General features: G+C 32.2%; 25 protein-coding genes and 4 long non-coding RNA genes across 39 annotated transcripts; 12 read left to right on the top strand and 17 right to left on the bottom strand.

The window, feature by feature from the left end:
* Positions 1–1,954: 1,954 nt before the first annotated feature.
* On the bottom strand, positions 1,955–4,246 carry LOC11435519 (FT-interacting protein 3). The gene has a single exon (XM_003617875.1). The coding sequence runs from the start codon at positions 4,244–4,246 to the stop codon at positions 1,955–1,957; it is 2,292 nt and encodes a 763-aa protein (XP_003617923.1).
* Positions 4,247–8,352: 4,106 nt separating this feature from the next.
* On the bottom strand, positions 8,353–17,395 carry LOC11442340 (cytosolic enolase 3). Its single transcript, XM_003617874.4, has 13 exons — positions 17,121–17,395; positions 16,881–17,035; positions 15,119–15,293; positions 14,160–14,231; positions 13,937–14,053; positions 13,477–13,557; positions 13,172–13,248; positions 12,148–12,251; positions 11,007–11,105; positions 10,823–10,908; positions 10,200–10,286; positions 9,325–9,522; positions 8,353–8,704 (listed from the first exon to the last, which is right to left on the bottom strand). Exons 1-13 carry the CDS (start codon positions 17,223–17,225, stop codon positions 8,639–8,641), a joined length of 1,422 nt encoding a protein of 473 aa, XP_003617922.1. The 5' UTR covers positions 17,226–17,395; the 3' UTR covers positions 8,353–8,638.
* Positions 17,396–21,009: 3,614 nt separating this feature from the next.
* On the top strand, positions 21,010–22,552 carry LOC120580510 (uncharacterized). The gene is made up of 3 exons (XR_005646242.1): positions 21,010–21,313; positions 21,458–21,521; positions 22,519–22,552. It is a non-coding gene; the product is annotated as an uncharacterized lncRNA (long non-coding RNA).
* Positions 22,553–31,887: 9,335 nt separating this feature from the next.
* On the bottom strand, positions 31,888–32,343 carry LOC11435518 (SKP1-like protein 14). The gene has a single exon (XM_003617873.3). It carries the CDS (start codon positions 32,341–32,343, stop codon positions 31,888–31,890), a length of 456 nt encoding a protein of 151 aa, XP_003617921.1.
* Positions 32,344–40,938: 8,595 nt separating this feature from the next.
* Positions 40,939–41,397, bottom strand: LOC11428897 (uncharacterized). Its single transcript, XM_003617870.1, has one exon. The coding sequence runs from the start codon at positions 41,395–41,397 to the stop codon at positions 40,939–40,941; it is 459 nt and encodes a 152-aa protein (XP_003617918.1).
* Positions 41,398–51,932: 10,535 nt separating this feature from the next.
* On the bottom strand, positions 51,933–58,756 carry LOC11437412 (neutral ceramidase 2). 2 transcript variants are annotated; one of them, XM_024783955.2, is made up of 11 exons: positions 58,462–58,756; positions 57,730–57,783; positions 57,202–57,619; positions 56,534–56,742; positions 55,622–55,966; positions 54,728–54,992; positions 54,360–54,627; positions 54,151–54,276; positions 53,687–53,750; positions 53,031–53,194; positions 51,933–52,619 (listed from the first exon to the last, which is right to left on the bottom strand). In XM_024783955.2, exons 3-11 carry the CDS (start codon positions 57,543–57,545, stop codon positions 52,068–52,070), a joined length of 2,337 nt encoding a protein of 778 aa, XP_024639723.1. In that variant the 5' UTR covers positions 57,546–57,619; positions 57,730–57,783; positions 58,462–58,756; the 3' UTR covers positions 51,933–52,067. The 2 variants fall into 2 exon arrangements, with proteins under 2 accessions (XP_024639723.1, XP_003617915.2); XM_003617867.4 differs by lacking the exon at positions 57,730–57,783 and having other exon boundaries at positions 58,462–58,712.
* Positions 58,757–64,874: 6,118 nt separating this feature from the next.
* LOC11433708 (armadillo repeat-containing protein 8) lies at positions 64,875–72,602 on the top strand. The gene is made up of 9 exons (XM_003617864.4): positions 64,875–65,410; positions 65,876–66,595; positions 67,443–67,538; positions 67,610–67,693; positions 68,751–68,985; positions 69,074–69,234; positions 71,252–71,530; positions 71,611–71,799; positions 72,150–72,602. Exons 1-8 carry the CDS (start codon positions 65,078–65,080, stop codon positions 71,659–71,661), a joined length of 1,959 nt encoding a protein of 652 aa, XP_003617912.2. The 5' UTR covers positions 64,875–65,077; the 3' UTR covers positions 71,662–71,799; positions 72,150–72,602.
* A 9,632-nt stretch (positions 72,603–82,234) lies between these two features.
* Positions 82,235–86,729, bottom strand: LOC11423536 (probable amino acid permease 7). Its single transcript, XM_003617863.4, has 7 exons — positions 86,397–86,729; positions 85,964–86,200; positions 84,793–84,886; positions 84,480–84,694; positions 84,160–84,293; positions 83,637–83,864; positions 82,235–82,937 (listed from the first exon to the last, which is right to left on the bottom strand). The coding sequence occupies exons 1-7, from the start codon at positions 86,476–86,478 to the stop codon at positions 82,536–82,538; spliced, it is 1,392 nt and encodes a 463-aa protein (XP_003617911.1). The 5' UTR covers positions 86,479–86,729; the 3' UTR covers positions 82,235–82,535.
* Positions 86,730–92,596: 5,867 nt separating this feature from the next.
* On the bottom strand, positions 92,597–96,354 carry LOC11439901 (probable amino acid permease 7). 2 transcript variants are annotated; one of them, XM_024785239.2, is made up of 7 exons: positions 96,065–96,354; positions 95,140–95,358; positions 94,698–94,791; positions 94,224–94,438; positions 93,807–93,940; positions 93,365–93,592; positions 92,597–93,131 (listed from the first exon to the last, which is right to left on the bottom strand). In XM_024785239.2, exons 1-7 carry the CDS (start codon positions 96,156–96,158, stop codon positions 92,730–92,732), a joined length of 1,386 nt encoding a protein of 461 aa, XP_024641007.1. In that variant the 5' UTR covers positions 96,159–96,354; the 3' UTR covers positions 92,597–92,729. The 2 variants fall into 2 exon arrangements, with proteins under 2 accessions (XP_024641007.1, XP_003617910.1); XM_003617862.4 differs by having other exon boundaries at positions 95,140–95,376; positions 96,065–96,353.
* A 617-nt stretch (positions 96,355–96,971) lies between these two features.
* LOC11423535 (cytochrome c oxidase assembly protein COX15) lies at positions 96,972–101,587 on the bottom strand. 4 transcript variants are annotated; one of them, XM_024785241.2, is made up of 8 exons: positions 101,462–101,587; positions 100,692–100,900; positions 99,317–99,612; positions 98,541–98,766; positions 98,209–98,454; positions 97,985–98,095; positions 97,506–97,637; positions 96,972–97,365 (listed from the first exon to the last, which is right to left on the bottom strand). In XM_024785241.2, exons 2-8 carry the CDS (start codon positions 100,887–100,889, stop codon positions 97,195–97,197), a joined length of 1,380 nt encoding a protein of 459 aa, XP_024641009.1. In that variant the 5' UTR covers positions 100,890–100,900; positions 101,462–101,587; the 3' UTR covers positions 96,972–97,194. The 4 variants fall into 4 exon arrangements, with proteins under 4 accessions (XP_024641009.1, XP_003617909.2, XP_039690374.1 ...); XM_003617861.4 differs by having other exon boundaries at positions 100,692–100,919; positions 101,462–101,573; XM_039834440.1 differs by having other exon boundaries at positions 100,692–100,895; positions 101,462–101,554.
* Positions 101,588–103,446: 1,859 nt separating this feature from the next.
* On the bottom strand, positions 103,447–107,918 carry LOC11439900 (probable galactinol--sucrose galactosyltransferase 1). The gene is made up of 13 exons (XM_024784210.2): positions 107,537–107,918; positions 106,927–107,192; positions 106,672–106,762; positions 106,247–106,295; positions 106,071–106,162; positions 105,858–105,965; positions 105,619–105,753; positions 105,098–105,508; positions 104,857–104,998; positions 104,688–104,755; positions 104,371–104,505; positions 104,059–104,276; positions 103,447–103,965 (listed from the first exon to the last, which is right to left on the bottom strand). The coding sequence occupies exons 1-13, from the start codon at positions 107,725–107,727 to the stop codon at positions 103,589–103,591; spliced, it is 2,283 nt and encodes a 760-aa protein (XP_024639978.1). The 5' UTR covers positions 107,728–107,918; the 3' UTR covers positions 103,447–103,588.
* Positions 107,919–119,415: 11,497 nt separating this feature from the next.
* Positions 119,416–120,281, top strand: LOC120580700 (vegetative cell wall protein gp1-like). Its single transcript, XM_039834775.1, has 2 exons — positions 119,416–119,917; positions 120,168–120,281. The coding sequence occupies exons 1-2, from the start codon at positions 119,474–119,476 to the stop codon at positions 120,279–120,281; spliced, it is 558 nt and encodes a 185-aa protein (XP_039690709.1). The 5' UTR covers positions 119,416–119,473.
* Positions 120,282–124,037: 3,756 nt separating this feature from the next.
* LOC120580737 (BTB/POZ domain-containing protein At1g55760) lies at positions 124,038–125,953 on the top strand. Its single transcript, XM_039834893.1, has 4 exons — positions 124,038–124,226; positions 124,384–124,532; positions 125,050–125,177; positions 125,297–125,953. The coding sequence occupies exons 1-4, from the start codon at positions 124,084–124,086 to the stop codon at positions 125,855–125,857; spliced, it is 981 nt and encodes a 326-aa protein (XP_039690827.1). The 5' UTR covers positions 124,038–124,083; the 3' UTR covers positions 125,858–125,953.
* Positions 125,954–128,682: 2,729 nt separating this feature from the next.
* Positions 128,683–129,359, top strand: LOC11442338 (uncharacterized). The gene has a single exon (XM_003617857.4). The coding sequence runs from the start codon at positions 128,916–128,918 to the stop codon at positions 129,111–129,113; it is 198 nt and encodes a 65-aa protein (XP_003617905.1). The 5' UTR covers positions 128,683–128,915; the 3' UTR covers positions 129,114–129,359.
* Positions 129,360–139,627: 10,268 nt separating this feature from the next.
* LOC11442337 (subtilisin-like protease SBT5.3) lies at positions 139,628–147,135 on the bottom strand. Its single transcript, XM_003617855.4, has 11 exons — positions 147,043–147,135; positions 146,821–146,930; positions 146,629–146,726; positions 146,377–146,541; positions 145,125–145,248; positions 141,768–142,290; positions 141,483–141,580; positions 141,151–141,396; positions 140,952–141,066; positions 140,612–140,798; positions 139,628–140,370 (listed from the first exon to the last, which is right to left on the bottom strand). Exons 1-11 carry the CDS (start codon positions 147,133–147,135, stop codon positions 139,826–139,828), a joined length of 2,304 nt encoding a protein of 767 aa, XP_003617903.2. The 3' UTR covers positions 139,628–139,825.
* A 2,379-nt stretch (positions 147,136–149,514) lies between these two features.
* On the top strand, positions 149,515–154,848 carry LOC112421893 (uncharacterized). Its single transcript, XR_003012278.2, has 3 exons — positions 149,515–149,640; positions 149,730–149,837; positions 153,492–154,848. It is a non-coding gene; the product is annotated as an uncharacterized lncRNA (long non-coding RNA).
* Positions 154,849–155,043: 195 nt separating this feature from the next.
* On the bottom strand, positions 155,044–158,818 carry LOC11428893 (F-box/kelch-repeat protein At3g23880). 3 transcript variants are annotated; one of them, XM_024783986.2, is made up of 2 exons: positions 157,556–158,817; positions 155,044–155,601 (listed from the first exon to the last, which is right to left on the bottom strand). In XM_024783986.2, exon 1 carries the CDS (start codon positions 158,758–158,760, stop codon positions 157,558–157,560), a length of 1,203 nt encoding a protein of 400 aa, XP_024639754.1. In that variant the 5' UTR covers positions 158,761–158,817; the 3' UTR covers positions 155,044–155,601; positions 157,556–157,557. The 3 variants fall into 3 exon arrangements, with proteins under 3 accessions (XP_024639754.1, XP_024639755.1, XP_003617899.1); XM_024783987.2 differs by lacking the exon at positions 155,044–155,601 and adding an exon at positions 155,641–156,475 and having other exon boundaries at positions 157,556–158,818; XM_003617851.4 differs by lacking the exon at positions 155,044–155,601 and adding an exon at positions 155,642–156,344 and having other exon boundaries at positions 157,556–158,818.
* Positions 158,819–160,012: 1,194 nt separating this feature from the next.
* On the top strand, positions 160,013–161,728 carry LOC112421894 (uncharacterized). 2 transcript variants are annotated; one of them, XR_005646321.1, is made up of 2 exons: positions 160,013–161,123; positions 161,327–161,728. It is a non-coding gene; the product is annotated as an uncharacterized lncRNA (long non-coding RNA). The 2 variants fall into 2 exon arrangements; XR_005646320.1 differs by having other exon boundaries at positions 161,255–161,728.
* A 59-nt stretch (positions 161,729–161,787) lies between these two features.
* LOC11439899 (BTB/POZ domain-containing protein At1g55760) lies at positions 161,788–163,633 on the bottom strand. Its single transcript, XM_003617850.4, has 4 exons — positions 163,243–163,633; positions 163,014–163,159; positions 162,771–162,889; positions 161,788–162,604 (listed from the first exon to the last, which is right to left on the bottom strand). Exons 1-4 carry the CDS (start codon positions 163,365–163,367, stop codon positions 162,002–162,004), a joined length of 993 nt encoding a protein of 330 aa, XP_003617898.1. The 5' UTR covers positions 163,368–163,633; the 3' UTR covers positions 161,788–162,001.
* Positions 163,634–169,400: 5,767 nt separating this feature from the next.
* Positions 169,401–170,265, top strand: LOC11437411 (uncharacterized protein At1g08160). The gene has a single exon (XM_003617848.4). It carries the CDS (start codon positions 169,478–169,480, stop codon positions 170,192–170,194), a length of 717 nt encoding a protein of 238 aa, XP_003617896.1. The 5' UTR covers positions 169,401–169,477; the 3' UTR covers positions 170,195–170,265.
* A 4,266-nt stretch (positions 170,266–174,531) lies between these two features.
* Positions 174,532–176,654, bottom strand: LOC11433706 (fructose-bisphosphate aldolase, cytoplasmic isozyme 1). Its single transcript, XM_003617847.4, has 3 exons — positions 176,498–176,654; positions 175,324–176,006; positions 174,532–175,023 (listed from the first exon to the last, which is right to left on the bottom strand). Exons 1-3 carry the CDS (start codon positions 176,523–176,525, stop codon positions 174,661–174,663), a joined length of 1,074 nt encoding a protein of 357 aa, XP_003617895.1. The 5' UTR covers positions 176,526–176,654; the 3' UTR covers positions 174,532–174,660.
* A 445-nt stretch (positions 176,655–177,099) lies between these two features.
* LOC11433705 (uridine kinase-like protein 4) lies at positions 177,100–184,816 on the bottom strand. The gene is made up of 15 exons (XM_003617846.3): positions 184,521–184,816; positions 183,568–183,734; positions 182,939–183,030; positions 181,585–181,654; positions 180,819–180,937; positions 180,504–180,600; positions 179,934–180,013; positions 179,512–179,706; positions 179,312–179,395; positions 179,151–179,211; positions 178,714–178,774; positions 178,262–178,355; positions 178,097–178,169; positions 177,730–177,812; positions 177,100–177,630 (listed from the first exon to the last, which is right to left on the bottom strand). Exons 2-15 carry the CDS (start codon positions 183,719–183,721, stop codon positions 177,454–177,456), a joined length of 1,440 nt encoding a protein of 479 aa, XP_003617894.2. The 5' UTR covers positions 183,722–183,734; positions 184,521–184,816; the 3' UTR covers positions 177,100–177,453.
* Positions 184,817–193,292: 8,476 nt separating this feature from the next.
* LOC11439898 (F-box protein CPR1) lies at positions 193,293–194,540 on the bottom strand. The gene has a single exon (XM_003617843.2). The coding sequence runs from the start codon at positions 194,538–194,540 to the stop codon at positions 193,293–193,295; it is 1,248 nt and encodes a 415-aa protein (XP_003617891.2).
* Positions 194,541–201,510: 6,970 nt separating this feature from the next.
* On the bottom strand, positions 201,511–205,380 carry LOC25494974 (uncharacterized). Of its 2 annotated transcripts, none has more exons than XR_003011992.2 (5): positions 205,041–205,380; positions 203,079–204,105; positions 202,556–202,609; positions 202,068–202,442; positions 201,511–201,787 (listed from the first exon to the last, which is right to left on the bottom strand). It is a non-coding gene; the product is annotated as an uncharacterized lncRNA (long non-coding RNA). The 2 variants fall into 2 exon arrangements; XR_003011993.2 differs by having other exon boundaries at positions 202,331–202,442; positions 205,041–205,377.
* Positions 205,381–214,872: 9,492 nt separating this feature from the next.
* Positions 214,873–224,034, top strand: LOC11442335 (kinesin-like protein KIN-14F). Of its 2 annotated transcripts, none has more exons than XM_024785173.2 (17): positions 214,873–215,092; positions 215,175–215,347; positions 216,931–217,238; positions 218,620–218,982; positions 219,300–219,368; positions 219,529–219,756; positions 219,853–219,934; positions 220,043–220,138; positions 220,222–220,401; positions 220,558–220,664; positions 221,157–221,335; positions 221,459–221,623; positions 221,712–221,965; positions 222,092–222,255; positions 222,339–222,530; positions 222,895–223,583; positions 223,670–224,034. In XM_024785173.2, exons 2-17 carry the CDS (start codon positions 215,197–215,199, stop codon positions 223,824–223,826), a joined length of 3,384 nt encoding a protein of 1,127 aa, XP_024640941.1. In that variant the 5' UTR covers positions 214,873–215,092; positions 215,175–215,196; the 3' UTR covers positions 223,827–224,034. The 2 variants fall into 2 exon arrangements, with proteins under 2 accessions (XP_024640941.1, XP_024640940.1); XM_024785172.2 differs by having other exon boundaries at positions 214,874–215,092; positions 215,169–215,347.
* Positions 224,035–225,155: 1,121 nt separating this feature from the next.
* Positions 225,156–226,119, top strand: LOC112422200 (uncharacterized). Its single transcript, XM_024785059.2, has one exon. The coding sequence runs from the start codon at positions 225,193–225,195 to the stop codon at positions 226,117–226,119; it is 927 nt and encodes a 308-aa protein (XP_024640827.1). The 5' UTR covers positions 225,156–225,192.
* A 1,142-nt stretch (positions 226,120–227,261) lies between these two features.
* On the top strand, positions 227,262–233,188 carry LOC11442334 (regulatory protein RecX). The gene is made up of 6 exons (XM_003617838.4): positions 227,262–227,458; positions 228,040–228,290; positions 229,553–229,661; positions 230,381–230,473; positions 231,942–232,029; positions 232,457–233,188. The coding sequence occupies exons 1-6, from the start codon at positions 227,376–227,378 to the stop codon at positions 232,745–232,747; spliced, it is 915 nt and encodes a 304-aa protein (XP_003617886.2). The 5' UTR covers positions 227,262–227,375; the 3' UTR covers positions 232,748–233,188.
* A 2,757-nt stretch (positions 233,189–235,945) lies between these two features.
* Positions 235,946–236,579, top strand: LOC11436692 (60S ribosomal protein L26-1). Its single transcript, XM_003617836.4, has one exon. It carries the CDS (start codon positions 236,010–236,012, stop codon positions 236,448–236,450), a length of 441 nt encoding a protein of 146 aa, XP_003617884.1. The 5' UTR covers positions 235,946–236,009; the 3' UTR covers positions 236,451–236,579.
* Positions 236,580–238,527: 1,948 nt separating this feature from the next.
* Positions 238,528–242,058, bottom strand: LOC11428891 (LRR receptor-like serine/threonine-protein kinase). The gene is made up of 2 exons (XM_003617835.4): positions 239,349–242,058; positions 238,528–239,137 (listed from the first exon to the last, which is right to left on the bottom strand). Exons 1-2 carry the CDS (start codon positions 241,813–241,815, stop codon positions 238,809–238,811), a joined length of 2,796 nt encoding a protein of 931 aa, XP_003617883.1. The 5' UTR covers positions 241,816–242,058; the 3' UTR covers positions 238,528–238,808.
* Positions 242,059–252,258: the final 10,200 nt, after the last annotated feature.

The raw sequence follows: 252,258 nt of genomic DNA, 5'->3' as shown, positions 1-252,258 counted from the left end.
GATTCAAACCGGCTATCCCTGACTGACAAACAATGGTTCCCACACTACGCCTCTCAGACACATTACAGACCACATTGAAGTCCCCACAGACACACATTCTGATCAGCATAATTAACCAACCTGCTAGTTATGTTTTCCCAAAGAGATTGCTGACGGGAGACATCCCACGGAGCGTAGACATTGAACACCACAAAACACTCATTAGACTTGAGAAACCGGCCCACTATTAAAAGCACATGCGCAAAGGACGTGGACGACCCAACTTCAACCTCAGAACAGTCCTAGTTTAAGAAACACCAACTATGGTAAAATTGTTGTTGAACGGTGCATACTTATACTCAACTTTTTGTATTAAAATGAGAATGAGACGACAGACCAAAAACTCTATTTGAAATAAAGGATAAAAATTTCATTTTCTTTTTTGTTTAAATGGTCGTCTGTTTTAAAAAATGAAGTCTTGATCATCATGTTTTAAAAATTGATTTTTGGATATAGCTCAGTTGGTAGGACAATGCATTATTATATGCAGGGGCCGGAGTTCGAACCCCGGACACTCCACTTATTCACCTTATAAGGTGAATTCTAGCCACTAGGCTACCTAACAAAAAAAAAAATTGCTTTTTTTGGTTACAGTGATTAACATTTTTTGGAATTTTGGTCCCGCTTCTCATTTTTTATCATATTTTCTATGATGTGGCACCACTTTTAGACAATTTTTTTTTTTTTGACAAATATATTTGGTGTTGTCCAATGAAGCCCAGATACCTGATACGATACGACATTTATACGTCGATACGGAAAAATTTTAAAATTTAAGATACGATGCGGCTGAGATACTTTAATAAAAAATTAAATTTAAACTACATATTAAAACTCAAAACACAAACTATGAACTAAAACTCAAAAGCAAAAAAATATGCGTAAAACCTAGACCAAACACATAGAACAACAATAAGGTATAATAATGAAATTGTTTTCACACGACAATCAACAATAGGAGCGTCTCAGACAAACAAAAGAACACAAAATAGACGGTAAACAACAACAGAAATATAAATATAAACAATATTGATAATAAAGAAAATGACAGTTAGTCAATTATATATCACAAAAAGAGAACAATATTACCTAGTTAATTTTCGGATACTCTCCCATTGCGTATCGAGGAGTATCGGACATGTATCAGTGCATGATACGATATGATACCGGTACGTCATACATTTTAAAGTATTTGAGCTACAAGTGTCGTCTAATAAACGTTGCAACATCATAAATGAAAATGACATAAAAAATGAGATGATGAACCAGAAAACCGATATTTAAAATAAGGGAATCAAAACATGATATTTTCGTAAACAAGATATTTTCGTAAACAAGGGGATCAAAATATAAGGTCTTTCAGCAAAATGAAGTCTTGATCAAAATACATAGTATATTGTTTTAGAAGTTGTTTACTTGGTTAATAGCACTACAGTGCCTTAAATCCTTTTTTTTTGCCTTGCCAAAATACAAGGTCTTTCACCAAAATTCCATGTTCGATTCATCTTTGAGCCATTTTTTTCTTTCTTTTTCAACTGTGCCATATAATTAATACGATATATGTACATTGGCTCTAACTCAACCATTACAAAACCGGTTTGTATGGAGAGGGCTACCTCATCACTGATAAACACGTTTTCGGACTATATCTCATCTAATGTATAACTCTCAGCATTGTGCAACAGAAACATTATATGATTTGGAATCAACGCATACAAGAGTAGCAGGTAATGATATCATTTGGAAGCATCACAGGTTCCAAAAACCTAATTTCAGAGAGTATTTGCACAACCAATAAAAACATCAATAAATAAAATATTCATCATTAAAAACAAAATAACTAAGCAAATTGCATCTGCATCAATGTTGGCTTATTCCTAATTTCCTGATAAAAAAGAACCATAGAGCTGCATTTTCATATCATGCTATCTAATTTTGAAGGCATCCTTCGAATCCAATTTTCATAAAATGGAGGAAAAGGTGAACGGAACATTGGATGCCTTAGAAAATAAAGAAACCAAACAAAGACAAGATATCGGAAAGGAACAGCCAAAGCCACAATCCCTATTATCAGACACGAAATCATAACTAACATTGTAGCTGTTGAATCCTGGAAACTCAAAAGAGACTGCAGTCTCTCCATTGTAGCAGCAAACTCACCCATCTGTGTTACAACTCTTCCAGCTGAAACTCTTAATCGATCATATCTATGCATCAAAATGATGTCTTCGAATTTGGATGGCATTGGATCAAACTCTTCTTGCAATTCATCTTCACTTGCTGTATGCACATGAGACAAATGCAAATCTGCATGGGATAATGTTTTTGGCTTTATTTGAAATTCCTGCAGCATATGGACTATAAGAGCAAGAAATATTGCTGGCAACAACGATTGAGGCAGAAAGAACAAGACGACGAGCAACAAGTGAGCTATAATTGGTGAAACAAGATCTTTCCACTTGCGTACGTCATCAAAATAAGTGTAAATACCAACCAAGCAATTTAGAAAGACGTTAATCCTCTCAAAATCAGCTTTACATCTTCTCATACTCCACACGATTTCACGTGAATCTAGCATATAATCAACAACCTCATTTCTCAACGGCGGTTCAGCTTTGCTCATATTTGACCGCACAAGCTCGATAGTTTGTTGCCTTAATCCGTATAACTGAGCTTGAGACAGCGGATCCTCGAAATGTTGTGGAAAAAGCATTGGCATTGTGTACTTTTTATACAAATTAGCTTTAGAAGGGCTAGTAAACTTGAAAGACAATTGAATTTCCCCCATCTTCTTCAGCCCAGAAGGTTGAAGTTGAACAAGAGGATAAGAATAATTGTAAACGGTGTTGATTTCCATTTCTGATAGACTGATTCTCACCTTCCCTATCCTTGTATCGTTTGCTCCAGCAGCTATATATTCTTCATGTAATTGACTATTATCAAACACAGAAATAATGAAAAATGTAGATGGATCATAGACCTTCCAAGAGTATTGCTCATTCCACTTTGGAGAAAGACTATTAACAACAGTTCTTGACCGAACCCATTTTGAGCCATATTTAGCTACACAATAGGCATCGGTGCGACCTTGAGGTTTCATCTCTGGAAGACCTGTAGCATTCAATATCCCCATCTCAAAAACTCCAATGTTTGGTCTCCAGACCCCATTGTCTGTTGGATTCACATCAGTGCTGTACCGTGGATCGTCATCAAACATATGATACCCGCCGTCCAAAGTGACCCTCATACTAAGCTTACCGACAAAAAATCTTTCATTCTGTATAACATCCATGGTTACAAGACGATCCGGATTTTGTAATGGTGTTTGTGCCTTCTTCACAGGAAATACACATGTCCCTAACCTCTTGCACCTTGCCAATGTTCCTTGCTCCACAGTTAAAAACAATATTTCATCAAGGGGCTCTGCCACAGCAAACAAAATATCTTTTTCATTCCATATTGGATTTCCATTATTGCTTTTCACCGACTTGCTAGCGAGTGTCCTAGTCCCATTCCCAAAAGTAGCAGTGATGAAAATGTCAGAGCTTTCAGATGGGTCATCAATTTCAAGTATAAGTCCCTCAACTTGAAGCAAATTAAGTCTAAGACACCAAACCCTAGGCATAATATATACCCTTGAGCAAGTATTAAGAGTATGACGAGCACTAATTAGCACATGACCTAATTGTAAATGCGAAGCTTCATGAAATGCTTCATCAGCTTGATTTCCTATCCAACAACACATCATAAGCTCTCCCCTATATCGTCTCTTACATTCATCTTCTAGTACAAACCATTTTGGTGCTAGTGCACTATCAGTTGGAAATCTTTTAGGAATATGAAAAATTTCCAATGAAATCATACCCAAATATGGATCATACCTAGCAACATTATCCTTCACAAAAATCTCAACAGTTTTTATCCCTTCCTTTTCAATTTGATCATTCTCAAGTGCAAAGACCTGGTCCCACTCTGGATTTGTGTTTCCCTGTAAGCAAAAGGTTCTCCCTAGAAACCTCCCAGCTGTCACCTCCACATAAGGATCCAAATTGTTATGGCCATTATGTGCAAACAAATTTCGGGCTCTGACTATCTTTACGAATAAGAAGAGATTGATTTCAACAAGATCAGTCTGAGATGTGATTCCTAAATTGTCTGTAATGGGAGAAATGGCCTTCAAACTGAAATCCACTTTTGCCAATGCCATGGTTGGTAATAGTAGCTGCAAATATAACAAAAGGAAGTATTAAAACTAAATTAGTGGAGTGGCCATCCAAAAACCCTTGAAAATCACAAAGTAAGTGCATCGAAAGGGGGCCGAAGAGACGGTCAACCTGAGATTGGCTAAGATCGAAATTGGTTTACAGCCGACAAAGAAAAAAGAGTCACAATTCTTTCAGGGTTGGTAGACAAAACAACCAAGCACATATATTTCTTACAAGTCTTTCCTAACCGGATTTGTATCCTTTCTTTCGAGGGTAATCCGCCAGTCTCTAGACTGGAAAAGATTCCATCCACTTTTCAACCGGCTTTTTAGGTGCTGCTTAGGCCTGCAACTATCTATGTCCCTTATTTATTTTTTTATATGTCCCTTATAATGAGCTACTTTTGCAATTTTCACACATATTAATAAAAATCAGCATTGTACTTATTGTATTCATTGTGTATGAATGTTGAGCAAATCAAGCTTTGTACTTTTATGCAACAACAAATCATGCAGCAACGATGACCAATTTTGAGCAAATCAACAAATATTTAAACAACAATTAGTAATTTTGAGCAAATCAACAAACTAATCAACAACAACCCCCAGTTTTAATGATTGTCGAAAAATCCCTAAATCAATATTTTTTTTTTAAGTTCACAAATCAAGTTACTTAGTGGAATTAATCCAGGATATATCTGGGAAAACATTTTTTTTCTTTCTAATGACTTGTATATTTAGGAACAAATGTATGAAGTTTTTTTTAGTATGAATTGAACCAGATTCCCTACGCGTAGGTGGTTTGAGCATGTAGAGAGAAGACATGATGATTATGCCTAGATAAGAATGATAGTCGGATCACTAGAGACAGAAAAAACTAGAAAAACTATATAATATAATAAAGCATTATGACAAACATCATTTGTGATAAAAACATTACGACGTAATTTAATCCAGAGAAACAACCCAATCGAACCGGATATAATAGGGTTTACAACTTTCACATATTGTGCATCAACTACTTGTGCTAGTGCTAGACCTAGATGTAAACTAATATATGAATATTTTATTGCTCACAAAAGCTATGAAACCTTCATACAAGGGTACCGTATGCCACATCTACGAAATACTATTTTTGAAGCATCCATGCACGCGAACTTCTTTCATTCTAAACATTTTTTTACAAAACAGTTCATCTAATAATAATAGAAAGAAAAAAAAAATATATATACTAGAGAACAACAGGGGGTGAGAATGAAGGGACACTTACTTGCAGCCTTTGTTTCAGACTTGTGTTTAAGGGAGAAGTTGCTAAAGCTGGACTTTTTTTTTTGTTTATATATGTTTTTGCAAACATAAAAGTATATAAAATCATTGGTGAGATTCTATTTAAAAATAAATGATCAAATATTTAAGAGATTCTTAATTAGTATGATTTCTTACTAAAATTAGGTGACTACGTTCCAGAGAAAGAATCTCTCAATCAAACCGTAATTTGTGTTATTTGGTAGAGCTACATCTCTTTTTTTTTTTTTTTTTATATAGTCTAGTGGCTAGAATTCACCTTATAAGTTGAATAAGTAGGGTATTTAGGGTTCGAACTCCAGCCCCTACATATAATAATGCATTGTCCTACCAACAACTGAACCACATCTCTCTTTAATATAATGAAAATTGTTTTTTTGACATAAGAAACTTCACATTGACACAAGCAAATTACGTTAAGGCCCTTAGCGGTAGTTAACTACCGTTGAGAAAACCGCCGGCAGTTAACTGCCGTTGCATTCTGTATCTTAAGAATGCAAAAAACTTCCAGTTTCTGGTTACAAGTTCAAAACAACACAAAACCAACTTCACCCCAACTTCAATTGCACGGATTTGAGTCAAATTTCTTCAAGTAATTAACAAGTAAGTTATTTTCTTTCTATTTGCATGCAATGTAGGTTGTTTAGGGTGTTAGTTTTCATAATTTTAGCAAAACTTTAGTGTTTAGGTTAGGTTTTGAAATTGCAAATTATGTTAGAATTTGATGTTATAATGTAGGGTTTTTGTTGGCATTATTGTTTAGAGTAGGTTTAGGTACAATGTAGTTGAATTTGATGTTGAATTAACACTATTGTGCTAGTATTTTGAAATGCACATAAGGTGTTTGATGGAATGCCTAAGTGAGAAAATCTTGCTTTTTTTTTTGTGTAATATTTTTGCAAATATGTTCAATTTTATAATGTATATATGTTATAATGATTATAAGTTTGCATTTTTGTTTTTTTTTGACAAGTTTGATTAGTTTGGACATAATGATATAATAACCGTATATTTGTGTAATGCATATATGTTATGATATTTATAAGTTTGTTTTTTCGGCAAGTTTGATGAATGACATAATGTGGCATGTTATGTTACATAAAGTTTGATGAATGTGTTATATTAAATTTTATGAATGTCTAAGTTTAATTTATCATATATGATTAAGTTTAATTTTGGCATAATGATAACCATAATGTGATAATGTAGTTAGATTAGATTTGATGAATGCATAAGTTAGATTAGGTTTGATGAATGCATAAGTTAGATTAGGTTAGAACCATTGTTTAGCAGGTTATTAGAGAGGATATGATGCGGAAAGGTAAAGAGGAGAGTACCGCTAGCGCTCGGAGAGAAAAAGGGATCAAAACCCGTATGTCCCAACGGTTATTAACTGCCGGTGCTTTATCCAACGGTTGTTAACTGCCGTTAAGGACATTTTAATATTTTTACTTGTGTCAATATGAAATTTTCATTACAATTTTCTAATATAATTAACATGAAATCCGTTACGTCTTCATTCAAATGTTTTTGGGCTTTGGTAGACACGTCGTTATATTTTTAGGAGTATAATAATATAATATGATTTGTAATTGGTAGGGAATGTAACAAAAATTAATTGCACTATGTTAATAAAAAAATTAAAGATAATTCAATTGGGATCAAAAGTTAATCGTTTCCAAAAACAACCTCCTAATTTTTGACTAAAAATGGATTTTTTTTTTTTACAGAATATGAAATAATTATTTTTTTTAAACTATCAATGTACAACTTTTAAAATAATGAAAAAAAGTCCAGTTAAAAAAGGTAACAGATCAAATTGATATTGAATATAAATAAATGATTCAAATATTCTATTTCTATATAAAGCAATGTAATTCTAAATAAGGTAATTTTCAAGTAGTCCTCTCATATCCATCCAAATTTTCACTTTTTTTTTGGTACAAAATTTTCACATTTTCTTTGTTTATTTTATTAAAATTTTGATTCAGATAAATCAATAGTAATAATTATACAAAATTAGTTTTTGAAAAAACACAATTATATGGAAGTATATCATGACAAAATCTCCAATTTTTTTTTTTTGGTAGATAGACGAAATGGCAAAGCCATTATAAACTCACACACACAAGTGGAGGTACCGGGGTTCGAACCCCGGTCATGGCATCCGGCCTAACAATTTCGACATTTTGCCAGTTGAGCTAGGACTTCTGGATAAATCTCCAAATTTATAGTTGCGTAAACATTCTTCAAGTATCAATTCAAGTAAAATCTAAAAATTATAAATAAAACAAGGTAATTCTAAATATGGTAGTTTTCAAAAAAAAAAAAAAACACAGACAATAGTTTAATATTTTTTTCAGTTCAAAGATAAAAAAAAAAATGGAGGAATGCTTATATTTTCCAGTTCGAAGATTAAATAGGAGAAATAACGATGGTTTATGGACCAAATTGATTGTTTATTCGGTAAAAGTATCCTTGTACAACAAAACCTTTTAAGGCCATCATTTTATGAAGTACTTGCAGAATTTAATAAGAACTATATCAAAGACAAACTAAAACTCTAGAAGAATGCATGAATTTATGCATAACATATACTCTAATATTTATATTCTTCGACAATTGCCGTATTCATTTTGCATGTAGTATGTCAAAGATTTCAGTCCTGGTTCTTCTGGATCACTTCACCCTAATTACCATCTCAACTCAAGAATATTCACTGTGAATTCTTCCAGCAACAATGGATGTAATAGTAGTATAAAACCATTGTCAAAACTAGATATAACTGTGACCAAACCAATATCTCTTGCCCACAAAATTTTTGATTCGTTGAAATATTCCACAATTTTTAAGCTGCATTTTCTTATGCATATATTCCTAAATACTCAGTCATACAGGCTAAAATCAAATAGCGCAATCGAGGCAACACTATGTAAAATTTTGGTACAAATAAATACATTGTAAAAAGTATATACTGTACTACAGTGAAGTTCAACCTATCTTTTTGGCCTTTTCGGACAGCAAATTTAAACTATCAAACTCACATGAAAAGCATATCTCAAAAAATCAACCTGAAGAAATTGTTATCTCTTACTGCCTCCAATCTTCACCAGCATAAACTGCTTGATCTCCAAGCTCTTCCTCGATCCGAAGTAACTGTATCAAATTTCAGATAGTTGTCATACTTTACCTTCACATGGAGAAAAAAAACAAAGAGAAACAAGCATTCGTTGCATTGCAAATGTAAAGTCTGACTGCCTATAATGGACTCATGAGGAGTTCAACACTTTTTCGGATCCTATCATAACAGGAGTTTTCTAGTACCATGTTCATTTTTTATTTATGATATTTTTTCTGTTGTTTCACTTTAACTGGACAAACAAGAAAAAAAGAAAAAATATGTACATAAAAACATCACTGTATCCCTAAATAAGACTCGCAGCTAGTAAAAAATTCATGTAAAATACTTCGAGGGCTAAGTTATGTAAGTGCACAATTCAATCTCCGGTTTTTGTTTATTGAAGAGAGAAAATTATCAAGAGGAATAGAGACAGTTCATTGGGCCAAGATATCCTGAAAGCAACGGACAGAAAACATGCTCACAACACACGAAGTCCCCTAAAATCACCACTTAAAACCCACCAACATTTTTTCATAAAACTGACAACATTTTTTCATGGGCGGGGTTTAATTTATAAAAAAGTAGGGTTGTAATATTTTTTTATTAGCCATAATCTATAACTGTAAAACCATCAGCATAAGAATGTGAACGAGACCTGGTTGTATTTTTCTAATCGCTCTCCTCTGCAAGGAGCTCCTGCTTTAATCTGACCAACAGCAAGGCCAACAGATAAATCAGCTATGAAAGAGTCTACAGTTTCTCCACTTCTGTGAGATGTCACCACCCCCCAATGCGCTTCCTTTGCCTGCTTGACCACTTCAATGACTTCTGTAACAGTTCCAACTTGGTTGACCTGGATCACAATGGGAAATAATCACATTTTCATGTTTCTTTTCTTCAACAAAATAGAAGGGAAGTACATAAGAGGAGGATTAAAATTAGAGAAATGATATTTGAACAACTATTTTTTGACAACTTTTGCAACAACTTTCTCTCTCTTACTCACATTGTCCTTCTACTTTTTCTCTCTATTGCTTTGATTTTTGTGCCATTACCTAAATTTCTTTGTATTATTTGGTTGTCTAATAGGTTGTCACAAGAAAATGTTGTTCAAATAACATTGCCCTTAAAATTAAAATGCCCTCTAGATAAATAGAGAGAGAAAAAAAAAAGTGCAAACACAGTGGCAAAACTAAAGTACCAGCAATCTCTTTTAATATTTTTCTCTTTCATATAAACTAAACTAGATTTGTAAATTGTGATCTTATATTTTTCTCTTTCATACAAACTAGCTTTGTAACTTGTGATCTCGTATTTGCACAAAAAAATTAACCTTTTCCAGAGTTTGTAGATACCCAATGCTTCAACTTAATTATGAAACAGGATTAGTTATCATTCCATCAACAAAATTTTTAGCATTCATATGATAAAAAAATGGAAAACTCTAAGTTTAAGCAAACTGAGATAAGATTAAATTTATTATTAGACAAAGCAACCCCTTGAAAGTTTATTGAAACAATATTCAGTTACCTTAAGAAGAAGAGCATTACAAGCAGACTCAGTTACTGCTCTCTCAATGCGCTTTGCATTAGACATCAACAGATCATCCCCTACTACCTGCAAAATCATTCAAATTATATCAACAGAAGTTCTAATCAGTATCCAATAAGCAACTTTAGTAATGCTCAACCCACTGTAATGTGTCATCATGCCATTGCTACACTAATAACCTGTTAATTATTAGTATTCATTAAAATATCCCATAACCTCCAAAACGGTAATGCTTACTACAGAATAAAAAGCATCAATCTTTGGATGCCCAGCCAACAAATTATAGCTGCTTAACAGAAACTCCCTATCTTTTTTTTTTTTTTAAGTGTCAATTTTTTAGGAAAAAATATTATTATTTATTTGCCAAATTCAAAGTTTAATGTTACATTAATTATTATTTTGTCAATTGTACCCTTTAACTATTGCAGAGACAAAAAATGGGGAACTGTCAAGGGTATAACAAAAAAAGACCAATAATAGCATAAAAGAAAAAACACAAGATTTCCGTGGTTAGCATACAAAAACCTTGAAAGACTCTTAAAAAGGAATGAAATGAAACTTGACTGATTCCAATCAAATATTAACTTTTCAATAAATAATACCTGGCAAATTCCAAGACTTGAGATATACTTGATATGTTCCCAATCTTCCTTGTCAAATGGATCTTCTATTGATACAATTGGGTATTCTACAAATTCATAAAGAAAGACAAAAAAATAAATATGCGGTAAAGCCTAAATAATTTATAACAAACTCAGTTGCAAAGGGGTAAATAGACTGATTTACCGGTACATAGTTCCTTATACAATTCTATCATATCCTCTGCTGACTTAAAATTCTGCCCCGACTTTTGAGGAGATTTAAAGTCCAGATCATATCTTTTACCTGTTTTAGGGAAAAGCATGCATAGAACAACATAAACTGGTTAACAGTGAAAAGTAAAAGGTGTCAAAAGGCACTGGAGGTTTATAAATGCCTTGAGGTGAGATACTTCACAGAATAAAGGTGTCAGCCTTATAAGAAGACAACAGTGAAATATTTTACTACATTCCATTAAATTAATTAATGACTCGAGCATAAAATTAGTGATTAAAATGAAATGTTAAAATAAGCCAATGACAAGCTCTAAAGATTGAAGTTCATAACCATTACGCATTGTGGTTCAACCTACAACCTTTTTACCTTCAATTTATTTCTTACCTTTTCAAGCCTTAATTGTTTGTCTCACTAAATTTTGAACAGTGTGGTATGTAAACCAAAAATAACAATCAATCCCCCCCCGAAAAAGAAAATAATTATGATCAGGTGGCAACAAAAATATTACCAGATTCAGATGTAAAGATACAGACAAACGACATAACACCATTAGTGGTAGACTTTGGAATGCATAGCGCTATTATTAACACATAAGATAGCTAATTCTACAACTCTAAGCTAGACTAATATTGTTTTGCAACGACGGCAAAGTGAAATGAACTACTTCTATTTGTTTGTAAATGATTCTGTAAACCAGTTCATAACACTGCTATAACACAGTTTCTCCAAGCAATTTGCAATTCCTAAGTAATTAAGAGTTCACAATGTTTCCTCTTTTTCGATAATAAACTCTAGTAATCCTATCAGTAGTAGGGGCAAGCACCCTCTACCTGTTGGGAGGGAAAGGTAGAGTGACTTTAGACGAAAAATGGAGAAAAAAAGAGAGATAATGATGTTTATAATGGAGGGAAAAGAAGTGAGAGAATCAAATCAAGAGAGAGATAGAGAGAAAGTTAGAGGATCCAAATCCTCCCTAATAGAGGGTCCGTGAGCTCCTAACAGTTTCTCATTATAAGATCAATAAGCAATGATAAAGTATGCAAGAATCGACAACTTTTACCTTCTCAAGAATCTAGAACCAAATAAGAAACAGAAAAGTATAATTACTTACCAATACAAAAATTTGTACCAGCGACATCAAGAGCTATCTTTATTTTCTCATCATAACCGGTTCTACCAATGGCCTCCTTTACAAGATCCAGGGCTTCTCTAAAGCTGATGATATTTTAAAAAGTCAGCTCAAAAGAAGAAATAAGATTATAACATCATAAAATCTCTAGAAGTAATTATTTTAGAATGGACATACTTAGTAATACATTACCCAAGCATAAAAACAAGTGATTTATACAAAACAATAAAAATACTTGACATAAAAACTATTAAATTAGAGAAACTTCGTACAATCCACTCAAAAATATTAAATTAGAGAATACTTTCTTAAGAGTAATTAAGTCTTGGTGTACTTTACCTCAATAATGACACATTATTCTTAACTTCTAAACTTTAAAACCAATTATTATGAACCAATTAATTTTTTTATGCAATATTATGAACTAATTAACCATGCATTTTTTTGTAATTTAAATTTTTAAACAGTTGTCTAATCTAAACTTTTTAGAATCTGCGTGGATTAACTGTGCACATCTCCCGTATAAATTTGAACACTTTTCTCTTAAACAAATTTCACTCTTAATTTATATTTTACCTTAATTTAAAAATACCCTACAAATGCATAGGAATTAGTTCTAAAAAACTGCATTCATCAAGTAGAATGATACTCTGTAATTATAATATGAAGCAGTCCAATAGTTGCCTCAGAACAAGTTAGATTAAGAAGCAAAATACACACGGGATTCTTACAATAGCATATTATCATATATTTCTGACGACCAGAGATCTTATATATCCAACAAATCAGAGAGTAAAAGAAATAACAATAACAAATAAGCTACCAACCAACTTAATTGTTGATTCTAATCAGTCATCATATTATATAATACTGTATAAACCAGTTTTGGAGATATTTTTTCTTTCCTTTCTTCTAAAACAGAGTTATATCCATTTCATATATTCATTTAAAAGTAAAGAATTTTAAAAACTGTACAAATCCAGAGTGTTTAAGATAAAAAGCTTGCCTGGAGACATTAGGAGCAAAGCCACCATCTTCACCGACATTACAGTTATGTGGCCCACATTTTTCTGTAATAACAGCCTGCCCTTTTGTCATGAACAACATATAAATGTATCAGCTTAAACAACATATCTCAGGGACCTTAATCATTGTAATAGAGCTGAACAACATGACACAATTAAACTTGATAATATTCGAGCATGGGAACATTACAAAGCACGAGATTATGAGAAAAGATATCTAAACATAGAAAACAAAAACTGAAAAAATAGGATAGTGGAAAAGAAAAAAAAAGAAGAAGACAATCACCTTTAAATGATGATAGGTCTCAGAGCCCATTCGCAGTGCTTCGTCAAATCTGCTTGCTCCAATTGGAAGAATCATGATTTCCTATAACAATAATATAAGAAAGCTTTCGCATTTGAAAGAATTCAAATCACTATGAAGCAGCAGAGAAAACACAGATTTAATAGTAACTATACTTATTGATGGTTAAAGGTCAGATTAAGAACATAATCAATTTCAACAATCCAACATCCAAAGGTAAACGACAAAGAACTGACCAGATGTAGGTTACAGCAAAAGTGTGTAAGCCCCAAGTTGTTTTATAATTAGTTTAATATAAAATAAATGTTTCCGCATTCATTGGCCATTTAACTTTGCGGCTCATGATCGAAAAATTGCTCATAAATCATAAATGTCTATAGGAAATAATAGAAGTAAGATAACAGAAACACTAATGAAAATTTCTGTGTAATAAAAATTATACCTCAATTGCCAGATTATTTCCAGCATGTTTTCCACCGCTTATAACAGTAAAAGCAGGAACAGGAAGTACTGGGTTGGTTTTTCCAGACAGGTCAGCGATGTGCTTGTACAGTGGAACCTGATAATTTTTTGCTTTTAGATTCATGAAAGCTTCACAGAACAAATAAACTCGTATCCAGATTAAACTTTAAATGAAAATAAAAATATCAAATGACAAGCCATACTTCCTTTTCAGCAGCCCCAGCTTTACATGCAGCAATGGACACAGCTAATATAGCATTTGCCCCAAGTTCTCCCTGCAAGCAAAAATCAGAAACAAAACAGATTAAAAATTATTAAACGTTGTAGAATTAGATTAGATAGAGCTGTCATTTAAGACGAATTATTCAAACATGCAAGTCATTGAAGGTATCTGCTCATAACGTATGTAGGTCATAAGAATTATTGACTCGGACTACTTTCATCAAAATCTCCGGATGATAACGGAAGAAAGACAAGCAATCACTTGATATTTTGGATTTCGACTATTCAAATTGACCAAACTGCTGAATTTTTACTCAGCTAATATAAAAGATATATTATGAATTCCCACCTTACTGAAATTCAAATCCTTTATAATATCCGTTTTGAACCCAACACTTTTCTAACAGCATAATATTCTCATGCTAACCTAAGTATGCACCTTGTTAGAGAGACAAAAAGCGAAAGGAAAGAGAATAGAACAGTGAAAATATATAGAGAATGAAACTAATATTTCCCTAACTGAGTTACTTACTTATGAGTAAGAACCAAGCATTGTCCCAACTGTATTATTGATAAATGTTATAGTAAAACCCACTACGAAACAAAAGTGTATCTTAAGCTAACTACAACATGTCATAAATAAATGTCTAAGATAGACTTCTTTTCCTTTCCTGCAACAGAAACAAAATGTTGATTTTGATGATCTGTGTTGAATCCATCACTATAACTAAAGAATGCTAAAACTCCTATCCTGAACAAGAGCAAGAGAGAAAGTGACAACAACCAAGCTTTACCTCACTAGGAGAGTCAAGTTTTTTTCCCTACCCGGTTTCCAATTTTGTCTTAAAATGTGACATAGAAGCATTGACAGAAAAATACACAATTTGGATTTAACTACCAAATAAACTTGTGTTCTCCCAGCAGAAAGATGTTGAAATACCTTTTTTTCTGTTTTGTCGAGGTCTATCATAGCATGATCAATCTGGGACTGCAGTGTTGGATCCATACCAATCAGCGCCTCAGATATTTTCTCATTTATATTTTTAACAGCTTTAGCAACACCGTTTCCTAGATATACACCTTTGTCCCCATCCCGTAACTCAACAGCCTCATACCTGAAATGAATCATCAACCCGAACAGTCAATGTTAATCAATTTCTATAATTGATCAATAAAAATGATAATCTAGCTAGCAACAACAAAAAAAAAAAGATCAACATGAGCAGAATGTTGTGCCCAATCAGAGAATCACCTAAACAGCGCAGTGGAGTTTACAGTCTCAATCAGCCTAGCCACATTGGTCGGGCCGTTCTAATAGTGTATAGTAGCTAGCCTTAGATATAGAACAGGGCTTGAGCTTTGTAACTGCCTTGTAACTAACTGTGCAGAGTCAGCACAATTCAGCAGAGATATAAATATCTCGTAGTTCATTTGTAACTAAGATTCAATTCAAGTAAAATTGCATCAGAATATTCAATATGAAATAGCATCTTCACTCCACTTTCGTTTTCTTTTAAGTTCCGCATAGAAAGTTTAGGCAATGAAACATGATCATCAGTGTTATCGACCTTGGATCGCAGAAAACAGTGGTTTGTTCAAATTCCGCTATGCTACAGTGTTATAGCACTGCTATAGCCTCTATTTGACAAAACTTTGCACCAAATTAATTTTCACGGAACAATAGCGTTTTGTTCAAATTCTATTAAGCTATAGTGCCACTATTTAACAACACTGGTGTTAATAACATTAACAACAAATGATTATTAAAACTTATACAAATATACACAATTACACAAACAACTATTTTTGTCCCTGAAGGCACTGTCACAATGGTCCCTAAATGTACTGAAATCACAAACATATCCCTAGTCCCTTTCAAAACTAAATTGACCAACGAAAAACACATTTATAAACTAAATTAACTACCTAAAAATAGATTCAATGACCAAAATGACTAATAATAGACACTTATGGATGTGTTTTCGATGTTTTGTTCCACGTCTGGAGCAGCCGGAATTCAATTCAAGAGGTGTAAAATTGATTTTGACACATTTGGTTGCTTGTGACTAGAATTGATTTTTCCTCCAGAATTGATTCTAACTTGAAGCTAGAATCTGTAGCTTTTGAGTCTAAACGTGATTTTTACACTAAATTTTATCGTTCAACTCACTTTTACCAATTACCATTCAACTCACTTTTAACTAAAACCAATTCATTCAAAAACAATTTGTGTCGCCACAGAACCAAACTTACACACATTCAGCGACTATAACGACGGCGCTTCACACTTTCCCCTATCAAAACTTTTTCCCCCCTAATTATTATGGCTTTATTGATTCTGGAAGTGTAAATTGATTTTGACATGTTAGATTGATCTCCAGTATAATCAATTCTAACTTGAAGCTATAGTTTGTAGTTTTCATTGTAGAATTGATTTCTAAACTCAAATTTATCCCTTCAACTCACTTTTATGCAAACCTATCCAAACATAAATCACTCCACAATCAACTCACTTCTAAGTAAAATCAATTTCACAAAATCAATTTTTATCAAGGCAGAACCAAATATATGCACATAATCAACATCTTACATATAATAACATCGCCTCGCACAATCAATTACTACGGACTCAACGCAAACTCGATTGAAATGCATCAAAACATATAATAAAGAATTTAAAAAATACAAAATCAACATCTTACATGCCAGTGGAGTTTCCAGATGGAACAGAAGCACGAAACATAGCTTTATTAGTATACAAATCAACTTCAACAGTTGGAATTCCTCTACTATCAAGAATTTGCCTCGCTTTCACTTTCGTAATCACCGATTGTACTCCTTTTTTCATATGATTCGACTGCAAAATTCAGTTACAAATTCAAATTCAAAAAAATGAAAACAAAAAGAGAAGATTCTTCAAGAGAGTGGGAGAGAGATATTACAATGAAGAGAACGGGATCGGAGGTTTTGGCTCTAACGGCGGCATTGACGGCGTCTTCGAGTTTACGGGAAAGCATGTATTTATCAAGATATTCTTGAACGGACATTTCTACGATCGATTCTTCGGTGTATTCGTCTTCTTCACGCGCTCGGAGATAAGAGTGGTGATGAAGTAAATGAGTTCAAGGTTTGTTACAACTAGTTTGTTGCTATTGCTTCTTCTTCTTTTAAGACTGAGAAACTGAGATTCAGTTCAGTCGTGAAAGGAGTAGATAATCAAAACGTTAGTCAATTTACCCCTCCGTCAAATTTTTCTGTTAGTGAACATGACGTTTTGCAAATACCTTTGAAATTTTGCACTTATGTGCAAAATGCTCCCCAAACTTAAAAATTTATATTATTTTTTTCTTAAAAACAAACAATTAATAAATAAATATTAAAACTAACTATTAATTTTGAAGTTTGGAAAAACTACATACATATATACATCAAAATAGGCTCCAAAATGGGGAAAATATGTATTTTTTAAAGTGACAATAATGGGATGATTTGTGGATTAATATTGGGCGTTGTGTAGTTTAAATGGTTTGAGCAAATTGTTGAAGGAGTTAAAAGACTAAGATGGTGAAGGAGAAAATATAAATTTAAATAGGAGTTAAAAGACTAAGATGGTGAAGGAGAAAATATAAATTTAAATCTGATTATTAATTTGTTTATAAACCTCTAAAAATAATAATTTGTCTATTAGAAATAACCATTATTGTCACTTTAACAATACACATTTTTCCCTATTTTGATGTATATATGTATGTAGTTTTTCCAAACTTCAAAATTAATAGTTAGCTTTAATATTTAACTATTAATTATTTGTTTTTAAGAAAAAATAATATAAATTTTTAAGTTTGGGGGGCATTTTGCACATAAGTGCAAAACTTCAGGGGGGTATTTGCAAAACGTCATGTTCACTAACAGAAAAATTTGACGGAGGGGTAAATTGACTAACGTTGTGAAATTTCAGGGGGTAATTGATGAAACTTACAATTTCAGAGAGAAAATTGACTATTTACTCGTCGTGAAAGCTTTCACAGAATGGTTCCTACCTTGTTAAACGTCGTCGTATTCTATCAACCTTTATTAATTTTTTCGTAAACAAACACGAGTTTAATTTTTTTTTTAAAGAAATATGACTTTAATTTATATACTATGTAAAAAAAAAAAATTAATTTTTTAATTTATTGACACTGCAATGCATATCTGAAGCATGTGTTAAATAAACTAACAAAATATATGTTTTTTTTTAGAGACTTAATTAAACTCATTTTAATTATGTGTTTTTAACTTATTAAATAATTTTCCAAAAAAAAACTTATTAAATAATTGACAATAAATCATTGAGTTTTTCTAATTACACTCTGTTTAATCCTGGTTGCACCCCAAAATGACAGAATTATCCTTCCATAAAATTTAATTTTCAAAAAGCATCTTCATTTTTTCTTGGTTACACCCTAAAATTCCTCTTCAGTTTAAGTAGTTCATGTAAACTTAGTTTCAGTAGGTCATGTAAACTAAGTTTAAGTGTACATACTTAAACTCAGTTTAAGTAGTTAGTGTAAACCGAGTTTAAGTGTACATTTAAAAGTTCAACCTTGTTCAATGATTCTACGTAATCTCAATTTAAGTATGTACATGTAAATTTATTTTAAGTAGGTCATGTAAACTAAGTTTAAGTGTACGTACATACTTAAACTCAGTTTAAGTAGATCATGTAAACTTAATTTAAGTAGCTCATGTAAACTTAGTTTAAATATGTACTTAAACGGAGTTTAAGTAGGTCATGTAAACTAAGTTTAAGTAGGTTATGTAAACTGAGTTTAAGTGTACATCTAAAAGTTCAACCTTGTTCAATGATTATACGTAATATCAGTTTAAGTATGTACATGTAAACTTAGTTTAAGTAGGTCATGTAAACTGTGTTTAAGTGTACATACTTAAACTCAATTTAAGTAGGTTATGTAAACTAAGTTTACATGAACCTACTTAAACTGAATTTAAGTTAAACTCAACAATTTAAAACTGAAACTGTCGTACAATACAGTTGAACAAGAAGAACAAAATTGAAACCAACATTATTGAAAAAGAAGAAAAAATTCACTTATTTATATGCAATCGAGTATGAATGAAAGATGTTTTGATTCACTCTTTAATCTTCCATAGAGATTAATTGAACATCATGATTGTTTGATCGTTGATGGGTGAAAGAGAGTGAAATTTTAGTGTGACAATGAATGAAATTAAGATTTTAATTTTTTTTATATAAAAGTACAATTTTGGTATTATAAAAAACTTTTTAAAAAAATTGTGTGTAACCAGAAATATATAGGGTGTGAATAGAAAAACTCTAAATCATTTGATACTTTTTTTTGTAAATTTATACACATAAAATGGAGATGTCGGGGTTCGAATCCCCGTCATAACATCCGATCTAACAATTTCGACATTTTTATAAGTTAAGACTTGGACATTTGATATTTTTTCTATCCATCGTACATATTAATTAACCTCAAAAAACTTTTATACTTTTTTCTATCGATCGTATATATTAATTAACCTCAAAATACTTTTATCATTTTGATGAATAATGATGAATGGTTCCCTAAAAAAATTATGATAAAGTTACTTTCTCAAGTAAAAAAAAAAAATCTATATTTAATTAATTCCATATTTGGATTTAAAGTGTGTTTAACAAAATTACATTAAACCATCATGGATTTTGTAAAAGCTAAACTTTCGAGTTTTAGTAAAATCCCATCCAACCCAAGTGGGTGATTTCAAATATGTATTAAAAATGTGAATTTGTTGACTTGATAAACTTATGCTTATTTTGTCAAAAAAAAAAAAACTTATGCTTATATCAAGATATTATCTCAAGAAAAGATGTTTTAGTACCAAAAATATGGGGAACAACACTTGGTGTACACAAGCTAGTATCGTGAAAAGGGAAATTCTTTCTCCATGCGTCTCTTTCAATCTAATGATCAATCTTAAGAGTTTACAACTACTCATTATTCCTTCTATTGGTACTATTATGCTAAACCAACTCTTCATGTTCGTTTATATGGAAGAGGTAAAAAGTGTTATATTTTCTATGTATTCATACGATGCTTGGTTTTCAACCAATATTTTTCAAAACTTATTTACACATTGTTAGTCATGATATTTGAAAAATGGATGCTGATGTGTTTTCTGTTGGGTTACGAGGGGAGCTTTGGTGGACCGTCCACATCGATGCTAGAACAACCACACTTATGAGAGAGACATCACACTCTGATTCAAAACCTTAAGGTAATAGATTATGGATCCTCTTACTTCACACTTGCAAATCAACATTTTCCACTAGTGTTATTGGCCCCTACTTACAAATGTTAAGATTTCAAGGTGTTTTTTGAAATTTGTAAAAAATCCTGAAATGTTTTATACAAGACTTCCAGAAATATAAATACGAGTATTTCAAAAATTTATTCAAATCAAGAAATATTTTATAGACATTTTCGAGGGAAAAATATACACATAAAAAATGTTTTAAGTGGTTTTAGTGGAAATAAATATCTTAATGTTATGTGAGAGTGAATTCTTAATGGATTAGAAAATGTTGAAAGTGATGGTGAAAAATCAATGTATATAAAGTTAAATTGAAAAAGAGTAAAATTGGATTTTTTTAAATTTTTATTTTTAATTGTGCGGGTGAAAGTACATATGTAGGGGTATATCACAAAATTTCCACTATACAACTTACTTTTTTTTGGACTACGGTTAACCTAAGCCCATACAGTAGGCCTAAATAGCCTAAGTTATTTCTGTAACCCTAAATAAATACATTGCTGCCGCACCACATCTTTCTTCATCATTCTCTCTTCCATTGTTCGCTTATTTCTCTGCATCATTTATCATATCAATCCTTGACACCTCCATTGTTTTCTTCTCTCTTTCATCCTATCTACTATCGATCCTCTCTCTGCTTCTTCTATTTGTATCATACACCTATTTTTTCTCATTTTTTTAACTACAAGGTTGCGGCGACCACCTTTGCCCAAATTGACACCGCGTTGTACCGGCCACTTTCCCCTTTCGTACCACACCAACACAACTGGGCATGATGTAGGCGTTTCAGCCGCGCCATCCGCTTTTTATAATAGAGGTTGATAAATCCATCTTGATCTAATTTTTATAGCAAGTTTCACAGGATTCAATTTTATAGATTTACTATTTGCCTAAATTTTAGATCTTCTAACAATCAAAGTAATCTAATTTAATTTTTGCGACTCTTTGATGATTTTTTTAGCGTTTTGAAGAGCTTTACTTCGCAATGGACGAGAACGATTATTCACAATGATCTGATATTGGAGGTAAATCATTTTCTATCTCTTAATATATAATATTTAATCTTGTTTTGTAAATTCATTTGATCTTTTTTAATATTTATACTCGCAAACATTAAACATTAACACCAACTCATATTGATTGTACGATTTTTCCCAAATTCAATCAACAATGAAACCTAAACAACAACCAACATCCACACACCATTTCTTCAGAAAAATAATTCAAACTAAATAATTCTTTTCTTTTGTTTTTGTCATAATATATAATTATTTCACACAAATTTTTTCAGAAAAATAATTCAAACTAACAAATTGACAAAATCATCAAAACTAACAGTAAAAAAAAAAAAAAAATCAAAAATCATTATTCCCTTCAATATTGAAGTAACACCTAAGTGAATGAAGAAAAAAAAATCAATTATTTGAATCAAATTGAATTGAAGAGAAGATAAATAAATAAATATTATTTTAATTATTCTATTAATATATAATTGAAAGCAACACCTAAACAATTCATAGATTTAGCAAATAAAATAAAACTATTAATCAAATCAAATTGAAATTGAATTGAATTCAATCAAGGGTTTGAGTTGAACTACCTTGAAGCAAAATCAACAACAGGAGATTATCAAAGGTTCCTCTACTATAATTTTTTTTTATTGAATCTAAGATTCAAAGAAAAGAAAATACACTAATATATTTTTTTGGGTGTGATTTATATAAAAACTATTATGAGAATAATTATTATGTAATTGAATGTAAATTATATAATAATATTTTGGTCAAAAAATGATGAATATAATAGTTTTTATTTTTATTTTTCTTTTGTCAATTTTTTTTTATTGTTGTTTATGGTGGTTTTAACAAAATAATATGACTTCCCTAAAAAATAATATCGCTTTTTGGTCAAATAAAATTGTATTATGATGTTAAATAACAATAAGTTTCAGAAACAATTGATTGAAAGTAGGTAGTGTTTCTCGATCATCATCATCATCATCAGGAATGGGTTTCTCTATAGGTCTGGGACAATGAGGGTGACTTTGATTTGCACAACATATGTGACAATGTCGTTGTTCTCTTCCTCCGCCATTGAAATTTCAAATGCAGTGAAGAGTTTATGTCAGTGATTTGATTAATTGTATGGAAGATGAAAATGACGAGGTGAATGAATCCTAGCAAGCTATTGTGCATGTATGCATTGCATTTGAGTTCCTAAGAGTCTAATAATTTGGGGACAATTGTTTGTACTAAATTAATTTTTCTTGTTTTTTTAAGAAGAAAAAACAAAACTATATTCATTCAAATTGCAAATTGACTAGTACATCATTCAACATTGTTTAGAACCTAAAATAAATCTGACAACAAACTTGCAACATCCAAGTTAATAACATACAAATGCCTACAAATAATACAATAAAATTAAAGATGACCGAAATATTCATGGCTTCGGATCTGCAACGTTGACGTTCGGATCATTGATTGAATAATTGATCTTCAATAAGAATCAAATGAATACAGGAACAAGACGGAATATCAAACAACGACGTACAGGCACCGAACAATACATCACCGCACTCAGACAAAGAAATCACAAAGAAAAAACCTAAATCTATATGAAATTCACTTTTTTAGATTGAAATAGAGAGAAAAATATAAAGAGAGGTGATTTTGAATCAAAATTGATTGAAAACCACCCCCTCAATAAAAAAAATGGAAGAAAAAACCTATTGAAAAAACTTGGGTCAACTTGTTGGACAATAAAAAAAAATGGAACAAAAAGCACACTAAAAAAGTTAAGGGTAACTTGTTGGAGAGGGAGAAGTTAGAGAGAAAGAGAACTCTTATTTTGTTAGTAGCCATTAAATAGTTTATTTTTCTTAAAAAAAATAATTGATGTTTTCATTAAAAATTATTGAATAAAGATTCTTAAGAAAGACTCAATAAACATCTTAGGAATCTCTATTCTCTATTCAATAATTTTTAATGGAAACATTAATTAAATTTTTTTAAGAAAAATAAACTATTTAATGGCTACTAACAAAATCATGGTTCTCTTTCTCTCTATAACTTATCCCTCTCCAACAAGTTGACCTTAAATTTTTCAGTATGTTTTTTCTTTCATTTTTTTTATTGTACAACAAGTTGCCCTAATTTTTTCAATAGGTTTTGTCTTCAATTTTTTTTATTGAGGGGTGGTTTTCAATCAATTTTGACTCGAAATCACCTCTCTTCATATTTTTCTCTCTTTTTCAATTAAAAAAAGTGATTTATATAGATCTAGGTTTTTTCTTTGTAATTTCATCGTTTGAGTGCGGTGCTGTATTGTTCGGTGCTTGTACGTCGTTGTTTGATATTCCATCTTGTTCATGTGTTCATTTGATTCCTACTAAAGATTAATTATTTAATCAATGATCTAAACGTCAACGTTGCAGATCCGGAGCCATGAATATTCCCGCCATCTTTAGTTTTATTGTAATATTTGTAGGCATTTATATGCTATTAACTTGGATGCAGTGAATTTGTTGTCAGATTTATTTTAGGTTCTAAGTAATGTTGAATGATGTACTCTGTCAATTTACAATTTGAATGAATATAGTTTTTTTCTTCTTAAAAAAACAAGAAAAATTAATTTAGTACAAACAATTGTCCCCAAATTAAGTGTCTTAGGAACTCAAATGCATTGCATGCACAATAGCTTGCTAGGATTCATTCACCTCGCCATTTTCATCTTCTATACAATTAATCAAGTCACTAACAAAAACTCTTCCCTACATTAGAAATTTCAATGGCGGAGGAAGAGAACAACGACATTGCCACATATATTGTGAAAATCAAAGTCACACTCAGTGTCTTAGACTCAGAGGAACCCATTACTGGTGATGATGATCAATAAACACTACCTACTTTCAATATATTGCCACTGAAACTTATTGATATTTATCATCATGACATTATTTATCATCATAATATAATTTTATTTGATCAAAAAACGACGATATTGTTTTTTAGGAAGTAATATTATTTTGTTAAAACCACCATAAATAACAATAAATTTCTTTTGACAAAAGAAAAATAATAAAAACTTTATATTCATCATTTTTTGACCAAAATATTATTATATTATTTACATTCAATTATATAATAATTATTCTCATCGTAGTTTTTGTATAAATCTCACCCAAAAAAAGATCAGTGTATTTTTTTTCTTTGAATCTTAGATTAAACTCAAACCCTTAATTCAATTTCAATTTGATTTGATCAATAATTTTATTTTATTTGCTAAATCTATGAACTATTTAGGTGCTGCTTCTATTTTTAGTGGAATAATGATATTTTTTATTTTTTATTTTTCTCTTCTATTCGATTTGATTCAAATACTTGATTCATTTTTTTTTCTTAATTCACTTAGGTGTTACTTCAATTATTAACGGAATATTGATTTTTGATTTTCTTTTAGTGTTTGTGTTTATGAGTTTGTGATCAATTTGTTAGTTTGAATGATTTTGCTAATAGAATTTGTGTGAAATGATTTTCTGTTTTTTTGAAGTTCGTAATTTTGTTTGAGCACTTTTCACTTATGTGTGTGTTTTTTATTTTGAACTTTTTTAATTGATTCATTTTTCTTCTTCTAAATCTATGAATCTATTTGTGTGCTGCTTCAATCATTTCTTCTTCTAAATCTATGAATCTATTTGTGTGCTGCTTCAATCATTAACACAATAAAAAAAAAAAATCATCTTATCAATTTTTTTTTGTTGGTAATTTTAATTTTACTGTTCATGATTTTATTAATGGATTTTGTTGATTAAATCAAATGTATTTGAAATAATGTTAATGATGGATCTTTATTTATGATGCTAACAAAGTGCTCCAAGGACATTATTTAATTAAGGAACATAAAAAAAAAAATATCTGGAAAATAAAGTCAAACACATGTCAAAGTCATAATTACAAATTTTGAAATGTAAAAATTATTACTTTTGAATGATTAAACAATGTCCTAAGGACACTTACTACCAAGTTTTGGTTTAGTGTTGTTCCATCTAATTTTAACATATTTTGTCTATTTAATTTAGAAATTTAAGAATAGAGTCAAATTAGACTGAACAAATCTATTTTCAAAGATTGAAGGTGACTTACTACCATTTCCACATGGTGATTCTGGTTTTAAAACGTTAGGTTATGCTACTACATTATGACACTCTTTGTATATGTTCTTTCTACTAATGAATTTAAGGTCATTCCTTCCAACTTTATTGAATAAGAAAAAAAGTGGGGAAGAAATAAGGGCAATATATTGTTAAGAAAAAAAGAAGACGGAGAACTAGCTTGGCTTAACTTAAATACCATCGATGAGATTGGTGTTACAATTGAGAGATGTGACAATTCCATAACGAAAGTATTCTTCCAATTGGATGAACATATTGTTAATTTTTTTTCATTGGTTTCTCCCAAGAGATATATGATTATGCCTATTAGGATTCTACTTTGTACAAAAATTGGCTTGTCAAATGCTCATATTGCAATTATGAGCAAGTATATGTTGAATTAAGAACGTGTATGAAACGTCGTGAATTTTGATTTATCAGTTTATTTTTGACGATTGCTCTCAATTCACATGTTGTTTTCAATTAGGAAAAGTACCTTAAAAGGAAAAATCACCACCCTAACGTCAATTCATAGGGGTTTTAACAAATATTTTTAATAATTATAATTTATGCATGATTTCTACGCATTTTGATACACTATTTCACAACAAATTAACTTTTTATTTATTTTAAGAACCACAAAAAATTTATTAATATTTTTCTTTTTATTCATAAATTTCTATTTAAATAAAAAATTTGATTGATGCTAAAAGAATTGTTTTATTTGGTTTTTAAGGGGAAAAAATTAGGACCGTCCCATCAAACAAAAAGTCGACCCGAACCATAGAAAACTTTGTTATATAATTCATAAGATATCACCATAATGTCAAAATATAATTATTTTTTGGTTGATAGACAAAATAATAAGAGTCAATGAAACATCACGCACACAAGGAAAAGACTTGGGGTTTGAAACCCAGTTTCGATGTTCTACTTAACAATTTCAGCGTGCTTTGTCCCAAATAACTCACACATTTTTTGAGAAACTTTCTAGACCATCCATTCCAAAATTGCTTTAAGTCAAGCACCCTTAACTATGAAGTTCTTATGTAACGGGCTACGGAAAAGAATATGCATATTGTTGATAAAGGTAGTACCAAACAATTCTTATAAGTCCTCCTTCAACCATGTGTTCACATACCTACACGGTCTCAGGATCCTCTTATTCCGATGTGATTCGGTTCGTCTAAAAGCTCCGCCCATTGTTATGCATTGTGCACCGGCGACCACTCCTCGCCCTCTCTAGTCTCGGGCATTATAGTAGATATCATAAAAATATTTATTTTTGTTAAAATATATTAAGGTGTATTAATTGTGTTGAAATTGCCTTGAAATTGTGAAGTTTGGAACTTTAAGGATCGTGACACGATTTAGTAAGCGTGTCACGATTTTCTAGGAAGTGAGCATGGTTTTGCAGGGTGTCCAATCGTGACACGATTTTGGGAAAACGTGACACGATTTTTGGCTTGCTGGGCAAGTTTTTAGGATAAGGTTGGTCGTACGCACCAAACGTGTCACGATTTAGGAAAACCTGACACGATTTTGACAACTGAAGACTGCTATATAAATGTTCTTTGCAGATTTTGAAGGAGAGCTTGAAGAGAGAGAAACTTGGGAAATCAAAGGAGATAACTTTAGGGTTGAAGGTCTTTGATTAGAGTTCTCTTGGGTTGGGAAATATTGTAAACACCTTGGGTGAGTGAAAATCATTGAGTGTCTTGTTCATTGGTGAGATTGGGAAAATGGGTAGAAATTATGGTTTTTCTTTGTGAACTTGTTGAAGCTAATTTCTTGTAACCCATTTGTATCTCTTTGTAAGAACTCATTGATAGTGGATTGGAGAGATCAATCTCTCCCCCATATTAGGTCAAGTTGGACCGAACTGGGTCAACAATCTTTAGTGTGTTTGTTCTTCTTTTCTCTCCCTTTATCTTTTGCTTGTGGTTTTGAGCTTTTCACTTTGATTACTAGATTAGATCTAGGTGTTGTTATTATTATTGTTGCTTGTGTTCACTTTGATATTGGTTACTACTTTCCTTTGCTCCACACATCATAGTTTGTATTGGTGTGAGTTTTGAGTTCGAATTTCCAACAATTGGCGCCCATCGTGGGGCATAAGATTGAATTGGTTTAGTGAGTACCATAGGTTCAAAGTGGGATATTGAGAAGTTCACCGAAAGTAACAATTTTGGGTTATGGAAGGTGAAGATGCAAGCGGTGTTATACAACAAAATTGTGAGAAAGCTTTGAAGGGTGAAGGTGCGTTTCCGATCACCATGACACAAACGGAGAAGACCGAGATGGTGGACAAGGCTAGAAGTGTCATTGTCTTGTGCCTTGGTGACAAAGTTTTGAGGGATGTCGCGAAGGAACCTACCGCAGAGGTGATGTGGTCAAAGTTGTAGTCATTGTATATGACCAAGTCTTTGGCTCATAGGCAATTCCTTAAGCAACAACTCTATTCATTCAAGATGGTGGAGTCAAAGACCGTGACGGAACAATTAACAGAGTTCAACAAAATCCTTGATGATTTTGAGAACATTGAGGTGCAACTTGAGGATGAAGACAAAGCTATACTCTTGTTGTATGCTCTACCGAGATCATTTGAATCCTTCAACTATACCACACTCTATGGCAAAAAAGGCACTGTCACCTTGGAAGAAGTTCAAGCGACTTTAAGAACCAAGGAGTTGACCAAGTCCAAGGACTTCAGAGCGGATGAAAACAGTGAAGGCCTTAGTGTTTCAAGAAGAAATGGTGGAGGTAGAGGTAACCGAGGAAGCTCAAAGAGCGGTAACAAGGATAAGTATAAGTGCTTTAAGTGTCACAAGTTTGATCACTTCAAGAGGGATTTTCCGGAGGACAATGAGAACCCCGCGCAAGTTGTGTCCGAAGAGTATGAGGATGCGAGTGCTTTGGTTGTGAGTTGTTGGGAGGATGAAGGTGAGGTTTCTCACCTTGGTATTGATGCCTTGTAGAGTGGTGGTTGTCTGGAGAGACGTTAAACACTCAACATCATCCTGGAGAGGCGATGGGAAGAATATTCATTGTTAGCCTAGAGAGGCGGTGTGAAGAGTACCCGTGATCAACCTTTAAGGTGGAGGAGTTGGAAGGTAGAAGCATATTGTGAGTATGCATTTGGAAGTTGAGGAAGAGAAAGCTCAACTTGAGGTGGAGTGGATGACACCGAGAATGGTACAACTATGGAGGCCTTGGGTGTTTATGCTCTAGCTGTGAGCATGTGAATTCTTCATGATGACGGAAGGCATTCTGGGGTTTGAAGAATATATGATGTGGCTTGTGTGATTACCTAAAAGACCAAGGGTGATTGGATGCAAGGTGATCTTCAAGGAAACGGGAGACGTTCCGTGGTTGAAGAGGGTTTGGTGTAGACTTGTGAAGCTACTTGGTGTAGATGGATGCAAGGGAAAAGAAAAAGGAATTGGTGGTTGATACTTAAAGTGGCATCATCATCAATTTGAATTCAAGGTGGAGAAATATTGAAATTGCCTTGAAATTGTGAAATTTGGAACTTTAAGGATCGTCACACGATTTAGCAAGCGTGTCATGATTTTCTGGGCAGTGAGCATGGTTTTGCAGGGTGTCCAATCGTGACACGATTTTGGGAAAACGTGACACAATTTTCGGTTTGCTGGGCAAGTTTTCAGGATAAGGTTGGTCGTACCTTGGGTCGTACGCACCAAACATGTCACGATTTGGGAAAACGTGACACAATTTTGACAGCTGAAGACTGCTATATAAGTGTTCTTTGCAGATTTTGAAGGAGAGCTTGAAAAGAGAGAAACTTGGGAAATCAAAGGAGGTAACTTTAGGGTTGAGGGTCTTTGATTAGAGTTCTCTTAGATTGGGAAACATTGTAAACACCTTGGGTGAGTGAAAATTATTGAGTGTCTTGTTCATTGGTGAGATTGAGAAAATGGGTAGAAATTAGGGTTGTTCTTTGTGAAATTGTTGAAGCTAATTTCTTGCAACCCATTTGTATCTCTTTGTAAGAACTCATTGATAGTGGATTGGAGAGATCAATCTCTCCCCCTGATTAGGTCAAGTTGGACTGAACTAGGTCAACAATCTTTTGTGTGTTTGTTCCTCTCTTCTCTCCCTTTATCTTTTGCTTGTGGTTTTGAGCTTTTCACTTTGATTACTAGATTAGATCTAGGTGTTGTTATTATTGATGTTGCTTGTGTTCACTTTGATATTGGTTACTACTTTCTTTTGCTCCACACATCATAGTTTGTATTTGTGTGAGTTTTGAGTTCGAATTCACAACAAATTGCATGTTTAATTATTAAGAGAGATGATTGTAAAGTTATATTTCAAGCATCTTATAGGGGAGGAGACTATAATTTTAACTTTTCAAAGAAGGAGAAGTGTATATTTTAACATAAGAAATAAAGACATTGTAATTCAAGCTTCTCTTAGGGATGCGAGTGTAATTTAATTTACTCTAATAATAATATACATGGTGGTACTAGACTATTGAGATAAGCAATTGGTCTCAAGTGGTTAATCTACATCACCGAAACAAATTGTTCATGGAAAATTCTTGATTAGATTTTACTTATCTTTCTACCAACCTTCAAATTATCAGACACCCTTTTTCCTGAGAACTGGAGGGAAAAAAATTGAACTCCGAAGAGATAACACCAAATTATAAGAGAGTATTCACTTTTGTTAATCCACAAACAATGATGAACACCTCCAATAATAACACATGATCACACAACCTTACGGGCACAAAATTGCACTTCCCTGAAGGATTTACCCGTATGGCAAGTTAGCTTGGATCTTTAACTGGCTATTTTGTAAAAGCTCAACCTTAAACGATTTTTAATTGAATCTATTTTTATAAACTACCGATTTTTATTATATTCATCGATATAAACAGTGATTATCATATATATATAGAAGCCATATATATTCTCCAATCACTATTATAAACAAAAAATTATTTGTTAGATTTATTTAATAAATAGAACCTATAAAAAAAATAGAATTTTGCTTATATCATTGACCAAAGAATGTATATCATTGATATATGTTTTTTAAGATATCGCGGGCTGTATAAAAATAGAAATCTCTTATTGTATAAAAACCACATTTGTCACTAAATAGTCCTCAATATTGTTGCCTTGCCCTTTAAGTGAGTATACAACCTCTATTATTAAAATTGTATCATTAATGTCCCCCATTATTCTATGTGTGACATATAATGTGTCAACTCACCAACGTTAACAATGTGTGTTCCCCAATATTCTATGTGTGAGATAATGTGTTGACTTAACAATGTTTTTTTTTTCCTTCAATAAGATTGACTTAGGAATGTTAACAATGTTACCCTCTGACCCAATTGAGAAAGTGGGGTGGTATTGGCCCTCCTTATGATATTTGAGAGTGTGCCCCTCCTTAACGTTTTAAGTTTGATTCCCTTGATATCAATTTGGGTGAGATAAATGTTACCCTATGTTTGGATCACAGTTGGAATACTTTTCTCGTCCCCCTTATGCAATACAAATGTGGAATTGCAATACTAATGTGAATTTGTAGAAGTAACAAATAATCGTGGTTTCTTAGTTTTTCAAAGAGACACTTTTTTTTAATTGGAAGAGACAAAATATACCAATTTGATCAATGTTGCGCAATGTCCAAAACAAATTTGAAATATGATAAAATAAGGGACTAACTTGAAACATGGGGCAAAAGTCAAGACAAAGTTTGTTATAGACTCTTCTTCAATTTCACAAACCAATAGAGTTCGATTAGGGGAGGTACACCCCTCCCTTGCAAGATCAAGAACAGCCAGAATTTGATTAGAGTTTATAACTTCTACATAATTGGATCAATTTCACAATTCTGATTTCATTATTAGCTAAATACTTCATAGCCCTATTCTCTACAAAAGCCAATAAAATTAGGGTTTATAGCAATTAGCAGCCAACAGTAGAAATCATTTTACGCACAAAATAGGGTTTCTAGCAATTGGCATCCAACAATATGTACTGATTTAAATTATTTACGCATAAAATCGAATAATGATCAAGTTGACATAAAAAAAACGATTAAGTTGAACAATGGAAAATAAAATAGAAGATAGAAACACTTTCATGATCAATTCAAAACATCACAACCACAATTCACACCAGAAAAAACAAAACCTAAGTTTAAATTCAATAATATTAGGTTTAATTTCTAAGGTAAACATTAAAGCTCACGATTCTTTTTCATTCATCAGGTTCGACTTCGTCGCCTTTAAAAGTCCAACTATTCCTTTGACGAACTTCAGCCTCTTCCTTGGGCGTAAAATCATTCTCAACACCGAAATACTCTCTCACATAACCAACGTTCTTGTTCTTAATCCGATCAGCAACAACCCCAGTCAGAAGCTCAAAAAGACTCTCCATATTCAAGTAATGCACTGCAAGAAGAAACTCCTTCACCTCATCGTTATTCAGTTCCTCGACGGAAAATTCTTTCTCTTTGCCATCGTCTGAGAGAGTTTGGTATTCAATGATCTTGTTGATGTGGCTGGAGGAAACGTTGAGGAGAGGAATGATGGAAACGTCAGCATCGGCTTCACCGATGATGGTTTGAACAGTTTTCATGTTCTTGGTGAGAGTTGGCGAGGCTTCGGAAATGGCGCCGTCTGAGGTTTTGAGAGAGATCGTGTTTGATGACATCGTATTGTTGGGTTAGGGTTTGGACTTTTGGAGGAAAGGGAAAAGTTATCTGTGGCAAATAATTGTATTCTATTGCTCCTTTTATAGACGATTTTATTTTTTTTAATGATCTTTATTTCCTAATAATTAAATATTTTCTTCAAAATTTCTTAGGCTCTGTTTGGTAAAAATAAGCTATAAGCTAGCTGATAGCTTATAGCTGAAAAACTTGCTTATTAAAAATAATGTGTTTGGTAAAATTAGCTGTTACATTTTTTTTTTAATATACATATAGACACACACATTTTTTTGTAATGTATTTATTTTTAATATTTTTAATTATAGTTAAATATGTTTTTGGTCCCTATAAATATTCAAACTTTTGGTCTTAGTCTCCATAAAAAAATTCTTCGACCTTTAATCCTAAAAAAAATTCACCGACAATTTTGATCTTTGCTTTATGAATCCCAAAAATAAGAGAAATGTGGAAACAAAATGTGAGCTAGAATATATAAAATTTTACAACGTACAATAGACTAGTTATTTTTTGTGTGGTGTACATCAGGTTAGTGTCTTAAGGGAAAAAATGGGGCGGTTATAAAGATGAACATGGGTAGTTGTTTAATTTAAAAAATAATTAATTTAAATTAATAGGATTAAAGTTGGAAGAAAATATAAAAAGCTACCGGCTATAAGCTAAAAAGCTACTTGAAATAGCTTTTCAAAAAACGCTATAAGCTCATGAAAAAAGCTTGTTATACCAAACACGCCACGTTTTCATCTAACGAGCTTATAAGTTAATTCAACAAGCTATAAACTAGCTTTTTTGTGTTACCAAACACAGCCTTAATCTTTTTCTTCATGGACTAACTTTTCACAATGTAATCTATAACAAATTTTGATCTGTCTAATTATACTCTTAATTTTTTTTTTTTATATTATTGTTGTAATTAAAAAAAGATAAGAAATTTTGTTACATTTGTTATATTATTGTTCTCATTGAAAAAGATAAATTTGGTTTGTTGAGTTTGTTACAATTGAAAGTCACAAATGTCTATATTTATATTTTTTAATTTACATAAAAAATTAAATTATATAAAATGTCGTTTGTAATTTACACGCAAAATTTATATAAAATATTGTTGATAATTTATACGTGTTAGCACATTAAAAAGAGCAAAATGACGGGCACGTGAGTGTCTGTCTTTCTGCAAGTTTTAGATAAATATTTTATGAAATTTAGATTTTGATTAAAATTATATGTATAGATGTTTGTGATTTATTGTAACAAATTATGCTTATCTTTTTCAGTTCCACATTAATATTGCAAATATAATATAAACTTTTACCTTTATTAATGACACCAACAATATAACATTGTTACTGAAAAAATTGTTTAAGGATGTAATTGAAATTATGAAAAATCCAACCCAAATCTCCTATTTCTTTCATATATTTTTAAGACAATATTGTTCATATTATAGTGGAGTATTATAATAAGGTTTATCTATTTTTTAATTCATAATTTAAACATTGTTATAAAAAGGATAAAATAGTAAATAAAATAAAATTGGAAAAGGAAAAATGGTTGGACTAACGTGTATTTTTTTTTTTTGGGTACAGGACTAACGTGTTTCTTATCCTAAGAAAAAAAGTAGAATTCGTGAACCAACCCATAAATTGTTTATTTCAGCTCAAATTGAAAAATTAATGATAGAGCAACAATGGACTGTACATGGGGTCTTTCAATTAGAAGTCAAAATAGCTTTTTAATTAAAAAAAAGCTTTATTTAATTATTATATTCTAATATTATTCTATGAGTATTGAAGATATCAAAGCTTTATTTAAAATATTAAATTTTCATAATTTTTTTAGTAGAGAATTGAAGATATCAAAGATAAAACATATGCATAGGTACGTGTGTCGGAGTCAACTAGATCATCTAATATGGAACGGAGTGAGTATATTTTATCCAAACCATGTACATCCTACCCCATGGTAGAAGCTAGAACAGTTGAAAGAGAAATAGTGTGTAGGTGTCTTGAGCCCTGGCACCTACGCATGCATGCCATAGTTGTGAATGTAAACACTTTTCAGAAGTTTTCTCTAAGGAATCCATAACTACAAACATTTTTTAAGAATAAATGTGTAATTTTTGAGATAACCCTGAAGCAATAATTTGAAGGAAAATGAGGAAAAGGGTTAGAAGGTGATAATGAGTAGAAGGGTGATTGTTGTAGTGAAGAGAAAGGTGCAGTGTGTTTGATTGGGGGAATGGTGGATGAGAAAGAAGGAGAAATGCGATGGCCAACTCGGATTATCTCACAAATATGCTTACACATAAAAATACTTTATATTGCGGCCACAATTGTTGTTGCAAACCGCAATTTAAAACCATGAGTTGTGAATGTAAACACTTTTCAGAAGTTTTCTGTAAGGAATCCATAACTACAAACATTTTTTTAAGAATAAAGGTGTAATTTTTGAGATAATCCTGAAGTGATTTGAAGGAAAATGAGGAAAAGGGTTAGAAGGTGATAATGAGTAGAAGGGTGATTGTTGTTGTGAAGAGAAAGTTGCAGTGTGTTTGATTGGGGGAATGGTGGATGAGAAAGAAGGAGAAATGCATTGGCCAACTCGGATTATCTCACAAATATGCGGACACATAAAAATACTTTATATTGCAGCCACAATTGTTTTTGCAAACCGCAATTTAAAACCATGAGTTGTATATAGCTACTTTGCTTTTAAAACTAATTGAATATAAAAATGTATCAACATGGCCTAATATATTTGTACATTTTGGTATACTATATTATCAATCCAGATCAATTGCTGTCAGGGACGGACCCACATAGAGAACTATGTGGGCCAAGACCCTCACATCAATTTTAATTTTTTCATTCATATATATGTTTTTTTTTGTTGGTTTGGCTTGTAGTTTGACGCTTAGTTATGGTATCCTCCTCTTTTATGCCATACATTCATATTTAAAATACAATATAATAATGGGGTAATAGTTATTTTGGTCTCTGAATGTGTAACGTATAGTCACAATTGTCTTTAAATGTATCAAAATTTTAAAATAGTTCGTGATTATGTACTTTGTTAGTCAAATAGTCCTTGACGCTAAAATAATTCATCAATAGTCACAATAACTCTTTTCATAATAGGACTGAAATGAAAATAAGTATATTAAAATACTAATATGACAATATTAACAAATTATTTTAATGTCAGTGACTAATGAAGTGCACATTCAAGGACTATTTTTTGAAATGTTGATACATTGAGGGACGATTATGACTATTTGTTACACATTCATGGACCAAAATAATTTTACCCCAATAATAATATATGCAACTATTAGAGCCATCCATCTCTCCTATTTATTTCAACCATAAATAATATTTATGTTTTCAAATTGAGTTTAAATCATATGTTTTGTCAATGTACAATTATTTTATGAGAAATGTTAGCAACACACATTCTAAAACACGCTTTTCAACACACTCTATTTGATTGGTTAAAACTCACATGAGATCCATCAAATTTATATGGGATCCACATGATTTGGTGGGACCCACGTATGTTTTAACCAATTAAAGAGAATGTGTTGAAAAATGTGTGTTAGAATGAGTGTTGTTAGCATTCCTCTTATTTTATACATACAATTCAATTATTTGTTGTCACGGTAGTCAATGAACACGACAATTCACGTGTTTTCATATTTATTAACTGATGTAGCAGCACATCAATTATTTGTTGTCACGCTAATTAAATTCTTTCCAATTTTATTCTTCTTTTACTTGGTTTGATTTTTTAAAACATAGTACTTTATACTTTGTTTAATATTTTAAACCTAAATTGAATTTACTTATTCATTATTTTAAATATTACCATCACTATTCAAATTTCCTGGGTTCGTTACTGACTGCAGTGACAAAATGTAATGGCCACATCAATCAGTAAATGTTGATGTTTATACTTGAAATTATAACCATTCGATCAGCAACATACAGCCGAGATTACGATCCTTCGAAAATGCGAACTGCATATCATGACAGTGAAGGTGAATTTTTTATGGGTTGACGTTTGCATTTTATTTTGGCTTTAGCATTTTTTGTTACTTTGATCTTGATTAATCTTATTCTATATATTCTTTGACGGGACCTCTCATTTCCGAAACAACATGGCCGTAGTAAGAGAAATGGCAGTGAGCATTGGGATGCTTGCATCTTATTTTCACATTACTAAGAATGTAAACTAAAGCGCTCATGGGTACATATTGGATTTTTGTTGTTTACAAATGATAACTAACATGTCTTTTTCTTTCCCAGAAGAAAGTTTTGGTTTCATGGCTACAATTTGAGACTCAGGAAAATTTTCTTAAGACGCCTCCTTGGTGGAGATAACACTAGTCCGCAATGCGTTCAATGAATTAAAAGTTTAATTTTAGTACTCTGTCACAGTTTTACACTTTTTTAACAACTACTGCCGACAATAGTTTGAGAAAAAAAGTTATTCAAATGTAATCATATATTTTTGTGTCGGATATCATAATTTTGTAGGAAAAATGTTGACCGTGTCATTGATTATTTGATGGGAGACATGAAAAAAAGGTCAATTTTCTGTTGGGTAAGTACTACCGAGAATTTCATCCACTTTATTTCACTTGTCATGAATCATATACTATATGTTTCATTAAATCAAATCTTGTGAGATTTTGAGCAGCTATGTTAAGATATGTCTGCATTATTTTAATTTAGTTGTTGTTTTAGGCATGTAATCTTTCCCGTGTATTTCATAGGGTTATCAAGGTTTTCAGTTTTACATCATTAATTCCATTTATTTGTGGTATCATGGTTTTAAATTGTGGTTGATGCGGGAAATTATTCTATCACGAGGGTGCAAATCAAACCGAAAATTTTATAGGGACAAAAATCAGAAATGACATATATTACAGGGGTGAAAAACACATTAACCCTTAAAACAATGAACACTAACAATAAAAAAATATTTAAAAAAAATCATTTTCCTTAATAACTGAAGCAACACCTAAATAGATTCAGAAAATAAAAAAAAAAGGAATCTCTTAGATGAATCACATTGAATTGAAGAGAAAAACAAAAACAAAAAATTAAAAAGAATTCATTATTCCGTTAATAATTGAAACAAGACCTAAATTCATAGATATAGGCTATAGCAAATAAAATAAATCAATTAATCAAATAACTAAAATTGAATTGAAGCTAGGATTTGAGTTGAACTACCTTGAAATGAATCTAACACAAGTCAGGTACACTTATTCAGTTCAAAAGCAAATACCATGTCAAAGCCAAAGATTTTGTTGAATTACGATCAAAATCTACAACAAGAGGTTTACATACAAAAAATTATGATCATAATAATTAATATGCCATTGACCGTAAATTTTATTATAACTTTTTTTCAAAAAATGTTGAATAGTATATTCATTGTTATTTATGGTGGTTCAAAAATAATATAACATTTTTGGTCAAAAAAATTTACTTTTGTCAAAAAAAAATTATTCTTATAATAAAGACGAAAGATAAGATAAAAGATATTGATTTTTCTATGGTGTGAACCAAGTAACATAAACGTGCAAATGTAAAGATTAATCATTCAAGTCAGATATGACTACAACGGATGACCAATATCTTCATTAAGATTGAATTCAAATTTTAAACCTCTAGTTAAACTGAAAGAGATCTTTTACTATATCATCCAAGTACTTTTGGATTGAGGTAGTATATTGATTTATGCAAATAAGATATTTAACCACCTTCCTTAAACAAAACACTAGCCCTACAAACAAAAGGAGATGTATCATTATGTGAAAACATGCATGAATGATGTGTGAGCGTGCAGGAGTTACACAACAATACGCTCATTTTAACATTTTTTTTTGATTGAGTGATTTGATTGCTCTTTAAATATGATTGATAATTTTCATATCATGATAACTATCAAACCAAATAAGATGGTATATCAACCTATAATCAAAATATCAATTTTCTAAATTACGTGATAATCCAAATTATCAAAACAACATAACCAATTATAAGTGTTCATTCAAAATTTAAAATTGCTAAAACAAGTGCCACATAAACGTTGTCTTATTTTTTTCTTTCTCTAAATGATATTGAAGTATTCATGTTCACTCTTCAAAGTGGGAAGTACATAACACCACTAGTCAATATACCTATTCAATAAAATAATTTTTATATTTGAGACGGGTTTGAGTGTGGGTTCGAGGTGGATACCTATCCTTGTTGCCCATCCCATACCCGTATTTTCAAATCAAGGAAAATCCAAACCCAATCAAAGCGGAGAAAACCCATAAAATCGGGATGAGTCCAAGTGGGTACATGAGGTATTGGTTTTGCTGCCATGCCTATTTTTTCACCCTCGATTAGTAGTAATGGAGGTAATCTAGGTAGAGTTCTATATTAATTTGTTCATGGATTTTTTTCAGGATGGATCGACTTTAGACATGGTTGAGTTTAGTAAGATCTCGAAGGACGATAATTTGGCTTTGGTAGCCCTATTTCGAGTCTATGGTAAGGATTTCCGATGCTAATAAGAACCCGGGGACAAACGGTTTCTACTTTGCTTTTGTTAAAATATTTTGGTCCCTTCTTAGGTGTCGTTTGACCATACTTTTTTTCTGTCTAAAAGCTACTTTAAAACAAAGTTAAAATAAAGCCCTTTAAGAAAAAAGTTAAAGTTGTTTGGTTTCTTTATTTTTTTTTTATTCTAAAGTTATTTTTAAGTTAAAAGTTGTTTCACAAAATATTGTACAAAACTTTGAATTTATTATTTTTTTGGTGGTGTCCGAGGTTCGAACCCGGGACCTTGCATATATTTATGCATTGTCTTTTTTTTTTGTTACATATTTATGCATTGCCTATATCAACTGAGCTAAACTAACGATGACAAAACTTTGAATTTATTATGAATTAACATAATAAATAAAAAAATATTTAAAATATTATGAATAGTTTGTTTCTTCTTTTTCAATTATCCTATATAACAAATTTTGTTATAAGAATACCATATTTTTGGTGTCATTTAAAAAGATAAGAATTTATATTATATGATATTATATTTGTTACATTGTTGGTGTCATTGAAAAAGATATGTTTAGTTTTTTAAATAAGAAAAAGATATGCATAGTTTGTTACACTATAAATGTGTAAAATGTATATAAGTATAATTTTTTTAGGCATCTATACTTGTACTATTAATTAAAATCAAAATTTTATAAAAATAATCATACGCATTACACAACACTAAAAAAATTATATGCATTAGCATAACAAAAAAACAGACATACAGACATAAAATATTACTCTAAACTTTAATGTGTGTGTGTATATTTGTGTGGTTGAAGAAAGAGAATAAAAATATTTGGTGTCATTCAATGAAAACTTGAATAAAAATATTTACGAGGTTGTGATAATCAAACGATATTGAAATTAAATATATAAGTGATAAAAAGATAATAAAATTTCTTCAAAAATAGATAATAAAATTAAATGGACCCTCCTTCAAAAAAATCATATGGACTGGTTCAAAAAAATAAAATAAAATAAAATGGAAGAAAAAAACAAATTGAAATATAATATTAAAAAATAAAAGAAAAGGTTGCGAGCATGAGTTGAAGAGAGGTGATTGTGAAATAAATTGCGGAGAAATAGTTTTTTGAAGTAGCATTCAACAACTTTTGGTTAAAGCTCATTCTATTCAATTTTATGCATTCTAGAAAAAATACTTTTTTTCGAAGGTACTTTATTGATATTGTGTTTGGCCTAACTTCTCCTTAAAAATGTAGAGAAACTGAAAAAAAGCCGGACCAAACGGTTTAGTCCTTAGGTAGGAATTATGTCCGATAAAATGATGAGTGTTCTAAAATCTTCAATCAATATATCATGCCATTTTTAAATTCAGAAACCTCAATTCAACAAAGATAGTAATTTTCCAATTGCATCTGCGACGGTTAAAGCTTGTTAGCATCTTCATGTCATCCTCTCTGTTTAGCTTTTGAGTTCAATCCAATGGAAGCTTGCATTTCTATAGTTATCACAACTAAACTTTACAATTTACATTATAAGTTGTTTAGTAGAAGCAGAAAAATCATATTTTTAAAAGAGAAGAAAAATCATCTTATCAAAATAAATACTAGAAGTCAACTTCATGCCATACTTCAGTGATTGGTTAACTCAGTTTTCAAGTAACAAAATATAAAGCAGAAGCATAAAAATGCTTCTAATCAAACAAACCTGCAAGACATTTCTTATCAATATCAGATGAAATGTTCTCTCACACTCTGCAACTTTTCTCTCAACTGTTTCCTGCGACTTTATCTGGCTTTCTCTTATTTTATAATAGATTGTATACTACTTATGACATTCGATCTTTGTGGGTATATTGAACCCTGTTTTGTTAATTAGAAATCATATCAGTTTGCACATAGAAATAGAGTAAACCATCATCAAAATATAACTAATAAGGCATACACTTAATCATCGTTATGATATGAGCATTTGAACAGCCACTGTGTCTACAAGGTAAAATCCTAATAGCCATAATCATATATTCCCTCCAATTGCTAGAATGCTTTCTTTATGGGATAGTATGTTACCACCAAATTTCTCTGTCTTAGTACCGATCTTATCAAACATTCTGGTACTTAAATCAAACAAGGCTAGTTTATCGTTTTTTCTTCTAAACAACATCTTGCCTTTCTCCCCACCTCCGATAGGATATCCAAGATCATAAGGTAAGGGCCCGATAATGAAGAGTTTAGTCCATGATTCTTTTATTCCAAATTCCCCTAAAACTGAAATGTGAAATATAGATCCCTCCTGATAAGCTAAGATGAAAGCAATAGACCCATTCCATATCACCAAGTGTGTTTTTCCCTCAACACTATCATCATCTATGTAAGAGGGTATGGGTGTTATAATGCAAGATTCACTGCTGAAGTCAAATGACACCAAACTTGGATGTTTTCTACTTTCACCTAACCAATGAGACACTCCATCCATGTACACTTGTTCATCGATCCTATAAGAGTCAGGAATATCACTGACCCATCGGTTCTAAGAGTTACTTCTAAGGCTATATATCTCCCAAAATAAACTATGGTCGAATCCGAAGTGGGACTGGTGTACCAACTGAACCAACTTATAGTCCTTTTTAACACGGTCATAACCAAATGAGTAATGATACATAGACACCAGTAGGTGGCAATACACCCTTTGACACCCACACAAAAATCTGACACGTAGTCATGTGGACCCCGCACAAGCACACTTTATCTTTTCTTTCCTCTTCTCTCTTCCTAAAATAAAATTGATAAAGCTAAAATAGTATGACCAAATATGTTTTCATCCATTTGGAAGTGAGTGCTTTCCTTATGGAATACCATGTCACTATTGGAACACCAATTTCATCAATAATCCCCATAGTCAAATGAAGCTAGTTCGCCGTCTTCCTTTCTAAACAATATACTGCCCTTCTCGCTGTTCCGAGAGAATACCCAAAGTAAGGTAAGGGTCCAACAATAAAGAGTTTAGTCCATGACTCCTTTACACCAAATTCGCCCAAAATTGAAATGTGAATTGTAAATGTCTCAGTATAATTTAAGATGTAAGCAATAGAGCCATTCAATCTCACCAATTGTCTCAATACTCAAAAATGATCATCTAAGTAAGAGGGTAAGGGTCCATGACTCCTTTACACCAAATTCGTCCAAAATTGAAATGTGAATTGTAAATGTCTCAGTATAATTTAAGATGTAAGCAATAGACCCATTCAATCTCACCAATTGTCTCAATACTCAAAATTGATCATCTAAGTAAGAGGGTATGCGGGATGTAATGAAAGATTCATTGCTAAATTCAAATGACCACAAATGTGTTTGTGGCCTACTTTCATTCAACCAACGAGACAATCCATCAATCCACCTTAGATATTTAGGGTTAAAATTAACATAATATGATCAAATTGACTAACAGTGATAAAGTTAAAGGACTATTATAGACATTTTAAGAGTTATGGAACCAAAATGAAACCCAAAAATTAATTAAAGGGGCCAATGCCTGCCTTCTCTATATAACCACCAGGCAGTACATGCATCGATAGAACAAATATTTATCATCAATTTATTTCATATCATAACAACCATGCGGTATACTAACAATAAAACAAACATACGGCAAAAACAAATTTAAACAGAAATTAACATATTTATGAAAATTTTCATGAATGATGATAGAAAATATTACTTTCTTCGAACTTGGAACTTCGGCAACATCGCATTCTTCTAGGAATCTAATTCAAAATTTCCATGAGTAAAGTAATATATATATTCAAAATACAATTATATTTCAAAAGCGTAAGAAACAGAAGAAGTTGGAGCAGAACAATGTGTTAGAAAACATATTAAGCACCATATCTTGATTAATCATAAGCTAGTGCATAAGAAAATAACAAAAATAAGTGCATAAGAAATGAGACCCCAAATTGCAGTCAAGCACAATTGAAGTACTCAACAATATTTGAACAGAAATAAAAGAATGAGATGTCTGTAGCAATAAATATATCTCATGTAGCATGCTCAACAATATATCACATATCTGAAAATGTTCTGTTTGAAGATTTTAACTTTGCAATGATGTAGATGCCAACTTATCTGTAACACAACAAACAACTTTTTTGCATAACTGACGAATATTAGGGCCTAATTTAGAGCAAGCAAAACAAAAATTGATAAAACTGGCCGACTGACAATGTAATTTTCACATCATCACACTATACCATGCCATTTTTAAATGCAGAAACCTCAATTCGATGAAGACAGTAATTTGCCGATTGTAAAGCTTGTGTGACTTCATCGTTCTGCTTGTCAGCATCTTCATTCTCATCTCATACATGAGTTTCTATTAATGGTGAAGAGGAACAAACAAGTGATGTGAGAGTTTAGAGCAGCATTGGAGTCAATCATAACTCTCATTACAAACTAAACATCTCAGTTGAAAAAGTGATCGTTGTCATTGATAACAAACTAGTACTAAACAGAAAAGCTCAACTTATAAACTACTATTATTTGACTTTAAAGAACTGCACACAATTTTTTATGCATTTCAAATACTACCATTTGTTCTGGTATTGCTTTGATTTTATTAGCTAATTTGGAATATAAAAGAAAAAAAAAACAAATTAAACATAGTGGCTTAAATATTCATGTGAAGTTTAATGAAATTCAAATAAAGATAAGTTGCTCATTGGACTATAAGGTTCCCGAATCATTCATACAATTGAATTAGAAACCATATCAGTTTGCAGAAAGAAAGAGAGTAAACCATCAAAATAAAACTAACAAGCCAAAATTCATCTGAACAAACGGTTTCTTATGGCATACACTTGATCATAGTTATGATATGAGCATTTCAAAATTCAACAAGGTAAAATCCTAATAGCCATAATCATATATCTCTAGGCTGAGAACAAGAAAAAATTAATTAAACATATATTCCTCCGATTGGCAGAATGCTTTCTTTATGGAATAGTATGTTACAGCCAAATTTCTTCTTTGACGCAGTACCAATCTCATCAATCATTCCGGTCCTTAAATCAAACAAGGCTAGTTTATCATTTTTTCTTCTAAACAATATCTTGCCTTTCTCCCCCGCTCCGATAGGATATTCAAGCTGGAAAGGTAAGGGCCCGACAATGAAGAGTTTAGTCCATGATTCTTTTATTCCAATTTCTCCCAAAATTGAAATATGAAATATAGATGTCTCCTTATAAGCTAAGATGAAAGCAATAAACCCATTCAATATCACCAAGTGTCTTTCGACCTTCCGATTATCATTTATGTAAGAGGGTATGGGTAATTTAATGCAAGATTCACTGCTGAAGTCAAACGACACCAAATATGTACGTGTTCTACTTTCACCCAACCAATGAGACACTCCATCCATGTACACTTGTTCATCAATCCTATAACTGTGAGGAATACCAACTTTCAATTTCTTCCAAGAGTTACTGTTAAGGCTATAAATCTCCCAAAAGAAATTATCATCTTCGGTTTCTTGGTCATGTGGTACCTCTCGTACGTACTGAACAAACTTATAGTCCTTTTTAACACGGTCAAAACCAAATAGATGATGGGTTGTGTAAGGCCGCCAATAAAATTCAGGAAATTCAAAGCTGGAAGGAATGACCTTAAATTCGTCCGTAGTTGGGTTCCAAATTATAAACATCACATTACCACCGTAGGAAGAATGGATACAAAGGGTGCCGTTAACACTAGCACAACTTAACAATTTAGAAGAAAGAACAGTACCATATGGTGATGGGTCCCCTCTAGTCTTTACAAATGGATTTGGCCAATCTAATTTGACTCTTTTCTCAAATCTCTCTCCGGAAACAGAATACAAATTGTATGGAGGGTATTCTCCATACTTATAATCTCCTCCTTCTACATGTAAAAGGAGAGATGAAGAAGAATCTTTTGATAAGAAATAGTTGCGGTACATATTCATAAAATAATTGTCATCAAACAAGAGGGACCATGATTTACTTACACATTCAAATCGTCTTAAAGATTTAACAGGTAGTTTGGAGAGAATAGAGAAAACAATATCTTCTGGCAAATAACTGCTGCTAACCTGAACAGTTGTTGCAGTCGGTGATATCACCATAGGAATAGGAAGTAGAGAAGAAGGAAACCGCTATTGATTAGTCTGTTAGGGTTTTGGCGAGCTTTTATAAGTTTTATGTTTTTATTAAAATATTTTATACCAATTTCATAAAATATTCTATGCCAATATATAAATTATTGAACAATTTTTTTTTAGTCATGCTTAGAACATTATGAAAATTTTCACCACTAAAATAAGCTCAAATTTTTTTTTTGCCGTCAAGTAGCCATTAGGCTAGAATTCAGCTTATAAGATCTACCAAAAAAAAAAGAAGAATTTGAGGGACTTTTAGTTACCTTTAATTTCACCACTAAAATAAGCTCAAAATTTTAGTTACCTTTATCTTGAACTATTAACGATTTAAAAAATTATGGATTTGGCCATATGGTAGTGGGTCTGTTTTAGTCTCCGCAAATACCGCGCTTAGTTGATTTAAGTTCGTATTGACAGATTTTCTGAATAAAGTGTTTATAAAAGTGTTAGAGTGGCTTGAATCAAAGTGAAACTAAACCAATATATATAGATAAAGTTATGATGGGATTGAATTTCATTATTATTCCTCATATGTTTCCTCTTAATCGATTGTAAACTTTCTATATCTCATATATAACTCCACATTTTCCTCAATTTGTGTCTCCGGCTAAGGTTAACGACGCGGGATCCATAGAAACAATTGACTTCTGATGCACAGCGATAAAATAGCCTATTGTTTTTATGACATAAGCCCAAAAAATTATACATGAATATAAACCTACTCGTTCTCTCTCTATATATATATAGCTGTTATGAATTTACAAGTAATTACCCGTTACAAATGACCTACACCTCTATTCATTAAATGCAGAATGCTTGCCTAGTGAATCGAGGTTACTTCAGAGGAGATAAAAACTAGTTGTCTTCAGATATTTTTCTTGAATTGTCTTAGCTCTCTTGGTGGTCCATTGTGTGCTTAACGAACCGCCTCTGACTTTTCCTTCTGGAACTCTCTGTTTTGGCTCACTTTTGCCTTGCCTAGCAAATCGTATTTTCTCCAAATGTCTTTATAAGGTTTTGGCGTAGCTTATGGCGGGTGTCCTTGCCTTCCTTTACTCCGTATTGGTGTAGTCATTCTCTTTAACCTATATGTATATCAGCTACACATGATAGCTTTCTGGCACAATTTACCAATATAAAGGATAATCATATCAAATTGAGGATTTTTATGATATATTTCTTGCAAAACAAGTTAATAACTACTATAGAAAATAATTGTAATTTAGCACTTATCAACTCTCAACAACTTAGAATTTTATTTGTCCTCAAAAAGATGATTAATTGAATAGGAGAAATGATTCACAAGGATTTCCAGTGAATCAATCAGTTTTAAAAGAATCGTTTGAAATGCATGATTCAAAGTTGAATTATACGGACAAATCTTAATTTTACCACTAACTTGGAATAAAATCACGAATATAAAATTTATTCAAAACACAAGATTCATTTCATAAATTTGAAGCCAATAACACAATTAATAATGAATCACACGTGACACACTTTTTGTAAGTAGATTATAACATCCTAAATACAATAATCTAGAATATGATATCGAACTGATATTTAATACTTGGATATTTAATATTATAGACTGAAATATCAACAACTTCCAATTTGTAACGGCTAAGAGTTACAATACTTAGCTTGACTAGTAAAGTAGTTCAAGACTAATTTGGTATTTTACATTGTTCGTCTCAAAACATAATAACCTAATATACAACATTCTTGACTATCAATAATTCAAGACTTTTTTATTTTATTTTTAAAGAATCAATAATTCAAGACTTATAATCTATATTATATATAAATAAAAGTATACGCCCAATGGCACATTTTATCTGAAACTTCAGAAATTATTATATATAAACATCAGACGGTAGTCCAGCATCCTTACCATTGAATACATGTTCATCTAAAAAATAAATTGAGATGAGATTTACTAATCTCAGTGAATTTCTACTAATCTATATTTCTTATCACTTAATCATCATATTACAATATAATCATATTTCAGGCTAACAAGATCATTAAATCAATAAAACTTAAGATATTCATACAACTTTACTTGATGATAATTCGTACATACAAAAGACAATTCTTTTCTTCTTGATTTTCTCTTAACGTGGATAAATCAGACGTGCCGATCCTACTTAGTGGGATAAGGCTTGATTGTTGTTGTTGTAGATAAGTCGGACGTGAAGGTATTCAACTTATATATCCACTCGTCGGTAAAACTTCTGATATAATAAACCAGGTGACATTTCACATGGAAAAGTTGGATTCAATGATTAGATTAAGTGAAGAACATATTCTTAACATGCTCTCTCAACACTAGATTTTTCTTCACACTATCTTCCAACAATTTAAAAATTCTGAAAATTAATTTTCAGAAATTAAAAAAATCGAAAAAAATTTAGATAATTTTTTTTAAAAATTTTGTAATTCATTTATTGAATGTTAGAATTTTTTTTTTTTGAAAAAATGAAGAAATTTTTTTTTCCAGAATTTTATTTCAAAAACCTTATTTTCATAGAAAAATAAAAAAATTTAATTTCAAAATTTTTATTTTATTTTTCAGAATATCTTATTTTATTATGAAATTAAAAAATATATTCTTTTTAGAAAATAAAAACTTATCTTAGTTTCCAAATTTTTTTTTTCAATAAATGAATTACAGAATTTAAAAAAAAAATTATCTGAATTTTTTTATATTTTTTTAATTTCTGAAAATTAATTTTCAGAATTTTTAAATTGTTGAAAGATAGTTTGAAGAAAAATCTAATATTGAGAGAACATGTTAAGAATATGTTCTTCATTTAATCTAATCATTGAATCCAATTTTCCCATAGTGGGAAAAGATTAACCTTCCTGATACGAAGACACACCAATAAACCATTACCTTTATCAGGTTCCTCCCTTCCTCTCACTTGTATTCCTTAATAAACTATTCAATAGGTCGAAGTAACTAAAATTAAAAGTTTACTGACATATTTAGGGATGAATACTAAAGTGCCAATTATCAAGTTCCAAACATTAAACAATTCAATGTGTGAAATGGTGCTGAAGAATATCCTTCACAGTTCAAATTTGGCACTCAGCCATCTAGTTGTAACTGATCCATCTTTGTATAAACCCTGTAATAGGGTGCCAATAAGGAAACTAATAAAAGCTCGTACAATAAGTTTCCCCTAAAACTTAAACCAAGGGTAAGGGCGTTGGAACTAGATTCTTAGTGCAAAATCAAGGCACATTTCCAAGCTTCAAATTCTTCTAATTTCGTATAAAATTACAAAAAATAAGAAGCCAAACACGCACAACCAAGAAATGATTACTTGATACGGGAAGGAGGAGAAATACAAGGAAAAAAACCCCAAATTTGATTAGGGAATCTAATCTAAAAATGAATAAGTGATGAGAACAAAAATAAAAGAATGAATGTTTGTGTCAATAAATACATCGAACATATTTCTTTTTGAAGATTATACAGTTACTTGGCTTCTTCTTGGCAGTCAATGTAAGCAAACATATTTCCTTGCACAATCCGGAAAATCGAACATTAGGGCCTAACTTAGGTAAGGAATCAGTGAGACGATGTATTTTTCACATCATCGCATTATACCATGCCAATTTTTAAATACGCAAACCTCATTTCCAAGCAGACAATAATTTGCCATTGCATCCGCTGCAGATAAAGCTTGTGCGACTTCAAGTGTTCTTTTTGTTAGCGTCTTCATTCTCACTTCTCATACATACTCATACAATATATTAATTTATTATATAAATATAAGATGATGATGTTAATGTTATGCGTTAACTAAGTTTATATTGATGGTGAAGAGGCCTACACCTTGTGAGAGAATTGAGAGCAGAAATGCTCTCTCACTCTCTGCAACTTTCCTTCAATTTGGTGAAAATGCACTCTCATACTCTCTTTATATTTCAAGTAACTCTGTATGAAATCCTAATGGGCTGATAACCATAATCATATATCTCTTGGGTGAAAATGGGAATATAATTCAAATGTATATTCCTCCATCAATCATCCCGGTACTTAAATCAAGCCAATTTAGTTCCTTGTCTTTGTTTATGAACAATATCTTGCCATTTTTCCCCACTCCAACAGGATAACAAAGGCGTTTAGTACATGATTCTTGTACACCGATCGAGTTCACTCAAAATTGAAATGTGAAATGTAGATATCTTTGTATCATTTAAGATGAAAGCAATAGACTCATTCAATATCATCAAGTCTCCTACTGACCATACCAAATAACTATCAAAAAAACCAACTACGTCAGAGGGTATGGGTGTTGTAATGCAAGACTCGCTACACAAGTCAAATGACACCAAATGTGGATCTGATCTAATATCATCCAACCAATGTGACACTCCATTCATGTTAACTTTATTTTTATTCTTTAAATAAGATGGAGACATATCAATATTAATTTTCCTCCAAGAGTTGCTTCTTATGCTATATATCTCCCAGAATGAAACAAAAGAGGGAGGAAGGTCATATGGTATTGAGAACCAAATCACCTTATAGTCATCTTGAACGTGATCATAACCAACTAGATGATGAACATACTCCCGATAAGGCTGGGATAGAACTAGACTGGGAGGAATGACCTTGAATTCATTGGTAGTTGGGTTCCACAATATAAGTTTCATATTGCGATGGTAGAAAGTACGGAGACAGAGAGTGCTATTAATACTTGAACCCAAAATTTCAAAACCACATTCATCCTCATCTGAGTTATCATCATTCTCCTCTCGAAATAGTAGTTGGTTTTCTTCATCCTCTGGAAATGAATCTAATTTGACTCTATTTTCAAAATTCTCACCGGAAAGAGAGTACAAAACACACTCTTGATCTCTTGTTATATGTAAGAGGAGAGATGTATCATCACCGTAATAAGAATAACCCTTTGACAAGAAATTGTTTCGGTAAATAGTCATGAAATAACGGTTGTCAAACAGGAGATACCATGATTTACGTACGCTTTCAAATCGCTTTAAAGATTTAACAGGCAGTTTCGACATAATAGATAAGGCAATATCATCTGGTATATAATTGCTAACCTGAACATTTTCTGGTGTCATCGGCGAAATCTGTTGTTGTGTACAAGTGTGAGTTATATGTCCAACATCGGATAAAATAGTAAAGGTTGAACACCTTACAAGTAAAAGGACTCATAAACCTAATGCCTTAAGGTTTTGGGTAAGAGTGTGGTGTCTCTTGCTTGTGCGGTTGTTCTAGCCTCGATGTGGACGGTCCCCCGAGCTCCCCCCAGTGACCCAACAAAATCTTCATCTCCAGCGTGAACGAAAACACGGGTTATCCTTAGTTTAGTGTGAGAGTTGCGCTGCTAGGGCTTCTGCAGAAGAGCAGCAAATTTTTAATTAAACTTACGCATTCAATGCATCAAAAATTGGAATATCGAGTTTTTTCAATAAATAGTGTTTTAATTGAGTATCCTTAAATAGTGTCTCAGGACACTCGTTAACAAGACTTTTTTTTTTAGATTTTGCTCATAACATGATAAAATTGTATACGTCAATATGAGAGTTTTGGTCTATTGTGTCTTTTTTTTTTAAGTCAAACCTTTGACGTGGTAAATAGGCATGACAATGGGGCGGGGATTGAATAGGTTATACCTTCTTTGTCGTTCATTTCCGATTCTCATATGCTTATATATTACCATACTCGGGGATAAGAAATTAAATCTCAACTCAGTATCCGCTATGAAATCAACCTTTTTTTTTAGAGGATACCGTAATTTTGTTAAAACTTTAAAATATAGTTTTTATCGAAATCAAAGTGCCTCACTCTAATCTTAAATGGTCAATCCAAAAATGCACCAAGTAAGTCAAATGTTAAAAAATAATTCATGATCATATAGATATATGTAACCGTGACTTGCGATAAATTTTAGGTTAAATTGTTTTTATTTTCACTACAAACTCTAAATCATAATATATCTCAATGTCAACTCTATAATCACTTTTATCTCTCACAAAAGTGAGTCCAGATATACACTCAATTGACTACTCTCAAGTAGAAATTTGTAGGATTCAAATTTTAGTTCACCTCAATATAGGAGACTAGTCATTTTAACTAGACTCAACCTTTGGTTGGTATTATCGGTCTAAGACTAATAATAGAAAATGTGATGTAAGGATCTTTTTTTAAATAGGGATAGTTCAAAATATTGTGGTATCAAGATTAGTACTGAACTTCTCAACAACAAAAAACAATCTTAGCAAAATTGATCGGTCATGATGCTACATAAATGGTCCTTTAGTTACCATGTAAATAGGATGCCTTGAAACTATCCCAAAAAGGGTGATGGATAGCAAGCACAAATGAGAAAATTAACTTCTACTTAACTGAGATATTGATTCAACAATGTGATGTAAGCAAGGGTTGTATAGACTTTAATATTAATCTTTTAAGAATGAAATGCTTCATTGTTGAGTAAAATACAAACGGTGGTTTCATAAGTTTATACAGTGCCCATATATTATGAGCCATAATTTTCTTTTGATCCAATGATATAGTTCATCAATGCTGGAAGAGGTGTTTAATTTCATTATTTAGAATCTGAATACAGCATTCTTCCTCAAAAGAGGACTTGACCTGAGAGAGGAGAATTATTATGTGTAAATGGTGCACCATACTATGGATAGATGAAGCAAAAGGTTAAAATTATTGATGCACCATATCTCTTACTTGTGAATATTAGCCAAAGCCCACAAAAAGATTTAATGAAATCGGTTATCTGTAAAGAATTTGTGAAATGGAAAAGCAAATAAAAATTTCTGGATAACAAAGGACATGTGGTTCAATCAAACCTTGATTTAATTTATGTATTCTAATAAACTTAAGTACAATAAATCCCAAATTGTATAGTAATAACAAATTTTTTTAAGACCGTTGAACTTGTAGAAAGAATCAGTGTGCTTCCCTTCCTTTAGTGTGCTACTACAAATGCACTAGATGAACCTGTAAAGTGACGAATTGACCCTAATAAACCCTTTGCAGCTCCAAAATGTTTTATTCTGTATACACCAGGAGCTACATCTTGTGGTATTCTCCATTCTATTGCGGCTTTACTGTGAGTACTGAGTTTGAAAGGCCTTGACCACTTGAAGCGCACACAAAAATCATCATCGTCATAAGCAGGAACCCAAGTATCCTTCCCTTGGAGATATTCCACCAGTGAAAATGTACCTTCGGTCATAAGGTCATTTCGAGGGCAAGCAGACCAAAAAGTAACAGAAACCGTATCACCTCTCTTAAAGGTGGAATTTTTTGGCACATCAGAGCTACAATCCCCAAAACTTGTACCAAGAGGGGTTCCATCCATCACTACTGGTGTTAGTAAGCCTATTTGCTTGTCCAGGAGGTCTGGTGGTTGCGGGCCTGATTCTACAGGCTGGCCGTTGATGAGAGCGTGTGCAAGCTTCTTGAATTCCTGAATGTATGCATCCAATGTGTGTGGACCATAAAGCGTGGAAGCACCCTAACAAGTAACAACATGAATAATTGAATTTTGTACATAACAGTCATATGCTAGAAGAACAGTATTTTCAAGAGTTTTGAAAAAGGTCTGCGACTATCATCTTTGTCGAGACATCAACGTATAATATAACATTTCAATATGCCTTCCAATATTGCTTCATAGGCAGCACAAGGATGTAGAATCATGTAAGCATGTAGAACTAGGATAGACAGAAGTAGACAAATACAAGTATTCTATATGCTAGGAAGGTCTGTCATTTCTTTTAGGTCTCCATCTCTGCGTGCCAATACAAAGATACTTATTTGATATTAAAAATAAGCATCACTCAGAGTTTCAACAAATGTTTCATTTTCTCTTGCTACTGCAATCTAAACAAGGTTCATGTCGCTTTCCACAAAAGTTACAACTGACCTCATATCTTTGCACCTCGTACTCCTCGTATGTGGTCACATACTGTGAATAAGTATTGGTCAACCCTGCTATAACAACATGAATGTTGCTACCTAAGCTTTTGTCCCCGCTTAGCACTGTCTTCACTGCATCACGAAGCCGCCTCCCAGCCATTGTTGTGAATTCTGTCAGAATTAAAACAATTACAACAAGCATGAAGCACCCAAAGAAATACATAGGTGATAGGACAACTTGGATTGTCTCACAAACACTTCTATGCATACATAGTAATCACAAATTTCCAAGGAAAAGAAAAATGGCCATATAGCACTGCAATGTATTAAACAAGACATTTGGAGTACATTGGATCTTAAAGAAATTTGTTTTCACATAAAAAATTGAAAAAGACTCGAGCAACTAACAAGCAGCTATGATTTGAACTGCAAAAAGTAGTGCTGGAACCCAAATAGTCAAAATATCGTGATCAGGAATAGTTCAAGATATTCTTGTCTCTTCATTCTTAAAGACGTTCAACAGCTAAAAATGTATGGTACACTATTTTTCATTGATTTGGTTTACAGACTACTCATTAGACCAAGGTCGTCGACACTTGAAACTTAACATTTTAAAATGTAAAGGACGGAAATTACATAATTACAAAAAATTAAGAACCATACCTCCTGGTACACTAAGAATAAAAAACTGCCCAATTCGAAGGATTTGGATTGGAAGTATAGTAGGCTGCAAGGAACACAACGAAAGATATCAGAATAAGTAAATGCGATCATAAATCATATTGTACCACAGAAAAAAAAAAATGTAGACATACATATGGAAGTCATCAAATACATGTCTTGGAAAAAATTCATAATAACTGATGTATAGTACTCTCCAAAAAAAAAAAAAATTCATTGAAATTAATTGAATTTACTAAAGTGGACATGCCGAGAAGATCAGGTCATGCAATGCTCTGCCATTACAAATTTACTAAAATAAATATTCATGTTGAGTGGAAGTTAACAACCTCTTAAAAACAGTCTCTATACCATTAATCTTCCCTCTCTTTTTTTCCTAATTAACCATAACTAATCTGAGCCTGGTGACTATAAGACATAATATTCAGCATAAAAGGGTAACTTACAGCCCAATCATATGGAAGCTTCATTTCACCAGTATCAAGCAAAATAGGCTTTGGCTGCTGACAGGCTATTTGTTCCTTGTCAGGCGTTTTCAGTAAATTACGGACCAGTTTCCAGAAAGGGTTCCCCTGGTACACACAAAAAAGTAAGCATATATAAGAATACAAGTCTAGGATAATTGGTAAGCATATGATATAAAAACATTTCTTACCTGATCATCACCTTGCTTAAAATCAAATGCTCCGGGTCCATCAGTTGTCCCAGCAGCAAATCCAAATCCCATTGCAGCAGGGCATGTCTTTACTACCTTTGAAGCTCCATTGCTAGAAACATTTACCTCGAGCTTGGAAAAATCTAGGTAGGCATGTCGAAAATCCACCTTTCCTTTAATCTGTTCAGATGCTCCATTGAATAGCTCCACTGCTTTTTTAAACTGTCTCTCCCCTATAATACGTGTACTTTCAAATTCATCTGGGTAACTGCAATATTAGTTACAGCAAGAGGTAATTTATAGTAATCGCTAGAAATTATGTAAATTTGCCAAAACTACAGAAAACAAAGTATGTAATAAATAATTACCCAGGTCCCCGGCCATAGCATAACTCATTCTTCCCCCCACATGTACTGTGATTGAAGTCACAAGGTAATCCAGTGTCTGTACAAAAGGCTCCAAGTACATTCGGACTAACATCACCACAATTTGATTGACAAAATGCAGATACAAATCTAGGTTTGTTAACCTGTCTAAGGGCACCTCTTACACGTCTAGCAACACTTGAAGTTTTGGCCGCTGGTCTACCAGGAGGAGATTGGAACGATGCAGCAAGTTCCAGTAATTCATGATCTATACCAATAAATTTCATGTGAGATTAAAAATCATTTATTAAATATTGACATCAGATATCCCCTAAATCATAACCAAGAAAATATAATTCATTAAATATTATCACTTATATAAAGTAAGGTATCATTCAAGTATGCTTTGCGGACAATTCCATTGAAGTCAACCAACATTGAGGCTTTAAGAGGATAAGTAAACATAAAAACACTAACGCCAGAACTGTGAAGTTGTGTAACTGTATGATGCAACCCAACACACCACCAAAGAACAAAGTTAGTTCAAGTTGATGCACATTCCAATTGCAAGAAAGAAAAATAGATGGTTATAACGTGTAAGTATCAAAACAACAATAGAACAGATATACTATATATTTTAAACAATTTATCACTGCATAAATATAATTCTACCACACTGCTTATCACCCCAAAAAAGAATCGGTGTGTGATTAGTTTTCTAAGTTTTCACTTTTCACAGTATTTGCTCACATCGAATGAAGCCTAAACTATTAGCGTCCATCTCATCGTGCGTTGATTTGTTCACACGGAAATTCCAAACATACTATCAATTAATAATTGAACAATTATTTTAGCAAGACTGAAGAATTGCAGCCAAATACATTAAAGAAAGCTTACGATTATCATGAAGACTGGGAATTATGTTTGAAATTCTTCGAGGTAAGCCGTCATCTTCAAATCCAACAGAATCCTTTCTTACAGAACTTTTTCGCTCAAACCAGTCTTCCATAAATCGTGCAGCCGCACCCTTATTATCCCCACTAATTAATGAGTTTGTACGACTCATTGAAGTACCATGAGTAGCAAACCAATTGAAGCTTCCCGAAGGACCCCATTCATCATCAACAAACTTCAAAAGAGACATCTCCTTATCAACATTATATTTGTATTTGCTTCTCTCTGCAGCAGGATTGTTGAGATAAGCGCTGGGACTGCGATTAACACCAGCATCTAAAAGCTCTCCTGCAAGATGAAGATGACATATTTACAACCATGTAATATCACCAAAAGGGGGGAGAAATTTAACCATCTTGTAACACTCATTTTCTTTGTCTTTGTATAGTTTTTCAGGGTATCTCAATTTCTATGATACAAGTAGGGGGGGCTATGAAGCACTGACACTGATACATCCACTAGACACTAACACATCAATACTCATAATAATTTAATGTAATGACATGTGTTAGTGTCGTATTGGTCTTGGACACCAGACACGCCTTTCATCAAAAGTGCAAGTGCAATAGAGGTCAGGGGAACATCAATTTCTCATCTGGTTTTAGTCAAGACTGTGGCATCATTTTTTCATCTCTTACACAAAGATTATGAGAGAACAAAAAAGGTAAAGAATGCACACATCATAGACAATTGAAACGGAAATGTAAAGCTAAAACTGAGCAACTTGCTTCCTATATATTTTCATCTTTTTCTGAAATGTATCAACAGTATGCAAAACTCCCACTATTAAATAACATTGAATTTATCCATTATAAATACTTAAAGGAAGAAAACAAATGCTAAGTCATTCCTTACCCTTGTTGACAAATATTGATCCTGGGCGGAGATTTTCATGCGCCTGAACTATGCTTTTCTCAATGCCATCAACAAGGGCATCAAATGACTGGCGAACGAATCCCAGAGATGTTACAATATACACAACATACTGGAGATACCCCCCAGGACCAGCATGGGTGTGAATTCCACTAATAGCTACATTATTTTCTGTATATACGTCACCATATCTGTCAAACAAATTAAAATGTGATGTCAGGACTGTAAAAACAGGGGCAATGTCGTGCTACAGAACTCCCACAATAATGGGATTCAGGAAAAGGTTGGACCAAAATTCGCTGCATCAAGAGAATCATGAAGTTACGCTCACATAGGCATGGGATAACAGTTGTTGGACGAAAATCAGATGGCTCATATTCTACTTCACAAAATCAGCTACAATTTGGAATATAAGCCGTCTAAACTTCATCCAACGATTAAGATGACAACTGCATGAATACATGGAATCCTATTCTGAAAAGGTCAATTTCTTATGGGTTTATCATAAAGAGGTTTACCTTGTATTATATGTGGGTCAATTGCATGTTACTCAAAGCATTAACAAAACTATACTACTTAGCAGAAATTATCAAAAATCTCCTTGATAGTCAATCTATTGTAATAATATATAAAAGTAACTATCATGGTACCTTGCTTTAAGCCTCTCAAGTACTTTGATAGTAACAAGCTGTGCACCCATACAAGCATCAAGATTAACAAACACTAGTCTATTACCCTTAGGCTCTGCAACAATAAAAGCACGAGACCGCAACCTAAAGTGAACCCCAGATGCAATCTGTTCTGTGTTAGCATAGCCCATCATGTTAACATCAGCTGCAGGACCGGTAATGTCATAGCTTCCAAGACCAACCAAGTAGTTACAATATGCTACATCACTCTTCAGTAGTAGTATTGTGAGCAACAAAAATGTCCAAACTGTCATAGTTGCAGAAACCCTCCAAACATTCAAGTTAGAGAGTGAAGGGAACTGCATCACACATTCACACCCAAGTTCAAATCAACCAAAAAAGACCAATTTCTCAAGCTTAGCCAGTTCTTCTCATTTCCCTTCACAAATCAAACAGGAAAAGCTTTTAATGACAGAACATAACAGCATATACTCTATATTTGGAACAAATATTGTACACTAATGAGATAAAAGTCAAAAGAATATTTACATTGATTAAGCATAACTGGGCATAATTAGTTTTCCCATTATGCAATTGTAATTCCTGTATATATTGTTGATGATCAATAAAAGATATCGAAATATTTTCCTATATTCAATTACTATTAAAGAACAAAAAAATAAGAGTAAAATCCAATTTGGTCCTCAGAAATTCCTCGCCGCTCAATTTAGTCCCCGACAAAAAAATAACACTCAAACTAGTCCACTGACATTAGTCCCTCTGTCATAATAAATCAAAGAGTCGATGTTCGCAACTAATTTGAGTATTATTTTTTGAGTGACTAAATTAGAAGTGAGTAAATTGGGTCTTCACTAAAAAAAACATGAAATGTAAACAGAAATTTGAGAAAATGCAATGAATTCCAATTTGGGAATTCATCAATCATATGTATGGCATAAAATAACTGTATTTATTTTTAAAAAAAAAAAAAAAAAAAAGCAGAAGTTCAATTCAGCAAAACGAAAAAAAAACTCAATTTTCCAATCTTAGCTAGTTCTTCTCATTTCCTAACACAAATCAAACACACAGAGCTTCCAAATACTATAAAAAAATATTAAATGTAAAGAGAAATTTTGGAACTTTCAATGCAAAGAATTCAAATTTGGGAATAAATTAATCATGGGTGTGACATGAAATAACTGTAAGCACAGATTAGAATATTAGATTAAATTACACAAACATAAACACATAATTAACAGAGGGTAATCGAGTTTTTCTTACCACCCAGATGTAAAGTTGTGATCTTTACACGAAAATGAACATGCAGAGCTAAGTGTGAGTGTGGGTTGTAGAGAGAAACCAACCGAGAAGATGGAAGAGAAAGTTGAATTGCAATAGTTAGATATATATAGAGAATGGTAGAGAGAGTGATGATGAAAGAGAAAGAGAGTGATGATGAAAGAGAAAGAGAGTGGGTGGTAGAGTGGAGGAAAGGGCACGAGAAGACAGACAGAGTTGTGGAGTAACGAAACAACTACCTTTCCTCCTATTTATTATCGTATTTGAATGAAGAAGGTTCCTAATTTTGGAATTGCATGCTTCAAACACAATAAATTACCAAAATTAACAATAATACTACTCATTCTCATAAGTCATAAGTCATAACAAACAGTGTCAGATAAGCATACCTTTCTTTTTTTATTGTCCTGGTTAATTAAGTTTTTAGTCTTTATAAATATTCACAGTTTTGTTTTTAGTTTCTACAAAATAAAATTACATTTTTAGTTTTTATAAAATTTTCCATCAACATTTTTAGTCCCTATAAAATTTTTCATCAGCACTTTTAGTCCTTGTAAAAAAATTCCATCAGCAGTTTTGGTCCCTAGAATGCTTAAGGAAAATGTCACAAGGACTAAAAAGTGTGATTTTATTTTGTAGGGACTAAAAACAAAACTGTGAATATTTATAGGGACTAAAAACTTAATTAACCCTAAATTTAAAGATATTACTTTTTGTCTTATATTTTCACATGTATTATCCATATAATTCATGTGATCATAACTTGTTGATAGGTAGTATTTCTCTCTCTTATCTTGTTTTCAAACCCTAGCCGCCCCTTTTCTTCTTCTTTTTAGAGTGGTTATTTATGGGTCAATTTTGACCCAAAAATCATCTTTTCGAATTATTTTTTCTTCTATCTTAATTGAATAAGCGATTTCACATATTTTTTGTTTTCTTTCATTTGTTTTTGTGATTTCGTCGTCTCTGAACGAATCTGTTTGTTTTGATTTTTCGTCTTTGTGTGATGTGTTTTTGATTTCCCGTCTTAGTGCGATGTTTATTTGATTCATGCTCAAATATTAGCTTTGAGCAAGTGCATATTCATCAATGACAATGACTTTGGCGTCGTCAACGTTGCAGATCCTGAGACATGAGTATTCTTGAGACATGAATATAATCATATTAGTCATATTTGTTGTAGGCATAGGTACTTTTCCGTTTTATGTTATTAACATGAATGTTGTGAGTTTGTTCACATATTAATCCCTTTTGTTTTTAGTGAATTTGGATTTGTATTGTATCGATATATTCTATCAATTTGAATGAATGAATATCGTTTATTTTTATAAAATAAAAAATTGTTGATAGGTATATTGTAATATGTAAAAGTTGTATTTGAGGTAAAGATTCCGCACTTATTTACTTAGAGAGATCAAATTTTGACATCTAAGTTACTTAAGGAAAAAAGGAATTATTTGTAAGCTCTAACACAATTGATTATATTGACATTGTTACTTTGATGTATTTTAGGATCTTCTACTTTGTGTGTGAATTTAAAGTGGTACTTTAATTTGAAGGTGTGAAAAACACAAGAAGGGGGGGTTGAATTGTGTTTTCTTTTTCTCTCTAAAAATACTTCTTCTGATAAAACTTCAGAAGCAGTTTGTGAATGCTTCTGATGAAATGATCAGAATCAGATATGCAGCGGAAAAGATCAAAGCAGAGAAAAGAAAAGCAAGACACAAGCAGTTATCCTGGTTCCTTCCACAAATCGGAAGTAGTCCAGTCCCCCTTGCACTTCCAAGAAGATTTCACTATAATCACAAAGATTACAAATGCTCAATACTCTCTAAGTATGAGACTTCTCAAAGATGCTCAAGCACACACGCAAGAGTCTTCCAATGCTCAAGCACTAAGCAAGAGTCTTCTAATGCTCAAGCACGCAGGCAAGAGGCTTCTGATCAAACAAAAATACAATGAATTAAGTTTGACTTGAACACTTGATATACAATCAGTGGTGTTCACAATACAATACAATACAATAAAGACTCTAGACTTTTGAATTTCTAAGATGTATCAAATCAGTGCAGAAATTCAGTGTGCTTTGTAGAATCAAATTGACAGAGTTTTGGCGCTTTTTAACTTGTGTATCTCTATCTACAATCTTCAAGTCTTCACTCCTTTATATAGAGGTGTAAAAGAGACGTTGAGATAATTAGCACGTCTAAAGAGTCGTTTGAAATCCTTTGATCATTCACCAATAATCCTTTGCCTGATTTGGGTGTAGTCCTTTGAAGAATTAGCTTCAAATTCATTTCCATCTTGAAGGCACAAATTCTGCAGGCATAGCTGTTGTCTTGTCTTGTAGTGTGGACAAAACAGATAGTGGAGGTAGTGGTTGTACACTTGTACTTTGTCAACTCTGTTAACGAAGGACAAATGCTCAGCGCTATCCAAATGACCGTTGATACCTCCCTTTCAATTCTTCGTTCTTCTTAGATAAGATTGAAATGAGAAACAGCTACTTTGGATCTTCAGTTTGAATATATGGATTAAATGTAGCTTCTGGTGATGATTTCGCTTCTGATGAAAACCTTGCTTCTGATGACCTTCTGCTTCTGATGACGTCATCACTTCAGAAGCACTTCAGCTTCAGACGCAGTTTTCTTCAGATGCTTAGAATTTCTTTTTCTTTCCATTGTTCTTCCAAGACCTATTGAAATAACTTGACTAGCCTTTGGTCCTGTACACTTGAACAATTATTAGCAATAACCAATTGACAATTTTTAATACCTTGTTATCATCAAAACTTATTAAGGTTTATTGTGAAACACATTTTGTTCCAACATAATTAGTCCGTAAAATTTAGCTCAACTGATATTTGGTCTTTAAAGTTTAACTCAATTGATAATGTGTGGTTGCTACTTGCTAGACTAGACCACATTTTCATTGGTTACTTTGATTTGAACTTGAGATTTTCCTTTCGTGTAGGTGACTTTAAGTGGTAATTATCGCTACGTCTTTCGATAAAATAAATAATCAGCCTTATTTAAATGATATATGGGTAGAAAAAAGATTATTCAAAAATCATTAATTCTAAATTAATTAAAAAGGAACGACATATACTCCCTCCGTTCCTTTTTAAGTGTCACTTTTGAAGAAATTTTTTGTTCCTATTTAACTGTCACTTTCAAAGTTCAATGCAACAATAAATGTTGTTTTATGAACATTACCCTTAGGTATTTATTGGGGAGAGAGAAATATATGGGGGCGTTTGTTTTTGGGAAACACAAATTATTTCCAGGAATAACATACCCGGGAATGAAAATATGAAAATATGAAAATTTGATTCTTGGGTATTTGTTAAAAAAAGTGTTTGGCAAATAACTTGACATTCATGGAAAAATTGAAAGTTACAATTTTTTTTTAAATCTATGCATAATATCATGGGAATGCACATTCCCATCTCTTTACATGGGAATAAATTCATGGGAATAATTGAAGTTATGGGAAGTTACTTAATTCCCAGGAACCTTTATACTCAGGAATATTTTTTTCTCAACCTCATAATAAACATGGGTATAATCATTCCCTAGCCATGTATTCTCGGGAATGTCATTCTTAACCTTGAAACAAACACCCCTATGAAATAAGATATTAAATGACTAAGGCTATTATAGTAAAAGTATAAATTATTGTATAAGAAAAAATAACATTTATTGATTATCTTGGTTTGTGTAAAATGTCAAAAAGCGACAGTTAAAAAAGAATGGACGAGGGATGTAGTACTTTTTTGTATTAGTCCACCTAGTAATTTGGAGTTTGATTGAAAAATGAGCAAAGACATGTAAAATGGGATTTATATAAAAATATAATAACATTAAATATGATATAAGTATTTAAATTTTGATTATATTTAAGACCAATTAATAAATATTTTTGTTGTTTATAGTTGAAATCAAGAGGGATGTATTTTGACAAATTAAATGTGAACATACTAAAAAAAATCATTACCACCACTTTTGCCAGTTTTTGACTTTTGGGGCTAATGCCCAACCAAATGATTTTTTTGTTTTTTAAAAATCCAACCATATGAGGTTTTAAATTTACTCGTTTAATTATTACGAGTATAGATCTAAATAAAATCATGTGGAAGGGATACCATGTGTCATATGTGCAGCTGTAATAAGTAATGAAAGTGTTGAAGGTGTGGCAAACTAATTTAATAAGCAATGTGTATGTGTGTGTAGGACTATGTTTGTGGTGATGAGATGAACTTCACAGTTCACACATGGCTCAAAGAAGTGGATTGAAGTTGGTGATCGAAACAATTAATGGGAAACTATGATGATTATTTTGACTAATTTTTCCTGCCATTTGGGGTTGGATATCTGATCTTGAGGTTTTTGCATTATTATTTTGTGTCTCCACTAAGCTGGATTTTTTTTTTTTTAGAGAATGTCTCCACTAAGCTGGAGTAGTCTTTGTATCTTTTACAAAAAAAACAAAAAGGAGGGACATTCACATGTTTGTCGTTCTGTACTTGGTAAATATGTGTTGGACTTGAAACCTATATTGCGTAACCTAAACTCAATATCAGAATTTAATTTCCTTTCTAAGATTAGGTTTGCGATTTCTTGTGGAGTTTTCTCTCCTAGGATTTTTATCCTTTGAGAGCACTGTCTTTTGAGTGTTAGTTTTTTCTTTCATGAGTAGTTTTTATTTCTTTTTTTTCCGAGAGTCAAGTACATACGCTAAGATTTAGCTAGACTATTACAAGTATTATGCAATTGTAACTAACTCTTGTTAGCTACCATTGCTTACATATTGTTTACATCTTACAAATAATTATCGTGTTAAGTGAACTTTCAAGTGAAGAGACCTCTAATCGATAAAAGCAGGACGATGCTAGGACAACTGACGAGAAAAGTTGGTTTTTTCGTAAGGTCATTAACACAGTATGGGTCGTGAATGCTTCAAATTAAGTCAAAACGTAGAAGGAGTGAAGGAAACACTTTGGGATAAAGTATACCATCTTTGATGCTGGCGATCATGGGATGGGTGTTAACTCTGGGTTTGGACTGATTGGTCAAAGGAATGTTAACTCAGAGAAATATGGTGATGGTAGCGGAATAGAAAAAGTGATTGTTATGAGTGAAGTTGGTAAAACTAGGGTAAGAGGATTAATAGATGGTGGCTCAGTTGATGATGCGTACTATAAGTTAGGAGAGTGAACATGTGTGAACGATAAGGGCATGACAATGTCGGAAGGACTATGGTGATGTAGAAGAGCTAGGAATAGATGTAAAAAATGGTGATAGAAAGTTCCAGGTTCATAAAATAATAGGGATTGAAGAATGAACAAATATGTTATATTATGATTTGTCAAAAAAAAAAAGTTATATTATGCATTATTATTCTTACCAACTGAGTTAAGTTTACGTGAACTTTTTAATTTAAAGTCCAATAACATATGTTATATTTTAAATTTAATGTAATTATGCCTAGTAATTAAAGAAAAGAGCACCAGGAGAATAAATATGCTTTTAAAATAAATATATATTTTCAATTAAATTATTAATTCCTAAAAAATTAGTTATTAAATTATCAAAAACAATTTATATTCATAATTTAATTTAATTTTTCTGAAAAAGTTAGTTATTTTCAATTAATACCAATATTAATTTCTAAAATACATATAAACTAAGTTGAAATATTAGAAATTAATTTTTTTATTAAATATATATATATATATATATATATATATATATTAAGATATTAAAAAACAAACGAATAATTTATTGCATGCTAAATAATTTTGATTAAATAGATATGAACTCAACACCTCCTTAAAAAAAAAAAAATCAAATCAACCAAAGATTGAGTAGGGAAAGAAATTATATTTTTTCCAATGACAAAAGTATGAAACAAACTTATACCAGCACCCTAAAATTATTTACACCATTGGTCCTTAACTAAACATGTTCAGAGGAAATTCAAATCAGTAGCAGATGGTAGCACTTCAACGTTTTTTTTTTGCTGGGATTTAAACCCCTAAATCTTACATATATTATTGTATTGTTCTTAACAGGAGCTAAGCTTACGAGGACATAGCTACTAACGACTTCCGTTTTTTTTTTTTAAAGAGCGGTTTTGTTATGTCTTGTATAAGTTTTTTTAAGAAAGATTTTTGCCACTCAACACAATTAGGTCCAATCTAAAAAAACTAACGTATAAGAGGGGGTAATTGTTAGTAATTTTTTTAATTAATTAATTAAGATAAGAAAAGAAGAATAAGCGGAAAGTTAAAGAAAAAGAGCGCCACTTTCTAACCTTAGAAAATTTCCAAATAAGTCAAAACTCGCGACTACCAATAATCCAATATCCTTTCTTCAATTAAATATCCAAAAATCAAAACAAAACCCTCTTTACCTCTCTTTTCCTACTCCCGTCCCAACAAAAACTCAAAACAATTAAAAAAAAAAACAAAAAAAAATAAAAAAAAAAATCCAAAAACCCAAAAATTTAAAACGAGATCTCGGAATCGTAACTGTGAATGCGGAGGTTATTCCACCTCCACCACCGTGCATGACCTTCCTCCGCCGCTGTAACCACCATGCCTTCATCTCATCCTTCCTCCGATCTAATCCTCCACCGTCTATCTTCCTCCGATTACGAAATCAAGCTCAAAGCTATCCGCGAAATTAAGAATCAAATCATCGGTAACCGCACCAAGAAACTCTCTTACATCAAACTCGGCGCCGTTCCCTCCGTCGCCGATGCTCTCGCAACTGCAAATTCCGATTCCGATTTCGGTTCCAACCTTATCGTTCAGTCCGCAGCGGTTTTAGGTAGCTTTGCTTGTGGCGTTGATCAAGGCGTTCGTGCTGTTCTTGACGCCGGAGCTTTTCCGCATTTGATTAGATTCCTCTCCGCCGCCGATGAGAAGGTGAACTTGATTAATTAATCTTCAATTCGTTTAATTATTTTTTGCTTAATTAGTTTCAAGTTCGTTTAATTATTTTTTTGCCTATTTTGTTGGGTTAGAAATTTGTGCTTAAGATGAAAATGATATTGCAATGCTTAGAATCGGTAGAATTATTATTAGGTTTCAATGATTGATGTTTCTTTACGATTACTAAGTAAAAAAGAAATGTAGGTTATCTGATGCACTGTTCATTTTTGCATTCAACGTTAATATTAAATGCATTTACACTGTTATCGTAGCGAACAACTCTGAAGTACCTACACTTCTGATTGATGGCATATCCGGTTTCCAACACTGACAAATGTGATTACATTCTATCATGTTGTTTTCTTAAATTACTATCGGTGTGGTTCATATCTGTATCGTGTTTCATAGCTCAGAAATTATTATTGTGATACTGATAAAACTTTTGTCGTTGGTTTTCAGGTTGTGGATGCGGCTGCACGTTCTTTACGAATGATTTATCAGTCGAAACTGGCTCCGAAGTTTGATTTCTATAAGGAACAAAATATGGACTTTCTTCTTTCATTATTGAGGAGTGAGAATGAAAACCTTACTGGACTAGGTGCAGGCGTTATTATTCATTCTTGTGAGACGAGCGATGAACAGAACATATTATGCCAAGCTGGTTCTTTAGAGAAACTTATTAGCGGTCTTGATGGTTCTATAAACCAGAGAGATGCTAGTTTAGAGTCCTTAGCTACAATTCTTAAAAATAATCCAGAAGCTGTCTCTAAATTTGCGGAGCTTCAAAATGGAAGAGCGTTGCGTTCTGTAATTGAGTTAACCAAGGATAGATATTCTCGGACAAGATTACTGGCCTGCTTGTGTCTAATTTGTATAAAGAATTCTTCATCATGCCATTTGCAAGATATAGGAATCAAAACAAAATTGATATACATTTTGCTTGAGCTTCTTGACGATTCTAGTCAAGTTGGAGAAGAGGCTTCCTTTGCCTTTTCGAGTTTAGTATCAGGAAAGGAAGATTTGCAAAAGTTAGCATTTGAGGCAAACGCTATAGATAAGTTTTACAATCACTTGCAGAACTGTGCCTTACATCCCAAACGACTTGAAGGGATATTTCTAGCATTGGCCGAACTTTGCTCAAAATTGGAATGCTGCAGGTCAAAGTTTATTTCATTGCAGGTTGGTTCTTTCATGCTTACTACTAGCAAATCTCATGTATCTGTTGCTAATAACATTTTTGTAACCCCCCTCATTTAATATACAACTGTGTTCTTTGTTGCAAAAATAACCGATGAATAAATAGAAAAACGGTTATTACCCTTTCTTATATCACCTTATGATAGGGTTCACACAATCATATCGAAGCATGATAAGTAATGGGGGATGCATGATCTGAGACAATGAGAAGGGTTACAAGTTGGGGATCTTGATAGTCTGATACTAAATAACTTGAACTTAACTTTCTACAGAATGTTAGTATTGAATTTTTCTGTCTTATGCTCCCCTTCTTTGTTTCTCAAGAAATCCGCGCAGCGGAAGATCCTTTAAGGGTTTTTAAGATTCAGTCTTGAATTAGACACTCCGGGCAGCACTTGCTCAGATTATGTATAAAAAGTTCACTTGTAAATAAAGTCTTTAATTATATTTTCAGTAGAAACAACATAACTGTGATATCATGTTTATCTACACTTGGCTAATTACCTATCTATGAGCGTTGCATTGTAATGCAAATTCTGGCATAAAGAGTGAAACTTGATAACATGTGACTGGATCGTTGACAAGGTGCTATGGTACTTAATTGAGTTATTCATAAAAAATGGTAGTCAATATAGATGTTTATACTGTTGATGATATAATTTTTTGTTGCATCTCATGCCACCAAAGACATGTTTGTATTAATTCAATGTGTTTCTTCCAGATGCATGATAATTTTGTGGTTTTATAAGTATTCAATATTGCTTTGGTAAACCATGTACCCAGAGACTAAGTCAACTTGTAACTCCCACTACATTTTTAATGAATACAGGTTTTAAATCTATTAATTAGTGCGTTAACCCATGATGAAGCCAATGTGCGCACAGCAGCATGCAAATGCTTAAAAAGTGTCTCACGCTCAATCAAGGTCTGCAACTTTTGACTAATAGGACGTCTTTAATGTTAATTATAGCTTAATTCTCATAAAATGCCATTCAGAATTTGAGTGCAGGTTATTTCATGAATGAAAGGATTGTCATTCCATTGGTCCGGCTTCTCTCTGATCTTTCAACTTCAGTCCAAGTATGTCTAATCATATTTATAATTTTTTTGTTGTATTTAAGTTTAAGTGAGTGCTTTGTTGTAGGCTTGTAGCTTTCTTTCATCCAGAAATGCATAAATGAATCTGCCAATTGTGCTGAAAGATTGGAATATAAACTTACAGAATCTGAAAGATAGATTAAGATTCAATTTGATATGTACCTTTTAGATGTATAATTTAGTGCTATTCTCTTGCCTGTTCATGTAGATTAAGCTTGACATTGAAATAGTTCATAGATCAAGCTTTTTGCTTGACTAGTTGGTTAATTAATACGGTTGAGCGGTATTAGGAAGGAAAGTATAACTGATGGTTTTGACATAATTTGAAAGACATGTTCAGTAAGGATTTCAGTGATATCTGCAATATCTGTGAATTCCAATGTTTTATTAATGAAATTGTCATTATTTATCCACTCTTTAGCACTTGTTGATAGTCTATTCACGATAGTACATGCGTGTATCGAGTTTTTTTTGAACTATCCTTTATTTGAATAATTTAGACTTAGTATTAGAGATTGAAAGCTTAGTATTGAATTTGAAATTACGGTATTGGAGATGTATTGTAATTGATGCTGAGTAGGAAGGGCCAAAGGACTGACATAAACTGTTACTATTGGACTAAACTGTTGGACAATGATATTCATAATTCAGCATTCAGAAGACGGATTTTGATTGACTGTATTTTTTCTTTTAATGTTATTTGGATCTTGTCGTCAAATACAGAAATATAGATTTATTACAAGAAAATTTGGCATATTGTTGAATTGAACGAACTAGCCATTAAGCACAAATAGTAATGTATCTTGGGGTAAAAATGAGGGTATCACAAAGGCCATATATGTTGTCCAATTTTTTATTTTATTAATGATAGTCATAAGCCTACCCTTTCTTGGATTGAACATGAACTCTTCTCCCCGACACTTATTTTCTTTCTCAAACGTTCTATTTCCTGATTAATTGTATTCAAATAGACTTTACCTCATTAGTTCTTAGTTTTGTTAAAGTTAGTAAGCAAAGCAATTTCTATTTTGTCTTCCAGGTTGCAGCACTTGGTGCTATTAGTAACATAGTTGTGGACTTTACACCAGATAAGTCAACATTCATACAATGTGGAGGCATTAAAGAGCTTGTCCAATTGACGAAGTCTATGGATTCGTCTTTAAGGTTGAATGCTGTGTGGTCCTTGCGTAACATGGTGTTTCTTGCGGATAGGATGTGTAAGGAAGCAATTTTTATGGAGTTGACAGTGTCTTCAGTAGCTAGCCTTATTTGTGGTAATTATCTTCACTGTCAGTCCATATCTTTTCTGATTAATTGGTGCTTGCCAAAATAAAGTTTTCATTGGATCCGCTTACTCTGCAGATTCCGAGCCTTCTGTTCAAGAGCAAGCTTTGGGCCTTGTTTGCAATTTTGTTGATGGATGTATGGATTGTGTTGAATTTGCTTTTGCTGAAGATGGTATCATACTGGATGCTGTTGGAAGGCAATTGTGGAAGTTCTCAAAAATGGAAATCGGTATACAGGTGACAAATAATTTCTGAAACTGATCAAACAATAATTTCTGAAACTGATCAAACATTGTTGCAAATTTAGGCATTGATGTCAAAATTTGGAGAATGCATTATTCGTTAAATATTTCCAGTACGCTTACTGATCCTTTCATATTATGTTTTAATGATACACCTAGCAAGCCATTAACATGTTGAATTTGTAAGATTTTAGGTAAAAGGAAGAGGGAATAACAGGTGGTCTGAATATTATTTATAATGGCTGAATAGTAGGTGTAGTGTGATACCTGTATAAAAAAAAACTTTTGACATCAAATATGAAAGAGGAATCAGTATTTTAGGAGAATAATTTCATATATTATCAATAAGGTTTTCCAAGAAGCTATTCACCGAACAAAATAACCACAAAACACTAGACTTGAATTTACAAAATACTCCTAATGTCTGTTATAACTAGATGAATATTATTTATAATGGCTGAATAGTAGGCGTAGTGTGATACCTGTATTAAAAAAAACTTTTGACATCAAATATGAAAAAATAACCACAAAACACTAGACTTGAAATTCCAAAATACTCCTAATGTCTATTATAACTAGATGTATTTTTGGATTCTAAACAAACTTTTAACACATCTAAAAATTGACCGAGCGTTTGTCCAAATTGCCAATTGGAAGGAACAAGTAAACTTCAAAGCTTTTCGATCACTTGTTGTAACCCAAAATTACAAGTCTTTTCCAACCAATATGACTCCAGTGTGTCAAACTTGTCCCCAATTATGTGTCATTGGAGCCCAACTAGTATTAAACCCTATGATATACACACGTAAAATATCACCAGCATTGGCAACATTAAACACCGAAACTATTTACAAAGAAGGGATCATCCCAGTTCAACATCGATGTATTCCATGCCTCAAAAGAGGTGGTGCTAGATTTGAGCTAAGAGGAAACCCTTACTTTTTTTATGGTTTTGGTGTACAATGTTACCAATGTTGGTGATATTTTACGTGTGTCAATCAAAGGGTCTAATACTGATCTGGCTCCAATGACACATAATTGGGGACAAGTTTGACAAACTGGAGTCAAATTGGTTGGACAAAATTTGTCATTTTGGGTTACATCAATTGATCGAAATGCTTTGAAGTTTACTTATGGTGTTCCTTCTTATTGGCAATTTGTACAAACCTAGAGAGCTTGGTCAATTTTTAGATGTGTTAAAAGTTTGTTTACAATTCAAAAACACATCTAGTTATAACCGACATTAGGAGTTTTATGTAATTTCAATTCTAGTGTTTTGTTCCACAAATATCTTCGTGGAAAACCTTATTGATATTATATGTAATAATTCTCCTAAAATACCGATTCATATTTGATGTAAACAGATTCTTATTACTTTTATAAAGATATCACACTACTATTCAGCCATTATCAATAATACTCTGAGCTCTTGTTATTCTCTCTTCCTTTTACCTAAAACCTTACAAACTCAACAAATACAAAATTATTGGGAAAAACCCAAGTCCCACATAGGATAAAGATAAGGCCTGGAATGAATTTATAAAGAGTGGCATTCTTCACCTTACTAACCTGTTTTGTGAAGATAAGTTAGGCCCAACAAAAAAACCTAATTGTATCAGAGCCTATCCATCCAGGCAACACCATTTATATCCATGCACCAATCCTAATAGTGCTAAAAAAACTCAAGCCCCACATATGATAAAGATATGGCTTGAAATGAGTTTGTAGTGGCATCTTTCACCTTACAGGCCTGTTTTATAAGGATGCGTTAGGTTCAATGTAAAAACATGAAAAAGAATATTCTGATGTTATGGTAAAATATAAATTAAAACTGTTGTTGCAGTCTCTTATTTAAAACTGCCTCATACATACAAGTATTCAAAGGGTGGTATAGAAAGTAAACAGATTTTTCCCCAGCAGGGCAATAATAACAAATGAATATGAAAACAGCCATTGTACTGAAAATTTATTCAACATGCTGAATGTTATATTTTTTTTTCTTTTCTGTTTAGGGGATGTACGTACTCAGCAATATTGCAAGTGGAAATGAGTTTCATAAAGAAGCCATAATGCAGCTGCTCTTTCCACAAGCAGAAAATGGATCTCACTCTCTATTGAGCCAGTATTTGCAGAGTAATGACAGTCGTCTACGCACATCTGCTGCTTGGGTCATAGTAAATCTCACTGTTCCTGCAAGTCCTGGTGCATTTGACAGGGTTGTAAAACTGCGAAATTTTGGCATTGTTTCTCAAATCAAGAGGATGATCAGTGACTCTTGCATGGATGTGAAGGTCCTTTAATCTTCATGCTTAGTTATTTTTGTTTTATACTTACTCTTGGTCAATTTGTAAATTTTATTTTGTTGATGCAGCTTCGAGCACGACTTGCGTTTGGGCAGATTAATTCTTTTGGTGATAGTTAAATGACTTAAATCAAACAGTTCCTCCATTTGGGGACCTTGGACCGCAGTCAGAGAGAAATCCTAATAGAATTTATTTTCTGTCACTTTCACATCTTTTAAGTAATGGGTATCTTGCCTTCTGCATCAGCTTCCAATACGGTATGCTTCAATTGTTTACTTCAACAACTTGAAGTTCCTTTCTAGATGTTATTTTAATTGAGTTACAAGCAAAAAATATTATATATGCATTTGAAAATGGATTTGTTGACATTTGTTAATATCTGTTTAAGCTTAAATGATAAATATGATAGTAAATATAAAGCTGGTTGTCTTTCAGTGTATGGGAATAATGGGATAAATATTTATTTTTCATCCATTCACTTTGCTTTGTTTTTTGAATAAATATTTATTTTTTTGAATAATTCTGACAGTTGTTTCACTTGAAGGTTTTCTTAACATGTTCTGTTCTATTCTATGTATTCATGCTTTTTAAATGCTTCCTTTTGCAGGTGTATCATATTTCTTCAATTTTTTTTTAACCAGCCAGAGCAGTGTTAAGCTTTTCAATTTCGTAAGCACTCCTGACCTGGTCACCATTACCCCTCCAAATTCTATATTTCTAATCTCTTGCGTTATGTATTACTTTTTGTAAGTTGGAAGCTAAGAGTAGATTTACAGGCTTATAGTATTGTACCATATGAGTAGTCGGTGTAAATTTTAGAACTTAGTTTCAACTTCATTGGGGTTCTGTTCTGATGTGATGGCAGACAGTGGAGTTGTATGTGTAAGCTATGTGCCAAGGCGCTATGTTTGAGGGTGTTTCTGGTATTCGTGAATATCTTGTAATTTTGTAAACTAACATTTGCGGTTCATTGGTCATTCTCTTTTCGGTAAAAACAGATGACTCGATTTTGCTGCCCAGTTTGAGCCTAAATAATAATGTTTTGTTTCTTACGGCTAAATACTTTCTAAATGCGGCATTATGCATTTTTTTGTCATCGATATATATATGGCTAACATGGGGCTCTAGATTTTTTAAGCCCTCCCTTTGTTTTGAGCCGCTACTACACCATGAAGAATTAGTTATGAATGTGAATGCTAGAGAATCCAAAAACATCGATTTTATCATTATTTAAAAATTGTAGTCCATATGTCCTAGTTCAATTGGCAAAAATGCCGAAATTGTTAGGTCGGACGCCGTGACTGGGAGTCGAATTGTGGCTCCTCCACATGTGAGTTTTCAACTACTATTGCCATTTCATCTATTTGCTAAAAAAAATAAAAATTGTAGTCACAAGTGTTTTATCCCTATTCCCCTCGTTCAGCTTGATCATTTTGTTTTAGTGTACAATTTCATCCACCTAACATTTCTGAAAAAATACACACGACATAATGTTCGAAAGTCTACTTTTAGATGGTATCCAAAGTGATATGGAAGAATAATGGCTCACTCTGCATTGCCAGTAACGCAAGAGCAACTCTTCGATTTGATTGAAAAACATAATGAGTGAATTTGATATTTATTTATTTTGAATAAAAGGAGTGAATTTGATATTGTTTAGAGTTGTTGTCAAAAAATTGATAGTGTACAGTTATCATAATCGATTGAAGAGCTAATGAATTTTTTTAGGGGAGCTGATGATTAAAATTATGATTATGATAAAATGCATGTACATATAGATGTATAATGCTCCATAAAAAATATAATGAATTTAAAAATAATACTTATTTTTTTAAGGGAAAAATAATACTTACATGAATAATGCCCCATAAATAAATATAATAAATTTAAAAATAAGACTTATTTTTTTTTGAGGGGAAAAATAATACTTATTGTTGTATATTTTTTTTTCTTTCAAGTATATCTTATTTTAATTTAGGTTTTCAACCTTCGTATTAACGGATGCTAAATCTCCAGTAGTGGTACATATATTCTAGAGCCAATAGATAATAAAATCGGCCTTGCTGATGAGTTTTTTTTATTGTTTTTTTATTCATTGTGTAATAGAAGAGTAGATTTGTGTTTACTATCTCAATTGAAAAAAAATACTGAATTAGTAAGTTAGATGATGTGACCGAGAAGAGAAAAAAATACGGCTTAATTACTCTTTTGGTCCCTTAACTTATTTTTTGGTTTCGATTTGGTCCCTTAACTATTAAAAGTTTCGTTTTGGTCCCTTAACTTACTTTTAGGTTTCGTTTTGGTCCCTTAACTATTAAAAGTTTCGTTTTGGTCCTTTAACTTACTTTTTGGTTTCGTTTTGGTCCCTTAACTCTTCCTCCGTCAACTACTTTGGTCCTTTATGTTAGGATGAATGTATTAGAGTTAAGGGACCAAAATGAAACCAAAAAATAAGTTAAGGGACCAAAACGAAACCAAAAAATAAGTTAAGGGACCAAAACGAAACTTTTAATAGTTAAGGGACCAAAAGAAAACCCAAAAATAAGTTATGGGACCGAAACGAAACTTTTAATAGTTAAGGAACCAAAACGAAACCAAAAAATAAGTTAAGGGACCAAAAGAGTAATTAAGCCAAAAAATACTCAATTAGTAAGTTAGACGATGTGACCGAGAAGGGTAGAGTTGTCGTCATTTTGATATTATGGAATTTTGTCATTAATTTGATTCTTAAAATTCTTCAAGTTATTTTCATCTTTTTCTAATACTCTTATAATTAAAAATATTTCCTTATTACTCTTTTGGTCCCTTAACTTATTTTTTAGTTTCGTTTTGGTCCCTTAACTATTAAAAGTTTCGTTTTGGTCCCTTAACTTACTTTTTGGTTTCGTTTTGGTCCCTTAACTATTAAAAGCTTCGTTTTGGTCCGTTAACTTACTTTTTGGTTTCGTTTTGGTCCCTTAACTCATCCTCCGTCAACCTCTTTGATCCTTTATGTTAGGATGAATGTATTAGAGTTAAGGGACCAAAATGAAACAAAAAAATAAGTTAAGAGACCAAAACGAAACCAAAAAATAAGTCAAGGGACCAAAATGAAACTTTTAATAGTTAAGGGACCAAAAGAAAACCCAAAAATAAGTTATGGGACCGAAACGAAACTTTTAATAGTTAAGGGACCAAAACGAAACCAAAAAATAAGTTAAGGAACCAAAAGAGTAATTAAGTCAAAAAAAAATTCAATATTTTTTCTTCTCGTCCTTGCCCCCAAAATCGTCTCATTCCCTCATTTCCAAACTCCTATGCTGATCTTAAAGGTCTTAAGAGATTTTCAACGGCCTCTTTAGGGTAGTCAAGTAGTGATTGTGGTTTAGCTAAGCTACGTTAGTTTGAAATTTCAGGCAGAATATCTTTAGGCTTTGTTTGCGAGTTTTGAGAGGAAAGAAAGGAAAGGTTAAGAAAGGGAAGGGAAGGAAAGGGAGGGAAGGGAGAAAGGAGGGAAAACCTTCCCCTTGTTTGGGAGTTAAAAAGCCAATAAGAAAAGGAAATTGAGGGCTTATATTATAATTTTACTATTTTACCCTTTTTCCTCTTAAAATCAATACATTGTTATACTTCGTAATTTAATTTCTAATTTATTCAAAACAATTTATCTCATGAAAAACAAATTATTACGATCTATTTTTAAATTTTTTTTTCAAAAGAACTTATTTATAAAAAATAAAAAAAAACTTATTACAATCACTTTTTAAAAAACAACTTATTGATACAAAACAACTTATTACGGCCTCTTTTTAAAAAACAACTTATCTTATGAAAAACGAATTATTACGATCTTTTTTTAAAAAACAACTTATTCAAAACAGCTTATTTAAACAAAACAACTTATTACGACCTCTTTTTCAAAAACAGCTTATTCAAAACAGCTTATTTATGCAAAACTGCTTAATACGATCTCTTTTCAAAAACAACTTATTCAAAATAGCTTATTTATACAAAACATCTTAATACGACCTCATTTTCTAAAACCGCTTGTTCAAAACAGCTTATTTATACAAAACAGCTTATTACGACCTCTTTTTCAAAAACAACTTATTCAAAACAGCTTATTTATGCAAAACAGCTTATTACTGCATAAATAAGTTGTTTTGAATAAGTGGTTCTTGAAAAAGAGGTCCTAATAAGCTGTTTTGTATAAATAAGGTGTTTTGAATAAGCGGTTTTTGAAAATGAGGTCGTAATAAGCTGTTTTGTATAAATAAACTGTTTTTAATAAGCTGTTCTTGAAAAAGAGGTCGTAATAAGTTGTTTTGTATAAATAAGCTATTTTGAATAAGCGGTTTTAGAAAATGAGGTCGTATTAAGCTGTTTTGCATAAATAAACTGTTTTTGAAAAAGAGATCGTATTAAGTTGTTTTGCGTAAATAAGCTGTTTAGAATAAGTTGTTTTTGACAAAGAGGTCGTAATAAGCTGCTTTGTATAAATAAGTTGTTTTGAATAAGCGGTTTTAGAAAATGAGGTCGTAATAAGCTGTTTGGTATAAATAAGCTGTTTTGAATAAGCTGTTTTTGAAAAAGAGATCGTATTAATGTGTTTTGCGTAAATAAGCTGTCTTGAATAAGCTGTTTTTGAAAAAGAGGTCGTAATAACCTGTTTTGCATAAATAAGTTGTTTTGAATAAGCTGTTTTTGAAAATGAGGTCGTAATAAGTTGTTTTGTATAAATAAGTTTTTTTGAATAAGCAGTTTTTGAAAGTGAGGTCGTAATAAGCTGTTTTATAAAAATAAGTTTTTTTGAATAAGCGGTTTTTGAAAATGAGGTCGTAATAAGGTGTTTTGTATAAATAAGTTGTTTTGAATAAGCGGTTTTTGAAAATGAGGTCGTAATAAGCTGTTTTGTATAAGTAAGTTGTTTTGAATAAGTTGTTTTTAAAAAAGATTGTAATAATTTTAGTAATGTCTAAAATTGGAATTTTGAATTATTAAGAGGGCAAAATTGGTAATTTGTATGTTTAACCCCCAAAACCCCCTAATTTGGGGGAACTTTAAAATTGGACAAATGAAGCTCTTCAAAACCCCCCCCCCAAAATCTTTCCCTTGTTTTTTTAAAACTCACAAACAAGGATTTACCACTCCATAAACCTTTCCTTCCCTTCCCCTCCCCTCCAAAACCCAACTCGCAAACAAAGCATTAAACTAAGATGAAATATGTGTTTAAAAATAATGCATTGGGTAGGTTTCCTTTTCCAAAATAAATATCACTTGGATTCTATGTTTCACTATGTGCTTTTGTAATGTAATGTCATCTGCCTCCATAGACTAAGATATAATTTCATGAGGAATCATAGTTTGACTTCTCTACAAAACCCACATCATTTCAACAAATTAAAGCACCTACAGGAATGAACACAATTTTTTAAAAGCTGGGATATCATATATCTCTTTCAATCCTTGACTTATATAGTTATAGAAAAATAGTAAATAATCATTTTGATTCTTTATTGTATGTTGTGTTGTCAATGTGAATTTATCAAAATTACAAACTCAGTATCATTAGTTGAGAAAAATAATATTGTGGAGAATCTATAACATAAATTCATCTCTTTGGAAAAAAAGACATAAATCCATCTCAATTGTTTTTTAGTATGTTAAATACTAAACATTTATAATAGTAAAAAAAATATTATTATTCGCGAAAAAAAGTTGATTTAGTTGATAAGGAGTTAACTCATATCCTATAAAGATGTGGGTTGAACTCCCATCTTTAACATGGAGACCGCTTTAGAGGTTGATAAGTAAATTTATATAATTCTTTCAAAAAAAAAATTTATATAAGTGTTTTTTGAACTTTGACGTCTGCTCTAATCTTAACGGCCTCCAAGACTCAATTCATCTAAACTTAAATTTTAAATAAATAAAAAGTTATTTATCCATTCATGTTACCACTTGTACACGCTAGTTTATTATATACTCCCAAAAGCTTTTAATTTTTTACTAAAAAAAAAACTTTTAATTTTCTCACTGTTTTACGTATAGTCACTTGATTTACAATTCACTTTGCTACACGGTTGGGTTCAGATACATGGTACACAACTCTTAAAATGTTCCTTCAAAAAAAGAAAAAAACTTTTAAAATGTTGAGAACGTGGGGGTATATAGTCGATATACTAATTAATAAACTACATGTAAAAAATTATAAAATATCATCCATTCAATTTAACTTTTAATATTAATATAAAGATAAAGAGTGCAAGCATGAATATGCAATTACAATAATTAACTAAATTTGAAGTTTTTTTTACAAAATACTAAGTCAATTAAGCAAGTCAGAAGTGAATCAAGGTTTTCTTTAATCAAAGTTGTACATACTCAAATAAAACATATAAGAGATAATGTGACCCAGGTTTGAACCTGATTCGACATAAAATATTCTCACAACGAAACCATTATACTGTAACAACGGGAACATATGTATATTATTTTAAAATGAACAGTAGTGATTAATCACGTTAAAAAGTAATGTTAATTTATTTGAATAGATTATCAATTTAATTTAATTTATGACCAAAATTGTGGTTAGTTTAACTAGATGATTAAATACAGTTGTACAATTTTCAACGTCGAGCCACTAAATAAACAACGTCAATAAAGATTGACTCAATTGGTAAGAAGTTGATTTAGCTGTAAAGTAGTCAACTTTCGTTGTTAATGTGAACACAACTTTGATGAGTGATCTATAAATACCTCTATTAACAATCGTCAAGCCGTAAAATCTACCTGACCTTAGTGAGCTCTCGGAGCCGATCTCAACATTCTTAGTCCTAACTAATTAAACATCAAATTTGTATGTGATTAACAGGGTGTAGTAATACAGGATAAATTGAATGTGTATGAGACATTTTTTAAAAACTAAATAGGTAGTTGAAAAGCATACATTGGATTGGTCTCTTGGATTCCTTATTTCACTATGTTATAGTGGAGAGAGTTACTTTTTAGTGTCACACTTGCAAATATACTAAAAATATTGTTTCACGAGGAATCAAAATTTGACTTCTCTACAAAACTCACTTTTCAGTCAAATATATATACACACAACATTTCAACAAATTAAAAGCATCCACCATTAGAAACTAAACTACTTTGTAAAAGCCTTTGTACATGCTAGTATATTCTCACTCAACATTTTCTCTGTTTTTTCTCAAGAAATGGTCCCTTTGGGAAAGACAACACCAACAACATCAACAAAGAAGAAGACAAGAACAAGAGGAAGAAAACTCACAAGAAGCAACATCAAGAATCAGCATCTACAAAGCAAACAACAAGAAACATCCTCTGAAAATTGTTCCTCAAACATGGATTCTGTTAAGGTTGTTGATGATGTCTCCATCACAAGTAACAGTTTATGCTCAACGCCAAAAGGTAAAAAATTTCGGATACCAGAAATTTCCACATGTCCACCAGCACCAAAGAAACAAAGGGTGCTTTCAAATTTCTCTCTTCGTCGATCATTTTTCGCAACACCAGACTTGGAGAAATTTTTGTGTGTTGCACTTCAAGATTCTCTAGCTTCATTTGTTTGCTAGTCGATATTTGTGTAATGAGACTGCAGTTGCAGTTGCAATTGCGGACCACAATTTAGAACCGTGTTCAGAACTATGGATTTTGAAGTGACCATTGATATTAGGGGAAAGTTTTTCCATCCCTTAATTATTTATGATCATTTTAGCTTAGTAGAGTTTGTTAGTGACTAAATTTAGCTTGGTTACACTCCAACTAGATTTAGATTTTAAGCTTATTTTGTTTTTTTTTCATATCTTATACTAGTGGAAGATATATGTTATGACCTTGATATAGTAGTTAAAGTGTGGTGAGTGCAAATATTGTAATGGGTTTGATTTGAGGTTTGTGAGTGTTATAGTTAGGGTTTGCAGTTTTGAAGAAACTTGTACTGTTTGTTAAGTAGTCACCTTGAGAGAAAATAAAGTCATAAATATGCTTCCTTATTTTCATTATGTTTATCTTTCTTTTATTGATCTTTTTCTTTTAATTCTCTTTTGTCATGATGATTTTCAGTTTTGATTTGTGTTACCTTTTGTCTCAAACTACCTTTGTCTTTAAAAACTTGTTTGAATGACCAAAATATATCATTACTTACTGTTTAAAATTTAACACAATATATTTTACCTGAGAAATAATACTTCTACATCAACTAATTTTTTTTTTTAAGGGGAACATCAACTAAGGTCAGAAATCAATATATACGATAAAAAATAAGTGAGAAATATGAATATGTGCACACATATAACATATTGTCACACGTGACTCTCAAATCTGATGTTCAAAAAACAAACCCGATTAATTAAATAAGTGCTTAATTGAAATTAAGTAAAATGAAGGCAAAGTACATGGTAAGTTACCAAACTCAACTAACTGTCACTATTGGATAATTAAGCAGCTTAATTGTCTATAACTTGAATGTTTATCATATAAGTGCTTATATATAATACATTTCTATAGTACACATATAGTAATGCTCCATTTCTATAACAAAAGATAGGCCAAATACCTCCTAGGTCCTTTAAGTTTCACGTTTGTTTTAGATAGGTTCTTTAAGCTTTTAAGGTTTTAGATAGGTCCTTTAAGTTTTGAGTTTGTTTCGGATATGTCCTTTCTGTCAACCTCCGTTAAGCCAAAGTTGTTATGTCCGTTAAGCCAAAGCTGATATGTTCGTTAAGTGGATGAGGTGGTTCTCTCTGACACTTGGCATCAATTTTTTTCCCAACCAGATCGACTTTGGCTTAACGGACATATCAACTTTGGCTTAACGGAGGATGATAGAAATGACCTATCTGAAACAAACTCGAAATTTAAAGGACCTATCTGAAGCCTTAGAAACTTAAAGGACCTATGCGAAACAAACACGAAACTTAAGGGATCTATCTGAAACCTTAAAAATTTAAAGGATATATCTTAAACAAACATGAAACTTAAAGAACCCGGAGAGGTATTTGGCCCAAAAGATAATATAAAGTTAAACCGTTTTCGTATAGACTATAATATGTTTTCAAAAACTTTCCAAAAGAGCTTATAGAAATAAGTTAAAAACAGCTTACAAACATGCCATAACTCATAAGCTATTTTTATATAAATTCTTCAAAGTTTCACAAGTGATAGGTTTCCAGTTCCACAAGGCAAAAGAGTGTGGCGAATGACAACAAATTAATCTTTTAATGTGCTTTAGAATCTAATTAACCTAGAGGGTCGAGATTTATTTCAGCAAAGATGTAGCTGCCGTTAAGTCAGTTAGTTTTATACAGTTTTTAATTTATGTCAACACAAGAGTGCTTTGATGGATGGATTTGTTTGTTTAGAACAAAACAAAAGTTTAATCAAGAAAATGAAATCATTGTGTCAGTTGTATGGCTACATGCATGTGTCTTTGTATTCAACCCCACAGATTTTTGAGAATCCAATGAAGAAACTCTCGTGCGGGTCTGTCATGTCTTAATAACATGTCATTAGTTGTAGTATATCAAGAATTATAGTGTAAAAGTATTTTACACGTACAATGTACAAAATCAAACTCTAAATTTGTACTAAAGAAATTGAACATTTGCATATGGATTGATGATTTGGTTTTTCCAATGACATCTTTACATCAATTTTGATTAAATAAATGCTAACTTTTCTAGGATCCGAGGTTGCCCACTTTGTTCCATCACAAAAGGAAAATAATCAGCTTATGTTTAATCTTCTTTTGGGTTTAGCAACAACTTATCCTTTGTAGTTAGATTTAGTGAGAGAAAACTTCTCTCTTTAGATCTTAATGGTTCCTACAGCTTATGCACTATGCAGCTATATTAGAGAATCCAAACACCATCCAAATTAGTCAAATAAAGATTAGAATAAAAAATAAAACTAAAAAATCTGCTTTAGTGAAAGAGAAATAAAGCCGTTGATTGAAGGCATAGACAATGGAATCTAAGAGGAATCCTATGAGAAATTCTCCAAGCAGTTGATTACATGTGAAAGGATATCCAACTTTTTGCTCCTTAATGCGACAAAAGCTAAATTTGTCTACATAAACTCCAATTTAGTTAAATACTTGAGTAAATCTCACATGTACACATTTTAAATTTATTTTTTTAATTTTAATATTTAATAAACATTTTACCCCTCCAATCCGGCAATTCAAGACTCAAATCCAACTAAAATTGTGTTTATAATCACGGTAAAACAATTCTTCACTGTGCATCTGGCACAAAGCCATGACTTCGCGCAGAAGTTATCACGGTTTGAATTGGACACAAACACTCACTCAGTGCAATTTTTTTTAAAGTGACGAAATCACAATGACACCGCATGTTCACCAAGAAGCTACAGCTTGACATTACAGATGCGAGTATCCACACATTCAATCGTGTTTTCAAACATGGTCTAATAGCCTGTTCACGTTCAGTAACAAATTGGACGCGCATTTTATGGAAACTACGGTTTTAAGCTTCAGAAAATCACAGTAAGAGTGCACAGGAATGCGAGAACGCTGACTTTCCAATCAAACATTAAATCCAGAATCGATATAAATTGCTGAGCTATTAGAATGACTATGTCAAAAACTATTTAGCATAATCTCATAAATGTTTACTTTCAAAATTAATCTCATTAATGTTATTTAGCATAATCTCATATTAGCAAGACTTCAAACAAAATCAAACAGCTGAGATTTTTGACAAGAAGTGATTATTTCATTAATTCCTGCGGTGGACACCTTCCACAGGTTCAAATTCAAGAACCTGACCAGCACAACGCTGTAATGCCATGGGAACAACTTACATCTTAAAAGTTCCCTATCAATATTGTATATGAAACTAACTAGTTTCTCAAAAGATTGCACCAATGTATACTTTTGATCTTCTGCAGTGCAACAGAATCGCGTCTTGCGGCTACAATCATAGAATAGGGCTCACATTCCTCAATATGAATCTGTTCTTAAAAATTCTTAGCCTAATTTTTCAGTTACTATTCCTCTAATGCATCCAATAAGAGTGAACAATCCAAATACAAAGCCAAAAACATTGAAAGCTTGAAGCATAACCCATTTCGCAGTCCATGCATCAGTATCAGACCTACTCAAGTATACTGTCACTGGAAAATATATGGTTAATGGCCAATAGCTTATGCTACCTAAAACTCCCAAAATCTGGTTGAAGTAGGGAAAGATCATTGCAATCACAACAGTTGATGCAACATAAGCCGTTCTGAATGACAGGCTGAGAAAATTTAGTTTGAAAGCGGGAAGCAATGGGAGTTTCAAGGTATATGTGTGATTCACAAATTCACTGTCAGGGAAATTTAAACGGAACCAATTCTCGGCATTAGCAAAAAGGGGCTGGCAGTATACCTGCATTGAAACAAGGTAGATGATGAAGTTAACATCTGTGTTATTTTGACACAGCTTGTTGACATCGTACAAACACCGTATGCCACTATTCCCAAATGTGCGTGATATTTATTACATGGTTAACGCAGCTCAAATACAAAGTTAATTATATTTAGTAAATGGTTAATTAATGGATATCATGTATCTATGAACACTGATATTTTGACCCAACAATGTTCTTTTACTCATTACATGGTTAATGCAGTTCAAATACATGGTTAATTATGTTCAAATTTCAATGGACGGTTAATGAGTTACAATACCTTGCTATACTCATTAACCATCCACTGAATGTAATTAACGGCATATTTGAATTGTGTTAACCATGTAACGAAGAAATCGACAATGTTGAGTGTCAAAAAAATAGTGTTCAAATGTACATTATATCTATTAACTATCTACTTAACAAAATTAACCATATTTTTTAACTGTGTTAACCATGCAATAAACGATGAGCAGTGCATACAGCGTCAGTGTCAAAATATATTTTTTTCTAGAGTTAAATGAACATGCATTCCACAGTTGTAGATAAAAGTAGACAACATACATATTACCCTTTAAGCAGAACATGCAAAATATCTAATCTAAGATTTCATAACATTCTACTCTAGGACAATATAGAAATAAAAAAGATTAAATATATGAGCACATTATATGTACCTGATATGAACCAACTAGGTGAACCACTATACAAGCATGAGCAAAGCCAACAAGCCAATAAAATTTGGAGGAACCGAACCCTGTTAAAAGGTTTCCTGGTGTATTATCACCAAAGGCAGCATATCCAGCCCATCCACAAACGAGGTAAAAGAATGTCGTGATAGCAACTGATATTGTTGAGGCCTTTTTCATGGTTTGGTTTTCTGGTGGAGGCGTCTTCAAAGTATCCTTCATGAATTACCACAAGTTATGTCAGCTTCTATAATTGTCAAGGTCTTGCTTGGTCTATTTTCATTTTAAATTACAAAAAAATACCTTATTTCCTATTTTAATTTTTTTATAGGGATAAGACAAAAACAATGAAAAAGTTCTTGGTAAAATAAAGTGAAACAGGTGATGTGTTTGTACTTTAAGTGCCAATGAAAACATTCTATAAATTCTTAAACCAAAACAGCTCACATATTTCCTTAGGTGCAGTGTTAAATTTTGCATTCCAGTTATCTGAGAATCAAGGGATAGATACCTGTATTTCCATCATAATTGTCGAGAAAGGATAGGAGAACGACACGTCACCAAGCGCTTGGGAAACCAACCACAACTTCTCAGTTCCACTAGAGGTACTGATTCCTTCAATACTACCCTTAGCATATCCATTTTCTGAGAAAATGATTATCCGATAGTTATATGCATGTATTGACGTCAAAACTAATAATCGGTGCAATATATATATTGCAATGTGCGCACACACACACACACACACAGCAAGTGTCCATGCACAAAGCCAGTCATGCGGAGCATAAGGAAATACCTCAAAAATCAGATTATTCAGATTGTGATACATACCTATGATTTGCATGATGGAAAGTCCCATTCCTATGAAACAATAACCAAAGGATGTAATCGCAGCGACAACGGACAGCCAATGTATGTCATGTAAGTTTGGTATCTGGGAGAGAGCAATTTGGACAATTCCAAAAATCAGCATATAATATGCATCTGCAAATTCACTTGGTGTTTCATTCTCTTTGTTGTGTTGAGAAATTGAGATTTGGATTGCTCTGCATCCACATATACAGATAGCTGTCAAAATCAATACTGGCGATATGCATAGGTATAGTGAGATTCTTGGGACAGATTCATTCTCAATTCGACAAACCTTAAGCTGATAGCAGTTGTAATGACAAAGGCAATTCCAAAACCATATATACAGATATTCACAAGAAAGCCACAGAGTCTTCCATTCCCTGTTCCTGTAACCACCAAACCAAAATCTTATAAGGTGGAAAATATATCTAAACACACGTGACATTGAGATGGAAACCGCTAAGTCATGCGAGTCTCACTCTCTTTTTGATGAGGCTAGCTCTCATTTTGGTAAAATGCATGTAAATTTTACCTAATATTAATGTACTGAAAAGAATGTGTGACAATGTTCGGTTAACATTTCTCAAAATAGCAGTTTTGCCAAAAGAAATGTATTGGCTACATATTTGCCTAAAACAGATGCAAAAGCAATCACTAGATAAAATATTACCAAATTATAAACACCTTGTTACGCTTAATGCAATGAATGGAAACCACCAGAATAACATTTCTCTGACTAAACAGAAGACCCTTCCCTTTAATTTCTTATCAAAATAGTCCAATTTGTTTTGGTTCCTTCCTCATCCTCATTTCGTACCCTACCCTTCCTCTGAGTTTTATTACGCATGTATTTTTTTTTATTACCCAAGGTATCCTCAGGCCAGAAGCTAGAGACTAATCCTTCGAGGTACGGAGATCCATTTAGGGGACTGGCCGCTCCCAACAAGTGCTCTTCCATACACATTGGCTAGGCATCGTACCCATGAACCAAATGTGTAAAGGACCCAGTTATCAGCCAATTGCGCCACAGCATGTTGGTGTTACACATGTACTTATTTTATTAAATTAAAATAAGATTTTTCATATAATTATATAATCAATTGATTTTCTTTATCAATATGGTATATAATAAAATGTTCAATATTACTACTAAAATAATCTTTAATTAATTATTTTAATGTTCACATAGCTTGCTAGCTAGCAGGTATGAGCTATGAAGCACTGGCATAGACACCTGCCACCGACAAAAGCACGTTGGCACTGGTAAAAATTTGAAAAATGAATTGATTAAATGTAATCACATGTGTTGGTGTCGTGTTTGTGACAGACATCAACACGTGTCAGACACCAGACAACATACCATCTATCAGAAATGTCGTTGTTACATAGTGAATTGAAAAATCAATGATGCAAAATCAATGTAATTGAATTGAAAAATGAAAAGGGTCTTTAAAGGAAGTTACCTAGATTAAAATTGACAACATCAAGATAAGAAGCACTTCTATGAGGACCATATTCAGGATTCGGAGAACGATAAGTATTGCATAGAAGAAAAGCAGAGTAAAGAGTTGAAGAAGCAATAAGGAGTATGGAAAATGGTCCAACAATCCATCCAAGTTGTGCAATGCTCCATGGCAAAGATAACACTCCTGATCCTATCACCCCTGTCACTATGTGTGCTACTGCTGTCCATAAAGTCCCTAATATCATAACATAACATATCATAAGATTGCATTATTCATCATATCAAATCAATTTCATTTCATTATTATCATTATCATTACACTTTCAATTCCAAACATAATAAAAAACAACAATTTGCATAAAAAAAAAAAACAAAAAACAAAAAACAGGAACATTAAAAAAAAAAAAAGATGAAGAATTGAGAAGAGAAACCTGTTCTTTTGATAGGATGAGATTGAGATTGAGTGAGTAACAAAGGGGTGTTGATGTTATCACTTGAATCTAATCCCATCATGATCTTCTTCAGACCAGAATGGTTTTCTGGAGCTGACAGTTGCAATAGGCAAAAAGGGTTTTCTTGAATGAATCAAACAATCAAAATTAGTTTCTTTTTTGCTTTTTCTTTGCTATTTATAATATTATGTCGTCATTTCTTTTCTTTTTTCTTCCAAAAGACAAGAACATGTGAGATTTGTTTGGTAGGATTGATTGATAGTTTCAACTCAAATAATGTTATACAATTCAACTGAATGGGCTTCACCAAAAAAGAAATGGTTTGAAAAAATAGTTTGATTCCTTAATCAAATAATGTTTTGTTTATATTATAAACAAAATTACATTTTTAGTCCCTTAAGTGACGTGCCACGTGTCAATCATTGTGGGTGCTACGTTAGCGAAGACTAAGTCAAAACTGATCTTGGGGCAACACTGCCAAAGATCTAATATAGAAGGGGCTGTTTTGTATTTTTATTAGTTACGGGACCAAAATCTCAACTTTTGAAAAGATAAGAGGCTAAAAGTGCAATTAAATTTTTATTTAATTAAAAAATGTGATAGTGACGATGAAAGCTGACTGGCACGTTCTCCTATTGTTTTTTTTTTGTTTGTTTTATTGTTTTTTTAAAACGCTCTACTATTGTCAAATATAATAAAATGAAAAAAAAAAATATTTCTCATAGTAACATGTAGGCCAAATGATTCAAAATGTTCTTTTAAATAAGGGTTAATTGTGTTTTACCTCTGTCATATATGTCATTTCCGGTTATTCTTCCTGTAAGTTTTTTTTTTTTTAATTTCATCCTTGTAATTTGAAGATTTTTTGGTTTTGGATCTTTATAGAAAATTCCACTCCCTGTAATTTGAGCAAATTTTGATTTACCCCCCGATAATTTGAGCAAATTTTGGCTTACCCCGTGCCATATCTTTGATTTTGTACAGTCAAAATTCATGAAGGGCCAAAACAAAAAATCTTCAAATTACAAGAACGAAATCCAAAAAAGATATTTTACATGGGGTAAAACTGAAAATGACTTATATTACAAGGCGATAAAATACTATTAACCCTTCACATAATTTCAAGTAATGATTTCGTCTTTTTATCTTTTTTTATGTCATTTTCGTCATTTTAATCCGTTTGTATATCAAGTTTCAAGCATCAAATATTAAATTTATAAAAGTACATGAATAAAAAGATCATAAATTTGAACTCTAAAAGTTAATATTAAAATAAAATCATGAGTTGAAACTTGAAGACTTATATGCAAATTGAATAAAAGGACAAAAATGACATCAAAAGAAAGAACAAAATTGTCATTTAAAATTAAGTTAAAGAACGATGAGAGTCATTTTACCTAATATCTAAGAATAATCGATAGCAATAAAAAACTAACTCCAATGGTTTATTCTAGCAACAAAAAATAGATCTTGATCGTGAGAGATTACAAGTCAATTTTTTTTTAAGGAAGGTAACCGTAATATGTTTTTTTTGCAACACTTTGAGTTTGAAATTTTTTCCTTAACTAGGACACCATCTTCATACCTAAATTATTTAATAGAAAAAAGAAAGAAAAAATGACTACTTCAACCCATGTTTTGTTTTAAATTGTTACAAAAGACAACCTAAAGATGAGACATTTTTTTGAAATTTTGATCTATGAAGCTCCCTAATTAACTTCCTTCAAATCTCTCTCTTCCCCGTCCGCATGCGAAGAAATGTATAGTTAATGATCTCTATTTATTTTTAAAAAATATTTTTGTTTTGTGTTAATTCTTCATTTGTTGAAATTTGAAAGAACGCATTCTATGAAATATTGGTGGATTTTTCGGCCAAGCTTGATGACTCATCAAACTTTAAGTTTCTTTGTCAAGAGTCTTCTTCGACGGATCTTTTAAGTTTTCTTTGGAGTGATGCAATTGTAATTTTTTATTTGAGAATGTAGCTTTTTTTTTTTTTTTTTTTTTCCTTTTTTCTCTTTAAAAGGAAGAATAGGCTCTATTAATTTAAGTTAGATAGGACCGAAATAATTGTGGTACAAAAATATTTTATTTTTGAAAAAAGTGGGGGCCTGCATCTAACGGAAACAAAACTACGACGAAAATACGCAAAACATAAAAAAAAAACCAATAATTGGGTAATAATAGAAGTAGGAGAAGATAACATAAATAATTGGCCTAAATAATAGTATAGAGATAGCTTCTTTAAAAAAAATAATATAGAGATAGAGATAGCTTAGTTTCAGCCCAAGTTAGGAAGACAATCCACACACTTTTGCAACAAAATATGGGGATGGTTGGATGGGTGAGAGATATTAGTTAAGTTTAATAGCAATTCAATTTATAGAAAATTTAAAAATTGAAAATAACTAGTGAATAAATACAATGAATGCATGTGGTGAATTTGCCCACATATATTTAAATTTAGAATGAAGGGCCAATTTTTTTTTTTTATCAAATAGTCTAGTGGTTAGAGCTCATACAATTTAATTGTGGAGAAGTTGAGTGTCCGGAATTTGAACCTCAACCTCTACATATAAAATGCAATATCCTTACCAATTGAGCTAAACTCACGCGGATAATGAAGGGCCAATTTAGTCGATGAGAAAATTCGTAAGATTTATTTTGATTTCTAAAAAAACAAAATAAATTGTTAGTTTATTTTTGAAAAAAAAAAAAAGAGAGGGCCTACATCTAATGAAAACAAAACTATAAAGAAAATAAGCGGAGAATCGGGACTTCAAAATATCAAAACCCAATAATTGAGTAATAATAGAAGTAGGAGAAGATAACATAAATAATACTAAGCCAAGTTAGCAGACAATCTGCACATTTTTGCAATTTTATTTTTTAGTGTGAAGAAGAGTAGTTCTGACAATCAATGCGTGCGGTGAATTGGTCCACGTATTATTTTTTTTTGAATAAAAAAAATACATATATTTAAATTTATAGTGAAGGTTGGATTTAATCGCTAGGGATTTTTTTTTTAAGAAGTCAAAATGAAATTAGATTAACAATGAGAGTAATTAATCTCGCATAAGGTGTGTAGAGAGATTCACTCCTCAAAAAAATACAAGATCAGGTATTTGTTACTACACAAAACAGAATGAGAAAAAGATAAGAAGACTACTCCCTAACACCCATACAAATTAAAGGGTGTCGCCACCGGTCATTATAATTGAAAGCTGAAGTTAGCCTATTCGCCCTTAACCAAGAAAAAGATACAAACTTAACTTTGTCTAATAATTGAACCAAGTCTTGGACAAATATATTTAGACAAGCTTGCGAAGCTCCAATACTTCAAAATAGATGATGTACTGTATCCCCTGCGTATCCTGCACTGATACCTGCCCGATATTTCCCAATACCTATCAGGAGAATATCCGAAGATTAATTATTATTTTTTAAATAATTATCCAATACTTCCCGATATGTATCAGGAGAGTATCCGATAATTATCCTGCACCGTTACCTGCCTAAATACTTCCCAATTAATGTTAACTGAAATAACTTAACTTTTGAGTATAATGCTTCTTTTTTTGGATCGATATAGTATATAACTAAGAATCTTCCTTTTGGATATAGTATAATATTACACTCATGGTGCTCTTTTTGGGATATATTGTGCATCTAATTGACTAATCATCACTCTGTTAATCGTCAATATTATTTATATTTATGTTGATGTGCTACGAGCCTATGACTGATTTCTTTTGTTTGTTAATATATTTTCATATTAAAAAAATGGTTATAATTATATTGTACATTTAATTATATAATTTTTTTATTAACGTATCCTAGACGTATCGTATCTTGATTTTTAAAATTGTCCCGTATCGACATATCGATGCAGTAACATATCCGTATCATATCTCGTATTCAGGCTTCAGAGGACAAGCTAAGTTCTTGACCTCTTTTCACTTTGTTTGATAGATGATAGAAAGATAGAGGAATTTTCCGACCATTTTGAATAATTCACATTTTAATAGAATTCATTAATCAGTTTAGTCAAATTATTTGGTTCAAATAATTGATTAAGAAACATTATAATATGATAAAATATAAATTTTGATCAGAAAGAAAAGCTAATTAATCTCATTACAATGTTTGGCAATTATTTTTTTTGAGGATAATGTGATTTAAAATCAATTCAACTAATTTTATAAAATTAATTAATTCAGTTAGTATTGAGGTTAATCGCTTCATCCTTCCTTGGCACCTTATGACAGGCCACTTGCCCCCATCCACTCTCATCAAGATAAATGGTACTCCCTCCGTTCTAATTTATAAGTAAAAAACACTAATTCATATTTATTAAGAAAACTAATACTTAGTGATTTGAGGTACAATTTTTTGTGTTCTTATTGGAATAAGTTTCATGGAAAGATGTAAAAATAATTCTCATTGGTTAAAAATTATGGAGAAAATAAAAAGGAGAACAAATTGAATGCAATTTGCATTTAATTTTACATTGGAAAAGATGATTTGTTTGAAAAAAACAATAACATAAAAGTTGGTCTTTTTTGCTTATATTTTGAGACAAAGAATATGAGATTCTTTTGCTTATATTTTAGGACGGAGGGAGTACCAAATAACACAGTTTCAATTGAGTTTTATCACTTCATCCTTCAAAGCACAAGACATCACTTGCATGCACACATACCAAGTAAGGGGATTAGCAATGTACTGAATAAGCTACATAGGTTCAAGTCTCATTCTCCTAACCGCGCATATACAAATTTGTAGTTTGATTCAGTTGATAGAGAGTTGATTCATATGCAATATGATGGGTTTAACTTCCGCTATTAGTGTAAGAATATTTTTATTGGCTGATATGTAAGCTGACCTTATATTAGTGATCAGTCCTTAAAATTCATCTCACTTAAAATTTTTAGAGTAATGATATTTGAACAACTTTTTTCCAACAACTTTTGGGACAACCTTGTTGTGTTATCTTTTCATTGGTCAAAAACAATATAGAGAGAAAAAGGAAGAGAGAGAATAAAAAGATAATGCGAGTATGAGAGAGAAAGTTGTACAAATATCATTTCCCAAAATTTTACCATAAAAAGAAGGTTTATAAGTTGTATAAGAAGTTGTAGTTTTAAATTGTAACACCGGTGTTTAATTTTTTTTATATATACTCCTTCCGGTCACTATTATAAGCAAAACTTCACTTTTTAGATACATTGAATAATTAGGGTATCTAGTTTATAATAAAGACTACATACATTAATTATTCAATGTATTTAAAAAGTAAATTTTTGTTTATAACAGTGACCGGAGATAGTATTTAATTTGAGATCCATTTCACCTTTTTTGTGCGTGTTAACCTCCGATTTTTAAGGAAATGAGACCTTAGTAATCCGAAATTCAGCCATAAATTTAATGAAGTCGGATCAATAATTATTTTACCTAGAAATTAAACTCCGATTCTCTTTAACGATTTATCATTTTGTAAAGTTCATTAACCACTTGAATCCAATTGCTTGGATTGAGATCTGGTTGAATTTATAGGCTTCTCTTTTATTTCACCTCACCCTATACAAGACTTCCTTTTCCATTATAGTATTGTTGATACTTACTAATAAAGTTGAGCTGCTGTGTTTGTCTTTAAAAACTTGGATATGATAACAAAATAGTTGTAGTTCTGTATTATTACTTGAATGATTAGGGTTTATAGTGTTACAAGTCATATAGCATATATAATACTACGGTTTAGATTACAACAATACTCTTGACCCTCCTTCTAGTTAATACTTAGATATTTCAAATTTTGTTAACTTGATCATAAATCTTTTACTCATTTAATTTCGAATGAAGGGACGAAGAACATCAATAGTGGCTCTAATCTTAAGATTGGACGTCTTCCTGGACATCATACTTAATGTCACTGCATCTGGAAAAAGCATAAGAGCTCATAAATTTGTTCTTTCATATAGCTCAGGAGTTCTAAGATGCTATTGAGAGGAAAGCGGAATGTCCATCTACTATAGACATATCTGATATGTCATTTGTTACAATGTCAAGCATTGATCAATTATATCTACGAGGACATTGATACGAAGAATTTCGTTTTCTTCTTGTTTTCGATATTCATGACACAATCAAATAGTTTTTTTATTTATTTATTATATAGATTGAGTTTTAACTTTAACACTTATCCCTAATAAGAAATTTTTACAATGAGGAGTACAATCTTTTACATTATGTATAGCATTGATAACAAACTTAAACAAATGAAGCACTATTAAGGATATTAGTATAAACCTCTCAGCTTAGTTTCTCACTTATGATTCCTTCAAGTGATCCAACAAGACTCACAACTGTCACCAGAAGGCAAACAAAGCTAAAAGTCCTAAGAACAATCCATTTTGTAGACCAAGCTTCAATTTTATTCTGTACAAAATACATCTCTACCGGGAAATATATGGTCAAAGGCCAAAAGCCTAATGCTCCTAGGACTCCTAAAACTTCATTGAAGTAAGGAAACATGATTGCAAGTCCAGTTGTGGAAATCACATAAGCTGTTCTAAAACATATCCTCAACATGTTCAGCTGAAAAGCCGGCAAAAGAGGCAGTTTCAATTGGTAGAAATTATTCACAAAACCACTGTTGGGATATTTTCTTGAACACCATCTATCAGCAGCAGTATATGTTGGTTGACTATAAATCTGAATTGAAAAAAATAAAATAAAAAATAGTCATATAGAAGAATTGCAACTATGATTTTTAGGTCGTATAAAAGACAGTGTATAATGTCATTACAAGTATTGTTGTTTTTGTACAAGACAAACATGTTAATACATGTTGCTCTTTAAGAAATATCATTGAAGAAGCAATTAGTCTAGAAAAAAACATGAAATTAACACTATAATGCGACAACTGTGATTAGTAGGACTATTACCTGATATCCTCCCACCAAATGAAGAACAATGCAAGCATTAGCAAAGTCAATGAGCCAATATGGTTCATAAAATCCAAAACCTGTCAAGAGGTTTCCTGGAGTTTGATTTCCAAAAGCTGCATATCCGAAGCATGCACAACATAGGTAGAAGAATGTTGTAATCAAGATTGCAATCATGGAGGCCTTTTTCATGGTCTTGTTTTCTGCTGGAGGAGACTCTAGAGTGTCCTTTGTTCAATATAAAAAAAGAAAAAGAGTTCAATGCTTTAAGTTAAGCCTTTAACTCTGTATAGTATATGAACCACTGATACAGACACAACACATAACACTGACACGTCAACACCAAGTATAACTTGAGAAAATAAAAGTATTTCAATGTAACTCATTGTGTCGGTATCGAACATTGATATATGTCGGACACATTTGGAATAATAAAGGGTACCTGTATCTCAAGGAGGATGGTAGTGTAGGGATATGCAAAAGCAATATCACCAAGTGCTTGGAACACTAACCATAACTTGTCTGCAATATTTGAAGCTGGTACTCCAGCTACACTCCCCATAATTCTTCCATTTTCTACAAGTTTAACCATGAGTCTTAGGAGCCATTGCCTTGTTGGAGGGACTAACTTGATTGGAGTTCTTTAATTCAAGGGAATACTTTGCTATTTCGTAAATTTGATGACTAAATTCATTGACGCTTACATACTGAAATGCTGATTTACTCTATTCTAGACTTACTAATGCATCATCTTGATGCGGCTAAAACAATTTTTTTTTCCTCATATTATTTGCTCTAATGATCATAAGGCTTAACTTGATAAGAAAACATAACCTTAATAAATCAAAATAAACCTTACCTATAACGTTTGTGACGCCAAGTCCTAGTCCAATAGATGAGTATGTAAAGGACATAACAGCTGCAACAACTGAAAGCAATGCCATGTTGTGGAGGTCTGGTATGAATGACATTATGACCTGAACAAGTCCAAACAGGATCATATAGATGGTATCCCCATACTTACAATGTGCTTCATGCCCTTCCTTGTGATAACAATTTGATTTCAAAATCGCTCTTTGTTTGTAGAAACACCATGAATGTAACCATCACAACATAAATAAATATAAACATATCAGTATCGCAGTCTCTCATGATGAAATGGCAAATATTACTTGACAAGATGACTAGCCAAATTAGTTTAATTAATTTTTGACTAAATTAACCAAAGTTTAACAGTCATCTAATTCAATTCAGGTAAATTTCTGGCTCACCTTAATTATAACATCTTATGGTTATTTATGTTTATTTTATCCTAAAAAAAAAAGGAGTTTACCTGATGCTGGTTGCAGATGTAATGACATATGCACATGTAGTCCCATATAAGCTGACATGCACCAACACTCCACAGACTTTTCCCCTTATTGCTCCTAATTATTTATGTTTACAACTTAGTCATCGCATTATCAATATTATAAAATGATGATTCAAATTGTAAAATATTAATCAAATTCGTCACTTTATAATAACATTAAGTTGGCGATGTCAAAGATGCATTTAAAACTAAATAAATTATTTCACAGGTGTACTTGATAACAAACTTGACAGAGACACAAACTGATTAAGATTTTGCAATTTCAAATATCATTTCAAAATATCGACGATATCGGAGAATTGGTTGACACAGTCCTACGATTTTAGCGACAAAATTGAATATATACTCAAATATAAACATGCTGACCATTAGCATATTCACATTAATGTAATGTTTGACCAACCTAGGTACAACTTGACAGCATCCATGTAGGAGGAACACCTAATGCTCCCATGTTCAGGATCATGAAATCTATAGCAATCAGAAAGAAGGTATGTTGAAATGAAGGTAGTTGCTGCAAAGAGTAGAATACACAGAGGACCTGCAATCCATCCTAATTGTGCCACAGACCATGCTAAGGACAGTACACCTGCTCCTATCACCCCAGTTATTATATGTGCCACTGCGCTCCATACATTACCTGATAACGGTAACAACTCAAAACGAAAACTATTTGCGCACATTAAAAAAATACATATTATTTAATTATTTTAAAAATATATGTCATTTTTTTTCTTCTTTAACTTTTTTTGGTGTATAAATGATGCGTCTAAGTTTTGTGACCATACAAGATTTTTTCACCTCTCAAAAAACAAAAGAAAAGATTTTTTCAAACTGATCACATCACATCACAAGCAAATAAAGAATGTTTAGTACGTAATTCAAATAATTGAATTTAACTAATATAAAAGCTTTGAATGGTACATAAGCATCATAATCATTATATAAGAGACATGATGTTCCATGTGTATTTAAACAATTTTCCTTCTTTTATTTGGAAATTAATTTGGAACCTTTGAAACTTACAAATAAAATTAAAGGTCCTACTATAGTGACATGGTAGCTACCATTCACACATATACACCAACCGGTCCAACAATATTCACTGTTTTTATCTAATCAACATACTATCAACTGGTTACAGACTAGAGCTTGTGCATGAAAAGTAGATGTAGAAGTTGTTAGAAGGACTTAAGAAAATTAATCAGAATACTCTTCTACATACAAAAGCACTTTTGAGAGAGGAAGTACAAATCATTAATCATCATATATACATAATCATCATAATAATTTAAAGAGTAAATTAAAGTATAAGCAAAGTTAGTTACCTGTTCTCCTAAGAGGCTCTACAACTAACACATCAGTGGAAGAAGTGCAGTGATCAATCAAGGGAGCTTTGTCTATAATTGCTTCCTCACCCATTGATTTATATGACTCCTCCTTCCTTCAATTAATGGTGGATAAGTTTGCTTCTTGAACCAGTCACAAATAATAATGAAAATAAGAGTGGTATGGTGTCAAGTATATTTAGACATATCAAGCATAGTATGTATATATGTATGTTAGTCTTTCACTTCTAGTCCTTAAAACATTTTGAAATTAAGTTGTTGACTGGTATAAAATGTAATATAATTAAGTTTGATATGTTGATATAACTTTTTTTTTTAAGTTTTTTATTTTATTTACAAATGTTGATATAACTTAGTACAGTAGTTATGTAATATAAAGGATTCTGAAGTTTTCCTATAAAAAATAGAATCTGAAGTTTAACATATTTTTTTTGGTATAGTGGATTCTGTAGTTTTCTTAGTGTATTGTATAAATGTGCTTTTTACTTATAAGAAAAAACCACCCAATCCAGGAATAAAAAGAACTCGTGAAGTTAACTAAATCTGAATGTTAGTTATGACTTATTTTATATTTTAGATTCCAGTTTCCAACACGTAAGAACGAGGCATAGTAATAGAAGTATCTGCATATCATTATCAACCTTATGCGCACCAAAAAAATTCCCAAAGTGGAAATGAATGAAGTGTTTGAAAACCACAAGTCATCATATATTAGGATTTATTTTTGCTTCAACTTTGAAATTCCAATTTAAAACATTTCTGAAAAGTCAATTTCCAATCTGAATTAGTACTATTCTTGTTGCTGACATTGATGCTATCATCATGTTAACTATCATCAATAATATTCAACTTGGAAAATTTTACTATGTGCCTTATAAACCAGCCATTCTAGACTAATATGCCTTGAAAATGTATTATTTTAAATTGCATAAGGATTTACAGCACTAATTTTCTGCATAAACAGATGGCATTATTAACAGATCAATTGCATCATCATGAATTTTCAGGTTTCAAATGTACAAGTCAAATAAAGAATATTCCGACAATGGACGACAAGGAGCTCAATACCAAGTATAGCCTGAAAATAAAATAGTCTCAACTCCTGTAAATTAGTTTGCCTTGACAACCTGAGGTAGAGATTTGAGAAGCGACAAAGATGGCCTTCGAACAGTGTGATTAAGCAGTAACATAAACATCAGAAGTGTTAAGGCTCCGGCTTGATGCGCAGTACCCAATGAAACGGGTACATATGAAAGAAGGGTCGAAATTCCCAGGGCGACCTGTAGCCATACAAACCAATTATCATATGTAAAGTATCCTAACAATATTTAACGATATTCAGCTTAGAATGATCCTACTTCCCAAAAATGTTTAATGACAAATGTAAAGATCATATCAAAATGAAAATTGAAGTAATAACCTGTAGAGATGCCATGCCAAAGACACCTCCGATCACAGATCGCACTGCAGGATGTATGTCTAGCTTTCTTGTTGACAGCCATAAGGCACTCACCGAAATTAGAGTTGCAGTTGCAAGGATCCGGTGATTGAGCTGTTAAAACAAAACTTGTATTATATTCTTCCGTTTATTTCCATGCATAGGCAGAATGGCAGTCCAGTTTAAGTGTCTAACAACAAAAAAGCTGATGGCTTAATGCGTGATTCGTTACAATTTTCAAAATATTTGAAGAAATAAAGGAGAGAATTTCTGACATCTAAGATTTAAACTTAGTCTGCAGAATCACAGATACAAGGATAAATACATTGTTAATTTACCACCCTAAAAAAAGTACTTCTGAATACTTTGATTTAGTTGAAATTTCTCAACTCTTGAAAATAAATAAAAATAAGGGGCTGCAATTTTTTAACTTCTCAGGGATAACTCAGCATAGATAATACCTGTACAGTCGATGTATTCTCAAAGAAGTTTCGAATCAGAGGTTTCATTTCAAGAATGTCTTCTGGGATCCATGTATCCCCCATCTTCGGAAAAGTATTAAATGCATGCCCCTGGCAATCACCATGTAAACATAATGATTATTTTTTATCCTCATCAATGGCTCAATTATCATTTTAAAGTACAAATAAAATAGGCATCAAATTTGTTAAACAAGCTAACCTACAGCATCATTTCCTGCAACAAATGCCCCGGAGACAGCAGTAAGACCAACAAGTAGGCTGACGGGCAATGCAAGTCTCTTCACTTTAGCTGCCCCACGGACCCATGTTAGTGATTCGGCAGGTGGTTCAGGCATAACAACAGAAAGTGCAGTCCAAAAGAGACCGCAGTAAATAGCAAATGCTGATGTAAGGTGAGCTGCGAGACGATAAGGGCTTACTCTTGGCTGAGAATATTCAGTTGGTGGTTCCTGAGGAAGGAAAATGCTATTAGAATCAGGATGTTCTGGTCAATTGGACTTGAAACAAACAGATATTCTTTTCTTTATGCTCCAACCTCTAAACCACTTTTAACCATCCACCAGCCGATGAGACCCTGCCCGGCACCCAGGCCAAACAAAACAGAGAGTCTCAGTCCTAATCTCAATGTGATATACCCCTTATGGAGAAAATATGAATATGGTAAAACAAACATAATTCCAAGTGCCCTCCCCCACATACGATGTCCATATTCCATCCAATATATGAACTTGAATTCTTCGATCTTCATCCCTTTGTTAACACTGCAAGAAGTGCGCAACAAAGTATTATCACAACATTTATCAAAACTACAACAGTTCTTTTCAGACTAAGTGTCAATTCACTTCCAATCCTTTGATTTTTGTAACTGTTACATAATCAATTCTGAAATTGTAGCTAGCAGTCTACTTGTATAAGAAACAAGCTTGTTCATTTAGACAATTCCAGAAAGTTAGTTACAAAAGTCAATCAATTTGGTAAATCTTTATCCATTTTATATTCCTAATTATCATCTTTACAGCATTAACAACAATTAGTTTCTCCCTCATCCCTCCATCTCATTCTAGTTGTCTCTTTTGCAATATTTCTCTGTCTCAAATTAATTAGTTTCTCCCTCATCCCTCCATCTCATTCTAGTGTGCAACAAAGTTTTAACACTAAAATTAACACAATTAATCATTTTCATAAGAGTTATGCACAATAAATGAGACGAAGGTAGGTAATTTTTTTCTTACAGGGATCAAGTTTAGAAGAGACTTAATGAACAAATAGAGGTCTACAAAAATAAGTTTAAAACAAATTTTTGCACTTTACCGCTTGTATTCTGGTGACTGCTGATATTTTTCAAACTCCTGCAACCATGCTTCATCTGTCAAAGGAGGGAACTCACCCGTGAATTTCCAATCAGTCATTGAAAGACCGGATCTAGTGAGTCTGGTTAAACCCCCAAGTACCACCATACTAAACACCCACGCAGCAGAGCCAAATAGCCATATTCCAACCGCCTTCTGTGCGCGAGAACCTCCTGTCACAAGCAGCTTCAACTCCTCATGTTTGGCCCCAGCAGACACTACCGTAGAAAAGTTCCTCGTGAATGGCACATGATGACCCTGAGAACACCACAACTGTTTTCTCAGAACTCAGAACTAAACAAACTATACATACGAAACAGTCAAACAAAACATTGGTGATAAAATCATGAACAATAGAAGCTATTTTCCCATGATACCATTGACATTTCACACATAAATATCTATTCGAATAAACATCTCACAACAACCAGTTATTGAAAAAAGGTATATAAAAGATATTTCAATGACTATAAGTTTTTAAACAATAACATCTCATATGAGTTTAAAATTGAAAATCGGGTCTTACACATCACTTTTATTTATGAAACCTCTGCTATTTGGGAATATGAAATGCCTAGATTGCGATTTTTGCTTGAATCGTGTGGTCTGTTCTCAGCAATGGAGGCAAAATGGAACATTTAAACTCCCAAGTAATCTTTTCATACTAACCCAATTGTGGCAACTCGTACATATTTTGTATGATCTTTGATACTAATGCCCGTTATATATGATTGTGCATGGAGATAATGTTCATCCTCATTTCTTGTTTAAAACTTCTACAAATGTAATTACTAATCAGATAGTTTTTTTTTTTTGGTCAAGTAGCCTAATGGCTAGAAATTCACCTCTTAAAGGTGAATAAGTGGGGTGTCCGGGGTTCAAACCCCAAAACCTGCATATTACATTGCATTGTCACTTCCAATTGAGCTAAGCTCATGGGGACTAATCAGATATCATTTTAGTTTTCACCTACCAGTCTCATGTTTGATCACCATTTGATAACCATCATATTGAAAAGTAGATACATGCTCACAAAAATATAATGCATATATGCCCAAAAATTATATATGTACATGATTTTGAACATGGGGGAATGTAATTGGTCATCAAATTCACAACTATAAAATCTGAAACGAGTAATGGAAGAATCTCAAATCACCTGACCAACTTTTAGGTAAGTAGTTCAACTGAGTGTTTGTTTTTTGGGGCCAATAGACGGAGGGACAAACAAATAAAGAACCAAGGGTTCAATTAAACTAAAAATAAAAACCATAAATTGAATATATTACATAAATGCATACATAGAATAGGGTGGTTATAAAGAAAATAGAACAGACCTTCGGGATAGGATGAGATCGGAAATTACGAAAGAAATGGGTGGAAACAACGGAAGGGTTAAAAAACTTGAACGATTGTTGTTCGATGGCAGGATGAGAGAAAGGAACCGTTGCCGTGTTCCTCCCTACGAGCTTCTGAATAAAAAATGCTTCTTTGCTGCGCTTTAAAAATGATCCAACAGCTCCTCTCCCAAACATCTCTCTCTACACTTTGAGTTGAGGGTTTAACTAAGGTTTATAAATCAAATATGCAAATCATTTTGTGTACAAAACATTTAAGTTGTAATAAAAACAAAGTTGATCGTCAAGATTAAACTATATGACTTAAAAATACCTTAAATAATGCTCTACACGTTATAAGTGACTCGGAACTAATACTCTTCATTTTTACTTTTCTGATGCAAAAAATCCAAACATAACAGAATATGAACAAAACATAACCGAATGTCCATAACAATTGTGAAAAGAACACAACAACTTCAAGCAAAATAGAATAAGCCTTGGATTTGCCACAATTCACAAAAGCTAAAAATTTAAAACTACACAGAAACAATAGCAGAGAGGGACATAGCAATTGTGACAACAATACAAAAATGACAACAACTCACAATTCACATTTGGATTCATAAACATCCTCGATCATATGAATGAAACTGATTTATTTATATAATTCATTCATTCCGAAAGCGAAATCATTTAGATCAATTAATTCAATTACAATGTGAATGAGAAAAGCTTTCAATTCAGATATGTGAAGAAGATGAACTTACAGGCTTTCGTGGCTAATGCAGCAGTAGCGTGTTCAGTCACTGCTGTGGCCTGTGAGGGTACTTCAGAAATTTTAGTAGCGTGTTCAGTTTTTCATATTTAAAACTTCTTTTTTAACGAGTAAAATTAACTCATCGAAATTAACGACGTATACTTAAACTCAGACCCTTGAGAACCACAGTTCAATAAACCCAGAGTTACTAAGCCCAAATCCAGGTGTGTGAGAATGGGTACAATACGATACAGATAAGTGATTTTTTTTATTTTTTTTTATTTAAGATACGATATGGTTACGATATGTTAACAAAAATTTTATAATAAAACTTACATTACATATATGTAAAATTTATGAAGAAAATAAACATTGATTACTCTTCATAATTATGTTATTTTCATATGTTGGGAGATCAAGAGAAATATCGTTAAAAACTCCTAAGATGTTCGACGACAACAAATTTGTACCCGCCAGGCACCAGTATCATGTATTCGGGTAGCAATTTGACTTTGATATCAACTTGAATAATGAGGAAGTGATTTCATTGCATCTATATACTTTGTTCGTTGACCTAAGAAATTTACATTACATTTATCTTTTGATGCCAGATTATTCATTTGGAGGGAATGGAACATACTTCCTCCGCGAGTATATGATTCATAATCACGTGACGTTAAACCCCTAGCTTTCTCAGTCCATGTTCCACGCGTGTATCTATGACAATAAAACCACGATCATGATATACTTACATTTGAAAGTTGATTTCAGAATGAGCAAGGTTAGGGTTTCACACCGAGACGAAGCTAGCGAAAATTCTACGCGGAGGCTAAAAATAAAGAAAATAAAAAAATTTAAAATCAACATATGAAACTTAAGGATAAAATATATATATTTCTAGTTCCATAGATTATAATTTTTTAGGTTTAATCCTGACAAAAAATTTATTCAATTTTTGTCTCAGCTTTTTAAAATTTTACAAAAAAATAAAAAGTGTTTTTAAGTCTTGCATTTAATATCTATAACAATAAATTAAGGACTAAAATAAATAAAATCTTGGAAATTTAACTTAAAAATTGCGAGTGTCGTAGATAACAAAAACAAATTTAATTTAAAACTTAACCATTATGTAAAAAAAATCACAACAATTTTTACTTATATGAAGTGTAAATCATAGCAACAACAAATGAAATAAAATTGACAAAAATATTTAAAAAATTTGGGCAAAACGTATTTTATGAAGTCAATTTTATCCATAATTGACTGTTTAATAAATAGATTATTAATGTTTTTCAATGTAAACAAACAAGTTATTTTCAAAAACTTATTGTCCTTTTAATCTGTTTATAACTATTGTTGTTGAAATATTGTCTATCTATAGTTGTTATTGAGACAGAAAGTATCAATCAAATCCGTATAAATATATCTGTCAATCATGTAGCAATTTTTTTTTCTTATTTATGCTAATTTTCGACAAACCAAGTTTATTTGGGGTAGCTCAATATTTATTATTTGGAGTAGCTAAATGTAATTTTATACAACCAATTCAAGAATAATTTATTTTTTTTGGGTAGCAAAGGCTACCCCATCCTCTTGAGAGGAACCGCCCCTGGTTTCAGAAGCGAGCAACCGAACTCTTTGATATTGACACCCCCTCTCGAATTTATCAAACCAATAGGAGCAAATTTGACTCCACCTCTTAATTCCTTCACAGGGACTGATGTGAGAACTTCATATTCTCTTGATTTAGACATGATTTGAAAAGATGCATTCTTTGGAATGTAATTATGTAACAAACTTCTCCTGCAAATTGACACATTATAAAGAAAATAAAAAAACCATTATTATATCAAAAAAAGTAGAATTTAGTTATGTGATCTTAAAACATACCACTATGATAGCAAAATACAATGACTACAATTGAGTTATAGTGACAGTTTAGAAGTTTTTGCTTGTAAGTTCTGTATGAGACAGAGAGACAGAAATAAGTCATAGTGAAAAAATTGATATAAAAGATTGTGATTCTCATTCATTTATTTCTAGTTATACATTAGAAGAACTAGAAAATACAAACATTTCTTGCTACAGGTCTACATAAACTCATCAAATTTCCATGATCAACCTAAAATTATATGATTTATAAATCAATAGAAATGTTCCATTGATATAACTCTTTCTCCGGCACACTCAAATCAATAGTCACCAATCCTGATTCTTCCTCGTAACTGAATTCCACCTCTTCTGAATCAACAGTAATCAACTTTGGCTGAGCTGATGAATAAGCACCAAATAGGCCACACCCGCGCACTTTCATGGAAACATTTGCAACTCCGTTAAATCCAGAACTAAACTCTTTGACAGCCCCTCCTGAATTGAACATCTTGATTAAACCAATAGGCGCAAATTTGACTCCATTTGGTAATTCCTTCACAGGGACTATCGTAAAAAGTTCATATTCTCGGGATTTCATGGTAATTGGAATAGAAACATCCTTTGGAAGATAGACTACTTCACCTGCAAATAAACATCATAAACAAAGAAACAATTATACAAAAGAAAAATTGGTGTAATCTTTTTAGAAGTGTAATGTGAAGCCTTAAAACATACCGCGAAGATGGGAAAATATGACGGCGTCTCCTGTCCATTTATCATCTGCCACTGTCGATAAATGGTCGATATCTTTAGCCCTAATGATGTCAGTGACTGTGCCTGGATTCTCGTCGTGGATAAGGTTCTTCTTTCCAACTTTGCACCAACCAGCTCCTTGGCAATTGAATACCCCAACAACTCCAGAATAGTCATTCATGTTCCATATCTTTAGGAGACTGAAATAACAAAATCCATGAGCAAAAAACAATCTGATATATCAATTTGTCAAGTAATTAAAGTTAGGTAGCTAGAGAATTATGGATTCTTTACCTCTTTCCATCTCTAGCAGGATCAGAAAATAAGCAATCCTTGGTTGGTCTTCCTGGAAGTTTAGCTCTTAATATAGAACCGTCAGGAAGTACAAGCTTCTTCAAAAGATTGAAGTCGTGGTGTCCGGGCTTGTCACTGTACATCATCTATCTAATTCAGTTACGAGTGTAATATTAAAAAAAATAAGATTTAAGAATATGCAATATCAGCGTAAAATTGTTTTAAACCGACAATCAATCATAACTTGCTAAGACAACAAACAATTACATGACTGCTTTTTAGCTAAAAGAGAATAAGTTATCCTAAGAAATCATTACCTGACATAAATAGGACATCCTCCAACTGCTCTTGCAGCAGCATGATATTCAGCCATCGGATGTAGACTCTGAAATGCATACAAAATTTAAAACTAATTAGCGCATGAAATTCTAGCACACATTTTCTATAAACCAAAATATATTTAGGATCCTATATTTAACAACTTACATGAAACATATCCCAATCTGGCTGCATAAATTCACCAAGGAAAATAGTATTGTAAGCAACTGATGCAATGTGAATTGTGTGAGATGCAGGGTCTCTTGGCCAGAAATCATCTGATGCTCTAATAACAGCCGAACGCTTTGAACTGCATCAAGTAAATCATTAAAATAAAGTCCTTATTATTGAATAAATCTAGAGTAGGTTTCATAAAAGCATTCACTTGAGTTTTTGTAAGCAGTCCAACCTATACAATCCGTCTGTATTGTGACTCATGCAACAAATGATTCCATTATCAGGAAAGTTCCTAGAGATCGACGCCTCCAATGCCTGATGATATTTCCTTGCAAGTTTCACCCTGCCACCATGTCCGGCTCCAAGAGTTTCAAGGATATTCTGAACATCAACTTTGACACCATCAATACCAGCAGATGCTAGATATGAGTGGAGTTCATCATAAAAGTGAAAGACTTTCTCAGGATTAACAAGGCCGAGTCCATTAATTGCTATGGTATCTAAAGCTTCATCTGGTTGGTTAGACTTGACTCCAGGAGATGAGATAGGGAAAGCCATCTTTGACTCATAATGTTCCATGCCACTAATCCCAGGTTTAACACCACCCCAATATCCTGTTATTGCGTGCCACACATACACATGCCTATAAACAAAAAGGACGAAAAATTTGCAACGATCATTAGTTGTTGAACTGAATATGTTGAGAAGTTTCAAAAAAAAAAAAAAAAACTAAAGTAAAGTAAAGTAACATACTTTATAGCATGTTCCTTTTTTATTTCATTGGTAATATGGTGAAGTCCCATGGCAGGGTCCTCTATCCGCTGACCTTCCTTGCCGTCTTTCTGGAATTTGTGATTCTCTTTGATATGAGTTAAGCGGTTCGCAAAACTGTTAAAAAAATATCCACAAAATTAATTTGCGTATTCGACATTGTAAAAATGTACGGGACTATAATATATTTGACGATGATAGTTTGATGAAAATCTACTCACTTTGCTGCACAATCATGTTTCCATTCAACACCATTGGGGTCCATGCTAACAGATTGCCATCCATCATCAATTATGACAAACTTAGCAGGAATTCCACCTTCCTCGAAACTGCAAATAACATAAAAATAAAATCAGAAACTAATGTCTATGACTATTTGTGTGATACAACAATCTTGTAACTTAGACCAAAGTTTTAGTGGAACGAAATAACACCTCTGTAACCCTTCTTTCACATTCTCTGAAGTGACATTGGTGTAGAAAGCATCCCATGTACACCATCCAAACCAGTTCAACATATCTGGCATCTGAATAATACAAGTAGGTAATGAACGTTAAGATGCAACAAGGCCATGAAATTTTCACTTTAAAGAGTATAAAAAGATATGAACCTTCTTTCTCTCGCGATGACAGAATGTCTTCAAGTGTTTTTCAACAGTCCTAAACAGCAACAAAATCAAAGACTTTTGTTAATTACACATTTATAAGAAGCACAACATTGTGCATCAAAATAGTTTGGTTAAGCTCAGAAAGCATATCACTGCAAATTAGGACTTGGCCTATTAAGTTCTGAGTTAGTTTAGTCCTAATAACTGTATTAATGGAACATGTTTTAATTTAGATTACTTCAAAAGGTTCAAACATGAAACCTGATCCTAGTAATTGAAAAAGTTCAACAGCCAATTTTTTATTAACTACATAGTAAAGTTAATAAATTCCCATCTGTGATGTAAATTGTAAACTGTAAATTTGGCATATGATTGAAACAAGAACAAAATAAGAATTGAAAAGGTAAAACAAGTAATGTGAAACTCACTTGACAGCATTTGTTATGACCTTATAAGGATCTGATCCAGCCCCAATAAACACCAAATGAGTCCCATCAAATTCCTCCACATCAGGACATCCTACAATCATGCACATAGCAAAAAATCACAATGCATACCTAACATACACTACTCTGCGCACTGTGATCCTACGCAACTCGACGGTTTAGTTTCTACATTTATGTGTGGAGGATACATGGTTTACACACACAAAAAACATTAACAAATTTATGAAGAGTGCATACCACTTTCGACACAAATCTCAATTTCATTTTGATCATTCCCCTGAAGAACAGCCCTGAAATCTCCTTCCAAAAGAGGTAACAAAACCGCGTAGGTAGAACCATCTTGGTCTTGTTCTCCATTGTCGATCCCTCCCTCAATATCACAACCCTTATGTGCTTCAATAAGCAAGAACTGTGTCTCAAAGGGGATTTCTTGTCCACAATTCCCCATTCTCTGTGTCATCCACCACATTTTGAAGCGGAAAAGACTCATAAATCTCAACTCCCTGAAACAAAAACATCATAAAAATCAAAATTTGAGTGACTCACCTTCAATATTTGTAAAGATAATAAACATCAAAAATCAAAAGGGGTCATTTTAATCCTTAAACAAACACAGTGTCAACACAACATCAAAATAATCAAATTACAACGGGTATGTTTTGATCATGATGACAATATAAAACAAGAATATAACCATCACACAAAAAAAAAAAAAACACAAGGAAAAAAACCAAACATCCTAAACATTATTTGAACTCAAGTGTTCTTTCACAACAATTTTTCATTTAAAAAAACATAAATAAATAAATAAAATAAAAACAGAAATTTGGTAAAGAGATGAACATACTCAAGCTTGCCAATGGGAAAGACTCTGCGGCTACCCTTTTGATCAGAAGAAACACCAATGAATGCACCATTGATCAAAGAACCACCAGAAGCAGGAGTAACAAGAACATTCTCATGAACCTGACTCAGAACCTTCTTCCCTAACACCATCAAGTTTCCATCACCAACAGATATTCCTGCCCCTACAGTCATCTTTTTGTTGAAAATTCACTTCAAAAGATTTCAACAAAGGGAATGAACCCTTAGCAATGCTCTTTGTTCCAAATGCAAAGGAGAAAGAAACAGAGGAGGCGTGAGGTTTGATGAAGCAGGTGAAGGGTATATATAGTGATCTATAATGTACTACATTACAAGTGTATGGTTTTTTATATTATCATATCATTATCATCTTACAAATTTTTGTGGTTACATGTGAAAAATATCTAAGATCATATTTGTTTTGTATGGTAAGCTAACCTGTATTAATAACTTTTTATTAATGCTAATTATTGCTTAAATGATTGATGATTTCCTTTATTAAAATCAAGTCATTATCCATTGTCATACTCAACTCAATGTGATAGGCCTCACTGTGTTACACATATTTCTTTTAGAAAAAACCAATCTTATTATGTTAATATTATCAATTTAATTAGTTTACACAGTCAATGTACAATTATTTTACATTCTAATGATATATTGTCACGTCAATTAATGAGTATGAAAACAAATGAGTTGTTATATTCATTCATTGATGTGATAATACATCATTGGATGCATGCGTAAAATAATTATACAATAACGTAACATATTAATAAATTAACTCTAATATTATTGCTAGTATTTAATGGAGGTGCAATGACATTGTAAAAGTTTTACACTAACATCTAATAAAAACACATCATCTTATCATGTAAACATATTTAATAAACAAGTTAATATAATATACTTTTGTTAAAAAAAAAAATTACCATACTTTGATTGCTGTTATCTATTATAAAATGTGTGATGATTTTAGAGAAAAAAGTTATAATAAATATATATTGGAGTACTGCCACGTAATGTTGTGTCAGCCAGGTTGGGATTGTGTGCTAGTGGTACCCAAAATGTTAGGAACTTTATTTTTTTCAACAAAAAGTGAATTTTTAATTAACACATAATGTTTACGGCAACAAGTGGTGCCACTTTACGACCTATGAATGAATGATTTATGAATTTTCAATCCAGAATAGATTGAATGTTGTGTCCTGCCCATAACAAAAAATATGAGTGTGTAATAATCATAAGCCATGAAACTTTATATTATTATCATTTAGATGGCGCCAACCTGACAAATACGGTTTATACTTTGGTTACAGTGTTTACATACGTTGGATGTGGTCTTGTCTGTTTTCACTTTTTGGAACCTAAATCGTATTATAATATGGGTAAAGGGGTGGGCGAAAGTGAAATGAAAGCAAGATGGGAACATAAAAGTATAATGTAAAGAGGATGGATCAAATAATATGATTTAAAAACTCTAATGATTTGGTCTAGTCTTCAATAAAATAGACCATCCCTAATTCAAGGTTCAAACATATAATAATATTAATAAAGTTTATCAATTGAGTTGCATTTTTAAAAATAAATTAAATTAGTCCATCCAAATTAGTCATAAAGAGAATCGAACCTAAGAACTTAAGGAACAATACACTCACAAATCTCAAGTCAATACCATTAGACTAGTCGAAATGGATTTCAATTGAGTTGCATTTATAGGACACAATATTTATTTCTTTTTCTGAGAGGCAATCAATTGCTTTTGATAAGGAAATTCTAATGTGATCTTCTTTTTTGGTTACATTCTAATGTGATTTTCTCTTACATTTTAATTTAAAAGGCTTATAATATTCTTGTTAAAAAAGATCTTATATGTGAAGAAGAAAAAGAAAATTGCTTTTCTGACATAGGAAACTTCTTATTGACACAAGTAAATGACGCTTTTACGCCCAGCAGCAGTTAACAACCGTTATCCTAAGTGTCGGCAATTAACAACCGCTGAAATCCAGCGGCATTTAACTGCCGTTCACACCAATTAACAGAACCAGTGCAGTCTGCACTGGTTTAGCCCAGGAAATTTGTCATGTTTTACCTATAATTTCAAACGACAATTCCGGATGAAATCAAACCGAAACAACAACATCCAGCAATCACAAACATCAACATTTCATAGGTTATCAATTATTAGGTAACATTACACAAAACCGATAATGCATTAACGTTTCACAATTGTTTGAAATTCGTCAAATTTTCCACATTATGCAACAAATTACACGTAATGTACATTAATTACTAATAAATGCGAAACTCAAATATATATATATGTATATATAGTTAAAGGTTAGTTACATATCATCCAAAAAATTGCTCATTACATTATATATCCCAAAAAATACGTCAGCGCGTATCGACCAAAAAACGGATTAACACCGACCAAAAAGTGTCATATTTCATCTAATAAAAGCAAATCATCTAAATGTTCCAGAATATCTTCAAATTCGGTGTTTGCTTTAACCGGAGTGTCATCAAACATAATTGGATTGTCTTGATTTGTTGGTTTTTTTGTGGAACCGATGTCTCTTTGTCCTCAATCTCCATGAGTGCTCGGAAACGATCGTGTTGATCCAAGAATTCATAATCCCATGTTTTTGCCTCATCGCTCCCATGATTTCTCCACTCCGTGGATGATGGAGGTAGTGGACAACCATCTTTCAACGAAAGAAGCACAAAATGATTTGGGATTAAACCAAGGCAAATCATGTTGTTTTTCGGATTAACCGGAGGCACACCTCTAAGTGGGAAAAAAGTCTCGGAGACTCAAATATCAAGGGTAGTCATCTCTACCACCGGCCTATTGTAACAAGATGCAACGATGTGTCCCATATCCGGCAATGTCAACCATTTGTCAGAAGGGGCAAAACTACTAGGATTTTTGGGGGGATGCAATCCATCCAAAATATACTTGTAACTGTCCTCGCTCGCATATACCTCAGTGTATTTGGTCCTATGCTCTTTCAACTCTTTAATAAGTGCTCTACACACCATAACATGACTTTCTTCCGTCAAACCCACGCGTTCGGCAATAGCCCTAAACCCACAATGTTCGTCACCAATAACATCCACAATTCCCTCAATGTATGGTCTCATGAATTTTGGCATGTAATACATAGGATTCGAAGGATCATAATTTCTTGAAACCAAGCTAGGCTTAGGAACCGGAACCGGAGAAATGCCAATACGAGCACCTTTTCTTTTAGGTTGTGAATATTTTTTTCGTGGTGAAGATTGACTTTCCGGATGTTGAGAATCAATAGTCTCCCACTTAGATGAGATCCTACATGTAGTTTTGATTTTTTTTGGGAGCTCCTTTGGTTGGCACCTTTCTTGGAGGTTGTGACAACATTGTGGTCTTCAGAAACGCTAACAACTGCATACCTTCTTTGATTTCTAATTTCATTTAGAACGGAACTCTTTCGAGACGTTCTTGGATACCACGCCACTCCTCCGCGACCGAAAACAAATCTTCATTACTTTCTTCTTCACCCCTATACAACTTATGCCAATGCGGGTGTATCTTATCCAATCGAATGGGCTTGTTGTGACGAATTTTCATAGCAATGAAGCATGCACAAGGTAGGTCATACGACGTCCTTTGAACACAACCACAAGTTTTCTTCTGGATGCACAAGGTTTTCCTAGCACGCGCTTCTTCCACAAAAATAAAGTTCATGCCTTGTCTAGACATTTGACCCCCCAACCCGGAGTACAAAATGACATCTTTGTATCTATTTGTCAAGACCGTAACACTCCTACCAAACGATGATTGTATCTCCCCAAATTGGTTTGCCAACATCTCATCTATTTTTTGCCAACAAGCACCCAAATCACCTTTTGAGGTGGACAAATATTCCTTCACCACACCATGAGCTCCTTCCACTCTATTCGTGGTCCTACACCCAAGATGTAACAAAAGGTCCGTCCATTCCCTCATTATTTTGTCCTTAAAAGGCTTCAAAATGTTAGTTTCAACATATTCAAGAAACTTTGGATGATCCTTACAAACATCTTGGAATTCCAGATTACCCGCATATAACTCTAGAGTAGGAGATTCAACCAATTTTTCCCATGCATAAAATATGGTGTCAACTAACTTACTATGACTCTCCTCGTCGACAATCTTCTTTTGCCCATCCACCACAACAACATTCTGTTTAACTTTGCAATCGATGATGATTCTTGATCTACCATTTTTGCCAACATGGAAATAACAAAGTATTGCACTACTATCAGGGAGAACATTTGTTACGGCCTTCATCATACTCGGGTCCCTGTCGGTCACTACCACCTTTGACATATCATTATTTGGTTCAAGAAGTTTAAGCAACATTTGCAAAGCCCAATTAAAGTTATCCTCCTTCTCCGACGTCATAAATGCAAAACTAACCGAATATGTCAAATAGGTTGAGGTTACTCCAACTATTTCAAACAATGGCATTCTATACAAGTTGGTTTTGTATGTGGAATCCATTATCAAAACAGTCGGAAAAGTGTTAAACAATATACTGATGTTGGATGAGTCCAAAATATGTCTTGAACGGTTTGACTTTTCGATTTTTCGCTTACGTAATGAACATATCTATTCTCTTCCAACTTTGAGAGTAGATATTGCATCTCCGTCAAGTCATCCTTTTTTGCCTTTTTGAATTTGTGACGTTCATTGTAGACTTGTTTGATATTTGTGACGGACTCTTTCCTTTTCTTCTTCAAATTAGTCAAAATATTTTTTGGTTTCATCGAAGAATCGGTCAAGTCATGTACAATCTTCTTGTCGTCCTCCATTAATCTTCCGGCAAGAAGGTGCCCTGCTACATACCGCACCATCTCATGGTTATGAACACCATTAAGAATAGCTAATTTCCAAGCATTGTTTTCCCTCACAACATATCCACGCACCTTGAACAAACACCCACATTTTCTTGATCTCGTTGCTTCATGCTTCACTTTTGTCTTCGGTAATTTGTTCTCGCCGCTCCGTTCACAAACCAACTCCAACATAGCATTTCTACCTTCACAAGATATTCTAATGATAACCGTAAATCAAGCTCTATTTGCTTGTCGACGGACCCAACCGAGCAATTCCTCTTTATCTTTTCATGTATCTTGTGTCGAAAAGAAATGAGTCGTGTCCACTTCGTTGTCACAAAGTTTAGAAAGCCCTCAACGGTAGGCAATTTTTGAAGAAAAAAATGTAGATTATAAAAATGGGAGCTTCTACGGTGCAGTCATGAAACTGACTTTTCTGAAAAAGTTAATTTTAATCTTAATGTTTGATTCATTTTTAAATTGTTGATTACTGATTAATGATCAATGGTAATTCATCTAGTAATGCTTGCAACATCTTAGACTTACATGTCCTATTTTATCGTTGACATCTTTAACATGCAAACAGAGTTGATGATATCATGTGAGTGTTACACTTTGTGGTGTATTACACTTAAAACAAGTAAGATAAAATTAGATTAAGTGTATTCTTGTTAATCTGATGAATTGATGATACTAAGGGGAAATTTTTTGATGTCACTGTATAAACAGTGGGGTATTACTCACAACATTTTTGATGTTATAGTATTAACTTTCATTTTAATAACTTCACCCATATAATTTTCCTATAAAAATATCTGCCACTTTAGTCGTGAAACGAGGCATTTAAAGATGGGTCCAAGTGGTATAACTTAGATCCAGTAAGGGGAAGGTACACGTGACCAAATTGGTAGTTTGATATTTTCTTGAGAGCAATTTGACCTTAGTTGTCGTGTGGATTCGGTTGATTCATTGTCTTTGAGTCATTGATTGATTAAGTGGTAAAATATTATGGAGGGAGATCTACGTAGATTCAGTTTGTTTATATTACGATAAAAACGATGATTGTGACGTTAGATATATACCAAACTATGTGGCAGTGACGTGGTGGCTAAGGTTGCAACTTACCAATCCTCACATCCATTTGGCTTTTGTTAAAGTCTCGTTGTTTTACAATGATATCTTCTTCAATTTAGGAAATGGATTTCATGTCTTATTATGTTTGTGACCGTCCGATCAAGTTCACATAATTTAGATAAAGTACATTTAGTTTTTAATTAATTAATTTTAAAAATATTGTGCTTAAATTAGGATTGTTTGATCTTGATCGAAAGATCACATATGCCTACTTACATGATCGTAAGAGTTAAACTTGATTCTTCAATTGAATATCTAAAGTAAAATTTTTATTTTTTTTATTAATTGTCTAACTTGACCATTCAAAACTTTCTCGAGGCTAAATTCAATCATTGATAAAATAAATTATTCAAAGTAGTCGCTCATGTTTTTTTACAAAGACAAAATAATCTCTTTGTTATGAGATAAAATGAGTAAATAGTCAATTTTCCTCCTGAAATTGTAAGTTTCATCAATTACCCTCTGAAATTAACAAAACTTCAATTACCCCCTGAAATTTCACAACGTTAGTCAATTTATCCCCTCCGTCAAATTTTTCTGTTGGTGAACGTGACGATTTGCAAATACCCCCCTGAAGTTTTGCACTTATGTGCAAAATGCCCCCAAACTTAAAAATTTATATTATTTTTTTCTTAAAAACAAACAATTAATAGTTAAATATTAAAACTAACTATTAATTTTAGAATTTGGGAAAACTACATGCATATATACATCAAAATAGGCTCCAAAATGGGAAAAAATATGTATTTTTTTAAAGTGACAATAATGGGATGATTTGTGGATTAATATTGCGGGTTGTGCAGTTTAAATGGTTTGAGCAAATTTGTGAAGGAGTTGGAGGAGTTAAAAGACTAAGATGGTGAAGGAGAAAATATAAATTTAAATTTGATTATTAATTTGTTTATAAACCTCTAAAAATAATAATTTGTCTATTAGAAATAACCATTATTGTCACTTTAAAAATACACATTTTTCCCTATTTTGATGTATATATGTATGTAGTTTTTCCAAACTCCAAAATTAATATGCTTTAATATTTAACTATTAATTGTTTGTTTTTAAGAAAAAAATAATATAAATTTTTAAGTTTGGGGGGCATTTTGCACATAAGTGCAAAACTTCAGGGGGTGTATTTGTAAAACGTTATGTTCACTAACAGAAAAATTTGACGGAGATGGTAAATTGACTGAAGTTATGAAATTTCAGGAGGGTAATTGAAGTTTTGTTAATTTCAGGGGGGTAATTGATGAAACTTACAATTTCAGGGGGAAATTGACTATTTACTCGAGATAAAATTAATAGATATTATTTGTACTTAATATTAAAATGTTAGAATGAGGGTGGATCTTATCGTTTTTTGTTGTTGTCGATTTTGTGAAAGGAACATGGTTGCGAGTTCACTCTATCACTCTATCACCTTTTGATATTTCATTCAAGATATTGTTTATGTCGATATGAAACGTTAGTACTAATATTGCTGCATGATTTGATGTATGAACCTCAAAAGAGTAATAGTCATTTGAGAATCATGATAGCTAGGTTAAGGAAAACCCAAGGCCAAGATATGATACAACATGCAAACAACTTTTATAAAACACCATTGTACTTCTCTCTTCAAATTCCGAAAATAGCAAACCCTTATCTACATATTGTTAGTTGAAACGATTGATGGAGCCTAACCTTCAACTAAGGGGTCTCCTAGCCTAATTGCTTTGATTGCTTGGTCGTCTATTTTTTGAGTTTGGCTAATATGATATTTATTTTTTGGCGTAAACACAGACATAATTGAAAAGATAGTGAAGTTTCATGGTATAATATAAATAATGACCGGTAATGTAACTGACTAATTCATTAGGTCGGCTGATCATGCTTTATTCAAGAGATTTCATTTTTAAGAAGTTATCCAACTGGTACTTTGTCAATGAAGTCATTGTATACATTTTGAGAAATTCGACCCTTGACAAGAGAAACCAAGGTAATTAATGTCCAGACTCTCCGTAAATTTGATAGTTGAAAGAGGACTAATCAGATCATTAAGAAATAATCTCAAGCAACTAACTAAAATCTCTGTGATTACCTTGAAAATGATATTGCAAGGATTGATGAGTCAAAAATTCGTTAACCTCATAACATTGCTCTCCTTGAGGATGAGGACAATTAATATTTTTGCAATCGAAGTATTAATAGAACCCATAATGAAAGTCGTGTGGACAAGATGCCACATATCATAACCAATTCTTTCCCAAAAATGTTTAAAAATATAGGTTGGAAGCCATTTGGGCGAAACACTTTATAGGACTTCATACCAAAGATGTAAAGATGGTCCTCCTCATGTAAAGTGGTAAAAATATATAGATAAAAATAAAGAAGAACAAAAGGAGAAGGGGGACATAAACCGAAACCTTCTCAAACAAGCAAAAAAAGAAACAAGGAAAACAAAACAAGAGGGAAATAAAAAGCAAAAAAAAAAAAAAAAAAAGAAATGCTTAAGGACAAGTGTTGTATGAAAATCTCTGCAATTTTCACATAAACGGGGCACATGATTAATCAATAGATTATATGAAGTATTGGAGTGATCAATCTATCTCAAACAAATGTTTAAAATAACTTATGACTTCTACTTGGAGGTCCAGTAGTCCATTAACCATTCTCAAGAAAGAGACCCTGAATTTTATTTACCTTTCTTTTCACGAATGTTTAAGTGTGGAAAAAACCCGTGTTACGATCTCCAACCCCCCCCCCCCCCCCCCCCCCATCAATTCGTAGAAATTAAATATAAAAAAGGTTAATGGTTTAAATTGGCGTTGAAATATACACAAGTTTGAAAATATAATAAAAAAAAACACAGATTCTACCTATTTAATTTGAAATTTTTCCTATTTTTTTACATACATTTTTTTTGTAGGCATAAAGTCTGGAATAGATGTTGATTTTTTTTTTCATTGTATTTTTGTACACATATTTAGAATGTTAAAATACGACTTAATAGATAAAACTAATTTTTTTTTCACAAAGGATGGATTAATTATGAATTTTAAAAAAAATAAAAAACAAGAAATCTTGATTTATAAATCGAATGTTGAGTTGAGAATTGAATTCCATTAAATAGGACTCTAATTAGAGAAATTGGCAGGGAGTATCAATTTTGGTGGTTAAGCACGTTGATCTCTTCTGAACAAGTCGTAGATCGTGAACACTTTTGTTTACGTTCGCTGCCAATTTCATCAATTCGTAGAAATAAAATATAAAAAAGGTTAATTGTTTAAATTGACCTTGAAAATATACACAAGTTTAAAAATATAATAAAAAAAACAAGTTTGAAAATATAATAAAAAAAAACACAGATTCTACCTATTTAATTTGAAATTTTCCTATTTTTTTACATACATTTTTTTTGTAGGCATAAAGTCTGGAATAGATGTTGATTTTTTTTTCATTGTATTTTTGTACACATATTTAGAATGTTAAAATACGACTTAATAGATAAAACTAATTTTTTTTTCACAAAGGATGGATTAATTATGAATTTTAAAAAAAATAAAAAACAAGAAATCTTGATTTATAAATCGAATGTTGAGTTGAGAATTGAATTCCATTAAATAGGACTCTAATTAGAGAAATTGGCAGGGAGTATCAATTTTGGTGGTTAAGCACGTTGATCTCTTCTGAACAAGTCGTAGATCTTGAACACTTTTGTTTACGTTCGCTGCCAATTTCATCAATTCGTAGAAATAAAATATAAAAAAGGTTAATTGTTTAAATTGACCTTGAAAATATACACAAGTTTAAAAATATAATAAAAAAAACAAAGGTTTACCTATTTAGTTTGAGATTTTTCTTATTTTTAACCTCCAATTTTTTTCTGTAAGCATAAAAGCTATAATAGATGGTGGTGGCTCTCCTGGAGTTGAGAATTTATGTTTAGAAGTTTGCTATATAAATTCTCAACTCCCACTAATTTCTATCGTTCTATGTTTGGAGTCATTATATTGCCTTACTATCATTTTATCAAACATATTAAAACCAATTATGTAGAAAATCCTCACATTAATTTGCATATTATTTCAATCCTGACATTAAAAGCATTTCGTTAGTATTTTTTTTTTTTTGAGACGTCATTCCGTTAGTATCTATTTTTTTAAACATTTTTTTTAAATGGATATTATATTTAAATATTTTTTTGAGGAAAAATATATTTAAAATATTGTATAATGTTTTTTCTTTTTTGAAGGATATAATTCTTTTTTCTTCTTCTTAATTTTATTAAATGTTTAAAAAAAAAAGGTCTTGATAACGAGTGCTCTCATGACACTCTTTAAGCATACCAAAACAAGCAAATCAAACATTTCGATTTCCAATGCATTGATTACATGTATTTTTGATAAATATTTTTTTTTTATAAATACTTGCTATTTATAGTCCTTAAAGAGTGCCCGGGGGATCCAGAATTCCTAGCTCAACTGGCAAAATGCCGAAATTGTTAGGTCGGATGTCATAATCGGAGTTCGAACTCTGGTACCTCCACTTGTGTGTGTGAGTTTATGATGGTTTCGTCATTTCATCTATCTACCAAAAAAAAAAAAAATGTCCGGGGACACTCGTTAACATTTCCCTAAAAAAAATTATGTCAAAAAGTTGTTTTTTTCTACTATTTAAAACTTTTCAATTTTTCTAAAAAAAAAAAAACTTTCCAATTTTATTAATACCATTTATAAATTTAAATGATATTATTTTCTAATTTTATTTATATTAATATCAACATTAAGATGTTTTTTTTAGCAATATTAAGATGTGTTTATATAAGAAAACATTAATATATTTAATATCAATATTAAGATGCACTTATATATGTTCAAAACCGAACCAATCAAATAAAAGATTACAAATTGAACCAGCCTAAACTAAAAAACACATCTGGTTCAGATATATTCAAATTAATATTTTATTGAACCGTACAAATTGATTTACGGTTTTTATTTTACCATCCAAACCAAACAACACACTTAAACAATAACTTAACTTAACCATGTCACTCATCACAAACTCACTCATCCCAAACTCACTTAAGGTATTGGGCTAAGTCTAATGAGCAAACCAACGTATCAATTAATTAATTAAGTTTTCTTTTTTCCCATATTTTTTTGAAAAAGAAGTTATATTATTCTGTTAGTTGAGTGTTTTCACATGCACCTCAATTTTTGTCCAGCAACTTAAATTGTAATAAGTAAATAATTACTCCTCTATTTCAATTAAGCATTTCCGTTAATGAATGAATTAATCATGTATCCAAATTAATTGAGTGTTTTTCATTAATAAATTAATTTAAGTAAATAATTTTTAATTGTAATCCTTGTAAACTAGTTAATTGTTACAACTAATATAATCAAAATTGTTGGCAGATTTTTTTAAATTATATGTTGTGTCGTAAAAATCGAACCAATTCAAGAACATTGGTACACTAATTTTTCAGAAAATCACGCTTATCACCTCCTTTTTTGGTACAATTGTCTACTCTCATTTTTTTCTTTAGATTTATTACGATGATTGTTTTGAGTATTAAAATGTGTCTACTAATTATATTTTTGACGGGTAAAATGGGTCTACTAGGTATTTTTTGTGTTTATATTTTTTTTTGTTTGTTTTGAAGGAGTGTTTGTATCTTTTATAAATAAATTATAAATGGATTGAAATGGAAGTTAATAAATGGAGCAAACCGTACGCGGTTAAAACATTTAAGAATTGTTCCCAATCTGTGGTACCGAGTAATGGGAAAATTTCCTTTTTGTTCCAAAAATAGCATCATCAGCGTGAAATCAAATAAGAGCAAAGTCCTATATATAATACTATCAAGTATAAGCCTTTCATCATCACATTGCAACCCTAGCAAACAAAAAAGAAAAACACCTTGTTTTCAATTTTCAAAATGAATCTCAACATTGTGTTCTCTCTTGCATTCATCTGCATTGTTATCGCCGGTGTCGTAGGCCAGTCGCCTTCACCGGCACCAGCCCCCGCTGGTTCTTCTCCAGCTTCATCTCCCACATCACCAACCCCATCTCCTAACCCTAATGCGCCTTCACCGGCCCCATTTTCATCTCCAACACCAGCCCCCGCTAGCACTTCACCGGCCCCATCTCCTTCCAACCCTCCCTCACATGCACCTTCACCATCGCCACTTTCATCTCCGACACCAGCCCCCGCTCCATCTACTTCCAACCATAATGCACCTGCTCCAGTCACCAATCCATCGGCACCATCTCCTCAAAGATCTCCACCCAGTCCAACTCAAGGAAACTCACCTCCATCGGCTACTTCGAAAACTCTAGCCCCACCACCTTCGAAGGGGAAGAAAATCTTTGGAAAGAAGGTTTGTATGGTTCCTCTTTTTGTTTTGTCCTTACAACATTTAACACACAAGTTGGTTTTGTGCAATGCATTTTTTTTTACTTCCCTTGAATATATGTTTTTGTTCGTCGCAATTTTCTGATGGTTCAATTTAGTTCTAACAAAAATTAAATTAATCGTGTAATTTTTTTTATATATAGGTGACAATTGTAATGATAGAAAGACCGATTTTATGTCATGGATCAATTAGAATAATATTTTTGTTTAACTAGATTGTGTCGCGAGAAAATTCTGATAGACTTAATGTTGTTCCACGCGCCACCATTGATGATGGACTTGGTTTGTTAACTCTCGAGTTAAAGAAAAGTAAGAAACCTATACCTTAGGTCTGCAATAGAAAATATTTTTTTTACCATCAAATCAAGAGTTAATGGTAAAGATAATATTTATGATATCATTTATTTATTGTTTTTTAAGGAATCATTTATTTATTGTTGTTATTTCCTTTCTATATATACATATTTTTTCATCAAGATCCAAAGCTAAATAAAGTAAAGTCATAAAGATAAACTACGTATCATGTGGCTTTTATTTTCAAGGTTTTTATTTATTTATTTTTTATTTATTTTTTTACAATAGAAATATATTGGAGGTTTTTCACATCATTGTGTAAAAAGAAAACCAATTATGGTAAAATAATAATAATAATGATTGTAGCATTTTAACTTTCTAAAGCCAATGATGGTTGAAATAATAATGATTATATTTAATTAATTATTTTGTATGTTTACCACACAATTTTTATGTTTAATTGGATCAAACTAATCTTGAAATTATTGCATTCCAACTTTATTTTTCAGAGTGGAGCAGACACCACGAAGAGCTCCAAGTGGCTAGGAGGTTTAGCTTTGAGTGGGATTATTGTCATCTTGTTCTTCTAGATATGAGATTTGTTGAATTAATGTTTGTAGAAGAAGATGAAATGTTCAAACTTAATGGTTGTTTTATAAATCGTTGCTTTTAATTATCATATTTCCGTATTATAATAACTTTCCATCCATTTTTTTTATCTCTTTCTTTCTTCTTATTTTGTACACCATGAATGTGCATTACACATTTACACAACATTTCAATAAAATATTATCGTTTTTCTTTTCTAACAAGGTTGTCGTCATTATTCTAATGCCTAATTTTTTATTTTATTTGAAAGACCATGAATATGATATTATTAGAATAATTATCATTTAAAAAGTTGGACCTCAAGAATCTTGCACGTCAAGAAACATATGAGTCGTGGTTCACATATGATATTAGAGATAGAGGTCTTTAGTGGCTGACGCATGTCAGCTATGTCGAACGTTACCACTGATTGATGTCAGCATTTGCTAAGAGGTAGCATAAGGAGAGGTCGAGCTTCCATATTCTGATTGGAGATCAAATGACATTAACACTTAACGATATGTCATTTTTGTTGCATTTTCCCATCAAGAACCAATGAACCATCTCTCATTCTCTTGGATGATGATGGTCCTCTGTCCAAAAATGAGGTGGTAGACCTAGGTGTGTTTAAATTTGAATAAGTCCAATAAAAAACTGCAAATCCAACAAACCCAAACAAAAGACAACAAAAAATAGCATTTTATTTAGATGTATTTAACCTAATTTTTTTATTCAACTATGCAATTTAGTCCGGTTTACGGTTTTTATTTTGACACCGAAACCAAACCAAACTTAACTGCAAACTCAGCCCAAACACCCAACCCAACTCAACACTCCTAACTTAAAAAAATGTGATATATACAATACAATTGTTTAGTTTATATCTTTTTCAATTTGATATCCATGATACTATGTTTGATGCTTGAACCACTTAAAGAATAATTATTTTGTTTATAAATAATAAATTTTAAAATAACTGGTATTTGCAATCATCAGAAGCTATTTTTTTTTGAAGAACATATGTATGATATATTAATATTGATTTAAAATGATAGTAGCTTGTTCAACTAATATTACCGTCACTACCAAAAAAAGCTAATATTACCGTGAAAAGGTTCCCATTGCCCTGCCATTTTAATTGAATTGCTGCAACATTCAAGAATATATTGGGAAAGTGGTGTTGGAGGTTGTTGTTGGAGAAGGAGGGGTTGTGGTACCGTGTGTTGAAAACCCGTTATGATGAGGAGGGAGGGAGGTCAAGGGATGGGGGTAGTCACTCTTCGGTGTGGTGGAGGATGGTGGGTAATGTCCGTGACAGGGTAGGCGAGGGGGTCAGGAATTGGTTTGAAGAAAACATACATATGGTAGTTAGTGATGGGAGGGATACTTTCTTTTGGTATGATAAGTGGGTTGGGGACATTCCATTGAGGATAAAGTTCCCCTGCCTTTTCGAATTGGCCATGGAGAAAGAAAGATTGTACAGTGGAGCTTATGGGGAGGCGTGGTTGGGAGGTTGATGGTGGGGCGTGGTTGTGGAGGCGTCGGTTGTTTGCCTGGGAAGAAGAGAGCGTGAGGAAGTGTTCTTTTTTATTAACATATCATTGTGTTGCAGTGATGTTCACGACACTAAGAGGTGGCAATTGTATCCAGTTCATGGGTACTTGGTGGGGGAATCCTATTGGTTTATTACTAATAATGGTGACATGTTAGATAGGACTCTTGTCGACGACGTTTGACATAAATCTATTCATTCAAAGGTGTCTTTGCTGGTGTGGCGTTTGCTCCGTAACAGAGTTCCTACGAAAGACAATTTGTTGCATTGTGGAGTAATGCCTTCAACTGACATGGCTTGTGTGGGAGGGTGTGGTACAACTGAAACTGCTAAACACCTTTTCCTTCATTGCAATATTTCGAGTGAGTTGTGGTATCAGGTATGGAAGTGGTTAGGTATTTTTTCGGTGCATGCAGGTGAGCTCCAACATCATTTTATTCAATTCACTAAGATGGCGGGCATGCCACAAATTACTCATTTATACTTCAAGATTATTTGGTTCGTAACTGTTTGGGTGATTTGGAAGGACATGAACAACATGATATTCCAACAGACAGTTACTACCCCTTCTCATTTGTTAGAAAAAGTAAAGTTAAATTCTTTTTTATGGCTGAAAGCAAAGCATGAGTGTTTTGTTTAAAAGTTACCACGATTGGTGGAAACATCCCTTTCTTTGTATGAGATTACCTCTGCAATTTTTTTTATTTTTGGTTGGTCCTCTTTTTGAGTATCATCGTGACTATGTAAATATTGTCGGTGTTCCTCCTTTTTGCACACCTTGTGTGGGTGGAAACATCGATGGGTGTTTTTAATCTCATTTTGATTTGTTAAAAAAAAAAAATCATCAAAGAAAATAAAATGAAAGTTGTTATTATTTTCCTTTGATCGAAACCGAATACATATTTAAAAGTATTTATTAATTTATAATAAATAGCGAAAAGATGGGCACGTTATTGCGCTAACACTTAAAGATTATCAACAATATTTTATAGAAATTCTGCATATGTAAATTACAAACGATAGTTTATATAAATTTATTGATATAGATAACAAATTATAAGTATAGATATTTGTGACAACAATAATATAACGAACCTTGTAAAAAAAAAAAAAACAAATATAAGAATTTTTTTAATCTTTTTTAATAAAATCAACAATATAATATTATTATATAAAAAAAATTAAGAGTATAATTGGAATAACAAAAAAGTCAGTCCAATATCTTCCCGAAATCCACTATTTTCTTTATATATATTATAGATACTAGTGAAAAATGGACACTTACGTGTCTGTCTTTCAGTTTTTTTATTGAGCTAACGCGTGTAGATTATCAATGATATTTTACAAAAAATTTGCGTGTAAATGAACTAACAATATTTTATATAAATTTTATGATATAGATTAAAATTACAAATATAGATTATTTTTTTTTTGACAAGATTACAAATATAGATTTTTTTGACTTTTAAATGTAACAAATTCAACAAATCATATTTTGTTTTTTCAATGACAAAAATAATATAACAAATATAACAAATTTTTTTATCTTTTTTATATTTTGTTTGAGGGTATAATTGAACGCCATAAGGTTTTCGGTTTTTCACACCTACCCTTATATATATATATATATACCTCCTCAATCACAAGAATCATATAAGTTTAACAGAAAAATAGAGTGGAATTGCTGTTTGTTTTGTATGAATAGGATGTTTTACTCTCCATTCGAAGTGGAATCTGTGGGTTACGTCGCTCAATGGAGACTCAGTTTTAAGAGCATGAATATGATTCCCCACAGCTTTATCCACACGTCCGAAGCTTTCAAGATCTCTAAATGGAATTGGTAACTTTTTTTTTCTTTCTCTCTTCTAGTTCGACAATACATTATTTTTTTATTTTAATTTTGACAATGGTTAAAGTTTATATTTTGTTTAAGTGTAAATTTGTGAAAAGATAAATTGCTAAGTTTTTTTGTTTTGTTTTTACTTCCCAACACGAAGGCACATATCATTCTCGAGGGATTCCCTTTCTAGTCCGGTTGCTATCAAATTATATGCAGAAGAGTCCACAAATAATCCACCAATTGCATCTTTCAAATTTCGTATTCTTGACTCTATCGGAAAAAATGGAATAACCTTCGCAGAGACGGGTAATAAAATCGACTCTCTCTTTAGCATGCTTTACTTACAGAATTATGAGTTGGATTCTTTTATTATTTCAATTACTATATCATTAGGGTTTAAACAAATTTACCTATAAAATGCTATAGTTTTTGTGTTATTTGAAAAGATGATAATTTATATTTTATTTGTTATATCGTTATTTAAAGATTAACCTAATTTGTTACTGTCTGGAAGCCACACACACGTACCTATAATTTTAATCAAAATCATTTTTTTTTTATAAAATCAATAAAAAAAAAATTATATCTATATGAATAGGGGACTATGAGTTAATTGGCTAATGTTATAATTGGCTAATGTTATATAACATAATGGTACACAAGTGCTATTCGAGTTAATTGGACTTGTCATTATTTCAATTATATACCTAAAAATCTTTGTCTATGAAAATGTTATTTTTGGTGTTATTGAATAAAACAAGATATATGGTTAAATAGGCATATAAGTTTATAATTATTCTTCCTCTTTTCCACAATGATGCAGAAGAAAAAGACAAGCTTTTCAGTAGCGAAACTGATGCTTTTAACTGGGAGGTTGATGTTCAACTACCTGATGTTACAACATCCTGTGTTGAAGTTGAATTCCTAGATCTCAAGACTTCAAACCCAAATGTACGTGCATTTAATCAATCCTTTTATTTATGTGATACGTATGTTGCACTTTAATTTATAGTTTTAGTATCTTAATTTACTTCAGTTATTCACTATTTGTTTAAATTTTTTGAATGAAGGATGGAGAAACTAACTCAACTAGGAAAAGATCAACAACCCTTGTTCGAATGTTAAGAGAAAGTATCCACACTGACGCTACAATCAAGCTCGGATCATCGGATAAAATCATAAGAGTTCATCGAGCTGTTCTTGCTGCCCGGTCACCTATTTTTGAATACATGTTTGCAGAAGATTCTAAGGAGAATAACATGCTTGTTATAAATATCTCAGATATGTCTCCTGAAGTTTGTCAAGCATTTATAGATTATCTATATGACAACATCGACGATGAAGAACTTGCGGATCATAGTTTCGAGCTATTGGTTGCTGCTGAGAAATATGGCGTTATTGACTTGAGAGAGGAGTGTGAAAAGAATCTTCAAGAAGATATCAACAGAAAAAATATACTTGAGAGGCTCCATGCAGCATATTTCTATCAATTGCCCTACTTGAAGATTAGTTGCGCTCAATATTTAGTGGAATTTGGTAAAATACATGAAATCTGGGATGATTTTCTTGCCTTCCTAAAATTGGCAGATGACGATGTAATTTGCGAAATTTTTCGTGAATTTCTTCCTTAGTTAAGTTAGGTTTGAGTACCTTTCAGTTTTGAAAACTTTTGTTTAGAGATTTCTTCTTGATTTCAATGTAGACAACTAAATAGTTTTCTTGTTTTTTGAGTTCAACATTTATCCCTACGTGTATACATTTTCTTTTTACAATACAATATGATGCATTTGGCTTTTATTAGAAAATACAAAATTTATGTCGTAATATGTACTTAGAGGGAGTCTTGTAGCATAAGGCTGATTATAATTTTAGAAAACCATATTATTGGAAATGTTAATCATCATTGATAGGAAAGACTCCTCCAACCTATTCCATAGGATAATCAACTAGACACTTAAGTATTTTAACCAATGGATAGTGTTGGCTCTAATTTAATACTCTATTTTTTTAAAATGAGTGTCACTTTATTAAAAAAAATTGTTTCAAAATGAATGTCACTTTACATTTCCAATACAACTTTAATTTTTTTCTTCCAACTTTACCCTTAATAAATACTTCAACTTTTCTCTCTCACACAATTTTCAATGCAACTTTAAGTTTGTCTTATTCTTATAAAGTAAGGTTATTTTAGTAAAATTGCTATGACATTTGACTACTTTATTTCATTCCTTAATTTGTGTGCAATTGGTTAAAGCGATACTCATTTTGAAACGGATTGAATATATTCATAAACCACTAATACTTCTAATTAAACGTAATGCTACTCATAGCAAAACATTTTCAGGTGAAAGTTTCACGACCATGTTTCATCTAGATAAATAGGAGGGCTCTACTTCTATTTACACTTAAGAATGCTCCCCCTTAGGCACTAATTTTAAGTTTAAAGGATTTGGGATATTACAAGATCCTACACAAGAATAATTTAGATCATAATTTCTTTTGTACTACCTTGATAGCGGACTGATTTAATTTTAGGAGCATGCATAGCATTACATAAGAATTTAAACATAAAATAAACGAAGGACCACTAATCTGTCTAACTAAACAAAGAGTATTAGATATTCTCTTCAAATATATCTATCCAATCATGAAATAAGTTGAGAGGATCACAAAATAACCAAATTTCATATGAATAAACTATTTGTTCATGTCTAAACTAAGGGAATCTACTTCCTTCTGAGTAGGAGGTGTATTCTTCATGCGAGTAGTTGGATCCTCGAACAGCACAAACCAAGATAGAAACCCAATCACGATCACAATCACAACAAGAATCAAACACGTGCATATAAAGCACACTCTGCCCCAACAACCCATCTTTAACCAATGATCGTAAAAAACAGCAAGGTTTCAATCTGTTGGTGTCTCTCTATTAATTAAGGAGTGAAACATGGTTTTGTGACCTTAAAAGGACAGCTATTAAAATAGTCACACACAATAAAAAGAAAGCTAGTAAAAACACTCTATTGTAAAGGGTAAATAAAGATTTCTTTTTGTGAACTTTTTTAATGCATACCTCAATCAACTGATTTTTGCATGATTTACGACCACAATTGTAATTAATTAAAAAACCTCGTCGGAAAAAGGAGAGAAAAATTATGTGCGTTTTATAGTGTTTTTGGGTTATATTTTTTTAGGGAATTGGATTACATGTTATTGATATGAAATTTCGACCACGTTTAACAATTATTAAATTTTGTCTAAAACTTTGAAAATACACACGTGAAAAGCTCTTTTTCCGACATAAATTTTTTCATACGCAAGGGTCTAAAGAAATAGAGGAATTAAATAAATTTATTTATTTTGGATAAAAAAACGTAACATTTTTCGTTTGAAAAAACAAAAGAGATCTTAAACTAGACCATTGAAATACTATTTTCGTTGTTACCCCACCACAATCATTGGTCAATTTTACTAGAGACCAATCACCAAATTTTTAGACTCCATATATTATCCATATACATCCCAAAACTAGTTGTTGTAACTGACTCAACCACTTCACCATCCACCTTAAACACATCGCCTTCAACATTCCCATTTAAGGTTGACAACAAAACGTACACGTTAATTTTACTATAAAATTCATCAATAAAAAGTAATGTTCTTTTGGCTATTATTATTATTTAACATTGCAAAAGTTATGGATAAGTATTTTTTGGTCTGCTGTAGAATAATATTCTAAAAAATATATAAATATAGGAGTTTTTTTTTCTTCATTTAATTCTAAAATTACGATTTTCTGATTTTGAACAAAAAATGTAAGTTAAGTAAAATAAAATAAAATATTAGCACATAGTTTAATTTACGTTCTGTTTATATTCAAAAGTTTAAGAAAATGCATTTAATTTAATACATATTTTAATTTTAAAGATAAATGGTTAATTATTTTTTGAAAAACATGTGAGTCCTCCGACAAAAGTTTTAATGGTGTATGATATTCAACATGTCATTGCAACTTTTGTTGGAAGACTCATGTGTTTTTCTTAAAATAATTACACATATATCTTCAAATTTAAAATTACGTCAACTTTTATTTCACTATACAATTATAAAATAATTTTGTTTGTAGGGAACGAACCTGATAATCTGGTTGGAACTGAACGAAGTAAATAAAGTCGGGCAAAACATTTGTTCATGAATCAGATTTCGTCGAACCTTTTGTGTTATGGAAGTTCATTTTTTTGTGGAACCTTTCATGTTAAGGAAGTTCATTTTTTTTTTTTTTGACAAAATGTTAAGGAAGTTTATTAACTAACTATTCAATTCCAATCCATTTATAATTTTCATTTCCTTTTTCTAAAGGGGTTTATAGTAAATGACGCAAATGAAATCAGTATTATTATCAAGTTCATAATAAAACGAAATCTTTATTTTTCCTTTTAAGAGGGAATATTGTTTTGTATTTTACGAAGAAAGGGAATGTTGTTTTCAAATGATGAAATAAATAGCTTTCCTTATAAGCTCAAAAACGCGTACGCGTGTTTCAATCAAGCTGTAACAAAGACACCAACGTTACCTTCTTCATTTTCTTTTAAATTCACCACATTATCTTCACAATTTTTTCACAAGATCAGAAATACCAAGAGGAAAAAATTATTGAAACTCTTTTTCTTCGACGATCGTTGATTAAAGATGTGTTGTCCGGGCAAAGTGTGCATGTTATGCGTATGCTTGATTCTGGTTGTGATCACAATCGGAATGCTGTTTGGATTCGGAGTTTTCAAGAATGGATTCCACAAGGTCAAAGATACCGTCCATTACTCTGAATCTTACGGAGGAGGAGGAGGAGGAAGGCCGTTCTTGGGTTATGCGCCACCGCCATTGTTCTAGTTCAGTATTGTTCTCTTCTTATTTTCGTTGTTCATGCATGGACGAGTTTGTTTTTTGTTTTAATAAATTATGACTTGTTAGAATTGGTATTTGTAATTACTCGTTTATTGGGATTCATGTTCATATTTTGTTTAAATTAATTCTCCTAGTGATTACTGCTATTATACTGTTTTTTGTCATTTAAAAACAAATTGTTGGGTTATCCTTGACATTTGACAACGTAGAATTGTTGAAATTATTATGAGATCACCTACTCAGCATTCTCTTTTCTTGTTGATGAATTCAAGACTACATAAATAATTTGATCTATGAATTTAATTTTGTATACACCCATGTAAAATCAAACCGTAAGGACTGATAAAAAGCATTTGCGACTTTCATCGTTGATCAAATAATTGTTAATTTTTTTATAAACATGAATGTCTTTTATGAGAATCTCAATTATGTTTTCTAGTCAACAATTATTAGTTTATTATCCCTCAAAAAAGAAAATTATTAGTTCACTATTTTTTCTTCTAAAGCTCATCCATTAACTAACGTTTGTTTGATCCATGCAAAGTTAAAATTAACAATTCAATAGTATATTTTAAGTGAGGTTGCAAGTAGGACCCGTGGGGTTAGGTTTGGTTTAGAGTTAATTAAATTACGTATGTTTTATAAAATTTCAATTTTTAAACTAAATTTACTATTTAATATTTAAGATTAATCCAACAAAAAAACACAATAAAATACTTAAATCATATACTTTAAAAGTAAGTGAGATTTAAAACAAATTTTGTGATACATAAGACATTTTTGTATGCATATGATAAATTTTTTGCTTATAAAATTTAAAGCAATATTTTCCTTCAAAAAAATTTGAGGAAATCTGATGGGTATATGATTTCCTATAGTTCCTTACGTAGTAAGAAATTTGAGAAAAGATATTTTATTGTTTCTGTGTATGGATTATTAGGTTTAATAATCAAAATTTCAACAAACAAAACACTAGTCGTGCTCCTCCTAATGTAACGTAATTGCAGCGTGGAGTGGAACGAAAGACATTTGGCTTAAAAGTGGTTTAGCCAATAGTATGATTTAAGTGATCTCATCTAGATAAAAGCCCTATAGCTTTAGTAGAAAAGCCGGCAAATTTCCAAAAAAAGTGTTGAGTTAAAATGTTACCAACCAAATAATTTTTTTCAAGCAATCTATTTTTAGTCAAGACCCTACCTTCATATCTACTTTAGACCTACAACTTTGTTCAGCCAGCCCCAACCATATTATTGGAATTTAGTTTGATTTCTTATAAGATATTAGAGATAATCAACAACATTAAGATCATAAATAATTCTAAGGTCCATTGCAAGATCGGGTTGAATGTGAATCAAACCAATATTGTAAATGGAGTTGCATTTTCATCGAACTGATCCAGGATAGGTCTTTTGTTTTTATCCATTTTGCTTGCTCAAAACATAGTTTTGTGTCAAGTTAACTAGAAGCTTCTAAGTAATGAGAAAAAAAAAAATCAAAATACTAAAGAGTATGCAAAAAGACTACCCAATGTATGCAAAAAAAGACACTTTTCAAGGTTTGAACATGTGATTTTCAAATCGCAAGGCATCGAACCTTACCATTGTGCCAAAACTAACGCTACAAAGATATTGTATATTGCCACTTTGAAAAAAATATTGAATATTGTCTATAGGAAAAAATTGAAATATGTCGAACAATCAATTATGTGCCACCAATAGTCATAATTGTTGACTTGATAGTTTGCTGGACTCCATTTAGAATGAAGTGTTTTGAGAAGACCTAGTATGTCAGACACATGGGGGCTTGACAAAGAAGTTCATGACAATGATTTGTTTGCAATTCTTTTGTCTCAAAATATAAGTAAAAATTGGTCAACAAAAGTTAATGTATTTGTTTTAAAATTTATACCAAATACATCAATTTATATTGACCAATTTTAATTTATATTTTAGCACTGAGGGAGTATCATGTTATTTTTGGCTTCCGGGTAAGTACCAATAATGTTTACACATACAATGATGTCAAGCCGAAACACAAAACACAATTGTCATAAAAGCATTTAGATCATAGTATCTACACTTCAAAGTCGTGTTTTGGCCTCCATCACGTATCATTGATATATGTAGTTGCATTCAATTTTTTGAATTATTATGTTGTGTATGTGTCACTAGACTTGAGTCTGGTGGCCGTGTTTCATATAGTAAACAAAATAGTGCTAGGTCCCCTCCATGAGAATGAAGCAATAACTTGGAATTTCTGTTATTGCTTTTGCCATGTAAGAAACAGGGTTCCTGCATTGTACTCTATAACAGCCATCAATTGCTAAACGCCATTTTAAATCTTTGATATGAGTAGAGAGCATTTCTTGTTGTATGGATTCACTTAGTATGTGTTTGTTACAACATTTTCTTTTCTCTAGACGTGCCGCAATTTAAAAACTACCTTTTATAGCTTCTAAAATCTCATGTTTGAAGTGCATTGAAACGTGATATTTCTCATTTAAATGCATATCTAAACATTGCATTAATTGAAACTATTTGTGATTTTTTTTTCTTCATGAGACTATATGTAAAATAATTTAGGAATATCAAAAGTTTCCAACATCTACTCACTTTTATACATTTTTATATCTCAATCGACTTTCATTTTCGTAGATAAAATATATTTTTTATTAGTATTTTGAGCGATGACTTTGTCATCCATTATAATCATACTCGACTCATGAGATTAATGTTTTTTAATTACGTGTAAAAAATATCCTATTTATTAATTACGTGCAAAAGATACCTAATTACTTTGAAAATAATCATGAAAATAAAGGTAAAGTTTTACCAAATATGACTCTCAATAGTTGTCTCGTCGTGATTGGTTCATTTGTTTGGAATAATAGTTTGTTTTCCATAATCTTTGTTCATTAAGCCCCATGTTTGTTATGATTAGGATTAGGTAACTTTACGGTGGGTTATTCACTTATTCTAATCCAATCAAATTGTTTTCGTATAAAGGATCAAACCACTAAGCAGCATCCACAGGGGTGGCACTCGGTGCCTATGTTTTCGGTACTTTAGTTCATTTATGTTTGGTAAGATACCTTAATGAGCTTATAGCTTATAAATTCGTCTGATAAAAAAAGTTCTGTTTGGTAATGTTTTTGCACCATAACCTTATAACATATTTTACGAGTTTATAAGCTATTTTTCAGACGCTATTCTAAGTAGTGTTTGAGCTTATAGCTTATAGTTTATTATTTTTTTCTTCCACTTTTATCCTTATTGTTTTATTTGAATATCAGTTTTACCCTTATATTTAAATGACATCGTAATTATTATTATTTGGCAACGGCACAGAACGTCCCTTTAAATAAAATACTGGACATGGTTAATATTTTTGTTTGTATGTACCTGACTTAATTTAAAACATAAAAAAGTTGATACTACATCTACATACTTATTATTTATTTTTTATTTTTATTATTATCTAGCAACTGTGCTAATTGGACGTCGCTTACATACTTATTGTTTAATATTTTTGGAAGAAAATAATCACGTTTATGAAAGGTTTTGTTTATTTTTTTTTATTAAGTATAAAAAACGAAATAAAATAAATTTTAATTAAAACATTAGCAAATTTATTAATTTTAAAAATAATATATGGAAGAAATATTGAATTAAATTATTAAATTTTAAATATTTTTAATATCAATTGATATAAATTCTATTCTTAATTAAGAGTACCCTTTTATGTCATTTTACATTATCATCTAGTTGAACCACTAAGGTACCGTTTGGCCGGGCTTTTTTTTCAGTCTAAAAGCTACTTTAAAACAAAGTTAAAATAAAGCTCTTTGAGAAAAAGGCTAAAGTTGTTTGGTTTCTTTATTTGTTTTTAGTTCTAAAGTTATTTTTGAGTTAAAAGCTGTTTCGTAAAATATTGTACAAAACTTTGAATTTATTATTTTTTGATGGTGTCTGGGGTTCGAACCCGGGACCTTGCATATATTCATGCATTGTCTATAAATAAAAAACTTTGAATTCATTATGAATTAACATAATAAATAAAAAAATGTCTAAAATATTTTTTGAAGGGAAAAATGTTTAAAATATAAAAGATATATTTTTACCAATACTATATTTATTCAATGACGTTTATTTTGTGTAACATGAATACAAATTTGTATCATCATATAAACGACTTGTTAAATATTTGAATAGGACAAATAATTTAAGGAGGATCAAATAATAACATAAATAATATCAAAGTAGTTTGGAAAATTAAAAACAATAATCATCTTTTTTTTTTGTTTGAAAAAGACATAAATCATCACAAACTCAAACATTTCTACTCTCCATCAACGCAACTCCTATTTGATTTCTAACTTTATTCATGTAGCCTCCATTTTGCACTCTTCCTCGATTATATGAACTGATTTCTTCATTTATATTGCTTTCTTCGTCACGCTCAATCATATATTCAGAGATGACATCACATTTATTAAACTCTTCATCTTCAACTCCACACATTCGAATAAAGTTGTGGAGTGCTGTTGTTCCAACTATGATATTTTGTTGTTTGATTAGTGAAAATGGTCGCATATCACATAAGATATGCCACCTTTTTTTCCAAACTCCAATTGTTCTTTCAATGACATTTCTCAATGAAGAATGTGCATGGTTGAACACTTCATGAATACCTTCTGCTTGACTACCATCTCTAAAATCAGGAATGTATATGTGTGTATATATAATGAGAATAATTGATTTTTTCTTTTCCAATTATACTCTATAACAAATTTTGTTATAAAATACCATATTTTTAGTGTTGGTAAAAAAGATAAGAATTTATATTATATAATATTATATCTGTTACATTGCTGGTGTCATTGAAAAAGATATGTTTAGTTTTTTTAATAAGAAGAAGATATGCATAGTTTGTTACAATACAAATGTGTAAATTATATATAATTATAATTTTTTTAGGCAACTACACTTGTACTTTTAATTAAATCAAAATTTTATAAAAATAATTATACGCATTACACAACACTAACAAAAATTATACGCATTAGCATAACAAAAAAAATAACAGAAAGAGGAACATAAAGTATCACTCTAAACGTTAATGTGTGTGTATTTCCGTGGTTGAAGAAAGGGAATAAAAATATTCGGTGTCATTCATTGACAGCGTGAATACAAATATTTGCGAGGTTGTGATGATCAAAAGATATTGAAATTAATATATAAGTGATAAAAAGATAATAAAATTCCTTAAAAAAATAGATAATAAACTTAAATGGAACCTCATTAAAAAATTAAATGGACCGGTTAAAATAAATAAATAAATAAAAAGGAAGAAAAAAGCATATTGAAAAAATAAAACAAAAGGTTGCCGGCGGGAGTTGAAGAGAGGTGCTTGTGAAATAAATTGGGGAGAAATAGTTTTTTGAAGTAGCATTCAACAACTCTTGGTTAAAGCTCATTCCATTCAATTTTATGCATTCTAAAAAAAGTACTTTTTTTCGAAGGTACTTTATTGATATTGTGTTTGACCTAGCTTCTCCTTAAAAACGTAGAAAAGCTGAAAAAAGCCGGGCCAAATGGTACCTAATTTTACCAAACACTTAACTAGCTTATCAGCTATAAGCTATCAACTAGCTTATAAGTTATCCGCTATTTTTACCAAACAGAGCCTTTATATGAGAGAGAATGTTAGATGAATGTTTAAAATATATTATTTAGATGAGAGAGAATGAATGGTTTAGAAAGACACCGAAATGCTACCCCATCCCAGTGGTGGATTATATTTTTTAATAGTAGTATTTAATAAGTAATCAATCACTTCAATCCAACACTTTAGACACATTTTTTAAATGAGGTTCACTACTAATTTTATATCATCTATCAATAACTCTATGTATCATCACATTTAATATTTTAATATAAAAACATGTGGAACCTACGAAAAGTGATAAATGTTTATTTGAGACGCTCATCTTATTAGGTATCATGTTGGACTTCACCATAACGAAGAACATTCAAGGTATCAAGAGTTAGATACGATCTTTTCATTTCTTCTATTTAGAAAGATAAAATCATAATAAAACTATCATGTGAGCTTAGCGTTGGGAAAGATATTGCATTTTATATATAGGGACCGAGGTTTGAACCTCGGACACTTCACTTCTTCACAATTAAATTGTGTGAGAACTAACCACTTACCTGCTTAACAAAAAAAGAAAAAATAAAACTTAAAAGACACTCCATTTCTCCACAATTAACACATGCCTACTTCAAAGACCCAAAAACCCAAATTTTATAACACCTACCAATATTTTCTTTTTGACATAACACCTACCAATATATTGTTATTAATTTTCACAAACTTTTTTTTTTTTTTTTGTCAAGTAACCTAGTGGCTAGAGCTCACACAATTTAATTGTGGAGAAGTGGAGTGTTCGGGGTTCGAACTCCGACTCCTGCATATAATATGCAATATCCCTACCAACTGAGCTAAGCTCACGGGGATAATTTTCACAAACTTTATTATGAACAAACACAGGAATATAATTTGATATCTAGCATTTTCCAATTTTTTATTATCAAATGGAAATGGATTAATAAATAGTAACAAACGTGGTAGTAAATCACGCAAATAAAAAAGAAGTGTTTTGATGCCCGTGAGTTTACCTCTAAAAATATTGTATTTTATATGTAGGGGTCGGGGTTTGAACGCTAGACACTCCATTTCTTCACAATTAAATTTAAATTGTGTAAGCTCTAGCCACTAAGCTACTTGATTCAAAAAAGAAAAAAAATATTTTGTCCCGGCATAATTCAGTTGATATAGAACAATATATTATTATATAGAGGAGTCGAGATCAAATCCTGAACATCCTATTTATTCATTTTATGAGGTGAATTTTAACCACTGTAAAAAAAGAAAATGTTTCCTGAGCTACGCCCGGAAAAAAGTTGAGAAAAAGATATTTATTTTCCTTTTTAACGGAGAATATTGTTTTAAATTGATAAATAAATAATAAATAGCTTTCCTTATAAGCAAAAAAAACGTTTCAATCCACTTCTTCTTCTCTTTCTCCACATTTAAATTCACAATTCTCTCCGCAACTTCTCAGATCTGAAAAAAACGAAAGTTTGCTGCATTGACCGATCGTTCATTCGAGATGTGTTGTCCAGGCAAAATCTGCACGTTATGCATATGCTTGATTGTGGTTGTGATCACGATCGGAATTCTGTTTGGATTCGGAGTATTCAAGAATGGTTTCCACAAAGTCAAAGACACCGTTCATTACTCTGATTCTTACGGCGGAGGAAGGCCGTTCTTGGGTTATGCGCCACCGCCATTGTTCTAGTTCAGTATTGTTTGTTATAGGTATATTTGTTTTAATTTTCATAAATAAGTGATGGATTGATTATTAGTATTGGGATTCATGTTGATTTTTGTTAATAAAGTTTGCTTGATTCAGTGATTATAATCTCCCAATCCCCTCGCTCTCGCTCTGTTTGTTTAATATTAATCCAATTCATCATTTCATAATGTAGTATTACTGTTGAACTTATCCGATTATCCAGTCAGCATCCTGTTTTTTTGTTAAATTGGTTTTTTTTTTTAACCCTCCCTCAAAATCAAACTCGATTCTTTCAAACAATTTGTTTATTAATGAAATCTGTTAACTAGGTGACTTCTTTTTGTTAAAGATATCATTATTAATGTTTAAATACAAAATTTTTATTGTAAATTTTTTAACATATGTAAATTTATACATGATAAAAAGACTTTCCTTATTTTTTTTTGTCAAGCAAAATAGTTATAATGTTCTAAAAATTGTTCTATTGATTTGGAGGTGGTTGCTTTTCAGAATAAATAACAATGTAATTCTTGCATGAACACAAAAATTTGAACAAGTGAAGTAAAAAATAATAATTAAATGCTATACTTTTTTAATAATTCTACGATGTTTAATTATTTTGAATGTGTGGCTAAATATATTTCTGTTCACAAATTATTCTAAATTTCTTTGAAATTATGTTTTTTTTTTTTTGACAAGTTGAAATTATGTTCTTTACGATTAAAACGAGAATAAGAATATTTTTTAATGGGATAAGGAACATTCATTCTCTTGACCAAAAAAAAAAAAGGAACATTCATTCTTAGACCATGTACAATGGCCTATTGAATCTGAAATTCAATAGGTTGAAACCATTGCAATGCCTTATTGAATTTGAGGGAAGAGGAGAGAGGTGATTAATTGATTCAACATGTTTAAGATCTGACGGGGAAGCCACGCGGCGCGTTTTGGTTTGCCAGGCAGAGCGCGTGTAACACACGCGCCGACAAGGCGCGTCGCGCAAAGGAAGACGCGGAGAGAGAAAAGATTTTGGATAAAAGGCTGACACGTGTTGAATTGTGATTGGCTGGCTGGATTTTTATCTTCTTAATACTTTGGACTCAATTATTTCATTGCAAATAATTTTTATTTTTATTTTTTTTTCACCAAAATTCGTGATTTTTTTTTCTCTATAAATAGAGACTTAAATCATTTGATTTGGACACAGAAAAAAAATCAAATTTTTCACTCTCTTAATCTTATTATTAGCTTTGTATTAGCCTTTCTTTTGAAGTTTTAGTGTTTATTTAGTTTGTTGTATTGCATTTTATTTATGTTAAGAAAATAAAAATAAATTATTTAAATAAATTTTGTTTTTTTAAAAAAAAAAATTGTTAAGTGTTTCTTCATTTTAATTTAATTATAATCGATAATTGTAATTTTATGTAATTATAAAAACAAAAATATAAAATTAAATAAGAATAAGAAATAAAATGTGGTGGGGTAGGGTGTTGAATGAAAAACTATTGGAGAGGTAAAAATTGAAAGGGTGTTGAATTAAGAGAGAGAAAATGATATGGAGTGTTGGAAATTGAAAAAGTGAATGTTGAAGGTTGTTGAATTTGTTTTACCATTGTAAATGGTCTTAGTACAAAGTTATTTTATAACGACATCCAATCATAAATTAGTCATCATATTTTATAATTTTATTGTCTTGAAAAGTTGTGATTACTTGTGTGTAAAAATTCATCTTCAAGGTGAATAGTGTGAAGAATCTCTGAAATTTGAAATCCTACTAATAAGCCGTGTTTTTAATAATGTCATGTTTTTTAAAGAAAGAATTGCATAAAGTTTCTAAAAATTTAAATAAACGGGCATTAATTGTTTACCCAATTTTTATAAGGATTGATATAAAACATTCATCGCCTCCTTCAATCACAACTATCATTGATAGTATAGTTTTTTTTTCTTTTTTTGGTCAAGTAGCTTAGTGGCTAGAGCTCACATAATTTAATTGTGGAGAAGTGGAGTGTTCGAGGTTTGAATCCCGACTCCTGATATGCAATATCCCTACCAACTGAGCTAAGCTGGATGCAATTTATGAGATGCAATTTTATGAGAATGCCTTTTATGAGAATGATAATCTCAATTATGGGATGCAATTAAGAGTGTATCATGATTTTTCTTAGAGCTTCAATAGGCGGTGCTTTGCCTAATAACATGCAGAGCTTATTAGTTACCTTTATTGGAGAAGAAATAAGAAGTTGTGCTATTTAAATTTAAGGCTTGGACAAGCATTGTCTCTCTCTCTTGCATAACTAATAACTATGACCTTATTGCATACTCTGTTCAATGTTTTTGCGCAAACATATTAATTGTTTTTGAAATGTACTGAGGTAAAGTTATTATTAATATGACCCACTTAGAAATTTTTTAAGTATTACTAAATTAGAGTGAATGCATCGTTTCTTATTAGATATTACCTTTGAAAATTGATTGAATAAATAATATGAAAGCGTGAGAGCCTCTTTAAAAAAAAAATGAACGCGTGAGAGCCAATTTAACTATATCTTAATAAGAGAACGAATAGTTTAGACTCCACCCATTCACGTTTGATTCATGAAACTTTAATTCACAATTTTATACAATATCTTAATTTTTAAGATTTTAAGTGAGATAGGAGGGTCGATTTATCATCACTAGACACATTGGTACACGTTTCTCCCATAATGACCTTTGGAATAAGATATTCAAGAGAGATTTTACTGTGTCTATGCATGTATCAAAAATCAGATTTTCGACAAATAATTAAAAAGTTTAGATTGCAAATGTCACTTTTGATAAACTTATTCATTTTTAATTTTTTTTATTGAAATTGTCGATTCTTGGCAATTGAGAATGATGCCAACAAAACAAGAGTCGTGTCCATCATGTAATGTAATTGATGCGTGGAGTGGGATGAAAGATGTTTGTTTGTCTCTTTGCATTAAATTGGTCTTTGCTTGTTATGGTTTTCTTGTAGGCCATACACCCATATATCCGTATCCCTTTCATTTTGAGTTTGACATTCTTGGCTATTATATTTACCTTTGATAACTCACTTTGGTAACGAACATGTGTAATTCACTGAAATGCATAAGGTGAATCAGAATCTATGTTTATATGGGCACATTAATGCCACCAAGAATCATATCCAGAACTGATAAGATGTTATCATTGTAATGTATTTTAGTCAAGTCAAGACCCTACCTTCATATTCAATTTAGGCCTATATATAACTTTGTTCATATAAGATGTTAGAGATCATTTCTAACATTTGTTTTTTTTTTTACTGAAAAACTTGTAACATTTTTTTTTACTTGAGCTTCACTGCAATAGTACTCATAACTCTATGCTTTCCATTTGACCACAATAATTCCCCAAAAACATAATCCATTGTAGCATCACCATTTTCCATTGCTTTCATCACAATAACCTTGAATGATTTCTTTTCACCAACTTCCTTAAAGCTCAAGTAACTTGGCTCAATCGAAACTGAAACTCCATCAGGCGCCTTGGCTTGCACGTAATATGTACTTGGAGGACCAACGTTTGTAACAGTTCGACTAACTTTTATGATTTTGTCCCCAAGATTGAGTATTGTGATTGTAGGGTAGTTCAAATCCACCACATTGTAGGACTCAGGACAAATGAAAGGCTTTTTATAAATAGCCTCAATTTGTTTATAGTTTTTATTATAAACACATAATAGGCTCAAGTAATCAACAATATTAAGATCATAAATTAGTCCAGGGTCTATAGCAAGATTAGGTTGAACGTGACCCGAACCATATGCAAATGGAGTTGCATTTTCACCGAATCGATCCTTGATAGGTCTTTTACTGTTATCCATTTTGCTTGCTGAAATAGACAAAGTTTTGTGTTAAGTTTAAGAAGCTCATATTTATGAGTTATGAACAAAAAATATGACATAAAAAATCGTCAATGAAGTGACTGTTTTAATGATTTGAACCCGCGGCTTTTAAGTCACAAGGAAACAACCTTACCATTGCACCAGGACTAGCCCTGCAAAAACACGACAGCTGTCTAGTAATTATTTTAAAAAAATTGAAATAGGTTGGATGATTAATTGATGTCGTACCCGTGGTCATAATAGCTGATTTGATAGCTGCTGGACTCCATTTAGGATGAAGTGTTTTGAGAAGGCCTGCTATGCCAGACACATGAGGGCATGCCATAGAAGTTCCAGACAAGGATTTGTACGAAATCCTTCTATTGATTTCTGTGTAAGCAGCAATTATGTTCACTCCAGGTGCAGTGATGTCTGGCTGGAACACAAGACACAATAAACAATTGTCACAAAAACATCTAGACTTTATATCAATGTCCTGTTTAAAGTCTGTAATTGTGTTTCATAGTGTTGATTGAAATTAAATGTAAACATAACAAAGTTCATGTTGATGAAAGAAAAGGCAACAAACTTTTAGAATGGATGGAATAATGGTGCTAGGTCCCCTTGATGAAAATGAAGCAATCACTGGAGCTGGAATTATTGGAATTTCTGTTATTGCTTTTGTTATGTAAGCAACAGGGTTCCTTAAATATATATAAATAGAGTCATTAATTGTTTTAATCCATTTTAAGAACTTTTAACAACAAATGTAAGAGAAAAAAAATTACTTTTCATTTTTGATGTAGGAGTAAATATATTGACTATCAATATAATTGACTTGTGAAGTAGGTAAAGCATGAGGGTAAGCAATAAAATCATAATAACTTTCATCATCACTGGCCAAAATCATTCCTACTGCTCCTGCAGAAGAAGCTTCTGGACCTGGAATAGTTCCAAAGTACACATCTTCAAGGCAAACAACTATTTTTCCCCTCACCTTTTCAACATCAAGTGTTCCATATCTGCAGAACTTCCTGCAACAATGCATATGAAACAATCTTCTTAGTTTTAACAGATAAACAAAATCATTGGCAAATAAACTTGGAGAAATTTCACTCACGCATCCCTAGATAGAGCATAGAAATGTTTTCCTTGTTCACCACTAATCAAAGGATAGAATTTGTGTGTTGGCAAGTCCTTAGATGAAAGACTAGTTCCCTAACAATCCAAAAAAGACCAATAATTATACATAACTCCCTTTCAATCAAAATTATGTTTAGAAATTTTAAATTGAGCGAGAAATACTTATACATAAATCCTAAGAATTTAACTTGTATATACTTCAACTAATAATAATAAAAATGATTGGATGCATGTGCAAAACCTTTTTACAAAAATACAATACCTTAAAGTGCTTGTTATCACCTAGTGTAACATAACTGGCGAAGTCTCTATCAATTGTGCTAGCAGCAACCGTGAATAACCAAGGTGCCACGTTCGAAACAGTTCCAAAATAAGGACCAGAATTTCCAGCAGAAGCAACTACTACTATACCATTTGCTACTGCATGAAAGGAACCTATAGATATTGAATCTGTAAAAAGGTTATGAGTCTTCATACCAAGAGAAACTGAGAGCACATCAACACCGTCACTTATGGCAGCTTCAAAACCAGCTAAGACATCTGCATCTGAGCAGCCACCTTTCCAACACACTTTGTAGGCTGCAACATGAGCTTTTGGAGAACCACCTTTTGCAGTGCCATTACCATTTCCATAAACACTTACTCCTTGAACGAAATTACCACCAGCTGTTGATAGAGTGTGAGAACCATGGCCTATTGTGTCACGTGCAGTGTAAAATGATGCATCAAGTTTGCCTACATATGCCTCATAACCTTTGTAGAAAGCTCTTGCTCCAATTAGCTTCCTGCTTGTGGAACAGTTAGAAAGAATTATGGTTGGATGTGAAATATAGCCCGGATTTTATTGGTATGGAGAATACTCCGCACATCTCTCTATTAAGTATGAGACTCTCCTTGTCTCTGATCCACCACTAAGAACCACTCCCACTCCCCTACAATGTTGAACCGTTGGATCTTCTAGAGGAGTCAACCGTGTGAATGATGCCACATCTTCATCCAAATTTTTAAGGCTTAAGTATATGTGTTTTTTCACTAATGTGTTGTTCATCCTCCACTCTTTTATCCAATATTGGGCTTTAACTGACACTTGATACATCACAATATTCTCTCCACCAAGTATGAGGAAATTATAGCTCGTACTTAGCACGGATGTCCATATTAGTATTTATTATATTTCAAACGGTAAATTGTCATGCTTCATTCCACGTTCTACAATATTTCCTTTTCTTAACTAGTTTGTTGAGTCAATGCAATTACCTACCATTTAAGTACATGAAATTTGTTTGTTAAGTCAAAGCAATTAGCTATTCATAACGTTCTTTTTGTTAGCTATTTTTAAGCCATGATTCTTGCTTGACTCAACAGTTACATATTTACACTTTGAGTCATACAAAAAAAAAAAAAAAATCATCAATCTGGTACACAACTTTGCTTCCTGATTAAATAATAGGCTTGTTAGTTTCTATATCCTTGATTACCATTTGGAAGAGTCTGTTAAATCTCAGACTATCTCACCAATTTTGTTTTGCAAGTTTAAGTGGCCTGCTAAAGCAATTTGATAACATGATGTCGAAAGTGTCTTAAAATCTCTGTTTACGTGACTATGATGTTTGGCTCTATCGCGATGGTAGTTATAATATGCTTTATTCGTTTTTTAGTGGTCACTGGCTCATATTCTAGGTCAATTAAATGATTAAATATGCTAGAAATTATTATTTAAATTGTACTTGCAAGCCTAGTGTAATACATCTGGCTTGCAAGTGCAATTTAAATAGTAATTTCTAACATATTTAATTGGTCCGGAATATGAGTCACTGACCGCTAAAAAACGAATATAGCAGATTATAACTGCCAATGAGATGGAGCCAAGCACCATAGTCACATAAATGAAGCAAGTTGTGGATAGATTTTTGACAGTCAAAAGTTTTGATTCGAGTAGTACGTGGAAGCATGTCAATTTAACGTACATAATATAATAAATACTAGTATGCACATAGGTATCAAGTACGGGTTAGAATTTCGTCATATTTGGTGGAGAAAATATTGTGATGTATCAAGTGTCAGTTAAGTCCCAACATCGGATGAAAGAGTGGAAGATAAACAACAAATAAGTGAAAAAGTTCATATACTTAAGCCTTAAAATTTTGGATGAAGATGCGACATCATTCTCACTTGTGTGTGATTGCTCTTTCTATAATGTGTCGATTCAAACAATGTTGACTTATCTAGAAGGACCAACGGTGCTATCATATGCTAGTTAAACATTGCAGGGTAGTTGAAGTGGTTTTTGGTGGTGGATCACAAATACGGTGAGTATCATATTAATGTGTTAAACGTGAGGTAAAATTCGACCCCTCTAAATATTGAATGGTTAGATGTGTGGAGAATATTTCACATATGGTTAGATGTGTGGAATATAGATGTGTGGAATATACTCCAAACATTTAATTTTATTATAGTAGTGTAATTAGAGCCCGAATTCACTATAATTTAAAAGAATAATCCCTCTGATCCTATTTACAAGAGACAATTTATTTTTTAGATACATTAAATAATTTATGTATTTGGTTTAAGTTTTTGACTAAATACATACATTATTCAATGTATTTAAAAAGTCAATTTTTTCTTGTAAATAGGACCGGAGTAATTTATTATCAACTAATGAATGTTAGAGAAGAGCGCGAACAAGAGGATGGAGTACTAATGTACCGGTGGCATTTAGGATGCACATGAGTAAGATTTGTGCACCATGAGAAAGTTAATATCAACCATTAGATTAAATAGGTGCATTGGTTTTATTATGGTCTATCCACACTATATTGTTTTTCACTTTATCTTCAACCTTAGTTTCAACAACCTCCATGAGAGACCCACCATCAACACCTATCACTTTAATCTTCTTCAATCAATGGATAGAGTGAATGATGTGGCTCAAGCCATAACCACCACTCAAACCCATTTTTCCTTCTTCATTATTTTCCCGAAGTGTACAGTGTAAAATTGGAGAACAAATCCAAAATCGCAACCCCAGTTGTTAATTACAGTTTGTCTGATTATGATTCAAATACAAGTATGAATTTGAAAGACTTGGTATTTAATTGATTGAAGGTTTGAAGGATTTGTTTTTCTTTCTTTTATTTTCTTAAGATGGGGGATTATGACAGCAAAAAAGAGGAAGAAAGCCGTGGAGAGAGGGAGTGAGAAGAGGGGTAATGCATACTGAGATGTGCATCGAATAGCCATGACACCTACTTGATTTCCTGGTAAATGGGTAGGAAGGTCCGGTGAAGTGGTGATGACAAGGAGGGAGATGGGTTGTAGAGGTGTAGGTAGTTACATTTGATATTGAGACTTTATGATAAAATTATGGTCTGTAGTTTAACATAATTTTGAATTGGAGAAGTTATGAATAATTTTTGTGAAATTGTTATAAGTGTTACAAAGTATTGAGAGTTTTTTTTCTTTTTTGGGTTGTTTGCATGTTGAGAGGGTGAAGATAATGGGAAAAAAATATAGTATGGAGAGACCATGATAAGATCTTAAATCTAATGATCGAAAGCTATTTTTGTATGGTGGGAAACTCTTTCCCATTCCCACCCTAAATGCCACCCTAATGTACCTGTTACAATGAGTTTTTCTTGAGCCAATAAAAGTGTCAAATTGACATATCCCATTTCCACGCCACTTTGATGGAATGGGGCCCATTCCTTGGTCCCCAAAACTTTGAGATTCTGGCCATACACCTATTTAGGAAAAAGGATTGTTATTGCATCACAAAATTGTGTTAGTATCTTTCTTTCAAAAAAAAATAAAAAATTGTGTTAGTATATCATAGGAATGTAAATAGGCGTTTTCATCGTTGAAATATAAAAGTTGATCAAATCTGCAAAATAACATTTTAGTCCTTTAATCAAAATATTTCTTTTGTAAATATCTATCTGTTGCAATGTGACTCAAAAATTGAGTTTGGAGAAAGTGAAGAATCGTGACACGATTCTTATGGCGTGTCACGATTGTTAGGAATGGATGGTTATCCTGGTGTAAATCGTGATACAATTTTGAGCAATTGTGGCGCGTTTTTTGACATGTTTGACACATTTTTAAGATAAGGTTGGTTGTATCTTGGATTGTACGCATCAATTGTGACACAGTTTTGCCAATCGTGATACGATTTTGACAGTTGCAGGGTGCTATATAAGTCTTTCTATTCAGATTTTGATAGAGAATAAAAAGAGAGAAACTTGGGAAATCAAAGGAGGTAACTTTAGGGTTTATGGTCTTTGATTAGGGTTCTCTTTGGTTGGAAAACATTGTAAACATTTTGGGTAAGTGAAAATCATTGAGTGTCTTGCTCATTGGTGAGATTGAGAAATTGGGTAGAAATCAAGTTTGATCTTTGTGAGCTTGTTGAAGCTAATTTCTTGTAACTCTTTTGTATCTCTTTGTAAGAACTTATTGATAGTGGATTAGCGAGATCAATCTCTCCCCCATAGTAGATTAAGTTTGACCGAATTGGATAAACAATCTTTGTTGTTATTGTTGTTGCTTGTGATTACTATGATATAGGTTATCACTTTCCTTTGCTGCATACATCTTTGTTTTCATTGATGTGATTTTGAGTCCTAATTCACAGCACTATCTAATCAAGCGTAAAACCTTTTAAATTCTGTGGCAAAATTTGAAGAAATCACTAAATTGATTGATATTTTTCAATTTAAGAGACTAAGTTGTTACTTTTTACAAATCTGAGGACTAAATTAACCAATCTTTTACGATTTTAAATTTTTAATAACTAAAATAGAAACTAACACTTGTCAAAGGAAAGGAACATAGTTTGACTCTGACTGTGAAAATATATGAAACTTATATACCTGTATCAAGGTTACCAATGATTGTGTCTTCACCATATCTTGCCTTCTCCCAAATGGATTCCTTAGGAATTATTTCATTTCTTTCTACTCCAAGAAATTCCCATGACCTTGTTGTATGCAATTGATGCATTTTGTTCAAAGATACAGACACTACATTTGGATTTCCTGCACATCAAGTTTTTGATTGAAAATTAAAATGACTCTTTATTTTATTTTGTCTAATAGTCATTTTTTAAAACATAATTTGCTTACTTGCAAGCTCATCTGCTTCTTCATCTTTCAATATTGCTGCAAAACCATTGATGTGTCTGTTATAGGAGTAGAAAATTGCATCCTTTGCTTTCTCATTGCTGTGATTATTTATTTATAAAATAAGCTATTATTTTCTTTTCATCCATTTTGGAGAAATTAATTGGAATTGATAAAAATTTCTAATTTAAATACCTCCCTAGGATTGAGCTCAATAAACTATAGTGAGATTTTGTTGCATAGTCTAAATCAACAGAAGACGGATTTGGACCATGAGAGTGTGCTCCTAAGTAAACAACATAGGACTGCAACAAAATATGCAGTAGAAACAAAAGTAGTTTAGTTATAATGAATAACAATAGTGAATTTTTTATAATCATAATTAAAAACATCATTTTTGTTTTGTTTAGCATTTACCTTTCCAATGGCATAGGATGGTTGCACTTGCAAGAAGAAAAAGCAAACAAAAGAGAATGAAACAAGAAGCTGAAATATGGAGGAAGACACCATATTTTTTTTGGATTGGAATAATGAAGTATGCTTTTTATCTACTTATATAGCTAAGTTAATTCTTTCTTTTGGATTTATACTTAAATACTACAAGTGAATTGATCCATAAGTAATTCTAGAATAAACAATTTATGAGAAATGTACTTTGTTACAAATAGGTATGTAACAATTATACAGTCACTACAGATAACATGATGTGATTGTATAATTTGCCATTTTGATCATGAAAAGTATTAAATGACATTGGCATGTATCCATATTCTGAAACCTACCTTCAATTAAAATGGAATAAATTAACTAGAGGGATGGAATAGTGAAGACTTTTACTGCCCAAAAAACATGTCACTGGGAGATGATTTATGGTTTGTGTACTCACTTATGCGGTGAATATATACTATGGTTTTAATTCAAATTTCGTTCACAAGAACGACCCCCAAAAAGATAGACTAAAGTTGAGGTTCAAATGTATTTTCTTTATAAACATTATTTATGTATGGCAACTTCTTTTAACATTCCAAACCTCTTTTCAGCCACTTCCTAGTGGATATAAAATAAGGAATAGAAGAAAGAAGAAAAAAAATTAAATAAAGTTTTCCCTTATATTTCAAAACCTTGCGATTATATCGGATACTACATACAGTAAGATTTAGTTTATTGATCTTGTTAATAAGTGTCCTAAAGACACTTTTTAATAATTCCTAATTAAGAAACGACTATTCATTGAAAATGTATAATACTTTAATTTCTGATGCGTTGAATGCACAAATTTTTATAAAAGTTTACTGTAACGTCCCAACGTCATAATTTCCCACTTTTCTATGCTTAATATATGAGATTCTCGTCATTGACTTTTAGATACTTAAACAAAACCCTAAGAACGCTTGTTAGTATTTTCTTTTAATTTAACGTATTATAACTTAATATTCAATTGGCAAGAGGCAAATTTGACTCTTGTAAAAAAAAGAGACAAATTTGACTACTATTTTCTAACTGAATTTGAATTGCACTCCTTTTAAAAATGTCAAGGGCTAAGAGAGAATCAACATTACAATGCACCTGCATGAGAGACTTCTTCATTTGGTGCAAATGAATTAGTTCAGATGGTTGATAGTTAAATTTTCGTAATATATATAAGAGGGTAAATGTAATTTTTTTAAATGTCAGGGTATGCATGTGCATGCCCTCGGCTCAATATGGCTCTGCCACTGAGTACCAAAACAAGTAATATATTCATCAATAACTGCTCCTTCCAATCCATGTCTTCGAAAAACCAAACGACATGGAGGGGAAACAGGCGGATCCAAAACATTCTTAACCATAGAGCAATTTTAGAAAGAATGAAAGTGGTCTTAGTAGCAATATTAAATAAGGGTTACACATCACTAGTTCATGTCATACTCTTTTTTTTTTTTTTTTTTTTTTTATGCTTCATTATTATTATTTTTATTTTTTTTTATGATTCATGTGAATGAAAAAATATTTTTGTTTGAGGAGCTCCCGCCAACCAACCACAAGATGGGGTTGGAGTTCGAACTCATCACCTAAGTTGACATGTCCTAATTATAAGGGTGTAATGATTTGGTTTGGATTAATATTTAGTAAAAAATTGTCTGAATCGGTGAAATCTTAATCGGTAAGGTTTGATTCGGTTTTTACTGTTTTTAGAAAAGGAAAAAACCTAACTAACTAGTTTGATTCGATTTAGATCAGTTCAGTTGATCGGTTTGATTGAAAATACAATTAAAAAATCTATATTCTCACGAAATTGTATTTCATGCATACAACATACTCAAAAAAAATTCTATGCTCTCTCTTTTTCAAGAAACTTTGTATAACTAACATGAAAAAACTAACCAAGAGATGAATGATCTTAGTATGGTGAGAAACGATGTATTAAGTGTGGCTGACGGCTTTGGGTTTCCTTTGTCGTAGAAATGATATAGACTAGTGATGTGATGAGATGGTAATGGAAGAAAATGAATGTGTTACGTATTTTATGGTGTGCTTTGCTTTTCCACCTAACCATAATTGTGTGCAAGGAGTGATGTTATTAGTAAAATGTGTAGTGTGGTTAACATCGATTTAGTTCATTAGTTCTTTGGATCTCAAGATAAAAAATTGATAGCCAAACCAACCTAAATCGGTTTAAGTTGGTTCAATTCGGTTTTGAAGTGAACCAAATAAGGTCGGATGCTTTTTTCGGTTTTGTCGATTCTATCCCAACGGCTTACAACCCTACCTACCACCATGTTTTTGATAGGTTAAAAAAACGTTGGACCAATACGGGGCAATCCAACCCGCTTTGACATCTATATCTATCTATACTATAAGTAGTATTCCAATTGTTATTAGGTTAATATGCTTATACCGGGTTCAATTTTTTAATTCCATCTATACTATATTATTGGAAGAATGGGGTTAATAGAAACAAAGAATCAACGATGGAAGCAGTAGCATAGGGACTATGGGGATTAGCGGCGTGTGATGAGAAACGAGGCGAAATAGGTAAAGCACTAATCTCTTTTCACTCTTCCTTTGAATTCATATTCTTTTGATTCATTAACGTGTTTTTCATTGAATTTTTGTTGTTATAGGAATTGCCTTTGAAGTCAATATCATCTTGTTTGGAATTCAAGTGTCGAACTTGTAGATTCATCAACAAATTCTAAGGCTCTTACGTTTACTGCTTCTGCTGGACATGTGTATGTCTCCTATCCTATTCTTCAATTTTACGTCATAATAATTTGAGATAATGACATGATTCATATATAATCACATGATGTGCACTGTGACATGATGTGCCTTTGATTGAAGTTTTTTGGCAAACCCTAATTTCAATATATCTAGGTTTACCTCGACCATTTTTAGTCTTGAATCCTTTTTTTTTTTTTTTTTTTTTTGTGGGCGAGGTTGATCGCGGACCTTGCATGTATTATACAACATTGTCTTTGTCAACTGAATTAAGCTACAATCTTGAATCCAATAAAATATTGTATATGGATCCCAAAGCTAAGCAAAACTTATCCTCAATAATTCAATTATTTTCAAAATTTATATTTAAATATGCACCGTAATTTAAAGAACTAAATAACTAACTACAAATTTCTGTAATTTTTCTATAAACCAAGTTTTCTTGAGCTAGAAAGTTAAAATCGATAAATTACTTTCTGTATATTATTCTGTTCAATGGTATTCCTGTCTCATAATGTATATTTCAAAGGTGTTCATTATTCATATGATGAACAGCTAGAAAGCTCAAAAAAACATTCCTTCTAATTTATATATAATTAATATGGACTTCGAATAGTAAATTATTTATCACATATTTGTAATGTGCTATTATCAATAAGACAACATTGAATGCAAATCTTACCGACTAATGCTGCTTCTACCACATCGACATGTTCATAGTTTTTTGTTAATTTTGTTGAAGGATTTCAACGAACTCGTGGACTTGCAATTTTAATTCCCAGATTGTAATCTTTATAAAATGAAGGAGGCTAAATTGGTTGATTCTCCGTCTTAATACGGCATAGTCAAGAGAAGTGCTTTTCGACACATAATTGCTGGAGGTGATTGAGTTGGCAATTTCTTCAATGCTTGTTTTGGAACCCTTTCAAGTTCACGTGCTAATTCTTCACTACCAACATTGGAATTACTTGAAAAAGTATACCAATTGGATTGGAGATTAGAATGGATGTAAGGTGTAACGGAGTTATTTCAGCATTTCCTAAGCTTATTGATAGTCTTTTTAGCACTAACAAGTTCCTCTTACTCCTTGCAAGTAAAATGGTCTTGATTCATTTCTCTATATTACACAAAAAAAAAGTACAAAATATAAAACAGATAATCAAACTTGAATAAAACCATTAATCATTTCGATACCTTTTGTATTCAAACAAAGGTATGTTATGTTTCTGCCTTTTCAACAAATGCTTTGTTTATGTAAGTACGTTTTTTGTTCCATGACATTATAACTTTGTTACAAATCATGAAGAAAAAAAAAAACAAGTCTTTAATAATGTTAGAAGATTACGGTTTCATAGAGATTTATATATTCTATCGTGGTTTTTTTTATTCAAGTTGAATTGTTTGTTTATTTTTTATATTTTTTTAGTAACGTAGATAAATGAATCGAGACCATTTTACTTACAGGAACTTGTTAGTGCTAAGAGACTAGCAATAAGTTTAGGACATGTTGAGATAACTCCCTTATACCTTGCATCCATTCTAATATCCATTTGGTTATTTTTCCAAGTAAGTTCCAATGTTGGTGGTGAAGAATTAGCACGTGAACTTGAAAGGGTTCTAAAAACAAGCATTGAAGAAATTGCCAACTCAGTCACCTCCAGCAGATTATGTATCGAAAAGCACTTCTCTTGACTAAAGTGTTAACTAAATTTGCATCTAAGTCATTTGTTCCTTAAATTTTTATCACTAAAAGGGTAGAACCTTTTGGAAGCTTTATCATTTCAGCTTTTGCATCAAAAACCCTATAATCACTTTTTAATACTTTTTTTAATAAATATTAACAAATATAAATCAAATTAAACTGAATATTTAAATAAAAAAATTCCCTCTTTATTTTTCCTCCCCTAATTCTCAATTCTTCATTTTCATCTTTTTTTAATGCCATTTTTACTTCTATAATGATAATTTTTCTTACTATCATTCATCTTGCAATTGGAGTACCCTTTATTCTCATGTATTCTGTAAACTTTATTTTATGGGGACTTCTATGGGATATATCCATATCCTATTCCATGTTTTCATCCCGTCTTCCTATTCCTTTAGAAGAATAGCAAAAGATGAAGATTGTTTTGTAATAACATCCAATCTTCTCTTCTGTAAAGATTGATAACTTGTGTTTGAAGTTCCAAATTCAAATTCTAGAAGATCGTCTTCCAGCTCCTTTTGAAGAATAACAGAAGATAAAAATTGTTTTGTAACAACATCCAATCTTCTCTTCTGCGAAGTTTTACAACTTGTAGTTGAAGTTTCAAATTCGCATTCTAGAAGATGTTTTCTGGTTCCTTTTGAAGAATAGCAGAAGACTAAAGATTGTTTTGTAACAACAATTACAACAGGTACAACACAAGTCCAACATGCTTCGAATTTAAGTCAATATTTGATGTTTCAACTTTAACAGATACAACTTATCTGATATCTTGAGTGTCTTCTGATTTTATCAAGTCATTACATTAGTAAATTCAAAAAATTTGGTGTGGTTGGGGGTTTTACTCTGATTCTTGTCCCTTTCAATGTTATCCCTTTGCTTAGTAATATCAAGACCTTGATCACTTTTTGTTGATGATTCTAAAGGTCGATGAATTGGTGACCGAACAAGACTAGAATCAATTGACCTTTAAAATCATCAACAAAAAGGGATCAAGTTCTTCATATTACTAAGTAAATGGATAGCATTGAGAGGGACAAGAATCAGAGTATAACTCAAACCACACGAAAATTTTCAAATTTACTTCTATAAAGACTTATGAAAATCAAACGACACAACATATATTAAACAAGTTGTATCTGCTAAAGTTGAAACATCATATATTGACTTAATATCGAAGCATGTTGGACCTGTGTTAGTTCTTGTAGTAACTATTGTTACAAAACAATCTTTACCTTATGTTATTCTTGAAAAGGAAGCAGAAGGCGATCTTCCAGAATTCGAATTCGAAACTTCAACTACAATTTATCAAACTTCCTAAAAGAGAAGATTGGATGTTGTTACAAACCAATCTTTATCTTCTGCTATTCTTCAAAAGGAGTTGGGAAGACGATCTTCCATAATTTGAATTTGGAACTTCAACTACAAGTTATCAAACTTTATATATGATTGGATGTTGTTCCAAAACAATCTTTATCTTCTGCTATTCTTCGAAAGGAACTGGAAGATGATCTTCCTGAATTTGGAACTTTAACCACAAGTTGTCAAACATGATATGGATATAACCCCACAGCAGAAGGGTACTCCAATTGTGTCGAGTTTGCTACAATATTGGCATACCTATGTCACATCAATTCCTTGTTTAGTTGAAAGGGTCAGATGTTCTTTGCCACTTCAATATTGCATTTTGACCTCATGTAACGAGATGATACTAATTTTGTAGAGAAAGTTGTTAATAAGTGCAAATGAGATTTGGGAGTCAATTTAGCTAGGTAAACTGAGTGCAAGTGTTCTTTAGCTATTTTTCTTTTCCGTGTCTAGACAATGTTCACTCACCATGATTCCTTTCTTTAAATTTAATTTGACACTTTCTCTATTTCTTACACACAATCCTCAGAGAGGACAATGCCTTGGCTTTATCTTTTATAATGAATTATTGAATATATTCTTTCGAACACAGGTGATTACAAGAATGTTGCACCCCAGCAGGCAATCTAGATGTTGTTGTGAAGGCTTATAGGAAGCGAACACAACATATGCAAGATCTAACGAAGGATCATAGAGCTAGTGAGGATCATAGTAATTTAGATCAAAGTCTTTGAGTCTAATCTTCACTACAATCAGGGAAGCTTGTCCTGTAAAGCAAACAATACTAGATCAAATAGTGAAATGAATGTCTATGTACTAGTTGATCTAATTGTTGTATTTGTACTGGTTGATCTAAAATTGTTTGCTTTAGAGACGGTGCTTCATTGTCCTTATAGTCAAGATTAGACTTTGAAATACTTTGATCAAAATTGAATATAAGGATATTTTTCAACATATTTTAATGAGTCCGACATGTGTTATTAAACTCACAAGTGATGTAACAAAAGAATATTGGATTTTTTTAAAGATAAACATTATTGAATATTTATAAAATACCACTATAAGATAAAACAAACTTTGATCACATATTTGAATGGTGGAATCTTCTATCGTTATATTTAGAATTGGAAATGTCAAACCCATCATTATTAGTTAATTCTCCTCGTGATAGTCCTAACACTGATGGATTTGAATTTTCTAAATCCAAAAATCTCAAGATAGAAGATTCCAACATTCAAACAAGTGATCAAAATTTATTTGTATCATATTTCCACCATTCGAACAGGTGATTAAAGTTTATTTTTTATAAAGAATCCAATATTTTCTGTTACATTACATATGAATTTAATAACACATGTCAAACTTATTAAATTATCTTGAAAAATATCCTTATATTCATGCATGCAAGGAGAATCAACTAAACTCTTCACATGCATGCGAGTGAAAATTGTCTACACACAAGATAGCAAGAAAGCTAAAGAATATTTGCACTCACTTAAATCTCAACCAAATTATTACCATAGCATTGCATGAGGTGGTCGTCGTGCAAATATTGAAGTGGAAAAGAACATCTGGTCCATTACAATAAAACAAAGAATTAGTGTGTGACAGACCGATGACAATGTTATATAGCAAACTCATCACAATTGAAGTTCCATTCATTTTTGGAAACAAGAGTGTTAAAACACATGCAATATGCATGAAAATAAGTAACACCGTCATAATGTGAAGAGTTAAGAATAATGGGGAAAAAGAAGGGGGATTTATTTATTTAAAAATTCCAATTTATGTTGATGTGATGTTTTATATTATCTAGTTGTTTTGTTGATAAATTTGGTTGAAGGAGGAACCTTGTTGTTAAGCGAAGACCTTGAGTTTGCTATGTTGAATTCAAATTTGACATATAAATCAGATTACCTCAGTAATAATAACATAATCTTTTCTTTTAATGGCTTATCCGGTGTTTTCATATTTGATTTTGTTTAACATGCTTATCTGGTGTCTGTAGGAAAGCAAGTGTTACACTTGTTCCATTCATATACATATTACATGCCTTTTGGATTTTATTCTGAAGATTACAAGTGAACTGTTCCATTGTGTAATTCCAAAGTTATTAGTCTAACACACTGTTCCATTGTGTAATTCCAAAGTTATTAGTCTAACACGTTTCTTTAAAGATAGTATTTTTCTCATCAGATTGATAAATAAGGTTATGTGCTTCAGATTGTGTGTCAGCCGAATGCGATAAAGTGTTTCAGATCAATATAATGTTAATATGCTACATTAAGAGATGTGGTTGTGAAGAAGATTGAGACAATGGTATTGTGAAAGGAAGTTTGGAAAGCATGTAGCACGGGATTCAAAGTAGTGTTTAGTTTTGTGTCTATGTTCTTTTTGTATGTGCCGCAAAGTTATGCAGGTACACATTGGTTTCGAGCTTCAAGCTGACACTGTGAGAGGTTAGGTTATGGTGGGAGTGTTGTGTTGTTAGTATGGTTGGTTTTATAGTCTTAAGAATCAATTGTGTTGTAGAATTTTGTAAGACATTCTGAACATCTTTTGCATATCATTTCTACAATTAATCTTAACTAGAACAGATACTATAGCTGAAGAGAATGTAACTCCAATAAGCCTCTTTCATCTCACCATCAAGACATGTACCATCAATAATGCATGATTTGCTCAAAGTTAAGGTTGTAGATCTACAATTCAAAAAGATTTCCCATCAGACAGGAGAGTGAAAAAACAGAACACATCATAAGAACAAAGCCACAAGAAAGCAAATGCCTATTTCTCAATAGTGAAATTAAAAATAAAGAAATTAGTTTCTATCTGCGACAATGCAATAATAATAGTCTAAACCGCAGCTGACACAAGGGTATATAAATAAAATTTAATAGCAGTATATCATTACTAGGTATAGAAATAAAATAAGTCTCACTTCCAAAAACATTTGGTGTAATCACTGTCGGACCAAGAAGAAATTCAATATTTATTTAGTTAGCGTGAGTCGATTTGTTAGGTACAATTTGGTTTATCTTGAATTTCACAATACTGTTTTTTTCCATGCTAACGCCGATCCTTCAGGACCATTTGCTCTCTGTCTTACAGACTCCAATTCTGCTCAGTTCAATTCCTTCCTTTGTATCATCATGGATTTGCAGGCTTGGTTACCCTTTATCATGAAATATCATGAAAGGTCAAAAGACATTCTCAAACTTTGTAACATGCCTTTGCCAACTAAAAGTATTTCTGAATTTTGCTTGGCTTGATGTTAGAGTAAGGTGCATCACCCACCTCGACATCATCAATTACTGAATATCAGTATCAATTAGAAATGGTCTTTTGTGGTTTATGGTGACCCAGTCCCACTTGAACTTTCTTGCAGATATTCCAATCTTTGGCTTGTGACGATGCATGCACATGGTTCACTTGGGCGTATCCTCTTAAAGAAAAATCAAGCAATTTAACCATGTTCATTCAGTTCAAGTTCATCGTCTGAATATCAAAAATTTCTTGTTGAACTAGACAAACATCATGCATTGATTTATCACCATACTCATCATCAAAATGTATCTGATGAGAAGAAACAAAAGCAAATTGTTTAAACTAGCCTTAGCTTATTTGCTCAAACTAATTTACACATTCAATTTTTGGAATTAACAGACCTTCTTCTCATTCTCTAAATCAAGAGTCCAAATACTTCCTATTATATCATCACTATCCTGACAAAAAGTTCATCGAAAACTTTGGGATAGTGGATATATTCCCTTCCTTAGACCTTATAACACTAACAAATTTAAATTTTAAAAGGCAAAATTAGTGGCCCAAAGATTTCACCAGTAACACAGGTTTGACTACACTAAGATATTCTTTCTGATAGTCAAACTTGTCACTAATTTTGACTCTTGCACTCTCCCTAGGCTAAGGCATCAGATGGCTCCCTAATTTGCAAGCTAAATAGACTTGTTTGTGGCCTCAAACAAGGCCAAAGAGCTTGGTTTGAAAGATTACAATCTGCAGTTACTCAATTTTGTTTAATTACGTATTACTTAATCTTCATTTCAGAAGAAAGATACATAGTTTCATCATAACTCACTGACCTTAACCTCATAAAACTAAACCCTTAACCAGAGTGTTCTAAACGCATGAAATAAATTAGTCTAACTTAAAGCTATTATGCTGAATTATCATTCTCACTTCCAATTTGAGTATTATAGTATCAAACCGGACACATTATAAATTACCTCACCAAGTATGGGAAGTGGGATTATTCTGCACAAGTTAATGTGGTCTATGGGGTTTAAGGGATCAACATTTACAATAGTAGCATGTTAGTTATCAACATCAACAATAAGGAGTATGTCATTATAAGGTATAAAAATAATAACTCTCACTTCGATAATCATCACGCATTTACTTGAATTGATGTAATCGGACGAAGAAGAATATTCAATATATATATATATATATATATATTGATTAGCAAAAACAGTATATGCTTTAAATATACATGCATAACTGAGATCTTAATATGATAATAGGATAAGTCGGTTAATTCAGCATGTGTGACAGTAAAGAAAATTATCACACCATAGTAACTAAGTACATGAAGTAATATAAATTCAAAAAAAGTATAAAGCCAGAAGAACTTACTTTCAAGAAGTTGAAACCAAGCTTTCGACATAATCTTTCATTGAGGACCAACATATCTTTCTGTTAATCCTAGTTTTCTTTGCTCTGTTTGTTCTCAGGTTATAGAGAATCACTCGGTTTTGAATCATGTCCGCCAATACCATTGTTTCACCGTTCTCAGAAAGATGCAACGGTATTAATCTTATAAGCAGGCTACCACCCTGTTTGTAATTCTTTGGAATATTGTGATAGCTAACTTTGTGGAATTGAGTCCAAGAATTTTCATCTCCAAATTCTATCATCTTCCATATAACTAAATCAGTATTCTTGAAATTATGATACAAAGACAAGGAGTCTTTCAATGCACAAATACTCGGAAGTCCAAAACTATCAAAACCTTTAGGGGGCATAAACTGTGTGTATTTCTCTCTACCAAGATCAAAGGAAAGAATCACACATTCTCTAGTACTGTCATTCCAACGGTCACTTTGATTGGCCAACCAATTAACAGTGCAATTCAAATGTACACTATCAAACCCCGTGGAATTAAGCAATTGAAGAGGAACTACCGGAAAACTTTGAATAGTTCTCCAAACATTATCTTCCAAACTAAAGACTCTCACCTTGGTTTTCGTTTGAGGATCATTGTTGCCACTCCAACCTAATTCCACCAACTTATAAATGTCGATTGAATTATCATAACAAAATACGAAAATACAATCTCTCGAACAAGACATGGACCCTAATTTATCAGATATTCTCCTGGTAGCGGGGTTCCAGAAACGGAACCAAACATTTTTATTATTAATACTAATAATCGCGTTATAAGAATAACCGAGCAAACAAATCAATCCATTGCATGAACCAACAATTTTGCTACAATCCTTGTTAGTCAAACGGTAGTAATAATTCCTAGGAATCGTGATCCGAAGGTTTTGAAGTAAACTACTAACGGGGAAGTGTGTGAAACTGTAATCATCGAGCTGCGGCGTAAAGACTAGTGACGAGAAGTAAGGGTTTCGTGTGGATCGATAAAGATGAATTTTGACGAATTTAGGATTGGAGATTAGAGTGTTCCAAGAAATACTTACACATTTCATCTGCATCAGAGATTTCACTGGAAGCCATGATAATATTTCGGTGATAAGCTCGTCGGGGAGGATTACTGACGGCGATGGATTGGATCGACGTCGGAGACGCCGTGAATTCGGCGGATGGGTATCCATCAGTTACGAAAGAGAGTGTTGTTTTTCTGACATGTATTGTAGGACATGTATTGATTTCAGTGAAGTCGCTCAATAAACTTTGCAGAGGTCGGGGTTCGAATCCAGGACACTCTATTTCTTCAGATTTAATTGTGTGAACTCCAGTCATTAGGTACTAGACCAAAAAAAAAAAACCAAAAAAAAAAGTGGATAATAGAGAGAATACTCAAAAGAAAGTATGCTATTATTTTTCTATCGTCTATTTGTCATTTGAGAAATGATATTTATGCTTTGTGAGAATTTAAACTCACGAGTAAAATGATATTTGTATAATTATTTTTTGACAATTTCTGTCATTATTTTTTTTCCGATATTCATATTATGTCTTTACTTTCTGTTTATATTGTTGGTTTTTATGTTAATATTTGTTTTTCTTTGGCATTGTTGTTTCACATGTTGTCGTGAAAATAATTGTTAAAATTTAATATATCTTGTTCTTCTTATTGCGAGAATGCATTTAATTAAAAAAAATTATTTATGAAATTTAGATTTTTATTAAAATTATGTTACATGTTTATGGCTTATTGTAATCTTATTTTTTTAGTTACACAACAATATTGAAAAAATAATATAAATTATTATCTTTCAATGACAACAATAATATAACATTATAATAGGAACAAAATTTAAGAGTATAATTGAAATAATGAAAAAACCAACCCAAAAATCTCGTATTTTCTTTCTATATTTTTAAAATAATATTGTTTCCATTATAAAAGGAATATTATAATGAGATTTATCTATTTTTTAATTAATAATTAAAATTATATTATAATCAAAGATAATATAGTAAATAAAATATTTTAAATAAAGGATAAAATTGTAAAGGGAAAAACCAACCAAAATTCATATATTTTCATATATTCGTGTAAATTATGAATAATATTTTATATGAAATTTGATTTTGATTAAATGTAAAAATCTGACTATAGAGATGAAATCTGACATATATTTCCATAGGCAAATGTGAGAATTAGAAGAAGTGTGTGAATGAATATGACTAAGAAATAAATATTTTGTTTTAATTCTTCAAATACCAACCATGGTTATGTGTGTAGACATATTCAAATGTATACGTGGACATATATTCAAACAAACTAGTGGAATTTTATCCGGATCACCACTCAAAAATTGGACTCCTTATTTCTTGTTCTTTCTCTCTCTGTTTTTTTTTTTTTTGTGTATTTTCTTTTCTCCTTATTTCTTGTTCTTTCTCTCTCTGTTTTTTTTTTTTTTGTGTATTTTCTTTTCTCCTTATTTCTTGTTCTTTCTCTCTCTGTTTTCTTTTCTTCTGCAAAGATCCAATTGCACCTTGGGTGCCTCTGCTAGTCCTTGAATTCTCTAATCTCTGTTCCCAATTACACTTAATCCATGAAAAGATCAAGTGAGTTTGGGATCAGAAATTAGAGATATCAATACTTGCAACTAGAACTGATGAGTGGTCCGATAACGAAACCTGATAACAGGTGGTCCAAAGAATCGTGAAGAGGCTATACCATATTAGAAATTGTCGTTGGGCCTAACACAACTCCACAAAACCGGCTTGTGAGGTGAGGATTGCTCCCACTTATAAACAAATTATCAGGCCAACTCCTAACTGATGTGGGACTCTTAACAAGATCCAAGTTGAAGATGAATTGTATTATTGTTAAGCATAGAAGTTTATATTATCATTAGATGTTGATGTTTTTTGTTTCCATGACTACCTTGATCAATAAGGGAACATGTCTGCAGTAGTTGTTTTGTTGATAAATTTGGTTGAAGAGGAACCTTGTTGTTAAGGGAAAACCTTGAGTTTGTTATGTTGAATTCAAAATTGACATATAAATCCGATTACCTCAGTAATAACATAATCTTTTCTGTCAATGGCATATCCGGTGTTTTCATATATGATTTTGTTTACCGTGTTTATCAGGTGTCTGTAAGAAATTACATGATACACTCGTTCCATCATATATTCACATTCATTCCGAAGATTACTGGTGAACTGTTCCATTGTGTCATTCCAAAGTTATGAGTTTAACACGTTTCTTTGAAGATGTTATTTTCTCATCAGATTGATACATAGGTTATGTGCTTCAGATTGTGTGTATGTCGAATGCAATAAATTAAGTGTTGCAGATTGATATAATATCAGTATGCTGCATTAAGAGATATGGCCGTGAAGAAGATTGGGACAATGGTATTGCCAACAAGTGCAAAATTGTAGAGTACTGTTTAGCAGTGTGACCGTGTTCTTTATATAAGTGCAGTGCAGCAACGTTATGCAGCTTCAGGTACACACTGGTTTTGAGCTTCAAGCTGACTCTGTGAAAGAGGTTATGGTAGGAGTGTTGTGTTGTTAGTATGATTGGTTTTATATTTACATTCATGTGAATTGTTTCATTGTGTAATTTCAAAGATATCAGTTTAACAAGTTTCTTTAACGATGTCATTTTTCTCATACATGGGTTAGGTGGTGTCAGTAGAATAAAGTGTTGTAGATTGATATAAATGTTAAAATGTTGCATGAAGATGAACGGATAAGGTTGTGAAGAAGATTGAGACAATGGTACTGTGAAAGGAAGTTTGGAAAGTATTGCTTGGGATACCGGCAAAATTGAAGACTATTTAGAGATGCATCCATGTTCTTACATGGACGCGGTAGAGTTATGCAAGTTTAGGTATAAAAATTGGTTTCAAGCTTTTAGCTTTCTTCCTAAAGCTGCAAAAGAGACTGTGCTTTTAGTATGGTATAACATGGTTAGGTGATGGCGTGATTTGGAAAGAGACTGTACTTTCTGGATTTTATTCTTAAGAATACATGTGAGTTGTTCTTTTAAAGATGTGATTTTTCTCAGAACCGTGATCACATGTTAGCAGAACGCGATAAAGTGTTGCATATTGATATAATGCTATATGCTGCATAATGGGATAATGTTGTGAAGAAGACTAAGATAATGGTATTGTGAAAGGAATTATACACATTAGAGTGCTAAACACGAATGAGAAAACAAATCATTCAAATGCATAGAAAATTATTCACATTAGAGTGCTAAACACAAAGGAATAGCTCCCAATAAAGAACATTACCTATATATATATATATACACATTGAAATCAAGAAAAAAATAAAACAATCATGGACAACCAATAACCAAACAACCTATCTATGTATAGTAGCATCTAGTCTTCCTATCTTTAAAAATTTGGAAGATCTATATCACTTTTTCCAAGCATCAAGAATTTCATTGAAGACTTCGCATATCAAATCTCTATCAGCAGTTTGCAAGAATGAACTTAAATCACCCTGAATATCATATATTTTGCCAAATTTCACAAGATATTGCATACAACTAAACTTCAATGTTGTTAATTGATACAAAGATGCAATTTGGAGTCTCTCAAGTACATTTTTTGGATCAATATCTTCTTGAAGACTCTTTTGACATGCCTCTCTTAACTCATAGATGTCATACTTGTCAGCTGCATGTAATAGGTCCAATCTATGCATAAGAAACTCTTCATCATTAACATTTCCATAAAGAAAATTTATAAACGTCTGAAAAGATTGAATTGACATGTCGGTGATGTTTATCGTAGACAAATCAGTCTCCTTAACATTATGTGAAAACATGCTGCGAAACACAGATGATTGTGAAGACAGAACAGCTCGATGAGCTCTTATGTTTCCCTCGGAATTGACGTTGATTGTTATGTCTGTATAGATATCTTCTCTTATCATTCGACCTAGGGATTCAAGGGCCGCTGCATTTTGTCTCTGCTGCATAAATCCGCTAGGCCAAATAGAGCCAGCTTCCCCACCCTTTATTCAAATCAAGCAAAATTTTAAATTAGGTGAAGAAATTGAAGTCAATAACCCTCATATCAACACTAAACAAAATAAAAAGTAAATGGAAAAAAAAAAATTGTATCAATGTTTACATATATTATTCAATACCTTAATTTGGATATATTATATACTTACTTACCTTTGGACATGTAGTTTTCAAATCCAGAAACTCAATGTCAATTATGAATTTTCCAGGTAATGGAACCCCTATCTCCCACACAAAGCTATCCTTATTGCTAAGAGGTTTATCTTTTATTTCTACATCAGTGTGGAAAAGATCAAGATCAACACAAATATTAATACTATATAGCTAACTATTAAATCAAATACTATTTGCATTTAACTAAGTTATATATATTTTTAAACATAGAACTTGAATCACCTGATTGAGTCAAGATTTTGCTATTTCCAGCATAACTAAGAATCCTAACTATGAAAGATGCAATTGGAGGATTGTGCGCGATTGTTTTAGACATTTCTGGATATAATTCAATACGTAAACCACAATTCTTTTCCACTGATAAATGCCTTCATATCATAAGAACAAAACTTAGCAATATATAAACAAATATAATACTAAAAAATATCAAAAATTCTAAACTTGACTTTACCAGTTCCACATGGCTATTTTGAATGGATCAGCTTTGATATAAGTGCATGTTGATAAATTGTGAATTTTCCATTGAACTAGACGATTCATGGTTTCAACTTTGTATGCATAAGCATAATCATTCATCTTGAAGTACAAGAATTCCTCTAAGGTTCAATCTTCACTCTATAATAGCATCAAATATGATTTTTTTGAATTATGTTCTTCACAATCCAAGTTGCCAACTTGGAAACATGATAGGTACTAAAATGTTTTTTCAAGAAAGAAAGAAACAAAAGAAGGAAATAACATTGTCTAGGACAGGACTAATAGTGTTGTGTTTCATTAGAATACGAAAAAGTAGTGTAATGCAAGGTAGATAGACGTGACAAAGATGAAAAGGAATCAATTGATTAATTATTTTTGCTAGTTGTCCTTGTCAATATTTAATATATTTCCGTGGCTGTTATGTTTGCAAGTTGCATTCTTTCAAAACAAAAAATGTTGCAAGTTGCATAAAAGGTTTATCTATCATCGTCAAAAATAACTGCAACTAATCAAATTGTTTGGGCTCCAGTGGCAAGGAGCTCATTCCAAAGACGCAGGCTCAGCCTTGAGGGAGTGCAAGGTGCTCAATTAGCCGGGCCTCCAAAAGCTATAGGCCTCAGAAAAAATTAACTCTAATACTCACGCCCACTTAAATAAAAAATATATATGTTACTTCTTTACACGTTTGACTTTTTTCTAAACTTTAGTTCTCCTATCTGGACATAAATTTGGTACTATCAAATCACCACCAATTTGTATAATCACTTAATCAGTCAATTTGAAAATCTATTTCATTGAAAGAATCACAACAATCATTTCTTTTTCACATAAACCATTCGTTTTCCCCTTTCCCACCGCGGATAAGTGACAAATCCAAATGTCATCGTTGGTAAATTCTACCTCTCTTTCACTTAATTTTTTTTTGTATTTCGTTTCATGTTTAGAAGCTCTTCTGATTCTGATTTTTTTATAAAGTTTAACTACACAAAAAAATTGCGTTTTTATTTTATTGGGGGGCTATTTAAATAGAGAGCCGAGCCTCCTATTTCATAGGGACGACCTTGCAAAGACGTACCCGGAGAATACCGGGTTTGATTCCCAGGGTGAACAACGCTTGGCCAGTGCACATGCCTCTACGCACGAGCCGGATTAGTCGTCCACCTTTGATGGATCGGAAACCGGTGCGAAAAGCCAAAAATAAATAACTGCAACTAGGATAGTGAGTGAAATCCCATCATTTTGTATATCAGGTTTGCACTTGCGTAGGTTTTGAACATGCCAAATGAAACATCTAAAATTTCCTTAAAAAAAAATAAAATTAAACATCTAAAATGACTAAAGAAGAATACTAAAGTATCATGATCTTACACGCAAGAATACTTTTATGTCAATGAAATGAAATATCAGCTTAATGGTAAGAATTGGACCGTGTAACATCAAACAACAATGTTTAAATTAAATCTCATTTGAGATAGTTATAAATAGAAATTAATCACTAATGTCACTGTTGTTAATTAATAATTTATGCTTCTCTTCTTCAAAAAAAATAGTTTATGCTTCTCCAATGTTATATTACAAGAATCTAAAAATGTTTTTGGAGCCAAACTTAGTTTGGCCAACAAATATGATGAGTCCCTAATAAAAACAAATAAAATGAGTGCACCAAACTCCAAACATAAAGTAAATATTATTTTGCTCTAGATACGCTTGTTTGACTCAAAACATGTGCCAATATTATTAAGGATAGTCTCTCTGTTTTTTTTTATAAAGTAATCTCTCATTTTCGATCAAAATATAAAACATGGTATGCTTTAAAAAAACAGTTCATTTAAGAAAAAGAAAGAAAAAAAAACAGTTCATTTCATAGTTTTAAAAACCGGACCGGCCGGTCGAACCGGTCGGACAGTGAACTGGTGATGTGGCCGGTTCGAGTAACATCTTGGATCGGCTGCCGAGTCGATGACCGAGCCGGATTTTAAAATTACGGTTCATTTTATCCTCTGTCCATTTAATTCATAGGGAAGCATTAATTCAATTTTGGTGAACCGACATTGCAAATTCGTGGATCGTATTCATTAAATTTTTCACGTCAACCGGCCTCGATGTGGAACTTTTTCGGCTGTGGACCATTTTTCCCTATATCATCCCTCTAGCTAGAAAGATTTTCTCTCTCTTTTTATCTAAATAAATGGTTTCTAGTAGACACTTCATGAATCATGCATTTCAAAAGCATCATAGGAAAGAATAAGAAAAATGAACACTATATACCTAATCTTTCATTGATGAATAATGAAGATTATACAAGAACCCTTTTAACAAAGTATGGATTTCTATCTCAAACCGGAAGAGATAGTTTTCTGTTTATCTTTTTCAAAAATCAAATGCATCATCCGCTCAACTGCGAAAACTAATCATTTGGAGGTATTCAATTTTTTAAAATCATTTCGAGGTATTAAATTTTTTAAAGGATTGACATCTCCAACTATCTATCACTTGTGTTAGGTTAGTGTTGTCTCACTCTTGTGTTAATAAATTTCACTTAGGAAAATAAAAATTAAATTAACGAATAATAAACTGACTATTACTTTTCTCACCTTATTACCTTCTCAAGTTTCCTTTTTTTTTTTTTTTACAAAAATGGACATGAAATTTCAGATTATATAATCCAAAATATGCTTATACATAAGCAGCAGTCAGAATCTCTCCCAATTTAGCAATTGGGAATTTCGCTTTTAAAAAACAACAAAAAAAAATTAAAAAAAATGATAAAACATGTCAAATAAAATAAAATAAAATAATAAAATATCATTAAAAAAATTCTAAAAATCAAATTAAACTAAGGCAAAAAATTTCAGATTTTTCTGAGAATATGAAAAATAAAAAAAATAAAAATAAAAAAGAGTCTAAACGATAGAATTTTGGATTTTGAGGGGCAGAGTCCCAGAAAAAGTCCCATGAATAAAGATGTTTAAGGGGTATTCGGATTATAAAATCTGAAATGGTGGAAAAACTCTTTTTTTTTTCATCCCAAGACAAAGGAAAAACTCAATTCAGATTATAAAATCTGAAAATCACATGAGCATTTTTGTAAAAAAAATTGGCGCACGAGAAGATAGGGTGGAAAAAGTAATAGTCTAATAAACCTCTCAATGAATATTGAGCCCATACACTAGACATGGACAACTTAGGCCCAAAACATAATGTAATAGGAAAAAATGAACCAAATATACATACCAGCTAATTTTTAAGTTAAGAGAATAATAAAAACTATTCATTAAAAAAAAGAATAATAAATGCAAGCTAATTTTTTTTTTTTGAAGAGGTTAAAATAAAATATATTACCCCAACAAAAAGGTCTTCCTAGCACAAGGTGTGCTAAGGAAGAAACACCATAATACAAACAGATTCGAGACAGTAATTACAAGGCACAGGCCAAGCCACAAAAACAAAAAACAATAAAGAACTAACAAATTAGTCAATGCCTAAGATAGTAAACGGGCTAAGCCACCAACCATTAAAGTTTAAGGAAAGACTAATGTATTTCCCTTTCAACCACGTGAATGTCGATGACTTAATCTTGTCCACCATATATATAATTGAGCATAAAAGGTGTTGAACTAATAATACTAGCTAATTTTAACAGGCTCTTAACAATGAACTAATAATATACATGGGATGGGACCCTCCAAAAAAATATATCATGGGACCGTAAAAGAAAAAAATAACTAATATACATGGGATGGTCAGGACATTCATATTGCATGAATGAATAATATAGAGTTGTGTAACTAAAAAATTGCATGAACTATGGGAAAAGGTGTTGAACCATAGTCTCATTATCTTCTTTGTATCTCTCTGTTTGCTACAGTTTTGTACATTTGGTGACAAACTCTGAGTATTTGACAAGTTCTTACATGATCAACCAAGTTTGATATTGAAATGTTAAAGATGAGATTCATACTTCTGTTATTTTTAAAGAAATTCTTATTTGGTTTATCATGTTATATTAAAAATTTATAATGTTGTGCCAACGAAAAATTGTTTAGTTAGTAAGAAGTTGACTCATTGTAAGTAGGGTTGGGAATAGACCAGGCCAGGCTTTGATAGGCCTGAGTCTGGCCTACGAAAAAAATTGCAGGCCTGAGCCTGGCCTATGGCCTTTCATAGACCTATTTTTTTGGCCTCGCCTATTTAAAAGTCTGGTCTGGTCTGAAAACCTATTTACAGGCCTACTTACTATTAAAGTCACTAAACATTCCATTTTATCTACTTTTAAATAGCCTTAATAGACCTCAAAGCCTATTTCAGTGTAAGACTTGTCTATCACTACTATAAGGCCTTAAAAGCCTATTTCACTATAAAGCTTTAAAGCCTATTTAAAAAGTCCACTATGAAGCCTAACATGCATAAACAGGCCGGCCTATTAGGCTTCATAGGCTTTTTTGATAGCCTAAGCCTGGCCTATTTACTTAAATAGGCTTTTTAAAAAGCTTAAGCCTAGCCTTTTTAATAAACAGGCCAGGCCATACCAGGCTTAAACAGACCACGCCATAGGCCCCTGTAGGCCAGCCTGACCTATTCCCAACCCTAATTGTAAGGTCGTAAGTTCAACTTCGAATGTCGATATGATGACCTCTTTAACAAGTGATATATAAGTAACAAGCGTTCTTTCAGCATTGAACCTTGTACCGACTCTCTAACAAATCTCCGGGTCCAGCTAACCTAAATTTTTTATTAGAAAAAAATGAAGATTGTTTCTTATCCCACCTTATTAGCTTCTCGTGCAAACTACAATATTTCAGATTATATAAATCGAAAAATGTAAAAACATGTTAAAACCATCCTCCAACATCTTACAACATTTTAAATTATATAATCTGAAACAAGTTTGGAGGATGGTAAAAGAAATAATTGAAAAAAATATTGATCGATGTTGTAATAATAGGCCTCTAATTAATACCACAAAGCCCAAACCAAAATGTTCCTTAACAAGTTTGAAAATTGTTGTTCTCCCAACAAGAATGGCTCACTTCAGTCTGAACTTCCCAAAATGCTCTCCACGTGACTTAACTCACGTAGGTCCATAATCTCCGTGACTTAAGTCACGTTAAACTATATATCTACGTAACTTAAGTCACGCAGAATCACGTTCCGAACACCAACATGAGTTAACTCACGTTGGTTTACTCATGCAAATTTTCATCATGTTAATAGTGTTGATAAACAGTGTACAACACATATTTTAGATTTCTTATTGTGATGCCACACAAGCATATTGCTCAAAGATTATATCCCTAACCGTTATACATAATGGTGAGAAAGTAGACAATTTTGAGTTACAGTAAAATGAGATTAATTCTTAATAACCGTAAATTAGATAATTTAGTCTTATATACTCCTTCCGTGCTTATATATTTAGATATAGGGACGGAGAGAGTATTATATACCCGTATGTGTGCATACTAGGAAGGATAGAGGGTGTAACATTTTGAGTGCTTATTATGGACAAATAGAAAAATGAGCAGTAATTACTAAGTGCATAATTTAGTCAAATATGAATTCTTTTGATTAAGATCCCGCCGGCAGAAAGCTCACCAAAGCTGGATCATAATCCAAATTTATTGATTCCTTAACAATAATATGGACCTTTACTAAGAGGGCTCACTTTCTGGCTGTTATGTTTTCTTAATGCTTAAACATCCTACGTGGCATGTACATAGTTTGATATCATGGGACACCACTATATTACAACTGATACATTCACAATCCAAACCCTTTAATCGAATTCCTATTTTCACATACATGTGTACCATAATTATTTTTGGTATACATACCATAATTATCTATCCAAAAAAAAACATACATGTACCATAATTGGACAAAGTCTAAACCATGTAAAACTTGAAGACTTAAAGATGAAGCAATGAAAAAGGTGAGTGCTCTCTTGAGCTCATAACCCTTTAGTATTTTCTCAAACATTGTCGCATACAAAAAGCATGAAAATTCAAAATCTAAAAAACATCAAATGTGACCAAACTTTATCCCACCTAAACCACCTTTAATTGCCAATACCTAGAAAAATAAAAAACATTGTCCCCACTTCACTATAATCAACTAAAAAAAAGCTTCTTTCTTAGAATAAATATACATTTCATCCCTTATCTCTTCTCCTCATGACTTTGTTTGATTGAATAGCCCTTTTTTCAAAAATGCATCCCAACACATCTCCACCCTCAGAAGAAACTAATATTGAAATTTCTCCTGAAACACCTATCATATCAAAACAACCCAAAAATCAACATCCTCTTAGAACAAGATCATCAAGAAAGTTAGCAATACTTAAGGTTGATGACCAACAAAAGACCAAACCAATTGTATGGTTTGCTGCAATACTATGTTTCATATTCAGCTTTACACTTATCTTCTTTGGAATTGCAACAATTATTTGTTACCTTACACTCAAACCAAGCAACCCTTTATTTGATATTTCTAATGCAAGCCTAAATGTTGTATATTTTGACTCAAAACAATACTTCAATGGTGATTTCGCTCTTCAAGCAAATTTTTCTAATCCCAATAGAAAAGTTCATGTGAAGTTTGAGTCTTTATATATTCAACTTTTCTACTCAAATAGGGTCATAGCATCACAATCAATCAAGCCTTTTACTCAGAAGCCAAAGGAAACTAGATATGAAACGGTAAGGTTTATATCAACTTTGCTTTTTATGCCTCAAGAAGTTGGTGTGAGACTTCAAAGGGAATTGCAAAACAATAGGTTGAGTTGCTATGCAAAGGGAACATTTAAGGTGAAGGTTAATATGTGGATTTTACATTCATCTTTTTGGCTTCATAGTGTGTGCCAGATTGAGATGACTGGTCCACCAAATGGTTCTCTTGTAGCTAGACAATGCATAACAACTCGATGAAGAGGGAGGGTAGATTTTATTTAATGTTTTCTAGTTTATATACTATTCGAATATATATTGTATATTAATCATGTCATGTGTGCACAAAGAGTGATATGATTCATCTCAAAATGAAAAAATAAAATAATATATATATTAAAAGATACCATAATTGATATTTTATATTTTTCTCAATCAATTGTTCATAAAAATATAAGAGTAGGGTGTTCAAGTCCTTCAATATCAAGATTGAGCTTATTTTTATCTACTAATATTAATTTAGGAGGAAGTTTATTTAGATTTATCTGCTGAGGAAAATATTTTTTATATTAGTGTTTAGGTATTATTTCTAAAATATTTTATGAAATTCACGTAAAAAAATAATAAACAAAAGCTGGTTCTAGGGTGTTCTCTCTGTTGCTACAATAGTGTTCCTCTTGAGAAATTCTAATAGGGTCATAGAACCAAAGAAAAAGTGTTTGATCACACACGTATAAAGAGCTATTTTTTTAATAATAAGGAGGAAATTGATAAAAAAAAATGATTGAATATTTTGAGGAGAATCTTTTTACGTGACACTTTTTCTTTGGTCCTATGACCATGAAAGAATACCTCGTTCCCCTTATATATCAAAGATAACTTGCAATAAAAACAAATAATGGATATATATGATTAGGGTGTAAACTAGTTTGGCTTGTGAAAAAAAAAAAAAAAAACTTGAATGATTAAACAAGCTTAACTAGAAGTTTGGAATGAGTAAAACTTGTTTACTACCGTTTATTTATTTTAAATACTAATTAACTGTTAATAAAAAGGGATCACTTGTGTAACTTTTTAATAAGGTACACCTTATAGACTATATGCACCAAAGACCAATAACTTAATGAATAAGCATTTGACCTAATTTTGCTCAAAAAAAAAAGCATTTGACCTAATTGTTTACCAACACACCTTTAACAGATTATCTTCTGGAATAAGCTGGTAACTTCCAAGTTCTAACAAGGTTGCTAAAGCAAACATTGAATTAGCTTTTTGTCATTGTTTCTTTTATGAGCTACACTGATTGGAATACTTTTGACTGTATAAAATAGTTAAAGCCAAAGGGTGGAAAGGGCTCCATAAATTATTGATCATTGACGTGTATCAACTATAAGATTTTAAAAGTATTCATAAATAATTTATCGTGACTAACCTAACATCCCAAAATCACGTTTTAATTTGGAATCTTCATAATTGCGTTTTTAAATTGTTCATTGATTATTATTTTTAAAAGCCAAATTTTACTAAAGTACTTATTCTAGCTCAAAATTTGCAAAGAATATAAAATGGAGATACTGAAAATGAAATAAAAAGTAAAACAAAGTCTCCGTAAAATTAGTTCAATTCAATTATCAGAATCATTACATAATATATGCAGAGGTCGGGGTTCGAACTCTAAACAGCGCATTTATTCACTTTAAGAAAATAAATTTCTAATCACAAAGTTAATTAATAAATAAAAAAAACTACACGAGAGAGAGTTAATAAAAAATTGAGAACCCGAGAGAACCTAATGGATTAAAGTCGTTAAACCATCAATAGTTCAAATCATAAGTGAAGTTTTTTAACTTAGCCTTGATCTATAACCAAATTTGATTTGTAGCATGATCCATGATTTGATCTATAACCAAACACCTTAAACATGGAGAAGTAGAAAATTGTGAACTTGAACTTGCCCCTAACACATCAAATGTCCATGTAGTTGCCAACAGTTATACTTAGGACAAATTAATGATATTTTTAATACATGTGAATTAAGCAAAGCAACTTATGTAAAGTAACATAGATAGAGTACTTGTACGTGAGAGGAATATCCTCCTAATCCACCAAAGCATTAGTACAGTATCAAAAACTCAATTTGTTTCAAAGTTAATTACACGAATTCTCTTGTTTGCTCTTACGTCTACAATACAAATTGCTTTTAATTAGCATTTCTAAATCAGTATCTCTCTATTGTTTACAAAATGTTAACAAATATCCTCAAAGCATTGTTTAAACAATCAAGGGTTAACAGTATTTTTTACTCCTGTAATATATGTCATTTCTGGTTTTCGCCCTTATAAAATTTTTGGTTTGATTTGCACCCTCGTAAAAAAAAAAAAAAAATCAGAATACCCTCTTCCCCCATCGAACTCAGCAAATTTTGATTTGACATTTTTTTTAATTGACCACCTGTAAAATAAAATTCCACATCAGATTTTATTTCTAAAATATTTGAAAATTAATTTCAAAAATTTTAAAAAATCCAAAAAATCATAAAAATATTCAAAAAAAATTCCAAAAAATTGAAAAATAAAATTAAAATCAGAAAAAATATTAAGACTTTTTCCGATATAAAAAAACAGAAAAATAGTCGGATTTTTTTCCGTAAAATTTAAAAAATCATAAAAAAAATATAAGATTTTTTTAAATTAAAAAATTTTAAAAAATTCTGGAATTTAATTTCTAAAATACGAAAAAAAAAACAAATTTTAAAAATTAAAAAAAAAAGGTCAGATTTTTTTAAAATATTCTGGAAAAAATTTTAATTTTTAAAAATCTGGATACAAATTTAGAGGGTTTTGCCTTTGTCGTGGAAAAATGACCTTTTCCCAATATTTTATAAAAATTGTGGATTAAAAATCTGAATTTTTTCAAAATTTGAATACATATTTTTTAAATTTAAATTTTTTCTAGAATAATTTTTTAAAAAATCTGACCTTTTTTTTAATTTTGAAAATTAAATTCAAGAATTTTTTAAAATCTTTTTACTTTTAAAAAAAATCTAAATATATTTTCTAATTTTTTAAATTTAAAAAAAAAAAATCCTTATAATTGTTTTCTGATTTTTTAAGTTTTTGAAAAAAAATCTTTTTTTTTTAATTTTATATTTTTTGTAAAAAATCGGACTATTTTTATGTTTTTATATTTCGTAAAAAATCTTAATATTTTTCTGATTTTTTAATTTTTGAAAAAAAATCTGAATATTTTTTTGGATTTTTTTTATTTATTAAAATTAATTTTTAAAAATAAAATCTGATGTGGAATTTTTTTTTTTACACATGGCCAATTAAAAAAATTGTCAAATCAGCGCCACATCAACGTATTTGCTGAGTTGGATGGGGGAGGGGGTATTCTGGAAAAGAAATTACGAGGGTGCAAATCAAACCAAAAATTTTATAGAGGCGAAAACCGGAAATAACATATATTACAGGGTATAAAAACACTATTAACCCAACAATCAAAAATAGTAAATTGTACATAGAAAAGTTGTGTATTCATTACTTTATGTGTTTGACTTATATTTAGAAAACAATGTTTATTTTTATAGATTTCATTATGACATTCGTTAGTATATGACTTTGTTTTTGAATTCTTTTGCAACAATAAAGTGAAATGAAAAAAAAAATGATTTTCATTAGTTTTTGGTGACAAAGGTCATCTTAGTATCATATACAACTATTCCATTAAAAAGAACAAAGAGTATCATGGTTCATGAACAACCTTCTCATATAGAACACCACATGTTTATGATGATGACTCACTTTACAGAGAGAGAAGCTACAAGACTTTGTACCTCATCATATGTTGACTATGTTGTTTAACGTTTCTAATCTTTCCTTCTAATCATTTTGACATGAAAACGTGGGTCTTATGGCTCTCTCCAACATCATATAATATTTATTTATACAATAATGATATTTGAATACTCGTTATTTTTTATACTCATTCCGCATCTCATTTTTTTTTTTTATCTTTAATTTTCCACCACATAACCAACTTAACAAATTTATCAAATCGCACTATTTATTTATTTCTCCCTCGAGGTGTCAATTAGATGATGAGTGTCTATGAAACATTTTTCTTATCATACTAGTCGAATTTCATACCACTATTTTCAGTCATTTTTTTCTCTCACACCTGTACAATCTTGAAAAAAATCTTTACTAAAATAATATGTTTACCTTGTGAAGCATGGGTACCTACTTGTAAAATTGGAAAGCACTCGTATTGGTACGGTTGTCATGTACTTCCTTTTGTTTCATTATTCTGTTGGAAGTAAAAAAATTGTATTTGAATTTTTGTTGTTGTCGTTGTAACCAAACACGGTTTTTGACTTTTTAAACTTTCATCGCGATATTTTTGTTGTGGATTGAACAATTTAGCACTCTCATATAGACATACCCTTACTATGATTTTTATAAAATCGTGTACCTCGTATCGTATCAGATACTACCGATACCACACCTGTAGCATTTAACAAAATTTTATCTTCTGTGACACACTTCAACACCATTTCACATTACAATTAGATCCTATAAAGGTATGAACTGATGATATTTATATTTATAAATATATATATGCAGAATTAAACATGTTAATCAGAAGCAAAAGCTTTAAGCAGTATAATATTACATATGTAAAATGCATCCACCTGAAATCAATCCCCAACCTCTTCATTTAGAAGGCTAATACTTATAGTCCTTAACATATAAACTCTCAGAAGCCAACCCAGTTCCACTTCCACCACCATATTTCCCAAGAGTAGCCTCAGAATTGGCCTTGCATCTTGCCAGAAATACCTCTTGAGCTTTGCCAACATTCTCTTTCTTTCCAGCCCATGTCTTGAGTGTGCTTTGCTGCAGTGCTCTCCCAAATGAGAATGAAAGTGTCCATGGCTTCACAACATCTAGCTTGTTCATTGCATCGAGGTTTAGTGTAGCCTGTTCTTCACTTTGTCCACCTGACAGAAATACAACCCCTGGTACCGCGGCTGGGACAGTTCTGCGTAACGCAGTAACTGTGTACTCACCAATCACCTCAGGTGTTACCTGCACACAAAAATGTAAATTGTTTTCTAAGTTAATAACATCACACTAATATACTTCATCCCTTTCTTTGACTTTGTCCCTTGAGTAAATAAAGATAATCAGTAGTCTTTAATGTTTTCTATCATCAGTCCCGTTAATTTCATACATTCTGTCGATACATAATATTAGGAACTAACGGGACCGATGAAGTAAAACGTTAGTGACAAATTATTTTCATTTACACGAGAGACAAAGTCTGAGAAATAGTGTAAGCGGTGACAAGATTGGTGATTGTACTCGTTTTTCAAAATTGAGTGTTACCTTTGGACTATCAGAACCTGGGGTAACCATGTTAGGCTTGAGAAGAGTTCCTTCAAGAAGGACATGCTGATCATTCAGTGCCTTGTAAACAGCTGCAAGTACAGTTTCAGTGACAGCGGCGCATTTGGCGATGTCATGAGATCCATCGGTTAAAATCTCAGGCTCAACAATAGGCACAAGGCCATTCTCCTGGCAAATGATGGCGTAGCGAGCCAAGCCCTGTGCATTTTGCTGGATAGACAACTCAGAGGGCTCATTGGGACCAATCTTGAGGACCGCACGCCACTTGGCAAACCGCGCTCCAGCTTTGTAATACTGCTGGCATCTAGCTCCAAGGGAGTCAAAACCTTGTGTTGTTGTTTCACCATTTGTTCCAGCTAATTCAATAACACCCTTGTCAACTTTGATGCCTGGTATGACATTGTTCTCTTGGAGGATTTCAACAAAAGGCTTCCCCTCGGAGGAATTCTGGTAAAGAGTTTCCTCAAAGAGGATGACACCGGAGAGGTATTGGAGTGCATTGGGAGAGGTGAAGAGAAGTTCACGGAGGGCTTGACGGTTAGCCTCAATGTTCTCAACGTTGATGCTTGCTAGACGCTTGCCAATAGTTCCAGTGCTCTCATCTGCTGCCAAGATACCCTTGCCAGGGGTGGCTATATACTTGGCATTCTTGATAAGCTCATCTTGAAATGAAAACCACAGTCAATTATTAACTTGTTAATGAGGATTGAAGTTGAGGTAGCTACTTAGACATATCATTATGACTTGGCAACATTTCTAGGCTACTAGTTTCAAGTTACTCCCTCTGTCCTAAAATAACTCTCACCCTAGGTTTTTTTCACACAAATTAAGAAAAGCTATAAATAAAATAAAAATGTTATAATTTTACAAAATTATTTTATTAACTATTGGTTGTAATTCATTGGAATAAATGGATAAAAAAAAAAAAAAAAAAAAAGAAGCAAAAGGACATTTATTTTAATACATTTTTTATACATTAAAACATTTATTTAAGAACGGATGGAGTACGTTTTTAAAGTGTAAGCTTATATCACCACCAAAAAAGTGTAAAGTTTGACAAATTTGTAGTACAGAGCAATTGTTCTTGTATATGTGTTTAGTTTTGGTCAGAGTGAGCAAACTTATATCAAAAGAAAGGGGGGAATGAAGTTACCTGCATACTTTCCAACAAAGGCAGACATGCTTTGAAATTGGATGGCGGGAAACAAACAGATAATAGACGACAGCACAAAAACTGAGGTTAGCCAATACCAATACTATATAGATAAACCACTCAAAGGAATATACCAAGAGGTTCCTACCCAACCAATGAAAAAACAACACGTGTCCAGTGTTTAGCCTAAGGAAGTTTATCACTCGTGGATAGAGCAATGAGTGATTCTTCTTCTTGCCAAGTGGCAACTCATCCTTTTCAATAATAATATATTTCAGTAACCTCAAAGGATAAAAATTAAATTTTGTGGAAAGCTCTCATCCGTATCAACTAGGACTTGTTTCTTTCTGTAAATATCAAGCCATACATACAAATTGAGATATTAACCTAAAGGATAATATCCTAATGTGTGGATTGTTTGCAGAATTTGGTCTCAGCCACATTTATTTTGTCTTTTACAGAATCATCAAGTTCCACCTTCAATATACATGTCCATGCAAATCAGACCTGCATATCTTCCTTTTGTGAGACTGATTTGAAGAGAATTATGTAAGCTAGTGGATGCAGGGACCTATCGAAACTTTGGGGACCAAGATACTGTATAACTCCAATAAAATTAAATTATATTCATTTCTATATATAAAGTATAAATCTCGGACTTCATGAACATGTATCATGATAAATCAGTATCAACAAAGAATAAGTTCAAAGAAAAATCCGGGTATAGTAATAAAAGATAACACAAAATTGGCATTGGAGAGTTCCAACTTTAAGTCTTAAAATAAAGCAAAACAAGAATTGTGATCAAAATTGTTTTAAAACTAGCACACAGATCCCGTCAGTCCCAACTCAGCAAAGTCCAGTCTTTTTTGTTCCAATGAAGTCTCGCTAAATAACGATCAACCAAAAAATATTGTGAATTTTGCCCAATAATAACTACCGCAAACGGCCCTCAACTACCGTGAACGACTCTCCTCAAGCTCGTCATCATCATCTGTTCCAAAGTACCGATCCCCAAACTCACCCATCCCAGGAACGACGCGGAAATCTTCATTCAAACCATTGTCAATCTCAGATGTCACAATTTTTATCCTTGGAAACCTTTTGCAGACCACATGCAGGCCCTGAGGTGCCTGGAAAGAAAAGAGAACATGTGTAAAGCATTGGATACAACAAAAGAAAAAGAAACAAGCAAAGAGAAAATAACGGAAAAAATAACAGACAGAACTTACTGATATGAGGTTGAGAAATATAATGTTGGACTCTGGTACACCCTTCCTTATAATTAAAGAAATTGCTTGAACAGCAGAATTACCTAAAGATGAAGATACTCAGAAGTTAATAAGAAAACCAACAAATTACATGTCAATTTTAAACCACTCTAATTATGCTAACTGTTGAATAACTTAAGAGTCGCAGTTGTGTTAGGCTGCGGATGGTTCATGTGCATTTTTACGCTAAAATATTTATTTAATTTAAAAAATGGGGTACTGAACAGAACAAATTTGTTAGGGCCATGATTTCTAAAATTTGTATGTCAGCATGCACAAAACACACTTAAACTAACATTAAAGGAAACATATTATGAGAATGACAGACCTGTGCCTAAGATAGGATCCAACAGTAACACATGCCTATCTGAGATATCATTTGGCAGCTTCTCATATATTAGCTGCTCGATAATCAAGGGATAAGTTAGACATTGTGAAATGGAAGAAACAGAAATACATACTCAATTCTCACGCATGCATGCAGACGACAAACCTGCTGACCATTGTCACCTTCTCTATGAATAAGAATTTTACCAATCTTGATACCTTTGCAGCATGCTCGTAAAGCATTCTCCATGCTTTCCCCACTGAAATTAGATCATAATATCAAATTTAAGGACAGAGTATGCTTTTCTAAGAAATAAATTTAAAAGAAAAACTGTAGTGCTCTTAGGTTCACATCAAATTAAGTAGAATGGAAACAATAACTAGTCTCTTAAAGCGTAGTTGGGGATAAATCTGGATGATAATTTCAAGGAAAAAGATTCGCACTTCATGCAATCTAAACAATTTGGTGATATCAAACCCAAATTGACAAAAGATCATCCATTTATTTATGGAGTTATTTAAGGAAGATTAAGAGAGAAAAATTTAGACAATATATTCAACCAATGATGCCAGTATTTTATAATTCAGATGATTTCTGCTAGGAAAAAGACGGAATACCTCCTGATAACGGAGACACCACACAACCTCTTACAAAAATCTACACCGCTGTACACAGACCCTGCATTGGACAAAAATCACCTATTACCATAAAAAGGTTGGGGAATGAAACAAACTAATTCCATCAGGTAAATATCATAACAAGTATGTCAGCTACACAAAGACAGACAGAATTATTTTTTTTCCAGCATGGCAATTGCTGCAATTACCATCCTACCAACAGTATATCTAGTACAATTACATGATAAAACCATTGATTCCCATTCAAGTATCTCTTTGACGTGGAAGTCAGGCCACAGAAGTGGTCTGCAGCGCTTCCATGATGTACAAGATACAGGTTAATCAATTATAAAACAGGGCCAAGAACATGTAGTTCATGTTACCTGCCACACTTGTGGAAAAATATGGTGGCACTTAAGAAACCAGAGGAGTCTTACCAGTAGGGGCGATAACTTGCTTTTCTGTAAATGGAAGATGTCCTAGGCCTTGTTCTACGACCTGGCAAAGCGAGGGAATTGTTGTGATAATGAAAATTCCATTCCCATGCCACCTCAAAAATTAAAAGCAACAAATGAACCATTGCACCCTATTTACATACCAAACGAATCAAACGGTCAGCATAAAATACAAAGTCGTGCTTCTTTGTCTGAGAATCGCGTATCAGGGTGTGCATGCCCCGTATCTGCAAGGTGAGAATTACCATGATGATTCAACTTTTGGTGGCAAATTTAATAGCTCTAGCTGGACGGAGAAAAATAGGATTACTGAAAATGTCAATAAATAGTAAGAAAGGAGTACCTGAAAAGTAGAGTGAATGACATATAAGTTGGGATATATTTTACAGAGGTCATGTTGACCAAGCTTTGTGCGAATATGCTGCACAATCAAATCAATAGCCACATGATTATCTCCTCCACGGGGTATAATGATATCAGCATACTTCTTTGTAGGAAGGATAAAGTCATCAAAAGCCGGCTTCACAAATTTTGAATACTGCATCAAATTTATAAATTAAAAATCAGCAACTTCAAACATGCAAGATGAGGAAAAAGTATATCTAAGTTTGGTTAGTGTCGTCATCAATCCTGACTCCATAAAAACTAAACAATGACAAGTTTCTAATCAAGTGCATGCAAAAAGGCTGATCAGCAGCATGAACTGAATGTAACAAGCACGTGTGTGCCCGTGGGGGTGGGGTGGGAGGAGGGGGGCTAAGCTACCTGATCAAGTACTGCTTCAATATTACGAGCGTTATCGGCAGTATCACGCTTAATCCTTCTAGCCAGACGAACATCAGCATCTGCATTGAACATTTTACAATGTAAAGTGACAGCCTAACTTAGTCTTGCAACAAAAACACATGAAATAAACATAACGTAGGGATTGGTAACTACCAACAGAACAGGAACACACAAAACATCAGGGGAAGGGGAGATGAAGATATAGCATCAAAAAGTAGGGGAACTACTAATAAAATAGAGATAGGTAACTACTGATAAAATAAGAACCAACAAAAAAGTAGGGGAAGGGGAGATGAAGATTTAGCATCACTAGCACCTGCATAAGGACATGCATTTCCTTAGATGATGTGAATAGCATGCATTTTAGTATATCATAATGTAAACTATGGGAAAAAGTACATGTGATTAAGGAAAACAAGTATGGCAACAAACTCTATTAATTAAGATGCCAAAAAAATCTACAACAGTACAGATACACTATTTTCTTTTCAATTAAAAGGTAATAGATATAGATATACTAGTTAAATTTGAAGAAAAGTAACAAGGGACCTGTGTCAACAAATATCTTCATATTCATCAATGCCCTGACACGTGGATCATGAAAAACAAGGATGCCTTCCAAAATTATAACATCTGCAGGATTTACCTGCAAAACATATTAAAACAACATAAATTGGAAGCATGGCTGATATATTATTCCAGATATGTTTGCCCTCTGCTGGGAGAACGTCGACGAGAAATGTGATTTGGAAATAATTACAACACTAAATTATTCAAGTTCAAATATGAAGTCACAATAAAAATAGAAAACTATTTCAATATACAGTTTAAGAAAAAGTATTTAAACTAAGAATAAAAATATACCCTTCTTGCGGGAAACACATCATTCTTGTAACACTTAAAGTCATACTTCGGAATATCTACTGCTTGGCTATGCTTCAATTTGTCCATGACAGATAGCAATCGCTCACTATCAAAAGCTTCTGATGATATCAACAACATGCATTAAAAATAATACAAGGAGCTGCAGCAGCAGAAGAAGTCAAGAACCACCATCACATATGCATTAAGAAAACTCAGAGGTCATTTCAATATAAATCTACTACCTTATCAGGTTTCAGGTGAATTTCATTTACTACAGAGCTACTAGTTTTGCTATCTGGGTACTAAAATATCATATCATGGAAAAGGAGTTTACTTCCACCTTTTGTATGCTCTTGACACAAATTACTTTTTCTAACATGTAAAATAAGCAGTAGTTTCATCAACTACATTAATCTATTAACTAAATGCAGGAATATGCAAGGTTTTGTACTTAATTAGATCAATACTTAATTTTAAGTCTCTGACGGCTAATTCTGACATCAATTATGTTTCAGTGAATCTTTCTCAGGCTATATATTCCCTAGTATTACCCTTGATATTTGTAAGGAATTCATAGAGTAAGAAAGATGCTGCTGACAGTCGTTGAATGTAGTGAAGTGGTTATACAAAAAATATGAAATATCTAAGGACAATTGTAAGACATGAGGACATACATACTTCATCAGGATGATCAAATATAATAAAATATTTTAATATAAGATGAAGTCACTTATAATTAGAGACTGATGAGTACAATTGAACTGACCAGGATGATCAAAGTTGTAATCTTGTACTCTTGTGAGTTGCTCCTTAGTCAAGTTATGGTAAAAAGAATCCTGTAAGTAAATTAAATGATTCATTTATTATGTTCAATTTATTGAATACATCAAGAAACATCAACCCGAATTTTGGAACGCATACCCTCAAAAATGTAAAGAGAGATAAGTACAAAATGTAAAATATATCAAAAGTGAAATTAAAATGCCACTGAAAACATAATATAAGTGATAGAACACTTTTTTTTGAACAAGTAAGTGATAGAACACTTCTAAAGAATTTTTACTAATATCACCAAAACAATGGTGTATCAAATCTTATTATGTTCAACTGTATGATCTCTTTTGGTAAGAAAATATTTGATATTTTGTGGGAAAATTTGAATGAAATATGACAATGTTCATGATAAAAGTGCAGATGACAATAACATAAGCCTAAGGGTCTGTTTGGGAGGACGATTTTGGAGGGAGGAGTTTTGGAGGGTGAGGTATATATATATATATATATATATATACTCCCTCCGTCCCAAATTATAAGCAAAAAAAAAAATCACACTTATTAAGAAAACTAAAACATAAGAATTTGGAGTATAGTTTTTTGTGTTTTCTTTGGAAAAAGTTTTATAAGAAGATGTAAAAACAATTTTCATTGGCTATTGGTTATGGAGAAAATGAAAGAGAGAAAATTGAATGCAATTTGCATTTAATTTTATGAGAATAAACAAAAAAAATCTTGGAAAAGATGATTTTTTTTAAAAACAAGATTAAATAGGATAAAAGTTTGTCTTTTTTGCTTATATTTTGGGACAAAGAAAATGAGTTTTTTTTGCTTATATTATGGAACGGAGGGAGTGTGTATATATATTTGAGATTTTGAAAAATTACAAGAATACCATAATATATGATCATATAACAATTCAATCACACTTCATTCATTTTTAGAAACATTTTGTAGCTTGCTTAATTTAGAAAAGAAAAACAAGCCCTTCTCTCCAAAATCATCCTCCCAAACAAACCCTAACTCCATAAGGTAAAGTAAAAGCGATGGTGGTATTTTGATGTTATAAATGGTAGCCAACAGAGTACCAATGTTCAAATATAATACAAAAGAAAACTGATAAAACCATTCCAATAGAATTTTCCAATTTCATGGAGAAACAAAAAAAAAAAAAAAAAAACAAGTGGAACTCAGATAAAGGTAGAAACAGGAATGCTTGTAGAGCTTAAAGCATTAAAGCTAACTGTTAGTTGTTTGCCTTTAATATCTTTTGAGTCAAGGATAAAAAAATCTATGTAAATTTTCAAGTTGATTACTGATAAGTGTGTATAGAAACAACTCATTACCTGATTTACAAGTACAACCCTCTGATCATGAAGCTGTTGGATAATCATATCACAAACTGCTGTCTTTCCAGATGCCGACCCACCCGCAACACCTGCAATGTGCACAAACAAAAGGTAGATAAAGATGGATTAGAATCATAGTTATACTGTTTCAAGATAAAGTCGCTAATGGTCAAAAAGTTTACACTAAATTCTGCATCAAACTTGTTTTTAGAGGAAAAACCTCTGAACATAATTGAATCAATTCAAAATTTCAACCAAAACAACAACAACTTAGCCTTATCCCACTAAGTGGGGTCAGCTACATGGATCAAATGACGCCATAATGTTCTATCGTATCTCAATTTCAACCAAAACAATTTAAAAAAAATCATGTTCATTCGAAACCATGTTTCACGAACTCTCATACTCCAAAAATAACATAAGACAATATATTGAGTACCTATTAAACAATAGAACATAAGACGAGAAACACAAGACAAAATAAATCACCACCAGTCCAGAACAACACAAACAGACAAAATTCCAGAACATAAGACCCTTTACAACAACACAAACAGACAGAATTCCAGAACAAGATAAGACCACTATTTTACAACTACATTGGTTAACACAAAAAAAACACAAACCTATGACAAAAGGTTGTCTATACTCATCAAATGCAGAAGTGGTTGGTTCCTCGGTGCCAGCTTTTCTTTGCTCTAATCCATTATCCATATGAAATCCAGAAAAATGAACCTCAGTTGAAGTCTCCATCAAATCTTCAACCGACTTAGTATTCATATCCAAAAAAAACCTAAAAAAAAAAAAAACAAACAATATTCAAAATCAATAAATCAATAAATCAATAAAAAACACTGCTAGTTCCAAAATCTTCACAATGTGACTAATTAGATCAAACCAAACTAAACAAATAAATAGATGCATAAACTCTTTGCTACTTCCATTTAAAATTTTGCCACAGAAAACAAAGTTCCAAATCAAACGACTTAGGAAATTGGATTTGCGGCAGTCACCGACTGCGTGTGAATGCGTGCAGTCCGTGAATGCAGCAAATCTAAGTCCTCGACTTAGTATGCATAGCCAAAAAAGACCTAAAAATCTTCAAAATCAATCAATGAATCATTCAATCAACAAACAAAATAGTGTTTGTAAGTTTTTAACATCTTCGCAATGTGACTGATTAGATCAAACCAATAAACAAAATAAATACATAAACTAGTTTGATCCCACACCGGTACGTATGGAAAAACATTTGTTACGAGCCTTAAGTAGATCCTAGCTACCAGCGAATTAGTCTCGGCAGTTACACGCGGATTACAAAAACAAAAACAAACAAAAAATGCATAAATACTCTGCTACTTGTAATCGCAAGAAGAAATAAACAATGCTTAATCATTCAGATCAATAAACTAAAGAATGATCAATTAAATTAAATCAAATCCAATACATAAATACATAATCGGTGAAAACTGATTCAAACACCGACATAAGAATGAAATGAATGAATGTACGAAAAACGGTAATAAAAACGAAAGAGTGAAGAAAGAAAACGAGATCCAATGGTGATTGAAAAAGGTACCTGAGAATGAGCGAGAAACAGAACACGGGAATGGAGAATGATTGAAATATATATATAGAAGCGGAGCGGAGAAGAGAAATGAAAAAGGAAAAATGTATAATGAATCAGTATGTGTGAGATACGGTTTGTTTTTACTATTGCACGTTTTTTACAGTCATTTTCGGGGTGGGGTTTATGAAATTACTCACACGCTCGCTCAGATTATTGATGCATTTATTTCATACTCCTAAATTAATTGAAATTGAAAAATTTCAGGTAAGAGGGACATTTGTTTTTCCCCAGTATCCCTTTCATTGTGACTTGTGATCGTCTTTCCTAACTCAAATTTTCTTTATATACTCCCTTCAATCATATTCATATCAAAAAATAACTTTTTAAATTTAATTTTATTGATTAACTATTGTATTTGACATGTATATGGACTAAATACATTAATTATTTAATAAATCTAAATTGTTGTTTATTTATAAATGTAATAGTAGGAAGTATGTAATTTAATTTTTACATTTTTTATTTATGTTAGAAAAAAAATCCAACAAGAGTTTGGTGTGGTGACGGTGGCTAGACCCATAATGCACTAAAGTTTGGTGGTGGAGCATGGTTTTTTAATATTTTAGAAAAGAAAATTTGGTTTATTTCGAGAAGCAGTCTTAGCATTTGATTGAGATATCAAAGAGAGAGAGAAATGATTTACGGTCAAAAATGAAAAATAAAAGAGAAAGAAAATGTTTTTTTATTATTGCAAAGAGCGTTTTAGTACAAAAAAGGTTTGATTGAGAAATAAATAGGGTGGAACTTGAAACATGTTAGGCCGTCAGGCCGTCTGACAGAGGTCTATTATTTAGGGTCAAGTTCAAACCAACTCATTTAATAAGAAGGTCATACTCAAACTTTTATTGAGAAATAAATGGGTGGAAATATGTCGGACTGTCTGACAGAGGTCTATGGCTTAGTTTATTTAGAGTTTAGTCCACACTAACTCGTTTAATATAAGAATTCGCTATTTAGTAACAGATTTATTCGTGTGTTTTAGGCCTTCATAAGACTTTGGCTATTCTGTAGTAACTTTTTAAGTGTTGATAGACCTTAGTGTAAAATAGGTTTTTAGATAGGATTTCATCAGGCCTTTACAGAGAAAAGACCAAGCCTATCATTTCTGAAGTAGGTCAAGCTTAAACCTTACAAAGTCCGACCCCGCTATCCCATTTTCACCTCTAAAAATAAGCTCCATTTGAGATTATCTGAATTTAAATGCAATTTTTTTTATCAAAAATACTAAAAAGGCTATTGGTAGGAAAGACAGAGAGATTATCATTGAATTTTCTATTTGTCTAATAAATTATGGGTCTTACTAACCAGTACCCTAAGATCCTTTTGCAGCTGCAAGGCTGGCTAATTGTACGCAGTTAGCTCGAATACCCCTGGTTCTAGAAGACACATGAGTCCGAACGCTATGTTGAATGTGCGACCGACACTACACCACGTAGGTGGTTAAGGATTAAAAAAAAAATTATGAAGTTCATGTAAAAAAAGATTTCATTTTTAATTTTCAATACAGTGAAAACACAAATTTTAATAAAAAGTTTTTATTTAGACTTCTAAACAAGTGCCCTTACAACTTGTTAGTATTTCCCATAAATTATTTATCAAAAAAAACATTTAAAATATTGTGAGATTCGGGTTATGCGAGTGTTATTGTCAATTGGGTTGCGTACAAGTGTTATAAAGTAGTCTTACACAATTTCGTATCAATATTGTTTTTAATGGATTTAAACTCCACTAGCACCCCAAAAATAATTATAACCATTGTCGTTCAAATGGTGCAAACTAAAACCATGATGAAAACAATTTTAGATAGATTACATATTTTATAGTTAGAGATATGTATATGTTTTTGCCATTAACCATTAAAATTAGGTTTAAATAAGTTTTTTTTTTTGTCCTTAAACATATTGCGAAATTTGATTTTAGTCTTTAAAAGATTAAATAAAATCTTTTTTTCTTTTGAGGAAGCTAAAATGAAGTTTATTCAAAACGCAAAGAATCTTAGCAAGCATAAGGAATGCTTAGCTAGGAGACTTAAGTAGGAACATACAGAGAAAAAGTGTGTTGTATATATGCGGAACACTCAAACAAACATTCATGCATCAAATACAAACTTCTACAAACAAACCAAAAACACCCTCCATTGAGAGCCCCCCAAACCAATAAAAACTGAACACCGTAACCAAAAAGTCATCTCCAAAAACCAAATTCTAAACGCCTGAGCAATAGTAGAAACAAGTCTTGTGCCAAACTGTTGCAAAACCCATCCAAAATAACCATCAATCCTACCAAAAACTCGGGTAACCGCACTTTGCTTCTCTTCTGCAGTTGAGCGTAGTTAAGCACAAGTAAAATCACCACCTAATTATTTGAAAACCCAATTAACAACAAACTCATAGAAGAAAACCCGCAAAAGACATAACCACCACCAAAAATCACCACAAGCACCAGCAAGACCACCACCACAAAAACCACCATTAATCCTCACCAAAAATCAGAACCAGCCACCACGAGCATCACCACGAAAACCAACACCAGCCACCACGAGCATCACCACCATGAGCACCACAAAATACCCAATATCAACACCACAATGTAAACCAGCACGAAACACAACAAATGGAAAAAAATTCCCAAAAACAAACCCAACTCACAAGTTTCTAATCATTAACACCAAAATATCACCACCACGCAAAAAAGACACCATTTACGTTTCAACTCCCAACCCAACAACAAAAACAATATGTAACCAACACCAATAACCACCCACATCATCGTTAACTCAAAAAACCAACAGTCGTCACCTTATGTTACTAACATCAGCCACCACTCGCATCACCGTTAACTCAAGATGAGCCAGACGAGACAAAACAAACAAAAACACTCAATGAATACACAGTAGAGAGCTCCACAAAACAACGAAATGGACAAGTCTATATGAGTCGGATCCAACACAATTACCTCCCAATACAGTCACCTCCCGAAAATTGAAAACACAACAAGATAATCTCTAAGCTGCTAATACCACCACAAGTACCTCCAAAGAGAATAAATTTCCTCAAAAGTAAACTTCAACTGCATCAAAAGACAACAAAATAAACTCCCTATACCACCCCATCATAATAACCTCCCAAAAAATGGAAAACACAATATGACTAAAATATCATCCAAGCTCAACACCTTCAAAGTACGTACAAATAGAGCACGACACCTTGATCCTGGAATCCGATCTCGATAACAGCAACCCAAGAGCAACAATTGTGGAGCATTAGTCATGTTTGATTGTACAACCCAAAAGAGAGAAAACACAGGGGACGATGTGACGGAAAAGATGACGGTTGCCGGAAGAAAGGATCTTAACGGTTATTTCGATGCGGTGGAACGGTGGTGCGGAGGGATGACCTCATCACACCACCACTAGCAGTAGCTACATCGCTGCAAAAACGTTTGTATTGAAGGGGCTGGCGGTGGCTGCGCTCTTGTGAGGAAGGGGAAAAAAGCTACGCTTTCTTTTTTGATATAATTAAATAAAATCTTTTCGTCCTTACAAAAAAAAATTATTTTGTTTTTGATCCCTAATGGTCGACTTATGTTAATATGAATATCAAGATTATGAGTTTTTTATGTTCATGTTATGTCCTTTTTTTATGTTCAATTTTTGTATGTACATATTATGTTCAAAAAATGTCAAGAACACGTCAAAATTATTTTTGTTAGGGACAAAAAACAAAACAAAAATATTTGGGAGGATGAAAACACCTTATTTTATTTTATAATAAGGACTAAAATCAAAATATATTATATTTATAAGGGCGAAAAACTTATTTAATGAGCATTGTGTAAATATAATACCGTAGAAATTAGAAGAGAAGTGTTATTTGAACAACCAATTTGATGACAACTTATTTGACAACCATAATTTATAAAGAAAAAATAGTATTGACACGGAAATCATAACAATAGAGAGATAAAGTAAAAATATAATGTGTGTATGAGAGAAAAAGTTGTCACTAAATGAATGATCAAATATCATTTCTCAAATTAGAAATATCTATGTGTTCGACTGACATTATAAAAAATTTAGCTTTTCAAAAAAATTCCATTCTCGTAAACTAAGGAAGTTTGTGTGACATCATGTATTCAGAATTATTTCACACCTTACATCTAACGAGCAAAAATATGATATGATATGTTTGATGAAACCTATGTGGCTTCAACAGATCCACCAACAAACCTTTAGAATATGTTGAACTTATTGTTACATTCAGAGAAGGTGATTCCAAGAAATATGTGAAAGTACAATTCCTCATGGTCGATTTCAAGTTCTTCTATAATTGCATCATCAAAAGGCCTACTGCAGTAAAATCCGTTGTTATTTCTTCAAAATATGTCAACTTCGGCATCATATTGACCTTTCATGCTGACATTGAAGTTCTTAAGAGATACTTATGAGAGGTCGAGAATACTAAAAACGCCATAACAAGAAGCAAATCATCTGAGTTACAGCAAAGTCGAGCACCAAAAAAAAAAACACACAATGTTTGAGATTAGTATGATCGAACTATTCAATTGCTTTGACAAATTTGATCTCAACGAGAAAAAGAAGATATACTTTGATGAAGGAAATATACAAATCAATCCTTGATGAAGAGTTCCTTCATATTCGTCTAGGAGAAGATTCATAGAGACGATTGGTTGCTTGCGTGAGAGAAAATGTTGGCCTCTTCGCATGGACTATTGTTGATATGCCAAGAACATGCCATGAAGTTGTCTATCACCAATTGTCTACAGATCCCTTAGTTTATGTGACTCAGCGCAGTACAGAGTAATCCTCAAGCCTAGCTTGACCCAGTTTTTTCCCACCCAATGCACCCATTCCAAACCAAAAACTCACCAGAGACACACCACTCTCTACCACAACAAAAAGAGAATGAAACAACATATGATATATATATATATATATATATATATATATATATATATATTTTCAACTATGTTCCCCCTACCTTGTATCTAAGCCTAACAACTTATGTGTATTCATCAAACAACAAACAACCATAAAATAAAAGCAAAACCCAAACCACTAAGGAGTTGAAAAACACAAAAAACAAAAGGAAGAAAATATACCGGATATTGGAGAATTGTAAGAAATTGCATTCGAACAACGAAGTAACCAACACTAAAGAAATACCATCAAACAAAACTTTGAGAAGCGCAAAATACTTGAAGAGAAGAAGGGGAAAATTCAAAAATAAGGTGATGCGTCGATGTTGTTTGAATATCTGTCGTAGTCCTTGTGGCTGATTTCAGACTGCTTTGGAATCCTAGTCATTCGTATGATTGACATTGGACTAATTGGACTCGAAAGAGTCTCTGTTGCTTGTTGCCTTGCTGCAAGGAGTTGTTGGGTCTTGGACTGTGCTGTGTTGACGGTTGGTTCATACACCAGATAGCTTACATTTGTTTAAGGCTTAAATATGTATTTCATCCTTGCAATTAACGAATACAGGACCAATTTTTAAATCACCTATTCACTTTCTTGAATGCAATTTTAAATCATTAAAGAATGCAAGGCTAGTTTGCAAGGATTAGCGAATACAGGGACCAATTTTTAAACGACCCCTAATTGCAGGGATGAAATACATATTTAAGCCTTTGTTTAATTAGGATTAATCATTGAAGGTTGGATCTTACGTGTGGCTTAAAATGTTTGTAATGCCCATTTGGGTTGTCCGGCACATGTGTGTGTTTTTATTGGGTTAGGTCTATGTCCCCCAGTTTTTTTTCTTGTAATTTTTCCCCTTCTTTTAAGGAAAATGTTAACAAGTGCCCTTAGGACATTGTTTAGTAACTTTATATAGTAAGTTTTTGTCTAAGTTTATGAAATCAATGCATTGAAAATTGAAATTTTTGACTTTTTTAAAGAATAATTTTTTTATTAAGAATCCTTAAAGAGTGCTCTTAGGACACTCGTAAGCAAAACTATTTTTTAATAATATATATATGAGCACTGGGCACAAGTTTACAGTATAGTTGAGAAATCACCTATTCACTTTCTTGATGTCTTATGCTCTGGCCTTATAATAAAAAACTATATAAATTACTTTGAACATGTCCACTTAATACTTCATTTAAATTTTTAATTAATCTATAATATTTTATTTAGGATAAATATCTTAAAAACTACAAATATAAATTTTCATTATATCAACCTTTTTTTTAGGGAAACCAAATATACTATTTAAAATTTTAAAATTTTGATTTAAAATATTTTTTAATAATTTTATTATTTAATCTAAATTAAAAAAATTTAACATTTTCTTTTAGGTTATAGACAATATTACAGTAACACATGCTAGATATATTTTAAATTTCTTTTATGTTCGAAAATTAGGTTATAGACAGGAAATCAAAACTCAAAACAAGTAAATAAAACACAAAAGCGAAAGTCACCCTAGAATCACACTCAAATCAAAGCAGGAAACACTATACAAACAGACTCTAGGAAAAGTAACATGAACAAACCAAAGCAGAGACAAGCAAAAGTCACGTTTAACAGGGCTACACAAGAACAAGCAAAAATTGGCTATAAAAATCGCAAAGAAAAATTAACAAGCAACATTAACAAGAAAAAATTCAAAGCAGGAAGTGCAAAACACACAAACTCTCTAGCACACCTGAGTTGCAAAGCAAACAAAGAGAATGAAGAAACAGACGAAATCCTAGCCTTAATAATTTTGATTCTGGAATGAATATGTCAAAGAGAGAGCAAAAGAGAGCATATATAGAACAAAGAGGGAAGGCGCTATGTTAATAGGTATCTTGTGCACGCAACTGCAAAGACTAACAATGGATGGCAAAACTCTTCCTCAAGAGAAAATCAGCGCGATTTTTCAATAGGTGGGTAAATAGTTTGCACAAAACCGATGGACATGAAAACTACCAACACTCTTTAATCTGGGTAAAAACTTAACAAAGTTGAAGAAATATGAATTGTTTGTTCAAAAAAATTCAATTTTGAAATTCAATAACCCGATGAACCAAACCGATTCAATAATTTGTTATTTAGAACCAAAAGTGCATGTAAGCCTGTTAATAATTTTCATCTAAATATTGATATGAACTGAAATTTAATACAGATAAGCATATGTAGAGGAGACAAGCTCCTTACAAAGTTACAATCAGAACTATCCCTTTGTGTGCATAAACAAAACAGCTAATAATTGTAGGAAACATGTGCTATTTTTTTTTTGACAAAAATAAAACCATGTGTCATAGTCTATGTAGGAAATTTATATCTTTTAGTTTCAAACGGAGTAAGAATTTTTTTCGAAAAAGTGAAATATATTGAAACACGACGCCACTAAACCGATCACAAGAGATAATCATAAAGGGTCAAAAGGTACACAGCCCTAAGCTCAACTTATTAGGCATACAAATGCAATAAAAGTGCAACCAAATAACTACACCAGAAAAATCAGACCCCTATCAAAATATAACACCAACACTAGTACCAATTACACAAGTTAAGAGGACCAAATAATCTTCAATGAGGGAAAAACAGGCCGCAGCAGATCAAAATACACCAGAACCAACACAGTCTGAGGCAGGAATCTATGCAGCACAAATTCAGATAAGTAGCTTTTCAACAACTGCGATGAAACCATAGAACAGTCACGAAAATACACCCGCCACAGTAAATTGAGACAACAAATTACTACTTCAACAAACAACTCAATGGATTCAACAACAAATTAAAAATTGCAAGTGTATCTATATGTATGTTTCAGAAATAAGACCGGAAGAAAAACTTTAAAATATCTGTTTTGTTTCCAATATATTAAAGAAATTTTTATGTATCTTCCTTCCTATATATTACCTAGTTTATTTCAAGGGTGCTTTTACATTTTTGTTTGCAAAAAATCAATATGAAATTTCATAAGCTCAATTGCTAAACCATCAAGCTTAACCGTACCTAGTTACTCATTTGGAACGTAAAAGTAAAAAATAAAGCCAAAAATTAAACAAAGGTGTATATATTTCATGCATACTGTACTTGAAATAGAAATTAACCATATCAATTTGTAAATAGGAAAAGAATAACCCTTCAAAACAAAATTGATAAAGCATGATTCATATCATCACATGTTGTTATTAAAATATATATATATATATATATATGGGATCATCACATGGCTTCATATTTTGTCATATACTTGTCACTTGATAATAATTATAATGTTAAATGCATCTAAAGGTCCTTTAAGTTTTTCGTTTTTCCCAAAGTGGTCTTTAAGTTTCAAAAGTCCCAAAATGGTCCTTTTAGTTTTTGAATCGTTTCAGAATCATGTTTTCCCTCCGAAAGCTAGGCAACAATGGTCTATGAATAAACTCTTCTCCATTACCTTCTTCACTTTGTTCAATTGGTTGAACTTTGATATGCCCTGTGCTATAAGGATTTGATCTAATCAACTCATGACCATAATCATAAAGCCTTCTAAATTGCTCCTTAAATGACGGAAAGTATGATTCTGAAACGATTCAGAAACTAAAAGGATCACTTTGAGACTTTTGAAATTTAAAGGACCATTTTGAGAAAAACAAAAAACTTTAGATGCATTTGACCTAATTATAATTATGATAGACGCAACTGGCAAGCTACGTTGCATGCAAGGTAAAATCCTAATATCCAATCACATACCTCTTGGGTGGAAACAAAGAAAACAACTACGTATTTATTCCTTCAATCGGAAGAAAGCTTTTCTTGTACTTTCCTATATGACAACGAAATTTGTCTCCTTCAACACCAAGCTCTTCAATCATCTGAGTTTTCAAATCAACCCAAACTATTTTATTATCTCTTTTGTTTAAGAAGACTATATTATTCTTCTTACCAAGTCCTATGGGCGACACAAAAAAAGGAAAGGACGATCCAAACTGCTCGTGAAATGGCCCCACAATAAAGAGATTTATCCATGATTCTCTCACACCAAGTTTACCCAAAATTGATAAGCGAAAAGTAGCCTCCTCTCGATAACTTGATATCAAAGTAATGGTGCCATTTAACAGCGCCAAGTGTCTCTCCACGAATTCAACATTGAAATTACCATCCATGTTTGAGGGTATGGGGGTTTTAAACAACTCCTCATTGCTAAAGTCAAATGACAACAAACACTCTTCAATATTTTTGGATTCACTTTTAGCCCACCAATGAAACATTCCATCCGTGTAGAGTCCGATACCTCGCAATGGCGTATAGTAATAACAATTACGCATATCAAATTCAAGTTTCTTCCAAGAGTTACTTTTGAGAGAATATATCTCCCACAAGGGATCGTATGATCTATCTTCCCATATCAAATCTTCCTCATCATCTGGATCATTGTCCGGAAAATAATCTATCATTTGAACCACTTTATAGTCATCGCTAACGTGATCGTAGCCAAAACCATGAAGAAAGAAGAAAGGGGTCCGGTTAGGTCTTATGTTCTCAACGGGGCTGGGAGGAATGACCTTAGACTCACGAGTAGTTGGGTTCCACAACACAACTTGACGGGTATATTTAAATCCTTGTTTGAGGCAAAGTATGCCATTAATACTAACACAGCCGACAACATAAATATTAGTATCAATCTCTTGAAATTGAGGTGGCCAATCTAATTTAACCCGATTCTCTAACCTCTCACTGGAGAGCAAATAAAACTCACAATGCTGGCCATGATAATAATTAAAAGGCAGTTTATGTAAGATGAGAAATGTATCATCATAATCAGAATGATCATTACATAAAATATTGTTGCAGTACATCTTAATGAAATTGGGGTTTTCGAATAAGAGAGACCATGATTTGCATACACATATAAACCGCTTCAATGATTTTAAAGGCAGTTTTGACAAAATGAAGAGCACAAGATCATGAGGTAAATTGATCCAAACCTTTTCGTCAATGACAGCAATAGCCAGTGAATTGTCCATCTCCAGCTTTGAGGGTGATTAAGAGGAGAAAGATGTAGTGCAGTCTGCATGCATTTCCGAAATGTATATTCAAAGGAGCAAAGTGTATATAGTAACCTGAGATCTATTCCATCCAGCAAAGTAACAGGAAATCCTAATGATAACGAGCTTTTTCAGCGATAATAACGTTGTGATCTGTTTCAGAAGTCAAGTAATTAATATGTGTTTATACTTTATATTTATCCGTTCTTCCAAGATTTATATTTTTACGTACAAAAAAAATATACTATACTGCTGTGTTCGTTACTTCGTTCTATTTCAGGTTGATATAAAAACAAAAAAAAATATGTATTTATACTTTATATATACTTTATAAAAACAAAAAAAATTATACTGCTGTGTTTATACTTTATATATAACATTTTTCTTTTATAATATGTTGTCACATTAATATGTTGTCACATTAATTAATGACATGTGATAAATATGTATTTTTAACTCATTAAATGATTGTCAACTGGTGGTGGCAAATGAGGCGGCTACCTTGTGTCTCACATTTTTTTCGCCACAATTTTATTATTTAAATTAGCGTTAAGTGAATACTAATGTATATGTTCCTCTGAGCATAGTTCAATTGATAAGTACATGCATTGTTATATGCAGGGTTCGGGTTTCGAACTCCGGACATCCCACTTATTCACCTTTAAAAAGATGAATTCTAGCTACTAAACTACCTGACAAAAAAAATTATAAATAAATAAATATGGTGAATGGAAGATGTATTGGATGATTTGGCCATAAAATATCTTTAGGAATAGGATCCATTCAATATTCACAATGCTATTTGAATTTGGGGATTAAACAAAGATATAATTTTAACAGCTGATATATAGTTAATAAATTTAAAAGTAAAGATGTTAAGGTTAATTTGGTGTCCCATCAGCAGTTTACTGATGATACGTTATTTCTGGGTATTAAGAGTTGGGCCAATGTTCAAGTGTTAAGGGCGGTGTTGACTTTGTTTGCTGACATGTCAGGTTTAAAAGTGAACTTTCATAAGAGTTTACTGTTTGGCATTAATGTTGGGAACTCGTGGTTGACTGGCGACATCTATTTTAAATTGTAAGGTAGGTAATATTTCATTTTTGTATCTTGGTCGCTCAATTGGTGGTGATCCTTGAAGGTTAGCTTTTTGGGAACCTATGATGTCTATTATTAAAACTAGACTGTCAAAGTGTCAGAGTCGCTTTCTATCATTTGGAGGCCGTTTGATTCTTCTCAAGTCTGTCTTGACCTCGCTTCCTGTCTACGCTCTTTCCTTCTTCAAAGCTCCATCAGATATAATCTTTTCCATTGAAACTTTATTTAAAAAAAAAAAAATTGGGGAGGGAGTGAGGATAACTGGAAAATTTCCTGGATTGCTTGGAGCTCTGCTTGTTTAGGTAAGGAGTATGGAGGTCTGGGGGTGAGACAGTTGGCGAAGTTTAATATAGCCTTGTTAGGTAAATGGTGTTGACGGATGTTGGTGGATAGAGGTGGGTTTTGGTATAAGGTGTTTGTGGAGAGATATCGTGAGGTGGCTGGGAGTTTGGAGGTTGGGAGCCGGAGTGCTTCTTCTTGGTGGAGGGAGGTAGTGAAGATTAGGGATGGGGTCGATGGAGCTGATGGTGGTTGGTTTGGTGAAAGGGTGTCGAAGGTGTTAGGTGATGGAAACAACACGTTCTTTAGGTTTGATAACTGGTTAGGAGATGTCCCTTTGTGTAGAAAGTTTGGTCGTTTGTTTGATTTAGCGACAAATAAATTTAGTATTGTGGCCGATATGTGTGTTCGTGGTTGGGAGGATAGGGGAGAGGCTTGGAGTTGGAGGAGAAGATTGTGGATGTGGGAAGAAGAAATGTTAGAGGGGTGTAGGCTATTACTTGATAGTGTATTTGTGCAGGCTAATATTCTTGACAGGTGGCAGTGGCATCCAGACATACATGAGGGATATACTGTGCGAGGTTCTTATCACATTATGACAACTCCGGTCTCTTCCACTTTTGACGCAATTAGAGATCTCATTTGGCATAAGCAGGTTCCTCTAAAGGTTTTCATTGTTGCTTGGCGTCTGCTAAAGGACAATCTCCCAACCATAAACAATCTCCTAAGGCGCGGCATAGTGCAAGCGGCGGGGGCTACGTGTGTTGCAGGGTGCGGGCTTGAGGAGTCAGCAGCTCACTTGTTTATTCATTGCGACATGTTCAGTTGGTTGTGGCAGCAAATTAGAGCCTGGATTGGAGTGGCGGGAGTAGACCCGTTTAGCATCATTGAGCATTTTCTCCAATTTATTCATTATACAGGTTCCTTAAAAGTTCGTCGTTTGTTTCTTCAATTACTGTGGCTTCTTGGTGTTTGGCTGATATGGAGTGAACGTTATAACAGAGTATTCAAAAATGTCGAAACTCCTATCTTTCAGCTTTTAGAAAAAGTAAAATTCCATTCAATATGATGGCTGAAGGCTAATAATGCCAAGTTTGTTTATGGTTTGCAGAGTTGGTAGTCGGATCCTTTGTTTTGTTTGGGGTATCGACTAACATGTATTTCTTGTATATACTTTGTATGACTCCTTGTTTCTTGAGGTGGTCTTTTTGCTACATCTTGTACTGAGAAGCACACATCGCCGGTGTTAATATATTTCATTTTTATGTCTCAAATTTTTTTTTACTTACGTATATTAAAAAGAGGTTATACCTTGAGCGAAAACAAAAAGGTTATACCATAACAATTGTGTATTCGCTTTATTATTAGTATAGAAGTAATATAAGATAGATTTAAATTTGGGGATTAATAACCGAATAATCTTAACTATAATTTAAACTTTTTTTTTTTTGTTACAACTATAATTTAACTTGAAACTACTTGAAGTCAATTTACATATATTAAAAATAGGGTTAATTATGTTTAAGGTTCCTATAAATAAGCGAGCTTCCAACATTGGACCTTACTAAAATTTTATTAAATTTTTCATCCCCAACGTTTTTTTTTTCCGTTTGTAAGTTTAATCCTTACCGTCAAACTGTACTGACTAGGCTAACGGAATGCTGACCAAGACATGCCACATGGACATTTCAAGTGACTTGGCTGTCATGTGGTAAATGACTTGTTAATTTTCATCACAGATCATGAAATATAATTTACACATGATGAATAATAAACCTTGATCATAGTTGCATGAATTAGGACACCATTAAAATTAAATAGGCTTAAATGCAATTTTACCCCTCCTATTTTGATTGAATCTGAATTTCACCCCCCCTATTTTAAAACTCGAAATTTTACCCCCCTTATTTTAAAACTCGGAATTTTACCCCCTCTATTTTACCTTTTTCAAAATTTTACCCCCTATTTTAAAATAAAGAACCAAAAAATACTAGAAAAATAAAGAAACGATTAGAAAATATTAATTTGGTAAAAAAATATAAGAAAAACAAGAAAACACAACAAAAAAAAAACTAAAAAATAGAAAAACAATGAAATTACAAGAAAAAATTCAATTAAGAATTCATGAAAAAACTAGTTTGCACCTCTAATTATTTGCTATTTTCATGTATTTTCGTACTAGTTTTTTATTTTATTTTTAGAGATCATACTAGTTTTATGCATTTTTTTCTAGTATTTTCTATTCATTTTTTTAGTATTTTTTTTGGTTTTATTTTTATTTTTTCATTAAAAAACATTTAATACAAATAATTAAGGCTTAAAAAATGCATAAAACTAGTATGATCTCTAAAAATAAAATAAAAAATTAGTATTAAAATACATGAAAATAACAAATATTTAGAGGTGCAAACTAGTTTTTTCATGTATTCTTAATTTAATTTTTTCTTGTAATTTCATTGTTTTTTTATTTTTTAGTTTTTTTTTGTGTTTTCTTTATATTTTTTTTACCAAATTAATATTTTCTAATCGTTTCTTTATTTTTTTTAGTATTTTTTTTGTTCTTTATTTTAAAATAGGGGGCAAAATTCTAAAAAAACGTAAAATAGAGGGGGTAAAATTCCGAGTTTTAAAATAAGGGGGGCAAAATCCCGATTCAATCAAAATAGAGGGGGTAAAATTCCGAGTTTTAAAATAGGGGGGTAAAATTCAGATTCAATCAAAATAGGGGGGGTAAAATTGCATTTAAGCCAATTAAATAAGAGGGTTTAGAACTTACCTCTTGAAGCCATTGATTGTCAACGAGTATGTATGCTCTTCGATGATCTTGAATTCCAATTATCTTGGATAGGATCTTCCTCTCCTTCTTTCTCAAACTTTGATAGGTAAGTATGTGATAATATGGAATTATCTTTTGCATATGCCCCAAGACATATTTATAGAGAAAGTGGAGAGGGGACCTACCCTTTCATGTAGGGTTACAATGGCTCTATCAATTCTTTCATGAATAGTTATAAGGTATCAAACCATACCCTTTTATAAAGAGTTGAATGGTTCCATCCATCATGGATTCATTCAATTATAGGCTGCATTATTCAAGTACACCTACCGTGTGATGTCCAATATCTATTGATCACAATATAGATATTCCAAGACCCATCAAGATACCATTCAACAAATGTTTAATTTTATAAATCAATGGAAGACCAAAAATTTCTAACATTCTCCCACTTGGGCAACATTGATTTGATAAATAAAATAAAACAAAATAAAATAAAACTTAATAAAAATCACATTGGTTGAATAATAGTGGCCACTTTTGTATCTCGACTAAAACCACAAATAACCATGATCAATGCCGACAAGCAAAAAACCTATCAGCTAGAGCTATAGGTGAAAATTAGACTATTAAGAGTTTATATCACCCACAACCACATATAACTAACATTTCTTGTTGTCATGATCACCAAATAAGCGTACTAATGTAATACACACCATAGTATATATATTGTGATCATTGTATACTATTGTGTACAAGTCCTCATTGTACCTTTCAAAGAAAGTACAATCAAATCCCTTAAAAGAGATTCATGTTTCAAATGAAACACTATTCCATTACGGAACACAACTTCTTTCTCATAAAAGAAATGACAATCTCCCCAAAGAGATTAAAATCACATTTCATATGAAACATCATTTCCACTAGAGAAATCAGAGACAAATCTCAAATAAAATTTCCATTAGAAGAAAAAAATAAAAAAAAATATTTAATTAACTTGTCCCTATAAATATTTAATTTCCATCAGAGATTACATATTTTGTCACTATAATTATACCAACTTTTCGTTTTAGTCCCTATAAAATTGTCAACCAACACTTTTAGTCACTTTTTTAAAGTAAATTTTTGTATTTTTTAATTAACTTGTGCATAAATGTATAGAATACAGTAAAAATCACTCCAAAAAAAATTAGAATTTTTTAACATAACATAAATTAAATATGATTTTTTTACCACCAAAAAATATATAAATTCATATTTAATTCATATTTTGGTAAATAATTATAATATTTTTTTGGGAGAGATCCTTATAATATATTTTATGCAAAATTTTATTCAAAAATATGAATTCTACATGTGAGTTTAATTTAAAGGAGGGGCCAAAGGTGAAGATGAAAAATTTTTGGAGGACTAAAAGTTAAAAGAAATTTTTTTGAGGAACTAAAATGAAAATATTTCATATTTATAGGGACAAAAAATATATTTAACCATTTTATAAATATCGCAATTTTGTAAGAAAAATCTTTTTTTTAGTGATCTTTACAATATTTTATACATTTATGCACAATTTCATTAAAAAATACAAAAATTTACTTTAAAGGAGAGACTAAAAGTAATGATAGAAAATTTTATAAGGACTAAAAGTTGAAGGAAAATTTTATATGAATTAAAACGAAAAGTTAGGATATTTACAGGGACCAAAAACATATTTAACCTATTGTATAAATATTGTTTATGTCATTGGTATCTATATAAAAATGTATTTTATAGATCACAAATAGAACCAACGAACTAACTAACTGCTCTCTTCAAAAAAATAACTAACTGCTATAACTGAAATAACTAACTGCTATAACTGAAATAACTAACTACCACTTCACTTCTCATTCTCAACAACAATTATAATATATATATCATCACTATGGTTTGATATTATACATTAAGACTTTTTTACATCTTAAAGAAACTATTTTCACAATTCGTCAAAGAAAAAGGAAAGAAGAAGAAGTTGTTTTTTCACACCATGGCAGGTCAAGGTGGTGGAAATTGGACCGGAGAAGACACACTGAGGCTAAGAGAAGCGATGCAGCAATTCCCACCACACACCAACAATAGATACTTGATGATCTTGCAAGCTTTTCCAGAAGAAAGAAGACAGGACATAGCTATCTTGGAACACTATCTTGAAGAGCTTGCTGGTGAAGAACAACAGTTTCTTCCACCTCAAAATTTCGGAGCTTGGACTCGAGAAGAGGATAAGTAAGCATTACTAATCCTAGCTATATTCTATTTCTTTTTCCAATTGATTAAATATGCATTCTTAGTATTTTTATTAAACTACGCTTTCCTCTATTTTCTGTAGCTTACTATTCTTGGGTTTGGTCCTATACGGACACAAGTGGAAACGGATTGCGAGAGAGCTTGTCATTACTCGGTCGGCATCACAATGCCGATCTCGCTTTGGCACCCAAGCATTTGCAGGGTTTAATTTTTAGAAGACAAAATTGCTGAGCATGCAGTATTATTCCAAGATGAGTTGATTTCATAAAGACTATTCCAAGATGAGTTGATTTTGTAGAATTTCAGTGATTAAAACAAAGAAATGTCGCTTTAGTGTATATATATATCTCTTGATGTTGCTGTTCCTGATCTAGACGAACCTTTGTTTTGCTATGCGGTGTAATAAATTGCTTCTGATGCAGTCTTTTATTCAGTAGGACCAATGACTTTAAGAGCCTTTCCAATTTAATTGCTTACTATTCAATAGGACCAATTCTTAGTATTACTAATTTCATATTCTGATAATGTACTGCCATGTGAATCTTATAAATTTGTGTCGTATTTAATTCATGTGATTATCAGTTTTTTTTTTATCAACTTCCATTGCTTTCATACCATCTCCAAGTCTTTGACTTCATTATCCTCCAAGATTTTTCCTACATTAGGTCCTTGGTCCTTCTTTTCACTCGTATCATCTAGGTGGTTCTCTAGCATGCTATTGCCATTTGAATCAGTCTTGGAAACTGAATTATCTGAGCACTTCACTAGTTTCATTGAATTGGACAACTTGTGCCTATCAATGTAAAAACAAACAAAAAATTAATTTAAGAACATCATTAACGTCAATTTACAAAAAAATGAGACAAAATTCAAGATTGTTTGAAAGTGTTGTTAAATAGCGGCTATAGCTGCACTGCAACGTAATTGCATAGCAGAATTTGGATGAATATCTACTGTTCAGCACTGCACTATTTAGTACAAAACATTGTGAAATGGTGACTATAGCGGCACAATAGAACTGTTGCGTCACAGAATTTGAGCAAACTGCTATATCAATAGCACTATAGACGAACCTTGTTTTGCTATGCGCTTTTTTCCTGTATTGAATTGCTTGGGGCATTCGTTGTACATAATCATGTAATAAATTGCTAAAGATTATCTAATTGTTGTGGTATTCCAACCGGTGTTGATATAAAAATAAAAAATAGATGTAAAATATTTACAAATTACTAGTAGCATCCGAAGAGTACAACATGAACACGACTATTATCTAGTGTCCGTGCCTGCACTGGCAGGCTGCCACAACAAATGCGTCAGTAGGGTTAAACCAACAAACCTTCCTTGAATTTGCATTCCCAACTGGTATGTCAAGCACATCAGAGAATTCCAGCAACTTCTCTTTATTACGTTTGTCAAATTTTTTTCTTTACTTTAATCATTAGCATTTCCTGCAGTAACGATATTTGGTTTTAGAAGCTTAACAAGGAAAGTGCTTAATTATGCATAAAAGCAAGCATTCATTCATTGTTATATATGACTTGGTTGTAAGTTACAAGCATACCTCATTTTCATGCTACACAACCAGAAAACCTTAATATATTTTACTTAATCGCAGCTGCATGAGAAATACATTGTAAAAGATTAGTTAAATAGATGCATAATAACATCTGTTTGACCAGTTAATTTCTTTATTCCAGGTAAGTGTAAGCTTTTAACAGTCTAAGGATGAACTCTCCTATATCCTCAACTATAGAGGTGGGGTACTATATAGGTTAACAGAAAATAAATGGTAGAAAATGACTGAAATGAAAAATTAGATTGTCCAGGATCATGAAGTAGGTTATCCCTTTCCTCTCCTACCAAAGAGGATTGTATGGAGCAATTTAAGAGTATCATCAATCTTCTTTTTGGACAATTTAAATACCACTGAAGCATAAAATACAAGAGTCATAAAAATTATTAGCTGCTATAATGCAGAAACATGTATCTAAGGCATAAAGTGCATTATAGACATGAACATGAAAAATTGTAAGAGAGAATTCATAACACACAATTAAGGCTAACTATGAATCTGAGATGAATACCTTTTCAACTTTAAATTCTTTGGATGCATCTCTGTCATATGATTTCTACCAACCTCTGAATTGATTTCCATTCACGTACAGGACGGTTGGTTGTAGGAGTTGTTGGCTCTGTCTCCTTCAGTTCCTTTATTTTCTTTTTCACCTCCTAATGGTTGTTTCCTCCTCTCCCACACTTTTTTATTCCTTTCTCAACTTCAATATCTTCAGAATAACCATCTTCATTTGACTTATTGTCAACCTTATCCTTACCATCCAACTCCTTTTCTCGGCTTTTCTCCTTTTCACTGCTCTCATATTTGACTTCAGGGATATCCTCTATCTCCTTTTGTTCCTTCGTTTTCCTTTTTCACCTTCTACCCTTCGACCTTTCCTTTCCTGCATTTTTCCAATCCTTCCTCCACTTTGACATCTTCATTTGACTTATCATCCTCCCCCTCTTCTTGACTTTTCTCCTTTTCACTGCCCTCATCGTTGTCTTCAGGGATAATCTCTTCTTCCATGACTTCTAATTCGGGTTTCTTAGCTTCAATTCAACGCTTTCTCTCGCTTTTTTACTATCCATAGTTTCCTCACCAAATTTGCCATCCTCAAACCCATGATCATTTTTCTTATTTTCTTCTGTTTCATTCACAAAATCATCTCCTGATACTTCATATGCCAACATCTTTCTCATCCTCTTTTGTTTCTTTCCCTTCATCAACTTTCTTATCCTCTTTTATTCCTTCCCAACCACCAATTTTGGTATCGTCATCTGTTATGACATCACCATCATCAGTTTTTTTATCATCTTCCATTTCTAGTTCTTCCTCCCCATCAGTTTTTTTTATCAACTACCATTGCTTTCATATCATCCTCCAAATCTTTGACTTCATTATCCTCCAAGATTTTTCCTACTTTAGGTTCCAGGTCCTTCTTTTCACTCATGTCATCTAGGTGGTTTTCTAGCATGCTATTGCCATTTGAGTCAGTCTTGGAAACTGTATTATTTGAGCACTTCACTGGTTTCATTGAATTGGACAACTTGTGCCTATCAATGTAACCAAAAAAAAAAATTAAATTTAAGAACATCGTCAACGTCAACTTACAAAAAAGGGACAAAATTCAAGATTTTTTGAAAGTGTTATTAAATAGCGGCACTACAACGTAATTGCATAGCAGAATTTGGATGAATATCTACTGTTCAGCAATGCACTATTTGTACAAAACATTGTGAAATGGTGACTATAGCGACACAATAGCACAGTTGCATCGCAGAATTTGAGCAAACTGCTATTTTTCGTAATTTACAAAGCTGTTCAAACAGGTCCGCGAAATTAAAAAAAAATCAATTGCTATCCCAACTCAAATAACCAAATATATCCAATGCCATGATAAGTTGACAACACTTGGCAATAAAAGCTTGAAAATTGACCCCATTACTATACTATATCAATAAAAAATGCAGTTTACAAACGGTAAAAATCAAATTCTATGTACGATAGTACCCTTTTTTCCACCTCAGCAGCAGCAAAACAAAAAATGGGGTTGAATATTATTGCAAATAATCAAATAAAAACCATCATAGTTATAATCTTTTTCACAACAATGATCATTTTCAAAGACCTTAAATTCCACACAACAAAAAATGAAAGATACAAACCATTATACCCTTTTTTCACCCCAAAACAAAAACAGGGTTGAATATTATCGCAAATACTAATAAAATAAAATTGGTGCCACAAATTTGAATCTAAAACATCCCCAGTACGAAAGTTGTTTATCATACAAAAAATCATATTCATCCAGATACAATAAATTACATTATTGATATACTACATTCAGAAAATGATAACAAACAAACACCACACATTATTCAAAAGCGATTAATCAACATAACTGAAAAAATAGCAACAAAAAAAGGAGAGGAACAAAAATGGTTCTGAAAATGGGAAACAAAAACGATTTGTCGGATGGTGAGATTACCTATGAGATGGATTTTGAAATAGATCAGACAATTTGATCGTGGGAGGTTAAGACAGCGTCGATAGATGTTGTCGTCATCGGGCGGAGAGACAGAGAGGAGAGAGGATGGTGTCGATTTCACCTTATCATAGGTCGGTTTCTTTGTCCATTGAGAAGGAGAAAGAAAAAAAAAAAAGAGAAAGTGTGAGTGAATGGTTCTTTTTTGTTGTTGAGAGACTTCATTCATGCGGGAGGAAGGTTGCGGTTATGGTGCATAAGAATCATTTTTAGATTTATGCAACTGCATCCCGGGAGGAATGCTAGGAGGCGGGTTTTAACGTGGAGAAATTGAATTTCTCCATCTTAAACCAATTTAGTTTTATCTGTTATTACTTGTACCGTGTTGTTACATGTTATTACATGTACTTCTATTTTCTTATATTTCAATTCAAACCCTAATTAAAAATAATAATTTAACCTGTTTAGTTAATTCATTTACCCTCCTCTGTTGAAAAGTCTAACACCCGATACCCAATTCCATTTTCAAACAGTAATATTTGTATAATTAAATAATATTATGTTTTTGAAAAAATATAAATTTTTTTCTTAAAACATGTTCTTGGTTATACTTTTTTGGAAAATGATTGGTAGACCACTCATAATTTCATATCACCCGTGCACCCCCACATATTTGAGAGGAGAGAGATGGATGAAAAGGAAGAGAGACAAAGTGTTTGTGGGGTCTAAGCCACATGTCACATGTTTGTGTGGAGGTTTAAGTGTCTATGTCATTTATGGGTGTGCATGTATCACCACTCTACTTTTTTATATGAATATCACCTGGTTCATAAAAATGATAAAATCTACATCATCAAAATTTATGTTATTAGTCTTTCAAAAAAATTCATACTATTTATAAAATAGTTATTACGGTCATCATTAGTAAGAGGTAAAGTTGTTGGAGATTCAAAGGTGAAATTCGAATGGATGAGGAAATATTGTTCTACCAACTACTACTAACATTCATCAAATTTTTCTAAATAATAAAGAAAATAATATTTGATTAAAAAACAACATAGTAACAGAAAATAAAATAACACCGTTTTTTACATGTTGAAAATCTATAAATCTTTAAAAAAAAAAACCAAGTTATTTATACAATTTCAAAAAGTGTACATAAGTTTTTTAATATTAAAATCTCATTTAAGTTCCAGATAAACATTCTAGACCAATCTTTTTTTTTTTTTTACAAGATTCTAGAGCAATCTTATCCATTAATATTTATTAATATTAAATCAATGACCCTTGTTAAATTGACCTAAGTTAGGAAAATATATCAATTTGCCCATGCTAAACGATGTCATGAACTTACATTTTTTTTTTTTTTTTTTTTAGAGAGCTAGGAACTTACATTCTAACACACACTTCTAAGACACTCTTTTTGATTGGTTTGGCTTCCATGCAAATTTGATGGATCCATGTAAATTTTAACCAATTAAAAATAGTGTGTTGAAAAATATGTGTTAGAATTTATGTTGCTAGCATTTCTCTGTATGTAATTCTTTTTTTTTAACGAAATTCTTGTTATTTATTTTTTGTTAAGTAATTGGTGGTCATGTCACATATTTTAAATGCAGAGAAGTAGAGTGTTTGGGTTCGAACGTCAGCCATACACATTAATCATTTAACATTTGAGTTTGGATCATTTCATATTTGAATTTATTTTAAAATAAACTAATGTAAAATATGACATTATATTTATTCATTAAATGATTTTTTTCACGGGACTTGATTGATTAAACGACGATTCATATCAAATAAAATCATCACAAAGTAAGGTTACCGACATCAGTTATAAATTTACTTATGTAACTAATTTTAATTGGTTGTTGGATAAATTATCCACAATTCTTCAAAGGAAACATAAGTCTTAATTTGATGAAAAAAAATAATAACTAAGTCTCACCTTATTGTTATAAATTAGCTTAAATAGTTAAATTGTTTTGCGTATTTTTTTTATTTTTGTCACTGTTTTTTTTATTACAAATCCTATAAATTATAAACGTTTTGCCTTTAGTCCTTGTCCTCTTCATCTACACATTATCAATTGATAGCTAAAAAAAATACTACAAATGTATCACACTAACTGAACATTTGTTTTGATTTAAAATGCAATTTGAACGAAAGCACAATCTGTATGTATCAATAAATAAATTATGGGTGCGTTTGTTTTGGTTTATTTTAAAATATATATATTTTTAAGTGTTTGTCAAAAAAATTATGAGTGTCATTTTTAAGTGTTTGTTTTGGATTTTTAGAAAAATTAGTTTATCAAAAAATTTATTTTGACTCTAAAATGAAAAGGCATTAGGATTAATTTTTTTTCAAATACAAGGAGGTAACATAAGAACTTTTTTTTTTTTTTTGAAAGAACATGAACTAGTTAAAAACCATTGTTTTTTAATCACTTTTTTTTGTGTAGTAAGCAAACACAGATATAGCTTCAGATTTTTTTTAAATCTCTAAATTTTTCTAACATAAAATCTATTTTTTTAAAGCCAAAACAAATACACCTTATATTACAAATTGATAATCATTTTCCTTTTAAGGAAAGTTGATAATCATCTCTACACCGAACCAGATCCAAATATTATTTCCATTGTTGACATATCAAGCTAAACTAAATACCTCAGTCATATGTGGACTGATTAGTGACCAATATAATTTAGATCATCGCTCTTTCATTGATATGTTGGTTATGCCGATTTTAATTATGGGGAGCTTCATTTGGCTTGGTAAAACACAAAAGCAAGTTAAACTTCAAATTGATGTAAGTAAAACAAGCAAATACTGAAATGAGCGAAAGAGACCCTAGAATCACACTCAAAATCAGGTTTTTAAGCAAGTGAATTCAGCACACATAAATACTGAAATGAGCGAAACCAGATCTCGAAGTTGGAAGTAAAGTTGATAAAAATGAGGTTTTTTCTAAATTACCTTTGAAGAATGGTGGGTAATTTACCCACCAACCAATGAAAATGAGCAATTTATTTGTGGGGTCAAGATAGTTTATGAATATGTGCTTATGTGTATTGATTGGGGTAAATTACCCATCATTCTTTCATGGATAGCCTAGTTGACACCTAAAAATGAACTATTTTGATCAAATCCCTATGAACTCGGATACTCCAAAATGAAGATGTACCCATATCGGATACCGATACTCCGCGGATATTCTCGGATACGTACCCACAGAGTATCAGAATTAAATACTTTTTAGATTCATCCAATAAATGATGTATGTGGCCTATAATATAGACCACGTACATCATTTATTGAATGAACATAAAAAGTCAAAATTTGCTTATAATAGTGACCGGATGGGTATATCATTTATCGAATGAATTTAAGATTTTTTTTTTTATTTTTTATAATTGTGACCGTACTGTATATTAGAATAAGGGTGATGCTAAGTAGTGGGAGACTAGTGAAGAAAAACAAAAGTAGAAAATTTCAACAAGACGCGTGTGTAAGGGAGATAGGGGGAAGTGGGGAGTGGTTGTTTGATTGGAGACGTCGTTTCTTTCAATGGGAGGAACAATTGTTCAATATGTTGAAAGAAGAGCTACAGGGTTTTGTTTGGTCTCCGGGAGATGTGGATAGTTGGTGTTGGAAGCTTACGGAAAATTGTGTTTTTTTTCGGTGAAATCAACTTATGATAAATTGTTAGGTATGTTGATAGTGGAGGATAGGTGGCAAGAGGTTGAGAATATGGTGTTTGGTGGTATTTGGAAGAGCACGGCTCCTTTGAAGGTGATAATGTTCTCTTGGAAAGCCCTCCTAAATCGTATTCCAACTAAATCCAACCTTAGGATTAGGAATGTGATTCCGGCGGATGCTTCTTCTCTTTTTGTCGGGTATGGGAGAGCAAATGAGACATCAATGCATTTATTTTTGCATTGTGACTTGGCTTTTGAGGTGTGGTTGAGAGTGATGAGGTGGTGGAATTTTAGTATGGTAACACCGCCAAATATTTTTGTCCACTAGGCTTGCTGGAATGCGGTGGAGAGTGGGAAAAAGATTAAGAAGGTGTTGAGACTAGTGTGGCATGCAGCGATTTGGGTTTTGTGGAAGGCTCGGAACAATAGCATTTTTAATAATGGGATCGGGTGTAGCGAAGATTTGGCGGAGGTGATAAAGGTGGTATCGTGGCGTTGGGCAATGCATAGGGTGCATATGTATCCTTGTTTTTTCTACGAATGGTTGTGGCGCCCGAGAGACTGCAGCCTTCGCTAACTTCCTTCAGTGGTGGGTTCCTGGTGTTTTTTCCTTTGCTGTTTTGTCGTGCTGGTTCAAATCTGGTGTGGTTCAGTTGCTGCAGTGTGCTTTACCCTCAAGGGGGAGATGTTGCAGGGAGTGGTTGCTGCAGTTTTGAGGTGTTTGCTGCTGCTATCAGCGTTTTCTCCTGACCTGCCGTGTCCGGTTTCATTTCTGTTATCAGCTGGAAGGGGTTTAGTGTAACACCCCGTTTTCCCAACATAAAAATTTCGCATAAATAATCAGAGTTTTTCAACATAAACGGAATGTCACATTCTTTTCCTAAAATCATAAACTGAATAAATAACTATTTATCCTTTAAAATTCAAATACAAGATCTTTAATACTTCGCAGCAGAATTTATTTCAATAACTAAAACAGTCTTTGGCACGAAGGCCTCTTCATAAATGTCGCATAAAAATCCAATCTAAAAACATAGTCATAAATCTTCAAAAACAATACGTAAGGAATAGAAAAGCAATAACAAAGTTCCCATCCCGTTACGTATCAGAGAACCTAAGACACACGAGAAGGAAAGCTCACACGACATCAACTATTCTTGGTTACCTGTTAGTTACCCATGGTGGGCAAACAGAAGGGGTGAGATTTCACAAACAATAATATTAAGCTTATAATTCATCAATTACATTTAACAACATAAGCATCATCAATCATATTTAACAACTCATAGACAACATCATGTAATCATCATAATATTCATCATAGATAATAATATATCATAATTCACTTCTTTAATAGTTCATATAAAGAATCACAGCTTTAAACAATTTCATGATTTAACAACTTAACAACTCGACAACTTGATAACTTGACAACTTAACCTCTTGACTATGCAACTTAATCTTCTAATCATGCATGTGGTACCAATCTTTGAGCGTAAATAGGCTCCAGGGCATCAAGCCCTCAACTTTATTTGAGCGTAAAAAGGCTCCCAGGGCATCAAGCCCTCAACTTAATTGAGCAAAGGCTCCAGGGCATCAAGCCCCCAACAATGAAATGCTAATGCATGGACTCGACCTCTTAACATCTTAAATCGACAACCTCTTATATAATCCAATAATTTGGAACTTCATCATCTTAATCAACTTAGACCGACTCATGCAACTTAGTTAAATAACAACAGCAACACAACAGTATACAAAAACAGCATGACATAATAATATCAAATGCAAGTCAACAACGTCTCAATTATTCACATATAATTCAAGTAATGCATATACAATTATATCACAGTATAACAACATCAAATAATAATCAACATCTTAAAACATCATATATACATATAACACTTCATCAATCATGGACAATATCGTATTCACAACATATACATTCATATACTAATTCATCAATCATATTCAATTATTCACTGTGACCTACGTGCAGTAATTTGACTATAACTATAGTTCTATAAATCCATTTGAAGTCAAACCAACGGCATTAGAAATCTAACATTTATACCTACAACTTTCGTGTTTACACCTAAGACCAATTCTGTATCAATCAATACCAGTTTTCATTTCAAATTCGGACAAAGTTGTGCTGAAATTCATAAAAATTCACTAAGACCTACTTGGAGTATTTTCATCATAACTCCTAAACCAAAACTCATTTTTACGCCACACCAAAGCCATTGGAAAGCTAATAAAATTATCTACAACTTTCATTTTTACACCAAAACCCAGTTCAAAACGGAAACGTGTGAAAAAGACGCAAGAACATGGAACAGAAGATGCTGTCACTGTGCAGCTCTCGGGAAAAACCAATTTTTCACCCAAAAATCCCAATTTTGGCTTTCCCAATGCCCAAATTTGATTCCAAAATTTGTCTAAACATTTATATAGATCAAAAGAGACTCAAAATCATATAAAACTTGACCAAAAACATTATTTTAGAAAATCATCAATTAACCACTTTTAACCCTAATTCTCAAATTCTCAAAAACGAAAACCTACAACATATTAAATCCAATTTTCAGAATCAATGACTTAAGATTATTGAATGTTAGTCCCACCCTTACCTTATACATGAAAATCGCAGCACTCCTAGGTCTTCCCCCTCCTCTCGGCTTTTTCTCCCTTTTCTCCAAAATTGATCGTACGTTATGTTTTTTTCTAAACTAGGTTTCTCCTATTTATAACCCTTTTTCTATTTTATCTTATTTCTCTTTCTCCCCCAAAACTCTCTAAAATCTCATAACAAACTCTCAACTCAATCTTATTTCTATTTTCAAATCTTAATCTATTAAATAACAACATAAACCACTTAATAAATCACATAATCAAATAAATATATTTTAAACTCTTCTTAATAAATTGTAGACTCAATTAAATAATTAAATAAATCTAATAATTCAAAGAGGGCGTTACATTTAGCTTGGCTGGGCAGTTTGGTACGCTGTTTTTGTTGGAACAAAATGTGTTTAACATAACCCTTAAGAGTTTTGATGATAACAAAGTATTAAAAACTGTCAATTGGATATGCTAATATTTGTTCAAGTGTACAAGACTATAGACAAAATTTGATATCTTAAAAAGGTATTGGAAGAACAATAAAGAGCAAAGAAATCAACAAAAAGGGAAGCTTAAAGCGTATGAAGAAAACAGCTCCTGAAGATAAAGCGCTCCTGAAGACAAAATGCTCCTGAAGTGATGACGTCATCAGATGCAAGGTCATCAGAAGCAAATTTATCAAAAACTGAGAATCACCAGAAGCTGTAGTTCATCAGGAGATGCAACTTAAAGCTTCAAAAGCTGTTTAACGGATTCAAACTCGTCTAAAAATTGCAGAAGACTGGAAAAGTGAAGCAACAACTATTTTGAAAGGATTTGAAGACATTTGATGTTTGTTCCTTAAAAGAGCGTTGACAAAATACGTTTGTACGAAGTGTACAACCACTACCTCCACTACTCTGTTTTGTCTCTGCTACAAGACAAGAAAGACAGCTTTGCCTACAACGATGTTCCTTCACTATGGGAATGCATTTGAAATTGATCATTCTTTAGACAATAACCATATCAGGCAAAGGATCATTGATGATTGATTAAAAGCTTCAAACGACTCTATTTTGAATGTGTTGGCAATTCAACGTCTCTATCACACCTTTATATAAAGGAGTGAAGACTCAGAGTTTCAATAGAACAATACCAAGAATTAATTGAGCCAAAACTCTGCTGAAATTGTTTTGCATTCAAAGTTCACTTAGAATTTCTTATCAAAGCTCATATCTTAGAAATTCTAGTGTCTTTAGAGTCTGTATCTGATTTGTATTGTGAACACCACTGATTATATATCAGTGTGTTCAAACTCAAACATATTCTTTGTAATTCTGTTTGAATTCAAAAGTCTCTTGCATTTGTGCTTGAGCAATAGAAGTCTCTTGATTGTGTTCAAGAGCATAGGAAGTCTCTTGCAGTTGTGCTTGAGCATTTGAAGTCTCTTACTAAGTTTAGTAGTGAACATTTGTAATCAGATATTATATAGTGAACTCTCCTTGGAAGTGCAAGGGAGACATGACCGACTTCCGGTTTGTGGAAGGAACTTGTATAAATTGCTTGTGTCTTTCCTCTCTCTCTCTCTCACTCTCTCTCTCTCTCTCTCTCTCTCTCTCTCTCTCTCTCTCTCTCTCTCTGTGTGTGTGTGTGTGTGCGCGCGCGCGCTTTATCTGCTGCAACTAATTCTGAACATCACTTCATAAGTAGAAATCTATTTGCTTCTGATCAGTGTTTTCAGCTTAGGAGAAAAAGCCAACACAATTCAACCCCCCTTCTTGTGTTTTTCTCACCCTGAGTTTTGTTAGGGGTCGGCGTGTTGCTGGTGTGGTTTTTGGCTGGTGCAGCAGTAGCAGGTGCAACTTTGGTGCGGTGCTAGGAGGTCTGTGCGCTACCTGGTTTTGTGGCAGCAGTGCTGTTGTGTGTTTTAACAGCTGGGGGCGAGACGTATCAGTTGTCTGGTGGTTGTTTGCTTGCCAGGTTTTGGCTGTTATTTAGTAGTTTCGGCTTCCTTTGGTGTTGACGCAAGGGTATGTGTAACACCCCGTTACCCAAAAGTAATTAAATATAAAATATTCAATCAGAGTAATTCATCAGAATGGGCATGCTACACTACATTTCAAAGTTTCTTAAATAGAATATAAAAATCTATTTACTAAACATCCAGAGAAATCAACATTTAATTAGCAGCGGAAAATTATCATCACAACTTCAACAACTGTTTTAACCTCCAAAATAATATCTTGGCATAAAGCCTTAACAACATACTTCAACCAACATATTAACCAACATTAACCAACGTCACCTAAATATGAACCAACTTTAATCAAACGTTAACCCATTTTCATCAAATATTAACCAACATAGGGCCACATCATCAAGTTCCAAAATTGATACATAGGAAAGAAAAACAATAATAAAAATTCTCATCCCACGTATCAGAGCCCTAGACACGACACTTGAGCCACCACCAACTACTCAGGATCACCTTAATCAAAATCGATCAGCAGCCTTTCCACTTGGTTATTCTCTTCTCTGGTTTTCTCTCTTTTCCTCCAAAGCAACTTGTTTCACGTAAACTGCTTCCGACTTCTCTTTTCCTAACTTCCCATTACTTAACTCCCCTTCTTTTCATTTAACTCCCCCTTAATTCTATTAAATCCTAATTAATTCCCCAAACTCCAAAATAATACTAATTTCTCACTTAATCTAATTATTATTAAAATAAACTATATAATAAAATATAACACACCACATAATAATACAAAAATCATATATAAAAAGACTTTAAATCGACCAATAATAATTAAATAAAATTGGGGCGTTACAGTATGTTTGTGGTCTGTCACTTGTATATGCCTGCGTCATCACTCTTGTGGTGTGTTCGTTAGTCTATGAGTGGTTTTTGTTCAAGCCGGAGTTTGTATGGCGACCGATTTCCCCTTCTTTGTATTTTTTTCTCATCCGAGCTTATTAGTGCATCTTGCCCGGACTTATTGGTTAATAATATTTTGCCGATTAAAAAAAAAAAAATTTAAGTCAAGATCCTCTTCATTTATTAGAGTTGATTTATATTAGAAAATTTTACATAAAAAATAGTATCATTTACACTTTTTCCTTTTTTTTAGGAAAGTATCATTTACACTTTTGAAATTTTACGTATTACACTAGTTCTAAAAATTTGTTATTATATTAGTCTCATTAACCAGTTCCACGTGCACTTTGTAATCGTAACATGAAAAAAGAGGTACGAGTGTAATTCAAAAACTCTTGCCATTTTTTTGGGTAGAAAAAAACTCGTCCCATAACAAAAACTTCACCGTCATGATTTAAACCGGATGATGCCGTTGATGAAAGGGTCCCACGCAAGACAACATTTTCATTTTTCACAGAATCTCATGCCACGTCAGATACGTACGACTTTGACACTTTCAATTTCAAAGACAACAAACGACGGAGACACCAACGTTTTTTTGAAATTAAAAAATGTTTCGGTTTCAGTTTTTAAAATCTCTGTTCTTTTTTCTTTTTTTATGAAAACAAAAAACTCAACTCAACGGGCATTAATCTGAAACAAAGCATTTAATATAAGCCTCTTGGTATGGTAAAATTTTGAATGCTCATTCATTAAAACTCACGAGAACTTTGCTTCTTCTTTTTCTACTTCAATTCTTGTCTCTCTTAGATCCCATCTCTTTATACTTGCTTTCATTCCTCTAATCTCTTCCTCATCTTTCACTTTCCCAGGTAAAACTATCTTTCTTGATGAGGGATTCATACGTAGATTATTATTAATTTTGATTTAATAAAATCATGGTTTCAGTTTCAGAGTGGAAGAAATTAGAAATAGTATGCCTCAAGAGAGTAGCTTACTAAGCTCAATTTTCGCATCTCCATCATCAAAGAGAATATTGAATTTGAAGGGTTCAGTTTTCAACAATAGTGAAGTGAGTGAGGAGATCAATGATCATGAATTGGCTTACAGGAAAGCAGAGGAAGCAGGTTAGTGTCATTGTATTTCCCATTTGTGTCACCTCTAATACTTATTCAGAAGTTTAGTCAAAATGTTGTTATAGTTAAACATTGGTTAAAATTACAAGACTACTTTAAGATATTACAAAAGTTGGTGAGAAATATATTTTCAAAATATGAAAAACAGAGATCAATTTGTAAATTTTGCAATTCTGAAAATTCTTAGAGACTAGGTGTACTACATTGACATTCATGTTACAGAGTAAAAAAGAAATTTCAAATTCTTAATGTTTAGGTGATATTTGAAATTTCCTAATATTTCCCAAGTATATTGTAATTTTATCTTGATGTGCAAACCAATTTAGTTTAAGAGTAATCAATCAATTTTCTTAACCAAAAGTTACTCACAGTCATACTAATATGGTGTAATTTTCCTCCTCTAAATGCTAAAGATAGTGAAACATCATGCTTCATGCTTGTTGCTTAAAAGGACATTTATTTTGAATGATGTTTTCTATGTTCATAGAAAAAGTTTCCCTTTGGTTTTCTATACATAATTTATTTTTTTCATGCTTTTCTTAATTCTTTAAACTCCTAAATTACCGGTTGCATCTTATTGCTATGATTAGCATAAGGAGTAAAAATGTGGTAAAAAATATGAGTAATGATTTGAATATGCAAATGGAACAAAGAGTGTCTGAAAAAGGTACAAAAGAACAGGACACACCAAAAAGATGTGTAGTACGTACGTACTGATAGACTGAAGTAAGTGGGGAATGTGCTGCGGATTTTACTCTCAACTAATTCAAAACTCAAACAGAATCTTCTTTCAGATTCTTATTTTGCTTACAACTTCATTCAGATTCTTTGCTTACATCAATTATTCAGAATCTACATTTTCAAAAAATTACTTCATTCAAATTGTTAGGACTTAGGATGTGTACTTTCAAATTGTTAGGACTTAGGATGTGTACCATTTAAAAAATTATATTATATATTATAAAGGGTTTTTCTATCATGTGCAAATTTGCGCATGTTAGAAGTTTAAAATAGAAACTTTGTATTGGAATTAGTACGTTTTTAAATTAGTCTCATGTACGGGTAGTAAAACCTAACTTAAAATTCGTTCTTTTACATAATATTTATTGCATTAACGTAAATATATTTTATTTCATCTATGCTATATTTTTTTTTTGTATTTAATCTTACATTTATAAAATAGTGAGTTGATCCCACTTAGTGGGCTAAGATTTGGTTGTTGTATATCTAAAATAGTGAACTTATATTGTTTTATTTTTGGTACACTGAAATAGTAAACTTTTAGTACTTCATGAATGTATTTTATTTCGTATGTTGAGAGTTTTTTTTACCAATGTTTTGAAAGTAAAAAATGACAAAAAATTTAAAGAGAAATTAACTCTAAATTATTGAGGCCTATAAATATATTTAAATATATGTTCTAATGTTCTATCATGAAATGAGACACCTTTATAATGTCCAAACCAAAATCTTTGTATTTTTTTTTTAGAAAATGGTTGCAAGATTGAAATTACTTTTAAAATGGTACTTACTAAAATTTTGATACTATACTGTTGTGTTTGCATGCATTGCAGCATCAAGGAGGAATGAAGCAGCAGAATGGCTACGAGAAATGGACAATGTAGCTTCTTCCTCACTCTCCAAACAACCCTCCGAAGAAGAGTTCTGCCTCGCTCTCCGCAATGGCCTCATTCTTTGCAACGTTCTCAACAAAGTCAATCCGGGTGCTATCCTCAAAGTGGTGGACAATCCACTCCCTGCTGTTCAATCTCTAGAGGGTCCAGCTCACTCTGCCATTCAGTATTTTGAGAACATGAAGAATTTTCTTGATGCTGTCAGGGATATGACCTTGTTGACCTTTGAAGCTTCTGATTTGGAAAAGGTTTGAATTTTGAATTCATAGTGATGATAAAATTTCCTTTTATATTCCATTCAACATGCTATGCTGCTTTGTCTAAGTTTAAAGTTAGATATATGACATAGTTAGAGAGTAAGTTTGAATACTAGCTTGTTGTGAATTCGTTGTAAAAACCACACCAATAAAAACTTGATGCGTGGAGCAAATTAATACCAAGTAATCAAATCAAGCGGGTAGCAAATAATCCAAACAAAAATAAACAGCAAGAGATAAAAGGAAGAAGGAGAACACAAGAATTTGTTTACCCAGTTCGGTCTAATGATGACCTAGTCTGGGGGAGAGAGCAGCTCTCCGTTCCACTATAATGATATGAGTTTCTTTACAAAGAGATATTGAGTTACAAGAATCAGTCTTCAAACCTAATTCTACCCAAGTCCCAGCCAAGGTGAATCAAAACAATCCCAACCCTAGTGTTGTTGCAAAGAGAAATTCTCTATAAACCCTAGTTTGTATGTTGGCTTCTAAACCCTGTTTTTCTACACACTTTATCATTGATACAAGGTTTATATTTATAGTGGAAAGTAACCCTTTAAAAAATTGAAACAAATCTTCACTGAAAATACGTTTTTGTTTTATCCTCAATCGCACCATCGTGCCACGTTGCGATTTCATCGTGGCACGATTTTTCCAGTGACTGCTTCAAAATCTTGCTTCAACAATCGTGGCACGTTGCTTCTCCATCGTGGCACGATTCTCCAGATTTCTGATTTTAAGTTAACTCTCACATAGTTGAAATAATCTTTCGCCAAACTTTACTTGCCTCCTAACCGGACACCATATTAACAGGCCTATTTTCTCTAGAAACCATATTGGTGTCCAGCACGTGCACGTGTTTACACTAACAAGACAAAGACACATGCGGTTACATTTAATTATTTCCATTTTCATAAATTCTCAGTATCAGCATATCAAAGTTGCTCAATTTGAAGTACGAGCGATGCATATATATTGGATAATCATATGGTCTCAAGAATGGTAGTTATAAGTGGGACACCTCTCACCAGTCACCATGAGCTAGCTTTTGAGATTCAGTTAGTCCTAAGTCCAAATTCCATTATTTTATAAGATTTAGGCCTAAAACCCAAATTCTAAAATGTTATGAAATTCTATCTGATCTGTTGAACCACTTGTCTAGTCCTGCAAGGTTCAGCCGTGTGTGTTGAGACTTTAGAGACTAATATTAGATAGTCATATGGTCCAAAGTGGGGGATACTATCATATGATCTAGTTTTTGGTGTTGAGTTAGGACCCAGCCCAAATTATAAGAGTCTCAATTAGTCAATTTCCACTTAATTTTCAAATTTTCTGTTTTTAAGGTTTAGTGTTTACTTCTGTGTGATTGTAGGGTGGTTCATCTAGTAAAGTTGTGGACTGCATTCTCTGTTTGAAAGGGTATTATGAATGGAAGCTATCTGGTGGAGTTGGGGTTTGGAGGTATGGAGGAACTGTCAGGATTATGTCTTTCCCCAAAGAAACTCCTTCTTCCTCTATATTGGGCAGTGAAAGTGCTGACGAGTCCCTTGATGAGTTTCAGTCCTCACAGTATCAACAGTTGCTTGAATTTCTTCATATGTCTCCGGAGGTCTCAATTGAAGAAACCAGAACAGCTAGTGCTCTGAATTTCTTGTTTGATCATTTTGGACTCAAACTTCTCCAGGCTTTCGTTAGAGAGACTGATGAGGCTAAAGATCTACCACTCAATGCAATGGTCGGTAAGATCTTTTCCATTGTGCTATATTTTTGTCTTCTGTCTTGTTTAAATCTACACCAGCTTTGTTGCTTGACTTCTATGATTACTAGTTGGCTTCGTTAAAAAATGATTACACTGATTGTTAAGAAAAGAAAACTCTTACTTATATTATGAGCATATGAGATATAGGCTAATACCATCTGCATCAATATGGTATTATTTCAATTTTACTCTGAAGTTTTTAAGACTGTGAAATTAGATTATTTTTTTCTTAAGAAATCAAATTCATGTGCAAAGGTTCGTGCAATCTTATTTGATTAGGTGAAACTTTGTAGGTTATTGATACATTTCTCAGCAAGATAGTAAGGGATTTCTCAACGTTACTTGTTTCTCAAGGCACTCAGGTACTTCAAAGTTAATGTAAAAGCACCTTCACTTCTGTTGTTTTTCAACTTCACATATTAGAGTTGACTTTCACATATTAGAGTTGACTGTAGTTTAGTCTTTTCCTTTTCCTTAATTCAAAATATCATCTAAAGTATAGTTCTGAACAATTTTCTGCAGCTTGCATTTTTCCTCAAGAAAATATTGAAAAGCGGTGATAGTGGCTGCCTCTCTAAGAGAGAATTTATGGAAGCTATCACATTATATCTTAATCAAAGAAGTAGTTTGACGTCAAATGATTTATCTAAATTCTGCACTTGTGGGGGAAAACGTGAGAGTACTCAGCATAATGTTAATTATTCAGCCAAACAGGCTGAAATAATTGATGCTCAGCAGAAACAACTTGAGGTATATTAATGCAAAATTGTATCTACTGCTTAGGAAGCTTTATCATGAGAGATTAGATTAGCACCACACACTCAAATGATATTTTTCTTGCTCTAGGGAATGAAATACTTGTTGGCGGATATAAAAAGGGAAGTCAAACAGATTCAATTTGAATGGGACCAAGAACTGAGCAGGCTCGGTAAGGATCTAAGAATCACTTTTCCGTGAGAAATTACCACCTTACTCATAAAATGTTTTGATGAAATATTCTTTCATAACATTGACTTGAGTTCTATGTCATTTTTAGAGAGTCATATAAAGAGCCTTGAGGGAACCTCCTCTTCCTACCACAAAGTTTTAGAAGAGAACCGCTCTCTTTACAATCAAGTGATAGACCTCAAAGGTACTTAATCATCAGAGTCTAAACACTTTTGTAACAATCTACATACATGATTTATGTATATTGATAAATATATTGTCTTACAGGATCCATTAGGGTCTATTGTAGAGTGAGGCCTTTCTTACCAGGACAATCAAATGGACAATCTACAGTCGATTATATAGGAGAAAATGGAAACATCATGATTGTGAATCCCCTTAAGCAGGGAAAAGATGCTAGAAAAGTATTTTCATTCAATAAGGTGTTCCCGACAAATGCCACACAAGGTATTTTTTTATTTTACACATATTATTTCACAATGTAATATTTTGTTCTACTTGTTTCGTATCATATTTTGAAGTATATGTTACACAAATAAAAAAAATTATGGAAGTCACAAACTTATTTGAAGCTTTTTATGACAGTAATTTTTTCTTCTACAGAACAAATATATGTTGATACTCGGCCATTGGTCAGATCGGTTTTAGATGGTTATAATGCATGCATCTTTGCATATGGACAAACTGGCTCAGGGAAAACCTACACAATGGTAATATTATATACAGGAAAGTGCTTGCATGTATTAGCTTCTATCACATGATAATGTTACATTAAGCATTCACTTCAATTGGAGTAATTTCAATTGAATCAATGACTTTCTTTCCTTATACTGGTTGCAAACCAGTGAAACCACATGCTTTCTCAAGTTCAATATATTTTTGAAGTGCACTTTATGGATATTTGAAGTCAAGAATCTGTCATATGATTTCTTATGGTACAAAATTCTATTTAGTTAGTTAGCACTTTGGTTTGGAGATATTTGTACTGAAAAGGAGACGAGTTTAAAATTTTTAACCAACCTTTATTGAACGTTTTCATCGAAACCCTTAACTGGACCAGCTTATACCCAGAAATTTGCATTAAATATGTTTTTGTCAGATCAAAGAGTGTACTATTTATGGAACTTGAAACCTCAGTCACACCGAAAGAGAGAGAACTGATAATATTTCAAGGTAATTAACTGGATTTTCTGCTTGTATAGAGTGGTCCAGATTTGATGACTGAAGAGACATGGGGTGTAAACTATAGAGCTTTGCAAGACTTATTTCATATATCAAAGGATAGAGCAGATGCAATAAAATATGAAGTTGGCGTCCAGATGATTGAAATATACAATGAACAAGTGAGAGATTTACTAGTCAGTGATGGCTCTAACAGAAGATATCCTTCACAAGATCATATTTGCTGTATTTATTTTATTTCACTTTTTCTATATAACTGTACATCAAATTCTTTACTTTTTGCAACAATTACTTTTTGGTTAATTTCCTTGACAATATATACATTAGAAATACGAAACAACTCTCAATTGAATGGTCTGAATGTGCCTGATGCATGTTTGGTTCCGGTTAGTTGTACTCAAGATGTTCTTGATTTAATGAAAATTGGTCAGAGGAATCGTGCTGTTGGTGCTACCGCTCTAAATGAGCGAAGCAGTCGTTCTCATAGGTAAAATATCTTCCTAACTAATGTAGATAGATGGCTACTCTAACCATGGTTAAATATATTTAACTGTTGGTGCTACCTATAATTGCAGTGTGTTGACAGTTCATGTCAGAGGAATGGACGTAGTCTCTAATTCAGTTCTGAAGGGTTGTCTACATCTTGTGGATTTAGCTGGAAGTGAGAGAGTGGAGAAATCTGAGGCCGTTGGCGAGAGACTAAAGGAGGCTCAACATATTAACAAATCACTGTCTGCACTTGGCGATGTTATCTCCGCTTTGGCACAGAAGAGTCAACATATTCCTTACAGAAATAGCAAGCTTACACAAGTTTTACAAGATTCATTAGGTAACCATGCTATCTGAATATTGATATTTAATATATTTGGATAAAAATAACGTGATAAGATCATGTGGGAACGTAGTGATTTTATATTAAACAACAACATTGTCTGTGTTTTCTTCATATTAATAGGTGGCCATGCAAAGACTTTGATGTTTGTTCATATAAATCCTGAAATCAATGCTCTTGGGGAGACAATTAGCACATTGAAGTTTGCTGAGAGGGTTGCATCCATTGAACTTGGGGCTGCTAAATCTAATAAAGAAACCGGTGAAATCCGAGAGCTCAAGGAAGAGGTTTGTTTTTCTACCATACTACTAACTAATGCAATTTTCTATTCAACTCTGCCAAATAATATACCAGTTTGAACATTTTATAGATATCAAATATCAAATCGGCATTGGAGAGGAAGGAAAATGAACTGGAGCAATGGAAAACTGGAAATGCACGGAATGTCACAGAATCTCAGAAACCAAGAGCTGTTTCACCTTTCCGTATGCCCAAATATAGTACCAGTGGCAGCATGAAGCCTGAAAATAGTCAAAGATCCATGGATGATAGAAGCTCTGAGGTTATTGAATGCACACACAACCATTTATAATACATTTATGTTTAAAGTAATACTCCCTCCGGTCTCAAATATAAGAAAAGATTCTTTTTTTAGGTTCATACTTGGCTAATATGTCATACCGACTATGAAATACTGACACGGACACGGACACGGACACGGACACAAACACACACCAGACACGACACTTGCATGTAGACACTGGTAATAGTTTAAGAAAATTAAAGTAATCAAATGTAACTTCACACGTCGGACAGTGAAACATGTCATGTCAGATACCAGACACACCGTCGCTTTGAAGTGTTGGTTCTATATAGCATACTGAAGTACATACTTTGCATTTTCTAAATTGAAATTATATTTTCAGGCTAAAAATTATTCTTCGGGCAAACAAAGAAGGCCAAGATTTCCCTCAACATTTATGGACAAGGACTCCATACCAAAAATGTCTCTTCTGTCTGAAGAAAAGTCAGTGAGCACAGGGAGGGGCAGGTCACCATCACCTCCAATTAGGAGATCAATATCTACTGATAGAGGTTCTGTCATTAAAAGCAAGACCAAAATCGACAATCTAGAAAACCAACCAATTTCGAAGAATCCATTTACAGCTAGAACAGTGCCAGTAAATAAATCTATTGTCACAATGACAATGACACCACATCCACAAGAGCCAGTGAAACACGATTTTGTTTATGAACCTCTCTTTAACGCCCAGAAAGTAAGCTTCAGGAAAGTTCATCGAGAACACGAAGAGCAACAGGTCAAACAACCATTTGCGGCAGTAAGACAAAGTGGTGTTAGGAATAGCAAAGCTGACAATAAGGTCAAGGCAAAACATCATCAACGATCGCCCTTTAGGATTCAAAAGACCGATTTAATACCTAAATTGATTCCTGACATGGATATTACCGGTGAAATCGTGGAGGCGCCTCAAAAGTGTGATTATTCTGAGCCAGAAAATGACTTTACTTTTATGGAGTCTGCAGTGAATGGTGTATTAAGTGTTAAAAAGATGCGTCACAACATCTCAAGGAATTCTCAGAACCATGAATCAAGGTATGGCTAAAAGAACCACTGAAATTTTCTACTCTTAATTTTATCTTTAGAAACCTTAAATAAGCATTTATTTTGGTCACATGCAGAAGAATTATGCAAGAAGCTGAACCATTGTCTGCTAGTAAAGTTGAAAACAAACTTTTAAATGTTCAAGGTCGCAATCTTAAGGAAGGAACCAATACATCTATGCATGAATTTAAAAGAAGCCGGTCGACACCACGAGGAAAGTTTTTTGTATTATAATGAAGATTTCAGGTTAATATATATTTTTTAATTTATATAATGTATTTGTGTATAGTGATTGTTATTGATGTGCACCTCACATGATTTTTATATAGACTTTGAGGCCTTAAGATCAGTTTGTCGTGTGATCTTTATCTATTTTTGTCATGCTACTTTGTAATTTATAATGGTATGTATTATACTCCTAAAATCATGAGGTTTTGTTCTACAGGACAAATTTTTATGTTAAGGTATATTTTTGCATTCTATGAACTCAACTACCCATAACCCATTATATAGTTTAACTGGACTTATTTCATGACAAAAACATGCATGAATGCTAAACAAATTTACAAGTCATTTTTAGATTATTTTTATAATCTCTCTAAGATAACTTGTAGAAACAGTTTATGCTGTGCCTATTCAAGGTTTAGTCCATTTCTTCTTTTGATTTGATTGTATAAACAACTTATTTATAAATTCATATTCATATGACAAAAATGTTAGCTCATAAGGGGTGTCTGAATCTTGAGGGATCATCACAATCGATTAAGAGCAGTCACACAACTGGTCTGGACATGAAACATGTTACTGGACTAATCTATTTTCATCGGATATGAAACTTCTTTATTATTGACATACCTACCAACAAAACATTTCTTGAATAAGTAATTAATTATCAAACCCCCTTTGGTTATTGCTATGATAGTTGAGTTAAGGGACTTATTTTAAAGCATAATAATGCTTATCAGTCATGACGTAAAGATGGATCAACAACTACCATGAATGAGACTTCTGCCAAAAAAAAAAAACCACCCAAAAACAATATTTGAAAATAAATAAACATGTAAACCAAATTAAAATAGAATTATCATTATATTCTAATTTGTGAATACCAATAACAAAAACCAGCAAGCCTAATTATAAAAATATAAAGCTTGTTAGGTTTCTTCTAAACTTGACATTTCTATAATTAGTAGATTGCAACTTGCTTTTATTTTCAACTTAAGAACAATAACCTATTAATAGATAACAACAATAAAAAGAAGAAGCTAATATTGTTGGCACCTCATTAACATCCTCAACATATATTTTATTCCTCATAACGATTTTTAGTTTTCACATATTTCAGAATGTTACGGCTATTATGTTGCATATTGTTTCTTTACGTTGCTATTGAATCTACAAGAGGTGAAAGATGATGATTGTTCATCGTTATTGTTGTTCTATTTGTAGGAAATTTCTATGGTTTTACCTATTATAAGTTTCTTTTATATAATAATTTCATTGGAGGACAAAGAGTAACAACTTTCAATCCTATAAGAAAATCATAAACATTTGCAAGCTCAATCTTGAGTTGTTATCCGAGTTATATAGCCGATGCTCAATGCCAACGGCTAATTCTCTTGTCGAAGTTGTGCCAATGAGCATTCCTGAGCCGCCACCATGGAAAAAATCTTCAAAGCATAAGGCCATACAAAATTTAACCCCTCATAGTTCTGTTATCTATGTCTATCAAACAAAATTAGGAGATTCATTTCGCAATGTTGCAGTGACATGGTGCAAAAACCTCATAGAACATTCTCTTTCCATGAGCGTCGAAGAACCATCTGAAGAAAACAAATTTACCTGCAAGATTGATTTAGCATCCGGACAATCTTGGGGAAAAAAAGGTCTCAAATCCTTTGAAATAGAAGGTGCAAGAGTAGATGTCTATTGGGATTTTCGACACGCAAAATTCTCCACAAATCCACAGCCTTGCTCAGGCTATTATGTTGCCTTGGTTTACAAGAAAGAGGTACTTTTGTTACTTGGAGATTTAACGAATGATGCTTATGTGCGAACCAAATCAAAACCATCCTCAGAAGAAGCTACATTGTTATGCAAGAAAGAGAATGTGCAAGGGAAGAAGTTGTTTTGTACAAGAGCCATGCTAGAGGAGGGTAAACCAGAACATGATGTCGTTATCGAGACTTCCCTTTCTGGACCTGATGATCCAGAAATGTGGATTAGCATAGATGGAATGTTGGCAAGTAGAATAATGAACCTGAATTGGAAATTTAGAGGAAATGAAATAGTAATGGTGAATAATTTACCTGTGCAAATCTTTTGGGATGTGCATGATTGGTTGTTCAATGACCTTGGTTCAGGCCCTGCCGTGTTTATTTTCAAGCCAGGAATTTTGGAAACAGATGATTCTAATAGCAGAGAATGCACAGAAAGAAATGAGGATAGTGGTAGCTATGACTTAGTAGATGAGAATTCATCCACCAAAAGTTTTCTTCACTTTCTGTATGCTTGGAGAATGGATTGAAATTCATTGTCAGTATTCCGTAGAAGTGTTACATTCTTTTTTTGGTAGTAAAAGTTTTAGTTTCATACATTATCTTCTTTATTACCATTTGATTTGATCTAGAGTTATAAAATAACGTATCGTTTCAATGGCCTTTATTTCTTTGAGCTTTTTGATTTATATGATTTTAAAATAGTTTTTTTATTGATAAAGGAAGATTGAAAATAATTCTATCATACAACCTATAAGAAGTCAAATATATACAACTCTCAGTTAATTTAGATTTGAAAAATTCATTATTGTAAACCAAATCATAACTTCCTAATCAGCCATTCAATAATAATTAGATTCAAATGGATAATGAATTTTTTATAAGGTCGAACCTATTTAAATAGTACTTAAGTTCGATGGAATAAAAATTGTTTCTTGTGGTGGATAGTCTTTAAACCTGCGTCTAACTCCAAGCTACAATTTGTAGCTTCTTAAAATTTGTGGTAAAGAATTAAATCCAAACATATGCTACCTACAAGTGGAACTCTAAATTAATACAATTGTCGTTTGTGAGAACTTATAAACCAACATAAAAACTTATTTATTTTTACATAACTAATTCTCATAAGCTAAAAAATAAGTCAATCCAAACGGATCCAAATTGCTCAATTTAACTGTAAATTGGGGATGTATACATCGCAAACACATGATATTTCTCTAGACACATGTTGTCCCGGATTACTAGGGAAAATCAATTGCCCAATCAAATTCGTTCCTTGCCATAAATCAACGGATGTGGTGGGACATAATTTAGGGAAAATATTGAAAAATCTTATCTCATGAAACTCTCGGGACAATAAATATCGCGAGACATATCAATATTGTGTTAAATTTTTTGAACGATCCATTTTGAATACTCATACCAAAAGTTTTGAAAACAAAACATTCAAGTGTTGATTTTCAATAAGCTCTCAAATTGCTCACATTTTCATAAAAATGTTCATTGAGACTCACAATCCGATCGGACTTTACTCACAAAAAATATCGATCGAAAGTTACGACCCGATGAACAACTTGAGGAGCTTTTTTTTTTTTTTTAATAAATTCGAGGGGTTTTTTAGTCTTTGAGATTTCATTAAATTTGAGGGCTAATTAAGCAAGAATATCATAGGTATTAAGTATATACGTTTTATTAAGAGGGACCAAAAAAACAGAAAAAGAAGAGGGTGCAAAATGAAAAGAAACAAGGAGTGAGAAATCCTTCCTACGACGCAAATTTTGGTTACATGAACATGGCAAGAAATTTAGCGGGAAACATTGGCTTCAAAATCACATCTCATCTTCAACCTCGCATTTATTCAATTCCCAGGTAACTACTATTTTATATTATTCCATTTATCTCCAAAAATTTATGACCCATTTGTTTGCTACAGTTGAAAAACCAAATCACTGAAAAGTTTGATTCTTTTTCAGTTTAGATGAATAATCGAGTTCTAATTTAGATACCCAATTGGTTGAATTGTAATGGGTTGATGGAAGTTCGTGTAAAAATTCAAGCTTTTAATAAAATCACAGAAAAGTTTGATTCTTTTTCAGTTTTTAATTAATAATTGAGTTCAAATTTAGCTAACCAATTGGTTGTAATGGGTTGATGGAAATTCTTGTAAAAATTCAAGCTTTTAGTTCCTCATTTGAGGTTATCCACTCTCATAAGTTTCGTGAGATTGTTTGGGAGAACTTATGGAAACAGCTTAAGACATTGTTAGTAAGTTGTTTTTAGCTTATACGTCAGCGCTTGTGCTATAAGCTTCAAATATGTTGTTTATCCAAACAGGGCCATATTTTGTAGTAATGTTTTTGTCATGATTTTGTAATGTTTTGGTCATGATTCTTATAACTTTTGTTTTTTTTTTATGACTTGTGTTTTTTGGTTATTGAAATTGAAATCAGGAACATTTGGAAGTTTCGGATTGAATGCTTCAAGAGGAGAGACTTTAGTTCTTGTTGTGTTGCTGTTAGGTACATTCCTAACACATCATGCAGGGTGAAAATTCGTCATTTAGAGTATTGTAGTTTTGCTGATGGAAGTGTAATCAAGATAAATGATGGGAAAATTGGGCATGCAACAATTGCACATTGTGAAACTTCTCAAAATCTAGATGAATTTCATAGTGAGTTGCTCTTTGATGATAGTGAAGAAGGTAAACTAGTTATAGATGCTTTCACATTTAACTTATGCTCGAACACTTAGCCTATGAGTACTTTTTCTTAAGAATATAAACTTATTTTGATTGAAATCTTCCATTAAGTTAATCCAAATTTGGCCTATGACGTCATTCTATTTATCCAATTTTTTAAAAACCTAACTAGACATTGAACCGGCGAGGCTTCTAGGTCATGGTTCAACTAGCTTAAACCGCCCGAACAGAGATGAAACCGTGAAAATAACCGACCTATAATAAAAGTCAATTCAAGGTTCAACTGGTTGGTCCGTTCATTCAGTTTTGAAAACACTGATTTTATCATTTTGGAGTTACTTGTGTTTCACTACACAGCAGAACTACATCAGTACTACCAATTCACGAGGTATCTAGACACTAAAGAACTGTGAGTTTAAGCCTTACAATTAAATTTGATGCTTGGCACGAGATCGGTTACTTAAAGTGTGGTGACATGATATTCTTACATTGTACCAATTACCAAAGTACCAGCATGCTGTAGGTGAAGTTATAACTTATCTATGTGGTGAGTTTATTAGGATACACCTGCAGGATTAGATGTAACAAAAAATTGGGTCAGGGGAACTAGATCTGTGTTAGACACACATCGGAGCTTACTTTGTGGCCGGCTATATATTTTGGACACTATTTGTTCACTTTTTAAATCATCCCTAGACAGTTGATTATTTGCCGTTTAAACCATGATTAACCGAGTGCTAAACTGTTCAATAAATTTTGTATATGTATAAAGACTAGTGTTTTCCATTTATTGAGAGATTGTTCGCGGTTCAGAGTTTTCATTATAGTTGAGGGTCATTGTATCTGATAAATTGAATAAATGTAAGCTCTTAACAAAAATTTGAAATTATTACGGGGGGAAACTGGGAAGAAAGGAAAAACAGTATTTGTCTTATCTTATGGGTAACCAACATTAATTTTCTCTAGAGCTTGATAGAATCTCCTTAATCATTAATATCTAGGATGGATGATCATGATAGGTTTATGCTTCTTGATTCACCGTGTTCATTTGTTTTTCCAATTTACCTTTTAAAATTTTAGCATCAAGTGTTTTTTCATATCCTGTTTTAGCCAATTTAAATTCTTTCTATCAATTTGTTGTGACAGAATATTCAGCTACAAAATCATTTAGTAAGCTTTAAAATCATAGTTATAACTTATAACACTTACAACTTTTTTATCTAAGAAATAAAGTTGTTCCGATCATGTTAATTTGTGGATTCTAGGTTCTGAACAAATGGAAGAGGTTGGAGATTCTTGTGAACAGGATTTCATACGTGTTGACAAATTTACCAATGATGCTGAACAATCGGCTGTCAAATTACTTGCATCTAGGTTAGTTCCCTCATCTCCAACTTGAAACATAACTTGTTCAACACAACAATAGTTTATTATGCTGCATGGTCAGCCAAATTGAAGAGAATATGAAGCATTATGTTTTCCTAATTTAGTGCAAGAGAAATCAAACATTTTCGTGATAAATATATCGTTTTTCTTGTCTCTTTACATCACGTGTTCTTAACACTGACATTCAATTGTGACTGTGCTTCCTACCGAGGTAAGGCAATTGTCACATATCTGAAGAAAACTGGCAGTATAAAACCACAGAGCTAAACGATCATTTCAAAGCATATTGTGTTACTTCTGCAATGTAATTACTATCTCCTTTTGAAACATTTTTAACAGTATCAATCAACTATCAAAACATTTAATTACCTGGATTTGTTATTGCTTGTAAGTTATTAACAAAGGGAAGAAATTTTATAATGATTCAAGTCCGCTAATATTTTGAGAAATGATATTTGTAAAACCATTTTGTAACAACTTTTGGGACAACTCTCTCTCATACTCTCATTGTGTTCTTACTTTCTCTCTCTATTGCTCTGGTTTTCGTGCCACTACCTACATTTCTTTGTATATCTTTGGTTGTCCCAAAAATGGTTCAAATAACATGCCTCTAATATTTTTTACATTTTGGACTTAGGACCGTGCATATACATTCAATGCCAAATGCTGTCTTTTCTTTTAAGCATGCCTATCTTCTTACTCCGCAGGGCACTCACAGCAGTTGAGTTGAGAAAGAAATTGCTTAGCAAGAGATTCTCTCCTGATGCAGTGGAGGCAGTGATAAACAAGCTCCAGAGACAGTATGTAGCTAACTTCATAACAAAATTGTTGGACTGTTATTTATCAGCCATTTCCAAATGTACCTGATAGAACCCAGTAAAATAAATAATTTAACCGTATATTATTGAATTGAAAAGTGATGAACTCGAGCTTTACAATGGTGGAAACGGAAAAAGAAAGGATAACCAGAGTTCAAGAACTCCTAACCAGAGCAATATGCTCCTACCAGAGAGAAAATCTCCTAACAAACTCTAGCAATATTTCTGAATGAATGTTCCCTCTCTTACTTCCACCCCTTATAATCATGTTGCATATTCCAACTAATTGCCACATCAGCCATCCCTCTCCAGTTTTCCTATTCAACACCCATTTATTGGGCATAAGTCCAACCCAGTATCCTAACATTACCATTATAAGAAATTTTGTTTTCTTTTCTAAAATCCAGTTTTTATCATGTTCTATTCAGTTTAACTAAGTAAGAATATGTACGTTACGCGATTTTTGACCTTGAAAATAAGATGTCTGCAATAACAGATACAGATGGCTGTCATGAAGATGACTTAACATCCGTAATAACAGATGCAACTCTAGCTAACGTAAAATCAGTCGCAGGGTCTCCATGAGAATAGTAGCTAGATAATCCGGTGTAGAAGAAGAATGATTGTTTTGACTTTTGAGTGTTTTAGAGTGATCCACCCTGTGTAGTTAGGAATATGTTTATTAATTGAGGAATGCTAGCAACACTCTCTTTTGAGCACTCTCTCTAGCACTCACTCTTTTATTAGGTGAAATCAATGTATGTCCCACCACTTTATGTGGGTTCCATTTCCAAAGTGTAGGTCCTACATTGATTTCACCCAATAAAAGAGTGAGTGCTGGAGAGAGTTCTCAAAAGAGAGTGTTGCTAGCATTCCTCTTATTAATTTACCATTTTAACTTTGATGTAGTTGATAATATCGATATTTTTTAGATTATCAACACATAGCGACACCTTTATAAGAGTTTTAACTGTTTAGATCCTCGAAGCTGATGAGCTATCTTTCCTCCATTTTTTGCGTGAAGAGAAGATGGATGTAACATGTTTAGACAACAGACAATAGGGAAAAAGGAATGGAGACAAAAAAAAAAGTACATACTCTATAATAAATATTAGTTCAAGCACATCATTAATTTATATATGCAGGTTTCTATTTAAAATAATCTATCATACAAGAATCCAAAAATTTCAAAGTTTATATAAACCAATTTGATTGATATTAATATGAATATATGATAGTGCTTCTTGTATCTGTGTGAAACAGCATGTTTGCAACAAAATTTAATGTCTGACTAGTTCAGTAAACCTTCTCTGCAGTTTGAAAAGAATCACGTGTAGTACTTTTCGTAATGTACCTTTTCAAGTTCATTTATAAAAAACTGAATTTGCTGAATTTTAATACATTCTTTGGGATTATGGTCATGTTTTATGATTTTATCCCTTTGTTTCAGAGGGTTCATCAATGATAGGCTGTATGCTGAATCATATTCTCAATCTAGATGGTCTTCGTCTACTTGGGGGCCGAGACGGATCAAACAAGTAAGCTAGTCTATTCCGGCCTTTTGTTCATCCTTGTACTTTTTGCTTTCTAATACACTGCCAACACTTTGCTGTCTTTAGTTATTACTTATTAGCTTCGTAGCAAGTCGAAAGACGAAATATTTTGTCGGTATCTCGATTATACTGTGCTTGCTAAACTCATCTTCATTTTAACTTATGTAGTATTAGGAGTGAAAGATGTCGTACATTGTGACAGCATCTTGCAAATTAACCTAGCAATGTGCATCTACTTTTTTGTTCATTTCATAATTATGTCCTATTACTTTATAATACTAGAGAGCTTATGGATAAGGCATGGCCTGTGACATTGTTTTCATGGTCGCGCATGCGTTTAAGAACCATATACTTGCTACTATTATTATCAACGAAAATATTTTTGTGTGATGGACTTTAATTCTTGTTGCAGGCACTGTTCAAGAAAGGAGTTAGTCAAACTGATGCTGAAAAAGCAGTTGAAGTGGTTTTTAAGGACAACAATGATTGTGCTGGAGAAGAGAAGACAGTTATTGGCTTGTCAAAGCAATCCATTGATCATCTTTATGTTCAGGCCTCAAAGCAGTGGTTCAAAGGTCAGAATGTTCCGAAGGAGACAAGGAAATCAAGGATTATTCGATGGCTTCAATATCGTGGTTTTGACTGGAATGTCATTAGCATCATAGTAAACAAACTAGATAGGCATGAGCAGAATCCTCCATAGTGCACAACTGGGACATCCAAATTTCATAGACTAATCTGAAATCCATTTGGTGGGGTCCATGGACCATCATGTTTGATGTATTGTATTTGTATAGTGTGTATTATGGTAGGGCTGTCCATTGTCTCATAATGCTATGGCAATAAAACCAGCATTTCATTGCTTCATTTTGTGGCTCAAGGCCATAATGCATTTGAGCACACAAACATGACTGCACTTGTCTGAGTTCACTGAAGCTACTTTCTTTTTTACATTGAGGCTGAGTGAGATAAAGCAGAAAGCACCACTTAGGAGATGCTACAACTTGTGAGCACACTGTGTGCCCATTTTTTGATGGTGCTGTCTGATATGATGTAAACAATTGATGTAAGATTGTTTTAAAGTCTACTTACTCTAGAAAAATCAGCAACATGATTATTTATCCAATTAAAGCCATTATTAGAATTTACAGCTTCTAGAGCTGTATGAGTGGTATTGATGATATAATGGCAACTTTTGATTTTTATTGTTTTTCATAATGATGGAGACTTGCAGAACCTGGTTGGATGCACCTGTCTGAGAACTCTTCAGTAACGGCTCATAAATCATAATATTACTTCTTTTTTTTTGGTACAAAAATCATAATATTACTTAACTGAGAGTATTTTTTTTGTGAGAGGAGTAAGTCATCACCATTACATCAGTTCATGAGGTATCAACTCAATACTAAAAGTTTTGATTTTGTAGCTTCAAATGGCATAGTTATAATCCTTTTCGAGACAATTGTGAAATGATAATGTTACTTTAGTTAATAATACTTTCATCATACAAGAATAGATTAAGACCGGTGCTAGTCACACCCCAAAAAAACAAGTTACACCTTAGAATGACTAATATACCCCTAAGTTGAACATAAGTAAACTAAATTTACATTAACCTAAATTGAAAGTAAACTTAATTTACATTGAACATAAGTAAACTAAATTTACATTAACCTAGATTGAATAAGTAAACTGAACATAAGTAAACTTAATTTACATTAACCTAGATTGAGTAAACTGAATTTACACTAACCTCTTATATCTAGATTGAACGTAAGTAAACTAAATTTACATTAACCTAGATTGAACATAAGTAAACTAAATTTACATTAACCTAGATTGAACATAATAAGTAAACTTAATTTACATTGACATAAGTAAACTAAATTTACATTAACCTAAATTGAACATAAGTAAACTTAATTTACACTAACCTAAATTGAACATATCTCATACCAAAACAAATAGAAACTCATTGAAAATGAAATTCACTAACCTTTATGAATATAGTACAGATCAATAACAAAGATGTTGATTCAGATATTGGTTGCACACCTATGGTGATTTGTGGATGAAAGGGGGTAAGGGTTCAGAATGATCATAAAAGATGGGTTTTTAAAAATTTACATGAAGAGTGCAATTTTGGTATTATTGTAAAATTTTAAATAAATTTGAGTGTAACTAGTTTTTTTTTTTGTGTGACTAGCACCAGTCATAGATTAATTGAGGGCATAATTTGCCGTCCGTATGAAAATATGAGGGACTAATTTGTTATTATTTTTTGTCAGAGATTTAAATGACCTGCAAGAAGCAACAAAATTGTGAGATACTAAAATGGATTTTAGTGTATATTTGTTTATACTGCCAATTAATCACAATACTTCTTATATTTAAATTTTAAGATAAATATTTAGTCAAAAAACTTTTTATGATAAATATGCATTTCAAAATTGTGGTGACTGGTGCTGGTCTTTGGTGACGAGTAATGGTGATTTTTGTGGTGGTTAATGGTAGTTTTGGTGGTGGTGGTGCTGCTAGTTTTTGTGATTGTGCTTGTGGTGGTTATGATTTTTGTGGGTCTTCTTCTATGAGTTTACTGTTGATGGGGTTTCTCAAATACATGGATGTTAGTGGTGTGCTTAATGGCGTTCAACTGCAGATGAGAAGCAAGGTGCGGTTGCACAAGTTTTTGGTAGGTTTGATAGTTATTTTGGAGGGCGTTTATACTTTGGTTTTGGGAGATGACTTTGTGGTTTTGGTGTTTAGTTTTTATTGGTTTCGGGGGCCCTCAATGGAGGGTGTTTTTTGTAAAAGTTTTTATTTGATGTATGAGTGTTTGTTTTAGTGTTCCGCATACATATGGTACATTTTTCCTTTGTATGTTGCTATTTAAGTCTCCTAGCCTAGCCTTCCTCGTGCTAGCTAGGATTCTTTGCGTTTTGAATTAATTTCATTTTAGCTTCTTCAAAAAAAATATTATATATATTATTTATGATGTAATACATTTTTTTTCTTCATTTTTTAACAATAAAAGTACATGAGATATGACAATGAATATTCATTAACACAAATAGACATCCACTACATGCTCTATTGGATACAAATATATTCAAGCTAAATGAATATTTAGCGGATTTTGAAATATCTCTGTGTATATGCAGATACTAACATCCATCACATTATTTATTAACAATATTTATTAACAAATGCAATTATGTTAAAAAGCAATTATTAGTTGTATTGTGTAGGATTTCTTCATCATCATTTGACAACTCTAAAAAGCATTAACACATAAAAACATAAAAAATATTAATACATTGCATTTTCAATTTGACTATGAAATTTCTTATCAACAATAAACAAGAATTTGAATATTATGTAAGAGTTTCTTTCATGTGGAGAAGTTTTATATTAAAATATGACATATTATTAATTTTACTCATTTACTAACATGTATGAAAACCGACAGGTAAGAATACCATGAACTCCATCTTTGTATCCATTAATTGATTGATAACCAAAATATCTACTTATTTTACATTACTCAGTTTCATGTTTCTGACGAATTTTATCCTATATTCATTGGTGCAAATTTGTTTAACATCCCTAATAAGATCAAATAAATTGTTTTAAAAACTTATAATAACACATCGCTTCTAGAATAAAACTTGAGAAAATAAATATTTTTTGAGTTGTCAAAAAATTATCATAAAATAATTGTATAAATATTATTTATCTTTTTTATTTTACAAGGTTATTTTTAGACATCGTCCAAAGTATTACATACAAGAACAAAGAGGGTGCAAACATCAATCCCAGAAGTTGCTATTTGATCGGAGATCCGAAAGGCCCAAGCCCAAACCCAATCTTTCACCATCATCACAAAACAAGGTTTTGAGGTTCGAAATCGAAACCCTAATTCTTCATTCAGAGAGAGTGTGTGAGAGAGAGAGGTGAAGAAGAAGATGAAGTTCAATCCAAGAGTTTCAAGCAGCCGCCGAAAGAGTCGAAAGGCGCATTTCACGGCCCCATCAAGTCTCCGCCGTGTGATAATGAGCGCACCACTCTCCACCGATCTCCGATCCAAATACAACGTCCGTTCCATACCAGTTCGCAAAGACGATGAAGTTCAAGTCGTTAGAGGAACATTCAAAGGCCGTGAAGGTAAAATCGTTCAAGTTTATCGCAAAAAATGGGTTATTCATATTGAACGTATTACTCGTGAGAAAGTTAATGGTTCTACTGTTAATGTTGGTGTTGATCCTTCCAAAGTTGTTGTTACTAAGCTGAGATTGGATAAGGATAGGAAGTCGTTGCTTGAGAGGAAGGCGAAGGGACGTGCTGCCGCTGATAAGGAGAAGGGTACTAAGTTTGGTGCTGAAGATATTATGCAGAATGTTGATTGATTTTGATTAGGGTTTTGTTTTTTGTTTGTATTGTTATAATTGGTTTTGATTATGTTGTTGGATTTGAATGAATGGAATTTGAGTTTTGTTTTTAATTTAGTGAATGAAATCTAATGTTTTACATTATCATTTGTTTGTTTGTTTTGATTATATTTTTATCTGTTATTTAGCTTTGTTTGTTCTGTTTGAGTTGTCAATGTTGTGAAAAGAAAAGAAATTTAGGGTTGAGACCTCTCTAGGGTCGATACTTTTGATTGAGGACTTGTTTGATGTCCGACTTATGTTATTGACACACGATATTGACACACGTAATTGCATCCAATGATGTTATTTTCTCAAATTAGCGTTGTGTGTCTGTCTGGTGTCCATGTCCATGTCAATCGAGTTGCTAGTATTTAATGTCGGTGTCTGTTAGTTCTTCATAGGTTTTGAATATGAACTTGGTTGCCTTTTTTTATTGAGATTCTTTTCTCTTGGTGAAAAGAGATTGAAAATTTGGATATGTTGTTAATGTTTTTGTTGCCTACAAAATGATAATTCAATTATTATTAGTATTCTCTAATCAAACTAGTACCAATACCAATGAATTTAATGCGTTATGGGTGTGACTTAGTTTGTTAAGCTTTTGTTTGGATGCTTTTTGCTTCTCGGTGTTCTCAATGTGTTATGATGTTGTTGAATTTTGTGAAGCATTTTCAAGCTTCGGTGTAATTGATTTCAAGCTTTGGTGTTATCATGTGTTTGTTTCCGGCACTAAGTAATCCTGAGTTTGTGGACGAGGTTTTCAGTTTGATCTTGCATAAAACACATTCTTAGAAAGAGCCAAAGTTTTAAGTTGCGACTTAGATTAGAGTTAAACTTTTTGTTATGTAAATAAAAAATTCTACACATGCATGGATGAGGGTACAAAACATTGTTTGAATTTAAAGAAAAAGAAAATGTGAGAAAATAGAGTATTTTTAGAATAATGTAAGCAACTTGACTTTACAAGATGACAAACTCACTATGAGTTCTCGTATTCAAGTATTTCTTGGTCCTCAGGCTTTTGTTCTGAATTATTTTTTAGTCCTTTTCCTTGGTAGAGACAAAAGTAATGTAAGAAACAACTTATTAAACAGTATAATACGATACTTTTTGTCTTTACAGGAAATTTTGTGAGCCTTGCATTTGATAGAAAATTCCATTGACCATATTTGGATATGCATTTGCTGTGTATTCCTTATATATGTTATCTTCATTCCACTATAGTGGTCCTGCATGTGGATATGATTATTGGTAATTATTGGTATACAATCTTAGTATCTGTGCTTCTGAAGGAGGTTTCCAATCGCTGGAAAGTCTCTTTCAGCTGGAACATGGTATGTGAGGAATTGAACATGGGATGGGACCATGTGGTCATTGTTTGAATTCAAAGGCTGTGTGTGTGAGGGAGAAAGATAGGGATGCAATTTAGGAATCTTAGTTTGTATGCCCAAATTACACATATCATATCCCTAGGAGATTCTTGTTTTAGCTTCCACAATCTTCTAGGTTGCTCTCTTTCTTGAACTTCCTTTGTTGGTAGTTAGGGATGTTTCATCACTTCTGGCATACGAAAATATCATCAAGGATTATTTAGAACTTATTGAACTTATCTGGTACATAAGTATTTATATTACATGTGATATTTCACTGAACTGTTTTGAGCTTATTTTTATAAGCCGTCCAACCGTTTTATGAATAAGCATGTAATTAAGCTCATGAATTAGAATCGATGTTGTTAAATAGCAGCTATACGGTGCTACTACACTATTGCATAGTGGAATTTGAACAAATCACTGTCGTCCAATGATACGCTACTTAGTACAAAATATTGTGAAATAGTGGCTATAGTTGCGCTATAGCATTGCTGCCTAGCAGATAAGCAGAATTTGAATAAACTGTTACTTATGGTGATCCGCAATTGACAGCATCGGTTTATCCAAACGTGACCTTTTGTTTAAATTTTAGATTGTTTGCCGCAAATAAAACTTAAAACAGTCACATTGATTTGTGGCCAAGGAGATCTTTTATGTCAGTCACATTGATGAGAAGCCAATTAGACTAAAAACTTGAGTTAAAGGTTCTAGAATGCATTTTATTATGGATAATTGAAATTTGCATTTTATATCTAAGATTACATTTAATTACTCTAGTAATTCTTGCCTGCTCTAACTGGCACTCCATTACATCATTCACAATCATGGGTTCTCTACAACTTGCAATCTTGCATGGCTCTATTCAACAGATTAAGCCATCTGAGAAATTAAAGGAACAGTTAGAAGATGCATGTGAAACTATATTCTTAGCATGCACTACTGAAACTCCCTTTAATACATTCTAAGCAAAGTATCGAAATTGGTTGAGCATTGCAACAGTGTCCTTCATTGTTGGACGGTCATAAGCTTTTGTACTGACACATAGTAATGACACAGCTAGAGTCTGTAGTATTTCATGCATAACAGTAGGTTTAGTCCCTCTAAGATTTGAGTCAAGAATTCCAGATGGGTCTCCTTTGCTAGCCAAGTGATTCTTAACCCATTGAACCAAGTGTATACCTCCTGGCAGAGTTGGATCTAATGGGTGCCTTCCTGTCAGCACCTCAAGTAGGACCACACCGAAACTGTATACGTCAGTTTTCTCATTGATCTTCTGCAACGAGTCAAGCTCTGTACACATGCCAAAACAATAAAAATAAGTACTGTGCAATGGTTTATGTAAAGTATTGAAAATTACTACTCAAACTAACTTAAATATAGTGGAAAAACTGGTACTAGTGAAACCTGCCTAAAAACATAGATACTAAAACATGTTTTAGGCGGGAAATGAGATCATAAAGATAGACCTGTAGATAGATAGATAGATAGATAGATAAATTACCAAGATCTATGTATCCATAAGAACTCTCGGAGTAGGGAGGTCTTTGAACTGGATTGGCATCAGTATTTTCACCCTTTTCACTTGCAATTTTTGTCCGGCCATAGTAAGCAAGGTAAGGATGAAAACCAGGACCTAATAACACATTTGTTGCTTTGACATCTCCATGAAATATGGAAGGCACACAATCATGGTGCAAATATGCAAGTGCTTGAGCTAGGCCTAAGATGACTTCATACCTAGTATCCCATTCTAACTTTCCCTTTTCTGAACCATGAAGCAATGAGCTCAGACTAGGGAAGTAGTCATAAAACTGCAGCATCATATTCTTATAGGATCCCCAAGCAAGAAGGTTGATGATATTCTTATGTTTGATTGAACTTAACATTTGAATTTCAGAACTAGAAGCTCTAGATTCTGGCCACATCTTTTTAACTGTAAGTATATGGCCTTTTGGAATTGTTACCTTGTACAAAACTCCAGAATTTGTGGTGTCAATCATATTAGATGCTTTGAAATTCTTGACAATGTTATCAATAGAGAAGAATCCAAACTTCTCATACAAAGTTGTCACCGAATTGTTATTTCTCATGAATGCTTCGTCAGCAACATGAGCACGAACCAGAACATAGATTGTGAGAAGTATTAGTACTGCACTGATGCTCAAGAGAATGAGCAATATAATCTCCATATCTAATCTAACACGACATTTGGCTCTTGTTCTGTTAGCTGGAGTTGCAACACCATCAGGAATGTGAAGACCTTTATTTCCAGTGAGATCACTGAAAGGGAGTTTCCTAAAGAATGGTGAGTTAGGCAATTCACCAGAGAATTCATTGAAGGAAACATTTAAAGAAACAAGATTATGAAGGTTAGAAATAGCATCTAAATTCCCTGAGAGCTTGTTGTGGGAGAGATCAAGCACTCCAAGTTTGCTAAGACCAGAGAACTGAGATGGAATCTCCCCTACAAGATGATTGTAGTGCAAGTCCAAAAAATTCAAGTTCTTCAAGTTGGCAATTTCAGATGGAATGGTACCAACCAATCTATTCTGATTTAACCTCAATCTGTAGAGACTTGTGCAGTTACCTATATCAGGTGGTATTAATCCTTCCAAATCATTGGAAATAAGCATAAGCTGAGTTAGATTCCTCAACACAAATAGTTGTTTTGGTATCGAACCAGTTAGGTTGTTGTATGAAAGATCAAGTGCCTGAAGATTTTGACACTCTGAAAGACTATTTGGGATTTTTCCTGTTAGCTTGTTCTTCCATGCAAAGAAGAGAGTCAAGTTTCTCAAGTTGCCAATAACAGAAGGAATCTCACCAGTAATAGCATTGTTGTCAACTTCCAGCTGAATCAAAGAACTGCAGTTTGAAATTTCAGGTGGTATAATACCTGACAACTGATTAACACTCAGTTGAAGTCCTTGCAGATTTGATAGCTTTCCAAAACTGATTGGTATGCTACCTGTGAGAAGATTTTCTGACAAATCTATCTCACTGAGCTCTCTGCAGTTTCCAAGCTCTTCTGGAATTGCTCCTACCATATTGTTTTGCCATAAAAGTAGACTCTGAAGCTTTCTGAGCTCACCAATTTGAGGTGGAATTGAACCAGAAATTGAGTTCTGATACAAATACAGATTCTGCAACTCACTGCAATTCCCTATCTCTTCTGGTATAGAGCCTGACAACTGAGTTGTGTAAATGGCTATGGTCTGTAATTTTTTTAGCATCCCTATTGAAGAAGGAATACTACCGGAAATGCCGGTTTCTGCAAGACCTAACATGACCAAGTTGGTGCAGCTTCCGATCTCCGATGGCAGCTCACCCTTGAAGTTTTTATTGCCTCCAGCTCTGAATACTTGAAGCTTACTTAATAAGCCAATACTCTTCGGAATTTCGCCGCTGAGTTTATTGTCATAGAGTGTCAAGTTCACAAGACTTGGTAAATTTCCTATGTTGAATGGAATATTTCCTTCAAGAGAGTTTGTATGAAGAGCTAAAGTTTGAAGTTTGCTTAGCCTGCAAATTTCATCTGGGATTTCTCCAAAGAGATAATTTTCACTGAGATCAATGAAAATGAGCTCTTGATAGTCTCCAAATTCTTTTGGAACCCTTCCTGTTATGTTGGTTGACGAGAGGACAAGAACCTTTAAGGACTTGAGAGGTTGAAAATTTGAAGGCAATGATGAGCCTTGCAAGTTCAATGATTTCAAGTTTATCTCTTCTACCTCTCCTTGTAAATTGCACTTCACACCAAACCAATTACATGGTGTTTGGTTTGAAAGGTTCCAAGATGCTAATACATCTGAAGTAGTGTTTAAACTCTCCTTCCATGCTATAAGAGCTTGGCCTTGTTCATCAAGAGAGTTACAACATGGAAAGAAAAGAAAATTTACTGAGAAAAGAAACAAGGTGAGGGAAAAGGTTTTGTGAAAAAGTGACAGATTATTTAAGTTTGTAGACATTGTTTATGATAAGAGGAAGAAAAAAAAAGGGGGTGTTTTAGAATTTGTTTATAGAGGAAGAGAAGAAGCTATGAACAAATGAACATAATGTAACAGGTTATGTTCAAAAATAAGGACATAATCATGTCTATGATTGTTATTGGTTTTTCATTCAGGTAAAGTCTTGTATTTATAGTGATTCTTGATGCTTAACCTCTCAAGTGGTGGGGTTGAAACTTTGTGAAAATTTAAGTCTGATTGTAATCCAAGGTGTTATAGTGTTTCATTAATATTGGACTTGTGAGACATTAAAATAATGGAGCTGAAAATTATGTAAACATTTTACATTTTTTGTTCCTCACGTGGACACTTGTTGAGTACCTTGTTTCCTACCCTTTTTTTTTGGTGCCAACCTTGTTTTCTACTTTAATTTAGCAATAAATAAATAATTGGAAATGGATGTTCTTTTATTGAATTTTAATTTTAACATCACCATTATGTCATATTAAAATTTAAAGTATATCTTTTTCTCATAGTAAATATTTAAGTTAAAATATCATTTTCGTACTTAATTGCAAGATTCTATCTTCCAATCTTCTGGTACTTGGTTTGAGGCATGACAATTGAGGGAAAATATCATTTCCATCTTAATAAGTGTATCAATTTTCAATTTTAGTTCCTATAAACAAATATTAAAGAGAATCGACCAAAATAACAATGACTAAAAACAATTTTTCTTATATTTTTAAAACTAAAACATAAAAGTAAGTCCGTAATAATCACTTTTTATCTTCATATATGAAGTGCTAAGTTTGGTTGGAAACAAGGATAGATATAAGTGTAGCACTAGCACTAGTGACATATAGAACGGAAAAATGACTTTAGCACTTTTCTAAAACGGGTGATTAAGGTGATGTAATTATCTTAAGATATAGTGATAGGTTGATAATCAAATAGAATAGACAATATGATGGTTGAGTGTAATAGCTCTCTATTCAGTTAATCAAGAAGATAATTTTTTCCTTTAATCTTAATTAGCTAGGTCCATTTAGTGTGGTCCATCTCCTTTTTGTGTGGTTCCAGTTGATGAGCCTTTGATGTGGTGGTTGCTACTTGCTTGCTACACTTTGAATTTCTCAACTTTAAATTGTACAAAACTCTAATAAAAAAAACGATATGACACAATTTTAAATAACTGAATCTCTTAAGCAGGTAGTCAACGTTCAATCTCAGACAAAAATAGAGATAGTCGGTCATTTAAATGAACGACAAAACTTATGTGCATGTTTTTAAAGAAAATGCTTGTCGGCACAAAGACCAACAAGCACACCGGACGAATTGTTTATAGTCCTCGGATGAAGCGTATTGCATATACAGTCCCACATAAACATTTATTCTCCTTCTTCCATGTATTTTATGTCAACCCTTGAACTTCGTAGGTGTATTAGCCATATAAAACTTCTTTCTTAAAGATATTTTTCTCCATTCTGCAAAATTTAAGAGATTTTTCTCCAATATCCAAAATTTGGTTGTAGTGAAATTACATGGTTTTTTTCTCCAAAGAAATAAAAGAAAACAATAAAGCTATGTTGGCAAAGAGTGGAAGCTATCAAGCTATGGAGTTACAGTAGCTTCTTGTATTAATTTAGAATTGGAACTTATCGCTAATCAAAATAATTAGATAACCTATGTTTTCCCAAAAAAAAAAAGTAAAAGATAACTTCGCAAAATGAAAATAAGACTATCCAAGACAATTAGATGAGATGATAAAATATCTCTTCAAACTTAACCGGAGGTCGTAATGTTAAAATCTAATTTGTTATATATATCTTAGGTGTGTAAAATTATGTTTGGGAGTTATATATATGTTTGGAAGAATGTAAAAAGTCGTTTTCAGCTTTCTAAGTGCAGCATATGTAAAAATAACTTCTAGTAACAATATTGATTAAGATATTTTTAATATATCATTTCTAACAAATTTAACCAATTCCTTCAAAAAATAATTATCCGATTGAATGCACTTGCTGTTTAACCCTTGCTTTGATTCAAAATTTGAGAGGCTTCATTGATTTTCAAGACATGATTAATATTGTTGAATATTATAGTGAATTGAAACCAAACATTGTTGAGACTTCCGTTGAATTGAAACAAAACATTATTGAAATTTAAGTTGATTTGAAACCAAATATTGATTCTAAAGGAGAACATTGTTGAGCTCAATGTTTCTAAACTTGGTAATGAAGTTGATAGAGTGACATGCTTTTTCACACAAGTGATATATAAAGTTATAGATGACAGGCTAATTAGGTTCGTCATCAAGCAACAATAACCCGATTTATCTTACTATAGAAAAATCTCATCATGATGGTGAAAGAAGAACGGTAAAGTTAGTCTTCGATTTTGAAAGGGATGATGTGTACAAATAAACTAAGAAGACATTGAAATGAGAAGAATCATGGTCAAGGAAATGTGAATGTCATTTATGTTACATGGTTATTTATTGAAATCAATTGAGTGTTGTTAATGAAGTGCCAACCATCCGATAAAACCAATAGACAGAGAAAGTAAAAACATAATGTGAGTTTGAGAGAGAAAATTGTCAAAAAATGATTTTACAAATATGAAATATCATTTCTCTTATACTCCCTCTGTCCCAAATTAACCGAGTCATTTGCTCATTTCACACATATTAAAAAAAATGTATAAATGAAGGTGGGAGAAAAATGGTTTTAAGTGCTCTTGTTAAGTATGTATTTTCCACTATCATAAATGCAAAGTGAAATATATTGAATTGTGAGTGATGAAAGTAGTATTAATTTGAGTTATAAAGGAAAACAAAGTAAATAAGATTGTATTCAAAAGTGAAATGACTCAGTTATTTTGGACATTTTTTTTGTGCAAATGACTCATTTATTATGGGATGAAGAGTAAAATATTTTGTTATAATTTTTGAAATTATATATTAATATGATGATGTAAAATTTAAATATCAATATCAATATCAATACATAACAAAAATTGGTATTCCTCTCAAAATGGGGTCTCGCGGATGCACACTCATCCCTCGAGGCCACACTGATTAGTGATTATATGAATTTGGATATAACACAATTACTATGTGGACGCAATAGTTGTTCTGCATCATCCGATCTGAAGTGAACAGTCAACATCTGACACTGTGAAATTGTTGAAATCTTTTTGCTGTGAATTTGCTACATACATGTATATGATAAATTATAAAATAATGGAATTCTTACTAACTAATCAATGAGTCAAATCTCAACACACGCATGCAAAGCTATATCAACCTTTACTAGGCATACAACTTTAGGGCACCACAATGTCCGTTGCCATATCAATGAACATTGAATATGAATCCCCTGATTTGATAGAGGAACTATTATTCATGCTATATTTTCTGTGCATCATAAGTCTTTGCATGATTTCCAAATCTTCCTCAATTGTCCCATCTGCTTCATTTTGTATACAGATGGGGAAGTTCCAAGCCCAGCTACATAGCCAACTATGCATCTTGATTGAATTTGATACATTCAATTTAACGGTTTAGGTTAAAAATATATATATATAGGTTTTGTACCATAGGTCAAAATTTTGGCCCTATGCTTTTTTTATAACTAATTTAGAAAAGGTTGAAGATGCTAAGAAAGTGAAACATTGATTAAAATAAACAGATATAATGATAGCAACAAATTATATGTAGCAAAAAAGAAAAGATAACATATTTCATTGGCCACCAAAAAAAAAAAGGAATAAGAATGAATCAAAGGATATCAAAAGACACTATAAAAAAGGAATGTCAGCCAAAAGAAGCAGAATCAAGGGACCCCATAACATTCAAAAGAAGAGACAAAAGACACCATTTTTATTTTTATATATATGATATGAGAATTCTTGCATTAGCCTAATTATACGATTCATCCTCTAACCCCCACCATTTTTACTTTAATGTTTTCTTAAATTTTGAAAAATCATCTCATTGATGCTTTCCCTCAGGACATGTTATGAACACATCTACAGTTTGTAGCTTATGGTTTTGAAATATTCACACAATCACGCAATCGTTGATATAAATTGGCATAATCTTATAGTTCATGTTTTGATTTTGTATTTTGAACTCAAATTATCATAGTTGAATGTAGGTTGTCTTATTTTAATCTTATGGTATAAATTGCATATCACATGATGAATAGGAATGAAATACAAGATCGTTTTGAATGGCTTGGACTCACACTTATAATTGTGTACCTTTGATTTTAAGGTTGAAGCTTTATTATTTCATCAACATTGTTGTTTGTTTATTAAAAGTGACTTTTCCTTAAAAAAAAAAAAACAAGTGACTTTGTCGGGCCTTCAAGTACCCATTGCTTTACACAAAACATGAATAATATTAACAATATTAAAAAAAATATTAACAAAATTAGAGGGATGTAACAATTTGGTATAATATTATCAAATTTTTTAAATGTTTTCAAAGTTGAAAATAATCAATGACTTCAGTCCTTTTGGGTTAAATAATTTTTTTGTCCATAAAAATATAGTCAATTTTGTTTTTAGTCCTCATAAAAAAGTGACATGTTTTGGTCCCTATAAAAAAATTCATCACATACTTTTGGTCCTTGTAAAATTAAACTTTGTTTAGTTAAGCTTAAATGTTTGAATGATTTTTAACATAGTAATTTACAACATTATACAAAGTCCCTCCACATAAAATTAGCTCAAAATTTGATTTTTTAAGTCCAAATTTTTATTACTTTAATCCTGAAATTTTGGTGTTTCGAAAAATTCATATTTAATTCATTACATGTTAAAAAAAATATATATAATTTTTTGTAATAGAGTTTCTTATATTCTTAACATAACCGTAAAAAATTTAAAATTTTAAGTATAATTAAACAAATTTTAACTTAACAGGGTTAAAACTGTGTGTTGAATTTTTTAATAGACACCAAAATATGTCTCTTTTTTTATGAGAACCGAAACTAAAATTTGTTATGTTTACTGGGACTAAAAACTTATTTAAACCTTATTTTTAATTGTATTGATTATTTTGGAGTTTTGCTATTTGAATAATTAAATTGACCGACTCCTATAACTTTTTTTTTTGTCAAGTAGCCTAGTGACTAGAGAAATTCACCTTAAAGATGAATAAGTGAGGTGTCCGGAGTTCGAACCTCGGCCCTGCACATATTGTGTATTATCCCTTACTAAATGAGCTAAGCTCATGGGAATCTGACTCCTATAACTTTAGAACCAATAAAATATATTGGTGATTAATATAATATTTTTTAACTTTGTTTATATTCCCCTAGTTAGGGTTTTGGCTGTTAGCTAGGTGTTTATCATATATTTACGAGTGGAGAAAATCTATTAGAATAAGATCAGTGGAAGATATTTGAATATTTGTCCGACAATAAAGTAGTTGCAAGATATCTTCGACTGAGAAAACCTATTAATTAGTAGAGCAACATATTAATCATGCATAAGAACTCATTACCACCACTCCCTTCAAATACATGAGTCCCTTGATTATGTTTTTGGCTCTTATTGTCGGCAAATATTTTAGCAGTAAGCCTCAATTTCTAGTGGTGTTCGTAGATAGGCCACTTTGATGTGTGTGTGGAAAAAATTGGCAAAAGGATGTATGGTTTTAGTGTACACAAGATTATTAATATATCTACATACTCCTTCTTAACTCAAATATAAACAAACTAAAAAAGAACAATATTGTAGACTCAAATATAAAATAAATTCCAATTAACATCAATATATATAATGTTAGCAGTTCAAAAGTACTCTTCAATTGATAATCTTATTAAACAAAATTTCAAAGAAAGGATTGAAGGGTGCCCTCGTCAAGGTCTCAATCTGGATGGGTTAGTTTAGTTTCTTAAAAAAAAAATCAAAAACTAATAATCAAGAAAAATAATTATTTGATGAATATAATTATATTTTTTATTATATTATAAAATTTGAATAGAGTTAACTAGCATTTTTAATTAAGGTGCAAAATATAATTATGTTTTTTATTATATCACTAGCGAAAAGACGGGCACTAGAGTGTCCGTCTTTCCTTTTTTTTTATTGCGCTAAAGTTTGAAAATTAAGAATGGTGTTTTTTATGAAATTTTAGTTTTGATTAAAAGTAAAAATATAAATATTTTTTGTTTTCAAATTATAACAAATCAAACTAATAATGATTATCTATTTCAGTAAAACCAACAATATAACAAAAAAAAAAATCTAAATTCTTATTTTTTTAATGACACCAACAACAATCTTTATTATAAAAAAAGTTGTTATTTAATGGTATAATTGAGATAATGAAAAAGTAAGTATAAATATAATCATATAGTTTGTTACACTTTTTAAATGATAAAGGAAAAAACTGGACATTTGTGTTTGTTAGACTTTTATTTTAATATTTAAATTTATTCTTATATATTTTTTACATGTTATTTTTATTAAAAATCAAGGGCATTTTTTGAAGAAAAAAAAATTAAGTCCAAAAGAGCTGAAAGAGATAGTTTTCTTAATATATAGTATAGATAAAATTTGAATAGAGTTAAGCCTAAAATATGGTTTTAGTCCTACAAATATGCCTCGTTTTGGTTTTAGTCCCTGTTTTTGGTCCCTGCAAAATTTTTTGTTTTTGAAAATAGTCCATGAAAACAAAAAATTTTGCATGGACCTTTTTTAAAAACAAAATATTTTGCAGGGATCAAAAACTACAAAATTGGTTCAGTTATAATGTGTCACGTATGCAAATCATCACAAAAGTGGGGTCAGGGACTATTTTCAAAAACAAAAAATTTTGCAGGGACCAAAAACAATTTTTTTTTTACAGGGACTAAAACCAAAACGAGACATATTTACAAGGACTAAAACCATATTTTAGCCTAGAGTTAACTAGCATTTTGCTAACTTGTGCCTTAAGTGCACATGATAAGAAATATATGTAGAAATTTAATCTTGTAAATTGTGCATTCATAATTTTAAAAACTCAAAACCTTATATTTTCAATGCAACATTTATTTCTTAATTTTATTTTTAGATCTTTATCTTGTGTCCTTAGAGCATAAGTTAGCATTTTTCAATAAAAAAATATTCACTATTAAATTTAGTGATAATTAATACATCTGATTCGTATAGAGCGGATACATATTGATTCTTCTCCGATGAACATTGCAACAAGGACAATAGGGGGTAGTATTTACAAAGGAAATTTAACGCCCTCAAGTCTAGATATCTAGGAGATGATTTCATTGCATTTCTAAACATGTGTTAAAATCAACGGAACTAATTAAGATAAAAGTTTATTTATTAAAAAGAACACAAAGATAAAAGTAGATTTTCAATTTCATTACATGACTGGATTTTTATGAAATTAATAACTATTTTTCCATAAAATATGTAGTATTTATTTTGATTTACTACTAGCTCTAGTCATTTTGATATTATAAGGTTTAGAGAGATGACAACTACAATGAACGTAGGAGATGCTATTAAGTTAGTGGAAGAGGCATCTTCTACTGTTGAAACTCTTCATGTGCAAGTGGAAGACACCTTAGCTCAGGTTGAGATTCATAATGGGAATCAACATAGCAATTCTTTTGCTGATATGCGTATCACTGACCCTTGGTGTGATGCGGTGACTGATATGGATTACGGTAATGATCATACTCTGAATGACTTTGAGCATGAATTAGGAATGAATGATTCCATAGTTGGGACCGACCCTAACTTGTCTAATTTTAGTGCCAATGTTACTCACGATATGCAAGTTTTAGGACTCGTCCCTTCTGTGGCCCAGCAAACTATAGATTTTTTGAGTGATTCTTGGGCTAACATGGGTCAGAAAAATGAAACTGTTGATTTAGCAAGAGATACTGGCCAACCATTTCAACTTGTGGTCCCAAGAAAGAAGAAAAGCAAGAAGCAACAGTCCAAAGCATGCAAAGGTTTCAAGATGGGTACCTCCTAGCCGTTCGCCTCACTAGCTCTTTTGCGGGTCTTTTCTCTCTTGTTTTTGTTTTGGGTTTTTGTTTTTCCTGTTAGCTTTTAATTTTCTTGAGGGTCTTGGTTTTGTCCCCACTCACTTTTTGTACTTCTTTCTTATTATATATGATTAGGATTCTGTGGCAGGAGATCCCTATGCATCCATTCTTTTGCTTAAAAAAAAAATTTAATTATATGATAATAACACCCCCATGCCCCATGCCCCAAATTATTCAAATTGAAATGCTAGTATGAGAGAAACATAGAGAATAGGGGTAGAGATTTCATGATTGTGGACCCCTTAATATATGGTCTACAAGTGTAACATCATAGGAACTTTTGTCCTTAATGCATGGCACACGTGCATTAGAGTCAGCAAGTGTTAAATTCGATGTACATCAATTGGACTTTTGAATCACCAATAATAATGCAAATTGATTGAACCATAAACATGATTTATTGACATAATGAAAATCTAATCAATAAGCTATAGCAATCATAGATCCCTCCCTAGCCATCCAAAATTATTTATGAAGAACTGCCAAGTTACTCTTCCAAAATCCACACGTTTAGGAGTCTTGATCCTTATCAATATCACAAATCTTTGTCAATTAGAAACAATTGGAGTCGTTGTTTCTTTCTAATTATTGTTCAATTTTCTCCAACAACTATTGCTCGCCAAAATCAAAGAGAAAAGACCAAATAAGTCAAATCAAGCATTGCCATTTATCTTTTTTTTTTTTTTTGGTCAGGCATTGCCATTTTTCTATAATGGAGATGTATCACCTACTCCGTAGCATGAGCAAACTCGTTAAAAAGGGTTTAATTAGTGCATTTAATGTATGTTTGTTTCTGCGGTGATAAAAATATTAAATACTCGATGAAATTGAAGTTTTAAAAAATAGTTTCTGTTTTGGACCAATCAGAAGACCAATCATGTGACAACACGTGGACAAAATCTTTTAGACCAACGGGTGGTGTCATGCGTGAGCATGCCAGCAACAGTGTGTACCACCGCACTGAATCACGCACCTGCACTTCCTAATGGCTTCATGATGAGACGTCGCATTTTACGGAAGTAGTTAGCATCTCCTCCTATATAAGGGTGATTTCACGTCACCCTTAAGATACAGTTCATTTTCCACACACTTTTACACATCCAACCTTGTTCCCTACATTGACTTGAGCGTTGAAGTGCTAACATGTTTGTAGGCACCTTCGTTTCATCGTAAAGACCACACCACTACCGTGCTGAAACACCACACTGTCACCGTTGCATTCATCCGTCGTCACCTAATCAGTTTCCATTTTTAGTTTGTCTCATCCGCCGCACAATCAAACATACGTTTACTGACCTCTATCTTTAGTTTTCGGTTGACAAGTTGCAATTGCATCAACAATATAAAGATTTGAAGGTTTCTAATTGTATTTTGACCATAATGGCAACTCCATCTGCCACATTCGTCATCCTTTTTTAGCAATATAAAACCGTAATTTAAAATATATTTTTTTCACTGTCCAACTTTAAGTAAATGAACCCTAAAAGAGTGATCATGTATGATTGTATTCATTAATTAACTTGTGTTTTGCTCAATAACATATACACTAAACTTTTAGAAACCGTTGAAAGTGACCCACTAAGATGTCTTATGCCTATTAATAATTGCATTGTTAAATTAAAATAATGTGCCTTAATCGCCGTATATAATCTTCATATGTTCATACATACTACATAATTATCTTCACACACACGCTCCACCAAAATAATGGTCAAATTAAAAGATCAAATCATTGTATGATCCCATCATCGCTGTCTTTATATCCTTAACTTCAGGATTTCTGTTTCCAAATCACTTTTCAAAGTATAAATTATTAGAGGTAATGGTTGGAAATTAAAGTGTGAGCAAAATATCATCCTTTTACCCTAACCAACCAGCCACAGTACTTTGAACATGTCTAATCGAATTCCACGGGCACTTCTAAGGCTTTTTGCTTTTTTTTGTACTTTGGAAATAAATAAAGTACACTAGTTTTGAAGCTTCATGAGGTTACTCACCTTTTTATTTTTCTGACTTTTCTTTTTACTTCTATAATGTAAAAGTGACAATGTTATTGCATCTACACTCTACATGTCAAATTATCAAAGATTAGTCCTAGCATGACAAAGTCTAAGTGTGTGTTAGACTTATTATTACATGTGCTTATTGGATATCCATGATTATCTAAAAAATACTAATTACTAATTAACCTATTGCCAGAGTAGAAATGAATCCTTGCATATAAAGTCGAATCAATTGCTTAATTTAGTGGTGATGATAATTTATTTTGAGTGAATTGATTTTATTACATTGACTTTAGTTAAAAATGAATTTAATGTAAAATTGTTTATATTTAGATTTTTATCAGAATTTAATGTAATTTCCACCATGTGGAAGTATAATGCTTTTG

The sequence above is a fragment of the Medicago truncatula genome, chromosome 5 (assembly GCF_003473485.1).
Source record: "Medicago truncatula cultivar Jemalong A17 chromosome 5, MtrunA17r5.0-ANR, whole genome shotgun sequence".
Taxonomy (NCBI): Eukaryota; Viridiplantae; Streptophyta; class Magnoliopsida; order Fabales; family Fabaceae; genus Medicago; species Medicago truncatula.
Note: the sequence above shows the minus strand (reverse complement) of the source record. Positions and strands in the feature narration are given on the sequence as shown.

What these genes read in the sequence shown, in the direction of transcription:
- LOC11435519 (XM_003617875.1), bottom strand. Translation starts at nt 4,246, where the DNA reads ATGGCATTGGCAAAAGTGGATTTCAGTTTGAAGGCCATTTCTCCCATT.
- LOC11442340 (XM_003617874.4), bottom strand. Translation starts at nt 17,225, where the DNA reads ATGTCCGTTCAAGAATATCTTGATAAATACATGCTTTCCCGTAAACTC. An exon ending in TCGACAAAACAGAAAAAAAG is followed by an intron (nt 14,232 to 15,118) that starts GTATTTCAACAT and finishes TTTTGCTTGCAG; the next exon opens with GGAGAACTTGGGGCAAATGC. An exon ending in GTATAAGGAACTATGTACCG is followed by an intron (nt 10,909 to 11,006) that starts GTAAATCAGTCT and finishes ATGAATTTGTAG; the next exon opens with AATACCCAATTGTATCAATA.
- LOC11435518 (XM_003617873.3), bottom strand. Translation starts at nt 32,343, where the DNA reads ATGTCATCAAACACGATCTCTCTCAAAACCTCAGACGGCGCCATTTCC.
- LOC11428897 (XM_003617870.1), bottom strand. Translation starts at nt 41,397, where the DNA reads ATGGATGGAGTGTCTCATTGGTTAGGTGAAAGTAGAAAACATCCAAGT.
- LOC11437412 (XM_024783955.2), bottom strand. Translation starts at nt 57,545, where the DNA reads ATGCAGTTCCCTTCACTCTCTAACTTGAATGTTTGGAGGGTTTCTGCA. An exon ending in TCCCAGTCTTCATGATAATC is followed by an intron (nt 54,993 to 55,621) that starts GTAAGCTTTCTT and finishes TTATTGGTATAG; the next exon opens with ATCATGAATTACTGGAACTT. An exon ending in TTAAGCAAGGTGATGATCAG is followed by an intron (nt 54,277 to 54,359) that starts GTAAGAAATGTT and finishes TGTGTGTACCAG; the next exon opens with GGGAACCCTTTCTGGAAACT.
- LOC11433708 (XM_003617864.4), top strand. Translation starts at nt 65,078, where the DNA reads ATGCCTTCATCTCATCCTTCCTCCGATCTAATCCTCCACCGTCTATCT. An exon ending in AAATGGAAATCGGTATACAG is followed by an intron (nt 69,235 to 71,251) that starts GTGACAAATAAT and finishes TTTTCTGTTTAG; the next exon opens with GGGATGTACGTACTCAGCAA. An exon ending in ACTCTTGCATGGATGTGAAG is followed by an intron (nt 71,531 to 71,610) that starts GTCCTTTAATCT and finishes TTGTTGATGCAG; the next exon opens with CTTCGAGCACGACTTGCGTT.
- LOC11423536 (XM_003617863.4), bottom strand. Translation starts at nt 86,478, where the DNA reads ATGATGGGATTAGATTCAAGTGATAACATCAACACCCCTTTGTTACTC. An exon ending in ACAACTGCTATCAGCTTAAG is followed by an intron (nt 84,695 to 84,792) that starts GTTTGTCGAATT and finishes ATGTGGATGCAG; the next exon opens with AGCAATCCAAATCTCAATTT. An exon ending in ACCTAGTTGGTTCATATCAG is followed by an intron (nt 82,938 to 83,636) that starts GTACATATAATG and finishes GTTTCAATGCAG; the next exon opens with GTATACTGCCAGCCCCTTTT.
- LOC11439901 (XM_003617862.4), bottom strand. Translation starts at nt 96,158, where the DNA reads ATGGGTGAGGAAGCAATTATAGACAAAGCTCCCTTGATTGATCACTGC. An exon ending in CCATCCTCCTTGAGATACAG is followed by an intron (nt 93,593 to 93,806) that starts GTACCCTTTATT and finishes TATTGAACAAAG; the next exon opens with GACACTCTAGAGTCTCCTCC. An exon ending in ATTTGGTGGGAGGATATCAG is followed by an intron (nt 93,132 to 93,364) that starts GTAATAGTCCTA and finishes TTTTCAATTCAG; the next exon opens with ATTTATAGTCAACCAACATA.
- LOC11423535 (XM_024785241.2), bottom strand. Translation starts at nt 100,889, where the DNA reads ATGTTTGGGAGAGGAGCTGTTGGATCATTTTTAAAGCGCAGCAAAGAA. An exon ending in TTGTTGCAGGAAATGATGCT is followed by an intron (nt 98,096 to 98,208) that starts GTAGGTTAGCTT and finishes GGTGATTGCCAG; the next exon opens with GGGCATGCATTTAATACTTT. An exon ending in AGAATACATCGACTGTACAG is followed by an intron (nt 97,638 to 97,984) that starts GTATTATCTATG and finishes TTGTTTTAACAG; the next exon opens with CTCAATCACCGGATCCTTGC.
- LOC11439900 (XM_024784210.2), bottom strand. Translation starts at nt 107,727, where the DNA reads ATGACTGTAGGGGCAGGAATATCTGTTGGTGATGGAAACTTGATGGTG. An exon ending in GTCATAACAAATGCTGTCAA is followed by an intron (nt 106,296 to 106,671) that starts GTGAGTTTCACA and finishes GTTGCTGTTTAG; the next exon opens with GACTGTTGAAAAACACTTGA. An exon ending in CCTGCTAGAGATGGAAAGAG is followed by an intron (nt 104,277 to 104,370) that starts GTAAAGAATCCA and finishes TTGTTATTTCAG; the next exon opens with TCTCCTAAAGATATGGAACA.
- LOC120580700 (XM_039834775.1), top strand. Translation starts at nt 119,474, where the DNA reads ATGAATCTCAACATTGTGTTCTCTCTTGCATTCATCTGCATTGTTATC. An exon ending in AGAAAATCTTTGGAAAGAAG is followed by an intron (nt 119,918 to 120,167) that starts GTTTGTATGGTT and finishes TTGTTTAACTAG; the next exon opens with ATTGTGTCGCGAGAAAATTC.
- LOC120580737 (XM_039834893.1), top strand. Translation starts at nt 124,084, where the DNA reads ATGAATAGGATGTTTTACTCTCCATTCGAAGTGGAATCTGTGGGTTAC. An exon ending in AAGATCTCTAAATGGAATTG is followed by an intron (nt 124,227 to 124,383) that starts GTAACTTTTTTT and finishes CCCAACACGAAG; the next exon opens with GCACATATCATTCTCGAGGG. An exon ending in TCAAGACTTCAAACCCAAAT is followed by an intron (nt 125,178 to 125,296) that starts GTACGTGCATTT and finishes TTTTGAATGAAG; the next exon opens with GATGGAGAAACTAACTCAAC.
- LOC11442338 (XM_003617857.4), top strand. Translation starts at nt 128,916, where the DNA reads ATGTGTTGTCCGGGCAAAGTGTGCATGTTATGCGTATGCTTGATTCTG.
- LOC11442337 (XM_003617855.4), bottom strand. Translation starts at nt 147,135, where the DNA reads ATGGTGTCTTCCTCCATATTTCAGCTTCTTGTTTCATTCTCTTTTGTT. An exon ending in CATCCTATGCCATTGGAAAG is followed by an intron (nt 146,931 to 147,042) that starts GTAAATGCTAAA and finishes ATTTTGTTGCAG; the next exon opens with TCCTATGTTGTTTACTTAGG. An exon ending in ATCAGCTATTATGACCACGG is followed by an intron (nt 140,371 to 140,611) that starts GTACGACATCAA and finishes TGTCTATTTCAG; the next exon opens with CAAGCAAAATGGATAACAGT.
- LOC11428893 (XM_024783987.2), bottom strand. Translation starts at nt 158,760, where the DNA reads ATGGATACCCATCCGCCGAATTCACGGCGTCTCCGACGTCGATCCAAT.
- LOC11439899 (XM_003617850.4), bottom strand. Translation starts at nt 163,367, where the DNA reads ATGAATGATTATGCTTATGCATACAAAGTTGAAACCATGAATCGTCTA. An exon ending in AAAATAGCCATGTGGAACTG is followed by an intron (nt 163,160 to 163,242) that starts GTAAAGTCAAGT and finishes TATGATATGAAG; the next exon opens with GCATTTATCAGTGGAAAAGA. An exon ending in CAAAATCTTGACTCAATCAG is followed by an intron (nt 162,890 to 163,013) that starts GTGATTCAAGTT and finishes ACACTGATGTAG; the next exon opens with AAATAAAAGATAAACCTCTT.
- LOC11437411 (XM_003617848.4), top strand. Translation starts at nt 169,478, where the DNA reads ATGCATCCCAACACATCTCCACCCTCAGAAGAAACTAATATTGAAATT.
- LOC11433706 (XM_003617847.4), bottom strand. Translation starts at nt 176,525, where the DNA reads ATGTCTGCCTTTGTTGGAAAGTATGCAG. An exon ending in CTTTGTTGGAAAGTATGCAG is followed by an intron (nt 176,007 to 176,497) that starts GTAACTTCATTC and finishes TTTCATTTCAAG; the next exon opens with ATGAGCTTATCAAGAATGCC. An exon ending in CAGGTTCTGATAGTCCAAAG is followed by an intron (nt 175,024 to 175,323) that starts GTAACACTCAAT and finishes TTTTGTGTGCAG; the next exon opens with GTAACACCTGAGGTGATTGG.
- LOC11433705 (XM_003617846.3), bottom strand. Translation starts at nt 183,721, where the DNA reads ATGAATACTAAGTCGGTTGAAGATTTGATGGAGACTTCAACTGAGGTT. An exon ending in GAAGATATTTGTTGACACAG is followed by an intron (nt 180,014 to 180,503) that starts GTCCCTTGTTAC and finishes TGTTCAATGCAG; the next exon opens with ATGCTGATGTTCGTCTGGCT. An exon ending in GGTGTCTCCGTTATCAGGAG is followed by an intron (nt 178,356 to 178,713) that starts GTATTCCGTCTT and finishes ATCTAATTTCAG; the next exon opens with TGGGGAAAGCATGGAGAATG.
- LOC11439898 (XM_003617843.2), bottom strand. Translation starts at nt 194,540, where the DNA reads ATGGACAATTCACTGGCTATTGCTGTCATTGACGAAAAGGTTTGGATC.
- LOC11442335 (XM_024785173.2), top strand. Translation starts at nt 215,197, where the DNA reads ATGCCTCAAGAGAGTAGCTTACTAAGCTCAATTTTCGCATCTCCATCA. An exon ending in CCAAGAACTGAGCAGGCTCG is followed by an intron (nt 219,935 to 220,042) that starts GTAAGGATCTAA and finishes TGTCATTTTTAG; the next exon opens with AGAGTCATATAAAGAGCCTT. An exon ending in AGTGATGGCTCTAACAGAAG is followed by an intron (nt 221,336 to 221,458) that starts ATATCCTTCACA and finishes GACAATATATAC; the next exon opens with ATTAGAAATACGAAACAACT.
- LOC112422200 (XM_024785059.2), top strand. Translation starts at nt 225,193, where the DNA reads ATGCCAACGGCTAATTCTCTTGTCGAAGTTGTGCCAATGAGCATTCCT.
- LOC11442334 (XM_003617838.4), top strand. Translation starts at nt 227,376, where the DNA reads ATGAACATGGCAAGAAATTTAGCGGGAAACATTGGCTTCAAAATCACA. An exon ending in CGCATTTATTCAATTCCCAG is followed by an intron (nt 227,459 to 228,039) that starts GTAACTACTATT and finishes AATTGAAATCAG; the next exon opens with GAACATTTGGAAGTTTCGGA. An exon ending in CTTTGATGATAGTGAAGAAG is followed by an intron (nt 228,291 to 229,552) that starts GTAAACTAGTTA and finishes TGTGGATTCTAG; the next exon opens with GTTCTGAACAAATGGAAGAG.
- LOC11436692 (XM_003617836.4), top strand. Translation starts at nt 236,010, where the DNA reads ATGAAGTTCAATCCAAGAGTTTCAAGCAGCCGCCGAAAGAGTCGAAAG.
- LOC11428891 (XM_003617835.4), bottom strand. Translation starts at nt 241,815, where the DNA reads ATGTCTACAAACTTAAATAATCTGTCACTTTTTCACAAAACCTTTTCC. An exon ending in TTATGGATACATAGATCTTG is followed by an intron (nt 239,138 to 239,348) that starts GTAATTTATCTA and finishes GCATGTGTACAG; the next exon opens with AGCTTGACTCGTTGCAGAAG.